Raw genomic sequence first — 279,002 nt, 5'->3', positions numbered from 1 at the left:
GTAAAAACTTAACACAGAACTGATTATCCCTGACATGGTAATTTTTACATACGTGAAATTAGTTCAAATCACTTTATCTTTGCATTTATAAATTGAAAATGTTCAAGGGGATGAGGTTAAAAAAGTGATAAAAGACCCATAGTATGCTCCTCAATTTTTCTGGGGAAAGAACATAATAATTCATCATTCTCTAATCCACATAAAAGCATCCAAGCAAGCTGTAAATCAATGTCAGAATGTTATCTAAGACAAAGACATTTAGGACCTGTCTATTAAATTACTCAGTTACTTTTATATTTCTTAATGATGAGTAATATGCTGCTTCATAGATTACCATGAACTTCCAAGAATGAGAGGACTGTCTAAAAATTCTCATTACTAAATTGAGATTATAGTATAAATGTTAAATTGAAACTTTACCATATTCCTGAACCCACACAATGAAACAGACTTCAAGTATTCTTCTGTGTATCTAGAATAAAAAGATCCTGCCAGATCCAGTCTACTACTCTACTGCAAGTGATTGATGAGAATCACAAAATGAAAGTAACACACAAAATAATTAACATTACAGACAATGCAAATTATAATTATTATATTCTTACAGGGAAAAAAAGCAGAATATTTTCTAATGAGGTATGTATTTTAATTTAAATATAACAAATTTTACACTTCTGATTAATAGGCACTTGCTCTGTCAGAACTATTCATTCTTTACTCAATCAGTTCCAGAGGGAAGTCTCCAAATGATGCAGTAAATGCAGACATGGCATCCATTACAATTAAACAGCCAGCGAATGTAAATCTCACAACTTGTTTTCATATCACAATGACAGCATGTGGTAATGAACTTTCTGTTAAGAACTGTTAAGACCTGGAAAGGGAAAGAAATATATACTCCCAAATACTAATTACTCAGATGCTTAATACTCAACCTCTTCAAAAACCTGGAGATCAGCCAAAAAGTGTCATAAATGGTTTCACTTTGTATGAGAACCTTATTTACCAGCATTCTTAATTTCTATTTGTGCAGATGCTGTGCTTAGTACTTAGCAATGAAATAGCTAAATATAACAGCAATGCTAATTAGATCATCCATAAGCATTTGAGATTTTTTTTATAGCCCAGAATTCTCTATTAAATTCAGCTAAGGAATGTCAATCACATCTGCTCCAGCCACCATGGAAGGGAAGGTGTTCCTGTTCACAGGGGATAAAGGTGGTTGTGTTCCCAAGGGATGATGCAGACCTTCAATGTGTCAGTGGCAACACATTTTTCCTGCCTGAAATGTGACTGTTCAGCACCACAGCTGAGAAACTTGTCAGTGTGCACCTACTGCTGCCCAAGCAAGCTTCCAGTGGCTCACCTACACCGTGAAGCAGGGGAGTTACTTGATGTGAAATGAGGATCCAAGGTCTCGACCGACCGCAGCACTGTGGGAACAGAGCGTTCCGGGCAGCAGGCAGGAGGGAGGCTGGATGCTGAGCTCCCCTGGATGGGATCCCTGTGCCAGGACACAGTAACACCACCAGACACTTCATCTTCTGCCTTTGCCTTTCTCCCCTTTCCCCTCCTCAACCTCAGCCTAGAACTTTTACATCTTTTTGGTGCAGAAGTACATTCCATTTTGACAAGCTCACTGTCGTTACCTACAACGAAGCAGATTTCTCACTGCTGCACTGAAATGACTTAAAACAATGAACCAAATAAGAAAAAACCTGTAGCTTAAATACCAAGAACAAAAAGCAGTAAGAAAACAACCTCCCTCCTTCTTCCTCTACTGGATGTTGTTCTATGCTACCAAAAAACCACTGAAACATCATAGACAACAACTCATTCTACTGAAATAAATCAATACCCAGTGATCTCATGGGGAAAAAAGAGTTTTACCACTAACATGTAAAACTAACACCCAAAAAGTCACCCATACATATAAGTAAAATCAAAATGCTTCCATGTAAAACCTGTAACTAAACTAAAACATCACCTATAGCTGATCTGAGATTTTTTTTTTTACAGTGATCACATATTTGAAAGTTACACTAGTGATAATTACCAGTGGAAGTCTAGAAGTTTGGCCAATAGAGCAAAATAAAAATGGAATAAATTTCAGAAATTTTACTAAATTATTCTGGCATGGCTCTCATCTTTCAAAGTCTGCAATGCTAAGATTGTTACAAAATCCAAAATAAAAATTGAGAGCATATTGTGAATGTATTTAAAGTAAATTAAAATTATGGCTTTTCATTTTCTAGGATTATTTTCAAGACTTCACTGTATCACTTGATGCTACATGTGCAAAAATAGATAAGTTAACATTTTGAATATATTTAAGTTTTACTTACATAAATGCATTTAAAAAAAAAGAATTACTTAAAACTCATACATTTGCCTTGAACTTTAATGAGCAGAACAGATATAATTTGCAGCATTAAAGTTATTCAGGCTCAATAAAAGCTAAAACTTGTCCTTGCTGAACGGTGAAATGAGATTTGCATGGCCTGTGTACGCCTTGTTTCCCACAATCAAACTGTCACAGCACAAAAACATTCTCCTGCATGGGGAGGTTTTGATACCCATTTCCCTGGTGAAAGTGTGAGAAGGATCTGAAAGAGTTATTGACAATTCATACAGTATCCCATATTCCATTAGGCAGCACAAGCAGAGAACATATCTTAACTCTGAAGGGAGATGAAGCAACAATGTTTTAAATTACTATTGACTCCACTAAATTTCCTGATAATGTCAGAAGACTGTAGTCTGGCAGGTTCATAAGAGACTCAAGATGATACAGGAATCCAATTATGCCAAGTCTATTTAGTTGTCCTGTTTGCTAAGCCAAAGGTTAACGAGAACTGCACTGAAAAAACCTCCTGTGGTATTACAAAGTATTTCTTATGCCGCATAACATGCAAATGAAAAAGTATTTTAATCAAGTCTTTCTTTAACTCCTTAATTGCAGTGGGGTACCCTACAAGACAGCAAATTAAAAACTCATGATGGAAAAAGTGATCTTAAAAATTTGTCACTCAACTCAAGAGATCATCATTAATTACTCAAGTAATTATTACCGAATATTTCTAATTTGGGAAGAAAAAAGTTCAGATCACAGGAGCATAGATAGTCATTGCTATCATTAAATCTTTATAAATAGTAAGCTATGGCCTCTAATTTTAGACAGAAATTAATTGTATTTTTGTTGGCAACACACTCAAATCTGTTTACACAGCTGACAAGTTCCAGCGCCACCAGACTCGAGCAGTGAGCTTTGAGAACTCATTTGCTTCAGAGCAGATGACTCAACATTCACCAATTTCATTAAAGATGAAAAGGGGAAAAATTCACCTGCAACAATGTCACTTGAAAAAAAAGAATTAAAGCAGATTCGTGAGCTTTACATATGTGAGGTATTTTACTCAGAAGAAAAGGAGGGGAAAAATACATGAAAACCTAACAGCTGTGGGAAAACAGATTAGAAGTGTTAAGTTTCCAATTCTTTTTGGGCTAATGTAAACTAATAAAATGCTAAAATGGATCCACATTTCAAAGCCTGTAATTACCACATGACACCATTCTGTTATTTCAGACCTTACATCTATCAGCTCAGATATGCCCTTGAATACATGGACTGAGATTTACCCACCTTTCTCAAACTTAAATACTGTTTCTGCAAACACCACCACAGATACATTTTACAAGTACACTGGAAATTCAGACAGCATTTGCCTTTTGGGTTTTTTTTTTTTTAATTGGCATAAATCCTTTTCCCAGAGCAAAAAAAGGAGCAGTCATATTCAAACAGCAATTCTCCCTTTACAAGAAGAGAGCAGAAAGGGACAGGAAAGTAATACATGGCAGATAATGACAATATAAAAGAAAGCCAAATCCATTTTCACTTTGTAGAATATTCAGGTTCAATAAAAAACTTAGTTTTTCTACATTTTTCTCGGGTCACAAAATCTACATACAACATAACTACATCATTATTTCACCCTTTTACTAATTTTTTTAGTGGCTTGGTTGGGTTTTTTTCTAAAGAAAGGCAGACCTCAGTAGCTGGCACAGGGAACATACTAGCAGAAAGAAACTGAAAGACACGCTGTAAAACACTTTGTAAGGATGACCATGCAAGGAAGCAAGTCTAACATTTAATGGGATACTGCAGGTAAGTCCCACAATTTCATGAATTTGTAGGCAATTCTGAGTCAGTGGATTCTGTCACCCCACTGATTTCAGCAGGAACAACTCCTGCTCTGAAGCCAGAAGCTTGAGCAGGAACTGAGTGAGCTAATGTACTGTGAAAAATACCTAGATGTGCACTCAGAGCACACATAAAAAATCAGGGCTTTTTGCCTGAAGTTCAATCACCCAACAGACTTCAACTTCCAAAGTGTGTGCAGCCTTGCTTCAGTCTAGAATGGCTGAAATGAAACATGAAACATGCACTGAATCTGGCACACAGGAATCCTTTCCCTGAGCTGCCGGCACCCAAACCTCGAGCATTTGTATCTTCCACGCCAAAACCCTGAATGTGTGTGACGTTAAGGTACTGCATAAGAGACAGTAAATGCTACTGAGTGATTCCAATCAAAAATCCATGTAAAATCAGCCTTTTCTAGGAAGGAATGAGATGAGAAGCCAAGGAACTCACCGAGTCATCTGTGGCAGAAGGCGGCCAACCTTCCCACAGCTGATGACGGACAGGGATGCTGGTCAGGTCATACACATTCCGCTTCACCTGGGGAAAAAATAAAAATAAATCAAACTTGCTCTAAAAAAGGCAGCCAAAGCCCATTGTTTTCATCACAGCACCAAGCTTTTTATTTTTCCAGGTTACTGTAAAACTGGATCTTTCAACGCTCTTAGATTCAGATGTGATCAGCAGATTTACACAGCCAAAAGCAACTGAAGAAACTGAGTTGAAGAACAAAAAAATTAAGAATTAAAAATTACCATTCAAAAAGGTTCATTATTATTTTGGTATTTTAAACGTGAAAAAAAAAATCATATCACAAAATTTCCAAGCAAAAAGTATTACAAAGTAATGGGAAAAGTTATAGGAATCAGAATGTAATAACAAAAATTCTGCTGCATGTTTTGCTAGTTAATTTTTGCCTGAAAATATTGGGTGAAAATCTTACCAAATAAGAAATACAATGAGATTTGCATAAGTTTCTTAAATGGAATCCAAAAATCAGAATTAGTATGTTAAACCTGAAAATATTACTTAATAAGGACTTTTTCAATTAACACAAGACATTTCAAATATTAACAAAATGCTAAGTAACAAATTTTTACATAAACTCTTTTCTCATGCTATTACATTAGTAGCTGCTACCGTTAATCATCTCACATGATGGTTAAGAGAAGGAAAGGAGGGAGGGAACAAAGAAGAGCTGAAAATTTTGAATAAAGAAAAAATACTACAAAATACAAGAGTTATAAAACTCTTTCCATGAAAACATTACCACAGATAGAAAAGCAAGCAAGTTTCATCAGAGATTTTGTGATAAACAATTACTTAAATCACAGAAAGATGTCTTTGGTACTTAGGATAGAGAGTGGTATCTTAAATTCTGAATACTGTCTTACACCTGAACATAAAGACTGCACAATGTAAGTATTGCCCAGCAGGACCAAAGCTGTGAACAATAAAATATTCCAGTGAGCCATGGTGGCTTTTCACAGGAATCCCAGAATGATCTGGGGTGGAAGGAACCTCAAAGAACCTCTCATTCCAACCCCCTGCCCTGGGCAGAGACACTTCCCACTACACCAGCTCGCTCAGAGCCCCATCCGGCCTGGTTTATTTTTGGCTTGCCTTTCAAAAAAACTGCTACATGGGAATACAAGGTCCTCCCACATTTTCAAAGGTCTAGACAGATCCCAACAACCTATATTGCATCCAGAAAAACATTCATAAGGAGATAAAAATAAGGTTTGATACTTTTAAATAATATTTTGCATGACCATTCTCTAGGCAAAATATGTGAGCAAGTCACAAGTTCTGCATCCTGGTCTCGGCTCTGAGAGGGCTGCACAGTCCAGCACTAACAAACACAGGAATCCATTAAACCAAAAAACATTAAGGCAGATGGATAATATTTGACTTAAAGCAAATGACAAGGCTACTCCAAAAACTGCCCTTAGATGCCTTCTTTTGATTTTCACTTGTTCACTTGTCAACAGGAAACAAACAGCAATTAATAGTGTTCTAACTTCTGTTATGAGAATTACTAAAACTTCCATGAACTGAAAAAAATTACATTTATTATATTATAGCTCTCAGCAGAAGATCTTTGAGCTAGCAGCTTGCCTGCAGTCTAGTGCACTTACCCTGAATTAACAGCTTTTTCTGAACAGAAAAATAGTTTGCAACAATCAGAACGAAAGCTGAAATTTGCCAAAATAGTAAATGCTAACATAATCCATTTAGATAAAGGTTTCATATTCCAGAAATGAATGAAAGATGATTCTACAGTACCATTCCTAGGAAGATAATACAGTAAGAGAGGCATTTTATATCATTTGATCCTACCTATTAATCAATACTTGACAAATCTTCAGCACTGAAGCACAGTTGAGGTTTGACTCCATGGTAAAGTAATATAAAGATATGGAAAGTAAATATGCTCCCTCTAAAATTTGTTATTTATTTTTAGTACAGGATGCATATGAAACATCTGGTAATAGATTTTGATCTAAAAATATTTTTGCATAATGAAATAGCATCAAAACTTTTTCCCTGGATCATCTTTAGAGACAAATGCTCCATGGATCCTTTCTTTTAAATTCTGCACAACAATAAACGGATGAAGAATATGTGTGCAGACATTAAGCAGTGAAACAATTGTTCTAATCACTGTAAAGATCCCAAGGAGGGTGAGGACAAGGCAGGGATTTCCACACATAGTCTCCCACACAAATGTTGATTTGGGCCACATTCTTCAAAAAACTCTTAATGGCACAGTCACAAGGTTGTCAACAAATACCCACAACTGAAAAAAAATTCAGGGCATATTGAGATCCAACACAAAGTACAGTGCTCTTACTGTATTTTCAGATCTTCCCTTCAATTATTGTTACTTTTTCTCATTATTTTTCGTACTAGCAGTTATTTCATGCTAATAAAGTGCCCCTTTGGAAAAACTGTGAAGCATTGTCTCACATTTCTGGACAGATTTAATACATAGGCTATGCAGATAATAATTCCAGTGCTATCAGTTTAAAGCTTTCTGAATATAAATATTCTGCACAGGTCAGTGTTTTAGAATCATTAAGATATCTTTCAATTTTTTCCTAAAACTGGTAAATTACATGTACACATGATAACCTTTATGTTAATATTAGTTTTGTTCAGGAGTTTTTGCAGGGAGACTGACCTGGGAACTATGCTTCAATTTAAAAAAAAAATACAACTATATTTTAACTAAAAAAAATGAAATAAGAACACTGAGTCTTTAAGACACAGAATGCTGAAGTATCTATTAGCAATTCAAGTGGACTTCACTTTAGTGCTTCCTCATAGTGTCCTTGAGTGTCCTTGATGGCTTTGTAAAGAAATGTTGCTTCATACTGACCCCACAACAACCCAAAATGTAACAATCCTGACCTGTGTGTGATCATGAGGACACAGTTCTTACTGGTTTCGTTTTCTTGCGTCAAAAACCACGACAAACTGTCCCTACACACCAGAAATAGTATTATTTTCACAATATAAAACTCTAAAGTGCACTATTTCTAAATAACAAGTGAAACTTATTTACAGAAACATGAGATCAATAGGACTACATAATATTGTTTTCAAAAAGCCTTCAGAAGTGAAAATAAATAACTCGGAAGTCACATTCCTCAAATTCCCTTTTAATTCCAAAGCACAACAGAAAGGCATTATGAAAAAAACAGTATTTCCCTTCTTTCATTAACTCATCTGTAACTGCACTGAATTCAATAACATTCCTCTGCTATTCTAAGCTTGAAAGGCATGCTCGGGGTAAAGTGTTATGTTGGTATAAAGCACAATGCCAGACTGATGTGCTGGACAAAAGTGATCAAAGTTGAAGTAATTTTAGCCAACGCACAAGTATTCTGCTGCATTATTCTACCAGAATGACATCTGTTGAGCAACTCGTCGCAGAATAAACCAGTTGTTCTAGGCAGGCCTGGCTGGGTAGGGGACCATGTAAGACTGATTAGAGTAATGTTTGATTAAACAAACTGCTTGAGTTAAGATCATAACTGGATTTGGAATTCATGCCAAAGTAGTCCTCTTTCAAACAACAAGCCACAATCAATTATTTAAGATAAAATAAGCTTGCTTTTAAATAATGATTTGATTTTTGGTTTCTTTGATAATTAGAACACTGTTACGAAAGCAGGCTGTAAAATGTTTTAGAGATTAGAATATTTACCAATTGAGTACAGAAAACCCCTTTTCTTCATTAACTGACCTAATTTATGAAAGCAGACTGTAAAATGTTTTAGAGATTAGAATATTTACCAGTTGAGTATGGAAAACCCCTTTTCTTCATTAATTGACCTGATTTCAGTTTAAAGTGAAAAATTCCATGAGGAGAAAAAAGTTATAAAGATTTATATAAAGCAGAGCTGTGAACTGCTCCTTCACTGGGCCAATAAAAATCTACAGCCACACTCTTCAGGCAACTGAAAATAGTTAGCCCAGAAAATGGACAAAGTCTGTGTTAAAGATTTTACTTATAAATTCACTTAGCATTGAGAGGAGGACCAAAATCTTTATTGTGTAAAGCAAACTCTAAATTGCAGTGCCATCCACTGAGCTACATTTATTGGCAAACTTTTTGGTCCTGCACTTTTGATCAGTTTGAAATACAAATTGGTGCCATTGTCTTTGTGCAGCCCAGAATGTCTTTTCATAAAGTTCAGATGCCATGGTGACTGGCACATTACTATGGCAGCCACCCTTCAGATTATCATCTCCAGAATATAAGAGATCATTTAAGAACAAATTAAAGGCACATCTATTTGGTTTCACTACTCAGCTGTGAACAGTATCAATACAACCATTTAAACAAAAAAAAAAAAAAAAAAAAAAAAAAAAAAAAAAAAAAAAAAAAAAAAAAGCCCATATATTTCAGATGCAGTCTTACTAGGAAAATTTTGTATCATTTCCCGCATAATGCCCTGCCTTGCAGTTATACATTGATGCTGGAAAACCATGTGAAGTTTTAGCATCAGCTCATTTTCACTAGTTTTAGAAAGGAGTTAAAATATTAAACAACTTCAAATATTTTAAGAAAACCCATATATCAAAGTAGGCAATACACTCAGAAAACTTCCCAGACAGAGGCAGAGTGATACCTTCCTATCTTTCACTGGTTTCTTTAAACAGATGAACAGATGTTGCTTTGAAAGTAAGGTTAAACACAGAAGATACATTTTGTTTGCAGATATGAAGCTAATCCAACATTCAAAGTCCTGCCACATTCATATTAGTAAGGATAAAGTGAAGCAAAATGTACCACAGGGCAAAAAGTCTGTACCAGGTACGGTGATGACAACCACCTTTGCACTCAGCAGGAATAAGCAGCTATTTCCTCATCTCTGAATTAGAAAAATCTGAAACATACTCTCAAAAAACAAAGACCTAACACTTACTAAATAATTAAAAAAAAACTAAATTTATGCTGAATCATTGAAGAACTGTCATGCCTGAATCTGTATCTTTGAATCACAACAAATCACAACAAAGTTTAACAGTAGTTTCCCTCAGGCTGTTTTCAGCTTATGCAGGTACAAAGTTAAGTGAAATAATGTACATAATGAACTTTTGTTAGTCTTATTATTAAATATAATTTATGCAAAGCTGTAAATTGGCTGAGATGCTAAAGACTGTTCCAGGCACATAGGCAACATGAAAGACAGTGCAAAAATGAGTGCATGAAAGGCAGACAAAAGGAGCAATAAAGTCAGAGGACTGTGAGGAATGTGGAATGTGAGTTGGGGGACGCAGGGAAATGAGATCAGATGCAGACAGTCCAAGGTTGCGTGGGGCACTGATGGTACAGCAGAAATCTTGACTTTGACATTGTAACAGAGAAGAAGTCAAGACAAGTAACCAAAATTTTTAGGGGACAGCAATGATATGGATGGAGCAGTGCCAGGAAGAAGTGCAAAGTAAGCAGAAGCATTTTGGTGAAGAAAGATGGAAAGAAAGGAGGCAAACCCAGCTGAAGTGATAGGCTTAAAGATTATAAATTAAAGCCTTTAACATCTCTGCCAGGCAAAATTCCAAAAGATAGAAAAGAGCACTGGGAATCTGGCAGGAATAGATGGGAAGCAGGGGCAGAATCAACCAAGTTTCTAAGCATGGAGAAGCATCAAAGGTGATGTTATGATGAATTTGAAAAGATAATGATGTTATCAACAGCTATGAGCAAGAAGATTGGTTAGATAAAAGGGTGATTTCAGTTAATTGTGGGCTAACAAGAATTATTGAAAATATAGAAATGCAAAACTAGAGAGAAGGAATTTCTGAATCAGCACCTCTGCCACAACCTATTGCAATAGATCTGGTTCAGAGTAACAGCAAAACACAAGACACAAACTGAAGAAGTTAGGAGGGAAAATGACAAACCAAAACAAGTAATCCATATTTAAAATGTTCTCATAGCAGAGAAAAAGGATTTTGCATTCCATCAGGAAGAGGATATCACGAGCCAAAGGAGAAACTGAATTTCTTAACTCTAAAAGTAATTTTTAGCCAGCGACCCACAGGTAGGATATATTCACATATACTAAAGCAGTGCACTGTGAGAGCCACCACTAATACCCAAACCAGAACTCTCAGGTTATTTTATCCAAGACTCATTTAAGCAAAAGGCTCTAAGTCTGCTCCACTCACAATTTTGCTTGTGCTCTTACCTTTCCAGTACATAATACAACAAACTATACTGCAACATAAAAAAAGAAAGCTATTTAAATCATCACATTTTAATTTTAGTGTAAGTTTTACTTTAGAAATAATAGTGCAATTCTAAAGACATCAAATTATAACCTGCCTCTCCTTCTAGCAGCTGACTGAAGTTTAAATTACAGAATGCTTCCAATTAATGAATTAAGATGTCAGGATTGGATGATTTTAAAATAACAGCATCTGCTTTTAGATCACTGAAACTCTCTAAGGAAGACTCACTATACTATTTACACTTACACATATTCAATTCACTCTGTTGTAATCTAAAGGAAAAAAAATACACTTCCAATGTAAATATTTAAAATCTATACTGAATGCAAAAGAAAACCTCACCTGCCCAAGCCAAAAATCAGACATGATTCAGCACTTTTATAAAATGCACAGGAACTCCATTGTGTGTTTTACTAAAATACATTTTCTAATTATTTTTTTTTATTCCATATCTCTTCCTTTAAATTACTATTTTTGCTTTTAATATTCTGAAAATATTCAAGTCTGCATTTATTAAGTTTTCCCACTTAGTAGGCTAAAGCTTAGAAACCTTGTTTCTTGTTTAATGCAGAATAGAAGTGCATTCTATTCTAACATAATTTCTTTTAATTCAATGTCCAAATTACATTACTTGCTTATTCTATTATGATATGTAAAACAGAAACAAATAAAAGCACCAAAACATACACAGCTCATGAAAGTAAGACTCTCTTCCCTCTCAGGAGTTTCATTTTCATATTAAAAGCAATATGCAATTTAAGTCCTTCCCAAAGGGCCCTAGGAGTACCTGAATGTCCATTGTACATCAGCCACATACAAAGCAGAATTCATCAGTGAGTAACAACACACACACAACACCAGTAGAAAATTTTATGCCAAGTTTTTGTGTACCATTTTCCTAAAATTAAACATATTTCATGTACAGAAATGCCACTAATGCATCCAACTTTAAAGTGTATGGAACAGTGTTTGAACCCAAATAAACCCAGCTTAAACTATGTCACAAATGGTTGCATTGTACTGTGGCACCCAGTAAATACTGGGCCAGTGTCTTCATTAAAAAAACTTGGTGCAATTAATGTGCACTTTTCTTGGTGAAAGTTTGCTGATAAGAGTTCAAACCAAGAAGATTATACAATATTAAACATGGAGCAAATGTATTTTCTGATGTTTCCAATTCTTTCATTTTGGTATTTAAAAGAGAGCTTGAAGTGCATGAATTTGCACGTGGTTGAAAAGGTGGAGTAAGAACTTAATGAATCTAGGGATTAAATGAATATTTTAATATAAGTGCTACGTTCAGTTTGAGATATGAGACAAGGAGAAATTGGTAACTACTTTGACAGATTAAGGTAAATAAATGCAAAGCTAATGTATTACTTGGCTATTATATATTTTAAAATGGTAGAGGGAGGAAAACTTTCAGGAGAAAGAATCTGTAAGCAGACAATAACCTTAACAGAGAGATGATTCACCAAAGCAGTTTAGTAAAAACATCTCATTTAGGAAAAGAAGGCACTAAATATGAGGCTACAGCCTCACTCCTCCAGATTCACATCCATCATAATGTGTCATCAAACTAAATCCAAAAAACTCCAACTAATTCTATTTCATTTATATTAATTCTTGATGACTACAGTTACTCCAAATAACTTCTGTGAAATACTACTGGCAAACTTTAAATGTCCTAAATTCAGAAAATAAACTGGTTTTTCCCTAGCTAGCTGGCTGTGCTCTGTCCTCTTGTCCTACAGCTGTGACACATCTTCCATGACACTCACTTCACAGCCTCATTGAGCAACTGTATTTCTGAGCTGTAACACTTACTCAAATAATTTTTTTGTATTTTTGTCAACCAGGAGATATCAGAAGTTTATCCAGTTTGGGAATGACCAGGTTATTCAAAAATTCATTACGTGTAATAACACTTAAGCTTCATTACACTTGATAAGGTTTTGCAAAGAAGTGTTTGGCACTTTCCTTTCAGCAACAGAAATATTGTGAATAAATTATTTTCATAGATTTCACAATTATTCATACTTCATTGTCTCCTATTTCATTAACTTAAGCTCATATTTTAATCCTTGTTTAAACCAACCCTTCTTGGATATAATTTGACCTTTTTTAATGGATCTGTGCCAAGTGTGTATCTCACCACTACAACCTACAATAAAATGGCTCATTAGGTAATACTAGTATAATTTTGGATAAAACCTGCAAAGTTTGAAACAGAAAATAAAAGCAAGGCTACAGCTAAACTTCACTGAATCTTCTGATGTGTGAATTTCTGATTGCCTCATGCAATACATATATCTATGTGTGTGTATATCTATATATATACATACTTACAACATAATCTGAAAAGATGGGTGCCCCAAGCATGAGACATTTCCTCAAATACTTAGCAAGATATTTTTTGCAACTTCAGCTTTCTGTCCAGACAATTTGGAGAATTAATCTGAGCTCTCTTCAAGCTACCAAATACTACTTGTTGCCACTGCTTTGGATCAGCCTTTTCATGGGTTGATGTTAACGTGGCAAATGTTAAGTACATTCACAATATTATATTATACACTATATTAAAATTCCATATACAGCTGTCTGGTTGTCTTTAAAATGTGGGTTTAGTTCTCAGTGTCTCAGTTTTCTGACAGCATTCATGTATGTTTTAATTTCATAAAATAAAGAAACCCCTTTGCTGAGCTCCATCTTTAAATCCCTAAAATCAGCTATCCTTCTAGGGCAGCATTATTGCTAAATGCAAGGTACAATCTTCTGAACTTGGTGCTGAAGTTCCAGGGTGCTGCTATATGGCCTGCACCGTGCAAAGGTTCAGCTCACATAATTATTATTATTCATTGCTTGTAGTGCCTAGGAGACCTAATTGTGATAATCCCCTCTGAACTTTAAACTGCATGACCCTTTGATTTTTTTTAATAGAAGGTTAAAAGAAGAAACAAATTCCTATAGAAGGAGAAGGGAAAACACATTCTAAAGAAATTGGGGCAAGAGACATGAGTATTTAAAAAAAATCATTTTGGCAGCACACAAGCATGAGTTTGAAATGGGGTATGAAAGAATTAAGAGTGTGATCTAGCTGTGACATTAGAGATTGAAAGGAAGATGTGATTAGGGTTAAAAGAGATCAAACAACAAAGACTTACTGCCAAAACAATTTTACAAATTTATTTGAAAACACCTTAAACACTTCTAGTAACAAAATAAAAATGCTCATAATACCTGAAGTTTGTTTGTTCGCTTGTTTGATTGTCTGATATGCACTGACACAGAAAAGATAAATTTTGAAGTCCTAGCTTGTTTTCCATTCAGTAGGAATGGTCATTTGAGAAAATACCACTTATTAGCTTCCTAAATGACCCAACTTTTAACTGACCTCTATGCACATGATGAAAGACAACAGGCAACTGCTCCTCAGGCATCCATTAGCACATCACCATCAACAGGCAGCTACTCTTTTGCTAAAACATTCAGTTGCAATATGAAGGGTAAATACAGTTTCTAATATTTTTACCCCCAAGGTCTCAATTCCAGTTGATTTTATGTCCTGGAATGTCCAGAGATTGCCAAATACCTTGACACTTACCGATCATAAAGAGCATTAACTTTGATCCAAGCTATTCAAAATTGGTATGAAAACACAATTTCAACTATTAAATACACATTCTGTCCATCCTAACATCTCTCAGACCTACCAGAAGATACTGACACTACTGGGTAATGGTAAAATATGAACTAAAGCTGGGAAGTAAGACAAAATCTCCATGCCTGCTGGGGCCTGGTCCCACCCTGTCCACATCACTTGTGCATATATTCAGTTATAGCACAGTGACTCTCGTGGATATAGTCAGGCTCCCACTCAAAAAGACATTAAAGATTATTTCTAGGGTCTGAATCATCACTGGAAATAAAAGAGAGAGTCAATGTGACTCTTGCAGTGGAAAGATCTGTTACCTTTTCACAGCTGTCATGTTCAGAACAGAAGAAAAATTTAGACAGATATATTTCTAGTCAAACATCCTCATCTTCATTTAAAAATTAACTGGTCTGCAACAGCCCAAGCATAATAAATCCATGAATTGGTCTTTGGTCACTTCCCTACTTGGGAATATTCAGAGGTTTCAAAAGTAACCACTCAAACCAATGAATGGTAGAACAAATGGTCATTTCAGGAACTAGTAAAGAGAAGAATGGAAGTTACTGTTTAATCATAGTAAAGAGCACCATTTAGATACATGTAGGGGGAAAGGAGAGGAAAACCAAAATCCAGCTAAAAAACTCCCACTTAAAAGCTTCTTTTCACTTGAGTTCAATGAGAGAAGGAACCCTACCATCTCCCCCAAATCTCAGATTATGACTCCAAGAAATACTCTCCTGAACACATTTCACTGATTAACAGTATCTTCCACTCCTACCCAACTACACTTCGAAATAGAAACTGATTCAGTTTCAGTCTTAAAAAATGCATAAACCACATTTGCTTCAGAGCAATCCTTATTTTAAGTGATAAGCCCACCCATTTTGGTGTAAGAAAGAGAACATCACAAAATCAGTATTTTCTCATCTGTTTTTACTTGTTCTCTAGACAATCTGTAAAATAAACTTTTGGGAGAGGCCATATTTTCTTGCTCCTAGAGACAACATGAAATCTATTCCAAATTTTTGTAAATGGTCAATAATTATAAAGCATTTACAAATTATATGAAAAATAGTTCAATCTATCAGCTTTGAGAAGCTAAGTACCACAGTCATGCAAAGAGCTGGGAAGTACTTTCACATACAGAAATTCTCCAATACCTCTATCTGCAGTGTTTTACTTCTCTCTTCCCTCCACTTTTACACTTAAAGGTCACAGCAAACCTGCTGCTTAGTAAGGAGAGATGGGCAGAGTCATTCTGCAGCCCTTTTACTCCTAGGGCCAGCACACAAGGTGCATCTAGAAAGGAAGATGAGCCACAGATATAAAAGGTCTTGTGCATTTCATTAATTTCCCAAAGCAAAAATTCAGTGCAACTTGCATTTTCTCTGAAGACTCTCTGGTATAACCACCATAAAAAGAAGATGGGTCATCCCAAAACCCATCATTAACTCAAGTGCTGACTTGCTTGGTTCACTTCAGTTGTTGGTATCAGGTATTTGACTGACCTTTATGTGAAAGCTCTGTAGGAAGTCAGCTCTAAGGTAAACTGTGACATCTTTTCTCAGTCAGTCAAACTATGAATTTAATAAATTCTTTGATGTGGTTGTATTTGAATAAATACTCTATTCATGTTATTCTGAATTCAAGTTAATCTATAAAACAATGTTCATTGAGCTGTCAATCAAATTTCTACTAACAAAAACATTTCTGGGTATTTCCTCCATTTCATTGTTGCGACTACCAAATCAAAGCTTCTTTAAGGCTTTTTATATCAACAATATTCAGAAGTAATTTGAGATTGATTTCTGCTTTAACAGTGGAAAATAATTGCAGACAAACCTTCAGAGCGGGTTTTAAGAATATTAACATACACACACATCAATTACAAATACAGTTACTAATATTGCTACATTTAAGGTATATGCATGTAAGGTGCAAGATTACACTATTAACAAGCAGCTCTCCTATACACATAGACATTTTTAGAAAGAGAATTCAGTCTATTTAGCAATTCACTAACAAAGCTATTCCTTAGCTCATCCCTGCCATAACCTGCTCTATTCAGAAACATATGGGAAAAGACATTAAATAACCAGTGAAAACCATGGACTTCTGGTATTAGTGCTACACATTGCATACCCCTATTCATTATTCCACCTCCCTTGTTTAATCTATCATTAAGACTCAGTGACCCTACACTAAATTTAAAGCAGATCCTTCCTTCCTCCCATGCCTAAATTCACATACTTTTCTAGTTGGGGATGCCCTCAAGTATTAGCCACTCTACAGGGTTTCTCTAATCTCAGCTCTGAACTATGTTGTGCTATAGAAGCAAGAAATTGCTGGTTTACATCTTTAACTATGGGATCTTCCACCCAAAAAATCCCCTCCTTTACTTAATAAGATAGAGGAAAATCTTTCATGTAGAACATATTTAACATGTTTAAAAATTATATATTTTCCTCTCTATGATGTAGAATAAAAGTTATAAAGTATATTAATTTAAAGCAGTGCTTCCCTGAACTTGCATTCCAAACATAATTCCATTGGAAACAATTTTAAAGCTTTCAAAGGTTTATTGTTACATTGTAGAAAAGCTAGATCTTTATTTGTATTCAAAGTCAATATGAAACAGGTTTCTAATAAACAAATTTTTAAAAAATAAAGCAAGAAGATGACCAAATATCACGTATTAGACTTGCTTTTGATTTTTAACATAGGAACTAAAAACATACAAAAATATTAAGACCTCTACCTCTCTCTTTTAACTGATAGGTTTCAGTGTAACAGTAATGGCAGTACAGGTGAAAACATATCATGAGTCTTCCGAATGAGGGACAAAAATCTTTATTGTTGCCATCTATAGTATTTGCCAACTGTAGTCCTGCCTTCCTCTTCCACATTAAGGTGAACATTGATCTGCACCATGATTTTAAAAAGTTAAAGACACTAAGACTGAGTGAAGATGAAATTCCATTGAGTCAACAAAATGAGTCAGAGTACAATCCAAATATAGATTTTTATGTCTACCAAAAGAAGCCATACAAATTTGTTTTGGTTTCATGAGTAATACTACTTGTAGTATATTTAAAAATGTTTAACCACATTTCCTCAAAAAATAGAATAAAGTTGAAAAAAGCAGCTGCAACCTGGCCAAATAGCCCAATCTGCATTCTCTCTGGCTCTTCTTTCTTTCCTTTAAGTCTTTTCCCCAAACAAGTCAGTACTTGAACAATTATACATGAGTCATAAGTACTTGTAGAATACAAAAAGTTGATGGGAAAAGCAAATTAGTAAGGTTCAAATTGTCAGGTTATCAGATAACAGAAAAATATTAGGAACAGTTAAACACACTAAGCCAAGAGCAACACTAGAAAACCTGAAGTCTAAGTTCTACACAGGTGCAGACATGGGAAGATGAAGGGAAAGTGTTACTGGAGAGTTAAAATAAACAGTAACTGTGAACTCTATAGAACAATTTGAAGACAAAAATTATCTGGAAGCCTCTCAAGTGAGGAACTTTTCTTTACAAACAGCAAGACTTTTATGAAGAAAAGAAGTACTTCTAAGGCCCCAGTCCTGCAACCTCTGGTTCAGGCACTTTTTCCTGAACTGGACTGGCTTCCAGACCTGGACTGCCTAAATTAAAAACATAAGTAGTTTACAATATTGAACTCACAGTTTCCTTTAGAATTCCAAAATACTAGAAAAAAACTACATTATCTTGTTCCTCTAAGAGGAGTGCACAGCTGAGTCTCTCTAAATACAATGAGTTTATTTGCTGTTATCTCCAACAGCAGCCACCTTCATGAATAGTCTGCTCTGAGTGACCCAGAAACACACAAAACTGTTCCATGATGGAGGAGTCAGTATTTCTTGAATATACAACTAAATGCAATTTCATTAGTGTTTGACCAAAACACTACAGGAGTTTCCTCTTCTGCAGATTCCAGTCACAAAGCTCACCATTCATTTGCTGCAGAACAACAGAAAACTTAATGATCACTTCAGAAAATGGGCTAATATAAAGCTATTGTGACCATTTTCACTATTCTATTGTGCAAACTTGTCATCTCACTGAAATGGAAATACTTGAATAAAGGTTAACTTAATTAATTAAACCCATGTATTATTTTCTCCACACTTTTCTGTCTTAGCTTGACATGCAACTCTGTATCTGTTAAATAAACACTGAACACTATTCCCTTTAATGAAAAAAAATCCTTAAATTACAGATTAGTGAATCTCAGCAACTCATTTTCCCTCCAATACTGCACAAAATTAACATAGTCTTCATCAGAATTCCTTTATCTAAAATAAAACTAGAAACTATGTATTACAAAACAAGATTCACAGACAACAAATATTGAGATCTGAAAAGATCTATTCAGCTCAAATTAACACATTCCTATAAATCAAAGCAAAATTCATCCTCACGTTCATTCCTGTTACAGAATTGTCACCTCAATAGCCAATAAAAAGAAAGAACTAATGAGGTATTTCAGTATCTTCCAAAGAAATATTTTCAGCTCTGTTTTTCTTTTAAGTGCTTGAAAGGAAAAGAGTAATGAATTGCTCCCACACAGTCTTTTTATTATTCTGTTATAGCAACAAGAGAGTTACACTGAGTCTTTATCTTTCTCATAGTCCCAGATATGTTTTTGTCTCACTGCAACAATGACAAAGGAAGCAGACCAGGAAGGACAGCTATTTATCAGCACCAGGGAGGTGCTGCTTGAAGCAGCAAATGTCCTTGTTTCTACTAATGGCTAACAGGGTGAGATGACAGATTTATTGGGTAATTAAGTGATATCTGAGAGCTCTGCACTAATATCCAGACAACAATGCAATATACCTTGGAAATAAGTTTCCACAACAGACAAGGATCTAGACTTCTACCAAAAACCAGGTCATTCAGCTGTATCCTGTGGAGTTTCCAAGACTACTTCTCTCTGTTAGGATGAACATCCCCTGCTGGAGACAAGCAAGCATCCTCTAGCCCTGAAATCATCCACATTCATCAATGGGACCATGAATTTGAGATGGGGAAAACAAATCTGTTAAAGTCCAGCAATAACAAGCTGGAAACTTGAAGAAATAACTGAGATTTCACTGGTCACTTGCCTGCACAGAGAGTATGCCCTCGACCTAAAGTGTTTCAAACAGGACAAAACAGTGAAATCATGATCACTTCTCTCATAATCTACATGAGAATACTTAAAAGAAAATTAATTAGAGGCACATCCAACAGATTAATCTATATAACAGGCAGGCTAAAGAGACTTAAGGACTAGAATAGATTCATTAGCACTTTTTTTTTTTTTTGCTGTATGTGGAAATAGATTAGCCTTAAGTAACCACAACTTGGACAAGATATCCTCCCAGGCCGCTCCTTAGAAATTTTCTAAATCAATGGGACAGAAGACCCTTGAGCATTCACACAGATGCATAAGAAAGGAATTGGCCTTTCCTGACAAGCCAAATGCTTTCTAAGAGAGAAGTCAGGAGTCTGATCACTTATTAAAGTGTGATCACCACCAAGACACTGTGGTATGTGAAGCTTAAGCACACATACTATCAATTATCAATAACAGCTGGAAAACATTTCATAAAGAGTTTGTGAGCCTGCCAGTGAGCTGTCACTTACCCACCAACCATCAGAAAAGGGTCAGAAAGCTATGTATTTATACAGTCATGTGGAAGGCATGACTGATGACAATACTTTTGGTGAATTTATGTTGCAGACTTGTGTTTTTAAGTAACACGTGCAAGAACAGCAGTCCTGACTCAGTAAGAACCATAAAAGTTGAGTTACAATGTACATAGAGAGGAATCTGGCACAGAATGACCTCCCCCAGCAGCAAAACCAGCTCAGAAACATTAAAATTCTCCACTTGAATGCAAAAATGAAGGCTTTTTGGACACTTTTTAAGACACTTTTTTTGGACACTTTTTGAACACTTTTTGGACACTTTTAAAGATAAGTATCATCATCTATTTTGAATATTTCAAATAGTTCCTGTAAAATAAGAGGCCATTACTAAATCCCAGTGGATCAGAAGTCCCAGAAAAGGTTTTCCTGCAGATGTCTTATGAAAACAAATTCCTGAAAAGCAGCAGGAAAACACATGGCAGGGATGGCAGAAAGCCAACAAAAAGCTAAGAGCTGCTGGTCATGGTGTCACGATGACAGGCATTTTAAATTGTAATTCCAGAGCAGGAGAAATGGCTGGAATCTGTCACCAAAGCTATGAAGAAAATAGAGAGATGAGACTGGAAAGGAAATAAGTCACCCCTTTCCAAAATTCTCAGAACTGTTTGAAAGGACTGAGAGATCAGCTATTAAATGGAAGTTCAACTATGGTGGCTTTGGCAGTGATGATAACCCAAGGACTCTAGCATGATTTGCAAGGAAGCTGTGGAAGCAGGAAGTCATTCAAAGACATCTGCAGTTAGCTCTGCCACACATCTCTGACCTTGCTGTAGACTCTGCAAGCATGGAATCAATCTATCCTACTCACTGAAATTCAAAAGTTCAGTTATGTAAGTGATGAAAAAAAAAAATCCTTTTTCTAGATTTTAGTAAACAGGCAATGTCAGAAAAACAGGAAGCTTCTGGTTTCATCACCACCTCTTTGAGACTGCTATTCCAGATCTGATCCTTGGAAATAGGTCATTAAAAGGATCTGGGATGGAGATTTTGATGATATACTAATGTCACATTATCTTAAAAATGCTCACAATTGCATGAGAGACATTAGCCTTGGAAAAGATATAAAATTAACCTGAAAGAAAGCTGCAATGCCATCCAAATGAACAAGATGAATAGAAGAAATTACAGCCTTCAACCTTATGCTTTTGTTTTTCAGTATCTGTCTCTGATTCAGAAGATCTTAAGGCATTTTTACCAAGCAGGGATAGAAATGCACATTTCAGAATAAAAACTGTGTAGAAATACTTGCAAATTAAATGCCTCTTTTTACTTTCATCAGAGCTTTCCTTTCAAAAAAGAATCAATAAAGCTTCAGAAGAGTAAATCATGTGCAGTTTGTTCTTCCTGCATCAGCATCAGTGCCAATTAAATTCTGAACCCTAAATCTTTATTGTTTCCTATTAGCTGCTAACTAGAAGGAACACTGTGATTTTCTGAGTTCCCAGGCTGAGACTTGCCATGGCAGCAGTCAGAAAAAAAATGATCTTGTTTTGACTTGTCTGCTGGATAAACTTGACATTGAAGCTACATGGTGGAAAATAAATACATAATACCAAGATGTTAATTTTACAGCAACACTTAACTCTTGTGACCACAATTAACACTCAAGGAGGGGGAAAAAAAGCCATTGACAGGTCTGCCTGGCTCCTGCTTCTGCACTGCTTCCCAGGCTCCCTCTGAGCAGTGGCTCAGCTCCTGCACAAGCCAGGCTGGCACTGACCCCAGGGGCTGCCTTCAAAGCAGCACAAGGGGAGGAAGAGGGGAGCAGGATGACAGGGAGGTAAACGCAGCTGTAAAATGACATTGACTGCCAGCTAGGATCCAAAGCAGAAGTCGAAGAGCAAAGGGTTGCTGAGAACAGCTCATCCTCTCCTCCTCCCTCTCCCACCCTCAAGCTCTGGGAACACCACTACAAGGAGGGCAGTACATGAGTACATGAATAAAGCTACGTTTGTTTTGCATCAACGCTGCTCCAAGTCCCTCACTCCACTCCCCGAGAGCACAGAACCACTGTTGCAACACTGAACTCCTCCAAAGTATCATGAACCTCATGATATAATATTCTTACATCTTTTCCAGAACAGTGACATTTATGACTACACTGGAAAAAGAACTAAAAAGAAAACCCCCAACAAGTCATAATTTTAACAGTGAAAGAACATGGATAGCATGCATAGAGAAATTAATAGTATGAGCATGTTTCTATTTATGATATGAATACTAAACTTTCTCGTAATTTCTAATGTAGCACAGTATTACTTTCTAGCAATTCCTAATACTACACATAAATTGCCAAGCAGTCAAAGAAGAAAGTGCAAAATAGACTTTTTTTCATCCTATTCCAACTGCCTTACAGTAAGCTGGCAATGATTCACAAATGGGAGAACAAAAGTATGCAAGGAATTGAGAAAGAGCTTTTAGAAAGCCTGAGAAGCATTTTTTTTTATTTGTCTGTGGAACCATCCGAAGTCAAAGGATGGATCCAGAGTCCTTTTGGTTGAAGAAGGAAGTCATCATGGAAAGAAACCCCTGAGGGGACACTAAAACCTTGAAGAACAAGTCAGCTTTTTTTACTTAGTCATTAATGTAATAAAGATAACAATTTGCTACATTAAATCAATAAAGACTGTGAAATCAGAATGGCAGCCTCAAGAAAAGCCAACGAACTACTGACCAAACCCACCCAGATTCAATGACATAAATGACTATCAAACCTTAATAATTAAGTAATAAATTCCTTTAAATCAATATATTTGGAAGACTAATTCAAAATCATTAAAGAACCAGATAACACTCAGAATTAAAATACAGAGCACATAATATGCAAACATCAAGCACAAAAGTTTATTAATTGTTATATACTTCTCATGTATTTGCACTACACTCATATTTCAAATGCAAATATTAATTTGGAGAGAAATACCTACTGTATATGCACACACTGAAACAGTTTGCTCAGCTATACTGCATCAATGCTTATTTGACAAGTTATAGCATCACAAGCTGCTCATTTACATACTCAGCTACTCTCTCTGGTTTTTCCTTGAGAATAAATTAATAAAACAGATCTATACTAACAGCTTCTCCTCTGAACCACAAGGATACTCTTAGTTATGCAAATTCAGTGTATAAAATTTATACCAAATTTATAACAAAATGACATCAACAATGTAAAAAGAATTCCTGTCTAGATCCTAAGAATGTGTAATATTTTAAACTATGACAATTAACACCAGCAATAAAAATTTCGTTCATAGAAAGAATTTCCATTACATATTCACATAATAGTGAAAATTCAGTCTTTGAAATATTAATGTGCACTATACTGACACACAAGAACAGCTTTCAAGTATAATTCAACACACAAGCATTCTGCAAGAAATGTATAAAAAAACAATACTTTAAAAGTTTCTGACTTACAGTATGTTATTCTCTATTGCATTGTAAGGATAAAATACTATTTAGGAAAGTTAGGCCAGATATCGATATTGCATTTAAACAAGTAGAAATGAAGAAATTCTTAAAAGCTGTTTTCATTAAAACCTGCAAAATTCAATAAAACAGAAGATGAAAGGTAGAAATGAGAAAGTAGTACAAAAGAAAACATGTATGTGAACTACCAAAAAAATTAAAGAAACAGAAGAAAAAAAAAACTTAAAAAGAAATTAAAAAAAAGAAGAGAAAAAGACACTGTTTACTAAACAAGCAAAAGGACCTAGAGGTCAAATTTCAGTTGGGCGACTGTCAGATTTTGTAAGTCATATCTGAATGATCCCAGATCTCATCTAAAAACTGACACAAGACAAAAGACACAAAACGAGAACTGAAATTGATTTTCAGTTCTCATCTGATACCAATGTCATGAGACAACAGATGCTTATTTCAGACTATGCTAAAATTATCCTCTACTTCAAACAGTTTGCACTTAGGCTGCAGAATAAACATTTAATCTCCAAGTTTCATTGTTCCTCACTTCAAACTGATCATAAGAAAGAAAATTAACAAAACACAATGCTAATAGAGTTCTCTAAGGGGAAAACTCTTCCTTTTTGAGTATTTAAAATCTTGTCTTACTGCTCATGGTGATTCTTTGCATGGCTACTCTGCAGTGAGTTGAAAACACCCAGTATATGCATTTTCCACTCAATCTTTCATTTATTCATTCCTATTCAAAAAGAATTCTACCACCTCTGTCTACAAAATTATTTTTTGAATGAAACTGTTTCTGTACAATGGAGGCTTCCCAATGCTGCAGGATTTGAAAACACTGATTTGCACCAAGGGACTGAAGTAGATCCAGCCCTTGTAAAATGGAATTGCAGTGGTGTTTCACGTCAAACACACACTCCTAAACTTAAGCCTCCCACCTGTCCAACTTACTGCACACTTCAGCTTGGAGGATGAAACAGTCTGAGCAGGCAAACCAATTAGTATTAAGAGCAAAGTAAAAGAGAACATGCACAAATCTGAGATTTTTAATTAATAAGAAACATTCGATCCACAGGACCAGCTAGAAATGGACACTGTTAAAATGCCAAAATAGATAAATATCAGAGATCTTTCCCATAAACAGGTTTTCTCTGCAGACCTCTTATTGCACTGTCCTCTGTGCAAATGCAGCCACAGCTGTGAACTGCAACTTGGTCTGTGGGAAGATTTAAGGAGGAGTTTCATCTCAGTCTATTGCTCTTAGCTCATCAAAAAAGAAACTTTCAGCTCACCCCAAGCCTCACACAACGATCTAGAGAATTTACATATTTTCCACTGGCCTCACAAGAGCCATTCTTGCAAAATTAACATGGACCTGCCTGACTTGGCCTCCAGTTACCTTCACTGTATTGCTTTGTACCACCAAAAAAAGTGTCCTCTTCCACTCTTCTGTTGGTTCTTTTTGTTTGCCTTAGTCCTGGCCTAGGCTGCCCTGTGGTCAGAGCTCTCAGCTGCAGTCTGGTCTTTTCTCTGCCAGCCCAAGGTCAATGCAAAGAATAAAAAAGAGCCAAGACCTTTTAAGCAGAGTGGGTGAAAGAGACTGTTAGTTATAGGTGAAATTGTCAACACACAAAACCCTCTGCAGATTAATCCAAGCACTTCTTACACTCCCCACATTTGAATTATTCAGGAATAAGTCCTTCTTGCCTTAAAAGAGGAACTTTGTGAGTAAGTGCAAACAGAAGCTTATGCAAGACACAGAGGGGAGATGTTGAACTGAAATTCAGCTTACAGTTACAGAGAAATTAATGACAGGACACAAACACAGCTCACAGTATTTCTTACATGAGAGTCACTGTGTTACAGTTGCCGAGTTCAGTAAAAGGTAGCTTGTCATCCAAAATGACTGAAATAATATAAACCAATATAAAACCTTTCTGTTTCTCCTAAAAGAAATTGCAGCAATATCTGGGGTAGCCTGATGTTGTGAAAATAACTGAAATTGAGTCAGTCCTTGGGTTGTTGGTGTTGGAGTAAGGTATGCACAGCTCTGCCATGTGATATCAGACAGACAGACTTCCTGCTATTTTATTACCACACATTTATAAGATCTCTCTTTCTTATATAGAAATTGTAGAAAAATAGCAAAACCTCCTTGTTCTTTCTAATCCTATTTCCCTTGCTTTTCTTTAATTGGTTATTTGTTTCCAATAGTGTGAAGATCCTCAGCTAGTTTGTATTTCCAAATTACATTGTAATTTCCATGAGACCGACTGGGCATTAGACATACCAGATAACAGCTACTAGACAGAATCACCTTCCTGGGGACAAAGGAGTGGTGAGAGTTAAGGTCTTGGTACACCAAACCTCTGTTGTTTACACCTCCCTCCCTTTTTCTGCACTTTCCATTAATCAGAGTTTGACCAAAAAAAATCTGCCTTCTAACCAAACCTAAGCCTTTTTCTTTTTAACCTGATGCAGCAAGAAGTGATTCAATGTTCCTGGTTATTCATAAAGTTCTAGTTCCCTAAATATGATAAGAACAAACAACATAATAAAGCAACAATAAAAAGTTTTGGGTCATAGCTCAACCCCCTTTCCAAGCAGCACCCACTCCCAAGCTCTTTTCCTCATCTTTTCCACATAACCAGGCCCTGCTCTGGATGGTGTTTTCTGACACTGCTGGTCGTCCTACTTTACTACCTGTTTCTGTGGTTTTTAAATAATTCTACCAGTCAAACAATATTTTATATAACAGTAGCAACAGGAATCTCAGTGTGATTTTATTTGGGGCAGTCATACACGTGTGGTTTTGGGGTGAGAAACCAGCTGGTTTGGGTCACTCATGGTCTGAGAAGAAGAACATCAAGCCAGAAACCACTGAAGCCAATAGTTCCATCCACATAAAAATAACAACACTGGACATACATGCTGGGTCTTGTGGGTTTTTTTGTTTGGTTGATTGCTTTCCTAGGGTGGATATCAAAACACTGCCTACTTAAAGCCATTCTACTGAGCTCAAAAGAAGCAGAAAAATTATCAATTGATTTCTTTTTTTTTTTTTTCAAGCTCTGTTGATCTTGAGGAACAGAAGAGGGCACTGAACAAAGAGCTCCTCTCCTTGTTCCTGTGTACAGGAGCAAGTTCTACATAATTGGGACTTAATCTCTGGTCAGAAGATTGATGATCTGATCAAAAATGGGCAAATTTCATACAGGAAGACACTTTATGGTGTGCTCATGTCCTGTGAACATTGTCAGGTGCTCCTCTTCTGGAAGATCTGGTTTTCCTTTCCATTCTCTTTAAGCCTAGTTTGTCCTTATGGCTTTGTCTAGCTGTGTTTTAATTCGTTTGCTTCCACCATACCTGGAGGAAGTTGAACTTGAGAAACATCTGTAGCCTATTTTTATTTATTTCTACATCCCCCACAACAGTGGATGCAGTCTCAAATAATCTCTTGTGCCATGCCTCCTGTGATGCTCCTCTAGTTGGAAACTGGGCAGTTTGATTTGTCTATACACTAAATATGGATATTTACACTGCAAGTTTGTATCATTTCCTCTGTCCACCATCATCCCCATGTAACTTCCAGCATCTCTGCTGTCAAAACAAGGTAAGAGTAAGTTCACTTTGGTCTGCTAATCTAGGCAGGGAAAAATAAAAGTAGATTTGAAGCTTGGTACAAACCCAAAAATTGTGATCAAACTATATAGTTAGTAAATTGTTTATCTAAATCTTTCATGTGTGATGAAAGATTATTATCATAATTCATTAGCAAATTACAGACTTTGTAATGCATGCAGTCACAAATTTGGCTTTGTATCAATCAGTTGAGACCAGCTGGGTAGAAATTAACACAACTCTGGGATACATAAAATGAAGTGCTCTTTCATTTTCAATTCACTGGAAACTTTGAAGGAAAGAAATGGAAGCCCTTTCAAAAATGTCAATTTTCCCTGCTTTTTGTAAATCATTCCATTTCACTGTAGAGATACAGAGATACAAATAAACATACATGGGATGTATGTAACTGAATACCACAGAAACTGCTCCATCAAAATAAATTAAAAGTATATGAAAAGTAATGCAGTAAAAAATATCATTTCATTATTTCTGAGACAGTCATACACATTAGTGATCACCAGAATTATTAAGCAAACACAAAAGCTAATAGCCAAGCTACTCACAAGATACAATATTGTCAAAATTCCTGCTCTGAGCTTTCCTAGTCTGCCAAATGACCTTGTACAAAAATGCTTGTTTTGATTATGTCTCCTTTGCCTAAGCTACAAGGCTGTGTATAGTGACAGCTGCATTTGGGAGCAACTTAAAACAAATTTCATCTTAGTGGCACCTAATCCAGAGACTGGTACAAGCTGCATGGAAAAGTCAGTGTCAAAATTAAACAATGAAGGCTTTTCTAGGAACAGATGCTTTTTCCCTGCAGCTGTAAAAACCTTAAAACAATCCTATGCCCCACTGTCTGGTCACGCAACTACCACAAAGCAAGGCATAAATTTTGCCACCTATTGCAAATATTTGCTGAGAGCTGCTATAACCCTTTTTAAAAACAGTAACAGGGATTTCTTGTGGGTGATTATGAGGCCATTTTATCCTTTAAATGAGTGCAGGGCTCTCCAATTTATGCCCAGGATTCCTGGTACAAAACCAAAAGGATAACTTTTCAAATTCATGTTTTACACAGATACAACTGAAAAACCCTAAGAAACAGGTTTATTACAGAGATGGTGCCCGTGTCACTAAGATGCTATGGATGAGACAAACATTATTAATTCAGAGTTGGAACAGCAACTGAGTGTTTTCTTTGCACAGTAATTACAAAGCAATGTAGTGCAGCACCATCATTACACTGCTGCTTCAGGATACTTTTGACCATTTTGGTGTTGTAACTCCACAACCACTACTTTAAATATCCTTATCACCAAAACTATCCAAAAAATTACCTCTTTTTATTCAGTGAATGCAGTGATAAACTTCAAGCTGAAATATTAGCTCTTAGGAAACAACTTCTGTAACTTAATGAATATAAGTAAATCCTCAGTTCCCAATTAAGTGAGCAATTTACAATGTCAAGCATGTAGTTACGCTCCATATGAACTGATGGGGATTTTAGATTAGCTTCTGTTGTGTATTTAAAAGTGATAGCACCAACATGATTTACATAAGTAAAATATTTTCAAATATTTTCTCACCAAGCAAGCACTCTAAAATTGTGAAGTGTTTCCTTTCTTACCCAAGTTAAAAAAAAAAAAAAAAACAACTTTTCCTGAACAACAGTTCATTAGCACCTCACTATTTATAAGTATAATTGGGTTGTTTGATGAGAAAACATGAGAGAACACTGTGCCTACTATAATTTGCACAAATACAAATTTCATTGTTTGAAAACAAATCATCAATTCAACGAATGTGTTTTTTTAATATAAGTGTATATCATGCAATAATAGAAGTGATCATATTATAGTTAACACAGGATAGAAAGGTTAAACCATGTTCTAAATCACTTTAATTTACAAGCTGTAAATTTTTTTTTTAATTGAAAAAAAAATGCTAACTTGAATTTTTCATTTGTTATTCAACTAAATATAATTCACACAGATAACAGCACTGTGCTATTTAGCTACAGAGTGCTGCTTTCCCACTCTAAATAGCACAAGAGCTGGGGACAGAGCTGTTTAATATGTTCATAAAGCTGCTTAGGTTTTCTTGTCATTTCATGCTAACACCTTTTTAATAGCTAGCATTATGACAGAAGCCTTGCGTAAAAATTCACCAACCCAAAAGTAAAACACAGCAAATATTCAAAATCAGAATAGCAAGCGAAGGTTTTAATTGCAGTTTTTTAAAAATTCAAGGTTTTAAATTAGGTCTTGATCCCCAAAATCCTTAGCATCCTTAAATTACATGAGCAAAGCCATTCAATTCAACATGATTACTTCTAAAATAAGGACAACTCACATGACTGAGCATTTACAGAGCCAAACCCATAACCAAAATTATAACAATGACTCCTCATTATTTTCAAATTCAAATAAATTGATCCTTATCCTTTGAGAGTTTCTCTCCGACCCAACTTACACTTAGGGATGGAGGGGAATAGAGACAGAGAAGGAGAGAAAGGAAGAAGAGATATAAACACACACACACTAAACTGAGTGCTGACAAACTGAACGTTAACAGATGTGTGACTTCTAATTAGTTATAATAATCTGTGCTATTGGAACCTGCCTCGCCTTCCCTTGCAAATCAAACAGCCTCCTTTGGAGTTTTAAACTCTCTGGGTGCTTCTAAATTTATGCAAGGGAAAAAACCTTGCTTTCAGCAAATTTTAGATAAACTACAGTGATAACTTTATGAAAGGAAAATATTAAATTATAATTATCCTAAACAGACACAGTCTTGTGAAACTAACCCTACATTCATATGAAAATACAAAGCATTGACTATAATGAATTTGATTCATCCTTGGACACAAAGCTTTACCACAGTAAACTCAGTCAACTGTTGCTCTTGCTTTTATATTCATAGTACTTAAATAGCGCACTTTAAAACAAAAAAAACTCCAATTGGCTTTTCATACATCCACCCTCCCCAAAAATAACGCACTTGAAAAACCCAAATGATATGAAAAGGCTTCAAGGCCTCTTTTCTCCTTTTCACAGCACTTTTTTTTTATTTCTGTTTGCAGTAATCTGCCTTTCACTTTCTCATTGCTACAGAACAAACGAGGAGGCTCAGCACTTTGAAAAGGGGGCTCAATGTGTAATGGGTCCACTAGAATTAATTTAGTTGCACCAAATCCATTGAGCAGTGAGGTTTTTTTCTCTTCTCAAATCATTTTGAGTCGGATGCAGCCCCCAGCCTTTGTAATTCTAGTAAAGCACTTAAAGTGCACAGTAGGTGTTCATCAGGACCATCTGGTCAAAAGCAAAACAAGCTGCTGATTTTGCCTTTGAATAGAATGAAGCAAGTGTGAATTAGTCTCTTCAATTAGCACTATTACAACCTGTCAAGTGCATATTGTAAAACAGGATTATTACAGTATTGGTCACCAGTGCAATTATTTACTCTCTGCCTTTTCTTGCATATAAAAATGTCCATGTTTACTAGTTTTTAATAACTGAAGATCGTTTCTTTAATGATATGCACGTCCAAACCCACCAAAATCAAATTACAGGTTATGAAACATATTCTGTCAGGAATATATTAGGTTTCATAATTAAGTGAGAAGTAGTGCCCTTTCTTTATCTCTTATTGCTGTTTCTGTTGCAGAAAAAGAAAAGTAGTTATACATATTTTTCAATGGGATATCTTGGAAACAGATCTCTTCAGTCAGGTATTAAGATACTTAAAGTGCCTAATAAAGTTATCACTGTTGAACAGGTACTAAAAGGTATTTCCTCTTTATTTCCCAAGGAACTTCATCTAATTCCCAACACATGACCACTTACAAAATTTCTTTCAGGTTCTAAAATACATTTTACCTTTGGAATGTGCTGGTTTTCTGTAATAAAAAAGCAAAAAACAAATTGAGAAGTTGATTTAGCTTTTTTAAAATAGATTTTTCTCTCCCTGCTGAAAAAGTCAAAGCCTGGCTTGCTAGCACATCCTCATTTACCACTGCAGAACACTGAGGCTATCATAGTGATGTTTAAATTATGTATAATGCTGTTACAACTTGCTATAAATTGAGTATAATTTCAAGATGACAGATTTCTTTAAAAAGCAAACTTAATGTTCACATTTCACAAAAAAATACAGCTCTCCAGTACAATGAATATAGCAATGTATTTTAATAGCTTCTCTGATACTAAGAGTATTTGAAGAATAGAACATTTGTGTACTTCCTATTAAATCCAAAAAGTGCTAGTTACTGATTTTTACTACAACAGTAGTTTTCAACAATTTTAAAGCAAGTACAAAATGTCAAAACACAAAACAACTGTTTCGGAAATTATTAATATATTTACCATATTTGGGTATGTCTATTTCTGGTAAATGTGTTTTATTGTAATTATTTAGCTACAGCATTAAAAAGAGTAACATTATTTATACATGCACTTCATGTCTCCGTGTCAGTGTCTGACATTCACTTTGAATGATCTCACTCAGCAATAACTGTCTTGAAAATATTTTGTTCAGACACCAAAAAACGGATCTGAAAAACGTACAAGACCTTCAGCCAAATTATTTTTCTGCCTGCTGCAGGTAATTTCTCAGCTTACCTATATTTATATATTACATTTATTTAGGCCTTTTAAATGAGGCTTCTGCCTGCATGTTCATAATGGTGATTTTGCATCTTGTTTAACATTCATCCACTCACGAAAAAAGTTTAAAGAAATCCATCACAAAGGATTTGATTAGGGTCTGTCAACACAGAATTTACAGTTTATCTCAGCCCAGGCAGTTGTGTGCACAAATAGTTCCTCCTCCTGCCTGGAGGGCTATTGGATACATTGCTTTCCATATTCCACCTTAGCCAGTGAGTCTGTGGGGAACAGAGAACAAATCTATTACCTAGCACAGGTGACAGGGATGCTGAGCAGGCAGCCCCTGCTTAAATTATTGGCTAAAGGAACGGAATAAAAAGCAGAGGCAGCTATGCAGAGGCAGCCAGTATTTAAAAAACCCATCTTCTCTGCATTGTTTGCACAGATTTTATGTTTTAATAAGAATTCTAGTGCCCAGTACTTGTTTTACATAGTATTCTCAACTGGAATTTCCAGCAGTTACAAAATAAGATCACAGTCTGTGAGGGGACTGAGGGTTCTGCGTATTTATCCCCCCTTTAGCAGCCACAGCTTGTGTACACTGGATATTTTTGCAATCCTGCACGCAGGAATCACAAAAAGGTTTCAAAATCTGTATCAAAAGAGTAAAATAGACTTGTTTTCAATGGAGCGATCCAGTTTGTTAAAAATGTTTGATTTTTTTTTTCGGTGTCACTGATTAAAACAAAAAGTGCAGAGCACATTATTGTGACTCAAGCCCATTAAGTTTTTCACAAATTAGTTTGTCTGCTCCAGGATCAGAACACAAACTTGCTTTTAACACACTTTTAAATATTCCCCTTTCTGAAGACAGCTTTCCTTCATTTCTGTCAAATAATAAAACTACAACTTGCAAAAATGAAAAATAGTAGAAATGTTAATTTCTAAATGAGGACAAGTTGGTAAGTATAGATAGAAAAGAAATTATCTTTAATGTGGCAATGCCTTGTAATACTTTAGCAGAGAGCTTCTCAAACCTGAAGTTAAAAAATCTCTCCATTTTCAAACCTCTATAAATTATTGTAGCAGAATAAAGAACAAGTCTTCAGACATAAAACTCCTTTTAGTCTCGTATTAGGAGTTCAATTTGTCAAATTGCCTTTATTTAACCATCTAACACACTGGAAATGTATTCATTAACAGTCTCCTAACTGGCACAAAACCTACCAATTTCCAATTTAAAATGCAGATCATGGAAAAAAGCAACCATGATATTTCCCAGAACAGTATCTGCCCAGAATTAATTTAATACTGCAATTTTACAAGAACAAACGGATGTCAGAAACCTGTGACACATATTACCTTGCAATTTAGACCATCGTGTTATCATTAAATTTCCAAGTTAACTACTCCCCTGCCCAATTAAAAAAAAAAAAAATTGAATCGAATATACAGAATTTTTAACACGTTCCATTTGTTTTTTTATTTCATTTCCAAAGATTCTGTGTAAGTTCAGGATCACAAAACAATATAACTGAATGTAACTTATATTTTTTAATATGAGAAAACAGATCTTAATACGTAAAGAGTCAGCTATTTTGATAAAGAATGTTAAAAAATAAAACAAAGTACCCTCCAAAATCCAACTATTAAAGTAAAATGTAATCAATTTTGGAAGCAGACATGAGCACTACGGGATCAGGCTTCTCTCAGATAATTTTTTGTCACATGGTTTCCCCATTAAACACTGCAATTTCTTTGAAAAAACAGTTCATCAAAATATCATTTACTATTAAACATGCATCCTAAACAATAAAAAACCAGAGAACTGCAGCAATAGTTGTTTAGGAAAGCACAGTTGTGAGCTCACTGGATTTTGCATTTAATGCACCGCAAAATATTTCTGCCTTCTGAAAGGATGGTGGGGTTGAGTTTTTGGCGTGAGTTTGGGGGGTTTTTGAGACCCTTGGAAAAAATATCTATTCCTTAAAATTCACAGTACTAATAACAGCAACACACTGCACCAGTAGCCCTTGAGAGACAGTTGCACCCAACTGTGGCAAGAAGTAGAACATTTCTAGAATCTTAAATATTTCTTTTAATAATTGATGTAGTCATTTTGAATCTTTCTGCATAGGATATGGCATGTGAGTAGATTGCATTAACACTGCTTAAACATTTCAACTTGTCAGTATGGCCAAGTCGATTTCTGAAATATTTGCTGTATTTTCCCATCGAAACAGTAATAAAGGTAGAATAAATATATGCCACTGCTTTATAATCACTGAACATTAATGAATATTTTATGTCTTTTTAAATCTCCCTGTTTAATTTAAAAGGGTGAAATTAAGTCTCCTCCCTGCAATATGCCAATTATCTGTAAATCAAACAATAACTTGGCCATTATAGTCCTTTTTGTTAATATACCAGAAGCTAATTTGAAAACACTGAGCAGCATTTTTAGGTAATAATTGAATAGTCCTTCCTGCCCTCTTGTGGTTGGCAACTGCATCACTGAGCTTCTCCACCGTTACAAAAATACACCAGGAGGAAAGTAAACTATTAATTTGTTAAAGTGTGAACAAGAGAATGAAGAGAGAAAAAAAATCTAACAGTCCCTGGAGAGGACAGAGACAAAGGAGACGAGGAACGATACCACCGATTCCTCCAAACCACAAGGACTGCCTAAATTTGTTACAATGATTACTCTAAAAGAAAAAAAAAAAAAAAAAGAAGCCATTAGGGAGTTAACATTCAAAACAGTGCTTGTTTTCTATAATTAGACAAATGTTCAGCAACCCTTTTACCTCAGCGAAATCCCCAGGGATTTCCAGGAGCCTTTGCACAGACAGACACGTTCACCTGTTCAGCATCAGCTGCACAACAAGGGCCAGAGAGCTCCTTTCATTTTAGCCCCTTCACAACTTTATACACTCTGTTGGGTGTGACACTCAGAGACAAGAAAGGCAAGGAAAGATTTTGTGCTCATTCTGGTTACCTGGTGATAGGGTTTTTATTTGGGTTGTTTAAGGGGAAAATCATAATTAACTCTTACATTATGTTGATTTCATATGGCAACCTGATGACCGTAACCTGCCATTACCAACAAACAAGAAACTTTCAGTTCATGGAAAGGCAGTCTAGATCCCCCTGTCACAGCTTTCTGGTTCCTTAAAGCCAGGTAAGACCCATCAGCAAAGAAGTAAATGATACAGCATTGATAAAAATCAAACAGACAAGTATGTGTTTTCTTTTAGAATCTCACAATTTTAAAATAAAAAACACATGATGATTTATTTCCATAAACATTCAAATTCTTTATAATTCTAGAGAGTCAAAGCTCAGCCCCTCAAAAGTCAAACTGATTCAAGTATGTGTATCTGTATTACCACGAAAAGCAAAACAGAACTTACTATAGTAGATCTGAACATAAGAAATAGAAAACAAGCTTTCACATGGGGGAAAGATCAGAACTTAGATCTTAAGAATAATAGGATTCACAATGAAAACAGTTAGTGATGATTTTTCATTGTTGTATGAGATACTACTCCCATACCTAATGTTACAGAACTTAAATTAATTCTGTCTACCATGTCAGCATGTGGCATGAAAAACTTCAATAAAATCTGTTCAACCCTAAAAGACTGAGAGAAGTGTCAGACTAATAATAGCAAACATACATTTAATTTGAAAAGCAAACATTTAATCTTAATATTTTGTCATGTGAATTCTGAAGATTCACATTTCTAGGTTGTTTGTCAAGTTTCCAGAAGGCAGTGGGTCATAGGGAAAATAACATCCACAACATGTGGCATTAGATACACCATGGAGCACTAGACAACAACCTTTGGGCTTGGAAAGGAGTTTTAAAAATATGTAAGGGACTGCTTATTCTGAATTCAGAGAGTCCAGAGTCACATCAGGGATATTTGTTCCTTTAGGACTTAATTCTGCCGAAGTTCTCTCCAATATCACCCCTTGCTGGCCATTCCACAGAACGGCAGCAACGTCTACTACACACAAAACCATTTGGCTACCAGGCCAGTAAGAATTACAGCACTCCACCAGCAAGCAGCACAGTGGTTGAGGTGCCTTCAAAATGGAGATGGAGCTGGTTAAAAGAAGGGAAGACAGAGGGAGCTTCAAGGGGTTTCAAGTAAAATGAAATTTGAATAACTCAATGAACTGTTTGTGTATACACAACTGTTTGTTGTAGTATTTTGCTACTACAATACAAAAAGAAACATCCTTTCTGTATAATTTAGTAGAACATCTTTTCCTAACTGAATTCTTTAATCAAAATACAGCAAATCTTGATTGTCCAGTTGATTAAAATAAAAAAGACTAAAAAAATACAGGAATATCCATCAAGACTATGCAAACCCCTTTTAAGAGAGCTGGCATTAGCTATAATGAGCTACATTTATTCTTGAGCTGTGAAACAGCACTCACCTCCTGAATGGTACTGCTTCCTGAGAAGTTGAGGTTGTACTCCCGCTGGACTTCTCGATGGGTGACAATCAGCATGAAGTTTTGATTTAATGACTCCTGCAGGGCCCTGAAATGGTTGAAAGAAAAACAGGAAAATCAGGGATAAGCATGTTATAGCTTGTTTTACAGTTAGATGCAGAAACCCCAGGATACCCTCAACTCTACATGGACAAGTCCAGGCACAACATTATCATCTCTCTTTTCACTCTTAAATGCAAGGAAGCATGCTGAGAATGACCAAAGGCCATTCCTGAACTCCCTCCTTAATAAGGTGACTGCAGCCTTTAAAGCTCATCTAATGTTAAGTATTTTCAAAATGGAGAGAGTCCCATTATCTTCACAAACATCGGGTGTATTTAGCACTCCTAATGCCATTAATAATAGGCTTGTCAGCATATTGATGGCCAGACCAAATATCAAGCTATGATGCACATTAAGAACTGATGGTAAATAGAACAAGGCAAAGCATGCTCTTGCTTCTTAAGGGTTACCTGAAGCAGAAACCAAATGGAAATTCTTCTGCTTAGATTCATTTAAAGCACATAAACCCAGCTAATTAGAACTGGAAAAGTAACCACAGCAAAATTTCTCATGTGAGTATTGAACATCTAGAAAATTTAGTTCTGCTCACATTGTTTTAAATGTACATTCACAGAGGTTTTAATAAAAATAAAAACAAATAAAAATTAAATTAAAAAATCTTAAAATACAGTTTAAACAGACCAACCATATCTTCATGTTGCTATAAACTTGGGGTTTTTTCCTGATTTTCCTGGTAGTAAAACATCTGGATATTAAAAAGGCATCCTGATTGCTTAATTAGGTACAAAATTATGCAGCTATCTACTTTTCAAAGCAGAAGGCAGGACTTCTGTTACAGACATGGCAATTATGGCTATGTGCAATCTTACACATGCTACAAAACTGCAGCAGCACTGTACCACAGCTTGGGTTTCTAAACAATATTTATGCAGACTTGGCTTGTTCAGTGGCATATGACATTTAATTGGGCCTATTACATTTTTTTCTCTTATCACATACACTTAAAAGAATGACAGATTGTGTTTCTTTGCTTCACATCTTCACTATCCTGTGACACTTCAACATGCCATTCCTCTTAGCACTAAAGGACAAATTCTGAATGCAGATCAGCACAGCTGTATCTTACGATACAAGAAGACAAGAAAGACTCCTACATCGTTTCAGACCTCATCTGTTAGTTTTAACTCGTTCTGGAATTACTGATCTGCTGTTTTGCTGCTCAGATGGGAAGGCACTCATACAATACTCAATGCATGCTTTAGCAAGAGATACACAATTTGCTTGAACATCTCAGGGATATTTACCTTACAAAAATATCTTCACTGGGAAACCTAATTTGGCTCCAGTCACATCTCAATAATCACATACTACAAAACAAAATCATGAAGTTCTATTTCTTGTCTTTTATGGTTTTCCAGTATGGAAAATAAATATAACTCATTGCCAATGCTAAGTGTGATCATGAGCATGAGAGACACTAAAATGTAACTGGAGTCATCGATGCTGAACATGTAGTTTTCTGCACTTTCACAAGATTTTCTACAAAAGGCCTAACAGTTTTTTAAATACTTAACAGTCCTTCAAAAGAGGGGAAAAAAATAAAAAAGAGGAGTCCTGAAAAGTTGCATGGCTATTTTCAACGGTAATTCTAATTTGATTGTTAGTAAGTTTTGCATCCCCATAGCCATATTTTCTATTGGCAAATGTTCAGTAGCAACTAAAATATCCTGCTGTGCTTTTTCAGATTCTGATTTTTTATTTGTTTTCAGCAAATACTGGAGGCAAATGACATATTTAATTGCTCTGAAAACATTAATTACCACACATATGAATGGCTCTGGATTCCATACAGACTCACACAAGACTCTGTTATAGCTAATTTTGACTCTATCTGAAAATCTGTAGATGCTAAGTGATAACATGACTCATGTTTTCATTCTGTAATTGATGTAAACATAGAATAAACAGGCCAGTCTGATCAAACCCTCAGTCTCTCCAGTTATGCATGATCCACACACTTCAGTACAACTCAAAATACAGCTTGCTAATAAAAAGCATCCACTCATAGGAAAAGTTTTCCACTTGTGAGAGCAGGAAGTATTTTGGAAAGGAAAAAATACTCTTCAAACAAATTTAAATTAAGCGCCTAAAAATTACAAGCTTTAATTTTCGAACTAACAATTTTGACACCTCTACTTTTGGGATTTCTAAGCAACACAAGCTGAATGTTGTTAACAAGCAAATTCTCAGTACATATTCATTGACAAACAGAGTGAAAAAAGAGGCTGAAAATTAATCTGTCTAAAAAAAAAAAAAAAAAGAAAATAATTGAGGAAAAACTGGGTTTGAAAGTGTTAGCAAATGCAGTGCAGAAGAATAACAAACTGAGGAGCATTACTTCTGCTTACACAGAAATGAACTGGTCAACTGCTCCAGTCCTTGGAGCTCCTACGTCAAAATCTTGCGTGACCGACAGCTGTAAAGCTTGGACAGTGTCCACGAGAAAGTCACAGGGAGGAGGAATTGATGGCACATCTGATGGGTCACTGATGCCAGCACTGGTGCCACCCTTCTGTGTGGGATGGGGTGATGTGAACACAGAGCCAGAGATGTCTGTCCCTCCCATAAACATTTTCTCCAGCAAAGGGGGATGCAGATTACCCCAAATTACTTTGGCCAAAATACAACTTGCCCAAAAATGGTATTTCAGCCATTAAGGGAATGATAAATTTTACAAGGTGAAAGTATTTACAGGAAACTTCTCACTGACAGTAAGATAAAGCTCATTTCTATTTCTCTTTAGGTCCACATAATTATATTGAGAAGATTGAATACAAGGCACATCTCTAAAATTTTGGCTTCCATGTTTGCAGCTGTTTAATTTTCCTACAAATGTTATAGTTCACTACAATTTTCCAAATAAAATAGCTATATTAAAAGGGGGAAAAAAATCAGGGTCAAACTGTAGGTCCCATTAAAGACAAGCCAGATTTTTTTCATTTCTTTTTCTTTGCTGCCACCAGTGCTAAGAGAATACAATTAATCTGAGAATTAATTAGTGGGAAAAGAAAACTAAATTCTGGAAAGAGGACTAAAGTAGGCCACTCTCACTAGAACATTTTTTTCCCTACTGCAAACCCCAGCTCTGAAAAGCATTTGCTGATAGGTGATATACACCACTACAACCTTTCTACCTCAGCTCAATGATTCTGCACTTGCTGTGCAGCACAAGAGGCAAGGGAATCTGTATTTCTGGGCACCAATCCTCCAACTGAGGTACCCTGCCTACACCCAAAAAAACAAATTCAAGAACAGACAAAAGAAAACAGATCAGAGCATAGTCATTGCTCTGACCAGTTCTATCAAGATACTTGGACATAAAAAACAGATTGATTCTATCTGCTGTTAAGTGATGGCATTAAGGCTCTGATTTTTTATATGATACTTTGCTTTTTGACAGCATTTTTCTCTGAAATTTTAGTAATATTTTAGAATTTGACACCATAAATAAATCCTTAATCCATGATATGTAAATGCTCCTTTTCATTCCAGTTTTTATGAAATACACTCAGTATTTCCCACTAGGCAATATCTTTCTCAGTCACAGAGATTTCCCCCAAACCGTCTGATTTTATATAAACAGGTATGACACAAGGTAATTAACATTTCCATTTTAAACTTACAGATTTATATAAGCTCATGTCAACAGAAGTCCAAATTTACTGTAATTACGGATTATTTACATTAAAACAAAATAAGAAATCAGTATGTAAATGTAATGTTTGTTGTAGCTAATGCAGCAGGAGGTGGTAGATTAGGTTCAAACAGCAATCAGTTAGCAAATCTGGCTAACATGTAAATGAGCAGAAGCCCTTTTGTTTACATTCTATTGCATTTTAAACTTCAGGATTTTTAAACTGTCTCATGAACAGATGGGAAAATAAAACATTAATCTTACCATTCTTATGGAAGCTTTTAAAGTAACTAAAGCAAGGCACTGCTCCTGTCCAGTTAAACAGACAGGACTACTAATTGGAGCTGCAGGTTACATCGTTCTTAATTAACACTCTGCTACAGTTGATAACGTACAACAAGACACCACATCACCACCAGTGCTCTGCAATCATCTAAAGAAGAGGCATTCAGCAATATATGGACCTATTGCTTGAAAAAAGGGATCTGTGGGTTTTTTCTTTTCCACACAGATGATTAGACTTGTTTAACAAGTTACAATCACTTAGCAAAATTGCATTATTTCTAATAATCTCCATGGTATGCACCTGGGTTTTTAATGCTTTTTAACTTTCCAGTGATTCATCAAGTATAATAAAGTACCTTTGATTTTCAGCTATTTAGCAAAAAAAGTATAAAATACATTATATCCATTATAATGACAACAGCAACAAAAAATGATAAAAAGCATCTCCCAGAACACACAGGAAAGAAAGGAGAGACAATCTGGATCACCCAGCTCCATGGCCCGACTCCCATGCTCACACTTTTAATGTTTCCCTCTTGCATTCTCCTAAACCCATTTCCTCAACTGAGTATTGTCAGCCTTCAAGAAGCATCCAAGGCAACAAAGGGAAGGAATTGCATGCTGAGGAAGGGATTAATCTAATCTGACAAAGCTGGTGCAAGGGATCTACCCCCATGGACCTTGAATGATGGACATTCTTTGGCATCTTTCCTTTCAAGATTGCTTTCCAAGGGAAATCATGTTTTTCTCCACCCACCTGGTAAATTTTGAACATAGTCACTGGTTTTAAGGAGGTCTCATACTGTTAGAAAGGTCTCATACTGCTAGAAAGGTCTCAAATACCAGGTGTAAATCAACAGCTAGGAGGAAGAAGGGGTCCCAAATTACCACCCACCTCAGCAAAAGGCTACACTAAAAGTGCAGGATTTTATACTCATCCTGGTGACCCCTGGCCAGTGATCACAAAACTATCCACAGGACATGATTTCTCCTTTCCTTTGATACTACCTGACTGTGAGCTGAAGAACAGATGCAGGGCAGGCTGATATTCTGTGCAAGGAGAAAAATATTACACAGGTGCTACAAAATATACAACAACTGGAGCCGGCATCAGAGGTAGGTGAGATGCTGGGAAGCATAGAAGGAGAAGGCTGATTTACTGCAGCTGCTGGGATGAGGCAGGAATTCACTAGAAATCAGATTTCAGTATGTCCACAGCTCACAGAACACATGGTTATTGTTCTGGTTACCGTGCATGGGTAAGTATGGCTTTGCCAGCTGAAATTGTGGAAGCGCGGTGGAACCATACAGGTGGTATTTGACATTTAAATTTAATTTTTCCACCTCAATTTACTAGCATGCAGTAGTAATTCACTGGGTTTCTATTACCTATAAAAGCTTTAGGTAGGCCACTGATGAACAAAGATACCCCAGGAGATTTTTGTTTGTTTAGAAGGCAGGATCACTTTGCCATTACATTTAGATGCTGGTTTTCAGTCAGTTCTGGGTTAAGCCCATTCAGTCTGTCACAATAAACTTCAATGCCTTCATATCAGTATGTTGGAATAGGATGTTTCAGACACTGTTCTGCCTCACTATAAAGAACAGACAAAAACTGGAGCTTACAGAGCTGAGGCCAGACTGTTCCTTTTAAGAAGGGCATATAGATAAAATATCACGTACTGGAATCTCAGGCTTTTCAAATATCACTTTCTGGAGATATTCAAATCACAACTATTTATCTCTAGTTCAAAACAGAAGGCATTTGAAGAAAACAACAGATGAACTCCCAGAGCAAGAGGCAAAGTTCCTCAACATCCATTAATAATAGATGTGAGCATGACGCTTTTAAAAATTGTGGGTAACAAACTAATCTGAATAATAACTGACCTAACAGTAGGCAGTAAACAGTGTAACTGGGTTTGGTACATTGCTTCAATTAGATGTGTTTTGATCTGCATTGATGCTTTAATTGGAGGCAAGCCTCCCCTTTCATCTAGAATTTATGACTTCAGGAAGATGATCTAGCCTTCAAATTATCCGTGTTTAAATAGCCACTAATTAGTCACCATTTGCTGTCCCAAAGCTACCAACTTTTATCTTAAAAATATCCAGAACTAATCTCCACTATGAAACAAATATAAACTATAAAAGGTAACAACTACTTTGATTTTACTGTCAAGTGAAGTTCTTTAAAACCATTAATCCAATAAAAAAGGCAAGGAACTGTTTTTAAACAGTTTGTTGTTATATACTTTACTGCAGTTGCAATAAACAACTCTCTTCAGACTCCAGTTTTCTCTCCAGAATTATAACATTCAAAATACAATATGCAGCAATACCTGGCTAGAAAATTTTGAAATTGCAAATGAAACAATTAGCAGCTGTAATGTCTTTTCAATGTTCTTCAAATAGCTGCTAAGGTACAATGGCTGATTGTCCTCACACACACATCCAGCTCCTGTTTGCACATACAGTTCTTGTACACCACCCTCTGTTCCAGTGCCACTCTTCCCTCTCTTAACGCTCCTTTTTTTACAATTATTATTTTTATAATTCATATCAGCATTCTTAATTCTTCCACAGACTACATGTTATTGTGCACAAGGACCTTTTAGTAATATACAAAGCACTTTCAGTCCTTAGGAAGGCAGCTACAAATTTCTACTGACTCTCAAAGAATTCCTCCCACCAGTAATAGAACTGCACTTGCAGAATATTCTCCTAGAACCTACATGGGCAGAAAGCTAACTCCCTCTTCAGACAAGCTGAAATCCAAGCTGATTTCAGACAAGCTGAAATCCATGCATTCTGCCCAATTCCCAAAGCATCCCTGCGCTGGCCGGCCCGGAGCAGCTCCTTTGGCAGGCTCAATTCCCGCGCACCCTCTAGCGGCTCCCGAGGAAAATTCCCAATTTCCTGGCAAACAGCACATACGGGGCTGCCTTGGTTTGGAAAGGGAAGGACACGGAAGAAAACAAACCAAACGAATCGCTAATTACTTTAAAAAACATTATTTTCCACATTAACACCGTTTGATTTTCAAACCTTCGCAATATGCCCTGACAGCAGAAAGAGAGCCGGGGGTGCTGCTGGACAGCGGCTGAACATGAGCCAGGCAGGCCCGGGTGGCCAGGAAGGCCAGTGGCACCTGGATTTTACCAGGAACAGTGCAGGACCAGGGCAGTGACTGTCCCCTGTGCTGCCCAGGCCACACCTCGGCTGCTGTGGCCAGCTCTGGGCCCCTCAGCTCTGCAAGGACACGGAGGGGCAGGGGAAGCACCTGGAGGGAAAGTGCTCAGCCTGGAGAAACCCTTCAGCTCAGGGGGGACCTCCTCACGCTCCAAACTCCCCAAAAAGAGGAGGGGACCTGTCTCCACTGCCGTGTCCCAAGTGGAAGGATGAGAGGAAATGGCATTAAATTGCAGCACAGCACGTTCAGATTAGGTATTAGAAAAGTATCTTTCCCTCAAAGAGTGGTTAAGCACTGGATTAAGTTGCCCAGGGATGTGGTGGAGTCAGGAAGTGTTCAAGAGATGTCTGGATGTGGCACCTGGGATATGTTTCAGAGGTGATTACGGTGGGCTGAACTCGATAATCTTGAAGGTCTCTTCCAGCTTTGATGATTCTGTGATTTTGTAACATATGAACACTCACTGCTTACTTCTTGAGTGTTCAAATCAGTAATAAAATATATCCTTCTCAATTCAAGGAAATAAATTACAATTAATTATTAATGAATAATCAATTTATATTAATTATTCAGTCCATCTACATACATTTTTAAAGTACAAGATAAAATAATGTAATGAACATTTCATAAAGAAAATTCTGAACAGACAGGAATGATTTATACACATTTTTAAGATACATTAAATGGACCAACATAAAGCAGCAACTTATGCAAGGCCAGCTCTTGTTTCCACAGGGACTAGATTTCTGTTAAAGTCATCATATCTGAGAGGTGTAAAATTCAATATATACATAAGAGGTTCATATACCCCACCAAAGTTTTAAAAACCTCATCAAGATTCTTTTCAATGAGATGCTGAGTTAGTTGAACCCAACAGTCACTAGTACAGTGAAAATACTTTGTATTTACTGACTGCAGATTCCTACAAACACACACATGGCTTCATAAAAAACACCAAAAAAAACTCCAAACCATACAAATACAATTTATGGCCAAAAGACTTACCCAGAATGACTTGAAGAAGGAGGAGGCAGGTCAGGTGTTAGAACATAAAGACTATTATTTTTTGGCAAGTGTAGACTTTTTAAAACAGTCTGAGGGGAGAAAAATAATTATAAATATAAAACATTCACCAATTCAGACTTTTTTTTTTTTAATTATAGGTATGTATTTAAAATACCAGCAAATATTTTGTTTTGAGATATACTTCTTGTTACTTCAAAATATCATTTTTGTAGGTGGGCCACATTATATACAAACCAAACAAAACTGATTTGTCCTGATTTTATTTTGCAATGTTTTAGATTAAGAGCTCTTTGTGTGCCACCCAAGGCATCTGACACTTTTTGAAGCTAACAATTCTTGCATTGTAATTCCCACCCACAGATGCTCAGTTTGAAACTGAGTTCAGTTAACTGAAAACACAGTTTAAAACTTACACTATCATCTACATCTCCAGTCTTCCACCCTTTTAACAGCATTTTAGATGCAGGAATCTGAAGTTCATTTTCTAGAATATGTTTGATATCTCCTAGAGAGAAAAACAAAGGAAATATATAAAATATACACATTTACTGCTTTATTTCAAACAGCAGTGAGTTGTACTTAAAAAACAAGAGCAAGGAAAAATTTACTATGAGAAGGATTTTCAGTCTAAATCTTACACCCTTCAAACAGTAAAGGACAAATGAAGCTTAAAAAATAATCACAAAGCATGAATGATTGGAGAATCACACAAGGATTTGATGATTTGGACATACCTATTGGTAGTTCTATATTCCATATTTATTAGACACACACCTGTGTGCTGTCTGGAGCACCAGACTTTGCCAGCAACAAAGAGGGTGCATATTTCTGATACCGAATTTCATTAGCATTAGTCCAGACCTAAGGAACTAGAATGTTCATACAACTGACTGCTCTGACAGCTTTTCCAATGTTTCGTACATTTCGATGCTCTTCTGCCCCTGTAGTTCTCACAGTCATAAAGTAACTCAGGCTGGAAGGTACCTCTGGAGTTCATGTGACCCAAGCCTAACTCAAAGGTCTAATTAAACCAGTTTAGTCAATGACTCGTCCAGCTGGCTCTTGAACATGCCAGGATGGAAGTTTGACAACTTTTCTGGCCAACCAGTTTCAGTACTTCACCACCCTCACAATAATAATTAAAAAATCCTTTTATTTAATGTGAATTGTTGATGTGTCTATTGCCTTCCATTCTCATGCACTTCCAAGACAAGTCTGGCTCCATCTTCTCCATGTCCTCCAGCAGGCAGCTGCAGACAGAGGTCGGGTCTGTACCTTCCCCTTTCCTCCCCAGGCTGGACAAATCCCCTTCTCTGTGCCTCTCCTCTTGTTAGCCCAGAGCTCCAGAGCCCTGACCACACTTACTGAAGGATGTCATCATCTTCTTCTAGTGAGCACCTCAAAACCCCACACAGTGCTCCAGATGCAGTCTGGCAAGTGCTGAATAGAGGGAAATAATGATTTCCTGGGATCCACCGGTTACAGTCTCGCCAACAAAGCCTGGCATGTGGCAGGTCTTCTTCACTGCAAGAGTTCATTGCTGAAGCACCCAAGATCCCTTTGATTAAATTGTTTTCTAGCCCATCAGCCTTCAACCAGGTATTAGGTGTGGATAACATTGAGTTATCCCATGCCAGATACAGGACTTCAACTTTATCTTCTTGGAACTTCAGGAGGCTCTGTCAGCCAATTTCTTCAGACTGTCCAGGACTCACTAAACAGCAGCTCTGCCCTCCAGAATATCAGCCACCCTCTCTGAGCAGATTAAGATTTATTTTGATCCATTTTTTATCCAGTTTTTATCTTAACACTATGACTATAAAAATACAACAGCAGGCCTTACTAAATACACATCAAAGGCCTTACTAAAGCCACAGTGACATTCTCTCCCCTTGTCAACTCAGCCAGTCGTCAAATTGTAAAAGGCAAATAATGCTGACTGATTAGGTACAATTTGCCTTTAGTAAATTCATGATGGCTGTTCCAAATCCCCTTCTTTTCTCTCCTGTGCTCAAAAAGTGCTTCCAGAAAGATTTACCCCATAATCTTCCCACAGACCAAGCTCAGCAATCACCACTGAACACAGGTTCACATTTGCCTTAGCCTTTCTTCTCACACTGATGTACTCACAGAAACCCTTCTAAGCCCTCAGTGGTTTCACCTTCAGCTGAGTTTTGGTCTTCCTAACTGAAAACCTGCACACCTCTGTGCTCCTGCTGGGCAGCCCATCACTACTTTCCAGCTCTGGCTAATTTGTTTTTGAATTTAGTTCAGCAGAAATGCTTTTTTCTTCTGTGCTGGCACCATGCTTGCTCCTCTTGCACATTGGAAGGAACTGTTCCTGTGCTTTGAAGAGGTTGTTCTTGAAGATTAACCAGCTCTCTTGGGCCCCTGTGCCCTCCTGGGCAGCCTCTCATGGGCAAGCAGATCCCCTAAAAAGCCAAAACTATTCTTTCCTCAAGTCCACAGCTGAAGTTCTAAAATTTGCCTTGCTCACTTCTCCCAGGACTTAAAACACAAGGCTGATCTCTATCTTTATATCTCAAGACACAGAAGTTCTACACAAACTGCCTTCTCCCCTACAGCTTTCAGGTGCAAATCAACTATTAAGAAGTCACTAAGAAAAGAAAAACCAAAGCAGTACAGCTGAAAAGTTCTGATCTGAGGAGGTTTTGATGTCTAAATTCCATGGATGTAACTTAGCACAAAGGGAACAGAGAACAGCCATCGCTAATTCAAACCGAGCACCGCTAGGTGGCGCCACCCAACACCAAATCCATTGCCGAAAGGACGATTTCTAATTTTGATCCTCACAAGGAGCATCAAAAGTTTCAATTTCCAAATTTCATCCCAGACAAAAGGCTGCAGCACGGAGAATTACTTTCATCAACTATTCCTTCACGTAGCTCCTTATTTGGATCTGTATAAGCTCTTCACTAAAATAAGAAAATGAAAATACTTTTCTTCCTTAGCAGAAGTAAATTAATTCCCAGTTTGGGGAATGTAAAAAATAATATGCTCTGAAACACTAGCATACTTCTAACATACTGCTTCAAAATGCATCATTTTTAGAGTAAAGACAATAAAACTGATAGAATTAAGCTTAATTTGAATGAAAGAGTCAAATAAAAATTGAACTACGAAGAATGCAATGGTGTTCCTCACACCAGGAAGAATTCCTCTAATCTTGTCACTAATCCTGTGCAGAAAGAGATGCCATACAGATTCAAAGAGGAAATGCCAAGATCATCCACTTATTAATAGCTTGCATCTACACTAATCCTATCCCAAATTACATTTTCATGCCTCAATCATTAATCTCCATTTTGTTTCTGAAGCAAGTTCATAAGAAAACTAGATTTCAAAATAAATATTTGATAGATCACTAACCTTTACCATGGATTAGTGAAATTTTGCTTTTTTAAAGCTGCAAAGAGATTTGAAAATGGTTAGTAGCTGTGGAGGCTGCATTTTCAGGGGGGATCTTTCTTTTTTTTTTTCCTTTTTGAGGGGTTTTGTTCTACTTTGCTTTAGGACTTGGATTTTTGGTGTTGAATCTTTTTAGTTTGTCTTTTTAACCGTTTTACGGCAGCAGCTTTCATTTCATTTTTACAAATCCTTACCAACTGTAGAGCTGTCTTCAAGTACTACATCCACATTTCTGTCTCTGTACTCAACCCTGAAGTCAAGCATTCGAGGCTGTCTTTCCACTATTTGTCTAGATGGCACTACGTGGTGAAATGCTGAGGAGGAGGAAGGAGCTGAGGAAGCTGCAGCAGAGTGACTGCTGGGGCCATACGCTGGTCCATGCAAAGTCTCTACACCGTACTCACTGAAAGACAGGCAAATGACATGGTTGAAACAGAACAGCTTGGTATGTCTAGCCAGAAGTTAGGAAAGCAAAATGACAGAATTATTCACTTACTACAGTGCAGCACACACCTCTTGAATTATTGCTGTCATAGCTGAAAAAAATGCTTATTAGAAATGAAAAAATAACTTCTGTATTAGCAATTTTAACCTTTCAGCGCTCAGAAGTGCTATAGGAAGTCAACATCAGTGATAAACAAGCATTTAAAATCCACTGTGTAATTGATACCAGAATTATCTTGAGGAGAAGGATTGTTTCCTGTTCCAGGAGCGTTGTGGCCATATAAAAATTGGCACCGTGGCAACAACCAGGTTTCTACATCATTGGGCTAGTATCCAGTGGAAATGAGAAAAAGAAATACAGCTCAAAATTCTGCAGGCAGATAGGTAAATTAGGGAAAAACAAGTCAGATATGAAAATAGATGCACGTTTAAGGTAAATAAATTAAGATAATGAAGCATGTGTTTAAAAAGAAAACACCTAGAAGTACCACAGTAATGCAATGCTGAATTCTAGCTTTCCTTCAAGTTCAAAATCCTGCAAGGCTCCTGGAGATTCATAAAAGGATGTCTCCATACCTGACTTAAGTCCACCCACAGTATTACAGGTCAGAATAAACTGGAAAACCCTCACTACCCAGAAACTTCATCTTCCCCTGTGAGCTGCTCCACAAGAAGCATGTAACTAGGATTGGAAACAAGTGTAACAGAACTTCAGGAATATTACTCCAGGCAAAAAAAAAAAAAAACCCTATGATGTACAGAAATCAAATTTGGAAGGCAAGAAATTTCATCAGGTAAGCCTGGGGTGTTGCCTTTGAGATGTTCTTACCAGGAACATGCTGGGCAGTTACAGAATCTCATGGTGGATTTGAGAAATGCTGCAACATAATTTGTCTCATTTCCATTCTTTATCAGAACTTATTTGAAAAATTCCTTCTGTTCTCGAAGATACCATGAGATTCTCAGTGGAAATGCTTCATAGAGCAAGTGAAATCTGTCATCTAGAGGAGGTCTGAACTTTAAAAAGCGAATGCAAATGTGGATGGTATGCACGTTACAGAAGTGCAACAGTACTCAGCTACTGCAAATCCCTTCATTGTGCCTTTCACATTTGTACCAGAAAAACATGTTACGCTTGTAAAACAAGGGGCTCCTTCACTTCTCACATCAGCATGCTCAGAAGGATGAATGCCCAGCTACAAAGACCCACACTCCCAGACCTATGGCTCAAAAGGCAAAGGCCCGTGTCAGAACTCTAAAGAGTACAGGAAACAGTCTAATTTTCAGTATTTTAAAAAGTATAAATACCAAGTGATAAATTATTTTCTTCAACCTGGTGGACAAGTATGAATTAAGTAGAATTAAGTAACAATTCTGTTAGTAGACCCAAGAAGCAATTAATATCCCAGTTCTCAGGACTGGATTACAAAACAAGCAACTGAATTATACAACAAAGTGTACTTTTTTCTCTTCAATAAATTAACTTGCTTCAAGTCCAGTTGTATTAATTTTATTTGATCCCACCATAAAAGGCAGCCTACATATCTTACTAGCGACCTCTAATAGAACATAAAAAGCCCCACATCAGTAAAGTAAGCCTTATCTGGAAACCAGGTTTCTAAATCTTCTGAGGCTCCCTTTAAACCACTTCCACTGGAAGAATACAAAACAAGACAAAAACAAAGTAACAAAAATACCCATTTGAAACACATTTGACTATCTAATGATTTCTGAAAATTAATGAATTACTGTGAAAGAAACATGTAAGTGGGCACTGGACCACCTTGTGATTGAAGACAGGCATTAGCTACTCTAATTATTCCCCAGATTCTTCTACCCAACCAAACATTCTGGGATTTTGGATAGAAATGCTTTGAGACCACAGCTTGTATGCAGAAAGAGTGTTCCACACAACCAAGACTTGACCTCACATGGACTAAACAAGCCTTAGAGTAAATATATATTGAGTAACTTTACTGGGCAAATAATTTTATCCTCAGTCAAAACCTGACTCTGTTGAATTAGTAAGCATTGACAGAGATGTCAAACACCACTTTACCTATATTACATATCTTATTTCATCATTAAAATTTTTAAATAGTACATTAATTATTTTTCTGAAGAAATTTTTAAACACTGTTTTACTGTCTCTCTCAGGTAGTTTAATTCCCATTCTGCTGTTTTCAATTGCCTCATCAGCACTTAGAAGATCAAATTTCAGTGACTTCAAGATATCCAAGCATCAGTATGCAAGCCAAAATTTAATTCAGAAGCTGAAAGAAAATCAGTAAAACTACTTTTAGAAGGGAACAACTTTATCACAGTTTCTGTTGCCTGTAGTTCAATTTAAAAAACAAAAACGAAAAAAAACCCAAGTACAAATGTTTTGGGCCAGAAATAGGGAAGCATGGAATATCAATACCTTTATAAATGCATAAGGAAAAAGAAATAGTTAGCCAGAAGCATACCAACACCCAATCTTTGTAAATAGACAACACTGCAAAGAATGACCCAACCACCAGTGAATTCAAAATAAAAGTTGACTATTCTGAATAAATGTTTGAGCTAGTCCCCTATCAGTATGGGAAAAACTGAATGTTAAATCAGCTTTGCCAGGAATAGAATTTGTGGCTCCATAAACAGCTTTAAAAGGAGAATTATGTCATCTTCTTAGGATTCAGGAAGGAAAAAAAAGTAACTGTTACCCAGCATCATTCTCTGCATGTACTACTCCAGTCCTCTCTGCTTACCTTTGTAGAATGCCATTTTCTTGTGGTATAACACCATTTATAGCTGCCTGAAAAGAGAAAACAAATTTTGAGTCAAGCATGCAGAACAAAAATACATCAGAACTTTTATAATATGTTTTGAAGAGTGATCAGCTTGGTTCAAAACATGCCCTAAAATGCTCTCTATTTAGTGAATATTCTTGGTGAACAATATTATCATTATGGTATCTACAGAAAATAAAAAGCATATCCAAGTGAAAAACAAACACGAGCTGAAGCTTAGACTCCTGTTTGAGTGTGATGGATTTCCCAGGTGGAATGCCTGGGAATAAACTGCATGGCCCATGCTCAGTCAGTCTAACCCTTTGGTATCACACAGAGGGGACACATCGCTCCCAAACACACCCAGAAAACTGCACAGCCCAGGCGGCCTCACAGCACACCCACAGAAAATGTGATGTTCCCAGGAGCCCCAGCCATGGCCCAGCCCATACCCCTGCCCAGCTGCACACACCCTGCGTGCTGCCAGCCCAAAAATTGAAACTACCCTCAGGTAGAAAAGGAAGTATTTCTTAAGTAGGTTTTATGCAGTTAAATACCATTCCACACTGTCCAAATCATTCAAAGGTTTAACAGCAAGCATCCCACTACTCTCCATGTTCTCCTGTGCCAGCAGCAACTCATCCATTTTCTACCCTCACCACTTCTCATACCCATCCTCATACGTCAGATATACCTGACCTGTTGACCAGAACACCTGGTGAATGAGTGTCTGGTCCCCAGTGAAGAAGGGAGCACTGATGTTTAGCAGTTCAGAGATTCCCTGGTACTCCAGGAGGACAAAGTCATACCCTGTGACTGAACTACTGACAGTCATCATCTATCAACACCATTTGTACAAACTGGCATTAAAAAAAATGCAGCTTAAGTAAGTGCTTAATAAATACAAAAATAGATGCAATCAAGATTTAAATGCTATGGTTTCTTTTTCTCTGAATATATAAACATGACTTTTTTACCATTTCCATTAATAGTTAAGGCTATAAGGTTCTGAAGTCAGAACATTTTATTGCTGAACTCAGCTAAATTACTGTGATACTGCAATAAGATTTATCCTGCATTTAGAAACAAATATTGCATTAATAATTATTAAAAAAGCAGAGAAGGAAAAGGTCAGAGGTACCCATAAGCTACAGCAACAACCCATGAGGCTGTATCAAATTACAGCGAAAACAAAGTTCCCTACCAGATCAGGGTTTAAATCAGTTTATCCACTGTGCATGGTAATAATCAGTGGTTTCTTTTTAACAACGTGTCTCATTTATCATCATTGTGGTTTTTGCAGTCATACACAGCTCTTGATGGTGTTCATCTAATAAACCTCCAGGAAAGAGTAGGAGGTTTTGGTTTATTTGGCTTTTTCTGGATTGGCTTCTCCCTCCCATACTCTTCAGCAACATGCATTGAATTCAGGTCAATCAACAGATAAAGTTGGCTGAGAGACAAAATTATCCTTTATTTTGCATCTGTAAGATACAGAGAGCAAACACAGGTTTTGTACCACAGGTACTACAGAACCTACACTAATAATGATCTGCTGGTGCAACAAAATTCTCTTTACTTGGGGAAAAGAAGCTGCTTCAGCTGTGAAGAAATACAGCAATGTGGCATTTTCACACTTCTGTCAAAGCTCTGTCTCAAAGGATTAAATCAGCTCAAACTTCTTCTGAGCCTAGTTAGAGGGGTTAAATACGATAGAGGCTTCAAGCTATTTTCTTTTAAACTGAATAACTCACTTGTTCATATATCCCCAGTTTTGTAAACTTGATGACATTTAAGGGGCACAGGAGTAAGAAAAAACAGCAGAAGCATTATGTGCTTTTTTGATTGAAAGACCTCTATTAACCACACTGTAAAACTGAAGAGTCCAGACACTGTTTGTTAAGCAAGATGGAAGACTAAAATAATGTAGACAGCAAATGGTAGCAGTGCACATGTACATACTGCATAAATATTAAATATCCATGTTCTAACAAGACAGCTATAAGTAGACCCTGCAAAGAAAAAAAGAAAAAGGAACAACCATCTGCTTTAGAATTTCATTGGGAGAAGGTTGTGACTATAAAAAAAAAGAAATTAAAACAAGAACACGTTACTAAGGCAAGATCTGCTCCAGGCTGTTCCTCCCCAGTGTCAGCCCCCTTTGAGAGAGGCTCACATCTCTATGGTTATGCAAACATTCCAAGATATTACATTTTTTTGTCTCTCCAAACAGGGATCTTTGATCACCAAAACCACCCCGTGTGGCTAATGTATAGTCATTAAAAATGTGTGCTACTCTCAAAACAATTTTAATAACCAGTGCATTAAATCTATTTATGGGTTATTGATATAAAGAAACCATATCTGGACCAGAAGGCTCTTTCAGCTCCCAATAACCTGCTGCTGAGAGTGATGCCAGGAAGCAGCACTCTATGCTTCTGCTGCTCTCACACTGCATATCCACGAGTGCCCCTGCTGGATCCAGGGTACCAGAGCTTTCTAACTGTTTAAAGAGTACAGTTCACCTTAAATGGAAAATTACAGGGGCTTCAGAAGATTTTTCCCAAAGCCAAGAATCCTAGGTGTGTCTCAGCCTATCCATACACAAATTCTGCCGTAACACTGTCCCATCCTGAAACAGAATAATTTCTGTTCTGATGGCAACTTTCAAACAACTACCAGGCCCACAATTTATTTCATTAAATTATAAACTGAATGTAGCTCTTCTTGATTTATACATTTTGTTTAGGGATAGCAATCATATAGCCAGGAAGTGGAACAGCTTATTTAAACATTCATTAAGTACTGCATAACCTGACCTAATTGGACCTGCAATGGGCCGGAGAGACACCCAGAAACAACTTCCAGTCTCAAGCACCTGTGACTCCACCATCCAACAGCACAGGTTATCTTGATAAACATACTGTGAGTCCTGGGGGTTTTTTAAATGAAAAGGGATGTCAAGAATGTAATATAACACTGGATTGACAAGTACCCATTACAAAGGTTCAAAGTAACAATATTTTGGTGTGTTTTTTTCAGCAGCACGCTTCCAAGTTACAGTATTGAAATATATTCAATCCAACTTTTTTGTTTCCCGAAAACATAGGGAACAATAAAGCAATAGGGTTAATGAAAGGTTACCAAATTCATTAGAAGTTTGGACAACATAAAAATCTATGGCATTCTGAAATTATTTAGGTACCTAAAGAACACTGTATAGCAGACTGAAATTTAGAATTTTTCCTCAAGGGAATATTAACTTAATTAGATTAGTCCATTCTGACTAATTGTGACTATTTTTTATGAGTACAAAACAGTGTCAGAAAGAAAACCAAGAACCACCATTCCTTAATTATCTATTGAAACAATGTCAATGACTTCCTTCAAAATACACAATTCTAGTGCTAACCATTTAAAAGCAATGAAGCACATCTTAGAGTGACTCTCATCCCAGGGTCCTATGAATAATGTGGGGTTTTAAATAGCACAAATATTCAAGTCACAAGTTGTAAATACTCAGGGGTTTCCATGAAGTTTGAGGATGGACTGGATTTACCAATCATATCATTTAAAAGCAGAAGTACAGTGATTGAATATTAAACGAGGCAAGGGGTTCCTTCTTCTTCACGGATCACAGTTGGGAGGTAGTTTTTAAATTTCCAGAATTTGCAGAATTTAAAAGGGATATTTGGATGAATTAAGAGCTAAAGGCAGTCCCAGGCTAAAGAGCAGTTAAAGGCTTTTGCAATGGGTGAGGAGGGAGCTCTTCCTCAGTGGCCACCTCGTGTTCCTCCCCTCTCCTTCCCAACCTCCACAGCACACAATGGTTTTGGCTGACACATACAGACCCCTGAAAATCTCTCCTTTGGAACCTCCATCCCAGTGAAGAGCAAGAGGTTTTACAAAGCACAAAGCAAGATCAACTCTCCAAAACAGGGCACTAGAAAACACATCCTAAAGCAAAAGGAGAAAGCAAGCTGGAGAAGCACAGTGCTGGAAGAACAATCCTTTCAGAGGAGGAGGCTGGAGAGATGTAAATAACCTGCACACCTGAGAGATGCCCGAATTTCACTGGGATAAATAACCAAACCAGCTTAACACACCCAGCACAAGCTGCTCCCAGAGAATTCCAAAAGCCTTATTTAGGTTTCACTGCATTCAACAAGTGAGACCACTTGAGTCTACTTAGCAAAGCCCTCGCAGAGCTTTACATTTGTTTAGCTAAAAACGGAGGAGGTTTACATTAAACAAACGCAGTACACAAATGAGACCTCGAGACAGGGTAATAGGAACTGCCACGGTAAATGATCCAAAACCCAAAGATGTCCAACCAAATGGCATCAAGTGCTTCAGAAAGTCACAGGGAATTAATTATAATGGAGTAACTTGCTCATGAGGCATTTTCTTCCAACCCCCCGATTTTCTGACACATCCAGATTTACAGCATTAGTAATTTTTTCATGTATTCAACTTAAGGCAATAGCCTCAGAAAGCACATATTTAATTATTTCTATGAAATTCAGTAAAAGCTTTTTTTCATGACAGGATTTATTTATTATGACTTCCAAAAAATCTATCCTCTCCCCCAGATGCTACAAACTCAGATTTTATTTTTGGTTTAACACGTCTGGCAAGTTAAAAAACCAAAGTTATGCATTTTGTCTCTTTACTATTCATTTTGCTTCTCCTTCCTTTTATACACTTAATATCTTCTCAATATAAAAACAATTTCTCTCACATCACAAATGCAGAAAGTTTACCCCATGCTGTTTTCTACATTAACAGAGGCAAAGACAGGAAGAGGTGTTAGCTACTTGTAGGTCAGATTTTAAAATTATAACCAGAAAAACAAGCATTTTGTTGTTTCATACTCAGAACAAAGAAAAACTGGTTCTCATCTTTGACTCTTTCAGCATTTAGTATTAGATTTATTTTTCTGATTGTTTAAGTGAATATAATACCAACATTTACATACAAAACCTCATTACAGAGGATGAGATGACACACAAGACAAACATACTGTGGTTTTGAGTTCTGAAGAATAAAAAAACTCTAGTTGTTATATTTTGGCAATATTAGCCTGTATTCATCTGTGCTTGAGAATCACTCAAGATTTGCTGAATTTAAAGAAGTGTAACAAAATATGCAAAAAATCCCTCATTAAGAATTCATAATAAATTTTTAACTTTTTTTGGCTTTTATATTTTAGTACATATTTCCACAGCAAAAAAAGGGTCATTAGTAACACTCTGTTTACAATTGTCAGTCCATTACAAATCATTCTACTTCTAATTTGGGCTAAATGTGATATTCTCCCTGATATACAATACTCTAATTTTCTGCTTTCACATGATAAACTTATCCTAAAGATTTAAAATCCATTTATTATTTGATGTTCAAACAAAATAAATGGACAATAGAACTCCAAATGCTTTCTACAATGGAGAGAAGGTTTTTTTTTTTAAAAGAAAGGAAACAAAACCCAAAACTGAACAAATATTATCCAGAAAGAGGAAAACCAAATAACTAAATTATAAAGGAAAGCATTAGTGAGACAAAGCATCCATGAAAGGACTGAAAAAGCAAAAGTGAATTTCAAATTGCTTCTGAACCATGAATCCAAGTGACAAAGGAACATTTTCACATGCAACAGTAAAGCAAAACAGGAGAAGTGCAAAGATTTATTAGTTCCTTTTGAGCACAGAAGTATTTCTTAAAATGAAACTAACTCACAGGGCTCTGCTGTATGCATATATTCCAGTAATAATAGTAAATGCTTTGAAATAATGCTTTACTAATAACTTTCTTTTTTGCAAATACTGATTTGGGAATAATTTTCATCAGAACTGGTAATAATGGGTACTGGCAGGTGCAGACACATCAAAACAATTGCTCTGACCCTTATACTGTGATTTTGGGAAACTGGATAAAAAGCAAGACCATGCACAGACTTCTCTCACAATCAGTTTACAACAATAAAAACGTAGAAAATTCCAGAATAAACAACAGAAGTTTTAGTAACTGGTACTGACAAAATCATCCTGTAAGTATTAGACAAATCCTGCAGTCAATGTGGATTAATACAACCAAGGTTTACTGAAACCAGCTCTATTAATTACCACCATTTCTTTCTGTCCCAAGACATCCAGACTGGACCCTGAGATTCCCAAGCAGAGGAATGTGGCTTCTGAACAGCTTTATGCAACTACCAAACCTCACCTGTTACAAGCAAGTCCGAGATGTGTATTCTAAACAAGAAATTCCATGAAACCTTCTGCAGACATACCAATCACTTTAGCCACAAAGAGACTTTTTACAAACAAGGTTACCTTACTACACACACAGCTACTTTGAAACCATTACTTTCAGAGGTTACAAAAATTGACTGCTATGTGTTTAAGTAATGAAAAATATTATTCCATTTAGGTTTTTTAATTAATTCAGTAATACTTAAATAACAAAATTACTCATTGTGCTTCAGTAGTAAGAGAAGCAATCTCTACCTGTGTTATTTTTGGCAGGCTTTTCAAGGCAAAGGAATGAGTCAGCTTTTTCCTGTAGTTTATGTTATACATGCTGGCATCTCCCCAGCTTTGCAAGTCTCAAAAAGTATTTCCAAGTGCTAGACGTGAAGTTACACCCACAAAGTTTATACAGAATGACAACATTTGTCCCCATCGTGGTTAAAATTTAACCAAAAACCGTAATTGAACTACAATGAAATGTCTTCTATGCATTCTGCTTTATTTCAGCTTGCTTTCTTTACAACAAATCTACTTCATGAAAAGCTGCAAAACAATAGAATTGCTAATAAAGCAAAAAATTAACATTTCATCAAAAAATGCCACATGAATACATTCATACAGATGATTCACTTCATCAACAAGAGAGCATGCGTTGAAATTACAATTAGCACTCTAGATGTGGTTTCCCATTTCTCCCTACATCTTTGGTGGCTTCAGCAAAATTTTTCCTGTCACTCCTACAGCATGCCTAAATGCACTAGGAAGCCTTTCAACAGTTAGATATACTTCTAAAATTCTGAGGAAAAAAAAACCACTACATTTTGCAGAGTTCCTTAATTCTATGTTGCCACTGCCTAATTCCCCAAACAAAGTGCAATGGAAATAAAATATTCATAACTGAACGTGTTTTCCTGGCACAGTGAAAGTAAAGAACACGTACAGATTTCTAAGAAGCTTAAGGATCAGCACGTACCTGAGCTGACTCTAGTTCAGCAGGAATAAAGGAAAACAATCTACTCTCAACAACTCTCAAAACTCATTCACATAGAAAGGGCAAGTAGCCCATGAGGTGTCTCAGTTTTGACATGCATACAAGTACCTTGGTCTTAGTCATTAATGCCACAACTTTGATATTAATGCTGCTTCACCTTCTATATGAAAGGAATGCTTATGCTTAATTCCAAAACATATCTTATTACTCCTTAAAACATTCATAGATAGAAAGCTGGAGAGTCAGAAAAATCAAAGGCTATGCCTTGATATGAATACTAGAAAATGTTCTGAACACCCATATTTTTACCCCTCTCCTAGTTATTGTATGTAAATTTGAAAGGCAACACTAAAATGCAAAGTTTAGGGATAAGCTACCTCATGACAATATATTTTTTTGTTCAGTCTTATTAAAAAAAAAAAAAAAAAAGGGGTTTTTTAGTCATTCATTGCAACTTAATAGGTCTTAGAAAGTACTGCCAGGGAAGAAATTTCAGGACACAAGAACTCGGGACACAAAAAGTCATAGAAGCACTGCCAAAAGCCTAAGGCCCCTTCACTGAAAAGCCATAATAACATGAAATACCAACAGTGTTCCAATGACCCCAGCTGTAGTCAGCCAACTGCCTAATCACTAATCCATAATCAAAAAAATAGCTATGCAAGATTTAGCTTAAAAGTTTGGAAAACAGAAAATCCCAATATGTGCAAGTTGTCTCAGCATTTCTCCAACAGCCTGTGCTGTATTTCTGGGGGGGCAGCAACCCAGGACAGGCTAAGGAGAGTTTATTGAAATAAAACTAGAAACTCTTCAGATATTTAACAGTATTGTAAGTAAACCCATTTTTGTAAGTAAAATCCATATTGTAAGTAAATCCACTCTGCTTTAAAACTCTGATGGCTCTTGATGGCTCCTAGATTTTGTGGTAAAATTTTTCACAAGTAACATTCACTTCCAAAAAGCACTGGCACAGATGCTGTTCTTAAATAATTTACTTAGTTTTTCTCCTACTCACACAGTCCCAACTTGACTCAATGACAGACTAAACACTTATCAAACACATGTCTATAAGATGTGTACAATTTTTTGTTCAACTAAATAGGTCACAGTCACAGGGTAATAAACTACAGATACCTCAGACCAGCCAATTCACTATTAGTATATTCTAGAAATTTGTTCTGAAATGTGAATGTCTCAGGACAAATGAATGCTAAGCAATCTTCACAGAAACTACCAATACAGAGGTAGCACCTCTAAAAAAAGTATTTGTAAAAACTATGGTAGGTGGGCGATGCATCCAAAGAGCTCCAGCAGTACTGTGGGGAAGGACTGGGATCTCAGGTGCTGCTTTTTGTTTATTCTCAGAACACAAAATTCTCTGTTAAAAAAAAGAGTCTTTCACCATGAACAGAAATCTAAATATATTAGCCCCATTGCTTGTTTGATCACTATACAGGAAAAACTTGAGGTTATTTCTTAAGTAACTAAAATGACTTAAGTAACTAAAAACCTAAATTATTTAAGTAACTAAATTCCATCTGTTATTTGAAAAGGAGAGACAGAATTTACATTTCAATTTACAATATTGCCAGCAAAGCTTTATCTAAAAATCTCCTCCATTTTCTTTCTGGTCAGAAAGAGAACTAAAATTTCATATACTTCCTCACAGCAACAAAATACAGCCATAAAACACATAATCACAACCCCTTTGTTACCATCACATGAATAAAGCAGGTTTTTGGGGGTTGTTTTGTTTTTTAAATGAATGAATGTGCATACAGCTATGTGGAAAGCCATACCACAATTACAACTGCCTACAGACCTACACATTTCATATAATCTTCCATGAAAAAAATACATTTAAAGGAAATGTGTTTTACCAAAGATTAAGGCATTTGAAAGAAAGCAAAAACAATTAATTTAATACTGTTTTTAAGAATCAACAAGTCTTCTGTGCTACCACCCAGCTGTATAAAACACACAGTATGCATCTGAGCTTACTCAAAGATACACAAAGGTCACTTTGAAAGCTGCAAAACGCTGGAAATACGGAGAATGAGAAATACAACAATTTTTGCAAGCAGGGATCCCTAATTTAACAGAAAATACATTAAAGACTTCCAAAGGGGATTTCTATAGTCCTTTGTAAAAGACAAGTTCACATACAATTGTGTCCTACTAGGAGAGATTAATGCTGCAGTTGAACACACAAAAAACCCTGCAACTCCTGAATTTCCTGGAGAACAGGCACCATGCCCATGGGATGCCTGCACCAGTGGGATGCCCATCCACCAACACTCCTTGGGATTATCTAACCCAGGGCTTCCTTCTTCCTTCCCTCTGCTGGCAGCAGGGTTGTGAATGCTGGACAGGCTCCTCACTGCAGTAACAGTGAGAATAAACCTGCTGAGCTGCCAAGAACATGTTCCACAGGACACCCAGACCCACAAGAGAACACCTGTCTAAAATAAAACTTTAAATGCTCCTTTAAAAAAAAAAAAAAAATATATATATATATATACACAAACCTGTGCTTCCAGTAGGCAGATGTGACTGTTCATCTGACCTCAGGGAGAATGGTATTAACACACAGGCAAGCCCGTGTTCCCAACAGTGAAAATCCCTCAGATCTAGTCCTAATGAGAGGAATATACCCTGAACTTCTCCCTGGTCCCACAGAGAGTGCTGTCAAATCTGTGGCATATTCAGTATGCAATTCTAAAGTAAAGAAAACAGCAGGTCAGCAACACAAAATCAAAGGGCCAGTGTGATGAACACCATCACCATAAAGTGCAGTCCTGGTTCCCAGCCCCTGAAACACAGCCCTGCAATGCACAGCAAAGCTGCTGAACACAGGACATAAACATACACTGAACACTGCCCAACATTTAAGGAAAAGAAAGGGCTGTGTGCCAAACTCAAATTAATCACCTAGTTTCTGGAGGCAGACTAATTCAAATCAATCAAAATAACACACAGAGAGGGACCACATCACAACTGTAGCAGGGCAAACCAGAGAGACAAAGACAATCTAAGTGCATCAGTTTTCCCAGCTCCTACTGATATTTGCTACATGTTATAATAAAAGGATTGTTACTGGTTAGAGCACTGGAAGATACAAATAACAGATTGCTGATAACTGTCAAGAACATATCTTTTGCCATTCCCACCTAAATGGGCACCTCGAAGAGAAATAAAAAATTGCCAAGTCCTACCTGATTTTTCTCAGTTCAATTCTTTTGTCTGTTCAGTTACTTTTTTCCAAAAGACATAACACAGATGTAAATACACATATACAAAATTGGTACTTAGAGTAAAATAAAAACAACCTGTCTGACAAATATTATTTTCCAAGAAGTTTACAAGCAAGATGCAAAAAACCTCCATCTATCTAAGTTATCCATTTAAAATTAAAAGTTCTAGTTAAGAGTTGAAGCTTCATAAAAACAGATGTTCAAAATATACAGTTTCTCCTTCCAAGATAGAGAATCACCTCTTGTCAGGTGATTCTTAGAACCTGAGTATGACAGGAACTGCAAGTCATCCCATCTCCAGGTGCACTAAACTGCTGGTTTTACTGAAGGTATACTGTGCTTTGATCCTCTACCAGAATATAGAATAATCAAGCCAAGTACAGCAGGAAGGCACAAAGGTAATTTTGAAAATAAAAAACGGGAGGGGGTTATATACATACAATAATTATACATATATTTACAAGTAAACTGAATATTGGAAAATAAATTGTCCTCTCCCCCCACTATTTTGATGAAATTTATTTTTTTCTTAAAGCAATACGAAAAGTACCTACATTACAATGCCTCTTGGAAAAGACATGAAATAAAAACAATTTTAAACCAGGGAACAGGAATAAAAACAGAAATGGCCATCCTGGAAAAAGTAGAATATTAAGTGTGGTGAATTCTGTTCTTCATTCAAAAATCCTGTTCTGATTACCAATACAGAATATAAAGTCATGCTGCATATGAAGGACTTGAATTTTTCATTAAATCTGTGAAAGGCAGAGCAGACCACTTCACTTACTTTCATGCACAGATTCAAGCACGGGATCTCAAGAGAGCAAAGAGCTCTCACCTGTGTAATAATCTCACATATGTAAAGGTCCACAGAGCATAAGGCCAAGTCACTAATGGGTGATTTTCCTTTAAATATGTACCATCATCAGAAACATTTCAACACACACAGAGTTGGAATTTTTCACACCTTTATTTTATTGTTTATACACAAAGTTTAAGATGTATTTATTTCACATGCCAAAAGAGAAGTTCAGAGTCTAAATGGGCAAGCTATGAAATCACCAGGCTTTACAACGGACAGAAATTCCTAACTTCTGCTTCCTCAGATGGTAAAAATTACTGTAAATTAACAGAGCTAAAATAAATGACACTCAGGAAATAACATACCAGCAACCCTGGGAGGCTTAAGAGAGCTGCATCCATTTATAGCAGAATGCCTGAAGAGATCATTATATTATCTATGTTGATCTTCTGTATCTCACAGAACATCTGAAACATTTCGTCGCCCAGCCTATAATAAGCCCTGTAATTAGGCTACAGTGTTCTAACACAGAAAAACCCTAAGCTGCTCTATATGCAGCAGACCACCACAAAGGCCGAGTCATATGCACCAGAGAGGAACTAATTATTGGCAAAATGAGGCTTCATGATCCCACCAAGCAGTTTTTACACTGTTGCTGCATATGAATTCCTCTACAGCACTCTTGTGATCAATTTTATTTTGAGCGCTTGAACAAAGCCAAGCAACCAAACATTTATGAAAGCCAGTTTCCCATACTGCTTCAAGCAGCTACTGCAAAACATATACAACTGCTTTGAACACTATCATATACAGCTCTGAGACATTTAAATCCAGTTTATTTAGTACCCAACTCAAGATAAATTAGAGGCAGTCTATACTGTCTTAGAGTACCCCATACAGAGGATTAGAGATGAAGACTTTTAAAGGGGGGTAAGTAATGCTTTAGAGTTCAAAAATAGGAAGTTGACGTTTCAGTTCTAAACTGAAAAGAAAAAGGAATTCTGTTTAATTCTTAACAAAAAACAGAAGTGACTATTAGAAAAACTAAATCCAGAAAGGAGAGCCTTACACTTAACCCAGGTTTAGCTTTGTCTAATGGTAAAACCAAATGTCCAAAAGATACAGAACATAGTAACAAGAAAGACACTGCTGACATTTTAACCCTTAATACTAAATTCTATCAAGACCAGGGGGGAAAAATGCAGTGACAAAGTAAGCAGCAGGAATATTTCTTCAGTGTAAACAAAGTAATCCTCAGAAAAGCTTACACAAACACACAGTACTTGTAGCACAATGTAAGAAACTTGTTCTGTGAACTTAATAACCTCTGCTGCCTCTGTGCATTCTGATGTACTTTTCTGTCAGCCCATGTCAGTACCTACTTCTCTGTTTCTGCTTGGGATCCTTCTGCTTTGCAGCTCACCAGGGCTCCTTCTTTTGGTTGTTTTGGCTGAAGTCCCAGAGAAATAACAACGCCCTTGAGCTGAGAATCAGAGAGTTCAAGAAGCAACAGGTGCCCAAGGGAATCTTCAACCTGGGTCTTTAGCACAGCCTCTGATAATGCACAACTTTTTTTCCCAAACAGGAACATGGAATTGAGATACAGACAGGCTTAGTGAAAAGCAAGAGTAAACAATCTCTTTGAGACAAGAACTTCCTTATGTTTTTGGTTTTTCCCCCTTTTGCTGCAGGAGTGCCCCTGAACTTTGGTTGATGACATCTGAATGGGATTTGCTTAGCTTTCTACTTAGTGGCCTGGGTGCCTCACAGAAGATTTCCTCATCAAATACTGACTTCTGATTTTACTTCCAACATCATAGAAGTAAAGCCTCAGAATCAGATGCAGAAAATGAAATTAAATTAGAGAAAACAGAAATTGTATTCTTCCCATTTACCAAACACTGGGAGCCAAAGGATGGCAGAGGAGCCCTTACCAAAATCATCATTACTTCACTAGTGTCTTCATGAACTGCGAACCAAGTTCTTCAAGTTTGGTTTTCCTTAGAAATCAAAAAAAGTTTTGCTCTGAGTTGAACAACATATTTAGTGCCAAACTAAAGGATTTCTTTACTTTTTCATCTCAGCGAATAAAACCCCAAGACCTTTTGGTTGAATTAAAACAAACCCTACTCAATTTCTAGGCACTGAATCTTTACTTGACTACTGAATCTAGAGTATAAAAAATGCAACAAAAACAAACAAACAAACAAACAAAATCACCACACATGGATCATGCACTTTTAATTCCAAAATAAAAAATACTACATTTCTCGTAAGTCATGAGCCTTTCCTCAAGTTCTTCTGAAATGCTCAAAACCCTTGCCTAACAGATATTTGATTCTCTCACACCCCAGGAACTCCTTTTCTTCACTGTTCCTTCATTCTTTTGTTTCTACCTCCTTGTTAGATTAGCAGGATTTGGCTTTCACTCCCACTCCCTTTTTTACAAGGCTACTTTGAATAAAAGTGAGCCAGTGTCCTGTTAATGACAGACCCTTAGGGCATGTCCTTCACTTACAGTCTCCTCAATATTATTTTTTTCTTCTACAACTTACCATTTCCTTTTCATAGATATTCTTCTCATTCATCTTCTGCCTAGTTTCAAAAACTATGTACCTTCCTCAAGTACCTCTTGCATTCCTAATTTTCTACCCTTTCTTACTTTCCCTATGCCTTTTTTAAGCTTGCACATTTGGGTCATTACTTCTTTCCTCTCCACATTCTACTTCTAGATCATCTAGTAATCATTAATAAAATTAAATATTTAAAGGTTTTCTCATAGCTTTAGAAATTTCACTCTGCTTTCTGCTCATGCTGGAGTCTCAGAAGTGACTTATTCTGACCATTTTTTATGGCAGCTCTCTCATTCAACCCAACCTGTTGGCCATTTATTGTAATGCACACAATTTACAAATCCCCCAAAACCATATCCAACTGATTGAATGGATTGTATTGGGAATTTCACAACCTGAACAGAATGCACAAGGCTACTCCTTGCCTTCCAGTAAACACTTGAATTTTTAAAAGAGCTCATGCCATGTCAGTACAAACTACTATGACAAAAGATGTTTTAACTCCATCACTCTACACACATCTGGGGTTTTCTGTCTGAAGCACTGATGACAGACACTCCCTTCTGTTCACTGGTGTCTCATACCTTGACATGTTGCAAAATAATGACTGTGTTCATTTTAACACATAGTTTCAAGTGTTGGGAGGTTGTACTGGTTTTTTACAATAGGTTACTGTTGAAACTATATCCATAGCCAAGTTTGGAAATCTAATTTTTTTCATAATAGCTTTCTGATATTTTGGACTGGTCCAAAGGTCACTCATTTAGAAAAGAGAAAAAAAAAGAGGAAATCAAAAGTTTTACAGTTTAAAGGAAGACTACTCACTTTTTAATTTAGTTTGCTGTAGTTTACACTTCTAAACCTTAAGAAATTGGATTAATAGTTTCTTTATTTACTAATCCTATGAAGAGTCTTAAAACATCTAAGACGACTTTGCTTGGTTTTATTGGTTTCCTCCTATTTGTCTGCACATTGAACCTTGTGGCAAAATAGATGAGAGTTTTTCCAGGATAAGTATTTGCTGGGCTTTTTGTTTGTACTTAATGGTGTCTGGATAGCACCAAATCTAAAAGTTATGGCTTTAATCATCTGACTCAATTCTGCACAACCACCAACAAAAGAGCAACAATCCTAATTTTAAATTAAAACCACATGAAAATTTGAAAAAGTTGTTTCATCTTCCATTTCTTCCACAGGAACCTAAATCCTCAAAACCCATGTGTGTACACACAGGTCTCCTTCTAAAAACGCTGCCCTTCATAACACTTCTTACAAAATGAAGACAAGAGGAAACTAAAGACAATATGAAACATGGCTTCAGAGGACAAGAAAGAAATTAAGAAAGCCTGAAGATAATCACAGCAGAGCAGGGTTTAACTCAGGATCACATTTACTTGGAGATGAGGCTTTAACAGACCAGAAGCAGTCTGCACATAACAGCCTGTTTGTCCCAGCCACGAGACACCCCCAAATTTGAAATAAAGCTACCAGCTGTCTTAGCAAGATGCCATGTCACTGTTACATGGGGTTGATCTGTGAAGTCATTTTCTTAGAATACTTACCACTAAATCCCAGTTATTTTGTTCAAGCAACGTTATAGCTTCATCAATATTTTCAATACCAGTACATGCCTAAAAATAAAAAGAAGCAGTAAACAGAATTAAAAGCATTGATCAAAATCAGGGCAGTAATACTTATAATTCAATTCATTTCAGTAGGATGACAGGAAAGGTATAGGTTTTCACTCTGTTATGAAAGGGCAATCCAGAAATCAGACTTCAAGATTTAAACATCAAACATTTAGATATAATTCCCTGTTCCACCAGAGGACTCTTGTGCAACCTTGAGCAAGCCACCTAGGGAAGCAAGACCAAGTAGTTATCTGTGAAATGAGGACAATAGTGCTGTCCCATAAAGGTGTTTTGAGAATTCTATGAATTCAAATCTATGAAGCACTCATACTACCTAAAGGGGAGCACAAAAAACCTTCAAGTTCTAGCCCTGTACTCTGGTTTTACCTAGTTCAAGAAATCTAACACAATGGCATTTTTAAAGTTAACCCTCATAAAACCATATTTTGAACCGAGCTTACTTCCAAACACACGAGCACATCTACTCAGCAAAAACTGAGATGCAGCAACCTGCTGCCTTTTTTTTATATCCAGACCTTTTCAACTATTCAACTTCAGCAGGCAAAGCATTGCTATTCATTCTGCCACATATTTGCTACCATTCACATTGAAGCATATCAGATCTATTTTACCAAAAGAGAAAAAAGGAAACAGCTGAGTTTCTTTCTGGAATTTATCTTTCATCCTAACCATCCTAACTGTATTCAAACACACAAGAGGAGTTTGGACTTCCACAAGATCTGAAACATGATTGTGTTCCTTCTGCTCTACCACACAGTTATATAAAACTGTGGTATATAAAACTGCATCCAAAAAAATAAAAAAAAAACCAAACCTTTTAACAGTAATAATACAGAGCTAGATAGCAGCAACAAACAGATCAGTTTTCCTGATTCTCTCTATGCTGTAAAAGAAGAAGGAGGCTAAGCAGACATTTTTTACCTTCCAAGACATAAAGAGCCATCAGGTCATATATTTCCCATGTTCTTTTTTCCCAATTTACAACCATGAAAACATAAAAAGAAGAAACCATGAAAAAATTCAAGGTCAATTCTCTCTTCCTAAATTCAACCCTAAAAAATTCCACGCTTACAAAACACTACATGCAGTATGTCAATACAAAATGGACCAGCCTGAAGGACCACAAAGTGAAATTATGGAGAATTTTGCCTGCAGAGGGGAGGCAGCAGTTTCTACTGCTACACAGTGCTCTCATGACCACATCGATCCTCTCTGCAACAAGACCAAACTTCTTCCACTTCAGAGCATGCTGTGTTAATGCTGAATTTCACCTAGTTCACATTGCGAGTGCTAAAAAAATACCACTTTGCTCCTCAGAAGCATCATTTTGCCTTCTTTTCCATTATTTCTTGCAGTTATTTCTGAAGTTAAAAATGGAACAAAACTTCAACACAATCCCCAGCAAATGCTTATACATTTATGCCAGGTAGGTTTGAGGAGTACAGGGCTTGAGCTTGTCATTTCTGAAATCACAGGATGGTTCATACTACCATCAACCTGCCACTGGAACTGATGCCAACAGATCTGCTGCAAAAAATCCTGCTTTGAGAAAAAGCTCTGCAGAAATCTGAGATTCTGTTTACATTTGAGTGAAATACACTTAATCTGGTCATTACAGAAATAGTTACTATTTCTCATTTGTCAGCCTGCAAAATCTCCATGACCTTTTTAAGAACTACCTCGTGGTTCCAACCTACAATAAGAACTTGACCAACAATGTGGTGTTTTCACCCCTGGGCTGTGCAGATGAACCTGAGGAGATGGTACCTACAATACAGGATTTAACACTGGTTGTAGTTGTCCCCTCCTTTTATCATTCCTGCAGCTCTGCTGACTTGCCACTGTTTTCTCTTACTCCATACTAATTGCAAATCAATTCAGCTCACTTCAGCATGCTCTCATTTTGAGATAAACTAAACAAAATTAGCTTATCCTTCTGCCAGAGCACACAGTGAAAGGAGTTAACTCATCACAGTGAGGGCAGAGTAATTAAACAGCTAATTCACCTGTCTGTATGCATCCTTCCTGAATCATCTTTCTGGTGATTTACAATGTAAAACAGAAGCCTGCTCTTGGTCACTTAGCAATGCAGAGTCACTGGGTAACAAGAACAGACAGGTGTAAACACCAGCTGAAAACAAAAATCAGAATTCTTAATAGCAAAGACAAGCAGTTTTGGTTAAAAATCTTTGCACCATTTTTACAGTCCTTTTTCATATTTGATTTTGAAGAGTTCTTAAACGAAGATTTCACTTTCCAGACAGACCATTTTTGCTAGTTGTCAACAAAACAGAAAACAAACATTTCAGAATTGCATGAGGAAAGAATGAGTGCTACTTATCAATGTAACCATAAACCAGACATTCCCAGATCTTCAACACACTGTTAATGTCAGAGTTGCAGCAAATTAAGGTTATTTAGAATCTCATTATATTGCATTTCAACATTCAAACACTACATACTATGACATACAAATCCTTGTATCAAGTCAGAAGCCATCAGTGACACCAAAAACTCCCAGCAACCAAAAATTAAAGCTGCTTCCTTGTACCTGCATCATGACATGCAAGCTTATCTAAAGAAAACCATCTGCTCTGCATGTCTTTGATTTTCCCTAAGAAATTAAGCACACAAGACAGGCAGTCCCTCAATGGCAAGCGTGACATGACGTCAAAGGCTCTGTGGTGACAGATCAGTCCCAGAACAACCTGGCCTGCTCCTGCCTTTGCTTTGTTTAGGGAAACACACACAGGAAACCAGCAGGTTCTGTGAGCAACAGAATTAACAAAGTCTGGTTCCTCATGGGTTTGCCTCTCATCCCTAATTGCAAGGGCTGATTTCAGCTTTTCCTATGGCTGGAATAGTTATAAGAGCTTCTTTGAATGGACTGCTTCCCATATTACCTGGCTGTATTTTCATTATATTTGGAATAGTTTCATTAGTACAAGTACAAGGGACACCTGGCACCTTAGGGATCTGTGCCTCACTTCTCTAGAAAAGCACACAGAATTCAAAGGGTTTAATTATTTACAATACATAAAGATTTTTTCTTCATGTTTATTCCTTTTATCCTACCCAAGCAAGAAACAAACAAATAAAAATTTAATAGGAAAAACAAAGTTAAATTCGTTCAGATACAGAAGTGAAAAAACCCTTAAAAATACAGCACAGCAGATGAGCCCTAAAGATGCAAAAAATGCATCTTTGAGCAAGTAAAGAGAGGGGCTGAGGAAACTTTTTTATTATTCACAGATTTTTATTCAGCTTTACTTTCATGAGAGATCTGCTTAACAGAAGGCATTAAATATTTTAAAAGAAAATTCCTACCTGAATACTACTAAATCTTGTTTCAGTGAACAACCAGCACATCCTCTAAGTCATCAAAAGAGGAAAGAAACAAACCACCACAGAAAAGGTAAAAACTTGAAGGCTCACTGATTTGTAAACCTTTACACATCAGAAAGAAACCAAAGAATTTTTTTGGAGGACAAAGGATAAGAAAAGGTAGAACAAGTTCCTCCTCCTCCTTGCATTTCCTGTAAATCCAGGATATCATTTTCAGCCTTCACAGCAGCTCCAGAGACTCTGCAATCACTTCTGTGCTTTTCCAGACCACACAAGAGGAAAATGAATGTGAAGATGAGAAAACTACTGTTGTGTGCTGAATACATAATCAGATTCTGAAGATAAAGTTACTGAATGTGAAAACAACTTTCTTAGCATCCAGCTTTTCCAGGGCAGGTAAGTGTTTCCATCAGGCAAATTGTCACATAATAAAATTTCAGAGTGTTCTTCTCCATTTTTTTTTTCCAGGTAGCTTCATATCCCCACAGCGATGGAGACCTTACCCTTGGAATGTTTCACAGGTAACCATTCGGGTGCTACCCTTGCACAGTAACATTAACCTTAATAAAAGAAGCAAAGTAGTTCCTGAGGAAACAGTTCAATAGGAAAGAAGTTGTGAGGGCAGACTCCAAGGCATTTGAGACAAACCTAGGAGCTGCTTCCAGAAAGCTGTAATGCAGGATGACAGACTGGCTCTTCTAAATCCCTTGCAGGGTGGTCTGACCCCAGCAGCTGTAACAGCTGGATGTGGGTTTTGAGACCCTCTGTGACAGCCCACCCCAACAGCCCAGGCTCCAGCCCACCTCAGCTGCCTTCCCCATCTGGCAGCAGCTGCTCCCCAGCACCTGCTGCAGGGATGCAGGCAGTTGTTCCATGGCAGAGCTGGAAGTTGTTCCATGGCAGAGCCAACTGCTGCTGCCAGCACAGAGCCAGGCTGTTCCTGCAGGGCTGCTCCTGCAGCAGGGCTGGGAGAGCGGCAGCAGCTGCTGAGACTCACAGCCAGGCAGCCGCTGCTGCCCCGAGAGGCAGCGCCTGCAGCTGCTGCACACGAGCTGGCAGCACATGGCATTTGGCAGCAAGGCAGGATGGTTCTCACCTGTGGCACCGTCCCTCTCCTGGCCGAGGCAAAATGCTGCAGGCAAAGTATCCAAAAGGCCACTTTTGGCCTAACAGCAGTAGCTGGATATGGAGGACTAAGTCTCAACATGCCTTTTGAACAATTCCATACTTCCCTTGGATACTAACAGTAGCTGTGTTTTCTCCAAAAAGGGACCATCTCTCAGCTAACCCAAACTAGGTCGAGAACATTTTGTACAACAGGTTCAGGCCCACTAAAACCAGGCAGACAGACAGCTGTGAATTACACTGGGTACCACTCCCTCCTCTAACAGATGAAAAATAATCTGTAGCTCAGTCCGTCATTTCAATGTTTAGCCAATGCTACAATGCCCAAAGAAACAACTGCATGAAGGCACCAAAAGATTCAACAGGATTGCCTAGGAAGAAAAGCTTTCACCCTCTGGGATCTCCTACAAAAGTTCAGGAAGTCAGCATTAACACACATGCAAGTGCACAGAAAACACCCTAGGAAGTGCTTACTTTTGAAAGCACCAAATAAATTGTTATCACTAGATAGAGCATGGCAACTAGAGTTAACTCTATTCCATAAAGATATGTGAGGTTTTCAAGAGACATAAGAAATGCTGGCAAAGAACATATATTGTCAAAAATCAATTCACTGGGGTAACTTACTCTTCAAATTTGGAGAGACTAAGAGCATGAAAAACCCCTTGAGTCCAGGCCACAAACCTGCTCAGAAGGACAGCTGAATTACCCAGATCAGCAGCTTAAAAACAACAAACCATTCAGAGCTGCTCTGAGTAGCATTTGAGATACAGCAAATGACATTACCCATCTCCTTGCATATTTCCTGTAAAAGAACCAAGATTTACCTTACTGCTTTATTCACCTCTTCAATTACAACCAGACAGTTCACAGACACACTTTACTCCCTGCCAGGTTTTGCATATCTCCAAAGACAGGGAGTCTATAGCCTCTCTGGGCAGTTTGTTCCAGTGCTTTACCACCGTCACCGAGAATTGGCTTTCCTTATATTTAATTATAATTTCCCAAGCTGTAACCTATATCCACTGCCTCTCACCCTCAGACTCCAACTCCAAGAGAAATTTGATTCTGTATTGTCTGTTATCACCCACTGTACAACTGAGACAGCAACTAGATCCTCCTGTAGCCTCCTCTCCCAGGCTACACAAAGCCAGCTCCCTTAACATCACCTTTCACACAAAAATGCTCCAGTCTCCTCCCTTCCTAGGTAACCCTTCCCTGGACTTGCTCTGCTTTGTCAATAGAGTGACTGATAGTGAACCCAGTACTCCTGGCAGAAGTGGTGTCACCTATAAAATGAGAAAGAATGGCCTCCCCCAGGCTCCTGGAACACTGGTGCAGCCCACTAAGTGGCTACTATTACTTCTAGAAAAATCCTTAAGTTCCCTTTTCAAGCATTCCTAACAAAAATCAGGTTTCTGGATGCAAGATTTTTAAACAATCCAATCCTGAGTTTCCTCTTTCTAGAGTCAAACATAGTACATCACTTCTTTTTCCCATCCATTGTGAGGAGAATGGCTCAATAATCAAGGATAATTATCAATTCTATAAAGAACCAAGGCTAGCTCCAGTTTGTATCAGCTAGAAATCCACTCAAACCCAGAAAGATTTAGGATACTAATTCACCCATAACATATTAATAAGTCAGAAAATTTTCTTTGAATTCACACATACACTGTTGCAATGGTGATTACTTCAAAGCTACTGAAACGAAGTGTAACACTTCTTCCCCCAAAAGAGGTAAAGTTAAGCCAATATGCCCAGCCAAGCAAGTAAAGGCTTTAGTAGCATAATATCAAATTTAAGATGCCTGTGTAACTCCCGTCTGGGCTATCAAGAAATGCAGCACACTCAGACACTCACAACTGGGATTTTTTGGTACCTCAGTTCTTCTCATCCCAGAGTCCCACCAGTATCAGGATCACCTCCACAGACTTCATCAGCTCCACCCCTCTGTGGCATCCCTGTTCGTTCTAACCTTGCAACAACCCTACCAGTGTATCAAGACTGTTCTTAATATGAGTCATCCCTGGTTATTAAATTAACTTTTACTTCTGTTTCAGACAAACACTTAAAAAACAACATCCAGGCATATCGACCAAGACACAGACCGAAAGGTCACCTACTGCAAGCATCTAACTGAAGAGATAAGAATGCTTCTCTGTTTTTTTTCATAACTCAGAAGACCATCTGGTAAAAATTAAGCAGATTCACCAGCCGTTCATTTAGCAAAAACAAGCTAATTTACTCACCAGCATCAGAAATCAAGAAAGGGTTTTAGGCAAATATGCCAGAATTAAGTTTGCCCAACGCATTTCAACTCCCACACCCAACTATTTACAAGTTTCATCATTCTACTATTTGAGCATCCCCTCAAGCAAAGCGAGGTGGGGAGGGGGGAGAAGAAAAAATAATATTTATGAAGGTCACAGAAGACATTTCAACCTGTAGCTACCTAGCAGACAGGAGTGAACTTTGCCCATGCTCTGAGATGACTGCAAGCCTTCCAAACAAAGCAAGCTGGGGACAAAGTCTAAACTTGGTAGCATGAAGCTCTAACCACTTCTCAGCAGAACTAACTAACTCAGCACCACACTAACCACTTTCAAATGGATTCCAGCAGACTGTGAACTCTCTCAAGACTCTGGAGCAAATTCTGATTCCAGAATACCACGAAGGCAGATCCCTAGGAAGCCCATGAGCTGAGCCAAGACATGAACTCAAGCCTCCCAAGCCCCATGCTAACACTCCAGTGTTTAAGCCACACACGTTACATACAAAGAGCAGTGGTCAAACTGAATTAAAAAACAAACCAAAAGTCAGTACCCATTAATTAGTACCCTACGCTACCAAACCCATTTGTCTTTCCTGAAGACTGAAGACAGCCTTTACCCAACAACTACAAACATGTTTTAGTTAGGATTATCCCAGAGTTTCTGTGTTTGTTTAATACTTTTATTAAGTATGTCAGTGAGGGCAAAACCCCAAGGTTTCCTGAATCATTTTGCCCTTAGAGTATGGCATAAGAAAAATTGATGGGAAAAAGAAAATAATTGTATGGGTCAAACAAACGCTTGCTGCATATTTGCACTCATCTCCTTTCTCCTCATTGTCTCAAAAGCAGCAGAACTTTAAAAACAACTCAATAATAAATAAAAGCCACTTTCTAGATAAGCACACAAAGGAAGAATACTGATCCATACAAAAGAATATTTTAGTCAGCATTCCACAAACACTCCTTTTAATTTTTTGTGAAGAACGGGACAGCAAGGAACAGACATTTTCTTCAAAATCTGGAAAAGGCACTGGCATGGTTTAACTCCAACCAGCAACCAAGCCCCATGGAACTGCTCACTGACTGCCCCAGCAGTGGGACCAGGTAGAGAATCAGAAGGGTAAAAGCTGGAAAACTCACAGTTTGAGATAAAGACAGTTCAACAGGGAAAGCAAAAGCCACCCATACAAGCAAAGCAACACAAGGAAATAATTCCCTGCTTCCCATGGGCAGGCAGGTGTTCAGCCACCTCCAGGACAATGGGGCCCCACCACATGTAGTGGTTACTTGGGAAGACCAACACCATCACTCTGAAGATCCTCTTCCTCTTTCTTCCCCCCACTTCATACACCAAGCATGATGTCATATGGTCTGGAAAATCCCTTTGCTCAGTTTGGATCCCCTGTCCCAGCTGTGTCCCCTCCCAACTTCCTGTGCACCCCCAGCCCCCTTCCCAGTGTAGCAGCACAAGAAGCAGAAAAGGCCTTGGCTCTGGGCAAATTCTGCTCAGCAATAACAAAAACATCTCCTTATTATCAACTCAGTGTTCAGCACAAATCCAAAGCAGAGCCCATAACAGCCACTGGGGAAGAAAATTAACTCTACCCCAGCCAAAACCAACAGGCATCCAGAGCAGGGAAACAGAAGCACATTCAAACTCCAAGCACAGGTCATACCAATAGCACAGGCCAACAAGGGCTGAAAAGAGAAAAAAAAAAAAAAAAAAAAACCAACCAGTTTTCTAAAGACATTAATATTATATAAGCTTTTAAAAGCATCAGGACAAGAAAGCCTGACAGTAAGTCAGTGGGACCAAAGGAAGAAAATAGTAGAGAGGTATTCAAAGAAGGCAAGGGCATATCAGAAAAGCTACACGAATTCTGTGCACTGATACCCACTACCAAGGAACTTTGGGACCATCCTGTAACACAGCTAAAATGTACAGAAATCACTCTCATCCTAAAATGTCAGCAGAGACACACAGAACAAACCCCTAGATTTGTGAGAGCCCCCAGAACTTTAAAGGAACTTAAATACAAGTTTTTCACAGCAGACTCCTCTTAAAATCAGTTTGATTAAAGGCAAAATCAACACCACATTCCCACAGTGCTAACATGAGTCTTTTGTGGTGCAAACCAGAAGGGGTTAAGATTTTTACATTTCAAATTTGACTTCTGTACTAATAAGAAACAGCAGAAGTTCCAATAAAGTACATAGAATAGGCTTAGTATGTACATGTATATGACACACTGAGGAACAGTGAACACAGCTTCTATAGAGCAAACACACATCACAAAACTACTCAAATGTCTCTCAAGAACTCAGTCAGTTGAAGAACACAAGACTAACTCAAGCTGCCACAGCTTATTTCCAAAGTTTTACAACAAACCCCATCATCAAGCTTTCAAAATGCTGACTTCCACAAACTAGGATGAGGCAAATCCATTCCCACTCTGTTTCTTTCAGCTCTTTCCTAAGGACCAGCCACTGCTGTACATGAGACATTAGGCCAGCTGGGTCTTCAATCTGAACGGATATGGCACCTTTGGTATTTGCTCACACAAACAACCTGACCTTTAGAAAAAAAAAAATTATAGAAGTGACTCAGTTTCAATATTCTTGCCTTTACAAATTGTTTTCCGCAATAGGTAAAATATGAAACTTTATATAAAGTAACCCAAGGGCTAACGTATTCTGTTCTAGTTTCAAAATGTCTCTTAAGAACTTCAGTTTTAATGAATTATCTTTTGAAAGCATTAACTACTGCTGTGGAACAAAGACCTGCTCAACCAGTCAGACATAGAGGACCAGTAGATGACTATTTCAATAGACCAAACAACATGTCATGCATACATGAGGGCTTTGATTTCCTCTCTGAGCAGTTTCTTTTTACAATTGCACATTAACTAGTCAACTCTAAAAAATGGGCTTAATTAGTAGGTATCAATCCAGCCAGTAAGCATGTCATTTCCTTTCATCCAAATAATGAGGGACGAGTAAAATGTTAGGTACTTCCCCAGGCCTTTTATTCTAGTTCCTACAGCAGTTAAAGGAAAGGACTCATCTAATGGCTGCCCCACATATGCACAAATTGATTCACTGACTAGAAAAATATGAAATCCTATCAAAGATATGCCATGTAGTTCCTTTAGAAAGCTACCTTCTGCTTCTAATATGGAAGTGTGTGAAAACTAGGCTTGCAATGGTAACTGAATCCTAGGAACTGCCCAAATACAGAGGATAACTCTACCCTTTCAGGCTTTCCAGCTCCAACACAATATTCTCAAGATGGGAAATTCTCAAGGCTCCTTAAGACATGAAGCAAATGGCTCAAATGCTCATCCTCTTCCACACAGAAATATGAACTCAGTAAGTGTAAAGTCTACTGTAAATGATCCTTGCTTAGCAAGATATATTAGCCATGTGGTATTTTCAATAAGACAAATAATTTTCACAGTATGTTTCAATTAAAGCCCATTCCTAGCCTTTGGGAGTAAATATCATTAATAATTTCAATATTATAATTAGTACTGGTTGTCATGGCATTTGAAAAAGGATCCTACAGCTACCACCTCTCAATCTGTTTCAGTGACCTACTAACCCAAATACCTATATGAATGGACTGATGGAAATGGTGACAAGATGACTATGATGTGAAGAGTCTTTTCAAGGTAACTGAATGAAAAAAAAACCAGAATAAATAAAGCTCTTTCTAAAGACAAATTGGTGCTCCACTGGTAAATTATTCAGGTTCCTACAGCAGGAGTGTAATGCACACAAATCATAGTCAAAGTAGTCTCTTTCTTTTCTATAAATGTCACTTAGTATTTCTAATTAACTATCTGCCCTTACATTGGAGAAATTAACTGACTCTTCCATGAAGAGCTATCAATGAGAATATCCAGGTTATGTTTCTAAAAGGACACCACTCTTACTCCAGCTTCTTATTTCTGGCTCTGGAACCCACTTCACCTTCAGTTTAAAGGCCAGTAAATCAAATTAGCCTTGTTCTGATGAACCTGAACTTTGGGATGACAACTGAGCCTAAACATATCTAAAGAAATTAAACTCCAAAAACCCACAAGGATTAAATTAATAGAAGTGATGGCAGAAGTGAATGGTAGCAGACAGTGAAAATGGCAATAACCAAGCTAGAACACACTAAGCATGCAGTATGTTTTTATCATGTCTCTTGGCCCTAGGGCCATTTACAGCAAACAAAACCAACTGTGTTCCAAACCAAGAGGTCCAACTACCAGTTCCAAAGGTGTTACTGACTGGGTAATGCACAAAATTATAATGTGATAAAATCCAACAAGGATTAAAAGGAATTCTAATCAAAATGCAAATTAAGAGGCCTTCCAAGTATGAATTTCAACATCCTACAGTGTCCTAAAGGCCTCTTTCTTACACTGAAAACCAGTCCTGTTATCTATTTTAAAATTTAACTGAAGATACAATAACCTATATCCATTAAAACAGGTCAGGTAAAGCAGCACTGAGCATCTGGGCACCTGACTATTAGAAACACAGCAGAGCCCCACTTTTAACTAAAGACACCCAGCAGGAGGTATGATTAAACAAACCTGTCTATCCCAAACCCTGATTTCCAGCCTCTGAAGTACTGGATTTCCTTCCAGCTTCTGTGGAGACATCTGCAAAGCTTAGTTCAGCACCCACTGCACTCTACATTCTACAGAGGCCACATTAAAGAGAGGTTTTGGTTTGAGTAAGACTGAGGTTTAAGCTCAGAGAGATCTGAACAAATGTACATCCAGGTATACAGGGAGACCTTCTGATGAAAATGTAGGCCTCCAAGAACTTTAAATCTTTGGAAAGTGTCCTCCAGCTTATGTTCAAACTTTGACTGGAACTCTCTTCAGCAACAACCTTTTGTTGAGGACCTTGTTCCAAATTCCCAAACACTCCACTGAAAGCCTGCAAAGAAAGCAAGAGCAGCCCTTTCTGCCCCAGCACCTTAATGACAAAACATGTCTTTTTCTTTCAGAAATCAGTATTAAGGACATCCACTTTGAGATTTGTTCAGAACCCACAGTGAGTGGTTTATCCTTACAGAAGTGTTTGAAACACTTTCCAACCCCCACCCTGAGTCACAGTCCAGGGCCAGAATCAAGGGTACTGACTTGAAGCTATTCCTGTATCTGCCTACCTTTTCCACCCATCAAATCTTTATACTGGCAATTACTTAAAATGACAGAAAACCTGACACACCATGCCAACAAGCACAGAAGAAAGCAAAGCTCACTTAGCACCCTTAAAAAAAAATACAAATGTAAATTCTACACACACTGTTGGACAGTGAAAACTGTTCACAACTGAGATAATCTTCTACAGGGCTGAAGCAGACAGGAACAAAAAAAAAACCCAACCCAAACAAAAAACTTTCTCTTGTTAGTTATTTAACCACACTGTGTTAACCTCCAGGTGAAAAGATTCTCCAGTTTCTTTAAATTTTGCCATTCCAGAAGGAAATAAGTAGATTGAATTACAATTAAATCTTCAAAAATAAACAAACCAAAAGGTAATAAACTGATTTATCACTGTCATGGCCAATTTTATAATTTAAAACACAATCATTTAGCATGCTTTCTCACTTTGCTGCAACTGATGGCAATGAGGCTCTTCCTTCCCAATTCCCCCTTGCTCCTCCCACAAACCTGTTTTTATGAAAGAGATTGACACAGAGTTGAAGTTTGGGGGGAAAAAAAGACATTTTTATACACAGGTGTGTGAATCACACAAAAGTAGTCTATTATCCAGTTTTTTAAAAATTTGGGAAAGGAAAAAAAAGCACATACCTTGGTTGCACAATGAACACAGATGAGAGAGGGAAGATGAAAACTACTAGAAATCCATTGTCTCAATGAAAGCAAGGATTTTTGAATCCTGTCATTTCACTATGAAATCCTCCCACCCTGACCAAATCCTGAGCTACTTATTTGGTCAACAAAAAATGTGAATTCTTTTAAAAATTTCCTCCTGAAGCTCCAGAGTGCCAGATATTCTTGTAATACATGGACACACAGGAGCTGGCAACCCCACAATACTGCAACCCTTAGGCCCACTCCACATTTAGGATTGTTGTGAGGACAAGCACACAGCACGAATTAAGTGGTCCTATAGGGGGACATAACTTATAAGGCCAGAAAAATATTCTTGCTAGTTTTAGTTCCAATCCTAAGTGAAGCTGTATAAACAAAAGCAAAAGTGCTAGTGTGCAAAAACATCAGTATCTGACACTTCTGCCAATACTCAAAGTTAAACTTTGGGAATGAATACCAATCTATGTCAATTAAATGAAGCTCTGTGCAACTAAATTTTACAATTTAATAAGGAAAAAAAAAAATCTGTTTTTTTTTATAGTAAAAAGTATGCCCCAAACTGCAAGAGATCATCAGTATATCTGTACAATGTGAGCACCTGGGTATCTCACTGAAGATGGAAGCACACTTTGCAGTCAAACAAAACAAAGAACAGAACAGTTGTTAAAAAATTCGTTGATGTTATATGCCCTTATTTCCCCCAGTATGTGAAGTATGTTGCAGCATCACTTACCAATTGACATGGAGCTACCTTTTTGAAGAATTTATGCTACTAAAACAAGCTGTTGTGTTTTTTCCTATGGAGTTTTTCCTTTATGCCAATGACACTTTGTGGAGAAGTACTGAATTGCATTTAGTAAAAAAGCTAAAACTTGTTTGTGCACTGAACTCTACATCAGCTACTTCCAGTGAAAACAATCAGGCTACTCATGTACAAAGCAAAGCTTCTGCATAATCTTTCCTAAGTGTGGGCCTAAGAAGGAAAAGTTAGGCAGGTTGCTTATACAGCCCACATGCATGAATACGTATTTTGTGCTCCCTGGGTAGCACACAGTAGGCTCATTAAAAGGGAGAGGAAAAGAAAATAATTATAAACCACACAGAACAGGCTTGAATTGTTTTAGAGACATTAGGCAAAAATATTTTGGTAGATCACTCACTGTGCCTTACTCTATACTTAAAATATTTCATAAAATTCCATGGGTTTATGTGTATGTATATATATACATATATATATATATATATATATATATATATACACAAAAAATACTTTTTAAAAATAAGTAATTCTCTTTAGTACCTCCAAATGCAGAAGTAACCTGGTATTACAATCAGAGCTAAAAAGAAAAAAACGAATGCAATACAAGTTCCTGCTCTAGCTGGAACCCAAGGCAAAATCCCCAATAACTCTGCAAGATACAAAATAAATCCATGAAAGCTTCACAAAAGCATCAAGCATCAGTACAATTATGATTTCTTTTTTTTTTTTTTTTTTTTTTAATGGGGAGAGAAAACCCTTTCAAGTTTCAGAAGTTTAAAGACCACTACTCTATCCCCCTAAAACACAACTTGGGAAAAGTGAGGGTGAAATGGTGATGGAAGTTTCCCTCCCAGTTTAATTCACCAAGATTAGCTGAACTAAACTACAAAGCATTGTTTTTGAAATTTTCACTGTGTGCAACATTCTTCAACAGGACACCTCACATAAACATAGAAGATGGCAGCAGAACTCTGAGAAACGTATTTATTAATTAAAAGGTACAGAAAATATAGAAGGAAAAATCATGCAGAATTACTTTGCACATAATGTTTTATTCTCCATTTTAAATTCTTAGTGAATGAGTTGCAAATTCCACCAAGTATTTAAAAGACCCAAAAACCTCTACTGTTTTGTAACAGTCTACAGATACAAGGCCTAATAATGACTGACATTGTCCTTTACTAATCTGAATTTTTAACAGCATGACAATTAACAGTTCAGTACTTCAAAATCAGCTAGACACTTGATATTATCTTAAAAAGAAATACAATGAAACAGGAAAACAAAGCTGTCTGCTGAAACACAAGAGGAAAATGTTTGGGTTCTTTTTAAGTAAGGATTGGTATATGATAAAATATTTCCTGTGTCCTAGGTTCAGACACATTATGTCATCCACCCTTGATCTAAAACTGGCTTCTGTGACTCCACCACCCACCTGCAAGTTTGCAATGATACTTACTTGTCTTCATGGTACCAAACACTGCAGTTGTTCTTATATTTTTATTAATGGTTTCAAAATCCAAGCACAACAATACTGCAAAATAGCAAAACACACCTTGGAAAAGTGTAAATCTGTATTGAAAATTCTATTAAATAATCTTACGTTCACCAGCCACTAATTTCATCATCTGGGATTCCTGATTGCAAGTTCAGGTAGTAATGTGGGATCCCATAAGAATCTGTTCCCTCTGGTATGAATGTAGAATTGGGGTCCCAGTTTCCCACAGTCTGCTGTTCCTGGAAAAACTCCTTTGTGATATCCCGGCCCTAAAATTGGGGTGTCATCCCTTATATACACAAACGTACCTCCAAGTACAACAAAGTAGCACCAATATAGTAACATTTGGTAAGCATTTTAATGAATACAGGTGTAAGATATGGGGTACAGGAGGGGATGACAGTTCCCTGTCACCAGCTGGGAACTCCATGAGTAACATCAGTGAGATACCAGGTACCTCTTGCAACAGAGGAATTACTTAATTACACAATACACAGGAATTAGTGTGCACACTACAGTCACCCTACCCGTAGCTCCAAAGAAACACACACAGAGAATGAATTGGAGGGATGACTTTTTTTTTCTTTTCAACTAAACAAAATAGCTTCACTGCTAACAGTCTTTTAAGAAGCTGAGCATACAGATGGCAGTTTTACAAATCAATCCAAGAATATCCAGGTGCCTGTCCATGTAAGAACAACCACTGCAAATGGACAGAGCTTTAAAAAATGGATTAATTTAAAAGCAAATATTAAAAAGCATATTCAAATATTATCTGATTCCCTTCCCAGATGTGTTTGGCTCCCCCCATTATTTCAAATGCAGGTATCATCCACTTTTTTACTTGGTCTTAGAAAAACAATATAAAACAAGCACTATTAAGAAGCAATGTACGCTCCTAAACACATCACTTTCACTTACAGAAAGACTTTATTCTGGGGATAAGATTTAGAAGTCTGAAGTTAAATTACAACCCTTTTGTAGAGAGAAGGAAAGGTAACAAACAACTTTGAAGAGGATATTCCTCCCTTCTACACAAACACGCTGTTGTTTGGAATGGGGCGGGAAGAGCTTTACCGTCATCACAACAGTCATAGGCTGAGGCAACCCTGGAGTTTAGTGTTGATGCTGGAATGGAAACACCTCTGTTCAGCACTAATCTGTAGAACCAGCAAGTGATTCACTACAAACACTGTGACAAATCATGAGGACTGGTGAGTTTTGTATCCTCCCTGGCATTTGCCTCTTCCAAGTGAGCTGCCTCACAGCTGTCCCAGGGCCTGGGTGGTTGCAGAGGGTAGGAACAAGCAAAGTGGATGAAAAAGCTTTATTTTATTAATTAAAAACTGGAACTCTCTAAGTTAAAGAAGGCATTTTGTTCACGCACTTTGAGAGAATAGGGCACAAGCTCCCCATTTCTGACAAACAGGAAAGAAGGAAAGCGAGAGCGGAGGCTTCAGAGGGTGGGCTTCACACCCACCACCCGGGACCTCCCCACAAAGAACAAGCAGCACAGCAACGAGGAGAAAGAGAAAAGCAGCGAGAGGCCACGGCTGTGTGGCGGCGGCTTGAAATTTACCTGGAAATCAGCCAATATCATTTCTCGGTCCATGTTGGACGCCATTGCAGCCAGCTGCGTCCCGGCTCTGCTCGGACCCGCGCACCTGGAGCCGCTGCCGCGGGGAGGACGGGGCAGGGTGGGAGCTCAGGAGCTCATGGAGGCGCCGCGCTGCGCTCGGGCTCCCGCGGCGCCCCCGGGCTGCCCCTCCCGGGGCCGAGGAGGGGAGGAGGCAGGAGAGCGGCGGGCCGGGCGCGGGGCCGGGAGCGGGCAGCGCTGCCTCAGCCGCTGGCCCGGGAAGAAGGAGGAGGAGGAGGAGAAGAAGGAGGAGGAGGAGGAGGAGGAGGAGGCAGCGCCGCTCCCCGCCTGCCTCCACAGCGCCTGTGTCGCACATTTTGCCTGTCATTGAGGTCGCAAAGAGGCGCTTTGCGGCCGCCACGTGACTGCCCGCCTGTCAAGCGCTCCCGGAGCCGGGGGCGGGACCGCGCCGAGCCGGGACCGCGGAGCCGCGCCCGGCCGGCACCGCAGCGGAGCGGAGCGGAGCGGGGAGCCCCGGCCCGCGCCCCGCCCGGCCCGAGCTGCCGCAGCGGGGCCGCGGGGCGGACGCATCCTCACGTCCCGTGCCGGGGGTTGGCGGCTCCCTGGGCCCGGCCGCGGCGCGGGGTGTCCCGGCTGGGCTCCGCCGCCGGCTGCGGCCTAACGGGTTTGCGGGGACCTGGCTGCAGCCGTCCCCGGGCCGTGCGGGGAAACGCGGGCCGGTGCAGCTGCCGGGCGGAGCGCGGCCCTGCCTCTCTGTGCGGGAGCGGGGCATCCATCCATCCATCCATCCATCCATCCATCCATCCATCCATCCATCCATCCATCCATCCATCCATCCATCCATCCATCCATCCATCCATCCACCCCTCCTTCCATCTCTCCTTCCTTCCTGCCGGCCTTGCCCCTCTCCCTCCCTCCCTCCGGGGCCGCGCTGGTTCCGGTGGATGCAGCGGCTCGCTCCCGGCGCGGTTCGCGTCCCCTCCGCTCCCCCGTGACACGGTGCCCGCCCGGTGCCCCGCACCCCCGGGAGGGCACGCACCGCCTGGCGCTCGGGGGAGCGGCGACGTTTCCACCGGGTTCCGACTTGGCTCAAAAGAAGGAAATGCATTTTTCGCAGGTTTTTCTGAGCCAACACACCCTGATCTGCACAGCGGCCCTCGCTCAGGCTTAGCACTCCAGCACTGTAAGATGCAATTCTATTCTATACCGCAAATAAATCTGCTTTAAGTAATGCAAATCTAACTGTAACTGATGCTTTCTAAATCTGCCTCCTACAACCTGATGTTCATGTACCCCCTTAGCACCGACATGAAACACATTTGGACGCCAACTTGCTAATTAGTCCAACATGTTTTGCTCTGCTTCTTTAAGTGTCCTGTGAGTGTCGTAGCTGAGGTCACAGATGCACCAAGCAGCTTTCCTGTCAGCTAATAACGCTACGTTATGAGACCTTTGAATCACGATATTTTGCCGGGTTTAGGAAGCAGCGTTCTTTATTGTTTCTCTCGTCCATCCGCGAGGGTTACAGGGGGGTGTCGCGGACTCTGCGAGCTCCGTGCCGCCGCCGGCCCCGGGGCGAGCTGCGGGGGGAGCCCGGCGCCGCCGCGGACGAACGCTGCGTGCGGAGAGGGGCGCAGGGAAAGCTCAGCTGTTCCTTCAGGAGGGTCCGTGATCCCAAGAGAAACCCTGGCAATGGTTTAGAGCCTGTTGCGGACGCGGGCGCCTGGGCTGGGTGTCTGGCGGCGGCGGCGCTCCGGGCGGGCTGAGGCCGCACGGAAACGCCACTTACGATGCGAAGCCACAGTGTCAGAGGAGCTGGGTTTTACATTTTACCGTGTTCCTGCTCTAGTTTGTGTTGGCAGCGCTTGCCAAAAAGTTTTTATTGCCCGCTGACGTGAGCTTAACAATGCGAGCTCCCCACCACCGACCGGAGGGATGATAAATTTATTGCCCTCACACCTGCACCTTTTTTTTTTTTTCCCCCCAGTTTGATGTTACAGACAGTTCTGTACTAAGTACGAGGTATGGTGCAATGCCAGGGACAGCCTATGCTAAATTACAAACAAATCCACCCACACATTGCTAGAGAGTAACTATAATAAAGGCTGAAAAGCGAGTCTTAGCAATTGGATTAAAGCCAATTAATTCCTGGCACACATTGAAGCTATAGGTATGTTGTCAAGATTAGTTACACGGCGTTCATGTCTATTACAGTCATATTTTAAATAATGATATCTATATTAGATCAAAACAGGAAGAATTTGATCCAGAACATGAAGAAAAGGTGAAAAGCTGCACGTGCCCCACATCTCAGGAAGTTCACATTCGAGTCACAGCTAAAGTTTCTGTTTGCCTTCTCACAGCCTCTCTGAGCCATTCGAGGTGGGTTTTATCCTCCAACGAGTGACAGACAAATTAGGGAGCCGATTATTTTACTCCTCATAATGCCCAGTGATAATACCTGCCTCCAGAAGTGGTTTGTTGGTTTTTTGGTTTTTTTTTTTTTTTCTGCTGAATCTGGAGCCGACTGGGACAAATCTCTCTGTTTTAGGTGGAGTATCTTTATCATTCATGAGAGGAGATGATCAGGATTAACGAACTGCTTTCTGCAAAGACTTTTGACAGACCTGCAGAGTAGAGGAAGTTTGATGGCATTTTTGGGCCAGACAGCCAGGCAGGAGGCCTGCAGCACTCCAGCTACACCTTACTTAATTTTTTTGCTATGTGGCATGATTAACAGAAGATGGAAGTTTTATTCTGAGTCATAAACCAACAAAAAATAGTGTGAGACAGTTGTAGTATTTGCGGGTCTAATTTTGCACTAAGTTAGCAACAGGTAACACCACCAAAGCCTGTGGATTTTAGGCAGTAATTAGTCACAAAATAAGTAATTTATTAGCCAGCTGTCTGAATATTCCAAGTTTTACATATAAATTCCCTCTTATGCAGAAAAGCAACTGTATTTGAATAAAAATATGCTACTTGCATACATATGCATACATAACTTTGAGGGAAGTTATAATTTATATTTTTGCTTTTAAAAAATGGGGGGGGAAATGAAGGGGAAAAAAAGCACTATTTCTTCTGGACGAGAATTACCAGAATGAGGCCCTTAAAAATAGACGTGGTTTTTTTTCTCTCCTTTAGTGGGAATGGGAGTGGAGGGTCAGTTGATAAATTGAGCAAAGTTGTTTTCCCTGCTTGGTGTGTAGGCAGCTCACACTTGTCACCTTTGTAATATTCGCAAACAAGCGTGGATGGGGGAATCAGTACAGGAAAATACAATTGCAAAGCAAAAAGCAACCGAAGCTGAGAGGAAAGCCAGACAGAGAAGTCTGGCTTCGTTCAGCTGCAGATCCACGGCTGTAGAACCGGCTCTGATGGCGGTGGTCCCGACTCAGGCCCCGGCCACCTCCGGTCCCTGCCCGGCTGCCAGCGGCAGGTTCCCCCCGCAGGGCAGTGCTGGAGGAGCTGTAACCACCCCAGGTTCCCTCCCTAACGCACCTCCCCGAGCTGCCTCACGCCTGTTTACATTCAAAATCACTTTCCCGTGGCGTCCACGCAGAAAACAGCCGTGCAGATTGCCCCTGCGAGCGATGGGTTACGTGTGCTTATCAGGGAGCCATGACATTGCTGCTTACCTCTCGGAGGGTTCGCTTGGCAGAATGCAGTCCTCCGAGGGTCCCTGAAACCTAAAGCAATCCAGCCATTAAAGCACTTTAAGACGCTAAATACTGTTAGGCAGAGTGGCGGTGACATCCCCGTCCTGTACCGTCCTCACTCCTTCGCCCGGGGAAGGAAAAGCGAAGTCCTCGCGTCTTCTTGGTGCCCGGGCGCGGTTCCCCTTCAAAATGGCACTTTCGAATCAATCGAGGACACCAGAAACGCGGGAAGCAAGGAGTGCTGCCGTGGAGGGTCGCCTTCCACCGTTAAGACAACTTGACATTGACCCTTCATCCTTGACCTTGTCCTCAGGATGAGAGACGAGCCCGCGCCGCTGCCGGCGCGGCCCCGAGCGCGGAGCCGCTGCCCGCGGGGCGCCGAGCGAGGGCGAAGGGGCCGGGACCGGGACCGGAGCCGGCTCCGCTCCCCCCGCGGGCAGGTGGAGACCGCCGGGGAGAAGCTCCGGGCAGCGCCGTGGCAGAGGCCGCCCTCCCGCCTGCCAAGCTCCCCCGATCCCGCTCCTCCCGCCGGGGTGCGGCGGCTCCCGCTGCTGCAACCTCCTTTTCCTTTCATTTCCCCCCCCCCGGGCCTCAGCAGCGCTGCTCCTAAAAGCAGCCGGGCTGTGCTGGCTGTGGCGGAGCCGTGCCCGGGCTGCGCGGCGAGGGGACGGCACCGGGCGCCGCGGAGCTGCTGCGGCGGCGGCGGCCGGAGCGCGGCGGGGCCGGGCGAGGGGCGGGCGGGAGCCGCTGCAGGCCTTCCTGCCCGAACTCCGCCGCGCCTCCTTAAATCTCTGCCGTTAAAATGTGGGCGGGTGTTTCAACTCAAAAAGCGCTCAAATTTTTTTTCTTTTCAAAAAAAGCTGATGAGGTTAAAAAAAAAAAAAAAAAAAAAAAAAAAGAAGGGGAAAAAAAAAAAAGGAGAGAGAAACCGGCTTCGTGTCCTTAGGAAACAGAAGTAGCGATTGTTTGTGCTTAAAAAAGGGGGAGCGCAAAGCCGCGGGCGGAGGCGGCGGCCGCGGACCGGCAAGTGCAGCTTTATTTCGCGAAGTTGGAAGAGGAGGCGAGCGGGGCTGTCAGTGCGGCGGCGAGCGCGGCCGGGCCGGGGCAGCGGCGGCACCAGCGCAGCCCCTGCCCCCGCCGGGAGCTCGCCCCGCGCCCCGCGGCCGCGGCGGGAGGAGCGGCTGTCCCGGGGAGCGCCCGGCGGAGCGCGGACAGCGGCGACGGGACCCCGGCGGAGGGACCCCGGCGGAGGGACGACGGCGGAGACGGCTCCGCGCCGCGGATCCTCCACGCCCTGAGCGCGGGCGGCGGTTCGCGGCAGCCCCCCCGCGCCGCCCGCCGCCCTCCTGGATGCTCCGGAGTCGCCGCCGCCGGGGGCGGCCGCCGGCCGGGATCGCGCCCGCCCGCTGCGCGGAGGCTGCGCGGGGCCGCGGGAGTGAAGCTGCTGCTGCTGCTGCTGCGGCGGGGAGCGAGAGCGCCGAGGGAGCGAGCTGGGCGCCGGGACAGCCGCCGCCGCCGCGCCCGGCCCTCCGCGGGCGCGGCTCGTCCTTCCCTTCCCTGCTGGGCCCGGACTAAGCCGACGGAGAGGGATGAAGGGGGGATCCCGAGCGGGAGTTGGATGCACACTGCTACAGGAGACCTTTCCTCCGAGCTGCTGCTGCTGCTAAGTTTCAGAAACCGGCTGTGAACAGGGTGGGTTGTCTTCTTCTTCCAAGATCTCAGGTCTGAGTGAGTCTCCGGTGTACGTGTATATATGTTACCTATAACATATACAATATATTGCATAGCTGTTAATCTATTCCCCCCCTCCCCCCGCGAAAGTGGCCAAAGTCTTTAATAAGAGTTACTCTATATGTGGAAGCAAAGAAATCTTGCTTCAAGTGGAGCTGCAGTTTTGCTGAATAATCACGTGTGAGTTAGGGGCGGGCTCTTGGCAAGGAGGTTTTTTACGAGTATTTACTACAAGGTCTTACTCCAGAAGATTAACCATCCCAATCCTTCTGTCAGTCTCCGATGCCATGCCTGGTTAAAAAAAAAAAAAAAAATCTCATCTTTTTTCCGATCGTCAGTCACCCTAAAGAATGGCCGAGCCTTCTGGGAACGAGCTGGCGTCCGCGGCTGCCAAGGGGGACCTAGTGCAACTTACTAATTTGTTGCAAAAGAATGTAAACGTCAATGCACAAAATGGATTTGGGAGGACTGCGCTGCAGGTTGGTATCCAGAGAGGGAGAAAATATTTCATCACTGGTACCTACGTGACCCGGGTTTCCAAAAAAGACAACGTTTTAAGCAGGCTGGTGGATGAAATTCGAGTGGTTTTTCAAAGTCGTTGGATGCCATATTTTATAACTTTAGTGGCTCCAACTCCCTAAAATGACGTACTTGAAATAAAACTGGTCAAAACCATTCTTTCAATCGGGGATCACCCTCAATGTCAAACGGGCTACGAGTTTGCTAATATTTTGTAACTTCGTGGGGAGGAGGCAAGGAGTGAGAGAGCTGAGATGAAAAGAAATCAGCTTAGGTGAGCAGGATTTCATAGCAGGTCTGTAAACACAAATGTTCTGTTCTCTGAAGCTTAGGATTTTTATCTTTTTTTTCCTTTTTTTTCCTTTCTTTTTTTTTTTTTTTTTTTTTTTTTTTTTTTTTTTTTTTCTTTCCTGCAATGTGCTTTTAAAGCGTGGCTCGTCTGGGTTCTGGGGTCTGCTGTGGATGGTGCTTTTCCTTTCTACTCTGTTTGTGGGAATGACCTTTCTCATTGGGAATCATGCTGCTCAGAAGCGAGGACCTCCGATGTACATTAAGAGCTAGCCCTGCGAGCCAGGGTTCCAGCTGGATCACTTGCTTTTTCATTCATATTTAAGACTTTAAAATTTGCTTTTTTCAGATCGGCTAGCAGGGTACTGCTTCCAATTATTTCCTTTCTGATCGTATAGGGTGCTGTGTCCTAATTTTTAACTGTGTAGCAGTGCAGGCAGGAGTTGGAACTCGTCCAAATGCTAACTATTGTAGCTGATGAAAGATTTTGCTTTTAATATTATCAGATAATGATGGCAAAAAGGCTAGAATACCTAACAAATAGTGAAAGGTGTGATTTATAAATCCAGAGGGAAAATAAGTGTGGTTATTTGTACTTAAGTTATAAGTCATGCAATGTGGAAGTGGAGCTATAGGTCTTTTTTATTTCACACATTAGAAAAATCGTTTTTTTAACCCCTCTTCCCCCTTCCCCCAAAACCATGATAATAATTTCAGAAAGTGGATTTTTAAACAGCATAGAACCTGTGAATGTACTCGAGATATTTACAGCTTTTTGGCTTAACATCAAAATGTTAAAGCTGGAAAATAAGCACCTCTTGCTGATAATGCAGGAATGACCCTTTTTTGATAATTTCACTGGAGCTGGAGATCTGTGAGCTCCTCGCTGTCCTGTTAACACCTAAATAGGGCATCGCATGGCAGTGCAGGCACTTGCAGCAACTTTTAAGAGAGTGAAAGGGTTTAAATTAAAAACTTAGACAAGTTAAATTATTTAAGAAAGCAGGAAACATTTAGCTAGTTCATTTATCCTCGGGACAAGGGCTGAAAACCGATTTATCCTACAGGAATGCTGGATATTTTTTCTAAAAGCAGCTAACTGTCCATATCCTGAATTAAGGTATATTTTACACAATTACATAGCCTCTAGCTATATTAAACATGCATCTGTGCCCTAACGATACTTCTTAGGGATTATAACAACTGAGCTAATGAACCACCACAAAAACCAAAACAGGAGAATCTGTCGACTTATTTTCAATATGTATCATCCTGAAATGTGCTGTGGGTGCCTGGCCACGCTCGAAAGATTTCTCTGTCAGTGCACTCTGCAAGAGTGAGAAAATCTCTCTGTCATCTCTCTCTCAGTTACAACGGAGAGAATGCTCCTATATTAATGTCAATGAATTTATATTTTTCCTCTGCATTTATGTTTAATTAAACAACTACTTGGCTTGTCTTGCTCTGTCCTTTTTATTTCTGGTGAAGTGTACCTATGCAGGCCTCAAATACATCTCCTGCCCTTATGCTCTTCGTCAGACTTATTCAATTAATGTTTTCTACTTCTTCACCTCCCTCCCCACAAAACATAACTTTGCAAAATATAGGAGGCATTTGCTGTTCACTTGTAGCCCACGGCCAAAAAGCACCACTTTTTTAGGATTTTCTCCCCCTCGCATCTTTAACTGAAGCCTTCAGTCCCCTGGCCTGAACACTGAAAACTCCCACTTAACCCAAATATATGTTTTGAATTCACAAATAATACAGCCTGGGCTCTCAAAAAGAGATCAGAATGTCCAGTTTTTACTAAACAAAGAGAGATCACAATGATCCTGTTTTCTTTTACATTGCTTCCATCTCTGTTAGAAGTGAAAGAAGTGGCTGGAAGTCGGGAGCTGGAAGCCTTGGGGCACAGAGAGATCTCTTTCCCTCAATCCCAGCCTGTCTTATCTGCACTTTTGCTCCTGTCTGTGGTTATAATGTGCTGGGCTGCTTTACACTTCCAACACTGTACATAAATATATGTATTATATCTTGCTTTTCTTAAAAAACTTGATATATATTTTTCGTCAGGAGAGATTTTCAGCAAACCTCTGTAGAAATTGTACCTTAAGCTAAATCTAATGCACTGTAATGCTCGTGTATGTTGATTTTTTTTTAATTAATCACGATTTTCAAATCAATGTGTAAATCTCTCTCAAAAGAAATAGAAAAGAGTTGGGGTTTTTTTGAAATTTATACTTAAAATGAGACTAGTTACAAGGACAGGAAAATACTGCCTATAGGCTAGAGATTACACAATATACATTACAGTGTTCATTTTTGGAAAGTGTGCAAACAAAAAATGAGGAATTACAAGGAAAGCTGTGCAAGCAGTTAAGTTACAAATAAGAGAGATTTGTGTTCTAATTATGATAGTTTTATAGCGCAATTGAGAAAATTGAAAGAAGCTTTTTCTTTTTTTTTTTCCCTGAGAGAAACAGTCAGAAAATCCAATTATTGTTGTTGTTGTATTTTTTAAGGGATGTTTTAACGACAGAACATAGCCACAGTTTACTTATAGAAAGGTTATGAAAGTATAATATAATATACTGATTTTAGAAGACAACTTCTGTAACTTTGAAACATTCCTTTTGACTTTTTCTTTTTGGGTGACCTAATGAAACATAAATATTGGGGAGAAGAATTTATTTTAACATTTATGTTTCTCAACAGATAGAGCTATGGTACAGTCCAAATATTTGTTTTATGATAATGCACAGACAATGTAAACACCTGAAAGCTTGTAAAAACACATTCTACATTTGCTGTTGCTTAGGTAAAATATCTGTTCCTCAGAGACCCTATATTTGCTGTTTAACAACAGAGGTGTACATTTGCTGTTTAACAATGCAGAGGTGTCTCAATACTTAGACAAATAAAACTGAACTATACTTAATTTTTATATGTTAAGAAACTGAGATGACCTTCGCTAGGGGAAAAAAAAAAAAAAAAAAAAAAAAAAAAAAAAAAAAAAAAAGTTGTTCTATCCCATTCTGTGCTATTTCAGGCATTAATCTCACCGAGGCAGAAAGCTACGGCCACCGAAGTGATAACATCTTTCACAATTTCACCGAGTTCAGTAACAAATACATGAAAAACGAGATGTTCTGGTGTGTCATTAGTTCTATAGCGAGTCTCCTCTGTCTGCTTTAAATGAGAATTGGACTCTGACAAAAGCCAGGGATGAGAAGCGAGGACGGGAGGCAGTGCTGGAGCACAGCCCCACCCGCGGTATCCAATTCTCCTCTCTCTTTCGTAGGTGATGAAACTCGGGAACCCCGAAATCGCCCGGCGGCTGCTCAGTAACGGGGCCAACCCCAACCTGAAAGACAGGACCGGCTTCGCTGTCATCCACGATGTAGCCAGGGAGGGGTTTCTGGACACTTTGCAGACTCTGCTGGAGTTCAAAGCCGATGTTAACATCGAGGACAACGACGGCAACCTGCCCTTGCACTTGGCGGCCCAGGAGGGGCACGTGCGGGTGGTGGAGCTGCTGCTGGCGCACTCCGAGTGCAAGGTGGGCCACCAGAACAAGCGGGGGGCCACCGCCTACGACCTGGCCAAGCTCTACAGGAGGGCAGCCGTGGTGGAACTCCTGGAGGCCAGCAGCTCCTTCCCCCCCAGCATGGACTGAACCCTGCTAGGACACGGGGTCTCCTTTGGACGTGAGGGCGTGCAGACTTCTTGGGGTGTTTCCCTCCTTTTTAACAACATTTGTTGCCACATTACTTTTTTTTTTTTTTTTTTTTTTTTTTTTTTTACCCTGAACAGCTGGTAGTGTAAGTCTCAAGGAATTCCAGAGGTGGGTTTGTAGACAACAGAAACGTTTTAAATCCACGCTCTGAGCAGTTTCCTATACTTTTCACTTTACACAGTACTCCCAGGCTCATCCGTGTGTATGTTGGTTGCTCATATTTAGTTTTCCAGTATCAACTTTTACAATTTATTTTAGGTCATTCGTATCAAGTCATTAATACAAGAGCTACTATTCACATGCTAAATATTGCTGGACTCTTAAGAAAAGGAAATAGTTTACTGTGATTTCTCCCACCTCTCAATGCATCCCTCCCTTCTCTTCACTCCCCTCACCCCTCTCGGTCAGGCTCAAGAGTCTGAGGTCCTGTTTTAGATAAAAACATCCTCTCAATAAGGGGTCACCTGCAGCCCCTGCACAGGCAGAGCTGGAAGTCAAAGGCTGCGTGGCCTGAGGACAGTGGATGGCGCTTAGATGCTTTAGGCAGTAACTGCATTTTGTCACTAACAACAGCTTCTAGAACTAGGTCACTTACTTTCTAAATGTAGATGACACTTTTCCTCTTTGTGTATTTAAACTTTCACCAATCTGGTTTTGAATTTAGTTACCAGAAACAGTATAAGTGGTGTTTCTTCGATTGCCAGAGGTTTTAAACAGCTCAGTTTAGTAGTTCGTGTTTACTGTGCACTGCAGAAGAGGTGTTTTTTTTTTTTTTTTTTTTTTAGTTTCAAAACAAGCAGCAGAGAACCATTGTCAAAGAGGACACAAAAGCTGCAATATAAGACTTCTGGTCGCTTTATCTGCTGATTGCAGTTTAGATGTTCTCTAAGTAATATTTGCTTTCCACCAACTATTCTGTTTTGTCTGGAAATAAACTATTTTAATGACAGCATCTCACAAAACAAGAATATTGGAATACTGTGACATTTAGGAAGCAGTACTTTTGATATTTGTGAAGTTAAGTTATTGCTTGCACCTAAAACACAATTTAACCATTGGAAATTTTCTATTGCAACAGAGAGTTGAGAGTATTCACCAGACTGAAACTCATTTGCCTCTCCAGCCCCAACAGGAGCTAACGATGCTCAGCACCGTATCGGGAAGAGTCTATTAGGAAACTTTTAACATTTGTACAGGATCTACTTATTGGGCAGATGGGCAGTTTAAAGCGCTTCACTTTGAATAGTCTAAATTTCAGTCGTGTAAAATAGAAGGTTTTAAATCAATGCAAAATGAATACTACTTTAAATAGCATTTAAAAAAGGAGAGGGAATACATTAGTTTAGTTTTTAACTTTTTTTTTAATTAGTCCCACAAAATCAGTTACTACATTTTCAAGTAAAAAAAAATTGCTGAAACTGTCTGTCACATTTACTATAAGCTCTGTCACACTGCTGTGTTCTGATTAAAAACCTCTGTGAAATATGAAAAATTGTGCTATGATCATTAATCGGAGCAGCACAGCACATAGGAAGCATTTTTGGGGAAATAATCCTAAAATTCCCGGTAGAAAGAGCACTAAACCACTTGAAATATTAAACCGAGCAACATAATCCACAGGTCCCCAAGGTGAAGTGACCCAAATCGCTCTGTGTTGCTCTTAATCTTCCTTTCCTCGTGTCCTGGAGGATGCTCCAAGCCTTTTCCTTCTCCATTCCTCTCAGAAAGACGAATTCTGTGCTACACCAGAAGGTAATATCCAGCTTTCCCACGTTTGTTATTTTTTTTTTCCACCCGTGCTACTAAAAAAACTCATTCCAAACCCGTTTGGAGCTTCACCAGCATTTAATTTACTCTAAGGCGAAGTTTAAGCAGTGGCTTAATAGAACAACTTCTCTTCCGAGAAAAATGCCCCGCCTAGTCAGAAATAGCGGCGTTTATTGCGTGCCAGGAGTTCAGGGTTAAAGCCAGGACGAATCACCCCCCGGCCATGCCCAAAGCCTCGGCGGCTGAGTCACGGCTGATAGTCTGGTGTAAAGGTGCGTTTTATCTGATTTCACTGCTGCGTTTTCTCCGTGAGCCCCTCAACTTACTAGAAACAAGATGATCAATTGAAAATCCTAGTTAGATACTTGGAAAGCAAAAATTGCTATTATCCCTGGAAGTTAACAGTTACTGCAAAGAGCCTCTGGGAAACCAAAGAAATCAGTCAGCTGGTGGGTTACAGGTACCTTACAGGGCTTGTCAGTGACAAAAGGTGCCTGGTTGCTGGGGAATGGCTTTCCTCCAGCAGTCTTCATATTTTACAGGGCGAGGAGAAAATAGTATAAAGCAAGTCTCATTAATACAGAATCTTGACACCTAAACCAGATTGCATTATCGCATGTGGTTTCAGAAATTGCTTTGGCGCTTTTCCCCCAGTATTTTGGCAACATCAAAAAGTTCAGTTTCAAAAACTCGCATAATCCTGAAAATGTCGACAAACATATTTACCCAGAGATGCAAAACTGCAGCGTGTGAGATGGAATTAAAGATTTTTGAGAGCTTTTATTTAGATATAAACCAACTGCCAAGTAAGTCTCCAGGCAGGAGCAGAGATCGCCCTGCAGCAGCCCAGGAATCGGCAGCAAAGAGTGCAGTATCGAGATGAGAGGTATAAATAGAAACAAATACAGCAAGCACAGAAAAATGTGAAGAAATAGAGCATAAAATGTAGCTATACCAGGATTCACAGCGACCAGGCTGTATGAAGACACAACTGTGGGGCAACAGCCCTCTCCCCTATTTCAGTCACACGGATGAGCAAAGCTGTTACACTTGACCTTTGTTTCTAAATTATCCTCGGAACAACGGCGGGGGCTGCTGAGCTCCTTTTGGAAAGGGGCAGATCCTAAAGGGATCCTACAGGGAACGAAGAGAGTTTCATCTGTGGCAGCAGCGCCGTGAGAAGGTGAAATACCCGATCTGTGTGTGCTGGGGAGAGAGGGGCAGAGGTGCAGAGCTAACCCTGGCACTGCCCTGCCCTTAGCCGGGGGAGAGTGAATGAGAGGTATTTGAAGGTGAATTTTCCTCAGCCTCCAGTGCAATAAGGCACAGCACATTAAAGTACAGGAAAATACTTTCTTTCCAGCTTTCAGTGTGGGGAGAGGAATGGAATCAATGGTTTATTCCATGGTGGGGTAAGATATTAGCTCCCTAGGAAATGCCATTGCATTATTCACATGAAAAGAGAGTTAACACTGGAGAAAAACTACCACTTTTCATCTTCTAAAAGAAAGAAAAGGGTTTCTTCCACAAATGTACCTGGGAATTCACTGGGCAGCCAGAAGCAGCCGGACATTACTATCTCCTGACTAAAGTGCTGAAATTCCCTCGAAAAAGCGAGAGGAGGAAAGCTTTCACATTTATCCGTGGGGACTGCTATCCTGTGCATGGAGGAAGGGGGGGTGGGGAATTAAAAAAAAAAAAAAAAAAAAAAAAAAAAAGGAGAAAGAAGGACAGAGAGAGAAAGAAAGATTTCTCACCGGCTCTCAGCACAGCCTGCCCCACCACACAGGCACTCAAAATGTCGGTGCTCCCGGAGGGCTCTGCCGGGGTCCCCGGGGAGGAGGGAGGGTCGCGCCGGCCGAGGTGCGGGCAGGTCGGGCGGCCCCCGGGGAGCGCCGGGGCGCGGGGCCGCGGGGCGGGGGGGCCGCGCCCGGCTCCGAAACCGTTACTTTGGCTCCTGCGGCTCCGCTCCCCTTGCTCTTCCTGTCCAAATAATTTTAAATTTACGCGCCTTAAATAACAGTCTGATTTTATTTATTTAGTTTCCTCCGCGGGCTCCGCCGCCGCTTCGCTGCGCCCCGGTCCCTGCCGACAGGCCCGGGGCGGCCGCCGGCCGAGCAGCGCTGCGCGGCCCCGGGGCTCGGACACCCCGGCTGCCCCCGCCGCCTCTCTCCCGCCGCCGCAACTTGCACTGCGCCCTTTTTTTTTTTTTTTTTTTTTTTCCCTATCTTCTCCTTCCTTTTTTTTTTTTTTTCTTTTCCCCTTTTTCTCTTTTCCCCTCCCTTTCCTCCCTCTCCCTGCAGCCGGGACTGGAGTCTCCTCAGCGAAACTCCGGTGCTTTCGCAGCCGCAGTGAGTACAGAGAAGGGACCCACGTCTTGCCGGGGGGATGTTTCTAACGCATCTTTGTGGCCGCTGCCGGGCGGCGGCGGCGGCGGGGCTCCCGCTGCTGCGCCGGGCTCTCCTCCCCAGCCCCGCGTCCAGAGATGCAGAAGCATCTTCTCCCACCGCAGCTCATGTAGAAGACAAAACTAGGTTTGTCTCCAGGTTTCCTTAAAAAAATGCGTAGCAAGGTGTATCTCCCAGCCGGAGCTTTTCATGACCTTGTGTTGCATTTTAAAATCAGGCAGGCGAGAGAGGGGGAAGGAAAAATCCACGTTTCTTGGCTTCTGTGTCACAGAGGTGAAAAAATTATCTTCGGATGTAAAGTACATGGCACATTTCTGAGAGCCAGATGTGCCAAGCCTGGCTCTGAAGCCCTGATCTGCAGAGCCCCACTTGGAAAAAAAAAAAAAAAAATCACTTCTGCCATGGCTCTGAGTGGTAAAATGGCTTCTGCGTTTTGAAGAAGCACTAAGTACAAATCACCAGGGACATTTTACAGTGCCAAAGGTTCCTGCTTGTCATTTTGTACTTTTTCCCTGTTTGAATTACCTTCCAGCACAGTATCAGTTATAATTGTGCGAAGTTCAGCTTAAGGATCTACAAGAGACCTCTCCTATGCTGGATACTTCAGAATAACCTTGACCTTTGATTAGTGCTTATCCTACAAGATAAGTCATGCAGGGAAAGCATGGAATTGGGCAAGGCACCTGCAAAACCACAAATGAAATGGCTCTATTTTTAAACTAGTGTTAAAATGGCTTCTGAATCTGACCAAACAAGGGGCACTCAGAGGCTAAAAGACAAAATCTAGAGCTCGGTGGCAAATTTCAGTTTGACACACAGAGGACCCCGAGCCAATTTCCTCATCCCCAGATACATTTTGTGCCGTTGTTGCAACCAGACTCAAACTGCCAGAAAGGGTAAATTCCCTCTGAAAGAAAGTGAATCAGCCAAAAGTATAATCAGCTTTTCAGGGAAGTACAAGACCACTGAACCATGGTTCCAGTTGCATTTCTTTGTTCCTCTGTAACTGTTTTTTGATATTTGTAGCAGTAATTATAAGGGCCACTAGCATTTATGAATCTGTTAAATTAAAGAAGCCTAATTCGGGGTAGGAAGCTTGAAACATTTTCTTCACAGTGCAGCCACTAAAAGGTTAAAGTCGATTCACAGCTCCTCTGAAAGTTTTCCTTCAGCAGATAGTGCCTATCAAGATGGTCTTTCTTTCTCCTGTTACACCCTGAGAGCAGGAAACGGGGCAGCATTTCTACTGCAACACAGCCCTCTTCACTCCTTAATATTAAGATTATTACCAGCACAATGATATTTTAATGAACACTTTTATATACACGGAGCTAATGAACATTTAAAGGAAAAGATACACTGCACAAACCACAATAAAATGCGATGCCTTGTAGGAACACTGAGTATTCAAAAGCTTTTCAGGGTTTGACCGTAATGAAACACAAGAGCAGTCCTGGGTACAGATCACATTTATATGCAGAGTATATTGCAGGCCTGAATGAGAGCTTCTGCTGAAGTTAATTGTAATTTTCTGGTGAGGGAGGATCCATGTTCAGGCCTGAAGTTATTAACATCTATTCTGATGGAAATAGGGACATTGGGATACACTTTGTCAAATCAAAAAAGAGTACTTTCTACTTCAGATATGTCACCCTAGAGGTGATGTACCACCATTTGAAAATCTGCACTTCCAAATCAGGCATGCCAGGATGGGACTGAATTGATCAGTCAGGAACTTTTGCTTGCTTCTAGTAATGCTGGAGAACAGGCAGAGGAGATGTTCAGTCCACACTAGCTGGAATATATACAGGCCTGGAAACCAAGCTGTTAATTGTAAATGCTTCCTACAGAATGGACTTTTAAAATTTTTCTGAAAGGCGAAGTACACTCTGCTAGAAAAAGCAGTTTTTTCTCTGTACATAACATAGTCCTTGAGGGTGTGACTGTAGGTACACAAACAAAGCTGTATTTAATCTCCCTAAGAGAATTTTATAGAGAACATCTGTTAAAGATAGAAGTGTATTTGTTTCAGGAGCACTGTAACATTTAGTAATATCACCTCCTTGCACCAACATATATGCTTGAAAATAGTGTGCTGTCTGTGGATTTTTCAGATGTAATTTGTTTTAGCTCCTGTAAAATAAGGGCTGCAAAGAGCTGTGCTACACTTTGATACAGTCACAGTATTCACAATCCAGCACTGTATGCATGTATTACAGACAACAATTTCCTTCCTGTACGAGCATTTTAATTTATGGAAACATACTGTTTTGTGTAAAGAAGGTGGTAGATAATTAACAGTATTCATTTAATCTAATTATAGGCCTCTGAGGCAAAAAGCTGACACTTTTCATTGTGGTATATTCAGGGAAGTTAATTGAAACAACATTGCAGCCACAAGGCATAACATGCCCATCGTATATTTGATACTAATTCTTTTCTCAAAAATGGGACGAATCTGATGCTCCCTAGAGATAAGAAGTGCTGTTACTCACTCAAGTAAGGAAAGTCTGGGGAACCTCATTATGCAATGCTGCAGTGCACTGCAATATCTCTGCAATTCCAGAGCTAACCACAGACAACTTAATTTGCCAAATTGCAAGACGATTTTGTAATGTACACAAGTATCTACTACAAATTAAGAAAAAATTGAACACATTTTTAGCCAGGACGTAGGTCAGAATTTGAACAGAGATCTGCCTCAAGAAACAAGAGGTCAATGTACCAACTTTTAGCTCTGTTTAATCTTTAGGAGGAACCAAGCAGTAACAGCAACCTTCTCCCTAGGAGTTGTTATTAGAAGTGTAGTTTGTGGATTTAAGCTATCAGTATGACAAACAGATAAACAGACAGCAAATCAACACCTGCAGATCCCAAGTATATATTAAAAAAATATGTCAGACCATGTGCAGAGTAATTTTTTCTATCAACACACCAACAACTCAATCTTCTGACAGCAGTGCTGCTTTCATTCCCAAAAGGAAAGTAAAGCTCAATTCTGCAAAGCTTGCCTTCAGCTTACAGAAAATGTGACAGACCAAACACACTGTTCGTGGGGAAGCATTTTCCATTTATATTAAAAAAAAAATGGAATTTAACATAAATGGCAAATGCTTGCAAGTTAAAAAACCATGGTAGGGGCAAATTTCAATGTTTCCCCCTGTTTTGCCACTGGAGGAGTAGAACTGGTGTCTCTGCAGCTCCAGCAGTACCACAGGGCAGGACATCTCCCACTCCCCTCCCTGGCTGCTGCTCAGTGACCTCCAGCTCTGCTTTGCCCGTGGGCAGCACCCAGCCCTTACCCACTCTGCTCCTGTATCTCCAGGCCGTGTTCCTGGCTGGTGGGAGGTAAAATTGCCAAGGCAGTGCTGCTGACCCCTGTGACGAATTACACACAATGTAATGGGGATTACATTGTGTGTAAGGGTGCAAGCCCTCTTAGAGGACAAATACCCACAGTGAAAGGCAATCAGGCCGAATCAGGGCCTTGCTTTGCTCTGCCAGTGAGAGACACTGGCTGGCAGCCCTGCCTATCATTTCAAAATTACTTGTAGCATTTTCAAATAGATTTTGCAGACATACTTTTTACTATGATTTAAAAAAAAGCCGTATATTGTACTTTAGGCACTTGAATGTTTGTTAACAAAATCAGAGAGAGGAAGCCTGAAAAATAAACAGATAATGTGACACACGGTCACCTTAACTCCAGGGCTCTGGCTCACGAGATCCAGAATATGCGATAAAGATCTCTAACAAGAAAAGAAAATGTGGCTATAGATGTTAGTCATACCTGATTCCTGTTCCTATACCATTACAGATAAATCACAATTTGCATTTATGTCTGACTCAGAAGATCAGCCTAGTCTCAGAGTTCAATCTGTACTCACACCCCTTCTTTCCCTTGATGCTCTTCCTTCTGCCTGGCTCCTGCCTTCTATTTCTCCTCTGTGCTGTTTTAAGGTAACTCCCAGCTCTTTCTCTTCCATGCTGTTTATCCATCTCTTTCCATTTCCTGGCTCCTGCCTTCTTACACACTTCACACTCTATTTTCATCTCCTAGTTTCCCTTGCTTCAGCTGCACATCCAACCTCTTATTTTTTCTTAATTATTTCCTCTGGCATCTTATCTTTATCTCCATGACACTTATTCATCTCCTTACCCAATATATCATACCTTTTCCCATGGCATAGCAGAATCTCGTTATGTAAATATGTGTAATTTTTTTTTTCCTAGTCATGCAGAACTGCTTCCACAACTGATTTCTGTCCGTGAGGTCCTAGGAGAATTATTACTGGTCAGCAGTAGTTGTCTCCTTGGACTCTGCTGTCTTCATCTCCTTCCTCTCACTTTCTGCTCCCCGGCTGCAGGCCTCCTCCCAAACTCTTTCATCTTTGTGACCCATCCTCCTTTTCTCATCAGGAGAAAGGGAGGTGTTGCACACAGGAGAGGCAGGAGGGAGGAGCACTCGTGGTCCCCACTGCTTTGGGCACAGACTGTACCTGGCTGCCCCACAAAGCCCCCAAACGCGGAGCACGCTCTGTCAGCTTGGGCTGCCCTTTGGAAAACTCAGCAAAATGACAAAAGTAAATTATTCTTAACCAATCACATGCAAACTGAGATTTTCTCTTTTTTTGAGTCTTTTAACTTTTTTTACATTTGGATGCACATCTGTGAAACCACAGCAGCAGTGCTGCCAAACTCCAAGTTGCTGCTTAAAAGGTGCAAGGATGAAAGTAGACCAGTGACGGTGTTCCATTTTTCAAATTCCTTCTGTAATGGGGATACCGACACTTCTGAATGAAGCAACCAGATTATTATTTTTTAATATGGGCAAAATATTTTTTTAACCTTGTTCTTGAAAATTACTACAGTGGTTTAGCTGGCAACTGCCAAAAATTAATCCTGAGGCAGATGCTTGGCTTGGAAAATACCAGCCCAAACAGTGACAAGCAACTGAAAACAAGATGTTATTATAAGGCACTGGACAAGGTTAAGCAGAGCAGTGGAAGACTTTTAAGTGACCTGCAATGAGTTTCTTAATAAAAACTTTACTGGAGTAAGCAGAATTAAGTCAGATTTCATCTTTTTGGGTGAAGATATTTCCTCTGAAAATAAAAATGAAAATAAAGGAAAATACCAGAGTGTTCTGATGTGAAGAGGGAGAGGGGAGTGTGCTCAATTGAGACTGGGAGCAATATAGTTGAGGACTGGACCATTCACTTTGGCAACAAAACCAATTTGAAAGATCTACAGAAGTGCAGAAATAAATGATCCAAAAGTATTCTGTGAAGGTGAAATTTTACAGAGACAGCAGAGTGAAGGGGGAAAGGAATTGCTTCTGGTGGGATAATGTCAAAGCAACAGAAAGGGATGTCCAAATATTTTGTTAGCTTTGGGGTTCCTAAATATCCTCATCAGTGCAGTTTACCATCACTAGCCCCAGGAAAAGCATCATCTAACAGTCCTCAAAGTGCTCCACATCTCCCACAGCTGACTGTTTGCCTTCTGTGAAAACGGAGGCAGCTCAGGAGCTGCTCCCTACGCTGAAAGCACTGATTCAGGGCACCAGTGGTGGCTGTGGGAGCGGTGGCAGGGAGGGCAGCTGAGGTGTGCCCTGTTCCAGTCCTGTGCTGACACGTTCCACGTCCTCCCTACCACAGACTTCCAGAGCAGGTTCACAGCAAGAGTCACAGCAATTACCACCCAGTGCTGTTTGGCACCAAAAATTGTCATCCCATTCCTCTGCTAGGGATGAAAGTATGAGAGTCACAGAAGGCCTTTCTAATGTACAATGAGCTGCCTGTTAATTTGCAAGTACAAACATTTTTTTCTATAAAATTAATACCTTTAAATATTTTTAACAGATTTAGTGGGTTCTCTGTCACTTGATTGTACCATTGCCTAAAAGATATGCTCTTGCTTGAAAATAAATTAACTCAGGAGGTCCTGTGGCCTTTGTTTTGCAGGAAGTCAGAGGAGGTGAAAATGTTGGTCCCTGTGGCCATCTCATCTCTATCAGTCTGTTTGTCCTGGATTTTAACAGCAAAACTACACTAATGTAAACTTTCTCTGCAGTTAAAATATTCTGAAATATCTTGCACAGCCTGTGTTTGAAAATTTTTCATTGCATTTAAGCAAAATGCTTTATCTTAATGGTCATGATTATACAAATGATGGTCAAAATGGATAACACCAGAGATCAGTATGAAATTAAAACTACTCAAATTAAAAAAAAATACATCTGTTTTCATAATTGAAAATTTTTGCTAGGTGCTGTTGTTTGGCATACAAATTCTTTGGCCTTTCTGAAATATGTATGTGCTTGTTATGTTTAGATTTCTCTTGGGTTTAATACTAGGCCTGGTCTGGCAGTGTTCAGTTCTGGGACCATTGCAACACTTATGCAATGTACCTTACTCTCAAAGGTATCTTATACTTAGCACATTCTTCCTTCTGATACAGTTTCTCGTTAAAAAAAAAAAAAAAAAAAAACAACCAAACACAAAAAAACCCCAAAAAACAGGAAAAATTGAGGTTTAAGGATAGCAGAAAACTTGGCCTGACAACATGATCTAATGAACCACAAAGCAGCTTTCAAAGAGAAAAAGTAGCAGGAAGTTCTTTCATACCAGGTATTAAAAATAGATTGCACCAAGTCCCGGAATGCACACGGCAGTTATGTAATGATTTTTCAGTGACATGCATTAGGAAATATTCTCAGTACATGTTTTTCCTTCCTAGCACCCAGTTTACTTCTCTGAAGTTTGGAAATTCTTCACATGGATGCTTCTAAGAAGTCTAAAATGACAATGTTCATTTGAATAACCTATCAATTAGCCAGCCACATAATGACAACATCTAATGGTACAATTGAAGTATTTGAATTTAATATACCATTTTCATAATGGTAAAATATGAAACACATGATGAAATCCAATTTTTTCCCCCCACAAGTTAGGCTTAATTTATTCCTGGCAATGTAATGATTTTGCACTGGAGACACTAAAAGAGAGAAATCATTTTGGGTACATATCATAAATATTGAGAACACCAGTTCCCTTGGAGCACAGAGAAGTCTCCCAAACATTTCAAAAAGGTTTATATGTTATTGGGTACTTTCTATAAATGGAAAGACTGAGGCGAGGCAGAACAGCTTTATCTAGTTTCTACCCTGCTGAGGAAACGAAATGGTAAATTATTTTGAAGAATGCCTTCCTCAGACTTTTCCTTGGAGACTTCCCACAGGTCTAGGCTCTGGATATTTGCAGTATAATTTGAGAAGGTAACAAAGGAGTTGGAAAACAGCTGAAATCTAACTTTTGGGTTTTCATAGTTGTATTGTTTTCTTGAATTAGTCAATGTTCAGAACAATCTGCAACATCCTCGGCCTATAGCAAGAGTAACATAAGGAAAGCAGCATTACTTTCTTGTTTGCCCACAACCTTTTCTGCCTTTTCTGCCTTTTCTGTTAAAAACCACAAGCCCTCCCACGGCCTCTAGCCTTTCATGGCTACCATGAACTTAATCACTAACAGTTTTAGTTTCAATTTATACTTCAAAACCCAGGAAAACTCCCTGATGGGAAAGCTCACACATCTCTCCCACCTGTGTCACACACAGTGCCAGTATTTCCTAGATTGCCATGTATCAGGATGCACCCAGAAGCACAATTACAGACATTTTTCATCACCCACTTATGTCATTGATGGATAGTGATAGAAGTATTATGGCAAGTGAAATTTTGTCCAATTTTGCCTCCTACTCATAAGTTTTTCCCAGTTAATGTAATGGAGATTAAATACCAGGAGATCCTAAATGGTCATTTATGACCATGGTAAAACAGTAAGAGTCTTTTTTCAGGATGAGTAGAACTGTAAGTGTTGGGTCTGGCTTTCCTGAGATATCTTTAAAATATTTTCAGAGCTAAAAATGCTTTTTGTGGAGCAAGTGAAGCTCCACGCTGTTCTTTTTGAGAACAGAGAAAAACGTGATCAAAGTACAATCAGATAAAACATCTGATTTATTTTCTCTCTTTACTGTTCTGGGGAATGACAGAATTAAAATATCCATGTTTGACATGTGAACACACTGTACCACATCCAAAATACTTCATTTTGGAAAGACATAAAAAAACCCCCCGAGAACAAGTCAGCATCTTGTAGGGAACCTGTTTGTTTGATAAAATATTAAGAAACATCTTAATTAGCAGTCTGAAATAAAATGAAAAGGGGCACATTGAATTGATGTCAAAAATTGATTTTAGAAGAAGAGGTAGGAAGTGAGCACCAGAGCTGAGATGACAAACATGATTTTATAAGATCAAAGTGTCTTTAAGGCCATAAAATGAAAGAAAAACTGGTGGTTATTAACACATTCATTTGCTTCTAAATGCTGTTATACAAATATATTTCTGGGAATCCAGTGCCTAAAAAGTAATCTGTGAATAAGTCAATACTTATTTTTCTGCACTGATACATAGGCAAAGCTCGAGCTGTTTATGAGGGGAGGAACAGGATTTCATGCATAGTATTCAGCAGTGCTCCCACTTACAGGAAGACTCATCATGCAGCCTGATTAGCTTACAGGAACTGAAGCAAACAACATTCTATGTTTTCTTACACATTTTATGACTATTTTCATATAAGCAAAAATCAGACTTTGTCCTTATTAAGGAAATTATAGAGCAAATAGAGAATTACAGCCTCTTATTTAATCTAACTCTTCTGCAAGCTTTGCTTCACTCAGTCACTTGTGAATATTTCTGAGTTTTACTTGATATATTAACTTATTTCTCTATGAGATTTGTTGCCACTTAATGTGATATTCAAGGTTAACACTGCAAATGTATTTGTAAATGAAAGTTTCTGGTTTGGCTGAATTTAAAACCTCAAGTGTTTTCTGTCCCCAAACAAACATGGGAGGCCTCATTTGCATATTCAGAATAAAAATATTTTTTTTCCCACCAAATTTGTTACTTTGCTTGCAATTTTCCTTTTTTTCACAAACCTTTATTCCCTCAATTATTGTTGCTGATGTGTCTAAATTAACAAGTCCAATTATTATATTCATAAATGAGGCAAATTTGAGCTCACCTCTGAAACCCAAAGCAAAGCTCTGCCACACCACATTTTCATCTGCTTTCCAGAAAGGCAGGGATTATTCTGTAGCACTGAAGCTCTGCTTTCATGGTGGGAAGGAATTCTGGATTTTACACTGTTTGCTGGCTGTGCACAACAGAAGAATAGACAATACCATCTGAGCTTGGGACAATTAACAGGATGTCTTTAGAATATTTTTATTACGTTAATCTTTTCTTTTGCTTGAGCCAGCATTCCCCTCGAGAGGAAGAGAAATGATGCTGAGACAACTTACTATTGCAAATTAATTGTATGGTCCATTTCCCAAGCATTTAATTTGGCCACAGCAACCTGTTTAACTCAAATGAGTTGTCAAAAAGTGATACAAAAGAGAGGCCAAGTTCTTTAGAGGTGGCCAGTAATTTTAAAGGATGAAGGGAAATGGCTGGCATTATTGCTTTAGTTCAAGTAAAGCCTCTTCTAAACAGGGCAGGGGAAAATCAAGTGATTTGGCCTCACCAAAATTCATGCTACTTGAGACCTTTTGGAAATGTTGAACTCTGGACTGGAACAGAAAATAGCAAAACCATAGGAAACATAAAGAAAAGAAGTGTAGCATTTCTTACTTGTTATAACAGATAAGTTGGGATCTAAGTTTGGGATAGGAATTGGGATAGATGCACCTGCTCCAATCTGAGCCACTTACATGCAAGGCAGGTCTCTCTACCTGCATGAGAGAAGAGGCTGATACATGAGATCTCTTCTGCTTCAAAGTCAGCAAGGTCTGATCTGATCTTTTACAGCATGGCTTGTCTTTTCATTCTTAGCTCTGGTATTCTAGAAGTATTTCCATGTGTGTAGCCCCTGCCTGAGTCCACTCTTGGTATGTGGACCTCTGTGATCAAGCCATCCTGGATTCCTTAACCCATTGCTTCCAGTTTTCCCAGCCTCCTGCATGGGTGCTTCTACACAGCTGTATGGATTTCAGCTTTTCAAAGTACAGTTTGATTCATTCTCTCAACACAGGAATTTATCTTCAGCATAAATATTTTTGGAACCACAAAGGTATAATTTTATAGTTAAATAATCACATTTTCCTGGGAAAGCTTCGAGGCAGTGGGTAATGCAGATTAGGATTTGGCACTTTGTCAGATGCTCAAAGAATCTCTCTTTCACTGGCAATATTTATTGTTCAGGAAGCAGCACTTAGTCTTTGCCATAGAAGAAGGTGATCTATCACATCAAAGATGAATTCCGCCAGCCTGGTCACTCTCTATAATGATGTATCCCTCTTCCATGAAGCAGATATAACAAAATACTTCTGATAAGGAATTACTCTTTGACACTAGGACATAGATACTTCAGTTATAGGGAGTAGAAGACTAATAGACATGAATAAAAATTTGGAATGGATGGAATACTTATAATGCTGCATTTTGAAGATAACCAGTTCCCTTTTTGTTTGCGTGTCCTAGAGATGACTTCTTTGCAGATAATTACTTTTCATAAATTTAGATTCCAGAGCAGTATGATTCACAGAAGTGCAGGATTCCTTTTACTGAGCTGACCTTGAAGAACAGATCTGTTTCATTCTGTGCTTAGTCTCTTCTTTCCTGCCTCCTCTTATCACTTTGGAGCAGCCAGAACCATCAGTGATGTTCCCTCTGCAGGCTCCGTGCTCCAGCCAGCTCCACTGCCCTGCAGATGGTGGCCAGGAGCAAAGCTCTTTGCATGGTCTGGGCACAAACTTCTTCTAAATGTTACTCAAAACCCCTATCTGATTCTTGGTACCAGATATCCATTCATTTATTAAGAACAAACACAGCAGACAACTAATGCTGCACTTTTTCTGTTATTCAAACCTGCTGCTAACAACGAGGAAGATGATGTCATTCCCTGGATGTGACAAAGGACTAATATTATATGCAGTAAAAACAATGAGTCAACAGTTTCTACTCCCTTGAGGTCAAACCATTCAGCAGTTTTGAAAGTAGACTGTTCTTTTTTGTGCACAGAGCTTGTTGTCTATTAACACAGAATGTGTAAAATCAAGATATAATTTGAAAAAAAAAATTCATCCTTTCAAGGGGAATTTTTCAAACTGGAAGGCAAATTAAAATATCTTACAACATAAACCAACAGATATTTTTTCCCCACATATAATAATCATAATATTGCAAAAGTATTTTCTTTTTTTTTTAGGTCAAAGATACATTATCTATGTTAAGTAATTATTTGTATGATCCTGAGAGGCACTTTGCAGTTCCCAGTAACAGGAGTATGAACTGTGAGTGCATAACTAAATAAAATGAAATTTTCTGGAGACATTTTGTAATGGTCTGAAGATAAGAAAGACCTTTAACATGAAAATGTGTTTTGACAGACAACTGAAAGTAAGGGGTCTAACAATGAAAATTTCCCAGATTTTCTGGGAGTAGATGAGGAATTGACAAAATCCTGGCCACCTCTAACTACAGCTGCACCTACCTCAGGCTAGTGCAAGAAATGTTGTGTTCATACAGATCCATCCTTCAGCAACTCTCAAACCTTTGAGGAGGATTATTATCCTGCTCATACCGACTGTGAAACTGCAGCACAGACAAGTGACAGCTCAAGGTCATTTAAAAGTCAGGAGAGTTTGGAAGAGAACTCAGATTTCTCAATCCCTGCCCAGCACTCTCCCCACTGGGTTCCAATGCCTGATAAAGCTCCTCTTCCAAACTGGACAGAATTTAACAATTTTGAGGAGTTTCAATTCATAATGTTGTTGCTTTTAATAATTTTATTTGGTGGGAAAATAGACTTGCCTAATTATATGAGGTTCAAGTGCAAGGGAATCCTAGGCCAGCTGCAATCTCCATTCCTGTTATCCTTGCAGACCAAATCTAGAGACAGGAGAGAAAACTGGATTATATCTAGATGGGCTTTTATGTTGGAAGAAATACCATTTTGCCTCATTGACATTGTCTGACCATGTTTTAGATTAAAATGCGCCTTAGAGTGGAATAAATAATATTCATCATTCTGACAATTAATTGAAATGAAATCTTAGACTCTGAATCCCAAGGAATTTCCTCTGGCATGCTGTCAAAGTGCTGGATAAAGTCTTTTAAGCTTATGCTGACCACTTTAGTATGTCACCTAAAGTAACTGCAAATGGCTTCAGGCATAGTTTGCCCAGTAGATCCCAGGCCCAAGTGATTACTTACCCAAAATGTGGAGGAGTACATCTGGCAGCCCAGCTGGTCAGTGTCCTGACAGATTTATTGGAGAAGAAAATGCAGGAGGCATGGCTAAGTCTGATCTTTAAACTCTCTGTCTTCTGATGCTTAAGGAACTCTTACCTTCTCAAGTATTTAATAGAATATTTAAACCAAATATCCAAGACCTAAAGACATCTCAGTTGTTTTGGGTGTTCTGTTACACTCTCAAGTGAGACCAGAAAGCTTGCTAGAGCACTCCAACTGAACATTTCCACTAACAATTGCTCTTATAAACTAAACAAAAATCAGTCAGATTTCAGAAAAGGCAAAATAAAGGGACTAAAGCAACTTACAGAATTTCCTCTGGATGTCTCAAGTTAATTGCAAATCCCGTGGCCTGGTATTTTAATTTCCATAGTCACAATTAAAGGCACAGTGATTTTGATGTCATGTAAGAGGGATGAAATAAATTTTCCATATAAATTAGAGTCTCCTTTTCAAGTTGTGTGATGTTTTTGCAGGCAACATGTCTTACTGCCTAATGAAAGCCAAAACCTGAACATACTGCAGGAAGAGTCACACATGCTGCAGCCATGTAGGTGTGCTGTTTGACTTCAATGACACACGAAAATATAAATATATTTGATTAAAGTTATTATTGTCTATTTAATAGACTTATAAACTAAAAAAAAAAAGAGAGACTCATATCCTAGTGTGTTCCATGAAAAGGATCTTCACGTGATCTTTGTTTTTACAGCTCTCATCCCAGCAATCAACTGTGAAAACTTGCATAAGTACTCTCAGTATGACTGAAGCTGCTCCTTTGTTAAACAGGGTATTACAAGTTAAAACTAGGGACAGAGATTCCTATTCAGGAAAATAGTGAACATCTTAATTAAAATTAAACATATATTAGCATTACTTTGTAAATCAAGTCTTACTTAAGCAGGTGACACTTCCAAAAAAGACTGTAATGAGGCCACCCCAATGCAAAGGCATATTAATATCAGGAGGCATCAGCAGGACTATAATTTCAAAATTCTGTAGGTATGACATCTGGAAAAATTATACTTCTGCTCAATGTTAGTTTGGCTGTCTGCACAAGAATTTCAGACCAGTAGCATTAAAAATTTATAAAGGAAAATGTATTCTTAATGTTAAATAATATAGACAGAAAACAATAAAACATTTTTTCATGAAACTGTGAAACAAATCATTAGGCTTTGGATTACTTTATATGTGTGCTTGTCACATCTTATTAGATGTTTTTATTAGATTGGTTTTATTATTAGATCTTTAGTAGGTCAGTCCTTTATTCTGTTGCAGGGTCTGTTTAGAACCTCACCCATAACTATCAATTCAACAAATCAATGTATACAGTATAGCATTGTATTATTGATCTGCAACACTATTACAAATAAGAATATAGATTTAGCTGTGGTCCACGGGTCAATATTTTTGATGTTTTAATTTGTTTCACAGTTCTACTGTTACTTTTCTCATCTATTAAGGCAGGCAAGAATGTTTCATAATATTAAAAAAAAAAAACCCAACATTTAGTTGGAAGGCCTTTCTAGAGAACAAAATCTGTCTTATTTTCTCTTCCCCGGTAATTTTCTATTATTGGAGGAACAAGAAGGAAAATTAATACCAATTTTAATCTATTTTCTCTGGCAAAAGAAAGTAAGAAATAGGCACAGCATGCATAATATGTTACCTGTGTTCTGTCAATTTGTGTTGTCTGAGGAGAATAGGCTGGCACACAAAATCTGGAATGGTAATTGCCTCCCTCTTCTGAACAGATCCGTATCTCCCTCCAGGAGGGAACCTGGGTGAGCCCTGGCTGGATCAGTAATTTCCCTGGGTGCACAGAAAGGTCTGAAGCCTACACTTTTTAAGAGAAATGGGGAGAGAGGCTCTGAGAGGGGCCTCCACAGACACTGCCTGCAGCTGCAGAGCTGAGGGTCAACCCACATCCCACATCCTGGGAGCAGCAGCAGAACAGATTTCTCATTCCACACCAAGGTTGGAGGCAATGTCTTCCTGAACAAGGCTGGTTTGGGGATGTAGGATGGAGAGCAGACCTGTTCCTGAATCCTAAAGCTAGGCAAGTATGGATAGAGCAGCTTCAGCTAAGTGGGTATGGTGGGTGGGCTTTCTTATTGCACTGAAGAAATAGGGCAAGATTTTGCCTGGGATTTTCTTGCAGAATACATAATCTGCCTTATCAGGTAGATGGAATTATTACCCATTCACAGCAACCTTTGCAGCTAGAATGCTCTTACTCATTCTCCTTAACAGAAACCTAGCACTCTGGTTTTGGTGGCACACTGAAAACATATTTTGATCTTTGTTGTGTTTCAGATGGCAATGCATTGTCTCCTTCCTGATCTTGGATTACAGTCCATACAGAAAAAAAAAATAAAGTGATTAAAAGTTTAAGTGGATTTATTTGTAAATGCTGCTTGTGGCCTTCCCATAATGAATCAGCTTTTCCCCTAAAATAATGCTAAGTACTAGTTAGTAAATAATCCATTTTCCCTTGCAAATGCTGCATTATGTACAGGAATAAAATATTGCTTTTTAAACAGGAGTGGATGTTATCACTTCAGATGTGCTTATATGTGCTTCCTGTGCTGAGATGCAGCCCAGCAATAACAATACCACAATTACCAGAATGTATAGTCTATAATGTGGCCCTGTGTAAATCAAGCCCCCGCTGAGCAGTCGCACACATCCTGCAGGATACCACTGCCATCCTCAATTGCTTCCGGTGAGCGCCCTGCATCTGCAGGAGGATTTCTGAGCCAGGCTCACACTGGCTTCTAACCCACAACACTGCAAGTCTCCTCCTCCCACGAAGATTCAGGCATAGAGCTGAAGCAGGTTTTGTTCATGACTGCCTAAATGGGAAACCAGAAAATCAGGCTTAGGGGAAAAACAGTTTTGATCTTTTAAAAATACTTATGGGCTTTCCAATAAAAGCAGAAAATTGTTGCAAATACTGCAAGGGAGAGTGTTCAGGATTTCAACTCAGTTGTTAAATTGCTAAAATAATGCATACCTGGAGTTTCCACACTGTGGAGACTTATATGTATGATCTTAGATACTTTATCATTCATTCCCTTCAGAAGAGAGCATCATTTTTTCTCTGTGCAAAATATATGAAAAGTAAACATTTTTGAAAGAATTTTGCAAAGTTAAAGAAAAAGCAAAGTCCAAACTAAACTAGAAATATGTTAGTTTAATTTCAAGACACATTGTAGCCATACAGTCAGAACAATCTTACAGGAAAACTCTGACTGTCATGATTCAGTTCAAGCTAACTCAAAAGACTGACTCAGAAATTAAATCTACTTGACCTGTTCATGACTTTGTATTTTTAGTTAGTTCTCAGGTTAGATACTGACTTTTTCAAACAGATGTTGAAACCAATACAAAGTTTCAAAATACTGTAAAGCACTTTAAAATATAATTTATAGATATGCCCCTTAAAAACAAAATAGGTGGCCATTGTGTTATTTGACAACTTTTAGAATTGGACTCAATAAGCTTCTAACTCTCATTCTACTTCATAACTGGGGGACAAATCATCTTTCCTGGGTATACATAATTTCCACTGAGTCTCTTACTAGCCAGAAGAATTTTAGTATGTTTTAAAATAATAATGTAGCAATTTAGAGGAAACATTATGCAAACCCTGTTATTTTTCTCTTTCTGATACAGGCCTACCAAAGAGAGATTCTGGCTGGAGGCAAGTCAATGCACTGCTTGCCTGAATGGTATTTTAATGGATCCCTTTTTCTTGCTGCTTTTGGTACAAAATGAATAAATGATTCAAACTCAAATTGTCCACTGCAGAAGCTGGCAGGAGTATTTCTTGTGCTAGCACAAATACCTGGATTTCAGAGGCCACTGAAGGGAGCAGGGCAGGGGTGCAAGAAGCACCATGTGGCCAAAGGTAGCTGAAGAAGTGGCACACACCTTCTCAGGGGCATGGCCAAGTCCTGCTGCACTTCAGCTCTTCTGGGACATACAGAAGTCATCCAGATCCCTAGAAACAACTCTTTCCTGGAAGTTTTATTGTCTTTTCTGTACTGTACAGGTGACATCTTACATTCCCTGTTACTGCCTTGTACCTTCTCTAGTCTGATCTTTTCTAGAAAGATGCTCAGAAACTTGAGCATCTGTGCAGGTCCCTCTGTAAGCACTTCATACCCTTTGGAATTAATAGTCAGCTGTAGATTAGCATAGGGCAGGGAGCCTGGCCATCCCTGGCTCTAGAAAAAACTAGGAAATTGGGGTCTGATGTGCCCTAGCTAGCCCAGGGTAAGTGGAAGCTGTCTTGGCTGAAGTTGTGGATGAACTATTCTGCTTGTCAGGATTCAGGCCGATTCCTGGTGAAGTGACTCAGACAAAAACATAAAACATGTGCCAGTGTTGGCACAGGTAACCCTGCTAGGAAATACACAGCTTTTTACCAGCCTGTCTGCTAAACCCTGAGCTGCCTCTTCATTTTTGTACAGGATTTGGGACAGTCACAGGCATGTGGATGCTGCTCTCGCTCAGCAGACAGACCCACCTTAGCTCACACAAGTGGTTTAAAAAAAGAGCTTGCAAACATGCAATATTTGGCTTATGAAACAATTATTAATTCTGTAATGATGCAGATACTTTAGTCAGTTACAAAATTACTTTTGCCTTATTTGTTGCAAATTTCTTAGCTGTGGCACCACCTTGTGGACATTGCTATGTGGAGTGAGAACTCGACTGGTGGCACCAAAAGCAAGTAACCCAGGCGTTTTGGAAAAACAGCTGTGGTCACACATGGTTTGCTAAAGAAGAGTAAAATAATTACAGTTTAAAAACTATTCCTAAAAATCCACCTGCAAAATAAAATGTATAATAAATACCATCATTAGTTTGCTCAGCTGTCTTTGCAGCTTTTACAAACTCTTCTGCCTGCCAGCCAAGAGGAGAGGCAGCTTTCAAAACTACTTTTGTTCCTTCTCAATTGACTAAGTAGCAGCATCCACAGTCCAGTTCTGTTCTTGCTGTACACGCAGACACGACTTTTACACCTGTCCCAAGCAACAAGACTTGCAAAGTCAAAATCATAATGCTGAACACTTGGAGAAAACCTTGGGTCCCACTCCATAAATGTAAACTCAACAGTGAGATTGGTGTCCAAGCTAAGCCAAAAGAAAAACAATCTCTGACAAAGATAAACTGGGGGATCTTTTAAATGCTTGCTGAAACACAAGCCAAACAAAAATAAATTTAAATTCCACTCTCTTGGCCATTAGATTCTCAGAACCTTTTGCAGCTGAGGTAACAGGGGGTTCCTGTTATGAGTTCCCTTATCAGCTACAGGCAAAGCAGGAAAGCACAGGGGAGCCAGGATTTCTAACACTGGATCTCCAAGCTGAGTGCAGCACACATTGTATCTGTCTGAGTCACCTTGGGGAGCATGAAATAAAACATTGAATTGCATTTTCTATTTCTCTCTCTTCAGTAGCATACAACCTGGTACTTGCATTAGTATAAAGTGCAGGAGGAGATGAAGACTTGGAGCAATCTCAGACTTGCTAAAATGAAACACTGAGCACTGCAGCCAGGGAAGCCAACTCATGTCCAGTGGAGCTCATCCCTCACTCTAGAACAGACACTGCTCTTGTTGCAGCTGGTGTCCCTCCTCTGCAAACAGCAGCATTGTACCTATTTTAGGAAAGAACTGAGAGTAAAATGTAATTTTTTTTCTTTATTATAAAATCAAAATATCTTTTAAAATATGACAGTGACAGCACTACTTCTACAATTCAGATATTTAAAAAATGTTTCTTAGAAATGCATTTTTATTTTCTCTGTTCTCCATCTCAGAAAGATGAAAGAGTTTATGCTGGTCATTTTTTTTCCTTTGGCATATTCATACAGTAAGTATTAAAGTTATTTTAATTTTTGTGCTTGGAAATTCCTTAGCATAAGTGCAGTGTTTTGAAAAAAAAAAATATAGGGCTTTCAAACTCTTAGTGATTATTCTCAGAGATCAACTATTGCTTCCAATTTAACTTAAATATTTATTTTGGAAATATATAAGGCATTGGCTACCCTTTACTCACACTGAGTGTAGAGATTCTCTTTCTCCTCAGGCACCATTAATGTGAATTTGTTCTTCATTGCAATTAAGTTGCATAATGCATCCTCATTACTGCATGTATCTGCATGGAAGTTTTCATCCACAAAACTGCAGGAGCTGTTACTGTAAACATGGGATGAGTGACACAGAAAAGACTGAAACAAGTTTATTCTTATACAGAACTCAGTTTTAAAAAATATCTTATTTCTTTTTTTTTTTTTTGAGCACATGAAAATGTCATATTTGTGTCAATCACATTCAGCTTATTTGCTTTCAGAAAAAAAAGCTAATAAACTGTGAGACAAAAATAACCTTAAATCTCCAAAGTGGTACTTTTTCCACAGACTTGGAACTCCCTAGAATATTTTAATTATCTCTTTCCTAAAAGCTAACAAAGTAGAATGGCACCAGATTAAAATAATTTTCTTTGCCTTTCTGCTAGAACTGATTTCTTGCTGAATTAGCATATCAACCCCAAAACCAATTTCCACAGCATCAGTGACCTTATGTCACTTTATGTATTACAGCAGCAAGAGAGAAATGTTTTCAGAGAGCTGTAACAGTTTAAAATTATTCAGTATAAATCCACTTATTGAACTGGTTACATGCAGGAGACAAAGCCCTGAAATTATGTTGCTAACCTGTATGGCCTAAAGTCAGATTTGTGCATTTTTAAAGGCTGCACCAACTGACACAGAGCTGTGGTGGATATTACCAGAAAATGGGATGGAACAGGCAGAAATCTGTTCAGGCTGGAAAATCCTGGGAGAGAGAGAATGAACGAGAAAGCAGCAGCACCCCCAGGATGAGATCATGGGGGACACAGCCCTCTGTGGGAACACAGGGAGAAGTGGAGAAAGGGACCAAACCCTACATGAACATTTCAGGCGGTCCTTTAATAAGAGGAGAATTTTTTCGGGTGAAATTCAGTAAGTCAGCAAAAAAGGATGGATAAACCCAGACTCTTCAAGCCCAAATGCAGAGCCAGTTTGGTCTACATAAAAACTAAGTGCACAGCTCTCTAGCAATCAAAAGACAAGGTAATATTATTATGTTATTTAATACTTTTTACAGGGAATGAAGGTTGCATAAGCCTCTACGCTTATTAGACATTAGATTTAATTTCCTGTATTACTGAGAAATGGGTGACTTGGAGCTCAGCCAAGCTTGGATAGATATAATAGGTTACACATTTATAAAAGGGAACCAATACAAGTAGGAACTGCTGCTAGAGGTGTCAATTTAAAGTAATACTCTCCCCCCCCAAAATCCCATCCACACAGGGCAGAGGAGACTGAATCAGAGATGTGCTGTAAAAGCATTAAGTCAGGGGAAAATGGTGCAGAGACAGCAACCAATGACTAAGTACATTTGACCTTCATGTGTTATTTTCTTCTGAAGTCTTAATTTTATGGTTTCAAAATGGGCTCATCCCCAGCAAAATCTAATGTCCTCTAATAATTACCACAGGTGTTATTTATACATTTATGCTTTGGTCTGTCAGACCCAATGTGATTCCATATATTGATAATAAAGAAAAAGGTTATTTACCTATTGTTTCACTTGCTGAAGTGCAAAACCAAAATGAAATAAAATGCTTTATAATCTATATATTTCCTAATTACTTCTGCAATGTTGGTCAATTTCTTGTTTTCCAGTGTGGTTTCCTCTTTCCTTAAGAGGCAATATAAAAGACAAAGAATTTTCAAAAGAAGGACCTGGGGATTCTCAATACTGCAAGTTAGCTCCTTGGAATTTTCATAAAGAAAAAACACAGGTGAATCTCCCTACCACTATTCAGCTGATTAAAAAAAAAAGTATCTTTGCCTTTCAACATAAATCTTGTTTCAACATAAATATTTCTAAACTATGAAAGCCCTTTGTGAATTTCATCTTCTTTCTTATTTTGAAGATACTGTAAGAATAGTTACAAACCAAGTGCCATAGAATATGCAATGTAATTATGTTTTGATTTTACATGGCTCAAATTATGATATTTTCAACTCCTTGAGACATATTATGTGCTTATTACTGAAGTAATAAGTCAAAATAGATTGTAATTTGTTAATATCGGTAACAAAGTAGCAAGGAAAGAAAGTGTGGAACAAACCAGCAAATAAATTCTGCACCGTAAGGCACCAAGTATTAATTTCTAGAGTAAAACATATGTGAAGATTTTACAGAGCAAGGTTAAACTAAAAAAAAAAGTGTGTTCAGATAGAGAGAGGTTGTTACCATCTGCAGTCCAGCTGAAGTGAGAGAACATTATGAGTATTCAGTGTCATTAAGACCCCAGTAATTTCTATTTTGCATTTTCAAGTGAAATATCACTCTGATGAGACATTCAGAATACTTAGCAACTCCTATTATGCTTTTTCTGGGCCTCAGCCATCTGGATGAATTTCTGGGGTCACAGCCTTTGCTCTCCTTAGGATTCCTCCACAGTCAAGTTGCAGCTAAAACACTGACAAGACACAAGCAAACTGCCTCAAATATTCCCAGTGTGGAAGCATCTCCAGAGATCACTCAGCCCAAGCCCAGTTCAAAGCTGGATCACCCAGGGCAGGGTGCTCGGGACCTTGCCCAGTTGAGTTTGGAGTTTCTTCAATGATGTGAACTTCAAAACCTCCCTGGGCAGCCACAGGCCAGATGCTCCTCTTGTCCACCCTCACAGCCCTTTCCTGCCCTCCCTCCAGCATGTCCATGTCCTTCCTGCTGTGGAGAGCCCAGAACTTAGCAAAGCACTCCCACTGAAGTTTTATTAGTGTTGGGCAAAGGGGAATGATCACCTCCTTTGACTTCCTATCAATGCTCTTCCTAATTCAGCCCAGGATGCTGCTGGGCCTCTCTGCCAATATACATGTTTACAGATATAACAGAATTTTAAGGACATGATGAGTTATGTATTTCCAGGGTCTGCTCTATATCAAGGAAATACAAACTATATTATTTTGCTAATACATGTTTTATGTCAGTATCAGGGATTGTATTTATGTTCTCATTACATGCTTTCCCAAATAACTGGCCCATTAAAACCATTGTTTGGGATGATTACACAGTGCTTTGTAAAAACATCTGTGCACAGATTTCTAAAGGTAACCCTGAAAATCTCTAAATGCAGACCAGGGTAGGTTCACAGGAATGAAGGCATCTTGGAAACTGCAATTCTAAAAGATAGCAATTCTCAATCTCATTGTGTTGTTAGTGTTAAGATCTAAAGATAGCAGATTAATTACTATTATATTTAACTCACAGATAACCTTTTGTAGCAGTAACATCCAGCTTATAAACTTCCACTGTTTCCAAAAGCACTTCACACTGTTTCAGAAGCCAAAAATCCAGTTCTCCCTAATGTATTCCTGAGAACCTTCCACTTCCTCTGCAGCTGCCACAGTGTAACTGTGGACAATACACTTATGTATTGACAATACACAAATTTTCTGTGGAAAAAGGTCCATAGACTTTCTAGTGGGTCCTCAGGCAGCCTAAAGCAATGAGATGGTCTATCAGATTTGTTTGTCTTGGCAAGGAAGACAGCAACCTTGTTCTTGAAAAATCTACATTTAGTTCCCCATCTATAAACAATTTTCATCAGTTCTTCCATCTGCAGTATAAGTCTTTGTTTGGCAAACAATTTGCAATGTTTCTTGTTATACATGTCAAATTGTTTCTGTTCTGCATGAGCTATAATGACTTAAAGGACCAAAGTTCCGTGTGGTGGAAGGCGTTTGTTCCCTCTGAATCCAGGGGTACCTTTACTGCCCTGGTTGGTCCGTGATTTCTTTGAATTTCTTACAGTCTGTGACTGCAGAAAGCAGGAATAAAACTCCTTCTCATTAGTGACATAGCAGTACATGAGCCAACACACAGTCTAGCTAATGTCCTTTTACCTTCTGGAATAGTTTAAAGCAGGATGCAAAATATTCTTCCAAAAATATACAAAGTCCTTTCCATCCACTTTCCTGTAAAACTATGCCAAAAGCCCTGGGAAAGCCTTTTGACTCTAGTCTACATGCTCAAAAGAAATCTGGGAGACTGGCAAAAACCCACAATATAATTAGGACAATGCTGGGACTCAGATTAACATTATGGAAAGCAAACACCTTTCATACCACTCCCTGCTCTCACATATCCATGCTTAAGGGAGATTAAAATTCAGATGCTCATGAGCAGAGTAGCTCTTCCCAAAACAACACTAGATTGGCCCAGGTGGCCACAACCTGCACGATTTTTCATGGACGGACTTTCAAACTGCCTCATGGCTGCCTCGGTCTCAGAGATGTTGAACATCTTTCTCAGCTTTTTCCAATGCAGACCAGATGTTCTATTGTGATAATTCTCTCATGGGCCTTTCCCATTTTGACTCTCCATCAGCTAGGGATCCAAAAAGACATTACTTGAAAAACAGGAACCATAAAAGAGCCAGGAACTTATAAATTAAAACATAAACATTAATTTGTTTTCCAAAATACAGATGTCTTTTGTCAGTTCAAGCCTTGATCTCTCCACCAGTTAAAGGCAGCAGTTGTTCTGTGGAGGCATGCACTGGAAATTAGCCAACGGGCATTAACTTTTGGTTCTGATTGAACTGAGGAAAATTTGAAACAGAAACACAGAATTAAAAGTTGTGATAGCAATTATTGCCTGATAGCATGTTAAAATGCTCACAACAATAGCAGAAGTGTCCTGCCATAAGGAACTGTACATTACGGAACCTTTTTGGACGAGGCTCAGGAGAGATTTGGGGTGTCCTTGGTGACAGCAGGGGCCTGTCCTTCTCCTCTCCTGGCTGATGCAGCACAGGCACCAGGATCCACCCCTGGGGAAGTGGATCCTGTGGTGGTGACTGGTGCAATGGGGTCACAGCAATGTGGCACCACCGCAGCTCTGGACAAAGGGACTGCGCTGGAAGAGGAAGGGACCCAAGACAGAGACAGCTTTAAAAGAACAATTTTACATGTTACAAACACAAGTGCTCAAGGTTCAACTGCATAGATTTAGTTTTGTATTGACATAACACATCAAGCCTTGTTTTCAAATGGCCACTGAAAATCTGTCTTTTTTAATGCTAAATCACTTGATGTATCAGTATTATTACATCTCTTAACATTTTTATCTCAATAAAATTTTGAGAATATTTAAAATAGCAGAAAGGCTACAGGCAACCAAAGAAAACATCTATAAAAATGTGCATAATAAAGAGATAAGGACTAAAAATTACTTTCTTTTTTTAACATGACCTACATGTGAACTAATTTTTCATCTTTAAAAAGTAGCAATTCACAAGTCACACCTCTTCATTCCCTTTGAAATCAATTTTATACACCTACACAATTCTTCTGACAGTGGATTACTGCAGGTTTACACTTCAACTTTGCATTTCCAGTTCTGCTGTATTTTCTTGAAAAATCTATTAGTGTGAAAGATAAATACTACTCTGCAACTTTTAGCAAGGAACCCTCTGCAACTGAACATTTTATTGTGCCTAAGCAGGGAAGGTACAACAAATTGCTCTTCTTGATGTAATCAGTTCCCTTCCTTATCATATGGGCATAAACAAACACCTGTAATTTATAATACAATCCAATACAAGAAGTATCATTGAATTATATCCTTTTCTTCTATTCCTTCAGAGACTTTGCTTTTACTAATAATTACTTTTTCTAGAGCCTTCTGCTCAGAATAAGGCAATAGTCTGTCCTTTACACCAAGACCTGTCCCTCCTCTGTACTATAATGAACTCACCTGGTAGAGCAGGGATCGAGCAGCCTTTATTCCCTCCCCTGACACTGCTGGAATAAATCCTTGCTTTCCAACACCCTTTTATGACAAGCTTTACATCTTCATTTTCTTTTCCTAGGTTACAGCTCCTCTAGATTTCACACCATACTAATATCTGTCTGTACTTCTCTTGCTGAACTGTTCATGCTTTATTATTTAAATGCAGGGAATTCTAAGTAGCTGTTCCCACTTCATCTGCTCTTCCCTTGAGGGGTCAACCAGCATCTGCTCTTCCCTGTCTCCTGAGGAAGAAACAACTTCCACAGAAAGGAGCTGTAAAGATCCTTTTATGGCTTCACTTCACACTAAGAAAGATTTTGATTGCACATGCTGGTTCCAGCAGAATTTGCTTTCAGGTAAAAATTGTAGTCCTGTATATTGCTAAAGTTTTAATATTCTCTTCCTTAAGGAAAAGACTGAGGTAACAATTTGGAATATACATTTTTCTCAAAGGTTTTGCACTGGCTCAGACAATTCATCGAAGATGCCCTTCATTAAAAATGTAGAATTCTATTCCAAAAGAATATGAGAAGCAAAAGGAGTCAGATATTTCTGTGAATTTCTCAGTAATATACTGATAATGTGCATTTATAGTTGTACCTGTTAGCTTATTAAGGAAGTAGCTTTTTTTCAGATCTATATATGTTACAAATGAGTTGTTTATGAAATTCCCAGACTACAGAATGATGCAATTCTAATTATTTCAATTCAATATGAAAGAAACAGTTATTTTAAAGTTAGACTGTAAAGTACACTCACTCCTAAGGGTAATTTTAAATAGCAAAATGTATTGCAACTGGTATGTCTTAAAAGTGAACATTCATCCAGACTATTATGGGTAAGAACTAAGAAATTATTTCCTGGCTTTGCAATGACCAAATTCTGAACTTCTGCCCCTGTTAATCCCCTTGCTCAGTCAAACATCCACGTGTAGGAAAAGCAACCCCTGTCCTCCTCCCAACAAAGGGGCTGCAATGGCACCCTGTTCACATGCCAGAATCTTCTTTACTCTTGGCATGCTTTCCAAATCAGCCACTCCAACAAAACTTTCCCTGGATACATCCCCTTCACAGGAAAAGTGGCCACAGTTTCAGTGGGAGCTGTTTCAGTTGGAGGCACTTCTGCCAACCTTTCCCTAGATGTCGCCACATTTACTGGCTCCTTCGTTACAGCCTTAATTACTACATGGAAAACTATCAGGAAGGTTCCTACTTTCTTCATATGGAAGAAACAGAAAACTGTCATAGAGCAACTCAACTCCTTCAGAGCAGCAAAAAGAAATTCTAATTATATGTATATATATTATTCTATTTAATAGAATATATCTAATATATCCTACCCAATGTCATATTGAAACCTGAAAATAGCTTTTTTTTTTCCCACTCTTTTTACTTCCTACTAAGTGTGTTGACTCATTGAGTCTGGAGTTGTTGACCTCATCCACTACTTTGTGCTGAAACAAACACTCTCCTTAAGGATATTTCCAAATTTTCCAGATTCAGTTTTCATGCATACTTTGCTATTCTTTCTCTCTTAACAATTTTTTTTAAAGGATGTCCTTCTGCCCTTATTTTTTATTTTAGCCACTAAAGACTCATTTGTACAATCCAAGTGCTACAGGATACTATTTTGGGAATTCAAGGCAGGATTCAGGCTTATGTTTTAGCTGACTTGGACTTAAAACAAGGTTCTGAGGGCACCATCCTTGGTTCCACCCCAGTGTTAATACCTCTCTGCAACTCACAATTTCTTCCTGTGGAAATAGTCTTTGAAAAGCACATGCTGATTTCTACACATGAATGAAGTTTCCATATTGTCCAGAAATATGAAGACTCTCCAGTCTGTTGCAAAAACTACCAAAATATCTCCAGATTTTCTAAATATTTCAAATTTCAGTTGTGCTGAAGTAGTCATTGATTGGTTGTCCACAAGATGGGGCTTCTACAACAGAGATCTTTATATCCAAATTTAAGATTCTGATGTAAAACCTATGAATGGCACCACAGTTGACGGGAACGTACTTTGAAATTTTGGCACAGGAATGGTCCTCACTGCATTCCTCATTTCTCATGTAAAAACAACAACCCCTCAGGAAACTAAAACAGCAGCAAGTGATTTTATCTTGTCCTTAACCCTTGCACTGTGCTGGTGTACAGCTTGTAAGCCAGAGGCAAAATGCACCATTGCAATCACCCTGTGTCTTGCAGAGATTCTGTGCAGTCCCCTATGTCTAAAGGAGTATTTGTGGAACAGCACACAGAACAAAACACCAAATGCTGTGCTTGTGGTTTTGGAGACATTTTCTAAGTCAATTTGCAGCCTTCAGAATTTCTGAAGCAGTGTGCAAGTCCACTGCTAAGATGATAATGCCTCCAAATAAAAGTTAAAGTAGCTCCACAGAGTGTGTAATTTTTGTAAACTTAACTGAAAGAGGGAACAGCTTGCTGTTACAAAAACTCATTGTAGGCATGCACTTCACAATAAATGAAAAGAAAAATAATTTATTCTTAGACACAAAAAAATTCTAAACATTACAAAAATAAAAGAAGAATAGACTTACAGTACCTTTAGCTGTCTTATTTCACTGTGGTGTTTGTTTAAACACTGTTCTGCTAAAAAAATAAAAAAGACCTTTCTCCTCTTTTGTCATATAAGTAAACAAGCAAGATTTTCATGTCTTATAGGAATCTCCACACAACCAAAATCAGAACAGACTAAGGAATTGTACAATTACCTTCTTGTATTCCTATTCATCCTGTCAGAGGTTTAATTTATGATAACTTCTGTTTTCTGCATGATATAGTTGTTTTCTAGAATTTTTTTTCAGGAAACACAGTAGGGTTTGAACATGCAAAAGCAAATACTGGTACAAATTTCCAGCCTGTCCCTCCTAGAGGAGGCTGTACAAACACAGACTAATCAAAAAGTAAAACTAAATGTTAAGAAGAAACATTTCTGGCCAGAGGATAAAGTGAATTTCCCAAGGGCAGTCATTCACAACCACCTCATACTTTTAGTACAAAATCTGCAATGGTTCCTTCTCACATTCCTTCTGTTCAGTCTCCAGTAACTTTGTCTGCTGCTCTTTCTGCAGCTCAGCCAGCTAAGCTGTCACAGACCAGAGCTTCAACAGGAAGTGCAAAATAGTACCCTTCAGAATAATCATCTGGAGAAGCATAAAATAAGAAAATCTGAGTAGGCAGGAATTACATGGAGAAGGATAAGGGAGTGACAAGAGCTACAAACTGCAGGCAATGATGTGTTAGGAAAAAGGAAGGGCACTAAATTTGATCAATGGCATTTTTGTACACACTAAATAGTATTCCTTTATTAAACCCTGAGGCTTTAACTGGATCACTCTGTGCAGCTTGAGGTGCCATGCTTACTGGAAAAGTGGACCAAAGAAGGAGGCTGCAGGGAATCATCTCAGAGAATTGCAAATCATGATCCACAAGGAAAAACTGAAACAAAGCACTGTAACGGTTTTCAGATATCTAAAATTGTTTTAACAATACAAACAGAACACCTAATAAAGAGTTGGACTTACAGCAGTCTCAGGAAATTTTTTGAAGAACCAAGGGATTACAACACAGTACCTGTAGCCATCATTCAGTATCCAGAAAGAGTTTCAACAGTTTTCTATCAAGGAATGACAAAGACATGGGTGATCTTGGACTTGGGCAGAGTTGTCTCTGTCAACCAGAGTTGACAGGTCACACTCCCTAGGTTCTCACGAATCTGTTCAAGGGTCATTTTATCACTCTGTTATTGCAGAAGACCTACAGTTACCTACAGGAGGAAAATAAGAGATTTTAGGCTACAGCAAGATTGGTGAAAATTAGAAAAACAGGAAGAGTATGGAGAAGGTGAACAAGAGGTGTTTAAAATTTTGCAACAGAATGCATATTTAACTAGAATAATTAATTCCTCAACTCTGTTTCAAAGAATTACAAGCACTTTGGATACTGCCTCACTGTTGCAGAGAACAGGAGTAACAAGAAGTCTAACAAACTGGCTTCTAGTGAACCGTGGAAAGAGTTCACTCCTTGCAAATTCAGGAAATACTCAAACACAGCAAAAAGTGAAGCTCCAACTAAAATTTCAAACATTTATTTCTGTGTATTGACTAACCACCACTTGTTGAAAGCCAGCCCAATACTTGTGTCCCACAGCCTGTCAGGAGGACATGTCAGCATGTCACACTCTGCTCAAGCACACCAGCTTTCCTGCAGGAACTGTGGTTTCATAGTATTCTGCTACTGGGAATTTCCCCACCCATCCTACTTACCCAACTTTTTGCCTACTGACATATTTTCTTCCTGGCATTTTCTGAGCATATAAAGAGTGCGAATCAAAATAACACAGCAGTAAAGCATCTCCTATAAATCACCTGAGAGAAACAAAACATCATAAACCAGCCAGGAAAGTTCTGGGATTATCTCCATATAATCTACTGCAACTAAAACCATTCCTGAGACATGTGACCTAATCTGCCTTTCAAAGCCTTCAACAAATGGGATTCCCAGATAATAATTTTCACTGCCAAACTACATTTTCAGTTTGAAATAATTTCCTAATATCTACTTTAAATCTCCAAGTCCATCACCTCTTGCCCTAGACCCACTGAGCATGAAGAAAAACTGATTTCTTCTCTCTGCAGAGAAACATTTTATATTTTTGAAAGATCATTACCATTTTTCCCAACACCTTCCTTTTCTTCAGACTAAACAACCCCAATTCTTTCAATCTTTCCCCTTAGATCATGTTTTATAGGTCTCTGATCATTCTTGAAGTTGAGACTGTGGCAACATGTGGTACAAAGGGGAAAAAAAAATATTCCTACACAGAATTCCCCAGGAAGCTGGGTGACAGAGGCTTTGTTTGAAGAGGTTACTTTTGTATGATGACTGTCTGCTTTGTTGCTTGGGTGTTTTAGTGCCAAAATACATGTTCTTTCTGTTCTCTGTGGCTCTGAGAACAGGGCAGGTGCCCCAGTGCACACAATAGGCAGGCATTACACTCCTCACTGAAAAAACATTTTGGACCTGGGGAAAACCGTTATTATGGAAGGCAAGTTATTCTTGCCAGTCAGGGAATACTTCTCCTTACCAAGATGATATCTTTGGGATAAATTGATATAAGTGGCATATTTGTGATACCAGTATAATTTAGGCATTAGTTTAAGTAATTTTTAGAAACATGAGTAAAATCCTGCATCACAAAGTACATTTCAGGGAAATATATTAGTTCCATAATTGCTTTCTAGTGCTGCATTCACTCTGTCTCAGAAAGCAATATGCAGTTGTAACATACACTGAGAAATGTCTACGGTTCAGCTAAAATCAACAAAACTAAAAATAATCATGTGCATTTTAGAAGATGCCATGTTCTTTATAACCACATAAATTAATTCCGCCATCCTCATAATCAGATTCACATACATAATGGAAGAATGTAATTTACTTCCATTCTCCAGAGGTATACAAAGTCTTTTTTTTTTTTTTTCCTCCCAGAAAAAGGTTTTAAAATTGCATTGTGTTCTATTCACCAACATTAATCGAGCAAACAGAGTTATCTCTGAACCTCTGGGTACCATGGCATGGAAAGATTGCACTCAGAAATCAACTGGGCTTCTGTGTATGAATTGGGAAAACAATCCTATCCAGAAGAAAGATAAGACCTAATGAGAGATGGTAAGTGCTGGGAAAATAAGCTTGATGGAAGAAAAGGAAGTGAAAAAACTTTTCCATGCTGAGGACGGAAAAGGTCTTTCAAAAACTTTTGTTAAGCATGGCATATTAAACATATCCAAAATGTTGTCCAACAATAACATGAACATGGATCATGTAAAATGGTGTTATCAAAGGGTCTTTCATCTAAAAATTAGGCAATTTATGACATCAATTTTATAGAGGAACTCCTAACAAGAAGGACTTTTTATGTCCTCAGAGGATTTTAGATTTTTAACTCAAAAGGAAATGGATTTTTCAGTAAAACAGTTCATCATCTCTGGCTACCTCGTATGAGCCTTAAGAATACATCAATATGTCACCTGCCTCCTCTCACATCAAAAGCCTGTAAAATAAAACATAAACGTTGTCTGCATAGTTTAAAACTCTTTTTCTTGAATTTCCACTCTGTTTTGAAAGAGAGATATCACTCAGAAGATGCTAGCTGCCACAAGGTGGTGAGGACAGACCCATGTGTGACATCGTTGTATTGAGGTGTACCAGAACATTAATTCTGTACACTGGCAAACTTCAGAGCATCCCCATTTCCATTCTGGTAACAGATTACAGCCAACTGTTTAAATGTCTAGATGTGAGGAAAAGTTTCATTGCCTTGCCTTGCCAGTTCTGTATTGATATTAGTCTGACACAAATTTTTGTATTTGCAATATCTTTTCTGTCTGTAGTATTTGTGCAGCCCTAAACCACAACATGAATTTTTCTTCCTCTACAGGAGCATTTTAAGCCTCTAGAAAATCCATTCTGACTATTACTTGTTCCCCAAACTAAGCAGAGGAAGTAAAAACCAGAGAGAACTGAAGTAGTCAGTTAAACTGCACTATGGTTCTGCTAAAGCAAAGAAACCATACTCATAAATCACATCTTCTGAGGACCCATCCCTCTGCTTCCTTGTCCCCAACCTGCAAAAAGTGTGGTAGCAAAAGGAGCAAGCTCACAGCTACACCTCAGCATAAGCAGGGATATTAAAAGACACTTGTGAACACTAAAATTTTTCCATTTTCCATCTCCTGGACCTTTGTACAACTTTTGAGCCGGTGGTGCAAAACCACTATTAATGACCTATCTGACAAAACAGGAAAAGCAGTGCCTTCAACCACCCCTACTTCAAATCCAGGCATGACTGGTAGTAGCTCTTCCCCCTTCAGAGCTCTCACAGGTGCAGTGTGTCTTGTTGCAAGGCCAAACATGAACCTCTGCTTCCTCTTTGGCCTCTGTGAGTCTACCATGAAAAGCAGGTCTCTTCTGGCACTTGACAAGTCTGCATTTTTTAAAACACGCCCAGATTTGGAGCATCCTGTACCTACTAAGGGGAAAGTTTTAACTGGGCTTAGCAGCTATGCCTTCTGGAGATCAGCCTCAAGGTAAATAAATGCAACATCTCTACCATGAGATGCAGAAGAAATCCCACCTATGTCCTGACTGCATATCAGGATGAGACCAGTTTGCACTCTGGTTTCCAAAGAAAGGCTATTTTGGCACGTCAGCCAGCAGGGAGGCACCACAGGTTTCCATAGGACCTCCTCACTGTGGAGGATCAAAACTGTGATCACAGCCCCACACCACAGCACAGTGTGACCTGTGGTTTTCACTGAACTACATTGACGACACAGGCTCGAGCCTCACAGAGAAAACAAAACACGAGATAACAGCTGAGTAACTCAGTCCTTCTAGCTGCCCGTAATCTCGCTCCCAATGGTGCAACTGCACAAGAAAATACCCGTGACAGTGCTGGAGTTTCATCACCAGGTTCTCACAGCAGACAGCTCTGACATTGCCTTAACCTTGAAAATCATGACAGGGTGAGGCAGTGGTTCACTGGATCCCCTCCAACAACTGCTTTGCCTAATTCTATTAAACCAAGCCAACAGACTCATAGGATAAACACCCAAATGAGCAAGCCATGTACCACAGTCATTATTTACAATGCACCATTGCAAAGCCTCTCTATCTTGAGCAACACTCACAATCCTGCCCCATTTTCAGTTTCTGTTTCCTTGAAAAGCCTGAAACCGTGTTAGAACACCATAAATGGCAGCAATCACAGGCTTTACCCAGGGTTGTTTAACTTACCCATTGACAAGCAGCAAAACAAACCATCCTAAACAGTAATAAAATGAAACCTACAAGAATGAACTCATAAGGATAATCAGCAAAAACTCTGATCTCAGACAGAGGTCCACCAGCAAAGGTTGTGGAGGCAAATATATCACTGTGAACAGCAGGTCTGGAGATACTCTGACCCAAGAAGGTGCAAAGCAAGCCTGAGCTGTATCAGCAGACAAACTGGTGATAAGCAGCAGCCACGCTGTACTGTTTTACAGACTGGACTTCGCAGCTGCTCTTATCTGCACCATATTTGCTTCACCTTAAAAAATACTTCCCTTTAAAAATTGGATTTTAAAGTATTTCCCATTATGTGACTCTGAAGGCCAAGGATGCATTTTGAGGAACCAAAGAACACTGATAGGACCATCGTATATTGCACTCTGTGTGGGTCAGTGCTGGCACAATAACACAGTGACACAAGGGCATTCAGTAACCTCAAATTTGCATTTATCAGTACTTACCTGGACTTATATCCAAATATATTTTTATGAAGGAGAAAAAGAGGAGCTAAATATATGGCTTATTAGAGTACCTGCTCATCGCATAAAAAACCTTTAGAAACGCAAAAGCCAAGTGCCTGCTGCTGATTTTGCTCCACTCTGGGGTTCACTGCCCTGTGCCTACACTGACCGTGCCCCTGGGGTCACGCCAGAGACCAGCACGGGGAACCCTCTTCCCTGCCTGGGGACCCGCCCGCGGGGGAACCCTTGGGAAGGTCCCTGGGCCTCGCACAAAGCCCCTCAGCCGGGGTGGGCCGGGGTCGCCTCTGCGGTCCGGTCCCGCCCCGCCGGGCCCGAGCGGCCGCCGGCTCCGCCATGCCCGGAACACAAACAAACACCGCGCTCGGGGGCGGAGCGAAGCGGCTCCCACCATCTTGGGGCCGGGGGAACCCAGCAGGCGGCTGGGTTCCCCAGCCCGTCCTGTCCCGCCTCGTCCCGCCGGGGGCGGGCAGGGCTGTCCCCGCGGCGGGGCCGGGGGGTGCGGAGCCCAGCGAGGCCCCGTGGCTGCTCCCCGGGCCCGGCGGGGAGGGGTGAGAGGAGGAGCCAGGGCGGCCCGTGCGACAAAGCCCAGTGCGCAGGGAGCTGGTGACCGGGAAGCAGAACCGCGCTGGGCAGAACTGCGGGGCGGGCGGACCCACCGGAGCCCGCTGCCCCACGGGGGGTGGGAGGCCCGTCCTGCCGCCCCCCCGGCTCAGGGGTCGGGGCGGCTGCGGAGCGGAGCGGGAGGCGGCCGGGTTGCAGCTGCTAAGCTGCTTAGGGCCGGGGCTGGCATGAGCCTCCCCGGCGGGGCGGCTGCGGGCTGCGCGCTGCGGCGGGGAGGCTGAGGGCGCGGATCCGGAGCGGGAGGAGGCGGAGGGGGGGGCCGCGCTCCCCCCGGGAAGATGGGGAACTGCCTCAAGTCCCCCACCTCGGATGACATCTCGCTGCTCCACGAGTCCCAGTCGGACAGAGCTAGCTACGGAGACGGGGCTGAGCCGGATCAGGAGCCGCCGCCGCCATATCAGGTAGGGGAGGGGGCGGGAGCGGGGCTGAGGGCAGCGGGGCCTCGCCGCGGCTGGCGGGGGTCGCGGGGCCGCTTGCCCGGGGTCCGCACCGCCCCGGGGGCCGCCGCCTCCCCGCCGCCGCCGCTCCGGCGCTGGGCGGCCCGAACCTCTCCCTTTCCGCCCGCACGTAGCGCGGGGGAAACCGCTTTGTCTCGGCCGGTGCCGGCGCTCCGGGCGGGCGGGAGGCGCGGTGCCGCCGGCGGGGCGGGGGGCGGAGGGCAGGGGCCGCCCGGCCGGTGCCGCGTCCTTTGTTGCCGCCGGCGGTGACATCACCGTCTGGCGCGGGGACGCTCCGGGACGGGGACCGCGGGCCCTGCCCGGGCTTTGCCCGGGCCCGCTCTCACCGCTCCCGTATTTTTAGCAGCATCTGATCCCCACTAAGTAACTCCACCAGCGCAGGGGATCCTGTTTCCCTCCGTCCTGTGGGGCACCGGCGGAGAAGTGTTCCCCATTGTTCGGTGGGTTTTTTGGTTTTTGGTTTTTTTTTTTTTTTGTCTCTGAGAGAATCTCTTAATTTACATCTTGATGACGGATCAAGGGGGAAAGAAGGAAAAGGTCGAGCATTTGCTTTGATGGGTTTGCTGTCAGCGGAGGGTAACGCCGATGTGGAGGGAGGATGGCGTTGGTGTGAAAGTCTGCGTTTGGCCGCCTCTGGAAGGGATGGACACGAAAAGGGAACCTGAACTTGGGGTTGCACTTGTCTGCTCCCGGAGATCTCCACCCCCACGTACAGAAATGTGTACTGACCTAAACAAGCAGTCTACGGCACTGAGAAATGAAAAGGAAAACCATCCAGCGATAGAACTGCACGTTCTCTTCAAGTTTGGAAAATATTTTCCTGTCTGGGATGATAGTATACGTACCAGAGGCATCTACAGAAACACACATTCTCGGGGGGTAACTTGAGAGCTGTATGTTCTCTAGGATGGGAGTCATTCCCTAATTGCAGAGCCTGATGTATAATTAACAAAATTGCAGGAAGTATTTAACCAGACAGGCGTGTAATCTACAAATGCTTTAGCGAGTTCAAGAATTCCACCCTGATAGGAGCCCCGTAAGTGTTGAAGAGAAGCCCTACACGTAGCAGCCCTTGCTGGTGCCCTGAAGTTGCGCTGATGTTTCTTGGCAGTGTGTGCCTGATTGTTGTTTTGAGTGCGAAAGCTGAATGTCACAATAAATTCCGTGAGGAATTTTTCTGTTCTGATTTCTGATCTATGTCTGCTGAAGTCCAAGGTTTTAAAGGTTGTGTTGTTCTAAATTAAGTCTGAATGGTCCGTGAAGTTTAGAAGTGCATTGTATTTTTGTCAAATCAGCATATAAAGTTTGACTGTTTGTGCAATTTATTGCATTTATAGCTATGATTCTGGGAAGACTTGTGAGGGTTTTTGTTTTCTTCTTCCCTTTGAAAGCAACCTTTTAGCTCTTGTAAGAGTCACCAATCATGTATATGCCTTATACAGGCCTTCTAGTGTGGATGTTGGCATAGAGAAGGACTCTGTCGTCAGAGGTTTTTACAATTTTTTTCTTGACGAGGAACTTGTCTGTAAGTGTGGATGGTTGACTGAGAACACAACAGACAGTAAAATAAATGAACCCACAGGTGTGTATTATCGAGTAAGTGTATTCATAGCAAGCCTTCCCTCAGCTGAAGAAGCTGTGCAGCATCAGGTGATGTGCCCACAGGCACTTGGCTGTGTCGAACATCACTGTCTGTCCTGAAAACTCCTCCACTGATCCTGGCGGTTCCTAAAGCTTCACCTTAGGGTAGCCTTTAGTGTCTCATAGTCAAAATCAAAGCTACTCTTTCCACAGGTTTTGAGCCACAATGGATTGTGACTTTAAAAAAAAAATAGGCCTTAGCTACAATATTATGCAACATTTGTGCACTTTAGAGGTTGAGGGGATTTATAATTTTAAATTAGTTAATGTTTACAAGATACACAAACTCTTAAGTATGAACAATTGCTAATGCTCCAGTATTACTTTTGTGCTAGAAATAAGTCACCCATTTTGACTTCCAAGTGGCAGCTCAGAGTCACTGTTACAAATGGGAAAGTTGTGCCCTTGTTCCTGGTAATTACTTCTTTCAATATCTTAACCAGAGTTAGTGTATAATGAGTAGACATTAGGAATGAAAGCAAGGAAGGAGATAAAACAAGTTTGAAAACTTACTTGTGGCAACTAGCCTTGAGAAACTGGAAGGTGAACAGTTTTGAAGCCAGCTGCTGAAATGTCAGCTGCATATTTTAGAAGAAAGTAAAATCTGGTGTGTCTGTTGCTCTTGGGTTTGCAGCAAGTGTGTCAACTTCCTGAATAGCTCTTGCAAGGTATGCAAACTAAGGGAAGGAGGTTTGCTGGGGGAAGATACGCAGTTGTAGAAGATGACTTCTGAATTATTTTGACATTTAAAGTACTTTTTTGTGTTCTGAAAGGATTGTGCCAGGGATGTTCATGTGGGACTCCTGTTATGGCTTAATATTTATTTACCTATTGAGTTCCAACTACAAAATGTACCCCCAGTAAAAATTGCAGTATAGCATGTGAAATTCCTTTGATCAGTGAGTGCTATTAGACTGGCTGTGTAAAATTCCTACTTCCAAAAGTGAGGTTGAGAATTGGATTGACAGTATGGACACATAGAATAATGGGCAATAACTTCCATAGAGAGGCTCTGCAAATACCTGTGTCTTGGTTCCTGTGGCAGTACCTGTTACCAGCTGCTTCAGAAAGGCCTCAGAGAGGAAGCATCTTTTTAAACAGGTATCTGAATTAATAAGAAAGTGGCCCATTAAATATTTTCCAGTGCATTGAGCTTAACCACTAACACGAGAAAAAATGAAAACACACAAAAAAAAAGTGTGTTTTCATAGCGGGGAGGAAGGAAGTGATTTCAAGAGTGGACCAACATTTTCATAGACAGATGCTAATTTTGAATGCCTCCATTTTAGAACCCAGAAATTACAACTGCTTCCCTAAGTGTTAAGAACATGCAGCTCCATTTTTAACCAGGGAATCTGTGATTAGGAAGACGTTAGCTTTGGTTTTGTTTTTTTTTTTTTTCTCAAGTCCTCAAAATTGAGTATGCTTTCAACTTTGTTTTCCTTTTTGGTGTATGACTTCTTCACCATCTGTTGGCAATATGCCTTCTGCTGTTTTTCCATACAAGTTCACTGGGTTTTTTTCAGTTTCTCTTATTTCTAGTAATTCTCCTCAAAGATTTTTTTTTTTTTGCAGAACAGATGTGTCCCTTTTCTTAATCCTTGTCTCATATTTCTGTTCTTAAATAGTTCCTTAATAGCTGTAGGAAATAATTTGCCATTTTATTCAATTTTGGAAATTTTATCCAGTAAAGTACAAAATGCTTTGCATCTTTTCTCCCTACGTTTCTAAAAAGTATTACTGTGGACAAAATACACTGCAGTCTTCTAAAAAGATGTATGACCCTTGCTAAATTACTTAGCTAAAAATATGAAAAATAAACACAACATCTTGGTGTTGATAGTAACCTCATACAAGCTCATTTGATATTTTGATGTGGGAGATAAACTGATAAAATATTTTACCTGAAGAGCTCCAGAGCACCCTCTGGTACTTTGTACCACCATGTGTTGTCTTACAGGCCCAGATAAAATGTTTCAGTAGATCTAGTGGATTTCTTTCTTTTTTTTTTTTTATTTGAAGGGATTAATTTAAAACCTTTTGGCCTGGATACTCATTTGATTTGGCTGTAGGCACAAAATGAGATGAGAAATCACAAACATGAGCTTAACCCAGTGCTGTGCTCCCATAATCCTCCAAAAGCTGTTGGGGACAGCAGGTTTTGAAAGTGTAATTTAGGATGTCTCATGGCTTCTCTTAAAGCTGAGGTTGCTGCCCTCCTTGGGCCTCCTCTGAGCTGAGTGTCACCTGTACACAGTGTACATGTCCTCATCCCTCTGGCTTGTGCTTCATTCCAGCTGTTCCCAGTTCAGGGAGGTGGCACATCAGCCTGTCCTGGCAATGCCATAGGCCAGTGAGGAGCACAGCACAGGGGGTGCAGCCCTGGAGATGCTGAAGAAGTGCCCATTTTGAACAGTCAGAGAATCTTTTTGAAAGAGCCCACTGCATTTCTGTGTGAACCTTGCCCTGTGGATGGGAGTGTTGCATATTTTTTTGCTCAAGAGAGAAACCAAGCCTTTGTTACTCTCTCCTCATAACTTAAGTAATATGTTACATTGGTGTTCTCATGCTGTCTTTTCAAAGGCGTGGAAATCAATATAATTAAAAATTGCTAGCCAAATGAATTCTGATCTAGGAGTTGCACCCATTTATAGAAACAGCTGAACAAAAATTCCCTTGGGCCCCAATGGAAATGATCTGTGACTGTGTGTATTGTACAAGAAAGGAGACTGTGGTAGTGTAACAGGTTATAATCTACCATGGAGTGGTTGTGCAAAGCTGGAACTCTTGATCTATGTTGGAACAGCATAAAAGGGGCAAAGATGCAGTGGGAAAACGTTACATACAGAAAGCTATCCGTGAAAAAAAGCAAAGCAGCTAGTAGGGCTACTTTCATATAAGAGAAAGCAGTATATTTAAAAGTTGCCTATGCATGTCTTGCCCTTTTTTCTGCTTGTCCTCCACATCTTGGTGATGATGTGTATGAATTACAGTTGCACTTGTAGATGTGAACTGAAATATAACTCCAGTCCACAATTCCTTAGTCTGCTGGAAACTTCAAAGGGCTTCAAACTCTTAGTTTTTGTTGCTGTGTTGCTGGTTGGTGCCTTCTGGCAGCAGTGCCCAAGGTGAAAATCAGCTGCAGTGAGGGGCTGGAGGAGCTGAAGTTGAGAGTTTGCTGCATGGAAAAGAAGTGGTAGAGTAGCCAGTGATGTTTGGTACTTCTCTTCAAGGATGAGATTGCTTGAGTGACCTTATGTAATTAATTCTCAGAAATGAAGTGTTTAGTAGTTTTCTGGAATAACATTTTATCTGTGAAAGACCAAACATTAAGTGATAAAGTCACTCCTGATAAATAGTTATGATGTAATTTAGACCTGCATTCAGAAAAACTGTAAGTGTTCCATGTTTTATACTGTAGTTCTGGTAAATTATTTGTATGTGCAATGCAATAAACCTTTTTTTAAATATCAGTATAGGGCTATACAGTTCATTTTCCATACAGTAATGAAATATATGTATTATGACTGTCATCATAGTAGCATTGAGGATTATTTGGTTAGTGAACAATATGCCATGACGCTTCTTATTCTTCCACAGCTGAAGAATTTAGCAAGTTGTCTCGAGAATTGTATTGCTGCTAATCAGTTTTAGGTGAAAAGTTTCTTGAGGGTGCTAAGTCTAAACTTCCTTTCCAGACAACAGTTAGAAAAAACCTGCACCTCTATTTCCTGTCTCAATGCATATTGGTTCCAGCATAGCCTGCCACACTGGCTGATGGGGGCTGTCTTTCATTTTGCTGGTGAAAAAATCTGGTGGGGGCAGAGGGAGAAGAGAGGAAGGAAGACAGACCTGAAAGTAAAGGTTACCAGATAGTATCACAGAGTCAGGTAACTTCAATCTTGAGAACACCCATTCATGAACAGTTTAAATAAATAATTAATATTGGTTGAATATTGTAATTCTTTATCTGCTTAAAACAGATTTTAAACTACAGTTGGTTAAAAATGTGTTAGGCATGGCTGGAGGAAGTGGGAAGAGTATGCTAATGTTTGAGTTCTCTGTGTTACCACCTTTCTTATAAAATTAGAGCTGGTTTCTAGATTCACTGTTGTTGAGTTGGCAGTTGGTAAGGATCTGTTCCTAACCACTCTGTCCAGAAGATTTTCCAAGGGGCATTATGCAAAGAAGATAATATGTTCATAATCACATTTAACAGAGTATTGCTTTGTGCTTCACGTGGATTTCTGCAAGAAGTGTCTTAAGTTGGCTCAAGATGCTCTACAGAGTCTGTCCCTGTTGTCCTGTGCCCCTGTTCATCACTTCAACAAAGGAAGGAAGCTCAGCTTAATGAGCACTTCTGCAGACCCTGTTAATGGCTGTAGTCAAACTGGTTGCAGAATGTAAGGCAAAGAAACTAAAAATAACACCTCTTGCTTGTGGCAGACTCGCATCTTCCAGTCTTTGTGCTTGTCCTTGTTTCTGCCTCCCCATATGCACAGAGAAACATATTTGTATTTTGGAGAAGTAAGTCTGTGGAGTAGACTAAAGCAAGTCAGCCATGACTTTTCTATGAGCTAATGAAGCAGTTCCTCAGAGACCAAAGAATTACAAAATGAGCAGGTTTTTAGAGATGTCATGGTTGAATAAGAATGAAACCTTTTTTAGGGAAAAAGCTGAAGAGTCACTATTCTCTTGACTCTGAAAGGCAAAGCAAGCTTCGATCTTGACTTTAGACCACAAGAAAAATTGGCCCTGACATTATGAAGGTCTCAGAGGCAAAGATGTGTCTTGCTCCCTGAAGGTAGGATGTGTTTTTGTAGAAGATGCTGTCATGTTCTGGCTGCCTCTTCAGGGACAGCTATAGCAGTGACCTGTCCCAGCAGAGCTAGAGTTGTGTAACTTCTTGCTGAGTAAAACTGCACTTCAACCAAAAAAACTCCCAGCCCCAAGACTAAACAAAACAAAATCCACCAAAAAACCCCACTCTAACAACCTTAGGGTAAGTTATCATCATCCTTATTTAATGTGTTCTGTTCTGTTTGTAACTTTAGCAAACCACTCAACTGCTCTGTGCTTTAGTTTCTTCACTGTAAAAAGAGGATTGAAGGAGTAATAAAGTTTATCTTTAGTGCAGGCATGCTTAGTAATTTAATTCAAGTTTGTAAAGTGTTCAATGGTAATTTGATTTTAGTAAAATAATGTCCCTCTATTACAAAAGGAACCTCTGCAGAAATTTATGACAAACCTGATGCTGGAGAGAGGGAGCTTTATCAGAAGATCTGTTTAAAGCAGTAGATAAGTCTCCTAAAATCTGTTTTGGAATCTGATAGTTCAGCATTTATTTGGCAGCCTGCATTCCAGATGCTTGATTAGTAGGATGAAGAGTCTGTGGAGATGGTAATAAGAAATCTTGCCTAATCAGGGTGATGAATCTTTGCTATGCTGGAAGCTCATGCATTCTTTTGGACAAGCCAACCCAAACATGCAATACCACCCTCCCTAAAATCTAGGACCACCATGCATTGAGGAAGCTCTTCCTGTATGTTTCCCGTATGTACCTTGGGTTCAGTGCTGTGATCAGCTGTTGCTGGCTGTACATCTGGAGTCAGTTTCTGACCCACGGAAAATAAACCACTTTTATGTTTTGAAGAGATAATGATCTGTGGAATGGACTAAAGCAAATCAACAGTGACTTTCATATGAACTAATGAAACAATCTCCAAGAGACCAAACAGTTACAGAGAGCGATTATTTTATTTACCAGCCCCTCCACAGGAATCTGCCAACCACTCTGTTTCTCATCAGTGAAGAAGAAAGTCAGAATGCTGGTGGCATAAAAGCTGCTGGGCCAGGATCCACACACGGTGACATGGACAAAGAGCAGATACGTGCAGCAACTGGAGGAGGAGATAAAAGAACCATCCTTTAACCGCGGTTGCGCCAGCCAAATCACAACCAGCTGGGGTGTTGCACTGGGCATTTCTGCTGATCCACCACAACGCTCACGCATGCTCTGTGCATATTTGCACCCACACGTACCCTCTGTCAAAGGCCAGGCTGATTTCTGAGCCTTCTTGTCCTCCCTCTGTTTTGAGCCATTGGTTTAGTTGAGGGCTGATGCAGACCTGAGGTGCTCGGGGGAGGACTGAAACTGTTGGAAGGATGAGAGAAACTGTGACTCAGGAAATGGAGTTCCTCCCTTAGCCCCAGCATGCAGTGATGAATGTGCAGACTATTATCCTTGCAATACTGAAACCTGTTTCCCTTGGTTGTATTTTTGGACACTGTATTTTTGGCCTCTGTGTCCTCCCATCTGCTTTTTGCTCAGAGGGAGCAATTTGTATTTTTGGAGGCAAGGTTCAGGAGCAGTCCTTGCATGTAGTACCCTGTACTCCAAGGCCAAAAGCTCATGCAGGGACAACTTCATCCTCACTCAAAGACAAGTTTCAGGTGGCTGACAGGGCTGAGTTTCCCAGAGCTTGGGACTGTAGCTAGCCCACATCCCAGTGGAGTTTGGACTGCTAAGAGAGGTTTTAGAAGCATCAAGGAAACTCCTGGTTTATGACTAATAAAATTTAATAAAGCTGCTTGACTATCCAGTTGTAAGCAAAAAATGAGTCAGTCTATGCTGGTTTGGACAAAAGCAAGGAATTGACCATCCTGCAACCATGATTAAAACCATTACATCTACCACATGCCGCCAGTTTCTAATCTGCGTCATGGCAAAACTGCATTAGAAGAGAAAATCAGACTAGAATATATCCCACAAATATAACATAACTACTGTCCAAGTAAATAGCTCTGTGGAGACTGTAAAGTGTCCCTGTAGTCCTCACCACTTTCACTCTGTGTGGCTTCCAGATGATTTGTGTACAAGCTCTAGCCAGAAGGAAATGGAGCAATATTTCTCTGTATTTATTCCCATAAGATGTATCTTGGTAGTGGGGATACAAATCTCTTATGACTCAGTGTGCGAACGCTGCAGAATTGGATGAGATTGGGTGCTCTTGCCCTTTCTGTTTCAGAGCTGTGGGAGGCTTATCTAAGAGATCAAAGTGCATCAGATTCCATTATTTCAGTATCTATGGGACAGTATAATGCATGAATACTCTGGGCCAATGCCTGTGTCTGACTTCTATTCATCACTGTAATTGAAGCCAGATACAGAGCTTGTTCTGTGCACTGAACGTTAATCACAGTGTTTTATTAACACAGTTGTTGAAATCTTTAATTCAGACATTGTGTAATTTTGCAATATAGATTAAGACTAGTATTTATTTTGCCCGGATGCATTAATTTTATTTAAAGTTCAGAAAGAAAAGAGATTGCTCCCAGGTTTTGAACAAATGAGTGTAAGCATGCATTACTTGACTGCAGACGTACCAAACTGCTAAACTGGTTTGGTTTGCGCTGTTGCTTAACAAAAAGCAGTGAACTGCTGTATTCAGTGGAAAATACATAAAAGGCTCAGCAAACTAATGCTCTAAATTCAGATTTAGTTAAGACACTGAAATTAATATTTTAACATCTGTAGACTTTATTTTATGCTCTGTAGTAGTACTTGCTTAATTGTCATTGCCAGTTTCTGATGTTTTGGGATTTCCCTTGTTTGTTTTCTTTTTATATATTATGATTTGGATTGCAGTTGCGTCCATTTATCTTCAGTTTAGCTTATGAAATATGACTAAGACATTGCTTTAGTTTCTGCTTCACAGAGTTCTTTAATGATGCATCTATATATTTGGAGACCTGGAGGCTGTTGTGGATTGTCCCGTGGAGAATGGTGTCCTTGAAAGTATATTACTCTTCTTGGAAGGGAAGAGAGTCAGTTTTAAAATTCAAGCACAAATACTTAACCTTAAATTAACTGTTAATTCTTTTCTTGGTTAGTGCTTATTCACCTCTCAGTTCCTGGCTCTCTGAGTCTCTGTAGGCTGTTTTGATTTTTCTCACAAGAACTAATGAAATCCTCTCTGTAGTCTCCAAACTGAAATACAGGCCCACACCTCTACTTGACAATTTTTAGGGATTTGCTGATTGGAAGTGGGTGAGGAGGACTGCACAGGTAGTGTTGCACTGAGGTCTGTCCTGAGCTGAGAAAACTCTTCCTGCCCTGGTCTCGCACCTCTTCAGCTGATGGCACCTTCATGTTGCTGCAGTGGCTGAGTTAGATGGTGGCCCTTGGCCCAAACCTGAGTGAGATCCTTGGTTATTTTCCCACCTGCCCTTGACTGGAAGTGGGAACGTGGTATTTAATCCATTGGAGTGGATTCATATGAAAGCTCGCCTGGAGCTCTGCTGGGTTGTGTGTAACCATTCCAGCCCCCTGTAAGAATCACAAATGAGGTGCAGGGAGGGATTTTACATTATGTCTGAATATAGACAAACTCCCTGAAATTTCTGAGACCTGAAGTTGTATTTGCTTCACTGTATGGCTAAACTACTGAAAGTAAGTTTACTAAAGAATGCCCATTCTTTCTGAAAATATAGCGGGTTTCTCAGTTTAAAGTGGATGAAGTCAGGTATTCAAAGAGACAGTGTTTCATAGTGAGTTTTGTTTTTAAAAGTCCTTTAGGAAACAAAAAAATACTATCCACGTAAGATTTAGTGCTCCAAGTAATCTTTTATTTCCTTTAGAAACTGTATTCTTGTTCAATGAGTAACCTGTTTTTTTCTGCCTCCCAGAAGAAGCAAGATGACCTAGATCTAGAGCTTCCTGGGGAAAAGTTCACTTCACCCTATATATAGCATCTCCTGAAGTGTCTTTATGTAGCTGTCATTTACTCTGAGCTGATGAACTGAAAGAGAAAAGACCTGAAGTTTTAGGCTGAGGTAGGAAAGGAGGGTGTTTTTTCCCTGCTTTTTTGGGGGTCTATCTTATGCACATATCATTGACTGGATTACAGCCAGGTGAAGGCCAAGACTGCCCAACTTCCAGTTGTAACACTGAATTTTATGTCTCTGTGTCTCCTCAATGTGCTGCAGCTGAAAAATGACCAACTCCCTCTGTAAAAAGGAGTGAATTGGATCCTGCCTTTGTGCCAGCAGGAGTTTCTGCACAGGACTCAGAACGTGATATCCTGGGGTCAGTGTGTTCTTTGCTCCAGTCAGATCACGCAGATGGAGATTCCTGCAAGCAGCACTGCTGGCACAGTGGTGTTTTTATTGGAAAGCAAAAACTGGGAAAATGGTAGTAACAACTATACAACAGAGCTACCAAGCAGGCTGTTGGTGTTGAGGGATCAGGCAAGTGTTTCCACCTCAGGGTGGTGAGTCAAACGGTGAAGTGTACTGCAGGCTGAGGGAAATCTGCCCGTCCTTTTGTCAGCATAAGGCTTTTTTTTTTTTTTTTTTATCCAGGAGAGTTTATCTGAGTGCATCAGCAACTTGAGCAGTTTGGACTTCTGCAGCCTTTCTGGGGAGAGAAGGGAACTTTCCAAGTCCCTACAGAAAGTGCCTGCCTAAGGACACTGCACACTCCTCTCCTGCGGCTTTCCCATAGCGGGGCCAGTGCTGGTGGAACCCATCAGTGCTCCTATGGTGGGCTGTGTACACCTCTGGCATGTGGAGAAAGCAGCATCTGTGGCTGTGTTCATTTAACTTGATGGCAGGATCCTGCTCCAGCACTTACAAATAATGACTTCAACAGGCCGAGCTCAGGAATGAACACAGCCAAAGCCTGAGGAGGGGCTTGGAGGCTGTCTCGATGTTCAGCACACCACTGACTGAAACCAGGCAAAAATGTGGTGTGCCTTGTAGTGTTGTGTGTGTAGATGTTTCTGGGACAAGAAGGTCTGATCTAATCATCCACTGCTGCCAAAAAGGGATTGTTTAGCTTTTCCCTCCTCTTTTCCACATGGAGCCATGTTCTCTTCAGTCACTCATGGTGGCTCAGGTGCTTGGTGGGTCAGCTCATACCGTTCAAGTGTCTGAAGTGGGTTGTCTTAGTCTTCCTCTGGTCAGATTAGTGAAATTAACTGACTTCCTGGTGGTGATTTGATTTATCAGCACTCTTTGCCACCTGTAGATTGCATTTTACTTAGTGACAGCTGTGGAAAGATCTAGAAGTGTCAGGTAGATGTGTGCTATTGCTGCCAAGCACTACAGAAATTTTGGCTTTTCCATGTTGAAATTAAGGCTGTACTTGGACTCAGCTGTGTACCAGAGCATGCACAGGATGAGTATCTGATACTGGTTTGGGCAGCGAGTGCATGTGGGAATGGTCTGCACATGAAATGCAGTCTGAAGTTGCCATTTTTAACTTCAGCAGGGTGGTGATTTCAGTTGAAGGGATTTTACTGCTTCAGGACAAATGTCTGATGTGGACAAAGGCTTTTTCCTGCAGCACAATCTACAGGCAGAAGCAGGAATGAAGGCAGGGCTGAATAAAAGACATACATTTTTTTTCTGCTGAAAAGAAATAATTCTTTATTTCTTAAATGTGATCTTTGTGGTTAAAAAAAAAAAACCCAAAACCAGAAAAAAAAACCACAAGAAAGAATTTTAAGTTTGTCTACCACAACCACCTTTAAAGATTGAGTGCTTTTCTTTGCTATTTTTGTTAAAGAAGTTTCATTAGTGTTATCTAACAGTTCATGGGTAGACTTGGTAAGTGCAGGAGTGTCTGAAGGCTTGGGCAGCCTGTTCATATTGTGCAGCAGACTGTGCTGTCCCTTGGGACACAACTGACCACAGTAACATCATTGATCTGCGTCCTGGGTTCTGCTCTGCCTCTTTCCTCACACAAGCCTTCCAGTTACGACTCCGTGGATGGTGTCCAAAGTCTGAATGTTGCTTGGCAAGCTTTGTCACTGCTGTTAGGAGTTTGATTACCTTTGTGCATATGTATGTGAGGACTGCCAGTGTCCGTGGCTTTTAATAAAACAACCTCCTTGTAGTCTAAAATGTTTAGAATTAAGAAATTATATAATTGTGCAAGAGCAGGAGCTAGGCTGGCTGCCTCAGTTTGACTGTCCTGTTTTATATGTTGTTTCTCCTTATTCTAGTTTGGCATCACTCAGAAGAGGCCACTGGCTTCCTGTTGAAGCCAGTCTTACTTAAAGCAAATAAAGGGACAAAACCCTGTTTCAGAAAATAAATTTGAGAAACAAATCGTGCTGATTCTTCATGCATCCACTCATGCAGCATTACCAGTTCTCCTTGCTGGAGTAATGCTGTGCTCTTATGTATCTCAGTCCCCCTTGCTCAGAATCTTTCTGTTCAGCTTTCTGAATTCAGAACCAGGAACACTGAACACGAGCAGTAAATACCATCTTTACAGCTTTTTTTGCATCTCATTAACTGTGTTGGGTCAGGCTTAGCTTTTGGCTTGGAGACTACCAAAAAAACACTCAAAGCCACAGGAGATGGGGCTGCTGAGGCAGAGAGCACACCCTTCCTTGTCAACATTGCCAAGGCTGTGGGGCACTGCAAAGCTGTAGAAATTGTTTTCTGAATGAGACCACTAAGGTTCCTTGGATTATTTCACAGAATATGCTGGCCAGGTTTCAATTTGAATACAGTTACGCATTTCAGCTGGACAGAATATAACTATTTAAACCAGAGCAGTAGCTAGCGCCCTTTCTGCCTTAAAAAAGACTTAAGTAATACAGCAAACTAAAGTAAGACAAATATTTAAAATCCTAATTGCAGAGTGGTTACAGCAGTAAAGTGCCTGTAGATTGACATAGACTGCAATAATGCCATGTACACTTGTTCACTGATGGCCTTACATTTTGCTTGCCATGGGCCAAATCCTCACTAGTGATGCAGCTGCCTGGTGCTATTCAAGCAACACAGGTGGAACTTCCAGCTAGCATATATTCAGCAGAAAAAAAATGTATGTCTTTTATTCAGCCCTGCCTTCATTCCTGCTTCTGCCTGTAGATTGTGCTGCAGGAAAAAGGGTTTGGCCAAGAACATTTGTGCTCCACTGTAGGTACTTTCCACCAGTGGGCTATCAAAAGCCTCCCTGAGATCAAACCAGAATTCCTAACGGAAAATGATTTTGCCCAAAAATTTATTTTCTCACATTTAAAGCTTTTGTTTTGTTAGTGTCTTAAACTTCCAAGTGGGTATGACAGTGTTTGCTGACTTGGCTTCAGCAAAATGAGGCTTGGATTTAATGAGCATTATCTTTTGTATTTTATTTAAATTAGCTTTGAATTAAACATGACAAGCATTAGTGCTAGTTTTTACACTGTGTCAGAGATTATATTAATTTGGATAACAACTGTTTTCAGTACAGTCTTGAAAACTGGATATTAGCAAGTGTGTAAATTGGGCACTTTCTGGTGTCTGGACAAAGGAATATGTAGATAATTTTGCATATACTCAGTGAAGTTACTTTCTGCAGACCATGGATGATTTTGAAAGACAGTGGTCAAGCTTTGCCCTGTTACCCCTACAGGGAACCTCTTTTGGTCAACCAAGAGCTAAGGCTCAAGAAGCTTATTTCACAATTCTAGATTATTAATGCAAAATTGCACCTGTTATTCTTCTACCAGATAGGTCTTTAGATGTTTACACTCCTGATTTATTTAGACATCCTATATCCCTTTCAGCCTTTGTTTTTCTGGGCTAACACTTCTATTTTTATTTTGTTTATTAGCGGATATGATATTCAAACAACTTGGTTTTCCTGAAAAACAAAATGTCTCATCTATAGTCAATGAAACCAAACAAAAACAACACTGAAAGAAAGAAAATATTAAACTGGGGCATGTGCTAAGTGATGGAGGGAGCATTGACTGATGGCTCAGCATCTTGCACTGAATTTGTCATGGGGACTCATGATAGAAGTTAGAGACAATACTGAACTCCAGATCTGCAGAAAGTGCAGCTCCAAGGGGTGAGCACCTTTTCATGTGCTGCTGGATGTTATCCTCTCTCACTGGGGTAAACCATTGCATAACACGATGAAGACCTTGCCAGGAGTGCAGCACTACATGGAATGATACAAAAAAATTAGAACCAGGACTGTAAGTTATTTCAAGGCTAATTTCAGTATAAAGCTTGAGCAGAGCAAAGAAATTTTCTTTAACCTGATTTCTAGTCTAAAATCATTCTGTAGCGTACTTGCTTATGGTGTTCAGCAGACTTCATTTGATGAACACTGGACTCTTTTTTGGCAAAGTTCACGGAGAAGGCCATGCCAATCATTTTCTGCCCCCAAGGAAGAACACAGAGCTGCCCATCTCCCAGAAGGATCAGTTTATTTCTGTTTCTACTGTATGATTAAAAACAAGTGACAGAACAAAAAATTGTTTGCTGCAGTAATTTCTACTCGTGTCTTTACTGCACTGGAGATTCACCCATAAGAAAGGCGGTATCCCATTTAAAGACAGGAATTCAGGTTCATCTTGTTACTTTGCCTGTTAGGTTCAGCACATCTTCTGGTGTTCCCAGGAAGGCACATTCCCTGACTTCACTTAATTGCAGCTGACCATAAGGAAACAGAGTTTAGTCCTGTAGACTTGCAGGAGTGGCACTAAAGGCCATCTGCTTCCCAAGTTACTCTGCTGCACCCACTGCCTCTTGGAGAAGTCTCCATTCAGGGATCAAAGGGTGAGCTAGAAAGTCTAGAAAGATAACTAAAATATTCCATAGTCATTGAGTCATGATATTGCTGCTTATGAAGTTTGAGCAACAAGCTGCTTTTTCTCTTGGAGCTTATCTAGGTATTACAGTTACTTCTGTAGTTACACCCTAATAACTCCCAAGGTAACAAGACTAGATGTCCAGACTAATGTCATAAATTAAACATAAAGAACTCACAGGTTTTCTTGATAGCTGTTTTGTTTCTTTTTTACCTCCAAAAAAAGCTCAGTGTTACTCCATTCTGGTGTTTTGTCGTGACTGCAGTTTGTCTGTGTGAGTATAAACTGACAAAACTTATTTTAGTGAGCGTGTAGGTTGCAGCAGGACATGGTTATTCAACCCTAAACATTAATGCAGGGGAATACAGTGACTACGAGTGTTTCTTCATATTTTCATAAAGCCTGAGAGTGTTGGTAGCATAATGTTAATGACATCAGGCTCTTGTTGCTGACTCAGGGGGACAACAAAAGTAGCATGAACCTCACCCAGAGTGGTGGAGTTACATTTCAGTACAGCACCTGAGCTGTATCTTTGTATGTGTGTGTAAATGTTCTTGGTAAATTACAGCTTTTAAATTTGCCCAGACAAATTTTGTATTTCCATGAGACTTTCTCACCTCCAGCTGTAGAATTGCCTCCTGTGTATCACTGTATTTAGTGTTCAGGGTTTCTGATGTTCCTCACACAACGTGAACGATGGGTTGTTGTGTATGGATGAGCTGAGGCTGGAAATCTCCAGGCTTTGCAGCTGCCCTCATGCGGGTGTGTCAGGGTGAAATGGGGCTTTGTCTTCCAACCAGTCAGTCCATATTTGGAAAAATGACCTCTCTGTTCTCATGTCCCTCCTCTCAAACAGTTTTCTGTTCTTCTGAGATTTTGTGGCAGCCTGAGCCATAATTCAGGCAAGTGCTTAAGTAGGTGCTCAAGTGCCATGTCCCTGGTAGTATTTGAAATTCTTACTAAGTGTGCTGCTGGGGCTGTAGTGGGGACATTGGTAGATTTTACCGATCCATGCAGACAGCAGGATGAATCCACTGTGGAAACTCCAAGTTTTCCTTCAGAAAGGCAGCTGCATATAAACAAAGCTCTGTCCTCCATGACAGTGGGTGTAAGCAGGGGAACGGTTGACAAAATAGAGGTTTTTCTTCATCCCATTGCAGCTGAACAAGATGAAGTGGGAGCTGCAGAGGCTGGGGTGGGCTCTGTGCTCCCCATCTCCCCCCTCACTTTTGCAAAACCTTGGACCTGCTTCAGTTCCTCCTTTAAAGCACCTACTCTGAAAGCACCTGTGCTGAAACAGACACAGGTATTTTTGCTGTGAAACCAGCCCAGGCAAGATCCAAAGATGAGGGTAAAAAGCTCCATTACACCATAGATTGAGAAGGCTGGTTTGATGGTAGTTCCACAGGCCTTTTTATTTTCTTATTGGCATCTGAATAAGAAGAGCCAGGTGTTTGCATGTACAGTTAGTGGTGAAGGTTGTACCTTATTTGTCTGTGAAGCTGAACGTTTGCAATTTGTCCTGCTTGCACCAACAACTGTTTCATACATAGCAGTGAAATGAATCCGTGTTGTCTGGTGACGAATTAAAGGGATGACCGGGTGCCCATTGAACTGTCTCTGTGCATTTAAAACTTCAAAATAGTAGGAAAAATGTGTTCTGGAAATATTTCACTTGTATAACCAACTCCTGAGAGAGCTGTTTATGATTTCTCTACCTGTTCTTGGCACAGGCTTTTTTTCTGTTAGAAGGGGTTTGACAGTTGCATGAGATCACACTTGGATTTGTGCCCTGTGAGCTGAAAACGCAGAGTCATTGCTTGCGAGGACAAGACTTAGTTGGAAAAAATAGAAACACTGCCCTTGTGTTCACTGCTAATACTGCATCAAGAAGTGCAGCTCCGTCAGGCTTTAGTGTGCCTTGATATTCATTCAGGCTTATAAATAGAGAGCTGCTTTAAAACAAAACCCAACAAACCAAGAGATTTAGAAATATTCATTTAATGCCTGGGACGTTCCTTTAAGATTAATAAATGACTGGACGAGATGAGCCAATAGGCTGACTCCGTGCCTCTGGCTATTTACAGCTGCTGCTTATTAACTCAGAGATGAAATAATTAATGTTATTATCAAATGATGCTAAACAAATGGATCACATTTTTTGTGTGTGCTCATTCTCTCTGAAGTGGGAGATAGCAGGGAGTGGGTGCCTGGGGGAAATGTCAATGTCCATGGAGTGCCCTGAGCTGTGCACAGCCCAGCAGTTCAGGGTGCTGCTGGCACCAATTCAAACCCCAGTTCCAGCCTCAAGATGTGGCTGAAATCGCAGAAAACCCCAGTCAGTTTCCCAGAATCTGGTGGAAGAGAGGAGCTGTTGGCTGGGTGGATGGTAGAGACAACTTCTCCAAGCCCCCTCACTGCCAGTGGTGCACAGAGACTTGGGCTATGTTTGAGGTGCCCCAGTGCATGGCAGGTGTATTGTGAGGCTTTCCAGCAGGCTGATGCAGAAACATGCTTTAAAAAAAAAAAAAAAAAAAGCTGTGGTTATGCTGTTGCAAAATGCAGCCTTGATGTATCATTTAACTGGCCTCAGGAAGCCTCGTGGCTGCCTGTGCACAGTCCCCTGCTGCACAGAGGCTTCTCACACACCTTGATCTCAGGGGTATCCACTGTCCATTAGAAATTCAGATGCCAAAAGAAAATAAAAAGGCCTGTGGAGTTGAGTGTACCATCAAACTGCCAAGGTGTGGCAGCTTTCTGCTTGAGCAAGCATTCGTAATTGAGGATGGCTTTGCTAAAAAGGCAATTAAAATATTTCAAATTGAGTACAAAGTTATGATGCAGTGAGCTATAGCACAGATTCCTGGGTTTTGGAACAACCCCTGCTGTCACGGGCTGCCTCACTGACACAGTCTCACAGCAGGTGCCCCACACCAGCAGTCTCTCCGCTGCAGGTTTTCCTGCTCTGTGGTTACACAGACCCAGCTCATCACCAGCCCTATCTGCTTTTTGAAGCTCTTCTGCAATACAGTGTGGACTGTTGCCCCTTTTCTCCCCCAAGTCTTTCATCCTTAGTAGAGCAATCTGTTTTCTCTCCTTTCCTTTTGCTGTGGCAGAGCTTTTTACTGCATGAGATTCCCACTCTCCTGTTTGCTGTGAGGCCTGATGGAAAATTCTTCTGTCAGGTGTGGCAGAGGTTTGCAGCGTGTGAGAGTCCTACGCTGCAGAGTCCCTGTTTGCTGCCTGTCCTGATGGAAAAATGTTCATCAGATTCCTGCTTGGCTTCCCTTGCTGGGGGAGCCATTGCTGGCCCACCTTCCCAGGCTCTGGCACAGCTTGGCCTCATCAGCTGGGCCCCGGTAAGGGGAAGGTCCCTGTCAAGGTTTGCAGCAGCCCTCTCTTATGTTGCCTCTTCTGTGAGGTAACAGACTTTAAAAAGGACAGCTGTGTCCTCTTTCAGACCTCTCTTTGGTGCTTGCTTACAACCGGGTGGCTACAAAAAGGCAGTTTGTGTCATGGGCTAGGATAGTGCATGAATGAGGGGCAGATGATCTGAGGGAGCTGCTGCTGTTTGTTTTTGTTACCTGCGTTACCTCTTAGCTGAAGCTGAATTGACACCTCACGGAGACCTTACATAAGGGTGATGTTCTCAGTCTGGCTGGGACTGTTGTGTCTGTTTTAGGAACCTGATGTAGGAGGACCTACACTCCTCAATAGGATGCTTTTGGATGTCTGTGGAAAGGAGCTTTAGGCAAGGCTGTGAAACTGCATTCTGGGGAGTCCTCTTTGCCCAAGGAGGGTGCTTGTCATGTGTTGAACACTAACGCTCAGCCTGGAGATGAGATAATTTGTCACTTGATTTCTCCGATCCTTTGATATCCTACTCACTCTTTTTCTAAAATCCTTTCCTAGTTCTGCATAATATTTCTCTGCTTATAACATAATGTTTCTCTGCTTTTAACGTGTTATGATGTTCTCATTAGTTCAAACTAGCACCCTTAAATACACACATATACGTGTCTATTTACACACTGAAGTACAGCCTGTATTTATGCCTCCCCTGATGGATTCACTGCTCGTGCATTCAGCTTATGTGCATTTTTATGTTTACTCTGTGGCTTGGCCCCTTGTCCCCAGTCTGTCCTCTTGGCTAATTAGAGCCAATTTCCATAATTTTGCTATCTGGTTCCTGAAGTCCACGGAAGGGCTGTTTTGTTCTTAGAATTGCCATCAAGCTGACCTAATTCTTGCCAGAAGATATATTTTAACACTCTTGCTATTTTTTAAGTGTTTGGAGTCAGGTTTTCACAATTGGCTTGAGTCCCAACAGGGGCACTCCTCCCATTTTCCTCTTGCATGCCTGTTCCCAACTTTCCCAGCAGCTGCAGAGATCACACTGTCAGTGGCAATGGCTTGTTTGCTTTCCGTGAGGGGAAGAGTCAGTCGGAGCAGTGTCCTTGGAGCCATTGCAGGGACGTGGCAGGATCCACAGTCCTGAGGCAGTTCTGTTTTAGACCAGCTGCAGTCAGCTGTGCCCTAATCCCCAAATTCCCTGAAACGGCGCCATAAGCAGGGGCTGCGTGTGCTTACTCAGCTGCACTGAGTCTGTTGGTTCAGTAGCAGTTCAGGGCACAGTGTGCACTGCTGTTCACTCTCGGTGCCTTGCACTGCCCACCTGAAGTCCCTCATATCCCTGTGCTCCTCCCTGGGAATGCCTGTCCAGTGATCCATACCCAGCCCTTCATACAGAGGACTTGCACACACTTGTCAGAGTGATGCAATGCTTGGGGAGCTTTGGGAGGGAGCTTTGGGCCAGGCCCACGTCTCAGGTGGCAGAAGCACGTGTGAGCTTTTTGTACCCGGGGGTGAGTCAGAGCCTCGGGGTGTTTGGGGTGTGCACGGGGATGGTGTCCGGGACAGATCCTGCATGTCCCACATCAGGGAGCAGGGCAGGGTGTGAGCAAAGCCTGTTTGCTGCTCTACACGGGGCCTGGCTCAGCGAGAGTCACGGTTGCCTGCATCCTCTTCCCAGGATGATCAATACCACCATTTTTTAGCTGTTACCCCTTCGATTTATACTGTAAACAAGTTGTGCTGACTGATATTTAGCCTTTGCAGAAAGCAAACATGTCTAAAGGAAGTGGGAACTATTCCCCGATGTCTGTGTGGACTGTTCCTGTTCTGTCAGCTTTTCCATCATAGCTTCCCCCGTCTCTTGTGCTTGAATGCACCTCCAAAAAACATGTTAACTCCATTCCTTTGTTTAGGGTGTTCTTTTTCATTCTTGCTTCCTGCTGCCCAGCAGTTCCACAGCAGTAAGTGGGTGGCACACGGTAGGTTCACTTTACCTTTCAGCAGAGGAGACAGTCAACCTGAGGTATTTGTTTTCAGCCTTTTCCACCTCAGAACTGGTTTTTTCCCCTGAAAACTTCAAGTTTTTATTTCTTGCTAAATCTACTTCTCAGTTTTCCAGCAGCTATCTCACTTGAACCATAAGTGCTGTGTTTAATGCAGCCATAGCACTGTAATAACTGTCTGCTCTTGTCAGGCCTAAGGAGGGGTTTCTGCAAAGAACCACTTGGCATCAGTGGGAGAGAACATGTACCAGTAACACAGATGTGGGGTTGCTTATGGGGTAGGATGATCCACATTCACATGCTATTTTTCCACCACCAGCTGCAGAATTCATTGCTGGTCCGTTCTGCTAGATTTTCTCCCTACCCAGCTGCTTTGCTTTGTAGTCCCTGGGGTTTACCAGTCTCAGGAGGCTGCATTTTGTGCCTGAGTGTCCTTAATTTAATGTTTAGGTGCAACTGTTCTTTCCTGGCTTTTCTCACTGCAGCAGCCTGACAGAAAAGCATGAATTTTTATAAATTGTTTATGAATCTTTTCCTTCTCAATATAAAAAGAAGCCTATTAAAATAAACATGCTGGGAGCTGTAACAAGAGGGCTTTGTTATCTCTCAGAAGTTGTGGCCTGATGCTGTAAGTTGAGCTGTCAGTGAGGCTGTCTGGAGGGAAAGAATCAATTCTCTGGTGAGCAATTTACTGGTCTGGGACACGTTGGTGTATAAGTTACTGACTTTCCTGAAAAAATTCACACTCTGATGTTTGATGGGATCTCTGGAGAATGGAACAAGGACACCTAAAACTGACACAAAGCTGGTGAACGAGAAATCAGCAAGTGGAATCATCAGTACCCAATGTTGACGCCCTTGAGTCAGAGAAACCTGCTGTGCAGCCTGGAAATGTAAAAACTGGCTGTGTCAGGAGATTGTGCTTCCAGGGAGTAATTACTGCTTTTTAATTACTGCTTTCCCCCTACAACTCCTTCTTGCTAGTCTTTTGTATTTAGGTTTGCCTTGATGGTTAATCAAATTTCAGGAGACTCTACAGGGCTGCAGGTGATTTCCATCTGCCAGGTGAGGCTGGGTTTGCTCTGGCCAAGCTGCATGGGCACTGCCAACTGTTTGTCTTGACAGTAGGTTGATAGCCTTTTTGGGTTTGTGTGACAGCACAGGGATGAAACTTGAAAGTCCTTTTCTCACAGCCCTTGTCACTGTCTAGGAAAGCAGCAGGCAGGATACATCTACTTTGTACCTCCTCTCTCTGTCCCAGCCCTATTTTTGGTAGCAAAGCTTAGCTCAGGGGACAGGTGGTATTTTAAGAGTCAGCAGTCAGGAGTCACTTTCTTTCACGGTTGCTACTCTTCCAACTCTTCAGATACATTTATTTCCCAGTAATTTCAGTGGAATAATTGTGAAGAATGCACAAGAGAGTTTTACAGTTTTGGATATAGTGTGAATGAGGCTGTGCCATCTCTGCAGAACCACTGTGGCTTTCACCAAAAAACACCTCTCTCTGAAGTGTGATCCATGACTCAAAACAGGTGTTGCTTCTAAACTGGAGTCAGCAGCTGGAGAAACACAACACAGATCCTGCAGGTTCCTCTCCTGTGTGCAAAGTGGTTCCTCAGTCTGTTTGCATATTTGCAGTGCCCAATTCCTACAATGCCAGAATTCTTAATAATCTTTCCGTAGGAGCACCGTGGTGGGAAGTGTGTGTGCACATGTGTCTGATCTGTCTGTCCCAGATGCCCCCTCCAAAAGGGAGAGGGGAGACGAGGGGCTTTTTCCTTCAGAAGAACAGCATTAAGTTGCAGCTATTCATACTGAGTGACTACTTGTAAGCAGAAATATAAAAAAAAAATGGGTAACAATTTCATTACATGATGTTTTATAGCAACTGCTGTTCACCTTTATAAATTAACTGCTCTCTTCTGTATGGCAGAAAAAGGCTTTTATACTTGGCAGGCTGCTCGTAATATTCTAAGGATTATTAAAAAGTAAGCTGTAGTTGTCGTATAATGCACGTTGTAATGATGCATGGTTTTACATTAATATGTCTTGGGGGAGGATATTATTTCAGAATGTGTATTCATATATGGATGGAGTTTGAGTTTTTCACCCTGATCAGAATGACATTCACAGAAAAGGTCCCTGGACCATCATTCCAGCAAGTTCTTTGTGAGTAATAAAGTGGTGAGAAAATTCCATCAAATTCAGCAGGAATTTTTGAAACAGACCTCAAAGAGCACAATTTGTTTTTTTCTCACCTCCTGACTTTACATTTATGAACTGAGGTTGTTCATATGTAGGTGAGTTATTTGGGCTCCTTGCTCTCCTTAGAGGTGAGAAAGTTGGGGAGCAGCCAGGCTGAGCTGTGTGTGAGTGGGGTGATGAGTGCTGCAGGGGGGCTGCAGTGTAGGGGGGGCTGGTGTGTGTGAACCAGGGCAGCTGCCTTCAGACATCCTGTTCCAGGCAGGACATTTGCAAGTCGAAGGGATTTCAGAACAGAGCTGTGGGAACAGCTGGGGAAATGCAAATGGAACTGTTATATTTGCATTAATTAATTAGGCAGCGACCGCAAGGAGCATAAGCACTACAGCTACTGGTTTAAAAAGTGTGAAAAAGATGTAGGATAACATAGTTAAGGAGGTGTTTGTCTCCTCTGTCGGACTGAATTAACAGATACACCGCTGATCTGGTGATAAAATGCAAATTAATATCCCAGGGTGAGACACACAGAGAGCACTGGATTAGGTGAGGAAGAAAATTTAGAGAAGGAAACAGGGCAAAGCAATCAGTAGAGGAAAGCAGAGGCTGTGGAAAGGATCTCAGGGAGAGCAGTGAGGCTTTAATCTTGAACTATTTGATGTTAGGAATTATTCATCTCACCTTTGACCATCCTGAAAGGATAATTTGGGCATGTTGGTGCAATTATAAAAACAACAAACAAAAGCCCTGATAACATACTGCTGATATGTAGTGTAGAAGGATCTTAAAATAATCTTTATCCAAGGATTAAGAGTTTCTGATCTACTAGTGACCTGTTTTAATTGTATTACAAATTCATGGTACTTGCAAACACAAGACAAAAAGGCTGTAAAACAAGAGAAAAGCAGATTTACAACAGCATAAGTTACTAAAGTAAGTTGCATTGATGAGGAAACTTCAAACTAAAAACCATGCTTGGTGAAACCTCCTTTTTCTAGTCAAGAATCCAAAGTGTGCTTGGAAATCTTTGTGTAGAAAGTTTCTGGGCCTTTTAGGCCATGTGTGAAAATGGTTTTTTTCATTAGGAGTGAGAAATGCAGACCTCCAGATGCCCTTTGATTTTTTTTCCCCCCCCAAAGGGGGAGGAGCTGGGGTGAGATGGAGACACAAACACTGCTGTAGTCCTTGAGTCTGAATTAATGCTGCTATTTTTAAGGGCTGAATAAACATTGTGTGTGAATTATTTCTGTGCACAGAAAGCCAGGGAAACTTGTGCTGATACCACTGACTTTGTGAACAAAGAGAAGTTGTGTATCTCCAGGATTATGGACATCTGAGGTGTTTCATCATTACTAAATTCTTATGGGGAAAAAATACTTGACTAAAGCAAATTAAGTGCCAGAAAGTGATTTTTATTTCATTGCCTAACAGTAATATGTGGATTTGATTATTTGTTTTGGCCTTTCCTAGGGGTTTTTGCACAAAGTAATAGAGTTAGCATGAAATTTCATCTTAGTTTGAAATGCCTTACATCTTTATCAAATGATAAATAACACAGACTTTGGCTAGAAGTTCAGTATTTTGTAATTTTGTCTGCAAAAACATTTTCCATGGTCGATAAGACAAATGTGAGACACCAGAGCAATAAATTTGTGCTCGTCTTTGGAGTAAAATAATAATTACGTGGGTAATACGATCTTTTTTATATACACCCATGTCAGGGGGCCTCTGGCTACAAATGTGAGCTGAGTGAAGTCTCGAGTCATTCCCCTTGAACACCCCCCTGGAGGAGCAGGACCTTGGTCAGTGGAAGCAGCTTTTATAAACTGTGAGGGATTTGCAAAGAGATGATAAACCCACATGGGACCAGCAGCTTGGAATTATTGCTGGATGTTTTAACTCCCAAAGTCGCTGCAGAGATTGGGTAGTGGAGAAATGCAGGGCTGCAGCTGCCACGTGGCTGCGAGCTGGGCCAGCGCCCAAGGGGCTGCCAGGGGGGCAGGAGCCCAGCTCCACTCAGGGCTGGTGGGCAGGGTCTGCTGAGGGACCTGGGGACGCCACTTTGCAGTCAGAGAAACCCGGGCTCTCAGATTCTCATTAATAAGTAGTTCCAAATAGTTTTAGAATCGTACAGGTATGAACACACCTTTTCTTTTTAGCTGTTGGAGGGGACAGGGCTGGTTTGAAAGGGTCAGTGTCAATGTACCCTATAATGTGACACTGCCGCGTGTGTGGCTGTGCCCTTCATTTCCCTGGTACATTCATGTGCAGGGCTCAGTTTGGGCAGGCTTTTAGCAGCAGTCGGGAGGGGAGATCAAAGTGTCACCGGGCAGGGTGTTCAGTGCCTGGCTATCGAGTGGTCTCTGTGGTTTATTTACAGTAATTTGTTCTGCATTTTTCACAACAGCCACACCAACCCCAGCTCTCTGCATTCAGGAGCGTGAGGACATCGTGGTGAAAGACACCACCATTTTCACCCAGTTACTCCTTTGACAAGAGGTTCTTGTCTAGAATGTGAAATTGTAGAAGCCCCCAGCTGGCGACTATAAATTCCTGCCTTAATGGGCTGTGTCAGACATGTCGGGGTGGCTGTGCCGGGAGGGAACCTGAGACTGGATGCCAAAGGGAGGAGTTTCCATCCAGCCTGGCAGCCGGGAAAGCATTTGTGTGCTTGGCACGCGAAGGGGGCTGGGGGCGCCTCCAGCCCCTCTGCAGAGAAGGTGACACCCAGGGGAGAGGGGACTGCAGTAATGCACAAGTGGCTTCCCCAGCTGCAGGGTCCATCCCTCAGTGGTCAGTCACAAGTGCCTGTAGAAGACTAGAACAAGAGAATGAGGTTTTGTTCTTGTCTGGCCTATCACAGGTTTAAAAGCTGTGTTGATTTCCTGTCCAAAACTTAACCAAAGCAGTTGTTGACTGGGCAGTGTGTGACTGTTCAGAGTTCAGAGAGTTCAGACTGTTCACTCACTTCAGAGTTGTCCAGTCGTGACTGTTCTAACTCACAGCAGATTCTCACTTACCTGTAGTTTCCTTTTGTTGTATCATTTTTGCTGAGACCATCAGTTTGCTGTTCTGCTACAGACATTCACCGTCAGTTTTCATTGCTACTTTAAGACATTTTGAGGATTTCTTGGATCTTTTGTCCCCCTGTTTTTGCCTTTCACTGAATTTCTGTGTTATCACTTGCAGCCATGGCTTCAGCCAGGGGAGCTGTGTTAAGTACAGTTCCCTCCTCTCTTCCTGCCCACACTGGCACCAGCCTATGCTGTGCCTGTGGTTCATTGTACTGCTCTTCTCTTTTTCCTAGATGTGAAGGAGGGTACATCCCTCTCCAATGCTGCTTGTTCTCTACATCTGTGTAACAAGTGAAGGAGGTAGCAGTAATGTCCTGCTATTGCTTCAATAACCTGTTGAAAGAAGTACAGTAAAGCCTCAGGGAAAAAAAAGTTACTGATAGTTTGTGGTGTTAAGTTCTTGAAATGTGAAACCAGGACCAGGCTCTGCTTTGAGCTGAAGTGTTCAGTGCAGAGGGTCTGCAGCATTTTTCAGGGGGAAATGCTTTATTTTGCTGGCACCAAAGGTTGCAGTCACTTTCTGAATACTGTTACATCTGACAGGCCAGCCCTAGGTTCACTGTCCAAATGATGATTAGAGAATACTTTAGGTAATTTAAAATACTAAAAGGCAGCTTATCCAAAAAAATGCCGTGATTCTGTGAAAAATGGTTCAGAGTAGTCAGGAAATTAATCACTTGGAGAACCCCTGGCGTTCTGTCTTTTGAACCTTCTCATAATTCCTCTGAGTTCTGCCAGGAAATGAGAGGGGGAAATCCTAGGCTAGCTAAATTAAGAGATGACTGTGAATTTTACCCCACAGCTGAATTGCCAGTGGCAGGCACTGTGTTCAATGAAGAATTGCCAGGCAGACTTGTATCTGTAATTAGCATTTCTCACAAGCAAGGGCTTCTGCTGCTGGGTGGCACCAGTGTTCACTCCTGGGACAGTTTTCTCCTCGCCTTCCAGGAGTCCTGGCTGGCTGTCCATGTGCTGTGATTCCTGGCAGTGAAAGAAAAGCTTTATTGGGTTTGACAAATGCAATGTTACATGTGGGAGGTGACCTATGCTGCCTCAGCTGCACACACCTGCCCTGGGCTCAGCTTCCACCAGTGTCCTCTAAAACAGCAAATTTGGCATTTGCCAAACAGATGATTCAGTGCATTGTGTGTCTGATGCAGCAGGTTTATTTTCAGACACATCTATAAGTTGAATTTTTTTTCTGCTGTTTAAGAAGAACCATTAAAATGGGTCTCTTGCAAGAAATTGCCTCCCTGTTAATAGCAGATTTATGGCTACTAGCCAATACTGTCCTAATAGAGTATCTTGTTCAAAATTGGTATTTACGTACCAAAAAATGCTTTAAAAGCAAGTAAATTAAATACCATGTTAATATAAATGGTAGTGAAAATATCTGATCTAAAGTTCATTAATATTCAAAAGAAGCTTCTCAGAATGTGGTTGAGGAAGGACTGCATAATAGCTATATGTTGCATGTATTTCTTTTGAAAATATATACCTCAAACGTGTCCATAGTTGAATCCAGCTTGGAAGGACTTGTAAAGTCATACTAGTGTATGAGAAGAAACACAAAACTTGGGGTACTTATTTAAGCTGTTGTTTGTGCTGTCCAAGTAACATTCTTTTAACACATGAAAATTAAATCTACAGTTCTAGATTTAAGCTTGTGTGGCCCACAGCAATTCACATCAATTTTAGATATTGCAGAATAAGTAAAACCTTCCTCTCTAAAAATTTTGAGAGTAAGCAGTGTCTTCATCTTTCCAAAGAATTCTTCCTGAAGGTAAAAAGAAGATAAAATTCATAGAATCTACTTTCAGTTGCAGATACTGGGGCTCTCCCTAAGCCCTTACAGTGCTCAGTTCTGTACCTTGGCACTTCACCAGGTGCCTGTGAGGTTTATTTGCCTGCTGGCTTGTGGAGTTTCTTGTCCATGTGTCTCTTGTATGGACAATTCCTGGAGATCAAAAGCTTTTGCAGAGAACAACCACAAACAGCTCCTTGCTCTAATACTGCCCTCAATTCTCCATCCTGTTCTCATTATAATTATAGCCCCAAAATTGCAAAGTAGGAGTGGGAGTTCATACAAATATTTGTAGGACTGTGAATTGTCCTGTGCCGTGGAAGGCTGGGAAAGCTCTGAGGTGGTTTTTCATGGACACGTTTTGCTTGCAGGAGCAGGTGCCCGTTCCTGTGTATCACCCCACGCCGAGCCAGACTCGCCTGGCCACGCAGCTGACGGAGGAGGAGCAGATCCGGATAGCGCAGCGCATCGGCCTCATCCAGCACCTTCCCAAAGGAGTCTACGACCCCGGCAGAGACGGCTCCGAGAAGAAGATCCGAGAGTAAGTCCTGGGGCCGAGTGCAAGGGATGTGGCTGTTGCCTTGGTTTGGGATGCTACCCTGGGAAACCTGACCTTGTCATCCTGGGTTTGCCTTATTTCAGGGACTGTGATTTAATGTAGCTTTAAAAAAAAAAAAATAAAGTCCTGCAGAAGGCTGATGTAGTGAGTAGCATCCCTGCCAAGGGCAAGGGGTTGGAACTCCGTGGGCTCCATGGTCCCTTTAACCTAAACCACTCCATCCATTTGAGGCTCTTTCCTTTATCTTACACAAGGCTTCTCCTCACAGTATCTACAAATACTAAAAACATCCAGGAATAGATATTACGCTGTTTTTAATTTCCAGATTGGCAACAGCAAGCTTAGTATTTTATTTTTCCCCTTCCAGATGTGTCATTTGTATGATGGACTTTGTTTATGGGGACCCTATCCGATTTCTGCCGTGCATGCACATTTACCACCTGGACTGTATAGATGACTGGTTGATGAGATCCTTCACCTGTCCATCCTGCATGGAGCCAGTGGATGCAGCACTGCTTTCATCATATGAGACTAACTGAGCCAGGGTTTCTCTACTGAACCTTCGAGGAGACCATCCACTTCAATGGGTTTGATCCTTTTGTCATTCAGCCCAAAGAGCCAGGAATTAGGAATTAAGATCATGCACAAAGTATACATTTCCTAATAAATAAATAAAAAAATATTCCTGAATGGCTGCAAATATTGGAAAACATAGTATTTTAGAGACTATAGAAAAGTAGGTTGTTATTTTTAATGTAAAGCCTTGACCCACCATTGTCTTTTAATGTTTGTTCTTACACCCATATATAGGAATTGTGTAAAGTGTTACAGCAACTGTAAATGTTTAAACTGCGTGTATCCAATTTTATTAGCAGCAAGATAAGAGTATTTTTTTCCTAAATAAAGTAACCAGTTTTGTTCTGATTCTTTTCACAAGTCCTGGCATTTGGGTCAAGGCTTTATTGAAATCTACATTTTATAACACTGGCACAAAGAAATAGTTTTAAGCTTGTTTGCACAGTTCTTTTTCTTTTTCTTTTTTTTTTTTTTTCCATTGGAGATGGAATTCATTGCCTTAGGTCTTTTTAATAGTGTATTGTTATTGTTGGGCTGGCTCTATGCTTGAAAACCAGTTTATTTATAACCTGTTAAAAGTGCTATATTTTGTTTGCAGTTAGGAATATGCAGACTTCAAAGTGATCTCCTAGCTTATAAGCAAACTGAGATGCATTATCCCTTTTCTACAAGTGATACAGATTATGAAGATATGACACAAGTCCTGCAGTGAAACTGTGGTTTCATGGGGTTTTTTTATAACTTCCTTTGGTTTCAATGAAATAACAGTCCTTAAACTTTAATATGTGACTTTTAACTTGATCAGATTAAAAGTGGGCCAGATGAACAATAAATAGTTAAGCTGCCATAACTGAAAAAAAAAAATATTTGGAACTAATGTAGTGTTAGTAGCATTGATCACTTATTCTATTTTTTTCTCCCTTAAATGGTTGTCTTGGATAATAGCAAATGGATACTGCATCTCTCGTTCTTGTAGTTCTTAGGTTATCAGAAGTTAAGAATAAACATACTGTATCTCAGTCTCCTGTATTAAATGTATCTGTTGAGTCCTGCTGGCTGGCACATCAGTCCACCAAACAGGAATGAATGCAGAGAGGAGAAAAATAGACTGTGTTCTGCACATAAATGCAAAGTTTATATAAACACAGAGTGTCAGGGTAGCAGTGGAGGGGCAAACAGTCCTGCTATAGCCAGAATGACACAATTCCCTGATTTCTGTTGCAAACAGTATGTGCTTGTTAAGAGAGGCTCCAGCAAAGATTGTAGCTGTAAAGGCCTTTTCCCTCTTAGCATGCTTTTCTCCCTTTTTCTTCTCCCCCACTCCCTTGATGTACCTACTGTGACTTCTGTGCATTCAGTGCCACCCTGACACAGTGAGAAGCCCTGGTCTCATGAAATGAAACACAATCTCAAGTTAACCACAGCAAATTGGGGGATATTCTTTGATTGTGTTTCAGATGTAGTTTGAGTTCTTGATACAACAAGTTGTGTTTAAAGACCCAGGTCCTTTGAGGACTTAGTGCATTTACAGAAGAGGAGAATTGTCATTCAGTGGGTTATGGATAACTGGTCAGCACAATGGAGAGTCAACATTTGTTTATTATTCCTGCAGCTGACAGCACCCTACTCCCTTAGAAGAGCTCCAAGGAGCAGTCAAAAGGAACTGAAAACACACTGCAGTTCTAGATTCACTCAAATGGCCACACATTTATCTGGACACAACGTTTTGCTGAATTCATACATACCTAATTACATGGATCAAAATCTGGGAAGAGAGACCTGAAGTTGTGCAATATCATTGTTCCTTTTCATCATTCCATGTGTGTTCCTTTGTGTCCTTTTTGTCTGTTTGTTTCAGGGGTTGGGTTCTTTTTTTTTTTTTTTTTTTGGTAAAACAATGTCCACATTAAGTATTCATTTCTTTATCTTGTTAAAACTGGCAAATGAACAATTTGAAAAAACCAGTGTTGTCATGGTGGTATTAATCTTTATTTATTACAAGACTTAAGAAAGATTAAAAAGAAGTAGGAAGTGATGGGTTACTGAGCTGAATGCTTTCCTAGGCAGCTGACACCTGAGCAGCTGAACTTTTAACTGATTAACAATAACTGATACTGACTGGGCTAAGGGAAGAAATTACTTCTATTAAAATACTGGTTAAATAGCAAAAAGGTGTGAAGGGCTGAAATTGAAGCTGATGACACAAGACCATTACAAAAAAGTTCAAATTTCAGCTTAAAGACAAATGTGTAAATATAACAAATAAATCAAATTATTTTTCAAGTTTTTAGGTACAATACTGTTCTGGGTGATTTCTAATTCAAATGCAAAGAAGAATTGAGCTAAATTTAATGCAAAAAAATGTATAACCTGAATTTTAGCTAACTGTGGAACCAGATCTGTGTCTTATTTCTACCATGTCTAAGATGAAGGTACATTTACCTCCTGTCCTAGAGGTGTCTAACAATTACTTGCACTTTAAACACATTAAGGCTGTTCCCAGCTGCAGTCTCCTGCAACTGAGGGAAGGGAGTTGGCTCTGACTTCACCTGAACCTGTTCACCCAAAGTCCTTCTTATGCCAGGGTGGGCAGGCCCATAGAAAAATGTCTGCAAAGCAGTTTGAAGGAAAAAACAAACAAAACCCCCTCTTCAGCCACTGTGTGCAAGTAGCTGGGTTTGGAGGTGCTCAACAGCCCTCAAGAGCTGTTGCTTTGAAGCGTTTTCATAGGGCCTGCGCTGTGTGATGAAAATGCTGAGTGCAGTGATGGCATTTGTAACTTGGAGCTGGAAGTGGCACAGCAGCCCAGGCACAGACCCAGCTGGGCTGAGGGATCAGCAGGCTCCATCCCAGCAGCACAAGGGACAGGGGGTGTGAAACCCACACGCCCCAGGTCAGTGGCACCACATCACTGCTGTCCCCTGCACTGGGAGGGAGCAGCACCTGCACCCAGGAGGCACAGCAAGGACGTGCTTGGGTTCCACTTGAAGATCAGAGTAGGAAATGGATTTTGTCTCCTGCATGAGAGAGAAACTCCCACAAACCTGAAGCCAGAGATGTAATGATAAGTAAGGAATACTCAGTTTTGTACAGACCTTTGTGCTTAAAAATTCTTGCATGCTACAGGAATTACCACTTTAATCATTTTACATCTAAAGATGGTAATCCTTATTACTTGTTGCCAGTTCATTATGTAAATCTGGGGGAGAATCAGACATAAACAAACAAACTCAGCCCAGAGCATTTCTTTCTAAGGAACATGAGCCACATAAGGGTTTAAAAGCTCTTATGGTCTTGCAGCTTCCCAGGGCTGAAAGCAGTTCTGTGTTTGGAAGGCTGACAGTTTCCAGTGGCAGAAGGGTACACTTCTGGGCTGAGGGATTATGAAATACCTGAATTTACTTCAGTTGCCACAGTTTCAGGACTTCAACATTTCCTGTCCTTGTGCAATCGTGGTAAAGATGAAAATTCTTTTGAGTCAGACTGTCAGTGAAATAAATAACAAGATGGCTGAAACTAAACATACAGGGTCTCTCAGAAGTTAAATCCTGGATTAAAAGGACTCAGGAAATAATGTGGATGCTGGCTGATTACAAACACAGTTTGTTACAGATACCACATTTTTATTAAAAAATGCATTCTAGTTGACAACCTATAAAACACATGAATAAAATCTGTTCAGAAGAACCCTTCTTGACTTAATACCCAGAATAAAAATTAGCTTCAAGGATTAACTTTTATATAGCATTTAACTTTGAAGAATATAATTTATGCTAACCATCCTTTGCAGATTATCTTGCATTTAAACCTGTTCTGGGATAAGAGTTCAGGGCTTTGGAATTCTTAGTATGAAATGCAAAGTTAATGCTTTGTGATAAAGAGAACAGTCTAAGTGCACTCTGCTAAAGCATCTTTTTGATTTAAGCAGAAGAAATAACTCTATTTTCACGCTAGTAGCTGATTCATTACAACATCCACTCTGCTCTGACACTTTGCTAAGTAAAAGCTGCAGAGAGGAGTTTATAATGAAGAAATCCTTTGTGCAGAGTCCTTTCTGTGTTCCCACAGCCCCGAGGTATTTGCTTACTCAGCAAGAGGGGCCTAGCCACACGGAGCGTGCACAGAGAGCCCCCGGCCCTCCTCTGTCCTCCCAGCTGGAAAACAAGCAGCAGAAACTTAATAAACCTGCTCTTTGCAGCACCAACCCTTACAAAACATTTGTCTTTCTTTCCGAGAAGGCATTTCAAGAGCTCTGCACACAGCAGTAAATGTTGGATTCAGCACACACTGCACGGGCCCTGGCTGCCCACACCGAGCACTTTCCCAGCCTCACTCTGCTCCGTGGCTGCCCTTTTGCCAGGGCTCTCACTGCACCACGACAGACAGACTTCGCCTTTTCAGCCTCTTTTGCCCACACTTCTGCCACGTTAGCAGGAGCTGCCTGTGTAATCCAGGAGTCACGCTGGGGAAGCAGACTGAGGGAGGCAGACAAGGCAAGAATTCAAGGGGGGAAAGGATGAATCACTCCTAAATTGTTCTCTGAGCAGGACAGAGGCATCCCAGGCACTGTCCCACTGAGGCAGAGCTCTGCTAGTCCAGAGTGAAAACTGACGCCCTTCAAATCTAGAGCATAAAACTGCATTTTTGTGAGGTTACCCCACTGAAGGGCTCTTGCTATATTGCCTGTGTGCCTTGGGATTTCATCTTCTAGAAGGCTGCAAACTGCACAGTCCTGCAGTGTGATCCTACTGCAAGCCATTAGTAAAGGCCTTTAACATCTGCATTTTCCTCAGCCATCAACAAAGCTGTCTTTTCTTTTTAAAGTATCTTGCCTTTTTTAAGTCCTGAATTTAATAAATAGTTCAAGCAGTTCTGATAACTTTTCAAAAAGCTTTGGCTCCAGAACTTGTTACCACTGTGGGTGAGTATACATACATACATAGTTGGTTCATGTATATTTATATATGCTTTTCTTTGTGTGTGTGTGTGTGTGTGTGTGTGTGTGTGTGTGTGTGTGTGACAGATCAGACAACAACAAAGACTCTGCATGGAATTCCTGCTGTTTCTTAGGAATAACAACATATATTTGCATCAGTGAAGAGCCCAGCCAGCATCACAGAATGGAAACCTGACTCAGGTATCCACAAGCCATAAGAATGAAAGGCAAATCACATTTTTCACAATTGCATCAGTCATTGGAATAATCTCCCCAGGCAATGTTAGATCTCCCAACAATGGGTATTTCTAAGGTTCAGCTGGACAGGATGCAGGGCCACCTTGCCTAGCATCTGCTTTTGGCAAGACAGGTTGGACCAGATGATCCTTGAGGTCCCTTGCAACCTGATATTGTATCTATGACTGAAATATCAAAACTGTAACTGGCCCTGATGTTTGCATCTAAAAACCTCTGCAGCTGCACAACCTTAGTGGTGGTGAGAGCAGTGCTGGGTACTGTACCCAGAAGAAGATGACACTGAACATGAGCCATGTAATTCTAGGATCCTCTGGAGTTAACAGCCTTGCTTCACTCCCCAGAATGAGTTACTGAACTCTACTGAAGATACAGTTCCTGTTCCCCATCTGCAGAGCAGAGGCAGCTGCAGGCATCTCACACCAGCACCTTCCCCAGAACATCAGGGCAAGCACCACGTTGACAAAGCACCAGCTCCTCCTGGGACTGCCCCTGTGACACAGCTGACAGCAAGCACAGCCCCGGGTCTCCAGCACTGCAGACAAACATCCCACACAGCTCCAGCACCAAGGATGCTGTTCTTACCTTCACACCCTGTGCGCTGCAGGATGAAAGGAATAGGAAGAGGAGAACCACCCAGAGCATTGCAGCTTCTGCCTATCTTCTCTTTCCACCACATCACCACATTACTTTTAGGCCACAGGCCTGAAACTGCTGTTCCTATACTTTGCTAGCACAAGATAAACTTTTCTTTGCCTTTTTTAAAATTGAATCAGCCCATAAAAAGAACATGCAGGGGGTTATGACTGCTCTGTTTTGTATTCTTCCTGTAAAACAGCCAAGGAGAGAGAAAGCAAGTAGATTTCCCTGCAATGCATAATTCTAAATAAACGTTTTGCCTATGCTTAGCCAGCAATGAAAGTAAGTAGGTCCTGAGATTTTAAAAAAAACACAGAAGATAATGGAGTACAGCCCAGTCCAACAGAGTCATGATTGAATTTGAGCAAACACTATGCAGAACTTTACCACAGTGCAATGCAGGTATTTATTAGCTCTGTTGCTATTCATAAATCTTGGAGACAAGGATTGACTGAGCATGTCCTTAAAGGAAAGTACTTGTATTTTTTTTTAAAACACCTGAAGCAAACCTAGATAGCATCTTTTAAAAATATTCTATGATGACAAATCATTCAATTAAAACACTTGCTGGTACATGCTGTGCACATCACCTGCCACCAAAATGTATTTGCGGAACACAATGAGAAAAGAAGCAAGTTCTTTTCTAGTCTGTTCAGGTTGCCCAATCTCATTCATCAGTGATGTTGCCAACCATTACCCATTTTCCTGTAGAGCAGTAAACAACATGACTCACCTCTTTATCTTCTCCTCTTCCTCCCAGAGGGGGAACAGTGTTGAATGCGTTGTTTTGGTCATTTCATATACATTTGCTTTGTTTTTATGCTTGAGAAGGCAAAGAAATGCATCTTGCAGGTGGAACTGGAGGCTGAGTATTGCATTTAAACTCCTGGGAGTGCTTTTTGCATTCTGGGACTGACCTGTAGGAAAGCTTTGTCTCACATGGAAAAGCATTACTTGGTGCCTTTGTTGGGCCAGAGGAACACAAGCTGTCAGCCTGTGAGCTTTTAGTCTTGGACCCAGGCCACAGATAACTAAAAATATTAAAGCACTCAATACAGAATTTAATGCCAAAACCAGTGTGAAATGGGAGGAAATGTTTGATATGGTCCTGATCTATGCTTCTGTATTTCATAAAATGCTGTTTCCTAAGCCAAACTTTGAGGTGTAAATAGCCCAAGGCCAGGCACAGTCAGAAGGGAACAGGACCTAAACCACCCATCCCTGATGGCACGTGTGAGCTGTGGATGGCAAATGAACTGCCTGTCAGTAAGCAAAGCCGGCTCCTTTGACACAGGTGGAGTTGAGCAATCTTAAGTGTGTGTTTCCAGATCACAGTATCATGGTTGTGACATCATTAAATTCTCTTCTAACCATCCAGAAAAGCTGCGCCCAGCCCAGCATCCTTCACCCAACAGTTTGTATCTCATCTCCTGTTACTCACAGGAGCTGGGGGCTGATGCATTTGCACCTGACCAGACCTCAGCAGGAGCTGCTGGCTCTTCAGCCCTCAGTTCACTGAGACCTTGCACACAGGGATTCCACATCACAGAGCTCAAGATAAAAGGGATGCCCCCTTCACTGCCTTGCCCTTCCTGCCAGCACCACTTTCAGGTGACAGCATTGTCCCATGGGGCTCCACAGCTGCTGCTGCAGACATCCAGGAAACTGAGTAGGAATTTTTACCCCTCCCTGGTTACTGGCAGGAAAACACTTCCTAGTTAAAAAAAAAATACATAGAAGAAGAAATAAAGTTTGTGGGGTTTATGATAAAGGTCCTACCAAGTGCAGAAAACTTTTCTCCTGTCTGAGGTAGTAATTTTTGTCTTTGAGTAAGGTCTCTGGCTTTGCTGAGGATGGGGAAGAGCTGATTGCAGCAGCTAAAGCTGGTGCAAAGAGTGAGTTTCTCAAGCATTGCTCAGACAGCTCGGTGTTTGAATGCAGAAGGAGCTGCTCCTTCTGCAGTTGAGGTGTGGATATATCCATCTGCAGTCATACTTCCATTTCCTGAATCTTGGGCCATGCTTTGGTCTCTGATGTGCAATTCAATGACAATATCTGCTATTTTCTGCTGAGTACCCTGAGGGGAGAACTCACACCTTTGTGCTTCCCCTGATTCACTGCATTTGGGACTCCAGACTGATGAAGCACTTTACTGTGCTGCAGAGCTGCTCCAGGCACCACGCAGCAGCTGCTGGAGGAGCAATGGAAAAACCAGCCCAGCATCAACCTTCCAGCCCAGACTGAGCCCAAGGAGTTTGGATCCCTATCATGGAGGAGCAGCAAAATGAAGGAACTGATGAGCAGAGTGATGTTGGGCAATTGCAAATGTAACACATCAAAAAACTTACACAGTGACAATGCACCGGACCTTCCACTCGTCTTCTCCTCAAGTGAATCCATATTATTACAGTCCATAAATCCTCACTGCATAAGGAAGGTGATTATTTGCTATGGCTTGGGAGCCAAGGAGTCAGAGTGAAATATCACAGTGACCTACAAAGCACTCAGCTGAAGCTGGAGATCAGGTCCACAGTGTGACTGGTGCTGGTGTTTGAGATAAAGATTAGGAAGGTTATGAAAACCTTAGGAAAATCTTGGGATTTTCATTGCTGCAAAGCAATGAAGCTGGCTGAGTATCACACAGTACATCCTTTTGTGATCTATCTAAGATCAGGCAAAACTGAGTTGTGGGTGAAATTTCAAAGAAGAGAAGTGAATCTACACTCAGAAGGATTGTTCACTTTCTGCAAAGTACAATTTATGCTAATTTTCACGTGGCATTGCTTGCTTAAAAGATGCTAAGGCTGCCAAAATATTTGAAAAGGACACAACTGGAAGAAGAGGCGTTATATGCATGAAGTAGAACAAGAAATTTTTTTTATTCTATACAAAGAATGACTGAATTTTTACACTGAAGTTTTGATGTGCAGCATGTAAATAGCATAACTGTTTATACTGAATTTTATCTGAATCAAGAAATTTATCAGAACTGAATTTATCTGAGAAAGTCACTTTAAAAAATGCATTCTTCATCTATGATTTTTAACTTGCAAAGACTTTTATAAAGGGCATCTATTTTTAAGATAACGCAAGTTCTCCATGTTGAGGAACTGGTGGTTCTGTCTCCTTGCATATTAATCTACAGTTATAAAACAATTTTATTTCCTTTGAGGAGGCAAAAGCAGAGCTATAAACTCTCAATTTTCTCTTTTGCTGGGAACAATCACTTTAGAAAGGTATGCACTGTGAGGTACATAGATATGAATCTTCCTGACAAACGTCTCCATTGGAGAAAAAGGGCTGTCAGAAGACCTCCCATCTCCACCCATCAGAATGGGTAATGGGGAAGAAGCTCTTTCAAAAGGGAGGTAGAAGTGTGTCCCAAAACCCCAGAGGCATACAGACATGGAGCTAGCCTGGAGAACAGCAAACACAAGGCAAAGCTGTGGTACCACTGACTTCACCACTTTTCCAGCAAAGCAGGAATTCCATGGCAGCAGTGGAAAGCAGACCCAGCTCATTGCTCTATTCTCAAAGCCCCTTACACAGAAAATCTCCCAAAAGATCAATAAAGAGCAGAAGGGCTGTCCTTTGTGCTGAGGGAGCCTGTTCCAGCCCCAGCTTCCTCCCACAGGGAACATCAGCCTTGTGCAACAGGGACATCTCAGCTTGGGAATCCCAAGAGCAGTCACTGCAGGAAGGGCTGCACTGTCACAGTAACTCCTGTACTGCTCCAGCCACTGCAGTGTTGCCATTTCCTAAATGACCTTCAAGGACTTGTGCTTTCAATTTGACATAAGCTTCAGATCATGTTCATCTGACAAAAGACATTTCCTAAGAACCTCCCACTGTCAAAGAAGAAGTGATGCAGTTTTATGGCATCACCACCTTTATCAATCCTCAGTAAATTAATTCAGCTGCTACAAACAGCAGACTTGACAGGAAAACCAAACTGAAGAAAAAGTCAAGGTACTTGCATAAGGGAGACCATTCTTTTCACCAGCAGGGTTCTTGCAGAAGCAAAAATATGACTGGTAGGAGCTGGTAAAGAGAAGCTTTCTGTGCACAACTAGATATGCCCAGGATCCAGAGCTCCTCCCTGCTGTGAGATTTTCCCCCACCATTCCAACTAAGCGGGTACTGGGAAAAAGCAATGCTTCCTTCTCAGCTGCTAGCAGTATGGATCCAGACAAACATTTAGAACTAACTGAGATTACATCTGGAAATCTTAAAGTTTTGCTGTTTGTTTTCTTTTCAAATGTTCCCCTTTCACTAAGCAAGCTACAACATAATGTTGTGAATGCAAGAAAAAGGCACACAATTGAAAAATGAATTACACAGATGTAGGTGTGTGCAAGTGTCAAAAAGCCACTGTTGGAAAAACAATATTTTTCAAGGTTATGGTTGGTTTGAGAGATTTTTTGCCATGTTATTACACTAGAGTAATGTTTTATGCATCACCTTTGAAATTTTAAGTTATTTGGTTTTTCACTGACTTGAAAGAGAAGGAAAAATAATTCTAAAGTGTCAGTAATTTTCTGCACCAAAGTTTGCAACAAACAGAACATCAAAGAAGAAAAAGTTACGACACTGCCGAGGCTCCACAGTGCATTCCATTTTCTGGGGCGGATTTGGCTTGGTGCAGGGCAGCTTGAATTCTGAAATGTGTCCTTGTTTCCATGGAGTAATTCTTGTAGTTTTGTCTGAAACAAAAGAAGATCCACTCCAATGAATATATATTTTAAAACATTTCTAAGTTACCTTTGTATTACTGTTTTAAGCAAAACAACAGCAGACAGAAAAAAATTCTTTCTTCACAAGCTCCTTTGTTGCCTACTCTAAAATACAAGGCATGTGTTCCTGGCCAAACAATGCAGCTCTTTGTTTTTTATTTGTAGTTCCACTGTCTGGCAATCACCAGAAAAATATAGCTTAGTAAGAAATTGAATCTGGTCCACTCAATCAAAATATTGAGTCCATATTAATTGTCTGTAACATCTACTTAGTTTACATTCAGAAATTAGAAAATTTTTCCCCCTCTCAAAGAGTAACTGACAGATTTGAATATAAATATTTTCAGCATTTTAAAAAATTATTTTAATAAGGCAGACTCATTTCAAGAAAGTAAAGAGGAAGGGAGAAGAAAAAGAGAAAAAACAGAGAGAGAGAGAGAAGGGAAACTGTCCTGATCCAGAGGAGGGAAACACCCCATCTCCATCCTATGGTTGCCAACAATGTGAATTCTATGTGTAGAAAACGAAGGCAGAAAATTTGCTGCTCCAGATCTTGGAAAGAGAAAGTGGGCACACACCAGGTTCCATATCAGTTTTGGAGGAGCAATTCACCATCCCAGGGAAAGACTGGCAGGATTTCCACCACACACATCTAGTACCTAGCTCCACACTGTCATCTGCCTATAGTTTCCAGTAGTTCTGTCATGCTCTAAAGAGTTACTGGAAGATTCAGAGAACGTGTATTTTCATGGAAAAGCTTATATTAAAAAAAAGAAAATTTGCCCCAGGGCCACATAGAAATTGCAGATCCTACTTAGTAGGAATTAACATGTCAACTCCTACAGGATGGATACAGAATCCAGATACAAAACAGGATTAGACCATGCTAATTTTCTCATAGAAGTTATTTGTCATTTTTACAAAAACATAACATTAAGTATTAAACTCTGTGTATCTTAACAGCATTTCAGTTCTAAATTCATAATTCAAACCAAGCATGGCAGCATGGTATCTGTCTGTGGCAGTGCCAGTCTCTTGGTGAGAACAAGGAATTCCATGCCCATCCTACACCAGCTTATAAATTTATGTATGCAACACCCAAGAGGCTGACTGAGAAAAGGAGGTGGCCGGGTTCTGCTGTGTGCTGATCTGAAACCCCTTGGAGTTTTTCCTTTAAATGAAATCGATTTTGTCATGCCAAGCCTGTATTTCTCATGAGTACACTGATATTCTTGTTTGTAGTTTACAGTCATACAAATACAAATATTTCCATGCATGACCAAGCCAAAGCTGTTTATCGTCTTGTCCCACTCTTTCTCACAGAGCTCAGGATCCAAGCCAGCAGCAGGACGTGGATTTAGGTCAGGCAAATCAAACGTCACACACCAGCCAAGCGCTCGCCTGCGCTCCTGCCAACTGCAAACTGAATTCTGCAGCCCCACCAACGCTCTGCCCTCCCTCCCTGTCTCATGGCTGCTGAGACATTCAGTGTTGGCAGCTGAAAGCTCATAAACCCAGAGCATTTTAATGCCACAGGTGAAAATGTAAGAGCTGCACCTTTATTTATGGCTGACTGAAACAAGGGGGTTTGTAATGAGGGTGGGGTTGGTGTTTTAATTTTTTTTTTTGGTTGTTTGTTTGGGTTTTTGTTTGGTTGTTTTTTTGTCAGTCATTACAGTTTTCAAGAGTTCTTTGAGCACAGCAAGTCTGAGTAGCAGCTTTCATACACTGGGCACAACACATTTTTAGAGCTGCTGTCTGTTAAGCCAAACACCTTCTCCTGAGGGGACCTGAGACACTCAGAGCTGCCAGGCCAAGCAGCAATGACAGAAGTTCCAGCTGCAATCAGCAGCTCCAAATCATTCATTTCTAGATCTCTTGTTAAGAGAGATTTGAACAAAGGAAATGGGGACAGGAGAGGTGTGTTTTGAGGAACATGAAACCAATTGAAAAACTTTCCACCGCACTTTGCTAATGCAATTTTTGTTGCTCTTAGTATCTTCCATGAGTCTACAGAGAACGAGGCTCAGAAGCACAGGAGATTAAAGATTACAATATTTTAATTTTTGTGCTGACAGGCTTTTGGCATAATCTTTGGTAGGCTTGATTTGCTACTCTGGCTTGCAGAGTTGCCTGACTTGGACAAAAAGCAACATAAAAACTCTATCTGACCTCTCTGACCCAAGGGCAGGCATCAGTTTTGTAGCTGCTCACACCTGTGGCAGTGACTCTGCACATCTGGAGTCATTCAGGACCCAGGCAGAGGTGAACTACCCTGCTGCTGCTGGATGCTTGAAGAGGGGGAGAGTTGTTTGGGTTGGATTTCCTCCCTCCCCATCACTGCTAAAATTTTGGCTCAGCAGAGAAATAAAGGTTCAAACAGAGGCAAAACCCATATTTTTAAAATTTTATAATAAAGAACACACATGATCAAGTCCAACTTCCCATAAACCTGCTTTGCTAGAAAAATCAATCACACAAAACAGTAAAAGCAGGTGTTTTAGTTGCCTTGATGCAGATGATACAATACAAAGATACCAAGACACAGGCAGTGCTGGCCATCAATTTAAGTAATGCTATTTTAGCCATAACACAGAGCTTTGATTAAATTTAATACATCCTTTATATGAATAAGCAAATAGACTACAAAGATTATTACATTTGTTACACATGGATTATTTCTTATGGAAGCCTTTGACAGTCCTATTGAGATACTTAATTTTTTTTGCTCTTTTTTCAAGTCCAAGACTTAACAAATGCAACACCTACCACTGGAAAGGTCCAAACCAAAATTAAGGCATGCATGCTCCCATTGGAAAAATGAAATGAGTTTCCATTATATTAATGAAATTATTCTGCTCCCTGCTAATCAGTAAAACACCAAACTGATCCACCAGACACGAACACAGCCTTTTCACTTACTTTGCTTTTTCCAGAAGTTTTATTGCTTCTTCTCTTCTATCCTGGTCCAGGTACAGTATTGCCAGCTCCAGCAAGGCATTTGGAATTAGATAATGGTCATATTTTATCTTCTTCTCACTGCATTGGAAAAGAAATAGCCTAGAGACCTTGAAATGATATATTGTTTCCCTCATTTAACAGCTCCAAACACAAGTAAATAGGAGATTAGCTAAGATCAGAAGGAGCAATCAATCTCTATTACAACACTTGTCATGTTCTCTATCCAAAGCTCCCTTCTGGGTTATTATATGTGTGTTTTGCATAAGCATCCTACACGGTATGTATAATCTCAGGATCAGAAAATAATGCCTTTATTATCAAGGAAATGTTAGAAAAGATGACAATATCATGAGCTCTATCCATGTGAGCTGACAAAAAGAGGTGCCATTCACCACATGATGTGCAGAAGGTCCCAGTGTAATCATGCTCCCACCTGTCTCTGCAGAGTGCATTTGTATTTTTGGGTACAGCTTCTTCATGACTGGGAAGAGGAAGGGGGCAATAAAGGCCAAGTGTTATCGGAAAAATTGTGTGCACCTATAGTCCTCCAAAAAGGAGAAAATACTTCAAAAATTATTTAAAAATAAAATAAAAACTGAAGATTTTATATTCTTCAACACATGGCTAATAACAGTGGAAATTAAAATTGAAATACCTTGAAGCAAACAAACACTAAAGATACTGCAATCCTCTCCCTTCTAGTCATATCATGGTTGCATCTCCTCTTACTTGAAACTCAAGAGCTCTCCTACATGCCAGGTATGAAAACTTACTTTAAATAGATGTAATTAAAGTGGTCTTCTGCTTCTGAGATCTTGCCCAAATGCTTGAAGCATAATCCCTTTAACAGCTTGATCACGCACCGGTCATCTGCCAGTAGTTCTGTAGCTGCAGGAGGAAGTAAATGGCACATTTTAGAAAACTCTACAACAGAGAAGACTTTCCTGCCTGTAGGGAAACTTTTTGAAGGTAAGTGTGAGTACAGTCTATCTACTGAAACACAGGAAAAAACTAGTTGGTGAATTTAACTTTCTGCAGAGACAAACACACATCAACCTTTTCATAAATTGATTGAACTTTGTCCAGAAATTGTTGGGCTGTTCTTTCCCTCCCTACTCCCACTGAAGAGCTATTCCACAGGCTTACTGCTCTGACACCTAAGAACTAATTTAAGGTGTCCATTTTGTAAATACTGAAGTCCAACTTACAATCTCTCAACCCTTTGCCTTTATTGCCCTGTGCAGCTCTTTTGCTTCCTGACTTGACACGGCCTATTCATGGGCAAGAATTTTGTCAATTCTCCACCTTCATTTGGCTAAATAAAAATAGGTGAAACTTTGCTACCTGTACATCACATCTTACCATACTTTCTTTGGAGTTTATACTTCTGAGAGCCCAGAGTCATACCAGCTTAACCTAGTTCAAAATCCTTACTATCAACACTCTTTCTCCATCAAAAAATTTCTGCATAATACATAACAAAGAAAACTGCTGAGTTTTTCATAGCCAATACATATAGGCAGCTTACACTTAAATGTTTACAGGCAAAATATTCAGCTTGGTTGCTCATTTCCAATTCATTAAATATGCCTGAAAAGAGCAAGTCAGTATTTTGAACAAGCAACACTTTAAATTGTTGGCATGTTTAAAATGTATCCCATTTTTCAATTATATGGCCTCATGGTGTTTTACAAACATGAATCTGATACAAATCCCTGCAAAATGCAGCCTTAGCCACAATTTGCCAACTAAGAAAAAAAGGGAACATGGAAATACTTCACTTATTTAAAATGATGAAACAAAATCAGTGATAAAGAAGGTGAATAGGTCAAAGGCCTTTTTCTAAGATGTCACTGAAAATATTTTCCCATTCTCTTTTTCAATTAATTAAAAATAGATAGCTTTAGCCAGTCTTTCAGCAACCCTTTCAAATCTTGTGTAACTCACTGCACAGAAGTCCAAGGCCCTAGAAAAGACTGCAATGCAGTGTTTTAGCCTATATTCCTTTGTCAACAGGGGCTTGATCCTTTCGCAGGAAGGTTGTATATAATAGTAGTAGGATCAAATATTGGTCAAGGAAAAGCTGACAAATGCTGTGCAGACTGCTTGCACTCCCACAGGAACTGGGAAAGACTGACAAGAAATAAACACCAATTCAATTTTCTCATGGATAGCTAATTAAGAGACTGACAGAAAATGTGGTAGCAGGGGCTGTTTCAGGTCAATCCCATATTGTGCTCATTGACAGAAAGGCCATCCCTGGTGTCCTGGATTTCTGCAGCACACTGGTGACACCAGAACATTCAACCCAAAGGTCATATAAAAACTGACAGCACTTTTAAAACAAAAAACCAGCTCCTTTCCTATTTATCCTTCAAAATTGAAGATAACAAAATCTGAGGGTAACAAAGCTTCAGGATCCAAGTAATGAAGTCAGTGAATATGCTGATGTTGATCTAACAAAATAAACAGACCTTTATCACATGTCATAAACCATTCCTAACGCACACTTGTGGATGGAAAAATCTCTTACTATTACTGTAAATAGTTGCTACGTCAAAAATAAAAAATATTCCTATTTACACAAATAAATGGTTTCATTATCTGTGTTCCTCCTGTGACCCAATTAACTTTACTAATGAGTGTGTCTCTATTCACAGATAATATCTCTAGCTATTGCAGTGTACAGTAACTGCTTAAACCCTATCACTGGTTACCTGAACTTCTTGCCAATGCTTCTTCTGCTTCATTTAAAGTCTCTAACATGCCTTCTGTTAAGTTGGGACATTTTCCAATTACAGCATAGCCATTCCAGATATACATCATTTCCTGGGGTCAGGGAGAAATGACAGCACCATTAATTACAGCACTGGATAAATGTAGTTGTCAAATACTTCAGTTTATCTCTGCATGATGGAAAAGTAACAGGTTCCTTAAATAAAGTCAGTTTGTCAAAATGTATTTTCATTGCAACTGAAAACTTGTTACACTGTTTTTCAGAACAAATTAGCCCTGGAAGACACCTCAAGAGCCACTTACAGCTAACAATGCAAAGGAAATTGCTTGAACAGAATGCAAACACATTGTCATTTACAGAAGAAGGCAAGTACCAACAAAACAGACTTAAAACAAAACAGACTTCATGGCACATGGCTAATTGCCCCTTCATTAAGGTTTCCTCTTTTTTTCAGTTCTATCCTAGCAAAGGCAGTAATACCCATAAATAACTGCAATGCACTGCTTCCACAGAAAAATTACGAAATCTCAGGACAGCAGAACAAACCAAAAAGAAAACCAAACCCTCTAACCTTTAAGCCAAGTTTCAAACAAACAGACAGAATTTTAAATCTGAACTGTAAACTTCTTACATTCCTCAGGTTTGTTTGATGTTCCCAAAGAAAGCAACTTCCTTATTATTCAACTGTCTTTAGAGTAAGTTTTATTAAAAACTATTGGCTGAATTCCTATTTGCTATTGGGATTCTTAGAGTATATCACCAAATGTGCCCATTGCTACTTACTACCAATCACAAAGTGAAAGATGAAAATATTATAAAGACTTACAACTGGCCTTCATCACATTATTTAATCATAAAATCACAGAACATCCTGGCATGGAAGGAACCCACCAGGATTGTTGAGTCCAGCCCAACAACCAAGCAATCCAAGAACCCCACCCTGTGCCTGAGAGTGTTGTCCAAAAACTTCTTGAGCCCTACCAGGCTGGTGCTGTGACCATTCCCTGGGGAGCCTGTTTAGTGCCCAACCACCCTCTGGGGTGGTTGAACCTTTACCTAATATCCAACCTAAACCTTCCCTGACACAGCTTCAAGTCATTCTTTCAGGCCCTGTCACTGATCACCAGAGAGAAGAGATCAGTGTGTGATAAATTCTATTTATTTATTTGACCTTATCTGTGCGTGCTAATTTAAAGCATTTGGATACAATTTCTATATAGAAGAACTGAATTGTGGAACTGTGGCACAAAAAGCTGTCAGGCTAGAATAGCTGAAACAGCATGTTAACCCCCAGTCACTGTTGCTTTCACCATCTGGTCTCTGTTGATTGGAAAACCTGTGCTGAGCTTACTGGACCTAGTGCAGAATCATTAACATGCTTTTCAAACAGAAGTATTCAAGCCAAATTTATTCAAGCTATATCTCTGAGCTAAGACTTGCTTGAGGACTCACTCTTTCCAGCAAGTCTCCTGATAATGAAAAGAAAAGTCCTGGAGATGAGATTCTGTCCCCAGTTCCACATCCATAAAGTGCTTTTATCTGTTCAGCTGCGGCATCTGCTGCCTCAGAAATGCAACTGCACAGCAGCCAAGGATGGGTGCCCAGCCAGAGAGCTCCTGGTACAGAAACCTGCTCTGCCAAAATCCCAGCAGGACAGCCCAGCCAAATCCCAGGTGTGTACACTCCTCCCTCTCTGAATCCTGAAAGGCACATCAAAGTAACCTAATTATTTCTCTCACTTCAGTCTTACTAGTGGAACGTGGCCCCTGGTGAATACCCATGCTCTGCTGTAACAACTATTTCAGTGTCACGTACCCCTGGTATGCTGGGGAGTGGTCTCCAAGAGGCTCTCCCTGTTCTGGCATTTTCTTAAAAGAGTACTTACTAATTATCCATCTCTTTCTTAAAAACACAACAGCTGAAAGCGCTGCAAGTGTTAACACCACTGCACTTGGCAAATCCCTGGACTCAAAACCCTTTTGTGTTCTTTTTTACATGTTCTTTGCAGACAGATTTTTATAAGTGCAATGGGTGTCTCATGCAACTGGCCACAGAGAACAGGCCAGAATTACAGGGAACAAAAAAATTAAACAAAAACCCCAGGAGCTGCAGTGGTTTTCTGGGGTGACCAAAGGAGTCAGTTGTTTCATCCCAGCACCCATGAACTGCTCTGGAGAGCACCAAACTGCAAACACTCAAGGGTACATTAAACAGCTCCTTACATGCAGGCCCCAAACCTTCCATTGTTTCCTTGACACCACCCCTCCTTGTACCTTATAGTGCTCTGTTAGCAAGTGACACGACAGAAGAGACCCAGGGCAAAGTTCCTCCAAAGGGAACCAAAAGAAAGCTGTTGGGAGCACGCTACTCTATAGCTGGAATAATGAGTTACACATGCAACACATTTACGTGTCACAAACAGCTGGCTGAGTTCCCCGTGGCTGGTGCATGCCCCAGTTTTACAGCATTCCTTGCATTCATCTGGCTTTGCTTTGGGAACATTCCAGTCTCCTGCAGAGGTTTTACCTTAGAAACACGGAAAGATACTATTCCAATTATCTCGGGTTTATTTCTCTAAATTACAAAAACGTTGGAAAGGGGGTGTGTGTGGATATTTCTAACTTACCAAAGGTGGCACAGGCAAAGGAATGGGGTTTGAAGAGAGATACCGTCGTGCTTTCCGAATTGCAAACTTTTCTGTGGGCAGAGATTTCCCTGCAATTTTCAGTTTCAGGCTGGGAACAATCCTGAAAGTTTAAAGGAAAACGTAAGGAATTTTTCCCCTGTGAACATCTGAGATGAAGACGTTCAAACTTAAAAACAACAAAAAAAATCAAACCAAGGAGAACTTTAAAAAGCTGTTACACACTGTGCTATTGCTACCTCGGGGAAGCTGAGCAATACATACTCACAAAAGCTGTCTTTATGCAGAGCACGTTTATCTCTAGGCTTCCTCTTTAATCAAGCAGGAGGAGAGGGACTCTTCCCCACTGAAAGATTAAATTAGATGATGCACCTGACTTATAAAGGGCTCATCTCTCTTCACAGACTAAGAAAGAGGCAAACTAGCTTTTGTCTCCCCACTCTCCCAAAGACTAAAACTATTCACTTCATAATGTAGTCCAAATTCAGTGAAATCTGTTTATAATGATTACAAAAGACAGAGAAAACTTGAAAAGAGCAATGTAATCACGTTTAAAATAATTAGATTTTATATAAAAATCGTAAACCCTAAAGTAAACAAATTTTCTTTACCCCAGCAAGCCTTTTTTGAGCTTAAACATTTCATTAACACAGTGAGGTTATCTCACTGTGTTTATAATGCATAGTTTTACTTGCACATTTAATTATGTCTTACTTCTCTGAGACTCAGAACTCAATAATCAAGTTGTGCTGATGCTCCCACTAAGGAAGAACACAAATTGCAGCATAATCCATTGAAGGCTTTCACATCCTACATTCCATTTTGATTAAAGGAAGCAACTGAAAAGGAGTGTATTTCATGGAACAGCAGCAGCCACTGTATGGCCAGGAGAAATCTGCTGTCTGAACTTAGGGTCCACTTTAGTCTAAGGGATGTTTAACTCTGCAATTTCTTACCAATCCAATGCTATTTGCATGATAATTTTGCCTCTGTTCCCCCAACACTGTGACATGAAAAGATAATAAATTGTTGTAACTGTGAGTTTGCAAATTTTACCTAAATAATTCAACTTCACTGTCTCCAAAAGGACTGCAGTCATCTGGTCCAAACATGCTGAGATAAGCAGCTTTCATGTAAATGTAAGTAGCCTGCAAATGCAATGAAGAATATCTATACAGAAAAATGAACTTACAGCATCACCTTTATTCATATAAAGCACAAAACAGCAACATAAAGGGAAGAAGTTGCTGCTTTTGCTTACAGTCTTACAAAAAGTTAACTCAAGTATTCTAGAAAGTGAGTATAGAATATTGTTTTTAAATCATATATGTGTTTTTTTAGTATGAATTAGCCAAATTCCAAGAACAAATCTCATGCTTGAGTAGAGTAAGTTTTTAATACCATTAGGAACACATGCTAGAAAACCTAAGATAAGGTCATGCTCAGAGAAAAAAACAAATAATATACAGTCTCTGTCCCTTCACAAATTGGCAACATATCCCAAATAGTAGGTTCTAGAAAACAGTCACTGCCTGGAGTTCAGGAGAGCAGACTTTGGCCTCTTCAGGGATCTGTGTGGTAGAGTACCATGAGATAAGCCCTGGAGGGAAGAGGGGCCCATGAAATCTGGTTAATATTCAAGCATCACCTCCCCCAAGCCCAGGAGCAATGCATCCCAAAAAAGAGGAAGTCATGCAAAAACTCCTGGAGGCCCATGTGAGTGAAAAAGAATCTCCTGGACAAACTCAAGACAAAAAGGAAACCTACAGAGGGTGAAGGGAAGGACAGGTAGCCTGAGAGGAATTGTTTGAAGCCAGGGATCAGGTTAGGAAAATTTAAGCCCTGATGTCTGGCCAGGGAAGGAAAGAGCAACAAAGAAAGACTCTATAGGTATATTGGTGATACAAGGACGACTAGAGAAAATGTGAGCCCTCTCTGGAAGAAAGCAGGAGACAAGGTTACCCAGGATCTGGAGAAGGCTGAGGAACTCTGACTTTTTTCCCTCAGTCCTCACTATCAAGTGCCCCAGCCTCCTTGCCCAAGTCACAGAAAGCAAAAGCAGAGAATGTGAGATGAACTGCCCAGGGCAGGAGAAGTTTGAGTTCAAGACCATCTAATGAACCTGAAGGGGCACAAGCTCATGGATCTCAAGGGAAATGGTGAATGACATTGCTAAGCCCTGCTCAGCATGCCTGTGAAGTCAAGCCAGCACAGGAAAATTCCCAGTAACTGGAATAGGGGAAACATAACCCCCATTTTTAAAAAGGCAAAAAAAGAGAAGAGAAAGGGAGGAAAGCTACCAGGGCTCTGGATTGAAGAGCTCCTCCCTTCCAGATGCACAGGGATAGGCACCACATCTAGCTGTATTTTTCACCCTGGAGGCACCATCATTGCTAACCTCACTCACCAGCAGAAGCCCTTTTATCCATAGCATAATGAAAGAAATGGCAACTTGCACCATTAATTGCAACATCTGATGACAGTCACTGCACAGCATCTTTAATAAGTTGCTCTTCATCTACCAGTTGGGCCCAAAAGATTTCTGCGTGCCCATCTGTTCAGATTTGGATGTTTGCAATTCACATCATTCTGTAGCAGTCACAGCAGGCCAGGTTTGCCTTACAGTCTGCACCTTCAAAGCTACAAAAAATCAGCTCAATTTGTTTGAAAGTTAATAGATATTACGAGGCCTCCTGCCCTCCTGTTCTGCTGAAGTTACCTTTGACCAAGTGTTCTCCTTGCTCAGCAGGTCTGCGTAGAAAAAAGCCATCTTCCACTGGCGCTTGTAGGTGAAGCACCACATCAGCTCCCAGTAGCACATGTGATGAAACTGCTTCCAGTACTGCTGAGCTTCACAGCATTCCTCATACCTATGGACTGCCTGCACACAGAGATTTCCAAACACTGCCTTAGTCAGGTGTAAATGCACAGAGGAGCTGTAACACACACTGGGGCTCCAGGATCTGCCTGCATGGCTCCTGCAGCTTCCAAATTATTGCCAGCCCAGTGTTTCCCCAAATCACATCTGTTTGCTTCACCCAAGAGATTCTTGGCTACACAGTCATCCTGGTGTTAGCAAGTTTACTCTGCCAGAGAACTTCCCATTCCTTTAAGTTATTTTTCTAAGCATACTCAAAATGAATGTTTGTGTCTTGGGAAATTAGGAAACTGAAGGCAGAGGAATGTCAGCTGACATTTATTGCTGCACTTCCATGGATTTCAAGGGAGCTACTGCCATGCACACCAGCTGATACTCTGTCTCAGAGTATTTTGGACATGCATTCTTCATCTTAATAATTTTTTTCAAGTCTTTTATGACTATGTTCACACTGAAGGCAAAAGATTACCACTGGGTCTCATTAAAGATACAATCTGCTGCAGGATGGGAAAGACAATGACAAAACTGTGTCATTAATCCTGGTGGACTACATTATCACCAGAAATTGAGAGGGGTAGCAAAATGAGGTGGAGAGACAAAGCAAAATGATGTACAAAATTCCTGTTTGTAATTCAATAAACTACGAATTACATATAGGCCAAAGCCAGAGGAAGCATCAGCCAAAAAGGAAATAACATTCCTGGAGGAATTTTTCCAAAAGTTTTGAAATTTACTTTCTTAAGAGCAAAATGATTACTTACCGCATCAATATTACCCTTTAGTGTTTCTATCCTGCCTGCAAAAAACAGGAATATGGCTCCCTGTAATAAATAATAATAAAAACACAAGTATTCTATAACAGTTTTCAATCTGGCCATACAGTCTAGATCTTTCAATTTTGGCACAAAAACATTAAATGATCACACCAAATAAATTATGGTTCATTTTACCTTTGGATAGCGTGCCAAGTAAGGCTTAAGTAGTTTTTCTGCCTCCTCAACATTTCCTTTTCCTGTCCCTAGAATGTGTAAAAATGCAAGTGATAAAAATAGTTAGAAAACAAAGCAAAAAAAAAAAAAAAAAAGAGAACAGGAATGCAAGGTACTGATTTTCTATGCTCAACTGGCCAACATATTAGTTCCTCTCTCCACTAAGTAAGGCATAAATACAGGTTGGTGCTGCACTAAGGCAGCAACAGGAAGCTCTGAAAACATTGTGCTTCCTGACTTGAAAACTCAGGCACAAACACATTTTGTAGAACGATTTAGCAGGAGATAATACAGAAATACACATTAGCAGGAAGCTGTCACCTCCCAAAGAAAATCCAATGTCAACAAAGCAATTATCACTTACAGTCATTATTTTAACCTCCCCAACAATGCACCCGGTTAAAACAGATTTTAGTTCTCACAACTCTCTTGGCCATCCCCAGTATCTCCCTTCTCACCTGTTAAAAAAAACTCCATTTTGAAAATGGAAACATGCTCTTCAGTTATGATCATAACTGTAAAATGGCCCACAAATAACCTACATTTAATCTGCTTACAAACAAACAATTCACCAACAAATAGGTGAATCATCTTTTTCCCCTTTGTGTCCCACAAGAACTAATCAAATCCAAGAGTTATTATAAACAATCTTACCTAACACAAAGGTCATGAAAGTATGATAGCAAAGCAACAGCATGGTACACAGCACAGACCTAAAGCTGTATGATGATGCTCCCTCTTGAAGCTGCAGCAGACCATGTTCCTGTGCAAACACAGGGAGGGGGACAAGGTGTTGGGAAAGAGCCAGGGCTGTGCTTTGCTGGCATAACTTCTGCAGGGTCAGCTACAGATTGCTCACTCACCAAATTCCCTAAAAAGCACTGAAAAATTCCTCAAAAGGCACTAATTCCTGACACAGCAACTAAAGATAAAAATACACCTATTCATTTATCTAGTAGTTTTTCATGGTGTTACTGCTTAGCCTGGGAAACACCTGGTGACAGAGCAGCAACTTGGGATGTATTACATGATTAACATAAGAAAACGAGAGACAACTTATCACTGTGATCCAAGCGCTGCTAAACAGCATTCCAGAAACAAAAGTTTTGAAAACAAAAAAAACCAAACAAAACCCACACCATTGTATAGTATATTCTTGTTTGCTGTGGTTCACTGCACAGAAGAGTTAAAGGTATCAAGAAAATAAAATCTGCAACAAGCAGAGCAAAATATGTCAGGGTAAAAAGACATTTTAAAGTTTGCCAAGAACAAAAGGAGCTTTGCAATGATGTTGGCCCACTACTACCAGTGGAAAAATATGATGAAAAGAAGAGTATTTCTGTTCCCGTTGGGAAGAACTAAAGCAATCAAGTATAACACTGTGTTCATAGTCAATGACAGCATGATGGATAGCCAACTTTAGGGATTCAAGTTCCTGAGGCAAGAGCATTCATCAGCCCATTCTAGGACTAGTTCCAGGATATCAACAGCAAGAATATAAATATGCAAATATATCAAACAAGAGACCTGCCTATTTTTAAATATGCACAGTAAGACATCCACTGTGTGCTGGGACAAAATCTGTTTAAAAGTTACTCCACCACTGCCCTGGAAGGTCAATGGAGCTTGATGTGTGTGACTACAAGGACACCTTTTCAAACCAGCTACACTATAAATAGGAACCCTGAGGAATGTCTATCAGAGGCATCAGGAAGGGCATCAGGGAGAGCCCTCGGAGCACGATCCCAGCACAGATTTACATCTTTTGTGTGTCCTTGTTGACTGAGGGGTGCTACAGCACCACGCCTTTATTGCTGATTGTGTAAACACTGAAGCCTATAATCATATTCTCATTTTCCTCAGACATCTATTTTTGCACTTAACTAGTGCAGTTAATTGTTTTCACATAAATATAGGGGAGGTTGTGCTTTTGCTTCTCTGTGTTTTTATTTTGAAAAATCCATGTATTATATTAATTACTGCTACACAGAAAAAATTATTCATATTTGCAGATCAATTATTATAATATCTAGTAGTTCTAAAATAATGAAAATACTGACTTGCATGTCACTACAGAAGAAATTAAAAGATAGTAAAATCTTTACAAAAAATCAGTGACTTAATGGAAATCAAGTACTTAGCAAAATCAAACCAGCTTCATTTTTTGCTGAGAGGAAAAGTTTGATGGATACAAATAAGTAACAAAATATTATATATTCAGCTTCTTCAAACTGCCCAGATGACACCCACAAATATTTGTATTTTTAAAAAGTAGCACTTCAAGGTAGAAGTAAAACAAAACATTCTGTGGAATGAATTTTGGCAAAAAAAATTTCCAAAGTACATTTCCAAAGTACAATTTTTTGCAATGAAAAATCTTCAGGCTTGACATTTCACTGAGCCTTTACTCACACTAGGCCTTACATTATCTTCCATATTATATATATATATATATATAAAAATATATATAATGAATGTGAATAGCACTAAGAATTATTCAAACAGACTTTGTTTGTCATATAAAATAATGTAACCTTTGTCAAGTTGATCTCAATTATGTTTTAGTCTCAAAAGCATATTTGAGTGCAGCCAAACACAAAAGTTATAATCTGTATGGACAAGGAATGAATCCACACCCATCTTACACAGGACTACATCCTGGATAGCAGTAACTGGATTAAGAATATTGCCCATTCATCAGAAAAGGGCTGCAAATCTGACGCCCTTAATTCTAAATTCTTGAACTGAGTAGTTATACAGGCATGAGAAGCTCACTGAGCAAGTTAGTTCACTCTGTGGAATGTCCATAAGCCTATCTAGTCCAGCAGAGGTATAAAAGGCTGTTTACTTTTCACTCTGCCACCTGAATATCCCAAACTTTCTGTATTAATGTAATAACAATCAGTAGAAGACACAGCCTAAATAAAAGAAATCTAGACGTAGTTGTTATCAGTATTTTAATACCTTCTTGTAGAATACACTGCAGCAAAGCTGCTTCTCCTCAAAAAAACCTCTTGCAAACTGCTTCTCTTACAATGGGATGCCCAGAAAATAGGAATATGAAGGGTGTCACTGGGAATCATGTTCTACATCCCACACTCCCTAGCTGGCCTCCTGAGGCTCCCTCTGAGCCGGGCTGAGGCAGAGGGGCTCCCCTAAGGAAGAGTTTGGCACAGCAGCCTGGATCAGGCACATGAATCACCTTTTCTAGCACCACCCTTTCTCCACAGGGAGCCTACATGGATTAGCCAACAATCCCCATCAGCCAAGGGAGTGCCAGGAGCTGGGCAATGTATGGCTCTCCAGGATCAGACTGAGGATCTGGGAACCAAATCACAAGCAGCTACTTGAGCCTGAGGAATAACTCTGCAAACACACTGCACTCACTTAGGGACTGGCCCAGTGAGTACATTACATTTAATTGTCAGAACACACCTTCTAACCATAAATGACCCAAAACTATCTCCCACACCTATGTCACAACTGATAGAAGCAATCCCAGAACACCAGGAATGAGCCTCCAAAGTCCATTACAGGGCATTTGGTGACAGTATAAAACAGATGTCAAGGCAGTAAGTGTTCATAATTTTTCCAGAGAGACATTTTTGTAATTTCCCTAATTAACATTAACACATTTCAGTTTTATTTTCACACAAAACATAAACTACTCTGAAGGATATAAGATAGAACACAGAGCAGACACGATCCAGTGTGGTAACTCTCAGCATTCTGTGCAAGTTCCTCATGACATCCCACAATCTAAATCCCAAGACTGTCACTACATTATATTATATCAGTATCTTATTGATTCAGTTCTTGTCCCAAGACATCCAATGGTTGATTCAGGATTCCCCACGTGAGCACTGGGGATTCCCACAGCAACTGCAGGATGAACAAGGACAATGCTCAAAATTATTATCAGACAACATTGAGACTGGTTCATATTCATTTCAGCTGTTACTGTTCCATGACTAAAACCCATCGACTTTCCTGAAGCAAAAGTTCTTGGATGTTAGTTTTAAAACATTCTTTTAATTAGGGATCTTGGCAATGAAAGCAAAGCAGGGTCATTTTTCATATCCATGGCCTGACACATTGCTGCTGGTTTAGCAAGGAGGATGGATATTACTAACAGCTTTGCAAAGAACTGACTAATTAAACTGATAGGGCATTTGAATGTATCTCATTAAATAATATTCAATTTAAGCTTCATTTAAAATTTGAAGAGACCAAAATGCAATTCAAAATAGATGCTTAGTGAGAAACTGGAATTCAATTTATTAGAAATTGACACATCAAGAGTATTCTTCAGCTTTGGGTAAAATGTCCTCCCACATTAAAAAAAAAAAAAAAAAAAAAAAAAAAAAAAAAAAAAAAAAAGTATCATTTGGAAGAAATTGGTTCTATCTGACAGGTTTCCTGCCTTCTCATGAAATCACGCTGTCATCTGACCCCTGACAAATTGCACTTAACATATGGTAGGCTCACGTCAAACTGTTCTACAGTTTAGCAGCACAGCATTTGTAATCACCTATAAAATAAGCACAAGAGTAAATATTAGCCTGAGACCTGGCAGAGGAGGCGGTGGGGAGGGTTCAGGCTTGCAGGGAGACAGTGCAAGGAGTCTCCTGCTCTCGCGTCACAGGTTAGTCAGGGCTGAACACCCAAGTGCAGATGGGACACACACTCCACCTACTGCCCAGGGCGGCTGCTGTGCTCCCCAGCACAGCCTCTGCCCACGAGGCTCTTCTCTCAAAAATGGGCAAAACTGCACTCAACTTCACTGCCCAAATGTGGGGCCTGTGCTACTAAACACAAATAAGCCCACGATTTGGGTAATGATGCAGGGGAAAGGAGCTTGAACAGCGCACAGCTGGCACATCTTGGACTGGAAGGGAACAAACATGGCCTCAGGCTACTTTTTATATTTTCTTGATCTTATCCCACCTACTATTTTGAGACTCCAGACTGCTGTTAAGTTGATCATGATGTCCACAGAGCCTGCAAACAGCTTAGGAAGTGCTGGAGCTTTGGGCATGTCCTCATTTGCTGTTCCCCATGACATGACTCAGAGATAAACGAGAGTCCCCAGGGGCAAACATGCTGGCTTTGAGGCAGGTTGGTATCGTGGAGGATCACACAATGCAAATTTATATCCAGTTTTAATAAACATGTGACCCACACCAAAATCAAGCTGTCCTGCAGTGCACTACAGCTCTCCCAGGTAATCTGTAAACAGCTCAAGGCACTAATCATGACTCTGCTGCACAATCTGATACTCAGAGGAAGCATTTAAAGGAAAAGGCTGCAGCACCAAACACAGGTATATGAAAATCTCCTGGACAAGTGCAGCACAGATGAACAAACTTTCCTTTCCTCCTCTGTCACTGCTTCTTTCACCCTCTAGACTCCTGTATATTGTCTGGTTGGAAACTTTGGAAAACCATCACTGGAAAGGACTGCACATGCAATTACAATTTTGCTTTTGGCTTCAGGCACCTGATTCACAAATGTTAAATGCAGACTTTTTTAGGGTGTTAAAATAAATTTTTCGACAAATAAATTCATTGTTGATCAATGAACTTCGATCAGCATGTTTAAAATGCTCCTTTGTATGGAGGGCAAACAACAGGGTTTTGCTCAAATTTATGGTAATCTAGGTCATGCTTCAGTGAGTTATTAAGAAACTGTATTAGGAGCTGACTCATCAACACAAATATCAGCCCACTCACAGCCATGCAAGAAATCCCAGGGCCAAATAAAAACTCAGTTGGAGGGACAATTTCCATCTGCAGGAGTAAGATGAGCATTCACCAAAGTATTCTCAGAACTCTGCTGGTATGTGAATTGCCTTTACATTGCCTTTACATTGCTTTAAATGCTCTGTTGTTGAAACTGACAGGTAGAACTATTTGATTTTTGCCTTTACTTCTGTGAAATAGCTTCTGGTCTGCACCTGGAAATTTCTAAATTGTAATTCACACTCTGTTCCTTGCTTTTAAATAAGACATTTTATTTTCAGATATAAGATCCTTCCTGTAAACCAATAAAATTGTGATGACAGTCATTCACCTGCCATGTAAGGCTTCAGCTCTGATAAAAAAAGACACTTTTCTCCTTAAAACTTGTTTTGTAAATAGAACGTATTATAAAAGAGTGAGTTTTCTGGTGCTCCATTACTGAACTTCCTTCCTTAAACATCTTGCTCAAACAACATAGGTCAGACTGGTTACTCTACAGGCAAAAAAGCACTTACTCCCTTAGGCAGGAGACTTTAGGTGCCACACTCAAATTTCCAGTTGCTATTAAAGCACAAATAAAATAGATTTTTGTTTTCCCCTGTCATGCAAGAACCTGTCAGGAACATTCAGACCCCATAATGACAGTAACCACCAAGGAAGCTATATAAATATATTAAAGGAATACACTTCTGGCCACAGATTTCTGAGCACAAGCCTACATCAAAAGACCAGTAACTAAAAACCTAAATATGTTGACACCCCTGTATTAGCCATTGCCTTTACCATGTTTTACAACTGTTTCAACACTGAAGAATAGTATGGCAACCTTTGAAGTGCGATAGTTCAGGAAAAAAATAAAGCAAAACTGAGCTGCATGAAAGCATCAGTGCCACAGTGCACATGTGTGATACCAGAGGGTTACAGCTAATGTGAGGGAGAAGAGAGAAACTCCTGCCTCTGTTCTTTAATTTAAGAGTGAGGGGAACGTACCAATAATATTTAGTTCACATTTACCTTATTCCCAGAAAATCCAACAAACTCCAGTAATCTCAGAATCCGTGCAGGAAACATGGACAATGTCTATAGGGAAAAATATAAGATTTATGCAGTAACAGACTTTCTGCCTATCAGCTACCAATGGCCTCCTACAATTTTTCCAAACACAAGAAATAATTAATAAAATTACTAAAATCATCTCTATATGACATTTTTTCAGGGTAAATGCATACACATGCTGTATTTTACATACAATTTAAAAAGAAATAGGTTTAATATAGGCACTTTGTGTCTCCAGGATGCCCTACACAGAAGTATGTTTACACAGCACATGCTTAGTAACTCCAGTACTCCTTGGATGTTTCAGAAATGCTGGGTTCATATCACAGTCCATATTTGTTCTTTGTGCAGTAAATATGTTATTTGGCATGTGCCAGACTCATGCAAAGCAATGCAAGCAAAAGAAAGCTCCAGGCACTTTCTGCAGCCCATCCCCTGAACAACCACATGCACCCTCACCAACTCTGGGTCAGTCCCTCCCCAGGAACCATCCTGCACCATTTGCTGACCTGCTTTTTGTAGAACACAAGCAACAACAGCCAACAGTGGCTGGAGCAGCACCTCAAACTTCATTGATGTACCCCACCCCTTCCAACTGCCCTGCTAACAGCCTAGATCCTGGCAGTTTTCCAAGTGTCAGGTAAAGAGTAAGTGGAATTCAACAGGCAGAGGCAACTGGTGCTTCTGGGCAAGGCTTCTCTGTGCCCTCCATGCCATGTTATGGGCAACAATCTCTTTGTTTCTGAAGTGTTATTATCTGATGTTCTCAGACCAGACACTGGGATCCTGCACTGTCAGAGCACACACTTAATTTTAGCCACGTGATTCATATGATGCCAGTAGAACTTCTTAGGAATTCAAGTTAGGGTCATTTTCAGGAGGTAGCAGGACACCAGCTCAGGATGAGAGTGTTGGTACATACCAGGTTAAACGCTCCCACTCCAAGTTTTACACCTCCCTCAAAATGAAGATGGTTCTCTCCTTTGACATAATGTGGGGACTGTATAAGACTGTCCAACTCCCTGGAAATGCACAAGATTCTGTTACAGTGTCAGTAAATAACATGATTAATTATAATTCAGTAAGAAAGTAACCCCTTGACCTTGAACTATAGTTTAAAAAAGGCCAATTTGTCATCTCACTCAAGTGAACAACATTACATTTTGTTGGATTTATCAACAAATAATTTCTATCACATTACTATAAATTAAAAACTGTGGAATCCTGGAGAGGAATTCCTGTCAAACAGGCACAGTCAATATTCAACCACATTTCAGACTGCAAATGTTCCAAGGATGGCTGTTGGGAGCATCACCAAACTTTGCCACTGCAAATCAAGATAACGGAACAGTGCACGAGACTTAAATTTAAATGAGCAAATTTAACTTGAGTGTCACTAATCCCTGGACTGACTGCATGTTCAAAAGAGTATTTTGTTTTACATAGGAAAAGGCAACTGTAATAAATATTCCAAAATGGGCAGATGCATCAGAAATTACTTTCACTCATTTTTCTAACTTTTATAGGTCTCAGCTTTGTAGTGTCCCTTTATTTCCCATGCAATCCAGTTCAGCTTGAAATCAATTTGCCTCCAAGCTTTCTATAGCCATGTAGTTTTTACATTACTGTTTTAGTTTATTTTGTTAATTATTAGGAGAAGAAAAACACTGGAAAAAATGGAAGCATGTATTTGTGTTCAGGCTGTCACTTTTTTCTGATTGTGTGTCGCCAACAGACTCAGCACTGTTCCCTGTAAGCGTAGTCTTCTGGACCTGCATTTAGAGCCACCTTCAACCCACACAAACATGGGCACTGTCATCTCTCTCCCTTCCAGTGGACCTCTGGAGAACCTGGACTTGATGCTGTTTTGTATCTGCTGGACACAAGACATTTTGTGCCCACTCTGAATCAAAATTTATAATTCTAAAATAAATAAAATATGATCCATATTTAGCCTTCACTTTTTACCGTACTTCAGCTACTGGCATTAAATGCTCCAAAAAGCTGCAGCTGGTACTATAAATAAATGCCATTTCATTATGCCTAAAGCCTACAAGACCTGCAAATTCTGCTATGCTGACACAATGAACAGTACATCATTTAGAACAGTTAATTTTTGGACATAATTTCAAGGATATAGTACTTGAAGTAGAATCCAAATCAACCATAATGTTAAAGTCCTTTGTTATGCAAAGGAAGAATCTGTTTGGGCTGAGGAAATCTGTAGATATGAGGTCCATAATAAAGACTCAATAAATACAACAGTAATGAAATTGTGAATTGGATCATTTCATCAGCAGCACTTTTTACTGATAGAGTGCACTTAATGACATCATCCCTCTGACTCACCTGTAGGTTTGGTAACTGTTGCGGACTTTGATGCCTCCTTTTATGAAGCTGACCATATTCTCATCCTGTTGGAATGGAAAAGCATTAGCAATATGAATTTCTAAGGGCTTTTGTCTTCTGAAGATGAATACACACCTGAAACATAACCAGCATGACACAGACAATATAAGCCTCTAAGACATAATACATGGATTTAGGATTTCCCTTCTATATTAAAATACTTTTTTACTCTGTTTAGACACAGGCATTTTGTTTTAATGCCTTCTGTGAACAGTTTAGCCCTTGTCACCTTTGAATTTGTATTAATGAACACAGGGACTCAGCTAATAGATTCACCTAAATTACATGCATTTGTGGCTCTTTCAAAAAATAGCTTTCTCTCATTTGTACTTGAGTGTAGTTAGGATGTATCTGGTGCTGAGCCAGGAAATGTTCAAGTAAATTGCCTGCTCCCGAGAGTCTGCAGAATACAGTTTCATATCCTAAGAGTGAAGCAAGGTCAGTAAAATTATGCAGGATATGCTCTTTCTGGTTTGAATATTCACATATTCACATCCGTACTAGGAAGATAACATGTTACATGATAAGCTATAATAAACTGATAAATGACAGCAAAGTATCTGGGGGACCATTATTTAGAGGGTCTTTTGTTTCATAACTTTTTGGAGGCACTTTCTGGCCTCACTTATATAGTCTGTCATTCTGGTTTGTTTTGATGTCTGCTGTTACTTTAAGACAGAGAGCCTGCATGTGTTTTAACAGAGGATACCATCACAGAAAACATCATAAGTGGGCATTGTGGAGAAAATAGCATGGTTTAGATGAATTAATTAGATATACTAAGTACAGCATGTTGGGGGGGGGGGTGCAGCACGCCCAGCCATGTGTAAAGGTTTAGTTATATTTCTCTTTGACTGGAAAGTGGAACAAGGAAGGAAGATGGTTTTGAAATGTTTACACTCAGAATGATACCGAAAACAGGGATAGCCAATGTGAGAATTTTTCAGCCCTTGAAAAATGCTGAGATTACATTTTATGTGTTTTCAACTAGATTTGGTCATTTTTACTAAGCATCAAAACTAACCCGTTTCAGTAGCTGTTAGAACCAAGTGTCTCTGTTTAATTTTTCAAACTAGTTCATGTGTTCATGAAAAATTAAATGTAGAAGAGAACAGGAAGCAAAGAGACCTTTGCAAAAGAGGACAAGAAATTGTTTTTGTACACTTAAATCTCATGTTTCTATAAACATTTTCATAAACAGATAAAAAAAACAGTCCTTAAAATCGAGAGACACTGCTTTAAAATGCTCCTTTCCTATAGACATAACAGAGAAGTTGTCAAAAGTCTTCCTTCCATAGTTTCAGATCTCACCCAAACTGTCCCAGTGCTAGAGGCTACTCATCCCAAAGGAAAATGGCAACAGGTAGCTACACCTTGGTAATTTCAAAGCCCATCATCAGTACTCTAGAAACTACTAGAAGCTCCCCTGATTATGAGTGTTGCTTTGAAACAATAGTTTCTAGCAGAGGGACTTAGCAGATGGCTGAAAAAGTTACACGGTTCATAAACTGTAAGCAAAATAAATCAGAGCCCACCTGGCAACTCCCAAACACTATAAAACCACCACCTGCATTCCATTTCCTATCAGCACCCTTGAGCCAAGAAGCAGCAGCCTTTTTCTGACTGTGGCTTTTATTTACTATCCCCTTGGTAGATGAAGACGCCCACTTTCATACAGCAAGTACAGCCAAATCAAGAAGAAAAATCAATTATTTCAACTGTGACTAACAATTAAAATTGCATGCTGGAGCCCTAGCAAGTACTGCTAATGTTGCTCCATCAAACAAATTAAGCTTCATTAGGACAGACAGATAAAATCCAAAAAAAAAGAGGGAGAGCTCCCCTTAACAGCACTGTTAAGGAGAAAGCCAAATAGCTATGCAGACCATAATTGCTGTTCAAGAACAAACCTGTGAGAAAGCAGTCTTGGGAAAGCAAACACCAGCCAGACACAAACAAAAGCCTTGCTTGTATTCCAGCACAGCTTCAGTGACCATCTTTTTTTTTTTTTTTTAATCTGATATCCCAACACATCATTTGAAACTTGGTGCTTGCTGCAGTTACATTTCACACATCCAAAAGGGAGTGGGGAAAGGTGTCATAGGGCACTCAGCACTATGTGTCTTGACATAAGTATTTTTTAATAATCATGAGGGAAAACTAAACATTCTAATATCTCATCAGATAGTCCAGATAAAATCCTGACTTGATCCAGCTGAAAGATCAATTAGATCAAATTATAGTCTTCTACCAGTCCATTTAGGAAAATAAACCTGCATGGTATTTTTCCCCCAAGAGCCATGCAGGAATCCATACCTGGAGGAATGTGAGTGCTGCTCTCTGAAGTAAACATTCAGCATAACAAATTTCTGCATGGATCTCCTCTAACATCACACAGAGAGAAGAAAACAAATCAACCAGTCAAAAAGTAATTAAAAAACACTTAGGCCATTAATGTAGGAATAAGATCACAGAGCTCAAACTTGGAAAAATATTTTCCAAATTTGCTGTAGTGTTTCAGTTCTAGACTACTGATGTAACTCCAAACAGAAATGACATGCAGTTACAGAAACTTTGCAGAAATTTTTCTGGTGTTTTCCATAAATTCCTGGATCTAGAACCTTTACAGACATTTCAATACTTCTTTCTAGACATTTCTTTACCCATCAATTTTTGGGAGTGCTGAGTCAGAAAGCAACAAGACCAGTGATTTTGGATTGGTTACACAGCAATGGCCAAACCACTGACATTTGGTACAGCAAATCCAGATCAGTGATTTTGTCAGTGAATTCACAATTTGCAAGCACATATTGAGTGAACAATTCTACAGGATTCAAACTGCATAAATAAAAAAGGAAAGCATTACTCATGTGAAAGATGTTACCTTCAGTGAAGTGTTCAAGGCTTTGCCTATGCACAAGGTTGTTGATAGAATCAGCTACAGTAGATTTCTTCCTAAATCTGCAAAAAGTCAGTTTGGTCATTCTGAAGGAGCATCAACAACAAAGAACCGTATCTTTCAGTCAGCCTCTACAGCCAGCCTTCACACAGTCTCTAACGTGCCTCCAGTGCTCACCAGCCCCCTGTTATCTCACCACACACACAAACTTCAGCTGAGTGCACAGAGAACTCAGACAATGTGGTCTTCCTGGGATCTGTCTCTTACCTTTTGTGCACAGAAATATATCTTGATGAAGGAGAGGGATAAGGGAGTGTTTTGATTTGTTTTTTGTGTGTATGGGTGAATGTGGGTGCAAAAGTGGGAGCACAGTTGACTCAGACAGACAACTGCAGTACAACTATCACCCAGGGAACATTCTGCAGTGTTTGAACATGGTAAACAACTTCCAGACACTGCAGAACCAGGACTACAGGTAGGACAAATTCTGATTGACAAGCAAAATCAGATATTGTGGTAAACTGAAGTTTTCAAGACTAGACTGCTGAACACCCCCATTTATGTGCTGTGATCCTTCTCTGAGCAGGAGGCTGGACTAGATGACCTCCTGATGCCCTTCCAACCTCAGTTTTCCTGTGATTTCTGTAAGATTACATTTCCTTTTGTATCCAGTAGTCTTTCAAAACTTTCCCAAGATGGAACTATTTACTGTTGGAATTGCTCCAGTCTTACCTTTGACAGGTGGCTTGAGCTTCCTTCATGGTGTTCCCTGCATTCAGTATGTCCTGAGGATCAAACGTCATCATAGCTTGCATCTCCAGTATGGTGGCATACGTCAGGGCATGATACATGCTGTCTTTAGTTCTACAAGAAAACAAGAACTTTAGTTCTGCAAAGCACAGCTGGTTTGACTGTATTATTGCTTTTAAAAAGCAGATACAAATCCAGTTCTAGAAATATACCAGCCTCATGGGAACAAGGTCTAAATGAGCTAGAAATCAAACACAAAGCACACAAAATAATCAAGAAACAGTAATAGATTGAGATTTGTACAAGAAATCATGTTTACAGTTCTCCATACTCTGCTCAAATGAATTAATTCTGAGCTGAGGATAGATATTTAAATATAAAGCACAGGAATTAACCACATGGCTCACCATTCAGAAACAATAGACTCATGGTGGGGTTTATTTTGGTGGGGGTTTTTTATTCTCTAATGAATGCCAGAACATATGACACAGATCCAGCTGATATTCTTCTAGTTTTGGACAGTTACTCAGTACAGGCTCAAGGAGATAAGGAACACAATACTATAACCATGGCCAAAATAGAATGTCCTTGAAACAGATCTTCTCACCAGAAGCATTAGAGTCTGTATCAAAAAGTACAGCTTTTTTCTCCTCTCCCCTTCTGCCAACCCTCCACCTCAATCTGTTCAACTTAAGTATTATTCTGTAGGGTTTCAGAGAGTGCCACGTTGGCAGAAAGCAAAAAACTTTGGCATTAGTGCAAGGAAAACAATTAATTCCTATGTGCAGCCATTGCTGGCATCTTTTCTCTGACAGCAAAGAGGGTTTATATATTGCACACATTTAGAGCATTCACCTGTGTCTGGTGTAATTCTCTGCAAAATATCTTCAGGCACAGAGGTCTAATAAGGATGACTTGAGAAATATGTTGAAGGGCAAGCTCAGATAAATTCCTGACACAGAAACTCTCTGTAGACCTTGCTAATCCACCCCTGACAAATAGCACAACTTACGACAAATACTGTTAAGGAGCAACAATTGCTATTTCAATTGCTTACACTCTAGAACAGATCAGATAGCTCTGTATGGCAGGGCTATATTATATATTATATTCAAAAATACTTGCAGTCAAACAAGGATATCCTTTCAAAATCTCCACCCTCAGCACACCTGTTCTCAGTGTGTTTACTTCAGGTGCTTCTTCATTTTCTTTCGAGGAGAAAGTGGTGGGCCAACAATGTGCTCTTGACAAAGATAGGGCTGCATTAAGAGGAGAGTTGCTGCCAGCAGGATGAGACAGGGGCTCCTTCCCCTCTACACAACACTGGTGAGGCCCCTCCTGAATGCTGTGCCCAGTTCTGTGCTCCTCAGAGCATGGACACACTCAAGAGCAGGGTGGTGAGGATGATTAAGGGACTGAAACATCTCTCCTATGAGGAAAGGCCAAGAGAGCTGGGGCTGTTCTGGCTGGAGAAGAGAAAGCTCAGGGTGTTCCTATAATATACAGAAATACCTGTGGGGAAGAAGCAAAGAGGACAGAGCCAGCTCTTTTCACTGGTGCCCAGGATCAGAGGAAATGGGCACAACATGAAGCACAGGAGGCTCTGGCTGAACATCAGGAAACACTTTTTTTTTTATCATCAGGGTGACCATGCAGTGGCACACATCATCCAGAAAAGTTGTAGAGTCTGTATCCTTGGAGACATTCAAAATGGCCGTGCTTGAGTTCATGACTTTCTGAGGTGCCTTCCAACCTCATTGCCTCTTATTCTGTAGGGTTTTTTAAGGAAAAAAAGTCAAACTTTAAAGACACCTCAATCAATGCAATTTCTCATCCCAGAAATACACTTGCCTCCCTAGGTTTTGGTATCTGGACTGAACTGAAAGAAAATTTAATGGGTAATTTCAGATCATCCTACATTAATCAATAATCTATTAATTCACTGTGGTGACCTGGAGTTTCCCAACCCTCACACTGACGATGAAGGGCTTCTTTTTCCAACACACAGGGCACAGAGCAGGATGGCTGCACTGAAGGAATTTGCCATGCACATCTTTAAACTTCACTGCAGTCTGTGCTCTGTGGCTGTCCTTAATTCCTACTTGCCCTCACCATCTAAACCAATCTAGCAGAAAAGCTGTTTTGGGAAATATCCTGGTGCCATAAGTGCTATAAGCCCCAGACTATGCTACCATCCATCTCATTTGCAAGCTAAGAAGAACAGACAGATAATGGAGAAATACTTTAAAATCCAGTGGAGTTAGGACAGCTCTTTCTTGGCCTCGTAGATCATGATTCTTTCAGTAATGATAATGTAAAGTAGAAAAAAATGAACACACCAAACTGCCAGCCTGATGAAGTGTTTCTGTTCATTAGATTATTCATCAGCCGCAGTGGGCACATAAAAACACGCTTCATCTTGTATTTACTAAGCAAAAACCCTTCCAGGGCTTAAATTCAAAGCACAGGGAAGTGACTGAAATAATACCCTTTCAAAATTACAGAAATTTGCTTTCTAAAGCAAAGCAGATAAATATTAAAATCAGTGCACTAAAAGGAAAATTAGTACTTTTCACATATATGTGGTGAAGAGAGATTTCCCTCTCCAGCAATTTGTTTATGAAACCAAACTACCCCTTCTCTAATCAATAGTTTCATCTATTTTACTTCTAATATTTAAAGGAGATAATAATTAATGTCTATCATTAGCCAACTGGTATTTAGCAACATTCAAATTTGTTCTTTTTATTTCAGGGGTGGGAATGCTGGCAGAAATGCAACTTATCTATGTTATTTCTATTAACCATTCAATTAAAGTTGCCAGCTACATCCTGGCATATTCCCAGGAGTTTTAAGGCCTGGATTTCATATGGATGGATACAGACTGAAACTTATCTTTTCACTTTTCTTCTTTTGATTCCTCAGCAGCAATTTCCTCAGGACATTGTTGGAGTTAACAAGCCTCTATGACATGAATGCAACTAATATTGTGATTAATGACTTATCCCAGTAGTTGGTATCCCATGACTGAATAAGAAGATTATAAGTAATATCTTTAGGCACTTATGGAGTTCTGCCACATGCCTCTTCTCCAACCATGGTGCAATCATTATCATCTTGCAGTACTGCCCTTTCTTGGAGCTGCTGGAGAACACTTTTATTCCTGCTCTAGAACAAGTGCTTAAGTAAGAATAGTCACAGTTTTCCAGCTGAAGTATGAAAATCAAAAATGCTTGGCTTGGTTTGTCCTCAGAATTAACCCAGGGCTAGTAATCTTTTGTGAAAAATAGCACTCAAAATCTTTTCTGTAGATCCTTTACAGTAATCCAGCAGATAGGACATGCATTCCTAAGCTACAGAAACCTCAGATTCAAATCCATATGTTGATTTAGTATCAAGATGCTTCCAACACTTAAAAGAAATCCCAAATCCAACCACAGAGTGAGACACTGCACAGACCAGTCAACAGTCTGTTCATCCAGGAGGACTCAAGTGAGAGATCAATGCCCAAATCAAACTTGCATCAGGAGAATGTGGTCACAAGGGGCCCAAAGGCTTTCCTCATCTTTGATCCTAGGTTCCACCCAATATCTGAACAACCCACTAGATCCATGGCACAGGCTTTCACAGAAATGCTTCAATTTGATGAACCAACATTTTCTGATAAAAACCCTTTTCCTGCAAGACTCCCCAGTAGCATTAAGTTAATAACCAGCAACAACCTCTCCAGTCAGCCACCACAGCTCCCTTGCTAACACAGGCCACCAGGATGGCCCAAGACAAAAAGCTGTGCTTCAACAAGAGAATCCCTGAGCCTTTTTAACCAAAGCCACTTTCCAAAATTCAGAATCTGCAACATTCTTCCAGCAAAGAGGTGAGACCAACAATTGTGTTAGGATTTGCTTGCAATTAATTTACTTACAAAGACTATAGAAGTTGTGTTCTTCCAGACCTCAGGTATAAAAAGATAAACAACCTTGCTCTTGTTCACGACATTCCTTACAATAAATAGCTTACCCAAGCTTTGAGCAACGTATTTATCCAAGCACTGTCTAGAGCTTCACTCTACCTGGGTGTGCTTCCCCCTGTTCTTTCACCCCTCTCCATTTGACAATCACACCTGACAATCAAACCTGGGAGATCAGCTCCCAGGGAAAGCTTTCAAAGCACAGTCATTCTAGAATTAATATTCCACCAAACAACACCAACTGCTTTTTGGAGTCTATTTTCAGAATAAAGTCAACTGCCTGGAACAAATACTTGTCTTATTATTCCTTTAATATTGCAAGCAGCAACACATGTGGTGCACCTCATCCAATGGTCCAGATAATTCTGTCAGGAATTTATCTTATTTACCATTCTCCCAACGGATCTGATATTGCCAAACTATCAGGTGATTATGCCATGTTTTCCTTCAGGATAATTATTAAAACATTAAGCATTTGTCTTGGGAAAGGAAGGGGACATCTCACCAGAATCAACCCTTAATTTATTATTGTCTGTTTGCAATTACATGCGGGCTAAAATCCAGTCAGCATTTAATGGATTTACTGCATGTCTCAGGGCTGAGAAGGAAGATGAGATTTTTTTTTCCCCCCTGCTCCAGTGATTGGACAGTTTCAGTATTCAGTTATGAATGTTAACAGTTAACACATTACATATTGAAAATCACTGCTGTGCTTGGTGACTGAACTTTGGGAATTTCTTAAGAGTTCTTAGATGCAGTGTGAGTACTCCATATAAAAAGATAAATTTAATTAAACTTACTGCAGAAAGCACAACATAATCAGAACCCACTATTGTACAATGATTGTTAATAATAATGAAAACTGACTCTAAAAGCTAAAAGGTAGTTCAGGAAACAAGAAAAGTTATGTAACATGAGGCAAAAACACCAGATGTATTTTTTCTGTGAAATGAGATCTCTTCTTTATAATGGATTTGTTTTTCTTTGTGATGGATTTGCTTTTCTAACAGGAAAGAAAAAGAGCTTTACCTCAACACAAGTCTAGACATCCTCCTCAGATATTTATTTTTAAGCTGTTAGGAAAGCTCTTCTGATTTTAAGCCTCACACATTGTGCCAAATCTGCTGTCAGTTTCACATGGTACAAATTAGTTGAAAATACACTTATTGTGGAAGTCAAATGTGAATAATTTAGTGAATCTGCATTAATGTAATACAGAGCAGAGTATCTCCTACACCAGAAGTGTTAAAGCCACAAAAACTGAAAATATTAAATTTTCCACAAGCATGTAAAAACTGAGAAGCATTTTTCTACACACTGATAGTATGTTTATGGACTGTGAAAACTAATTTCAAAACTCAGCACACCAAAAGGGAACAGTGAGGAGCTGGTGGCTCTGAAAGAAAATACTCAGGACTATCACATGTGCCCACTCTACAACTCTTCTCATTCCTAAAGAGATGGAGTGTGTCCATAATGGATTTCATCTGTGGAGAAATTCAGCATGCTGTTTCTTCATTACACTCACAAAGATCATAAGTCTCTATTTCCCTCACTGCCAAAGGCAACAGGAATAAGGGCCTCCTCATAACAGGCTAACATGAAAAATTAGTTTCAAAATGGTTTTGCAGTGTGGAATAGAGTCAGGTACAAAAAGAGAATCAGCTCATGAAATATGTTCTGCAGAGCCCAACAAAACCTGAATGAAAACCATATGCAACAGAAGAAGAATGGATTTACAGAAAAAAAACAACCCATAGCCTCACTAGCTTTTGCAGTGTTTTGGAAACCTGCTGCAATAAAAAATCCCCTTATTTTATGCTAAGCACTGAGTGAGCCTTCCCAGATGGGCACAGGGGCTTTACTGTCAGGATGTAATGAAAATACAGTTATTCTTCTTACCATTTTTATTATATCTTCTGATGATATATAAACGCTAAACAACTTTGCTGTGAATAAATCCAACATTATTTATACAGCTGATGCTATAATTTATCATTAGTCCCTTTCCCAGAGTGTACTTACATGGCTAAACTACAGATTCTGGCATCAAATATGAGGCTGATACTTCAGCAAAGGAAATATGTAGCATTCACTGTAGTTACCCCTGATGCATACCAAATACACACTATGAATTTTACTTCTTTCATATTCCAGTGTCCTAAAAGAAGGCATGATGCAATTTGCTGGTGGCTCAAAAATAAATTGAGCAAATTGGGTGGATGGGGGAGAAATTTAACCACAGACTTCAACAAGCCAAGAACACAGGTAACTTCAGGACAGGGTATGACAGATCACAGACATTGTAAAGACAACAATTTTTAGGAACTATTTAATGACCTCATTGCTTGCAGCTGGGCCACTCATTACAAGTTGGGCTGCAACATAATTAGGAAACAGAGTGCATGACCACAACACTGAATTGCAAAATGAGCTGTGAGAAAGTTTCTGCAAGTGGTTACAACAACGAAGAGTTCATACCTAATGTTTCTCAAACCTTCAAGTGATGGTCAGTTGCTCATTTAGAGACATAACTATAATTATTCAGATTCTCACAGTGTACAGAAAAATATGGAAAAGAAGACAAAAATAAAATGTGACAGAAGATGGTTTTTACTCTTCCAGGGGAAAGAATCTCACATTGTGCATTACAGCTGAGGACATTCAATGCTATAATTTTAGAAGACAGATAAGTTCTTTACACTTGTGTGAGTAAACAACAAGATTGTATTTACTCACACAAGTGTAAAGCACTTATCAGTCTTCCCCAAAACTTAACACATTTACTTACCACTTCCTTCTGAACCACATACAGACTTATCAACTATTAAGAGAGAACCAACTGTCTGGCCAAAATCTCCTGAGAGATGGTGAAGCAAAGAAAAATAAACAGAGAAAAAGTAGGGAGCCTTATCAACTTACTTTGCTTGTAGAGAAGCCAAAGCATCCGAGAACTTGTTGTTAAGAAATAAATCCAGAGCTGCCATACATTCACGTAGGGCCACGTTGAGGTCTGACGTAGATGACCTGCCAGAAGAGAAGATAAGCTCAGCACATCTGTTCTCCTTCTACCAGTGCATTACTGCTGCATTTGAACCCCCCTTCCCCAATTCCAGATTTATTTCCTTGCATAACCTGCTATTTTATCTTTAGTGATTGCAAGAAGTGACTCCTTTTATGTTTGTGGATTTGTGGTTTGGGGGTTTTTTTAAACTATGCTTTCATTAAGTAACATGTGAAAAGGAATTGAAGTCTTTCATTTTCTGAAAAAAAAAAAAAAAAAAAAAAAGACAACTTGCACATTCTTTATGGTAAGAACCTGGACATGCTGAATTTGCCATGTGGGTGCACAGCAATTTGATGAGCTCAGGTACCAGGATCACAGAAGCACTGGGTGACAATGCACATCTCATTGTAAGGCTGCCAGACTCCAGCTGGTGACATCATGATTATGTTGTCACTTTAAGGATGAGACATTGTCAGTCTGCATCAGAATATTACACCAACTGCTGCTGGAACATCTGCCTTCATTCAGCTCATGTTCAGAGTGGTGCCTGAGCAACAAACCACTACAGACTCACAGGTGGTTAAAATTTCCCATTGTGCATGTTTGTGGGAACATCACTGTCTCTAAGAAGTGCCACTGCACTCAAAATAAACTACTGTGGTATCTCAAAGTCAGAAGACTCTCAGTGACTTAGTCTGGCTGTACTTTTCTCCTGTACAACATTCAGATGTCAGCCTGACCTGTCACAAGGCTTCTCAGCTGGTCTTTAGGTTACTTACAACAGGATAATACAGACCAGCTGAGTTAGTTTGGCCCAAGTTCACCACCACCAGAACTGCTGGACAAAAAAAAAAAAAAAAAAAAAATTCCAAATAAAGCCTTGCACTAATGAAGTTAAGGTCACCCAGAGCCAGTGTTAGGACAGTGGAAACATCTGCATCCAATGATCAAAGAGCTACACTGCACTAATATATTGTGTACAAGCATGTACAAAACATCCTCCAACAAAATACAAACAAACCCTTACCATGTTCCTGATTCTGAACAGCCCTAACCAATGTGATCTATCTTGTGACTTAGAAATTGTGTTAGTTCCTTAAAAAGTAGCACAACACAGAATGCTGAAAGAAAACCAGAAAGCAAAGTCCTGATAATATCTTAAGGAAAAGGCAGGGGAGCACAGCACAAGCAGATAGCATCAGTAATAACCACCCACTGGTGGTTTGATTTTGGTTTCAGGAATAATGACTGCAGAGAAATAAAGAGTATAATTATATATACAAAAAGCAGGACTTTAAATTTGAGAGAAACATTATGTGACGCTGTTCCTAGTGGCTTTGTCATCACAACTTCAGCTACACTGCAAATCCTTTTGCACCCAAGGCACTCTGTGAGTGCTTTGCAAGCATTGATTAACCAAGTTTTGGCATCCGCCTCATACAAAATGCAATATCATGTCTGCCTGTTCTGAGCTATTCTGAGCCCTGCTTAATAATTAAAACTTGGTCAATTATCGCTTATTGTATTAAAACTCCTACCTTCCTGTTTTTAAATCTGTGTCCCTGAACCAAGTAACATACTTAACAAGAATACAGCACACCTTCACCTGGTTTAAAATATTTAGATTGCTAGCATTTTACCTGGGTTTTTTTGTTTTTTCGTTTCTTGTCATGCAGGAGAATTACCCCATTCAATACAAATAAACCTTTTCAAAATGCTCCTTTGAAACAGAAAGATGACGAAGAATAAAACCACTGCTGAAGCTCAAAGCAGAACTAAGATACTATAATCACTTGGCATCTTTCCTGGAGTAACAATGCACACTGCTACCCAGAGCAGCAGAAACACAAGCGGCGCATTTCCCTCACACTCCAAGGAAACCTGCCACAGGATGTGGCTCCCAAGTCAAGGGCTTAACACCTGGGCAAAATACACACCTCACATAAATGCTACAAACCATCACTTGTCACTGTTAACAATAGGGCAGAAATACTTTAAACTCGAGGGTGCTCAGCATTTTAGCAAACTGATTAGTCATGCTTCAGTGGGCTGCAGATTCCCTCCTGCTTCCAACAGCAGGATCAGAACTGCCTCTAAGCCAAATGCAAAATGCTCTGTGCTGCTACTCACCTCTCTGCTGAGCGTCCTGCGTGTTCTGACATAGTCATTGTAAGCCCACTCAGCTTTTAGGCTCCAGCATCAGCAGCGCTCGGTGCTCCTGAGCCAGCTGCGAGTGACAGCCCCGGTGGGAGCGCAGGGCAGCGCCTGCCTGCGGCACCACACTCTGCGATTGGACACTGCCACGGGAACAGGAGCATCGCTAATTCACCGGCCACATCCTACAAACCAGCGAGTCGGAAGCCAGCCCGTGGCACGCCAGGTTCATGTGCCACTGGATCCAAATGCAGCTGGATACCTCTAATGTAGGAGGAGCTGGCGGCTGCCAGCCTATCTCTGATCTACAGACCTGTCTGGAATGAGCAGCAGCATCAGCCACCTTTTCTCCTGTCCAGACCGGGCAGAAGCCAAATACCCTTGTAATTACAGACCTGAAACAACAAGAATTACTGCATGTGGCAGTGGCCCACATCAGAAAGCTGCGAACCAGAAGGGAGAGCCAAACGAGAGCAGCTGACAGGCGGCTCTCAGGCAGTAATTGCTGCAAATGTGAGAACCACGCAGGCGAGAGACACAAGCAAGTGCTTCTTCCCAGCAAGGATTCTCCACAAAACAGGCTCCAATCCAGCAGCCAAACTGCTGCTTCTTGTTAGTTCTTGTACCTTTGGGAGGAACTGAGACTTTACACGCTCTTTGTAACAATCTCTCTTAAATGCCATGGAAAATGAGGTGAGTTGGCACTAACAATTTAATCAGTGGAGTGAGTGCATCTGGCTGATTTTGCCCAAAATGAAACAGTGAATTCCCCTGAACTGCTTCGCTGGCACATCAGCTGTACCAGCCCTGTACACAACTACAAGCAGCATTACCAGTCCTTCCACTCATTATGAGAGCTGGACTGTGGAAGTTGATCAGCCATGATCTACTTACATAAATTAGTTTCTCCAAGAGCATCTAATGGCAGAAATTATCTGTTTGCTAGATTACCCAAAGCAGTACCAATAATGAAGACATACACTGCAGAAGGAAGACCCAAGAATGATAAACCAGCAAAGGACAATTCCAGGAAGATACTCTGAATCTATTAACATACCTGATTAAATCTCTTGCTGGTTTTATGGCATCCTGTACAGAAAAGCCTGTGCTGCATTTGGAACAAAAATTACTGTAACAGATCCACAGGCTGCCTCAATAATGACCCCATTACATGTTCCTAACAGCATTGGGTACCTAGACCACAGCAGGAGATAAAAGACATTACTGTTTTTTTTCCCCTAGTTGGGAATAACTACTGGTTACAACTGAAAATTAACTGTCTGGCTCCATGGCAGAATCACGGGCTACTCTGAAATGGTTTTTCATCATTCTCACTAGCTGAGAATTTCTAATTAATGCTGTATTCTCCAGATAGTCCTCAAATATGGTGAAGGCTCTGGCTGTCTTGGCCAAGTTCTTCAAGACTTGATTTGGCAGGTTTTTATTTGAATACCACTGCTCTAGAAACAACTATATGCTCAGACAACCTTCAGTATGCAACCTCTCCTCCCCCACATATATGTATGTTTTCTTTTAACTAAAGAAAATAAATGTAAAAACTCAGATCTGAAATATTTCCACATTTAGGCCATTTCCCCGCTGTTTTTTTCAAGGTTCTTTCCTTTCTTGCTTTTGGGCAGCAGGTTTTGCAAGGACAGTCATATGGTTCTTCTTGTGGTTTTGTTATTCTTGGAATTGTTGTTTTCTGCCCCAGGGACCACGAGTGGGGTTGCTTCACAAATCACAACCACAGCATATCCTGGTAGTTGCAGCAAGAACTGCTCTCCTTACTCCACTGCATCCCCATTGTCTCTAGCTGGAAACACAGCTCCTTGGAATATTCCAGGTAATGCCCCTTTTACTTAAGCACCAGATCCCTTCTATGTCAACAGCAATATCAAACAAAATGAATAAGCAGAAATAAGCAAAACCAAAATCTGGAATATTAATGAACAGTAAAGCATATTAAAAAAATATTGTGTTTACCATTATCAAAAGGAAAGAGGCACATGATTTTTGAGCATGGGTGTTACCATGTTTATGCATAATTTTATTTCACTGTGTATATGACATTGACTGGTTTCTAACTACGAGTTTGCAGTGCATAAGCTTTGTGATTTGTCACTGGGTTTTACGCATTTCTTCAATAACAAAAGCATCTTGAACCTTATATTGTGCAAAATGCTAAAATCCTCAGCCTCAGTAATTATCAGAACTTTAAAAAGAAAGGTAAGTCTGAGGTTTGTGCCTTTGTAGTAATGCTTTTAATAGTAATTCAAGAGCTCCTTCAGTACTGTGAAACATTAAAAGCAAGTTAAATCCGATGGATGCATTTCTCTGCCAAATCTACCTTATCTGCATAAGTCAGTTGCAGTTGCGTGGGTAACTTCACTTAGAGGAGGAGAATAAAATACAAAGAACCAAACACCATTTAAGCTTCACCAGTGCTAACATTTCAACCATTCACAGATGTGAGGAGCCTCCCAAAGCACATTTCAAAGGCCTCCATTTCAGTGTTAAGGAAACTTCCCTGTCTGACCATCCAGGAGCCACTGGCAGTCACACTCCCATCACCTGAGCTGGGACCAAACCCCTTCACAGCTGCACATCACACAGTGAGACAGGCTTGACCTCCAATTTCCCATAACAGTCTCAGATGTCCCAATCCTTAAAATTATTTCATCTTGGTGCAGTAACAAAATAACAGCTTGAGCTGGTGCCTCCGAGGACGGACTTGGAACAATGGAACCCCTGGGGCTTTTAAACCCTCATCGTCTAAATAGGAAAAAGTCTGGGGGTCTTCAGCCCCTGCTGTGTCCCCAAGTGTTCCTCCCTGTGCCCTTTTCGTGCAAAGGGTCAGCAGTTCACACCCCATGGTATCCTCATTGACACCAGGATGTCCTTCCCACTGCCTGTTTTCAGAAATACATAAAAATATGGAGATTCTTGCCATGACACCATTTTCTGTTCCACTGGATAATCACAGGGACATTAGGAGATACCAGGGTACACCTGGGGTTACTTCCTTAAGCCTTTTCCAGTTCTCCACATCATTCCTAAGTCCATTACTACTTTTTTAAATCATTGACTTCCTTGTGCAACACTGCACTAGAAGTTGTGAGCCTGAAAAAAATCTCTACATTCAAAGAAAACAAAAAGCACATCACTTGGGAAGAATTCTTTTCTTCTGCAAGCATTTCCAAACCCACATGAGATCAGAAATAATCTTGGATGAAAAGAACAAATAAGCAGTTCTCACAATAATTTGTTACTATTCCATTTTCAGACAATACAGAAATATCTTCATAATTCAAAAGCAAATAAGCTAATGCAAGAAAATTAATTCTTCCATATCCCTTCCAGTTCTATGTGCCAAGCTGTTAATACCTCAGCACTTATCTTTCTGTGTTCTTGAACACTTTTCTGGCCCATGTCTAAGTCTCCTCAGTGCTGCAGAAATGCCATTACTTCAACAACAAAGCAACTGGAAAGGTTTCAATATTCATGTTCTCCAAATATTCTGCATAGAGACACAACAGTGATTCAATTCTGGAATTCATAGTACTTCAAGTTGTACATGGAGTATGACACCATTTATTTTTGAGGTTAATTCAGCTCTCAAATCACTGAGTTATTGATGCCTCAGCAATGTCAAAGGTCTTTTAGAAAGCCCTTCTGTTCCAGCAAAGGCTCACAAATCAAAAGGTTGTGGCAAAGCAGTCCAGTGAGCAGCACAAAGACCAGGGAACTGGCAGACTCATGTTCTGCCCTTGGTCCCACCATGTTTAACTTGGACCAAGCAGGATCTAGTTTGCATTAGGCTCACAGTTCTCATCCTGTATTTGAATGGGCAAACAATGCAATAAATTCATTAAGATAGGTTTCTTCAGACAAACAAAATGTAGTGGTGTCATTTCTACTGTTCCCTTTCCTTGTTGTGCTGCCATGACTGCTCAGAGGGCGAAATGCACCACTGTGGGTGAGCACTCCCAGTCAGCAGAACTGCCTGCATCAGACAGAATGAAAATATATAAAAAGACACACAATGTAGTCTGGCATATTACAAAAATAAGCCCAAACATCCTGCAACAGCACTGATCTATTGGAATGTACAAAGAAAAAGTTACCTCACACAGGATCAACACTGAAATAAAACAAATATATTCAGCATTACAGAAATTAACAGGATTGCTGCAATTAGGAGTAAATATTCATCATAAATCACACCACAGTAATGTTTAGCAAGCTTTAATAGCTCTTCTTTTTAAATTCAGATGATCTACAATCTTTGTCACTTTGAAGGTCACATGTGATTGATATAATTCCTTTTGGGCTTTTTAAGGGTTTTTAGACAACCTTATAATACCCACTTGCTCTTTTTTCCAAGTGCTCTGACTTTTCAGTTTTACTGCCTCTGTTCCACCTTCTGACACCTGACCTCTGGTCTACACTTCTGACATAGTTACTCTCAATTTTTAAAGGTCTAATTCTCGTCTCACCAAAACAAATGAGAAAAAATAAATCAGCAAGAGCTGCACTAGACCACTGTCATGCAATGGTATTGAGCACATTTAGGTACCCAGCAAACAAACAAGTAAAGCATGAAGCATATTGCAAACTCACTCTGCCATGTTCATGGTAAGAAGCCAGACAAAATCTGTGAGATCTGATTTTCCTAAGGACTGCAAGGTCATGGTAGAGATCTGTATTATTCTGAGTAGTCTGTAATATTCTGAAATCAGACTGGGTGAAAATTTAGGGAGGGAAGTCAGGCAATTCCCCCTGTTGGCTGGATTTTGCACTTCCCAGCAGTGAAAAAGGCTGGGTAGGTAACAAGAGAGTTACCTGGGCATGTCTGTTTGTACTTGTTTATGCTGACTTCACTTCTTTCAGACTTCAGTGTGGTGACCAATGTATAAGGGATGAAATACACATTCTGGCCCAAAAAGCATTTTCCTGCAGTACTTCATGTGAGTTGAAATGCTTCTTTGTTTGGTTTTATTTCATTTGGTTGGGTTTGGTTTTTCTGTTTCATTAAATCTAAGCAAAGTCTTTTCAAAATAAATTACTCTGTAACATATTTTGTTGCAACTTAAAAAAAAAATCATGCTTTTCTTTAATCATTGAACTGCTGAACAGTATCTTATGCTCCAATAGAAATAATATATAGGAATGACACAAAATACTTGAGCAAATAGGGGATTGCTGCTTTGCCTTTAATCATTGCTTTACATGACATTACAGATTATGTTTCCCTGAGAGCTTCCCCCAGCCTGAGTTAATTCTTCAGAAGTCATCTGCAAAGCATACTTCACAGCACATTGATCACTAACAATGCCATTTTCTCTCTAATTAAATAAAAATTCAAGCATAGCACTTCAATACACCTTTACAGTTCTCTTGAACCTGCCCACTGAATCAATACTCAAGAACAGAAAAAGAAGTACCAGTAGAAAGTTGTCTTGGCACTCAGCATTGCCAAAGCCTTTTTGAAGAGTTATTCTTTGGCACAGTGGCTTCAAGAAGAAAATAGTTATTCTTATCTCCATTTCAGAGTGCAAAAAACAACTAAGCACACTACCTGAGGAGAAAAAACAAAGGAAAACCAAAACAAGCAAGGTTGATGTTGAACTTGGATTCAGTTAATCTGGGATCTTTCTGTCAATTTTTCCCTTTCTGACAGGAAACAAGGATTGGTAAAAAGTAAAAGCTTTAATGCAGATGCAGTAAGAAGATTTCATCAGTTCAGGATTGCAAATTTAGTTAGAAAGAAATGTAAAATGACATCCAAGTTCAGTATTGCATTCTGTTTGACATACAGCTGAGGCTTCAGCCACTGAATCAAGTATACCTGAATGACCATCCTGAGATTGAGACTTTCTTCTGACAATTGTTTTTTCACAACAGGATGACTGAAAGTTTTCTTATCAAGTTGAAGACAACAGCTGAAAATCTCTAAAATGGGAGGTCATTTTTCATCACCCCTGCTCAAATATCTGTTTACTTTTCAGTTCCAATCATTCCACTAGATCACTTTTCATCCACCTATGATCTGATAATCTCAATCTATTCCCAAAATATACATGATACCTAAAGAAACCACAAATTCAGATCTGTGGAAACACTGTTTGGGAGCTTCACTGGGGTTTTAAAGGAGTGATTTAAGTAAAATGTGAACTACAATAAGGAAATAGTAATCTTTTCCCACAAACTAGCCAAAATCCTGATATATGCTTTTCAACACTTTGTAGCACAGTACTGGAAACATCTGAATCCCTTTAGATCCCAGTGCAGTGTCACCCTGGAATGGGAGAGCTGGTTCCAGCAGATGGAGCTCCAGAAAGGCGATGAGGCGCCAGCACCAAGAGCTCCAGCAGCTTCAGTAACACGGACTTTCAGGAGAACTTGCTCAACCTGGCAAAATTCACCCAGCTCCCTCCTGCTTCTAAATATTTTTGCCCACATTGTTCCCCATGCTCAGCACTTCCTGAAGCACAATGCAACTGCAGTCCCTCAGCCTGCTGCTATTGTCAGTGCAAACACAGCACCTGGAGGTCATTTAATGGTATCATTTAACATCATTATTACAAACACACAACCCACCTTTCCAGCCTGGAGTTAAAAAATATTTTTTAAATTGCTGGGCCTTCTGTTAAAGAATTATCAAGACAGAGCATGGCAACAATATTATATAAAGCTCTTAAAAATCACAGAATCATAGAACTGACAGGGCTGGAAAGGACCTTGAACATTATCTCATTCCAAACCTGTGCTGTGGGCAGACACTTCCCACTACACAAAGTTGCTCAAAGCCCCATCCAACCCAGCCTTGAGTACTTCCAGGTAGGGGTTATATATATAAATACTAATAGGTCATTTTTGATCATTAGCAAGTCTATTACTCTGGATTTTTAAACCCCACAGGACTTTGTGCTTTAAATGCCACTAGACCACCTCCTCTGATCTTTGTAATAACTCTAACATTAATATCAATGCCACCAAAAAAGAGCAGTATTGTACAGCTTATATAGTCTAAAGTTCAGGAAATGGTTTTTCCCATTATGGTTTCTTCAGCAGAAATAAAATCTCAGGTAAATGTTTGCTGTTTTCAACTTTAAGATAAAGGGAAAGTGTGCAGCCAGAGAGAGAGCACACCACTGCTCCAAACACTTGATGAAGAACTATGAACAGAGCCATTATCACTCTTCTAAGCAGCAAACCTCTCCAACAACTGCACTCTTAAAAGCTTCTACTCCTGCACAGATTATAAAGCAGATTATTATAAATGTCTTATGTCAAATACAGAATCCACAAGCTAACCTTTAATGCAGCCATGTCTACAGTTTAACACGCCGTCATCATGGGGGAAGAATGTTATTTGCAGACTGATTCAGCTTTTGAAGAAACAACTCTCTCACACGCACACAATGGAAGTTTATGTATTTTAGGGGCAGTGGGAGTGCACACCTGGAATGGAGAAAGTTATCCACCTGCAGCTCCCTCTTGAGGGTGAGCAAGAAGGTATTGAGTTACAGGGTAATGAACGTCAGCGTTTCGCTGTCAAGGTGTGTTGCAAAAGGACCTCAAGCAAAAGGACCTGGTCTTCCACAGACATCACACGCTCTTCAGCAATCCTTTGAAGCCCAAAGGCAGTGTGCCTATAACTACTGAAGGGCTTCTGCGCAGGTGTGTAATTAGCTCAAGCTAATGCTCCTGTCTAAGAAAAAAGAAAACCCCCTCAAAGTGCAAGAACCAGTTTGTGCCCGCGCAGTGGCTGCGCTGGGGCGGCTCAGCCGGCACAGGTGGGCACAGCCCCCGCCCACAGCTGGGTCAGGCCGGTGGCCAGAGCGGACCGCGGGGTGGCCCGGTGCGGTCAGTCGGTCCCGGCCTGGGCAGCCTCTGCCCACGGGCCGCAGGCGGCTCCGGTCCCAGCCCCCGGTGCCCGTCGGGGTCAGCCCGGGGGCCCGAACTGCCCTCAGCGGCTGCAGCGCTCGGAACCCCACCGCCCTGACACCGTCCCGCGGCCCGACCCTCCGCTCCGGCTGCCGCAGCGACCGCCGCTCCCGGCCCCTCCTCCCGCCCGGGACGGAGCATCCCCAGAGCCCGGCGGAGGCGGCGCTGCCCCCGGCGACCCCCGGCCCGGCCCCCCGGCCCGCCCCAGCCGCGTACCGGGCGCCGGTGCTGCCGGCCGGCTGGGCGTCCATGGAGGCGTCGCGACGGGCAGCGGCTGAGGGGAGGGCGGGGGCGCGACGGGCACGACTGGCGCTGCTGCTGCTGCTGCTCCCCGGCGGCCGCCGCAGCCAGCTCGCATGGTGTGTGTGGAGCGGCGGCAGCCGGAGCCTCGGCGCATGTTCGGGCAGGGCAGGGCCGGGCCGGGCCGGGCCGGGCGGAGGGGCCGCCCCCGCAGGTGAGCGGCTGCGGCAGCGCCCGCCCTCCGCCGGCGGTGGAGATGGGAATGGGGATGGGAATGGGATGGGACCGGCTGGAGTGCGATGATGCCCCGAGGTTACGGTCCCACCGCAGCGCTCGGGCGGGACCCGGCCGTGTCGCTCCGCACCGGGAACGGCCCAGAGGAGCGCGGGCATCGCTTCTGTGTGCTGGAATTAAAGAGTCATTAATTCCTCTCGAGAAAAAAACATGAGGAAAACATAATTCATATTTCGCCAAGTTTTCAGTTAGCTGCACTCTGCACCTGCTGCCAAGGCAGGGTTTGCCAGGGTGCAGCCGTCTACCCCCAGCACAGGGAGTTGTAGCACAGGAGTAACACCCCACAGGGCCCACACATCAGAGGGACCAAATTATTACCAAATCACATAAATAAATAATTAGATCTAAATAATTAAATTATTTAATTTGCTCATTAACATAAAATTCATAAACAAAATATTTACAATTTTAACTTGCCTCTTCCATTAAAGAAAACCAAACCCACTGAAATTGCAAATAGAATATGCAATACTAAAAAAAAAATTGCATTACTTTGGCCATTATCATATTATAATTATATCAATCACGCAGCTTCAGGGTTACAGGGATAACAGTTCAGAGGAGATTAACAAAAGAAAGGAGCCTGTGGAAGGAAATGAACAAGGCAAAGGAAGGCAAAGGTATACACGGCCGAGGGAGTGGCAGGACAAACAGAAGGACTGGGTTGACATAAAGAAACAATGGGCACATTAACGGGAACAGTGGGTGTATAAGGTTAAAAAAAGAAAGAATTTATTAGCTGCACACTGACAATGTGGCTCGTGACGTGAGGAACAAGGGGTGGGTGGCAGGACGGGCTCACGCTCCAGTGCTCCAAGAGAAGAGGCAGACATCCAATGACTGAAGGATGATTCCCTCTTCTGACACCAGCCAAGAAGTCAGGATTGTCTCCACTAAATCAAACATTTTAGCTCAGTGAGGGACAGCAAAGAGAGTTGTGACAAGCACCTTCCCGTGCTTTCTTTGCCAAAAGAGCTATTTTGGTACAAATGCAAGCCCACGTTTTCCAGCATAAAATACCTGTTTACATACATTCCATTTTCTGAACTTCTGAAGGCTCACGCATTCCAGCTCACAGCGTTCACAATGAAGCCAGACTTCCTGTGTAGTTCTGCACTTCAGCCCATTGTCAGTAGCCTGTCACAGCTAACTTAAAGAACATTTTATTACTAAACACCCCAAAATTTACTCTAAATTGCTTTTTACAACTTTTAGAATTATATGTTGTAGGAACAAAGTTGAAAAAGCTAAAAAAAGAACAAATTTGCTCCCCTGAGCATAGTATTGTATAATGAGAACAGTTGTGCTTTTAATATCTGACAGTAAAATAAAATAAATATTTTAAGTTAAATGGATAGCGTATTACAGAAAATTAGAGAATTTAAATATATGAGTTTAACATTCAACAAGCACTTTACCTGTAGTTTTCAGGATTCAGGGTCAGTGATTTGAACCTCCATTGAATTATTTATTCAGTAAAAGCGATTACCAATTGTGGGTCCAAAATGAGATTCATACTCAAAAATCCTCAGAACTGTTTGGAACTCAAGGATCCTAATTTTAAAAATAAGGACGTATTAGCAGAGCTTCAGTAAGTGTTAAAAAAATTTTACAAGGATCTTACCTAAAAACCCACTGAGTCTTTTAAAATGACTTTTTTCTGTGTAAGTGACCACACCTGTTCATGTAGCATCTCAGGAGAGACTGCATTCTATGGAAAACAATCCTAAAGACCTTCTGGCTTTGAATACAAACATTTCAATGCTACATTGTCTCAACAGAATAAACAATAATTCTGGCCACACAGGAAAATCAGTTTGTGTGGATCTGACTGCGTCTGGCACATGAAAACCTACGAGAGCTGACAATTTGCAGACAGTGTTACAGGATCTCTCACCAGGACAGACCTCTGAAGTCAAAGGCAAGAATTTCTCCCTGTATTACCAGCAAATCAAACCCTCAATTATCTTGTATAAAACAGCACTTCTGTTAAATTCTTGATTTATTTCCAGTTATTTGTATAGTCCTGTATAGGACTACAACTGGCTGCTTATACCAACAGAGAAAACACCTCGTAACATCGCTCCTATTTATAGGATACAAAAGGAAAACGGGATAAAATTTCTTCTACTCTGCACAAGATTGTCTTTCCAGATTAGAGCAGTTACGTAATAACTTTGAGACCTGTTAGCACTTACAGAACAGGAAATGGCTTCGCATTAAGTGATTTGTCCATACTCACTTATTAAATCAGCAAGAGATAACCAGAAATAACATCCTGACCTCCTGAACATACATACAAACAATGCAGCATTTTCACCCTCTATCAGCAGATCAACTGCTCTAAAAACTAATGGTCCTTTTTTGGGGGTTAAAATCTAAGGTCCAGGCAGCTCCAGGTGTCTCAATTTTAGCACCACAGGAATTCTGAAGTATCCTGAGCAAGGAATGGGAATGCAGCTGGTGTTATTGATGTATGTTTTGCTATTCCTTGTTTCTTTAAAGAGCTTGTGGATAAAAATGACTTCTGTTTCAGGATATTACTGACTGATGGCTTGTCAGCTGATGAATTACAAGTTCCTTCCCACCTTTTCTGGGATAACATTATGCTGTCTTCCCTCCCTTCCTCTTCTGCGCCTTTCCTAATTTAAGCCTAATAGGTCCCTGCAAACACAACTCTGCAGAGAATTCAAGAGTTCAGTAACACTAACATGGGCAGCTAAACTCCACTCTACCTACCCCAAAAGATCAAAAAAAAAAATCTTTCATTAGGGAAAATCACTGTCTTCTTATAAAAACAATGCATCTGAAAGCCAATCTTCATTGGAAAATGGAATAAAAATCAAGCGTATTCACTGACATGATGCAGAATTCCACAACAAGAAAACACAGGACTTTCGTTGCCAATATTTTGAACAAGTATGTTATTTCCCACTCTTAATCTCTCTTATCTAAATCCAATATCATCTAAATTACCATTCTGTTAGTATTGCAAACACAAAAACGTGAGGCTGCACACCCCTGCACACAATGACTTTGAAGATTCAGGCTAAAGCACAACTAAAACACTCCAGTACTGAAGTAATAAATTTGCTAAATATTCAAATTCTGAAACAGCCAATTTAAACTTAGGTAGGTAAACGAAACTGTTGAGAAGTTACTGGGGAAATAACACAAGACAACACAATTCTGCCACTGGATCCTATTCCTGTGAAGGTGACCCATGGCAGGTGTGTCAGGTGGCAAAGGCCACAGACACCAGACTACAGTCAGGACACCTCACACTGCATTCGTTCACACAATGCTTTACATCTCGCAGCACCCTCTTGAAAAAACAGGCCAACAGTTCACATTTATGTACTTAAACTTTATTTCTTCATAATTACAGGCTATTGTTAGAATTTTTAAACAAAAGGGAAGTCTATAAATAGAGGCTAATCCCACCTGAACGAGTTGTTTAAAAAAAAAAAAAAAAAACAAACAAACAGTTAAAACTTCATAAAGTAATGCCATTTAGCTCACAGCAGTGGTTTGTGGGTAGTCTGAGTAAAAGTCCTATAGTCAGAGTCAGTAACATGAAATGTAACATCAAATGACTCAAAACTTTAAATTCCATAAAGGAAAGCAGGAATATATATATAATATATACATATAATATTGTGTTGGTCCACTGAGTATACATTTTTAACAAAAGATAAGAAACTATGTAATCCAGTTAAGCATATGATTTGCAAGATTAGTGTACACTCATTACAAAGATGTATAAGATAAGTTATAACTATTTAATACTTGCAAAATTTTAAGTTACTTTTTTTTGAGCAGGTGTTTAAATGCTCATCTCCCAGTGCAAAACAAAAACCATCCCAGTCAGGTTACTCATTTTTTCCTTGAAAAATTGAAAACCCTCAAACTCATGCAACAGCAGCATTGACAGGTAATGGGAAGAGCTTAAATATACTGAAGCGTGGCTGAGTTCTCCCCCTTTGCCCCAGTGCTTTGTGTTGAAACACTTCAATTTCCTCAAAAGAAATACCACAGGTTAAAAGTGCAAGAAAAAAAAACCCTTCTAGATGTTCATGCTGCTGCCATCCATTTTTCTTAGATAGGGCACAAGATTATTGTTTTTGGAATTATTTTAATGAAACTGATTTTCCAAATAGAATTCATTCAAAATGAACAATAAGTTATTTTCATTAAGTTATTTCCATTAACATTCTATCAATCCTACTCTGACTCAGTGACCATTCAGAAATCATTCAGTTTAAGGTGCAACTATCAGTTGGCATTCAATAAATTACATATACAGAAAACAACTGTGGTTAAAAAAAATAGAAATCAGACTACCTGTTTTTTCTTTCTATTTTCAATCCTATTTCAAATGGAACTCATTAACTTGCCAGTTCAGCTGCATATTTCACAGGCAAAAGTGGCTCAAATAGCAGTGGGGTCTCACAACTTGCCAGTCACCTTAGCCAACAGCAAATGCACATGGATTTTCAGCTTAATTGCTTTATAAAACAAAATAACAAGTCTGTCTTAAAACCTATGATCATGCAGGAAAAGCAATAAAGGTTTCACAAGGACATACTCTTTCTGATGGAGACTTCATGAAGATTATGTTAAACCCAACATAAAATCTTCAACGAGGAGAAAAAGAATCTATATGCATACATATAAAATAAAGCACTCTCCAACTCTGGCATTACTAAAACCCCTTCAGAAGGATAAAAGGTTTCCAGTGACTAACTGCTTGATGGGAGACAGTCAGCCATGACAGAGTAATTGCTGTGTTACTTTATGCTCAATTACCAACTGCTGATAGATTACAGTCAAACCCCAATCTCTCTAACTGCATTTTAAACTGATTTGCTTTCAGCTGGGAAAAGTACTTTGCTGGTCTCCTGAAAACTTGAGAGAAATTGAATGCTAAACTTAACAATTATTCAAACAATAACCAAAAGGATTAAATTTAGCAGAAACATTCACATCACTTTCAGAAATTTAAAACCTTTCATAGTTTCTTGTATATATGCATTTTCTGATTAACATTTAAATAGGCTAGGTACTCAGGAAAATGGACAAAACAGTTTACGTCAGATAAAATCTTATTCTAAACTTCATGCTTCTGATATTTCAGATTTACTGAGTGCAATAGCCAGTTCCAAGTCTTCTTGCTCTTGCTGTTTTAGTCTTGCCAATCTTTCTTTTTCTTCTCTCTCACTTTCTCTCTTAGCCCATTCAATCATGTCTTCCTCAGTAGAATACTGCAAGTTTAAAAGACAAAATAAAACAGATTAATAATACAGTGAGAACGATTACTGTCCAAACACTCAGTTTTAGGGACAATTATTTTTTCAATAATTGTACACATTCTAGTCAATATCAAATATTACTTGGTTTGTAGTTGTAATAGACAAATTGGCTTAGTCTAAGGTTTAACTACTAAGAAGTTCACTGAAGCCATCAAACTGATGTATTTTAATGAAATATGCCATGTTTCAAATTTCAGTCTTAAGTTTCAAAAATGTTACTGAGCAGAAAGTGCTGTAATTTAAATACAGTTTTATTTTGGATAAATACCAGTCCATAGAAGAAAAACTTTGAATAAATCAGGAGAACATTTTGCAAAGCACACTCCTATTCATGCTGTAGGCCACCCTGATTTATCCTGCTTTCATTAGGGATGACTTTTCCAGGTGAAAATGACTGCAGAAATTTAGCTGTAGACTGTTTCTGAATGTGTAGATGACAAATATTGCTGCCAAGAAGCAGCAAAATTATAAGGGTAACTGTAGACTTAGAAGGCTGGTAGTAATAAAGAGAAAGCATGACATGAGAGGGGAAAAAAAGAACAGATTATTTCCATGTATATTGATGAGAACTGATTGTGAACTAAATACCTCTGGTACAATGATTATAAATCAGAGAGAGCTGGTAGGAAGTAAGGCTATTATCTTAAATAAAATACAAAAGATTATGCTAAAGTTTCTTCCTAGCAAACATGCAGAAAAATTAAGAGGTAGGTGAAGCCCCTGTCCTCACAGATGTCCCTGCATTAACTGAAAGGGTTAGAAGTTAGAAACTCTGCTTTGAGCTGCTTCTTTGGGAAACAAAAGCAGAAGTTTTCTCCATATGCACTCAGTATTTTCAGTAATTGGAAAATAATGTTTTTTCCAGTATTGGAAAATAATACTATTTCTTTCACAAAGTTTATAAACATTTTTGCCACTCCTCCCTAACTACTGCAGATGGATAACCACATTTCAGAAGTTACCATGCTCCAAAGACACACCAACCAGTGCAAGTCTGCTTTGAGAGCCTGACAATCCTTAGTTTACTTCAAACAAGCATGTAGCTTATTAGGCCTGAACAGAAAGGGCAGTGAGGTCAAGATCCTGTAAATGCAAATTGCATTTAACAGGCTTGAAAGTGAGATGATGCCTTTCAAAACTTCTACTTGCAAAAGCTCAAAAGAAAAAAGTAATATATAGGCATGCACAAACCTTTAGATTTGCTTCTACTGCTTGGACACCACGACTTCTATGAAATGAATTCTGGTTATAAAGAGACACTTACTATTTTACTTCACTGTGCATAAATCTGGAATTTACTAACCATTCAAAACTCATCAAATTATATTTCATTAACATACACTGTTATGAGGCTGTTTATCAGTATTTCAGTACATTAAAATTATGACCAAACAGTTCAGTGACAGTTAAATTAAAATCACATTTTGGTTTATTTTTAATTGGGTAGTTAACAGTGTGCTTATTATAGATTTGTAATTTTAATCTGCTGCACACAATTGATAAAAGGGATAATCCCTGGAACATATACATTTTTTGAAACCCTCTCCTCTAAAAGCTAGGAGGTCTCCATGAAAAGAGGCATAAAACCAATGCAATTTAAACATTAACTACAACATTTCGCAGCATTTTGTTTTAGGAGAGCCTCAGCTGTAAACTAAATGTAAACACTGTTTTAACTAGAAGCAATATCCCTTTTGTACATGGGATATGTTTTAATAATTTAAATTAGACTGAAGACTTCAGTGTGAACATTTCAAAGCTGCCGTTATACTGAAACAAATGTAAAAAGTGTTTACTCACAGTACTGAAGTTTGCAAAATTGTTGGGGTCAGCCTCTTTACTGATGCTGGTGGGAGCAAATGGATCACAGAATAGATCTGCTTCTTGTTCTTTGGGAATGTCTGGGGTGGGGAAAGGCTGAAATGGATCGCTGGACTTAAAGGAATCAGAAGAGTCTATTTGATTGATAGGTCTTTTCCCTTAGATTAAAATGAATTTAAAATGAATTTAAGATAGCAGGTAATAACATGCCAAAACTAGTTAAAAAAAAAAAAAAAACATTCAAAAGCTACTTAGAATGCAACCTCTTCCCACAAACTAGCGGAGCTGTAGTTTCAGAGGATGGGTTGCCAGTTTAAAAAATGAGGGTACAGCCCACACTTTCTGAAAGGGTAACGAGGTAAAAAGGAACACATCTATGTTAATGAGTCAGGAACACAGCTGTATATTAATTAACTGTTTTGGAAAGAGAACTTCTAACAGTTTTGATCACCTATTCTGTCGGCACAGTATTGTTTTCTGGTTATCAACTGTCTTTAATTATTCCAGCAAGGCTCTTTTATTATTTCTTTGGATCAAGTGTACACAATTTTATTCAGAGAGCAGAAATACATTACATTTATAATGTCCTCTCCCTGTGCTAAGACCAGGAATTTCTGCAGTTTAAAACAAGGACTATGATAACAAGCAATCAGAGGCTGAGCTGTTTTGTTAATTCTTGCCTAGGAAGATGCAAATAAGCAGAATCAGGGACAAACACCCACTTTTTTTGTTGGTTCTTTTTCAGCTTAACCCCAGTCCACTTTCAACATGGTTGAGGACATTAACCCAAATACTTCCAAGAAGAACTGAGCTGAATTCCACTCCCTTATGTATGCTCCTGTTTACACAAGAGGTTTCAGTGCAGTTTCTTGAATTCTACTACCAGGTTCTGCAAGTGGTTCCACACTTGCAGTGGGTGTATTTTAAAACTTGCTTCTGTTTCCATTTCAGATTAAAACTACAGAATTGAACAAAGGTGCTTATTATTTCACATATCACTATTGAAAATTAGCCTAAAATTACTTTGTAAGAGGAAAAGAGATTCTCATCTGGCAATGATTTAGAGATTTGGAGAACATCCCCTGGGAAACATGTGATTTACTCAGACACTTCCCAGATAGCCCTGCCATCTCTCTCACTGATGATGTTCTATCCATGTATCACTGATGATATCGTGCTGCCCCATCCCTGGAAATGTTCAAGGCCAGGCTGGATGAGACTTGGAGCAACCTGCTCTAGTGAAAGGTGCTCCTGCCTGTGGCAGGGGCTTGGAACTGAATGATCTTAAAGGTTTCTTCTAACCCAAACCATTCTGTGATTTTACAGTTCTGTCACTCACAAATAATGCCTGCCTGTTTCTCAAAAAATGTGGGAGAAGCATCTCTAAATGACAAACAGGGAATTTTATTTTTGCATGGGAAGGGTTAATAATTGTAAGAATATAAAATACACAATCACCAAATCTTCCCCAAAATCAAGAAATGAGAGTGTATATCAGTGTTTATCTAGAGAACCAACAGAATTCAGAGTCAACACTTCTACATACTCTTTCCAGTAGAGAGAAGAACTAAAAGATAGATTTTTGGGTATTTCTTTGAAAAAGCATTCAATTGTTTCAAATCAAACCAAGGAAGTAATTAGAAATAATTACACTTAAGTACCTCAGATTTTATTTCCATTAGGAAAATAATTAATTGGGAATGGCTATCAAGATAATCACATTTTTAGTGTGCATATCAAAACCACCTATTTTTTCCTAATTATCTGTTGCTAAGGTTGCTGCTGCTCCACCCCTAGAAGCTTGCCTTCCAAAAGTGCACCAAGTCACAGCCACTCCCATACAATCAAGTCAGAAATCCTTTTTATGTTTAAATAAGGACTGACATCAAACATTCCAATTATCATCACTTGCCATGTCAGCTGTTCTAATGTTATTTACAATGGAAATTATTGTTTGCAGGGCATTAGCATGAACCAGATCTCACATCAACATTAGAAACTAAACAGCTGAGTTTAAACTTCAGTATGAGCACTCCTGTATCTACTGTTCTCCCCTTCTTTTCAGGAAAAGATGAATACACGTTTAAGTTTCATGCCAGTTTCTCAAAACACCTTAAGACTCATCCACATAGTGTAACAGTGAAACAAATGATGCAGTAGAGTTTTTAAAGACAATGAAACAGAGGACAGAAATTTTTAAAGGAATACTAGAAATGTATTTTTCTATGTTTGCAAAAACAAATTGAGAGTGAGGAGCCTGTTGTAATATGGTCCTGTTGCAAGCACAAGAAGGTGTTGTTATGCATGATAATCATGGCCTTTTCTGGAAAGCAGAGTGGTTTGTGCCATGGAACATCCCAGAAACTCCTCTATCACTGAGGAGAAAACAGCCCAGGGAACTTGGGTTTGTTACTATTACTGCTACAGACCTCTGGCAAGGCCACCTAGAAAAAGTTAACCTGAAAACCTAAGCCAGTTCTTTAACCCTATTTAGTTCATTTTGCATTAAACCCATCTGTGTTTGCAATGTATAAAGCACACTAAATTCTCACTTTAAGCATAATTTAATTTAAGATTCACAGTGTAGTACATTAGCAACCATTTAATTTGCAGCTATGCTCTGTTCTTGCACACACTTGTAACAAGTCTTCTTTCCTGTTTTCTAAATCCTTTGTGTCTTCAAACTCTGATCACAAACACCATGCAAAACTTAACTCTGAGGGAACGACCAACAGATCAGGAATGGACTTGTTTCACATCTTGCTCATTCATTTTAAATTCAGACCCTTTACCCTCCCCTCATGATTCCTGTCCCTCTGCCAACAGGAAGCAGCTGACTGTGACCACAGCTCTGTCAGCTCTTACCAGGTGGGGGTGGACAGGGCCTGGTGGGAGTTCCTGTCTTAGGGGGCAGTGCAGGAGGAACATCCTCATTTTTAGCTGGTGCTTCCTCAAACAAGTTTTTAGTTATGGTGACACTGCTGGCAGAACCTGATGTGGAAGAGCTAAAGGGATCCTCATTGTTGGCCTTCAAAAAACAAAACAGCAACACACATGTTTTCAGTGCAGTGCTACCAGACATTCTCTTCAATAATACAGTATTGAATCAGAACTCAAAGTTTGGACTAAGACTAAAGAAAAGACTTTTGTTTGTTTTTACACATATCCACATACTCCAGAAGATTGAACAGAAAGAAAAATCAGGAATGGTTACTGTGTACAACACTATAAAATTGAAAGCAGTTAAACATGTAAAAGAAATACTTTTGCTGCTAAAATCAGCAAATTTAAATAAATCAATTATAGTATCACTGGAAATAGAGAGAAAGTACTTATCAAGCCAAAATGATTACACTGCATTCTTCACAGAATTTCAGGACAATTTGCTATCAAGACCTCTTTTTCAAGCAAATCAGACATTATAAATGTTTAGTAGTGGCAAAACTGTAATGAAACTGAGTAAGCTTTGCCTTGTCACTGCAGTTTCATGCATTTTCTGTGAGTAGCAGCAGCTTCATATTACCTTTGACAGTGTGCTGAAGTCAGCAAAGCCACCTTCAAAGGATTCACTTCCAAACAGGGAGGCAAAGGGGTCTGTAGCTAAATACACACAAATCAAGCCAAGAATAAGATTAAATTTAAATATAAAAGACTGAAAAGAAAAATTCCTACTACCATTATTACTACATACCAACTACTACACTTTTTGCAACATAAACTAATTCAAGTGAAGTATTTTATGAGGTGAGCACTCCAAGTTTTAAGTAAGTGTCAACTTCCAATTAAGAACAATAAATCTCCTGAACAGGAAGTAATTCAAAAGAAATACTGGTATGTTTTCCTACATTAAAAACATATTAAATTCCACTGAAAGTATCAAATAACCATACTACTGGAAATGTTCTACTGAGATACATGTATGTATACACACAGAGGTGTCTTTTTGTGTGCATACACCCATACATATACAGACATATATATATATAAATGTATATGTATATATATATATATGAACATGAACCAGAGCTCTTTCCTGACTGAAGACCCACTTGTGGAATCAAGTACCTGAACCTTGTATCATCCTAGTCTAATTCAACAGTACCTTTTCATTCTTATGTGCCTAAAATATGTGAAAGCTGCTACTGTACGGTAGAGCAGGAAGTGCCATACTCACTTCTACATCTCTAAAAACCACCATTTTGTCCCTACAACTAAAATGAACAGGTTTACAATACAAAATCACACATAGATTCCTGTTTTGGGTTATCACTTGTCAGTGCAGTTTAGGAAAACAGGAGTTAAGAGCCTTCCCTGAATTGTCTTTAGCCCTCAGACGAGAGAGGGTCACAGAAGGACTAAACTTGAGCAGTAAAAAAAATCTCAGTGGATGAGTTACTGTATTCCACATCTGCTCTCATGGTGCAGAGCTATCCTGATGCTACTCAGACAGTAACATGAAATCTCTGGAAAAACCCCTAATGGGAAGCAGTACAAACCATCCAAATAATCGAAACACTTAGAGCAGGATACTGTCCCAGTTTTAGTAAAGCAGAGGAACAGTTTTTGTGGAATCAGTCTTCAGTGAAACACACTACAAAGACAGTCAATTTTGGGTTACAAATTTCCCCCCTGAAAACAGGCACCTTATGTCACACTTTTTGGGAAAATTCAGAAAACATGGGAAATCCCTATAACGCTCTGTTGCAAATTCAGTTATAAGACTAGAAACAAAAGCAAGTAAAAGCAAAAATAAAACCCAAGAAGCTTGATATGTACAATCTACTTTTACCTAGATCATTTGATGTAGTGACAGTGGTTCCACCAGGAGCAAAAGGGTCATTCTTCTTTGATATCTCTGTCTAAAATAAAAAATTCCTTTGGAGGGAAATTTGTTTTCAGCTTAAAAGATTCTTCAATCTAAGAATACAGTCATTATTTTAGTTTAGAAGCTGTAAGATAACAGATTCTGGAAATAGCTTTTATCAGCATCAGTAAACAAGCCTATTAATAGAAACTTTTCCTCTCTGTTTTGATTAATACTTAGACAGGATGGAAAAAAGGTACAATATGTGCAATGTACTTGGTAACAGCTAATGCAACATATTACTACTCTACTGCTCATTTTGGTCTCAAGAATATCTACTGCTCATTTTGGTCTCAGATTTCTACAACCAGAGCCATCTTCAAGGAGATCTAAGATTTCAGCACTCCAGAGAGGTGTGGTAAAGCATTTAGAGTGAATGCATAACTTCAATTCTGAAGTACAGATTTCAAGAATCCGCTGCTAATCCCACACCACAGCTCTGACCTCCCTGTTTTTTAATTTGTTTGGACTTAATAAGACCAAGAATTGATTACATTAGAACATCATGACTTTGAAAAGGATAGTGTGCTGAGTACTACAGAACACTAATCTAGAAGGAGAAATCTAATTTTTCATGCTGGAGGTGTTGGCTGTGGTGTGTAATATGACCTTGAGATCTGCACAATGTGCACACCATGGGGAAGGGCAGGACCACCACTGCCAGGTGCAGTGATTTCTCACTCTTGGCTGCTGTGGGTCCCCCTCAGGCACACTCTACAGCCACTTAACTTGCTTCTTAATCCACATGTATCTGAATTTTATATATGTCTATGCATGTTTTATGTACACACAAAGCTGGAAGTGAGGCATGAACAGAAACAGCACTGAAAAGGAAAGGAGATGGCAAAAGAATGGAGACAAAGTTAATGGCATGAAGAATTTCAGCTGCTTAAATCATTTGTCTATCAGCTTTAAATATTACACATTCAACAAGTTCTAGTCTACACCAGAGAGAGTTTTATGCCTTATTAAAGGCTCAAGACTATTCAGTCACTGCTCATTTATAATGTGAGCTAAAAGTTAGACTGAAGTACCCTTGAAAGAGGTACATTCAGTAAGCATCTCCACATTACAAGAGACCTTTGGTGATTCTTATTAAAAAAAACAAACCACACCAAAACCTAAACATACACCTATAGAAAAATCTGACTTTTCTGAGGGGAAACCCCATATACCACATCAGATTTCAGATAAAAAATGTAGCACATAGTTCTTGATCCTATAGTATGTGGAGGCAAAAATCAAGTGTCTGAACATAACTTGGTGAGGTTGATCCTGGCTTTCTTTCCATTTATTACGTTCCACCAACTAATAAAGTTGTTGGAGAGCTCTAAAGCTTAACAGAGCTTAAATCATTGTTAAATAATGACAGAGCTTAAGTAGTTACTGTCAGATGCTCTTAACTTGGAGCAATGAAGATCCACAATGAAATACTTTAAAAATGTTTTTATTTTTACTTCTATTTCATCTGTGACTATTTATAGAAAATAGGACACAAAAAGACAAGACAACTGGGGGATCAGAGGTAACCTTTATATGATTTCTGAATATCAATTTTTTAAAGCATGTCTAAATATACAAAACAGGTTATTTTGTCCAAATCACATAGAGAAAGCAGCAAAAGGTGTGACACCATACTTACTGTGGTATTATTACTGTTGTCTGCAGAACTAAAAGGATCAGTGCCAGCAGTCACAAAAGGGTCAGTGGAGGATTGTTTGAAGAAAGAGTCAGCTGCAAAAGGGTCTGAGCCTTTGAAGGGATCACCACCAAAGGGATCTAAAAAGTAAACATCTCCCTAATATTTCTGCTTGCTTTACTTAGCTGATATCCTAAAAACTAAACAATGTACCACTTTTTCATACTGCTACAAAGTGACACATTTAAGACCAAGGACCTTTGAAGTATGAAATTTGACTGTGAATAATTTGTATTCTGTGATTCAAAACATCAGACAAGACAACGTTTCCTGCACATCATGAAAACAGCAGTTCCAGAATCATCTCAACATATAGGGTCTTTAACCAAATCCCTAAAAATGAAGCATTATATAGAACCTAATGCTCCTAAGAACTCTCCTGCCCTCTCCTGCACTTCCCAAGCCCAATTGATGTTTCTTATTTGGCACTTGGTGCTCAACCCTATTTTACGATTGCTTTCCCACTGGTTGTTTGGTTTTTTTACCACCAGTAACTCCACTCAGGACCAAGGAAACAATTCAAGGACATTCTCTATACAGTCGATCTAAAGAGAGATTTCCCACCTCCTCAATACTTGATTCTGAAGGAAGTTGGTATGTTATGAACCTTTAAAAGAGCACACTCCTACTACTTTGCAAATAAAGCAGGCAGTAAGTGTTTGGGTCCTTCTGTTCATCACCTTCACATACTTAAATCCCAACTAAGGAACTTCCAACAAGAGCAAAATTCACTGGCAATGGACTTCTCTGAAAAGCTTTTACACAAGAGGCCAGGTGTTAATGTCACATATATTCTATCACGACTTTTTGTGGCATTTCCACCGACTTTTTTTCTCTGAAAAGTGGTGACAATTTTCCCCACTAGCAAGAACGATTTAGAAAAACAAACACATTATGAGTTACAAAGTTACTTACCAATTTTTCCAAAAGGGTCATCTTTGAAGGGATCATCTGTTCAAAAGAAAAGCAAATATTCATTAAACAGCTTATTACCATCACGAAACACACACAGAATCAGCCATCTCCAGGCTGCATTTCCGCTGGCTGTTGTCCACAAACACCCACATTATGCAGTATTACCACTGCAGTAATCCAGGCCAGCTACTGAGATGAGTCCCAGGTTTGTTTAATTGTCACAGACAGTGTGGATGGTGGCTCCTAAGTGTTCATTTCAGTATTGGATGCATGATCCTAACTCATTTCTACTTTCTCACGTACATCTGAGAGACAGATATGCTCTCTCTTAGCTGTGGGTATCTACCCCTGAATATACTGAGTGCTCAAAGCCCAAAAATTTGTTTCAGACAGACCTTTTCTCTTCTGAAAGAAAGGCCTTGTCATGTGCTGTAAGGCCTCTTTAATATAAACAAAAATCAAGCAGTATCTACACAGAAACATTCAAACTGTTTTAAATTAGTTTAATTTATTCATTAGAAATATTCAATCTGCACTGACATTCTTTCAGAAACCAAGTGATCTGAAACAAATTTAGCTTATTTTCCTTTCAAAGCAATACAAGCTAAATTGATCAGACCATGTTGATCTGAAAGCGTGTAAAATCATATTAATGTGGCTGAAAACATCTGCTTCAGCAGTTAATTCAAATTAACTCCCCTTCCTCAATTGGCTCCACATAGGCAGATCATTCCTTCCATAAAAAATAAGAACAGAGCAACATCATTCGTCAATGGCAAGTTCTTAAAATAAAGCCCAGCACTTCCACAAGATGAACAGATGGTGCAGCTCCACATTACCTTGTTCTGAGAGCCAAACTCCCCACAAGTAGGCCACAGCCATTCATTCTGAACCACCCACACCCTCCCCAGAGCACAGCCCAGAGAACCCTCCTCTGACCTGTTTGTGGATAGGGGCTGTCAATCAGATCAGTGACACCACACATATCACAAACCTGCCCACACCTTTACAGCCAAAATGCCACCAGGGCACAGGCAGGGAGGGGATGGGGAAGAGAAGTCCTCAGGAAGAGCAATGAGGGAAAGGAGCAATTTTCAGAGCTCATTAGGAAGTCCAGATCAAGGAAGGAGAAAGACCCCGGAACTCTCGTTTCTATCACTTCTATTTCTGTAACGCTATTGGCTCCACGCTCCTGTCACCCACACATCTTCAGATTTATCCTATAAAGAGCAGTCTCAAGGTGAAGACAAGTCTGATGCATCCACACAGACCTGTTTCTGCAAATATGCACTTAGAGAGAAATGTTTACTTACTGCCAACAAAAGGGTCAGACTGGAAGAACTCTAAGCTGGCTTCAGAAACTAGATCAGGCAACGGATGAGATTCAGCATCAAATGGATCTTCCTGGGCAATGCAGATGGAGAGAAACATATTAAATTTTTAAGACTTGCAAGGATGGAGAACACTTATGTCATCTCCTGTTACCATTCAGTGATTTCCTAAAGCTTAAAGCAAAGAGACAGCTGGAATTCTATATAATTCATCAATGGAGATCCAAAATATTGTTCAACAACCTGCCTGCTACACAAGATGAAATGTTTTCAAGATATCACACTAAATAAAACCAGTAGGAAGTGACAATTATTCCTCTATTGTTGTATGACCATCATGCAAGCCTGAAACAGTTTAACCAGGATTTTTTTTAACCTACTTTTTCCTCCCCCAAACCTGAAGAAACTCACTTTTTTGGTAACAGTTGCTGCTGGGGTCTCCTTCTCTTCTCCTACAGAGACTGCTGTTTCAGGACTATTCCTTATCTGTACAAGGGTAAAAGCAATTCACCATAAATAAGTAAATACAAGACTGCACAATAAAATTTTAAGTTTTAAATGGAATCACAGAATATACAAAAGCATACTTCAAGAGGTTCATGCTTATTATAGCACATACTTTAGTGTTCTATAAACCCTGTAAAAGTTTTAAAAAAATAAATCAATCATGAATCTACTGAGACATAAGGAGGAACATTTAAAGCAAGACAGTTTTAGATTTTCTGTTCTTTTCCTTATTCTGCTCTCATTGCACCAAGTGAAGACAGCTGCTCTCCTTTAATGTTAATTCTGCTATTCAATTTATGATATTTTGCTTTGAAAATAAATACAGAAAAAAATGTTACTGCTATTTTCCAGGCAAACTAAAATTACCTCCTTTTCTGCTTATGAACGTTCAGATATGTGGAAACACAGTCCCTCAGAAAAACACTCTGAAATTTCAGTTGTGCAAGTGTTTAAAAACATAATCAATCTTGGTACATTCTTAACTTATTCCAACTTCACAGCTGCAATGCATCGTGATCAAGTAGGCAAAACACTACTCACTGGAGACACACAGTTTGTTTGTTCCTCTTCTGCTATACTTTCCCTCTCAGCATTCTCATTGAGATTTGCAGTTTCACTGCTGCTGTTGCTAAGACTATAATGATCCACAGTTCCATTAACAAGTGTACTATGGGGCTGAGAGTGCCAACTGAATTGGTTATTTTCCAGTTCTTTCAGCTCAAGAAGCTTTGTCTGCACCTGTAAACAGAATTATATGTATTAGCATCAGTATGGCAGCACATGGAAGCCAGTAAATGGCCATCCCCCCCTAAATATAAGGTGGGTGATGTATGTCTGAAAATCTTATTTTCAAAAGCAAATATAATAAAAACCTGTTCTGTCAAGTAAAAGGTGAAATTTGAGAGATAAGCAGAAATTTTATTTAGTAGAAGTGCAGAGTGGTTGAAGAACACACCTTCTGCCAAGGAAGAAGACTGTGTCACTGCCAACACCAAGACTTGTTGCTATTCAAACTCATCAGAAAAATTGCAAAGGTTTCAGGGGTTTTTTGCTTGTTTAGTTTTGCTGGGGAATTTTGGTTAGGCTTTTTTTTTTCTTATTTTTGTTTTCAGCAGGGTTTTGTGTGTGTGTGTGGTTTGGTTTTTTTTCCTAGATTATGTATTTGCAATTTCCTTAAACTCAAAATTAAAAAGGCTGCTTTATCAGAATTCTCATCTTCCAAGAAGGAACATTACAATTTCATTATCATCTCCCACATGACTTCTGAAGTCTACAAAAGCCAAGTATATCTTCCTAAGCAGACACTTATATTCATATGTATTATTTCAGCAAGATGCATAATGTAGTGCCTTACAGCAAACATTTACAACCAACCTGCCAGTTATGAAGGAATTACTGGATCTGGCAGGTTATGCAAAAGAATAAACTTAGTCAGATATTTGGGTGCCTAAATCCCACTGAACTCTGCTGGATCAGTCACCTAATAGAGTTATTGGGGTGTCAGCAAAGACACCACCAGGTGTCTTTCAAGTTAACTGACCTCAGACCAGCCATTAGATAATCTTGCCTAAAGCACCTACTGTTCCTTATTTAGGAATCAAGAGCAATAAAATCAGAAGTACTATTATAAAACCTAGTGCAAAAAAATGACTGTAGTACAGTCAAGCATAACCACTTATATTATCAGTCTCAAATCTGTTCATGGCAACCACCTCTTGCCATATAAAAACACTGTAGTGGTATAACCTTCTCTCCAGCTGTGATGAAATTATGAAAAAATCCATTTGTTTACTTCTCAGTTTCTAAACTAAAAGCCATATTTTAAAATTATGACTGTTATAAGACTTGTTAGCAAGTTACAGATGTGAATGGTGTCAAATGACCAACTCTGAAGTCAGCCATTTCTAGGGTTCAAAGGTAGGCTTTGTCTTTTGTTTTCAACTTGGTACCAGTGTGAGTGGCTAATACATAACACAGCTAGCAACAGGGAAGGAGAACCATGAGAAAAGGGTGTGCAAGCTCAGGCATCACTGAAGTTATAACAAATCACTGATTACAGAGAGAAACTGAAAGTGTTTGTGCAACAGCAGCCACTTGAAAGCACAGGGCTCTCTGCCTCTCAGTGTCTCATCTCAACCCAATTTCTTCTTCCATCCACCTCACTTTCCCCCCTCAACAATGCACTAAGTAAATGCTGTCAGTAATTTTATATCAACATCACTTCAATTAAAGAATAGTGAAAGCAAGTCCCAGGCCATGGAGGATGAAAACTTCAGTAACTACTGGACACAGAGAATTTAAGTCTGCATTATCCATTTTTCATTCATTACATTATGACAAATTATTTATGGACTAAATGAAACCCTTTAATTAATAAATTTGGAGAAAGAGCATGAAGTATCTTGAGTGACTTAAATCAGCCTCTAAAAATCCTAACAACTACTAGCACAGAACACATGTGTAAGTAACTAAAGACATGAGCAAACAGTGAAGAAAAAAGGAAACAACGCCTTCCCTTTAAGGCAAACCACACTAAAGGTTTCCAGCTCAAAATATTTTTTGGGGGGTGGGTCTTTCACACTGCCTTACTGAATTGATTTCCTGTTGTGAATCCTGCAGATGTTGCTGAAGAGGTCCCAGCTGTGCTTTCCCAGACTCTATGCAATGCTCAAGCTCTGCAGTTTCTTGCTGCAGGCGACTCAGCTCTTCTTGGGCTTTGGTCAGTTCATCTTCATAAGCTGAAATCTTTGATTCCTGGCTTGTTATTTCAGCCTTCAGCATGGCAATCTAAAGCATGAATAGTATTTGAAGTAAAAAAAAAAAAAGCAAACCAACAAAACCCACACCCAAAAACCCAAACAACACTTCCAAACACATCCAAATACTAATATTTATGACCAGAAAAAGTAAAAGATCTCATAGCTATTGCAGAGATTATAGATCATACCCAAATGATTAGTTAATTCTCTATTGGTCTCAGTAAGAAGAGAGTATTTTTAGCTGTTCTTCTGACCAACACAGATATTTCTAGTATTGAGAAGATAATTTCATATCTTAAAGAAATACAATAGCTACAGAAGATTATACTGTTTTAACTACTAAGAAATCAGTCTCAGTAATTAGTGGTTCTAACTACAATTATATTGTAACATAATTTTGCTAGCTGCTTTGAGCCTTATTTGTGTGCAAGTATATCTCAATATATTTGGTGACACACTGACACTAAATTAGGAACACTGAAGTAAGTGATGTATTTCCTATGCTCTGTCGGTCACATCTGTCGGTCACAGAACCTTGACACTCAGGCTATTTATTCATTAAAGCTTTTTTCCTGCCCCAACAACTGTAACTCTGCAAGGCTGAGTTCTTCAAGGCAAGGCATTTGTGCTTCCCAAGGGCACCAGCCACCAGACCTTACCAAATGGGCCTCCTCTGCACACTTCTGCCTGATGTCATTAAGTTGTTCTTCCAACTTGGCCTTCTGCTCATCAAGATCATTAAGGGTTTCCTGTGCTTCCTGTTTCTGAGCTTGCAGCTTCTGCAGATTACTGCTCTCCCGCTTTACTTCATCCTGGAGATCCTGAAATAAAACACATCAGCTTGACATTCGTTCCCTCTCTCCCCTTAACCACTGAATTCCACAGTACAAACTGCAGTGCTAACCCAGATTTCAAAGTATCAACAAATTATCTTCCAGAAGCTCAAATGGATACCAGACAAGCAAGCACTCTCAGATTCTAATTCAATGACATAAAAATAATCAGCTTGTTTGCCTTTGCTTTTCTTCAGTAAAACAAATCTCACTGAAGTATTGCGATCATACACCAACACACAGATGAACTGTTTTCCTCAGAGAGGTCAGGTTTTCATTCTGAATTTCAAAGTTGTCTTTATTCAGGCTGCTACAGTGTCTCTATCTTGTGCTTTAGCACTGTGTTTTACTGAGTTTCTTATTAAGAACATGGACCTGTTGGAGTGAGCCCAGAGGAGTCCATGAAGATGGTGAGAGGGCAGGAGCACCTCTGCTATTAAGACAGGCTGAGAGAGCTGGGGTTGTCCACCCTGGAGAAGTGAAGGCTCCAGGGAGATCTTAAAGCCCCTTCCAGGAACGAAAAGGGGCTTGCAAGAAAGTTGGAAATGGACTTTTTATCAGGACATGGAGTTCCAGGACACAGGGGAATGGCTTCCCACTGACAGAAGGCAGGTTTAGATGGGACATTAGTGAGCAACCCTTCCCTGTGAGAGTGCTGAGACCCTGGCACAGGTTGCCCAGGGAAGCTGTGCCTGTCCGATGTCTGGAAGTGTCCAAGGCCAGCTTGGATGGGGCTTGGAGCAAGCTGGGATAGTGGAAGGTGACCCTGCCCATGACAGGGGGCTGGAATGAGATGGGCTTTGATGCCCCTTCCAACCCAAAACATTCTGGGATTTTCTCATAATAGAAATCCTTTATTCTGCTCCTTCCCCCTTCAAAAACACATGGCCAAAAATAGGAACTGTTTTTTGGAGCATGGTGAAAGACCATTAACCCAAACGTACTGCCTCCTAGGACATTCCTGCCCCCAGTTTTGCAAGGATCAGCCAAAAAGTTATTTCCTATGTACCAGTACAGGTAAAAACTGCACATTTCATACCGCATTCAATGTGGAATCTGCTGATTTATCAAAGAGCATCAAGTATGTATCTTGTGTTTTAAGTATATTAAGTAGCATCATGAAATAATTACTTCATTTCTGAGCAACAGAAGTCATTATACTTCAACAAGCTGCAGAGAAAAGACTGAAAAACATGTCAAGGAAAGAATTTAGGAAGAAGAAAGAATTGTCAAAGTCAAGAGGAAGAGATAATACAGGGAGATCAAAAAGAATTAATACAAAAGGAAAAGAATTAGATGTAAATAGAAGATTGCAGCCTTTCTGAGAAAATACAGCAATTTCAGAAAGAATCATCAACAACTAAAAAATGAACAGAGAGCAAAAAAAAATTATAGAGGATAAGAAGCAAGTAGATGTGAAATTCTGATTAGATCATACATTTGTGAGCTGCTCTAAGGTACAATCCTGCTCTCCTTTTCTAGGAGTGTTTTGTTTGGGTTCTTTTTGGTGAGGGAGACAGTTTATCCATGTGCTGTGTGCTAACACCTCCACATAATGAGGACAAAAAGCCAGATAGGAATAGAAAGGCATATGATGCAGCAGTCAGATGCTGGGGAATTAGATAACCTCAAGACAACTGGAAGGCTACCCAAAGATCCATGCTTTTACATTAAAAATCAACCACAAAACCATGCAAAAAAATCTCCCAAATCAAACCACAAAAAGTCCCCCACAAAAACCCCCCAAATAAAATCTGAATTTCAGTGAAAAGTATGTCAGTACACAGCAGTCAGACTAGGAAAAATACTGGTTATTTCTAAGCCATGAGAGAAAAACCAGCGCACAAACAAAAAGCTCTCAGAGCAGCTACTGACTGGAATAATTGGGACACTCTTGATCCATTCATTTTCACATGGCTTTGAAAAGCAAGGATCAGCTGACACTTAACACAAGCAGTGGAGGAAAAAAGTAACAGCTTAAAGAGACTTCAGCCTCCTTTTTCCTAGAGGAAGCAAGAATTCACATCCACATAAGCTAAATATAGATCACCTCCACTTTTGTCTGTCCTAGGCACAGCAGTAGAGAAGCACTGAAGAGACCTAACTAAACCTGATGGCTGCCAGAAAAGAAGGAAAAAAACCCAACCAAATCCAAAACCTGTGGTAGTTTTTGTTCACATATGCACCTAACCTCTCCAGAATTAAAGGTTGTAGTAAATACAACACACAAAACTGGCTATCATACTCAAAGATGCCTCTTCATGAAGTAAACCAGGCTCCAATTAAGCTTCAATTTCAAAGAACACCCTTCAGCATAGAAGCAGCATCTTACTGTTCAAGCACTGAATGAGACTCTAAAAGAAAACCACTAAGATACTTGAGGTGTTACAAACTGCCATTCTGATGGTAACAACAATCCTTGTATTAAATTTATGATCATTGTAACTCTTTATGCCAATACAGTGTTGGGTAAAGAAAGTTTAGGAATCTGTATTTCCATGGACCATGGATTTAATAGCTTGCCAGCCTGTCCTTCCCAAGGCAATTCATGTGCTAGAAAATATCAAACCTGCAAGAGGACAGAAAAGTAAATCTTCACTGACTTTCTAATGGCATGGGTGCACTGCAATAGAGAAAAAGAAAATCCAGTTCTGAGGGATACTCGGTGCACATAACTTTGAGGAAACACCTCTTAGTCTCTGCTACTAAAGAGCTGATATTTTAACAAGCACATTGAACCCCACCAATATGCTACATCTTCCTTACAATTCTTTTCTGCCTTTGCATTTTAGTACCTATTTACACAGTTTAGAAAATATTTTATAGAAGAAAAAAACTGTCATTCTTTCCCTCCTCCTATACAAATCAGTTTGATTGATCACTGACCATGGCTATATTTGAGATTACAAACAGGTCTGTTGTAGGAATTCTGGTATCAGAAACCCTGAAGTGCCATGCCACAAAACTAGCTTGAAACAAGGAGGCACGTTAGAGCAAACTGGTTTTTTGGTAGAAATGTCCTCATTAGAATAAAACCAGAAGAAAAATGCATGAGGGAAAGATATCCAAGATATCCTTAATCTATCCCATTATTCTCTGAAGTTCTAGAAAGTTTGTTGAAACATGCAGGTCCTCCACCAGTCAGGATAAGAAAAAATAAAGGGCCACCAGATTAAATAAATGCTGCAGCCATTTCCTGTTGGATCCTGGAGGTTTCTCATTTTTCAGACAAGCCAATAATAGATTGTTCCTTTTCTGCAGACTGGCAGAACTCTGTAACTATATTTAACAAATAGCTTGTGTGACCACTAACAGGTTAAAGACCTGAGACAGCTGCTCCCAGCACCACTGCTCAGGATGCAGGGACTCGGGGGATTCTGTGATGCTACTGCCTATCAAACACACATGGATGACACCAGAACATTCAAGGTAAGGTTTTTATCAAGCTTAAAAACCTTTTGTGCAAAGGCACAGAGAACTCAACCCTCACATAAGCCAACCTAGATTCCAGAAGACATCAACAAAATAATCTTGTGTGCAAAGCCAGGAATACCCCTGAGAATTCTGTGAACAGTGGGAAAGGGAAATCTGCAGGGTGGGGAGAGGAATGACCGTGGAGCACAGGCATGGGCAACTTCCACACGCATTCCTGCAGCTGCTGGAGCTGCTGCCAGCACGACCAACAGGCCAGCATCTGATTATCTCCTCAAAGGTCACACTATTAATTATCATCCAGACTCCAAGGATATTAAATAACCCTGCACAAAATTCACAATTCCTGTAGCACATTAGCTCCTTTTCAGCCCAAACGAAATTGAAATGCCAAAATCTTGCATTATTTGCTCTTAAGTGAAGATTATGGAAAATGATAGATTCTTAAAATAAATTTAGAAATAAACATAAGTGGTCAGATATCACACAACATTTTTTTTTTTAAACAGCAACTGAAAATTTAACTGATTTAACAATTTAATATTGCTTTGCAATATTTAATTTAGAGCTTGGCTAGTCTGTCAGCATTCTAAATGCTGATGCTGACTGCATAATTTTTAACATCTGCAAAACACGTGTAAATTTAGATTTTCAGATATTCAAGAAATTCAGTATCATCCTTTCAAATAAAAAATCAACAGATTCTTTTTAAAATTCACTTATATTAGGCAAAATTAATTTGAAGCAACATTTCTCCCTAGCTGGTAATTACTGTGCCTGTTAAGAAGCAGCCCGATACACAAGCCCTTTTAATTCAGCCACTTATTAATTAATTTACAGTGCTACAGTGTCCTCTTTAGCTTTAATTACACAGTAGATAATTTTGCTTTAAAAAAAGAAAGAAAAATCTAGTATTTTGTAATATTTTTCATTTAAAACTCCATGCATGCTATATATCCTACAGGAGCTTGCACATTTATATAAATATACACACTTACACAAATCCAAAATTATATAGAAAATACACTTCAAAGTACATTCTTTTTCTTAGCTACCATTTTTTTTTTCTTTTTACTGGATAAGTGACATGATCTAAAGACTCAGTAATCCCACTGTCATTAAAACAGCACATGGTGCAATTCAGCAATATCAGGTGTCTGAACAATAATTTGGCGATTTATTTACCTGGACCTCACTTGTCCTCTGCTTGATGGCATCTTCTTTCTCCTTCAGGTCTTGCTCTACATTATTCTTTTCCCTGGAAGACCAGCAAACAATGCAAGAATACTTAAGAACATCAGCTACAGCAGGTACAGTTATCCAGCCCCCTAAGCCTGTATCTCTCTTTAAATACATAGTGAAACATTAAACAAAAAAGATGTGAGGGATTTCTGCTTTCCAAATTATTTACAAGACAGAAGCCCACAGAAGTGTTCTGCATAAACCCCCCTGTCTTTCCACCAACTGCACTCCAGTGATAAGAATGGCTCAAAAATGGAAGGGGGCGGGAGGCAGAAATCAATGAAATACTGTCTCCAGTGATCTCACTGTTGCTATGGAGCACTTGTCTAATGAAAACTGCTAGGAAAAGTGGGAGGGATTGCATCAGATTCCATCTATTAACCCCTGCAAACACAGCCATGCCTATGCTCACAGCAGCCAGGGAACACTCCCACAGGCCAGCAGAGCCCATTAATGCCCTTTGCCTGTCAGATTTTGGATCTGTCTCTTGGGAAGCTCAGGCAGGAGCAGGAAGGTTGGCGTGGCTTGCTGGAATCATGATCTGCTCAGACACTCCACACAGAGTGATCTGCTGTGTCATATCAAGTCTGCCTCTACAGACATTTATTCAAGTTTAAGTGACTGCTGATGACAGGGGAATTATCATCAATAAATTCTCATCAGTCACACATAACAATAGCTTTAAGAAGGGGAACAAACCCATACAACTCAGAAGTGTTACTGTTACAAAAAAAAACATGAGTGTTTCTCCCTAGACAGCATATGGAATCTTTTCTCCTTCTGTAGATGCAGAAAAACATCAAGCATTACAGTTTTTACACAATCTTCTGTAGATACTTACTTTCATAAGGTCTCTGCTAATAAACCAACACACACACTGAAGTTCGAATTTGAACAATAAACATAACATTTCTAAATGAAAAACCATAGTGAAAAGCTATTAGATTGTATTACTGGTATAAACTGAAATTATGAAACTTCATATTTTAATAGCAGCAGATTGTTAATCAATCTAAAACTATTTGTTTACTCTTATTTGATACAGAAGAAAGCATTTCTGTGTTGAAGTAAAGCAAGTCTACTCTAAGCTCTTCACTCAAACTGAGAAAGTTTTAGTTTACTGCTAAACCACACAATGGAAAATAAAAAGAACCCAGATGTCAGATCTTAAATGAATATTTGCTCTGACAAATAATTACTATAGATTTTACTCTGCTATTATTTTTCTCATTATCTGATTAAAGAACAACTTCCTGATTATGCCCAAAGGGTAAGTTTAAATGGAAGGAAAAGGAAAGATGTGGAAAGAGGAACTTTGAAGATCAAGGCTATTTATTCTGTTAAGTGTGATCCTTCAAAATAAAGGATCACACTTCCATAAAACTAATAAAATAAATTTCATAAAATTTGTCACTCTCCATTCATCAGAAACTGGAAATTCTAGAAAAATCTTTACCTTTTCAATCAAAGTTACAGCATACTCCTCTAGCTCCGTAAGCATCTGCAGCATAGTTGTACTTAGATATTTAAAGCATTCCAACACAGGCTTGAAACAAGCTCTGTTGCTTTGGCTTCCATAACTTCCCATGAACAAAGGTCTCAGTAAAGCACTTCTACAGATCTATGTACAAATCAAGCTGAAAAATACCTTCAAGCCCTCAAACACCCATCAAGCACAGCCACCATTCATATATATTCTTCCTGATTGATGATAAAAAAGAGTAGGAAAACAAATACTCGTTATTTTTCCTCCTGAAGTAGGAAAAATGAGCAAGAAATAGAACTGCAAGTAGGTATGTTTGGTTAATATACAGCATTTATACATTACTGTCACTCATGTGCCTGAGACTGTCAGAGATGCAGATCACTTCCTTTGCATTTCAACACAAGCCAGGTACCTAAATCCTTGCAATCTGGACTAAGCAACAGGATATAACACCCACCCACTGGCACTTCCATGAGCCAAATCAAAGCACAAACAATGACTTGGAAAGAATCAAGTGAAAGAAGTATTGTCAGGCAGAACAAGAAAAGCTTAGGCAGCAGTCTCAGGCAAAGGAAAACAATCTGAGTGCATATAGTCTGCACATAACACATCCCATCCTCCCCCCAGAAATGCCTCTTTGTTTCAAAGAAAAGACAACACAGAACTACTTAATTCACTAATTCTTCTGAATACTTCCATTTCTTTTACAAACTATCTGCTATGCCCCTTTAGGAATGTTCAGCAACTGAAAGAACCAAAAACAAGTAACAAAATTGATTTGTTGGATATGACTGATTTCCTGGATCATAAAAACCCTTACTACATCCAAAAAACAACCCAAAAAGAATTGTGGTCTTGCCAACAAAGGACACTTGTAACCAATTCAAGTCAATTTTTGAAAGCAATACAATTTCCCTATGCATTTTAATAGCAGTCAGGGAGAACCTTGTATCAAATAAACTAAAAGCAATGACTAATAGATGGTTTCTCCCATATAGATGCTTCGTGATTTACCAAAACCCTAAATTTAATACTAATTTGTGAATGGAGTAATTTATAAATGGGAGCCAGCACATTGCAAATATCTGTCACAGCTGAGAACTGCAAAATCCCAGTGTCAGCAGAGGTGTTCAAGCCAAACATTCAATCCTGGCTGGGCTGAATCACCTTAGATGCAAAAGCAAAGAAATCATAGTTCTTTCCCATAATAAGATGATGACTACTCACAGAGCTGGTAGCTTTATCTACACTCATAGTTGCCCAATATTTCTTATTTTCACATATATCTGTAGTTATGGGAATTCCTAATGTAGTAGTACTTCAGTTTGGCAATACTAGAAAAAACACCAAGGGTTTGCCTTGTTTCTACTAACATTTGTTACTCACAACTTCTGCTGCAACAGTTCAGTTACTTACAAACCAAAGGTTGAGAAGAAATGATCTATCCTACATTAAAGTTCTTTGCTAAGGTGACGTAGATCTCTGAAATTTGAAACAAAGGTTTGATGCAAGTGTATGGCAGGGAGAGATTGTCCTGTTTTTCTGGGGGATGTTTTACTCTTTCATTGCTATCAAGAGACCAACTCACCAGCTTTATGGTCCTTTTAACCTGATTTATACTTCAAGACAATTTAAATGTTGCTATCCAACATATGTGAAGGATGACATCTCTGGTGAGATATCCCAAGTTAAGCTCAACTACTCCTCTGCTTAGAGAGAAATGTAGTGTCAGTAAAGCTTGAAGAAATTCCATGAATTCGTGGGCCAACACTAACTTTGAAAGCAAAAAAGTAAAGCTGGGTTTGCTGGGGAAGAAAAAGGTTTTATGGCTCAATAAAGAATGGTCCAGCCTCCCACCATGTTGATCAAGAAAAGGTTCAAATCTCTTTCTAAACATATAGTGCAACTGAAACAGAATTTAGAGACAGCAGTGCAAACAGGCTCAAAATTATGCAGGTTCCACAATGTCCCAGGGCAGATCATTCCCCCCACCAGAGGGGTATTATCCTCCCTAATAAGTGTTCTGCATTTTATTCTTCATCTGATCCTCAACCTCCACCTTCCTGACACTGTATTTATCAAATTAAGATTAACAAAGCTATTGGCCACCAGACCTCTTTGCCACACAAACTGCTGAGCCACAAAGACATCACCTCTGTATTCTTTGCTCAGTCTCTCCAAAAGCTGTTCTCCACACATTGTCATTCTTTTGGCTATTTCCTCTCCTGTCTTTTTTTTTTTGTTTTGTTTTGTTTTTTGAAGCGCACTTCAAAAATAGATTCAAATTCTATTACTGGGTCTCAAAAATGTAGCTCTTGGACACTTCTCAATGGAGTCAGAGACAAGAAGTCTTATATATTGAGTCCAACAGCTGAACAATCTATCTTGTTTAATAATGAACAAAAATACCTTCAGTTTAAATTACATTTTTATATGACAACTATCAAGTCTGAAAGTGTACTTCACCAGTTGTAATAGAAATGTGGATTCAGCAAAGATTAAGTTTCCCACATTTAGCACACTGTTAATCCCATTCTGTTCTGAAGCTCTAAATCATACCAAAGTAAATTTCCCCTTTCTAAAAACAAATGCACATTAAGAGTTGACTCTACCTTATCTTCAACAATCTAGTATCATTCAATATTTAAATATTTAAAATAATTGTCAATGTATATTTTCCCCTCAAGAAATGGAAGTAGTGACTTTTTCAGGCCCATGCTTCCTTCATACCTCACAGTAAGAAAAGAAACCCAGACTCAAACAGCCTGGCTTGCATGTTAGGCTGCAAGCCCACCTACTGAAAACCAACTTCAGCTAAAAATTCATGCCAGCCAACAATTTATTTCCTTCTAAGATAGCAAGAGTAAATATACACAGTTGCAAATCCTATTTCAGGTTAATAAATGTGAGTGTCCAAAATTGGAATTAATATAACCTCAAGAACAGTGGAGGCAGAACAGGGAGAAGCAAGGAGGCAGTGGGAGTAATAAGAGAGAATAAGCAAGTGAAATGAAAAGATATTTATGCATTTAGGAAACAGACTGTGCTCTGACACACTGCCAAGTTAAATCATTCCCACAAGTGACATGAATTAGAGAGGCAGATTTCACCATGACAAAGCACCTGCACTTAAAAAATAGGAAAATTTACTGTTCTTAATAGAATTTTCAGTGGATTTATGATAGTAACAAGAAAAACACCGAAGAAAAATACTTGCTGTCTCAAGAGCATTACCAAGACTATAGAAAATATATGAATTTGATTTTCTTAGTCACTTGAAGTCATCTTAATTACTTTAGAAATAATTAATGGAATCCAAGTGTCTGCAGACATCAAAATGATTTTTCTCAGTCCAGCAGTTTATTTTATTTCACAAGAGCAACATCTCCATCTTTACCCCCATCAAAACCCTAGCAGAAGTCCATGCACAGTCATCTTCCCGCTCCCTATCCTGCAATACTTACTGATCTTTCCCATCTCACTTCCGTACTGCCACCAAAACCAAGTCCTTGGAATGCCCTCTACAAATAAAAGGTAACTAACGCCATTTAGATATGGTTCCAGCATCCTAAAGACTTGCTCCATTCACATCTGCCAATAAAGATGAACAATGGAGAATATTTCCAGGTCAGGCTGCTGAGATTCACAGCTTTCTGAAACACAACCTGAGGGCACAAGGGACAGACTCCTCACAGTCCTGCTGTCACTAAGTGCACTCGTGTGAGTGAACAGAGAGCAGCAGTGTCACACAGTACTACAGACATGCTGACCCTTTACTCAGCAGAGTACTACCACCTGCTTTTCTCTTCTGCACTGAATTGGTTTTTAAAAAACAGTAAATAGCACAACTGAATCCAAGGCAACTTTGGCTGTTCCTCCCTTACATACCTCTGCAGGTCCACAATTTCATTGTTTAATGTATCAAGTTCTTTAATTGCAGAAAAATCTGCTACAGAATTCGGTCCTTGAGTACTCTGAAAGATAAAAAATAAACACTGTTAGTCTAGAGCTTATGCCATTCAACGACTACATTCATTTTACTTTTTGTGGCAACATGAGTCCTCTTGTAACAACTGCTGGTAGCATTGTATTTCAAACTTTCAATCTTAGAAACCTCAAAAGAGTACAGATGCTGTATGAGCAGAACACATCACACAGCCAAAGCATGGAGACAGCCAATTCAAAGAGAGTTTGTCTCCTGCACACCCTTGAAGACACCTTCCACAAAAGCACAGGACTACCTAATCATACAAAAAAACATAGAATCTTGCTCTAAAGTAAGTCTTATCTTACAGCTAATATTTAGATGGTTTTCTAGCATCCATTTGAGAGAGGTTTACTTACTACTTTTATATTTCTTCACCTTGGTGATCCTCATGTTGCAGAGTACAGACACTGATTTGCAAGGATTTAAGGGATACTGGGCTGGCTTGACACAAAGCTCCAGAGTACTCACTGAAACTTTGATAATACAAACTCACAGGGTAACTTACACCCATGAGTTCCCATTTACTTAAAGTCTTTATAAGACAATGACTGTAATACAAATTATTTGTTTCAAAAAAAGTACCCATAAATGGATAGAGAACAAATGCTGAAGACAGAAATTACAAATGCTGTAATTATTCTTCTGTGCCTTGTCACAACATGAACATTCTTGGAAAGCAACAGCCATTGTAGGTACCTCCTAAAAATACATCAGCTCCTTCAAGTCTTGAATCAAGTCATCCAGACAAACACCACACTCCAAGGACAAATGTATACATAGAATTTTAAAAGGCAAGTGATACCCCCAAAATAACACAAAAGTTTTTAAATGCTTAAGTTTCTCTACAGATAAAGCAAGATAATATTAACTATGTGCTTACTTAAATGGATACTCTGGGGAAGAAAAAAACCAAGAGCTATGAACACCTAAATTGTGAGCACACTGTGGCTGAGAGTATTATTCAGCGACAGACTATCCATGCATATTTTACTAGCACAAATGGTATGAGCTGGGAATTAAAAAAAAAAAACCCAAACAAAAAAACAATCCAGGCTTCCTTCTTTCACCAGTTAAAGAAATTCTGCACACTAATGCCAGCATCAAACTTGAGGAAAATGTAGGTCAATCTTATTTTTGATTGCTCAGGAGAACTGGTTGGGGGCAGGAACATAAAAGCCAACATTTTTTAGCTTCAATATTAACAAGGACAAGTTAGAACCATAGGCTGCCATTACTACACTGCAACATGCATGCAAAACAGCACCTCCAGTTTTTAGCTCAAAGTCATAGTAAAAGGAAATTCCCATCAAAATTCTTTCAGAGGACCTTACATAAAAGTTTAATTTTTATGGCTTGTCATGCAAGTGGTGACTACAAACAATTCTGGGTCAGGAAACACAGCAACACGATGGAATACCATTTTACTTACTGATATTTCTGCTATCACCTTTGTATGGGTCAACTCAGAAGATGAAGCCTAAGTTGGTGTTTTGGGTTTTTCTTTTTACCATGTATGCCACACCACATCAAGAAAACCAGCAAAAGGCCTATCTCTTCCAACTGACTCAATCCTTTGAGTTCAAATCTTGAGCAATAATCTTGGACAAAAAGTTCTTTCATATCAACAAGACAACACCTCTTTTGAAAAAAGCTCAAAATGAGCTAAAGGTTTAGCTCAATTTAGTAAAAAAAACCTCTTGTTCAGGATTTACAGAGCTAGTTGAAAGCTAACTTACCTTCTTACACAATGTTCTTACTCATCACGTAAGTTAGTAATGAAAAAAAATCACACTGAGGTCTTTGAGAGTTTTACAAAATCAATTTACATCCACAGAACAGCAGTAACCAACATCTAATGCTTTCTAATAATTCAATTTTCGTTGATATCTTCAGTAAACCCGTGGGTATTAATCCTAATGACAACTGCAAAATGCCACATTGGGCTACTACTCTGTCACCACTTCCCCTGCAATTTCACCAGGAAGACACAGCATTTTCTGTTTTCAGTTTAAGCAGCCCACAGGAGCTGCCCCAGAGGTCTGGGCTCAAGGGAGAACCTTGAGGTTACTCTGGATGAACAACACTGGAAATCAGCAGAACTTGAGCTGCAACACACGGTGACACCTGAGAGAAGTGCTGAGCTCATTCATGACTATGTGAGAGTCTTAGGAGGATGTTCATTATTAAACCAACAGACAGTAAATATTAGAAAAGCAAAGTTTCTCTAACCTTGAGAAAGCAGAGTTAACAAACTGACAGAATAATAAGGATGAAAAGCAGAGTGGTGCAGAATGGAAAAAACAGTCCAAACTAGAAAAGAGACATAGAAAGGAAAGCAAACATACAAAAAAGATTAGTAGATTTGCAAATAAAGCAATTACTTTTTAAAAGCAGAATGTAAAAACAAATTAGATACCAGTTACAGAAACTCAAAAAAGTAGTGCCAAATTTTGAGTTTCATTTTTCTGGGTGTGAATTTTTCATTCTGTTTAAGAAAGTTGTAGAATTAGGTCAATGTATTGCACAACCAAGAAAAGGTAATTCACATCAGACTTCATGATGTGTAAAATATGTAAGAATTTGTGATGACCTCTACCACTCTGATAGCTACAAATTGAACTGCTGAGGTACAGCTAACTGCTGGATTAAGATAGATGGCAACCAATAGACTATGGAGATGTCTAAACAATCTGTGAGGTATAAAATGGAGGACTATTTACTTTTAAAACTTTAAATAACTCTAAACCTTTAGCTCACATTGTTTCCAAGCTTATTAAAAAGATTGATGTAAAAAAGGTAACTGAACACATTAGGAGAAAAGCACTGAACTTGTGCATGTCACTTCAGATGGAAACTCAGATTTCTTTAAAATGGCAGTAGAAGGCTTATTCTTACAAAAGAGAGGATAATGCTCTCCCAGCATAAGATCTCTCTGCTTGGTTGGCAGGTGCAATAAATGACAGCTTCATTTTGAAATATGGATGGAAGGTTTTTGTCAATTCTTTGCACCTAAGATTTGCTGTCTCCTGATATTATGATAAATTTAAGGTATGCCAGCACTCGAGGTTGCTTCTTGCGTAGCCTTTGAAATTAACATTATTTGTTTGAGATGTACATCAAAAATGCCAAACCCATCCTTACCTTCTGTAAATTGACACCCCTGTCTGAAGGTGGAATCATCTCTGGAGTCAGAGCCTGAGGAGGATCAATGCCCTTTGTTAACTTCTGATTAATTAAATGGAAAGCCAAAGCAAACTGTTCCTTTGAAAGCTTCCCACAGTCCTTGGTGTCACAGAGAGCCCTGTACAGAGATGTACATGAAATAAAAAAAAAAATCCTCATTTCTCCAAGTACAGCCCTATTTAGTGTAGTTGCTGTCATTTACAAATGAGAAAATTGCTAGGGTGTATCTCCTCTTCTAAAACAAAACTAAAGGCATAGGAAACATCACTCACACACAGCTACTTTCACTTTGCATGTTGAGGCCCACAGCTGTGCTCTGGTGCAAAGCACAACCAGGGCTGTAGGTCACTAGCAACACTTTCAGAACCAACACAAGTTTATTTACATTTTCCTGATTTTCCTAAATTAGCAGTTGTGTTAACCATAACTTGGAGGAAAAAAAAAGTTGTTCCTATCAGTGTGCCTGGCAACAGCTCATAGCACAGAAAGAATTAAAAAGCATTGAGTGCAATGAAGGCATTTCTGTAATGAATAATGCCAAATGAATGCATAGCTGTAAGGAAAGACATGTTGTAGAAAGAGATGGGACATAAATCTTGCATGCTAACAATTTTATAGAAACAATTCCCTTTCCCTGTACATGAGTAGGATCAGTGATCAGACACCTGTAATGATGTGGTTCTTAAATACACTGGGATAGCTGAAGTGCAGCATTTGTAACAGTCTGTATTCAGGCATAAACCTGATTTCCACACATTTCTGTCCCAGAGCAGAAGCAAGTAAGTTACCACTGGTTATACAAAGGCCATGTTATTATATACAGAAATGCCACTTTCAGAAATGCCAGCATAGCAGGGAGTGAGAACTATACCATCATCTACACAGCTGTCACAGGAAAAAAAAACCTACCAGATATGTGCAAGGAGAGCAGAAGGCAGTCCTGTTTTCAGGAATAGTTCTCTGGCTTCCACACCTGACACAAATCCATCCATGTCCTTGTCAGTTTTCACAAAGATCTCATCGTACTTAATTTTGTCTGCAGGCGATACAACCCACTGAAGGGGGTTGAGGATGGAAGGGAAAAAACCAAAACCACAACACTAAGATACAGGTAAGTTCTGTTTCCAGTTCAGACTTACATAACTCAAGGATTACAGCACAGATTTTAAAAAAGTGATACAGGTGCCAAATTCATGAACCAGTTTTATCCTCCTAAACAGACATGCAGAGATCCTCAAGCAACTGGACAAGCAGAAGCATTTCCCTCCGTAAAGCACCCAGGCTGCTGGTGCTGCTCTGCCCCTTTGCCTGTACATCAAAGACATTTCTTGGAGGCTGGATCTCCTCCCTCATCACTATGCTCAGTCAGAGTCCTGCTGACTGTATCTGGCTCTATCAATTTTATTCCCCTTTACACAGCTGGGAAGCTTTAGCTGGAGGGACCGGAGAGCTGCTCAAGCCCAGGTTGTTAATAGTTGGGCATATTTTAAACTGAAGAATTTACATCTGAACAAGGTAAAGATGGGAATTAGAGCCACTTCTGTTACTTGAGCAATCTTTCGCAACATCCAGCTAATACAAAGATGTCTGGGATTTTTTGAGTGAGAACAGCTTCAAGTGCATGTATGGATACTAGTTAATTTCAGTGCACACAGACAATTAACAGATGACTCCCAAATGGTGCTGTATACAAACTCACCCAGAATGGCACTGCTTTGCAATACATACAGCAAGACTTACCCTCAAGGCAAGGAAATTTCCAGGTTAAAACCTTGGCACCTCCAAAATTAAGATGCCAGTTTCTTACTGATTATTCAAATAAGGGCACCCAAATGTCCAAGCTGCATTAAGTACCACAGTTCTTACCTTAAATACCCTTATCAATTTTTTCTCTTATTTTGAATATAACAAGTTATATATAAGCTACTTGGAAAGACATTTCCCAACTTCTGAACTCTAAAATGATGAGGAGTAAATAAGATGCCTGGGGAGGGTAAGAGGCATCAAGTTGCCCAATAACCACATTCAGAACAAAAATCAAATCTCCTGTGTCTAGGTGGATGTGCTGCACCTTTTGTGTTTTTTTCCCATTGCTTGCATTTATCTATTCAATTTTAATTTATGTCTTCTCCAAATTGTACACATGCACACACATACATGCCACAATCTGTTTTAAGAAGGTGTCTATATTCCAATCAGTCTTCATCCAGAAAACTTGTGCTCTGCAGATGTGTACCTGGACCACCATTTTTTTTTTTGAGCTTGAAATAATTTGTTCTAAAAATGTCTTCAAAATCTGTAGTAAGCAATATTTTTATCCAATCATTGTTTATATATGAAGGCATCTAGGAAAAGTAAAACAGGGTAAATTTTACACCTCTCCATCTGTCTTCCCATCAGCCTCCATAAACCAACCAACAGGGCAAGAAGCAAACTAAAAACCTGTATCAAGTCTCTTCATACAGGCAGTCTCTGAAGCACAGAGCCAAGAGCAGAAACCTTCTAATCCCCAGTAACTTCAGAACTGTACCTGTGTTAATGGTGTTTTGGCAGCTAAAATGCCCACAGGTGGCAAGGACTGATGAGACTCTTTGGTTGAAGATGGTATTAATGGCATTGCTCCTGGAACACTGAGAGGTTTTCTCTTGGATGGTGGCACCAAAGCTGCAGGCAAGGACATTGGCACTGGTTCTTTCTCCAAAGCACAGTATACCAAAAACATGGCCTGAACAACAACAACAAAAAACAAAAAAGGTGTGTGGATGTAAATATATTAGAAATATATATACATATGTAGAGAGACGTCTAAAGAATTAATTAAAAAATAACTTTGTAGCATTTTTTTTCATTCTGTTGCCGCTCCACAAGCCCCTCGATTAATACAGCTCATTGCCTTCTAAATTGTGTTTTTCATTACCACTTTCTTTTGAGGATCAGTGCTTAGCAAGTGAAGTTCAGTATCTTTTAGAACATTAAAGTAATTTTCCAAGCTTGTGCCAGTACTTGTGGAATTTTATTTGAGAGAAGACTTCAAACACTTTAATTTATTACCATTTGCCCAGAAATTGCTCCACTTAGCATTTAATTCTTTTGTTGTGGCCATCTCTAATTTAACACTTACATTATTTCATCAGTCCTGGGTTTAAGAGTGTTAAAATTCTAACTTACTACAAACTTTCTACTACTTTACTACAAACTTTCCTCAAGGATACCTTGAGGCATTCAAGTTCTACAAATACTGAAGGTTAAGGTAAAACTCAGTGCAAACTCTGTCTCATGGGACAGCAGATCTCAGGTGTCAGTTCTTAATGGCTCATCTAACCTACAAAGAAAGTTACTGCTGTGTACTGAGACACATTCAACAAACTGACAGAAACATTAAAAAGCACTAAAACTTGATTAGGGACTCTGAATAAAGATAATAAATGAATCACACAGTCAGAAATTAATACACAGCGCATCTATTTTAAACCCTGCCATCAGGCTTTCAAAATCCCAAGAGGCAGAAGATACTTACAACTGCAAACTCATCTCGATCCAACATTCCATCACGGTCAATATCACTCAACTCCCACACCTACCAATAAAAAGCAGAATATAGGCATCTTTGACTAAACTGCAGCAGTTTCCTACTTAAAACCTCATTAAAAACAAACATGAGAACAGCTTCCCTCCACCATAGCTCAAGTTCTATTAACAGCATTAGTTTGCAGTGAGCAATGTAAATTCACATAAACACACAAAAACAGAGAGATTCTTAAGCTGGAGACAGAGGCACCCTGCCTGACCCAAGTGTTAAAGAGACACATAACTGATAAACTGCAGCTGGAGGTGATCTATCCAAATAGCAAAAGAAATTTTGCTTTTCAGTTCAAAAGTCACACTCCATCAGATCTTATTTACAAGTTAGGCTCATTACCACAAATCTTCAATTTGAAGAACAGGTATTGCTGAACGCAGCACAGGTATTACTTGTGAACTGACAATTAAGAAGAAAGATATTCTTACTCGTCCTAAGATATCCACTGGCAGTTTTGAGTTGAGGAGCACAGGTTTCACCTTTTCCCCTGACAATAGTCCATTCACTGGATTTAGGCTGTCAAAAATAGAATCATACTTGACCTTATCTTCCAGCTGCAGGGGCAGAAGAAAAGTATTACTTACACAAACAGTCACATTCATAGCCTAAGAAGCAGAAGTTCTTTCAAAAGTGTTAACTTTTTAAAAAAAAATACACAATGCAGTTCCTGATGCTTATACGAAAACATCAAAAAGATACTATTTTTAGTCAGAGACTCATCAAAACCCTGTGAGATTTCTTCTTCAATTATTTTCATGGCTTCATGTAACAACCCTTTTTTTTTTTTCTTTATTTTAGATTTCTAAACATGAAGAGATTTCCCAAGAGTCAAGTGTTCTTATTAAACTAGGTCTATTAGCCCAATTACTAATTTGACAGGAATGGTAACTATCATACTTTAGAAATGTAGCATTAGATTTTTCTAAGACAGGTTTCCCTGCAAACCAGAAAACAGTTCTAGGTAACAGCTAATATTTAGTTTACCTTTACAGCCCATGGTAGATCAGTTGATGCTGTTCCACTGAGTAGCAAAGGACTACTAGTATCAGTCTAAGGAAAAACAAGGCAAAAAAACCAGCAGACACATTAAAAGAGATGTGATTCTCACCTTGCAAAACCACCCCCTTATTTGAGAAGCTGCTTCTCAAAGCCAGAACTGCATTTTAGTCATTCATACCAAAATTTAGGGCACAAAATTTAAAATGTTTATCCCATTAAGGACAACACTAATAGAACGAATACCACATATCTCCAAATTATACACAATTTTATATTCAAATCCCCACTAGAACATGTGGCAGCTTATTCCAAGTTGCTTGACTTTTTCCCTGTTGTAGGGCCCCATTGCCCTACGACATCACCCTCTGAAGTGTTTGGTATTTATACCAAACCTCCCTAAATTTTCACTTAAAAGCAGTTCTTAATAATATGTTCAATTAAAAATGAAATCTTACAAATCTTGGTGGAGGAACAGGCAAGTTTAGACTACTCAGGGAAACATCCAATCCATTCTGTGCACAGGCTACAAGTCGAAGAGCCACAAAAAATTCCTACAGGGAATAAAAAAGAAATTTTGAAGGGTTTATAATATGAAAGTATATATTATATATTAAAATATATATTATATATGAAAATATAATTTTAAAAGATAGTAAAATTTCAGAAGAATTAAGAGCTTCTCTAGTATTACTATATATATGAAAAGTGGCTTCAAAAGGGTTCAGAAAGTGTCAGAAAGCAGCAGCCAGCAAATGCTGGATTCCTCCAGTAAGAAAAAGTTTGCAATTAATTTTCCAAGAATTTAGTAACTTCCTGGCCAGTGTAGTCAGTCCTCAGCACTCAGTTCTTCTATAACAGGACAGTGAAAATGTGAAGTGTAATTGCAGCTGTTTATCTTGGAGGAACTGAGCTGATCCCACAAATGGTTAATGGAGTAGAAAAAACACAGAAAAATGAACCAAAAGAAGTCCAAAAAACCCCAAAATTGTTTGGTAGACATTACAACCTCCTCCTCTTCCTACCATGGGAAGAAGCAGTTCCCTCTTCATGGACTGTTATTTATATTTCAAATCAAACAGCAACACACATTAGAACTTGGGGTAGCACCACTGAGATGTAAATTTTGTCCCCACACTGCTCATTGCCACAGCTTGGGAAGGACAACTCCAAACAGAATGTAGCAATGTCAAGTCCACCAAACTTAATACTAATTTTGAAGATTTTACAAGAATTTTAATTTTTTCATTGTTTCCTACAAGATTCTGAGGAAAAAGTCACCTTCTTTGTAAATGCAGTACACTAAACCTTAAATTACTCCTCAGCAAATTTTTGCACAGCTACACATCAGCCCATTTTACAACCTGGAGAAAAGCTGATGAGGCAGCTGAAGGCTGTTTAATTTATTGTAGCTTCCACTCAAATGGGAATTACACAGCCAGTCAAAATTAGAAAACAATCTGTTAGAAAAACTGCTTTCCTGAACCAAAAATTTCAACTTTCATCTTGTTTCAAGGCTGGGTAATGGTTGGAGGCATACACTACATAAATAATCATACCTGTTTGTTCAGGATACCTTTGCCATCAGTATCAGCTAGGTCCCAAATCTGAAACATAAACACAATAAAGGGTTCACAGCACTTCAGAGGAAGCTGGTAAGTCCTCCCTCCATTTATAATGGACTCTTGGAGGAAAGTTCATGTCTTAACTTTCATGAAAGCGCATAATTGTGATGACAAATTTAAATATTGCAATAATTTCCATGACTGGATAGAAACTATTGGAACTATTGGATAGAAAACTGAAAACAAGTTAGGGAAGGTCATGTATCCTGTAGTACTACTAAGTATTTCAATTTAAACAGAATACTAACTGAAGCAAGAAGACAGGATAATTAAATAAATTTTAAAATTGCCATTAAATACCTTTCCAAGTACCAAATCTGTCAATCCAGACTTTTTCAAGAAAACAGCTGCATCAGAAGCTAATACTCGTCCAGCATTAGCAGAATCAACCTGGGGGAGAAAAAAATCCTCACATCACAAACTGGCTTTTGAATTGATGCCATCTCTTTACACAGGTTCTCAAAAAGCTACTGAAGAAGAATGCTCAAGTTAACAGTCACTTTGAGGACAATCTTCTGAACCTATCTAATTAGCCTCTCCTAATCACAGGCTTTTCTTCTTGATGCCATAAAAACATGTGATTTTTAAGAACAGGGAATTCCAGGGCTTGATTACATTTCATTGTCCAGCTCTGTATTCATTACTGTTAGGGTCTGAAAAAGAAGGCTCTGCTTTGAAGATACCTTCACCACCACAGCAGAGGGAAATACTCCCTAAAGTGAAACTTATTTACACAGTGAAGAAGTTGGTGATTCTGGCAGAATACCAAGCAGCATGCATTTCTCCCTGGATCAATAGAGAGATCATTAAAATAGAGAGTTATTCAAGTTTTTAACTAAATCTTTTCAAGTGGGAAATGAAAGAAGGAAAACTTACATCACCTACATGGTGATGTAAAGGCAAGGGAAATAGAGGAAAAGCTGAGAGTCCTTGAGAGCCTAAAGAAAAGGATTCTTAAAAAGGGCACAGTATGGAAAATAGGACTAAGGGTATCTTCAGTCAATTCAGACTGTCAGCCCTACTACACCCCACAGGTAGGGTGATGATGATGACAACCACACCATTTCCAGTCTCACAGCTTTGTGTTTAAACAAAGGCCGTATTCAATATTGTGTTTGGAACACAAGACCAACTGCCCAAGCTCACAGCTGCAGCACACACAAGGTGCTCAAAGCTAACAGCTTCCCAAGATGGGATTAGAGCTGGCTCCTGAAAGACTGTGGGGAATTTATCATTTGGAAAGAATGCTGCAGCAGTTGTCTGTAGATACTTCTGAAAGGGAACAAAACACTCTGAAATCCCCAAATTGTAATTTAATACGAAAGTGAAAACATCTATTGTTTTTAACATAACCAGGATGATTTTAATTAGGAGAGGGTTTTTCCTGTAACTGAGGATGCCCTGATCAGAGCAATAAGGTTGCAAACAGTACAGTCCAGCAGTCAGGCTAATTGAGATGTGGGAGAGCTGTTCATCTATAGGCACAAAGCTGCCAAGACAGTGCATCAAACCCCCTTTTAAATAGTGGAGTCGACCTTGCATGTAACACAACAATCTTGGCATCCACTCAGAAAACCTCCAGCCTAGCATTCCTCCTTCAAGAAAGTCACAGAACACCACAGTATCAGCTGTGTTTAGTTTTTAGTTCCCCAAGTCCAAGCCAGAGGAAGGTGACTTTAAGGGATTTAAGCAGGATTCTTACTTAACCCAACACTGATACTAGTTTCTTTTTGTACAATTAATTATCAAACCCTTAGTAACTATTTTTTTTAAAGGGCTGATTTCAATTTCTTTACAAATTACTGAGTCTTGAATGCTGGGGTGGGGTTACTTATGTTTGATTATTGCACTGGATGATTGCTGGTGTTTGTCAATTATACACCAGCTTGGCAGAGCTTTTCCCCTGATGTGTAAGAAGCAGTTTCCACAGCTACATCAGCCAACAACCCCCTTGTTACAGCCTGTCTCTTGTAGCACCAGGAATTACCAAAAGTTACAAACATATACCTGCTGTGATTAGGGCAGAAGGTCACAGTGAGAAGGGCTTCAGTTCAGGACTCATCAAGAATTCAGCACTGCTTCCCTGCTGCACTGCATCATGTGATTAAGTAATTTCCTAGTGCTTTATGACAGTTATTTAAGTTTATCCTTTAACCTCACCCTGCTTTGAGTCAGTCTATGAAAGGTTAAACAGAAAAATATTTATTTGAAAGAAAAGAGTGCCTATTGAAAGGTTGAGGTTCCAATCTCATTCTAAGTACAAAGGGCAGGATTTACACCCATTTCACAACACACCTTTTGCCAGATGAATTCCTTTAAGTTTGTGATAGAACTGAAAGTGTACTCGGCATCAGCCCTGTTCCAGGTGATGAATTTATTCATATAAAAGCACACTCCACCAGCACCATAAGACAAAGTGGGAAATGTCTCTCTGAATTTCTGTTCTGAAAGCTGACATCTCCTTATCTGAGGAATGGAAGAGAAAAGTTCCCTAGTGGAACTGAAAGTCTTCAGACACGTTTGAAAGCTCCTCTTTAGGAAAAATCCTTGCAGCAAAGAATTCATCTGAGCAAGTCAGAAAAATAATCCTCTGGAAAACAAATCCACTGGCACCACTTCACTAACAGTAACATCATGTTTAAGGAATCCCAGTTCCTGTACACAACTGAAACCACTGGACAACAAATAGTGCTCTCGTTTCTCTAGGCTATGTATTCCAACAAATGGAAGACACTGACTTAGCAAGCAGTACCACATTTGTGCTTCAATTCAGTTCCTTTATCCGAGTTTTTTGAGCAACTGCAGTCAGGAGGAAGAGAGAGGCAGATGGCAAAGGTGGCACCTGACAGTGAGAGTCAGAGCTGAGCTAGGATGTGCAGAACAATCAGTTCCCAGCCTTTTCTTGTGCCCTTATAATGATATCTCATTATAAGGGACTCTCCTAAGGTTTTTAATCCAATGCCCAGAGATAAACACACAGTGGATTTGTCCATCTGAAGGAAAACTTTCTGAGGGTGATACTATCTCCTTCAGCTACCAGGAGCCATTTGAACTTAGATCAAGGTAAACTCTCTCTTCTTGTTTAGCAATTTCAAACCTGCTGCTCTCCTGCAGTGGAGAAAAATCCCTTATTGAAGTACAATGGCAAGCTCAGACTTCAGGCATCATAGGCTGATACACTCGAACTGCTGTTTTTTGTACTTGATAGTGGGACTAATCTTCTAAGCACAATCCAAAAATAGGGCATGGATAAAAATCATGGCCTTGTCCCTTCCCCAGCGCATAAGTTTACATTCTGATGTTGACTCACAGAAGAAGCTCCTAAATAAGGAGGCCATATACACCATAACCTGTCTTAGGACAAGCAGACAGGACCATTAACAGTTGCACAAAGGAAAAAAAAAAACTTCCTATAAGGTTGGATTTTACAGGGTTCATCAATTACTGATCAAGTGTATTACAAAACAAAATTATTTTAAATTGTTTTATACAGCCAAGTAGTTTGACTTCCTTGAAAGCTTTTACATTACATTTGTACAATAAAGTACACTATGTACACGACAAAAAATACTGTTACTCCAGAACAGGTGAAACAGCTATTTTTTAAAAAAAGTTGTATTCATAGGAATCAAGACACCTTGGTATTGCTGGGTCAAAATATAGAAGGCAATTGATAAATAAAATTTATATTCTTATATTTTATTTATATGTATTTTTTATTTTGCATCATAAAGTCAAAAGATTTGCATCTGTTGAGTGAAGCTGCAAGAACTACAGGCATTCTTTTTGCATTCAGTGGCCTTCTATCCAAATTTCGCTCCTTACAACATCCTGTGATTAACTCTGAGGATATTCTGAGTGAGAATCAAGCCTTACATGATGCTAACTGAGCTACAAATGCAAGAAATTCATCTTCACTTGTAAAAAGTAACCAAGAACATATCAATACATCATTTTAAAGAATTTACTCCATCCCAAGACCTCACAGCCTATAAAAACTGTCAAGTGATGTATGTCATACACACCTGGCAGCTCCCTAAAAAATAAGGGTCATCTTACATCCAATATTAAATTTATACTGATATAGCTCAGACTTAAGTATTAGCTACTATAAAAATACATTTTAAAGCACTATAATTTTTCTTGAACTTTTATTGTTTACACACTATTGGCCAGGCTGAGACCCTAGAAAAAGAATATCAATTCTTTAAGATCCAAATGAGGTCTGTTCTTTCAGAATATACATACCTGTCGATAGAATTTCTCATACACAGGATTTGCACTCGATAGCTGGAAAAGAGACACAGAGAGAAAATGAGCCCTGGAGAGCCAGACTTCAATTTCCCTCTAAATAATAAAGATATAAAACACACTCCATTGGTCTTCAAAGAAGCATTAAGGATTTATTCTGTACAATGATGAGGAGCTAGCACAGCTCTTCATGCTGTAACTTTCAGAAGACTGACTTCTTGTTTTGCAGTCATTGACACCACCCCAGATCAGATTTCCCTCAGCCAGGTCACCAGGTGAGACTGTGTGAAACAGGAACTCTTAGGCAACATTGCCTAGGGGCAAAAGCAGAAACCTGAAACGACTCAGGCTAGGAAGTGCTCTCTAATATTAGAGTACAAAGGAACTTAATTTTATTTCACTGTCCACTGCATCATTTTTTAGAATTTAGTGTCATATGCAACCAGTCTGTAAAATTTTCAGTTACCCAAATTAATCTCTGGATTCAAAACTAAACCCACAGCAACAGCACCACATTAAAATAGAATAATATTCTAACTTTGGGTTTTGTAACTTGAACCCTTGTTGGGGATAACTTCTGCCTTCATTCCACTGCCCTCTACCAGACATTCAGGGCTCACCTAAAGTTAAGAGGACAAGGATAAAACAGCTTCTTTGGAAAAGGTTCTTTCTTTAGTTTTAAATTATTCTTAGAAACTAAAAAATCTAAGACCTGAAACAATGCAAAACCTTTATCTCTTGGCCTACACTAAATACCCTTTCCCAACAGACTGCCAAGAAATGAAGTGTTAAGGTTACCTCTCTTCCCCAATGTAAAAACAGGCACAAAATCAGATCCTGCTTTCATGAAGTACATGTTGCCTAAACCAAAGGCATTTATGCAGAGGATAACCCTAGAATTCAGAGTGGGAAAACCCTGTGAGAACAACTGAGCATAATACAAGCTAATTACACAATACTTACTAAAAAAGCCCAGAGCACATAACTTCAAATATCATCCAAAACCAGAGTTCTCCCCGTTAAGAGGAATATGATGTCAAACCCCAGGATTTGCAGACCTTTGTACAAACAGAATCCTAAAACTAAGTAACTTCTCTGGATTTAAAATTTAGATGTTCAAATGGAAATATGGAAACCAACAGCATTGTGGATCACAATTTTGTAAAAACCTTTACTACAGATTGTATAAATGGTTGACAGCTAAATAACATCACATCCATTTCCCAACAGCTGCTCTTTTGGCTGACTGCTCCATGTTCACAGGTGCTGATTATCAGAAAATTATACTATGATAGTAGTAAATGGATATTATGATAGTAGAAGATGTTTGGTAGAAATTAATTTAGTGTGATCTTGTGCAATTACAGAAAGTGTGCAGGATCACCCGAATGTCCTAAAAGACAAATTATAGAGTACAGCTAGAAATAATAGGAGAGCTTCCATTCAGAGCTTGTTCAGCAAGTATACTGCCCCAGAGACTCAGCCTCTGATTTTCTAGCTGGTTTTTTGTTTTCTGTTTGGTGTTTTTTTGGTGGGTTTTCTTCTTGTTGTTGTTTTGGGTTTTTTGGTGTTTGGGGGGAGGGGGCAACTACAGGGACACACAGCTGTTAAGGTTTTATTTGATTACTAGGAGGTGGGTTTTATTTGATTACTAGGAGGTGGGAAATACCTCTCCCACAGCCAGACATGAAAAATTACATATGCTGGGAAACCATCATTGGTATTCACTGCAATACCTACATTTTTATAGCTTAACCTTGCTGTGACTTTGCTCTGGTACCCAGACTTTTATTATTTCAGCCATCAGCTAAGCATGGAGTTACACATCCCTTAAAATAGCCTGACAAAATATATTCAATTTTGGCAGCCCTCAGACTGCCACAACACCAATACAACAAACAACTTTCAAGCATTTTCTAGCACTCCACAGCACGCTGTATTTTGTTACCTAAACCTCACATGTTTTATTTACCCTCTCAGATACACTTTGCACAGCAACCTACAGGGGTAGTTCTCCCAAATCCTCAAGTATTTGACTTACTAAGTGTTGCTTTATGACAATGTAAAAGTCTAGGCACAGGACAACATTAAAGCAGTGAGCAGAGAAGCAGAACAGAGCTGGCCAGCGCATCCGCTGGAACCATCGATTCCTGTGCACCATCCCTCTTGCCCAATGTCACCCTTTGTTCAGCCAAATGTCTCCTTATTACAGCCAAACTGATCACTGTCACTCCTGGACAGGAAACATCTTGAAGTCCTGCAATGGAAACACTAAGTGCAAATAATCTTTTCATTCAGTACTTAAGAGTATGAGCCAATAAGTCTTTACTTCATTAGTGCTTCCAATACTCATTTTAACATCAGTATGACTGCAGTAACTGGAATTTCCTGTGAATAGAGTAACAGTAGTAAAAAAGTTTCTCAGACTATTTTACGAGTAATAGACTTGTTTTTCCTTCAAAGTTTACCCCACAATAAACCAACAAATGCAAAGATAATCTAGGATATTCTTCTGGGATAAGAAAAAAAAATACAGTTCAACACCTTTCCAAGTGCTGCCTTAGAATTTACCTGACAAAATTAATTTTATGGGATTTGGAACAACCATTTGCAGAGTAAATTCAGCTTGTTTTAAATACAAAATATGGGAGGGAGAAAAGGTCAGATTCCACAGCGTATAAAAATAGACATTATTATGGCTCCATTTCAAAGCTGATCACTTCATAAGGGTAATGTGTGTTGTAGTAATTACAACCTTTGATACAAACCTATGAACTTCAGAATGATAACCTAGGAAATAAAAAACACCTTCAGGGACACCCATCTTATTCATCTCCTGTTGTCAATCAATCCCCATGTTTTCATGCCTCTGGCACATTTGCATTTAGGTGTAATAAGATACTATTACCAGTCTGTCCACCACATCCAGCCAAAACCTTCCTTCCAAAAATGCTTAAAAACAAACAAAAAAACAAAGCTGTCCATTGAGAAAGCCAAAAGTAATTTTCCCTTCCAACCCCAATGAGATATCAGGAGAGAAACAAGCTATTCTATCCTGATTAAAATCTAAAATACCATATTCTATCACAACACAAAGCTCTAGGACTCATTTTAAGAGTTTCCAAAAGACACAATCTGGCCTTAAATGTTCTTCCTGTAGTTAGCCAGCCAAAAAGCAGGTAAGCTCAAGGCAAGCTGGTTTCCTTACAATGCCATTTCAAAACAATAATCAACTTCTGTCTTTTTCCTCTATTGCTTTATTGTCTTAGCTGAAGTGTTTCAGGGTAAAGCTTTCTACCACTTTCAATTATATAACCAGGAATATCTCCTACAGCAATAAGAAATGTAAAGAAAACATTTACTATAAATTTCTATACAATTATTACCAAGTATGTAAAAATTGAACACTTTCTTTCCCCTTGAATAGCTGAAGCAGGCACAAGAACTGCTGTCTTCTCTCTGCAGAGATGTCTGTCACTGCATAATTAGAAATGGTTCCATTTAATTTTCAAATTGCTACAGAAAATCTCCACCATCTTCTAATCAGTACTGAACAAAGCCCGTGCAAAATGAAAGAGTAGCTGCACTGCCTTTTTAGAGGCAGCTTCTCCCTAACATGGTGGATGCAATACCAACCAAAAAAACTAGGTTCTATCTGCTTTAGGAGCAGTCAGTCCCCTCCATATGCAGGTTAAAATATACACATGGATGCTCTGGTTTCTTCATCTGCAGGACAGAAAGAGGAACAACAGGTTCCTCATTCCACTAAAAATTACGGACTCTGATCTTTATTTAACAATTTTGCTGATTTCTTAAAAAAAAAAAAAATAAAAACAAAAACAAACACCAGAAGTTTGCCAGAGACTTCAAGATCTCTGGCTCTAGATTATACATAATATGTGCATTATTGTGAGGGTATCATTCATACTGCAAGTATTTGGATCCTGTGTGTTCCAGTAACAAGACCTTAATCCTGGCAATGTGTGCATGAGACAGGAATCCATCCAGCTCAGCCTCAGTGTAATACTCCATGTTTCCCTTCAACAAACACAGCACAGCATTCTCAACTCTGCAACACAATACTCAAGTCTAAAATGAGACTTGCAGCTAATTAGGATACAAATTGATATTACATGATTTTGTCTCATTTACCAAAGCAGCTCGTAACTACTTCAAGACAATTACCACATTTCTCACAAAAAGCATTTAATCAGGAAGACAAACACAAAGTTATCTTCCTTTTCCTCCTGTGGACTTTACAGTGCTTCCCTGAGCCGTGAGCTTCCCCTTCAATCACAGCCAGCTTTTCAGAATAAACCACAAGTTAAATTTTCAAGAGCAACTAGAAGGTACTGAATGTCCATATTAACCCACCTTTCAAGAAACACCTCTGCCCCATTCTCAACATCCATTTTCCACATCTTCAGTTCTCTGTTCTTCCTCTCCTAAATTCCCCATATGAAATTGGTCTGATAAACAACCATCCTTGGAAGGTCAAAACATACAACCCCTTATACTGGTTATAGCTTAATTTGACTTTTCCAACAGATCTGTGAGATCAGTCAGTTCCTTCTCAGCGCTGTTCTTTGCTTGTTTCCAAACTAAAGGCAATCACAACAAAACACTCCCGTGATAGAAGTTCCCTTAGAAGTTCCACATTAAATTCACAGTCATGCTCAGACCGTAACACTCACTGAGCAAACGCAAGTGGCAACAAGATGTTGCAGAATGGGTTCAAAATGGGGAGATAAAACATACTTCAGATACTTACTATTAAAGGGAGAGAGGAGGGGGAGATAATCACCTTAGTTTGCAACCTTTGTTCAAGCATACTTGGTGTAATAAATTTCACTACAGCTACACAGTCCTGCCGTATTTTTACTAATCAGTGAAAATAATACAGTTAGCACAGAAAAGTTTCAAATTACTGAAATTACAGCTCTGATATGCAAATAAAGGACGTGCAGCCCTCCCAGACATTGCAGCTGCAAAGTCATCTGAAAATACCCTCATCTCAGTTGGAAATACCCAACGTCCCAGCCATGCTAAAGTAGTGTCAAACCAAACACAGGAAGGGGAAGAGAAAATCAGACCCAATAGTGAGTTTGAGTGCAGGTTCATGTGCCTCCTGCTCTCTGCAAGTGACCTAGAGCAGATCTTAGTGATCTGCACAACTTTACTGCTGCTGTCAGTAACTGATCTCGGTGCAGCCACCACTGCACTCCCCACCCCCATGCCCTCATTTTCACTTCCTCATGCTCTTCAATAGATTCTGAACACTTCAACACTTGTGAGGACTTTTTATAACCCCAAAATTCCACATGTTAGAACCTATGTTGAAAAGAATTATCTTCAGGCTTGCTTGACTTCCTAAGATGATTCTTATGCAACACAAGAAGAAAAAACAAACAAGCCAAAAAAAGAAATCCCCACACAAATGGTCAACACACAGAAATATCTCCCTCAGTTTAACCACTGTTGTAAGCCGCAGCCACAATGGTTTTAAGGATACTGGCAATTTTTCTGCTTCTGTCAACATTATCACATTTGTATTTAGTCCCCCATCCATGTGACCAAAAAAGTAAAGAAAATCTACAATGAAAGGATTACACAGCCTGTAAGCAATAATGTCTTGCTGTAGAACACACCAGAGCTGACACCGCACTCCTCTCCCCAAATCAAGAGACAGAGAAGCTCTGCGAAAAAACTTCTTTCCCTCAGTAAGGAGATGTCTAAAGCTTTTTCATTTACTTGAAGACTATTAAGAGACTCAGACAATGCTAACTTAGCCATTTTAATATAAAGCAAGCTTTCACAGAAGTACTATACTTCATAACTCTATACCTTTAGACTCTTTAAGACACATTTGTTTTCTCCACATATTTGCTCACCTTTTCACTGAACTACTCCTTCTTTCCTTGAAATGGTTGATATTCTCAAAAGCCAACTAGGTAAGTAACTGCAAACTTGTGCAGCCTTGCTGCCAGCTTTTTAAGTTTACTTCCATGTGCTTAAGCAATTCATTAAGCTCATTTACCCGCTTTGCTTTCTGTAAATGTCACAACTGGCTATCAGATTGAAGCATCCCAAGCCAGGAGGGTGAACCAAAAGGCCCACCTCAGCCTTATGTCCAGTTGGAATGGAAATTTCCCATCTCACTGCTAAATGAAATTAAAAAGTATCAAAAAGTGTCGCTCATTAGCTATCACACCTCTAGGGAGTAAGACGTGATCCTACCGGTATAGAATACCCTGTGTGAAGCGATTCCACTACTGTCAGAAAAAAATGCGAGCAGCAAGGATTGAGGTGAAGTGAGGTGACACGAGACAGTGCAGTCTCTCAAGTTCTAGGGCCAGCACCTGCACAGCTCTTCACTATAAGGCACCTGTATGGGCACTATGTGACAACAGTGTCCCCACACCACGGGGCCCACCAAAACCAAGGTAAAACGATACTGCAAGCAGTATCTGCGGAGACAGGTTTCTGCTAAAACAAGGAATTCGTCTGTCCCTCCCAGGGTCACCTGCCCATGGTCTCGCTGCCCCGGAGAACCGCACGATGCCGGGTGTGCCCGCGGGGCTGGCACCGGGCACGGACGCCTTAACCCGGCGCTATCGCCTTTCAGCCCCTCCGCGAACACTCCCCGAGTCCGCCCGCCCTCGGCGTTCCCGGGACGGGGTTCGCTGGGCTCCAGCCCGGAGCCCCGAGTCCTACAGAGACAAAAGACGGTCCGCCGCCCGCCCAGGGCCGCTCCCCGGCCGGGTCTCCCCAGCCCCGGGCAGAGGCACCTGCGGCCGGGCGGGACCCGTTCCCTGCCCGTGGCACCCCCGGCTCGCGGCGCCGGGCTGCCCACCCGCCTCCCCTCGCTGCCGTTCTCCCTCCCTTCCTCCCTCCCGCAGACACGGACACACCCCCGCCCCGCCGCCACCTGACAGCGGCGGGGGAGCGCTGCGGGGCGGGCGGCGTCCGCACAAAGCGCGGGCCCCGGGCAGCCCCGCGGCGCCCGGCCGTGCCTGCGGCGGGAGCGGGCGGCGGCGGCGGCGCCGCGGCCGGGCCGGGCGCGCAGCCCCTTACCTGTGCCAGGGAGAGGCGCGCGGCCATGCTGTTCCATGCCCCCGGCCGGGCCGCAGGAAGGACGCGCCGGGCCCCGCCGCTCGCCGCACAACTTCGGCAACTTCCCCAGCCGGCCCCGGGCAAATCCCGGCACCGGATCCGCGCCCGCCCGCCGGACGGAGCCGGAGCCTCCCCCGCCGCCACACGGCAGCGCAGCCGCGCGCAAAACCGGGCGCGGATTACCGGAGCCGGAGCCCGGTCGAGGCAGCTGCAGCGAAAACCCGGAGCCGGAGTCCTTGGCCTGACGCGGTGACCAACATCCCCCACTGCCGGCTCCTGGCCTCTCCCTCACCTTCCCTGTTTGCCCTGCTTCTGCTGGAGATGCTTCCAGCATGGTGAATGGTTGCAGTTCTCCAGTCCAGTCATGACACAGGTGGGGGAAGTCCCAAAACAGGAGGTGAAGCAGGTCTGGGCTCAGTTGCAACAGAATTGGGCACAAGGCCCAGGAGGAAGCAGCGCGTGAGCCCAGCAGGATGTCCTGACCCGACGCATCCTCACAGCGGTGAGGAGCAACCCCGGGCTCGGCCTCCTGCTTCCCTCCACTCACAGGAAATCAGATGCCTGTCCAGGCAACTCACGGTTGTACACATCCTTCTGTCTCCCTGCTTGTACTCAGGGCAACAGTGGCTCTTGTGGGGCGGGTAACCAGAAGAAAGGGATGAGCAACCCTTATGGCAGGAGAAACTATGAGACATCACAGGCAACAAGACACAAAGGAGCAAGCTGGAGTGGGGAGTAAACTGCACCACATTCTCCAAACCCATGGGAAACAATTGTGTACAGACAGGCTGAAAACAATACTTGTGTCACCACTCATTCTCCTGCTCCTCCTGTACCTGCTCACCTGCTCCCACTGCCTTATTTCCACTCCTACTCTGAGCTCTGCACTATCTCAGCATACATAAGGCACTGAGGGCCGAGAGAAAATGTTTCTATTTTTATACTTTACCCCAAGGTGGTTTAGGCACACATTTAAACTTGAAATATGCATTTGGACCAGTAAGAGGAAATTAGCTGAAGTCATACTTGATTACTGGAAAGCTTTCCCTACATGCTTTGTTTTCTTTATCTGTTCGTAATTCTCTACCCCTCTGCATTGTTTTTGTCCTCCTCAGCTCAGTTGTGTGCTCATGCCCCACCTCTGCATCCTGTCATTCCTCAGCTGGCAGTCATCCTGAGCTGCTAGTGCTCATAATCTGTCGTGAAACGTGGGATCCCTCCTTCCCACCTGTTCCTTAATAAAGGTTTTAGAGAAGCTCTGCTTTACCAACCTGTTTCTCAGCCATTTTTTCAGCAAGAAAAAGAAAATATGGAGGGGAAGAATAAAAAAAGCAAACAGAATAAATATAAAAATATTCACACCATTCACATACTCACTGTCACTTCTCTACTCCACCTCACACTTATCTCATAAGCAAAATCCCTAGGAAACAGCACAGACTTTACATTTCTAGGTTTTTCTGTTTCTAGATTTATCTTTGTATTTTTAGATTTATCTTTATATTTCTAGATTTTTTTTTCTTCTTTTATTAAAACTGGAATTCTATCCCAGAATAATTAGTACCTGGAAATTAAAGCAGAAGATTGTAAAGCTACAGCTGTATCTCCTGGAGAGAGCAGTATTTTTGGGAGGGGGCCCCTTAGTGGGCATTTGGAGAGCCTGGGTTTCTGAGCAGCCATGAGCTCATGTGGGTGCCCTTTGCTCTGTCAGTTGTTTCCTTCATCTCTCAGTCTTGCAGCTTGGCAGGGACTGGTGGCCTCTCAGGAGACAGGTTACACCCAGGCTGATGTGTTCTCACTGCAAAGAGAAGGAAAATGCAAAACAGGGACCTGGGATGTGGCTCTGGAGTTGGAGGCTTGATGCCGAGAGCTGCTGTGAGTGGGATTTTGTGGGCAGGCTATCTGGCTCAGCAGTGTTCTTGCTGCTGTTCCCTTTCTCTCCTGGGTGTTGCATCAAGTATTTCCTACCAGGTCCAGGAAGAGACCCAGAGATGCAGCAAGGCTCTGGAATAAGGGTGCTGAGTCAAGGGACTTGTGCTGGTCAGCCAGCAGAGCTGTGTCACCCCAGAGCACAATTAAAAGCCCCAAGTCCCCTCAGAGCAGAACACTTGTCCAGCAGGGAGATCTGCTCCAGCCGAGACCACTCCTGAAGGTCTGACCTTCCTGAACCTTTGCGCTGGAAAATAAACACAACAACCCCCCCATTTTACTCCCTCAAACTGTGAAGTGCACAGCAGTCCACATCCAGACAGCCTTTCCATAGTGTTCTCCAAAGCTGCTGTGGCAGACTCCAAGTTGCACCTGCAGCTCAGGAACAAGCAAGCAGTGCCAGGTACGTGGTTATGTACCTTACCTGGCTCTGCACACTCAGTCATCAGGCATAACCACTGTGTCCACAGTCAGAGGGCAAGAATCCCTCAAGGTAACCACTGTGGCCTCTACAAATTAAAATAATAATGAGTTTCATATAATCAATGCTGAATTAGTGTGGTCACGTAGATCTGTGCTGTTGTTGATCATTCTGTGCATCTCACAGACAAATTGTCCTGGATTCCTCCAACCACCTGAGTTTAAACAACCAGCTCAGAGCCTCAGACATCTCTATAACAATCACAACAGCACTTGTCAATCTGCTGATGGTGAATGATTGTACTGCAGATTTTCACAAATCTAGAATGACAACTCCCAGAAGAAAAACAGCTCTCTGCTTCTCAGCTGGAATTGAGATGTCATCACCTGACATTGGATCACAAAACTGGACTTCATACTTACTTTCAGCCAAGAGAAAAATCACAGCTACTAAAATTTACTCAAAGCTATTGGCAGGTTTGCAAAACAATGCCCTCCAATGACCTTCTTGGCTTAGCCATGAACAGCTCACCAGGGCTTGGCTAGCGTGGAAGAGCTCCTGAAATCTGGAACTGAGGGATTTTCTAAATGTACTTCTCCTCTTATTTCCTCCTCAGTGGAAACCCCATTCTTCTGTCTCTCCCTTTGCTGACCCCATGAATCTTGACCTTTTGCAATATCTTCTGTGAATTGTGTAAGGAGTGGTGGGATTCTGTGCTGGGTTTTCAGGAAAGCTTGTTAAGAACATAAGAAAGACAAAAGATCAATGAACAGCAAGAACTTTAACAGTTTCATTTTATATTTTTTTGCATCTAACATGAATTCTCCTGCAGGAAATGTTTATCTGTAATCTGCTCTGTAAGAACTGCTATATGATTTTTTGTTGCAAGATCCTCTACTACAGTACGCTTTATGCCCAAAGGACATGGAAAATAGTATTAGCATGCTTTTATTTGTAAGTGTAATAGGATTTTCTACAATTCTAAGTACTGGCATTTTGATAAATAGGTACCAGATCTTAGTGTTCTTTATTGTTTCTTTAAAAGTACAATGCACAAGGTTATGTCTACACTGGACAAACAAGGGACTGCTAACAAATCAAAACTAGCCAAATGGCTGGTGAAGACTGCAGTGAGCACAGCAGCAGCACAACCATTTTGGTGCAAAACCCCACTGTGAAACACTGTGTAAGAGTATAAAGTGACTTGCTCTGATACAGCTGAATTTGAAAATGTGCAAGATAGCACAGAAAGGCTCTCCACCAATCAGAGTCAAACACTAACGACCTCTGTATTATAGATCTCCAAATATGATTGTTAGTAAAGCTGGTAACATTTTAATCATATCCACTGGTCTCCCCAGAAATAACATCTTAAGTGTCCATCTCTTCTTTTCCTAGAGCTTTGTTTACCCTATGTATCAGCACACAGGAAGCCCAAAACAGCATGCAGCATTTAGTGTGACTTGTTCTGCTCGTTCTAGGAAAGGTGTTACTACAGCCCATGAGCACTCCAGAGGCTGGGAGAGGAATGACTCAGTCCTGCCTCCTGCATTCCTGAGCACGAAATGAGGTACCCAGCTCTCTGGAATTCCAGTGCAAAGCAGAGCAGTAGCTGCAGCATTGCATATACAGAACCAAGGATTTAAAAGTAAAGAAGGACTAAGCCACTTTGAGTTTTACAGAACAAAAGGAAACATACGCATCAACACACAAAATCCTGGCCAGAAAAAGGAATCACTGTTCTATGATCAAAGACTGTAATGCAAGGGAACCTGCCCACAGGCAAACAGACATTGCACAGGTTTCAGAGAGCCAAGCAACACCCGTGCTCCTGGTACAGAACAGCATTTCCCACACCCAGGCTACTGGAAGATCCCTCCTGAGAAATAAGGAAGATCATCACACAAACTTTGACAACCTTTGGACTGAGGGGACCTTTTATCAGAAATCTCAGAGTATTTTCCAGGACTAGTGACACAAGCTGGTTTAGGAAGTCACGACTGCAGGTGTGCCTTTATCTAGAAATCCACCCCGGGATATGCTTTGTGTGTGCTTTACATTTTATGCAGCTGCAAGTTTTCTAGACAAAGGGTTACAGATAGGCTGCTATGTTTTTAAGGCCACAAGAGAACACTACTGTCATCTGGCCTGACCCCAACAGACCTTCTGTAGAGATCTGTTAATTTCTGGGTTTCTTTTGCATAAAACATGTAATCTGTGAGTCCTGCAGTGTATCCTCTAGGAGGATGTCTAGTTACTGGAGTATGTACATTGATCATTATGCAAACTGCATAGGAATCATCTGCTAATTCATCTTGTGCTGTGCTCTTGGCTACTTGAGGTGGTTTGCACACTTTCACAGTTATAGCAGCTCTGAAAATATTTCAAAGTGGGTTGCAGGATGATCAAATTTATACAAAACTGTAGCAGTATTAAAGAAACACAAACTGGGATATTAAGGTAACTGCATATTTCTTCATCTCTAAAGTGTTTTCTATTCAGATTTTCAGAAGTATTTGAATATATCTGAATTTAACTCCTTCATCTGGCAGAAACAGAGTACAGTATGGAATCATTGTACCTCTTTGTTTTGCAAAATGATGTCATCCATATTGCCAGTATTCAGAAAAGCAAAGGCTAAAATTATTTTTGAACTGTAGTAATTAGAAAGAACAATCTTGAATTTTTATTTAGAGAATGGTAAAATTGAAAAGAAACTGAATAGGGCTCAAGTGAATTTCTTTAATCGTATCTGATGGAGGAGTTGGCAAATCTGAAATGCAGCAGTACAGATCCATGCTATTTTAAAACATATACAATTTATCTTTTCATTAAGACTGTAAGCACATTTCTCAAACTAATTTATATTAGCTGGTTTCATGGGGTTACGCTTCATGTTGTAAAACAATAAGAGAAAATGTAGATATATACAAGAGGTCAGCTTGACCTTTAGATTATTAGCTGGATGACTGACAGCACAATGACATTTTTCATTCAAGACCATATTTAAAACCCAGAAAAATCTTCAATAGGCATTAATTTGATATGTCCAGCTAATGTAGCAGTTGGAGATTTCGCTGTTCCTTGAACAGCTTAATACATGTTCTGAAATAGAACAAGCAATAGCACTGCTGAAACAGCATCAGTCTTCATTATAAATTAAACACATCAATATCATAGTGTGTAGTGCATATTAAACCAAAATGAGGATTGAAAACTACTATGTTTACAAAGTAGCAGGCAGAAAAGCTTTTACCAACAGTTTCTTCTGTTCCCTGTTTCCTTAGGCATGTTGTCTATACTATAAATCCAGGGAACATACTGCTCATCTTTCTGAAACAATTAAAAGATTATTATGTTTTAAGAAAACAGAAAATATTAAAAAATATAATCTACACACTGAATTCCCAACCTTCCCCTAACCTAGAATTAGTTTACTCTGCCCTTCACAAAGATGATTAACTAATTTCATAATTATAAGATACATGAAGTAATTAGATAAAAGAGCACTTGATATTTTTCTTCTTATTAAATGGTTCTTCTTATTTAATGGTTTGTCTCATGACTGTTAATGGTAAAAGACCGTTCTTATGGCATTACTGTAACTCTTGATACTAGCAAGTGTTTCTTCTTGCGATTTCCTTACTTGTCTTCCTGATTATTTTCATCTTCTTATCTATTCTTACATTCTCCACTTTCTTTCTTTTTCATCTGGTCTTAATTACAACCATAACAATGTCAAAATGGTTCAGAAAGTATTAAACAATATAACACCAATGCAATAACATTGGTCATAAGACAAAAACTTTCACAAATCACAGTAACCTATTACAGCAACCCAGTCTTCAAGCTGAGAAATTCAAGTACCAACATTTAAATCATATTTTTTAATTAATCCTTATTCAGGACAACACAATATTCATATTTATTTTTATACTAGTAGTTAAAACTTCTCCTAAATGTAAACCATGTTCCACCTGCTTTCAGCAATGAAGTCTCTCATGTATGGGAGCTGCAGTGACAGAACAGAGATCTCAGCTGTGTTAAGGTAGTGAGTGCCAAAGATTCAGTGAGATGAGTCAAAAGCGTCAACAACAGTGGAAAATCAATCATATTTGAAAAGGTGTTAATGATTCAGCCCTCAGAGTAGACAAGGACAAAGATGATTCGACCATTTTAGTTAACCTTGATCAAGTGACATTTAAAACATGGTGGTTTTGCTGCTATGGAAAAGCTCACAAATTATTGACAAATACAGTGAGAAGCAAGAGCAAAGCATTACTTTCCTACATCTGTATAAGTGCTTAGAGCTGTAAAGGAGCCTGCAGGTTGCACTCTGTGAAAGCTATCAAACACCAAATTGCAGTGCTCTTTCTGCACGCAGAAGGAATTTCCACAGATGCTCTTTCAGCTGCACTTCCCCTTCTCAAAAGCACAATCCTGCTGTATGTCCATAAAAGAGAGACCACCATGTGAGATGTTTTTATTTACAGCCCTGTAGCAGAGAGTGGAATCTGTTCTGTTACTTGGTCAACTATTGCACAACATCAGCAGGCAAAATGTTCCTTTGAGTGCAACTCATATAATCCCACTGGTGTCAACACATGAGACTAAGGAACTTCTCTTTGTATTTTGGACTCCTGAATAATTGACATGTAATTATATTTTCTCATTCTTCTACATCATGTTGGTACTATCAATTATAGAGTCTAACTTGACTCATGAGATAGTACCAAAAATATTTGCCTTTCTGAAAATGTTTTAAACACATAATAAATATCATTGCTAAGTATTAAAGACTGAATATTCTCTTATTGCTGTAAAGTACAAGAACAGTAAAGAGTTCACAATTCAAAATATGTTCTTATTTGATTGCACAGACAATGCAACTAAAATATGAAATATCCTTAAATACGACCAAGTTATTTGCTTAGTGACTGATTTGTTTACTGGTTTGTTTGGTTGGTTGACTTCGTTTGGGTTTTTTATTAAAATTGAGTTGCAGAAGTAATGCAGTGGTGATTCAGCCTCAATGGAATTGTTAAGGTGTGCATGTGACTGATTAGATGCAAAAGGGCATTAGTGGACTTTGAACTCCATCAGCTGACAAGGACTTGCTTTCCTCTATGCCACTTTATGTTCCTGTCCTGTTATCTGTAATAAAAGGTATCTCACCTGTTGAATAGGTGAAACTAATACAGCTATAAACAGATATAGCTATGCAACAACTACAAAGTGAAAGTCTGGTGACCATTCATAAAAATATGCTTCTTTAAATTACTTTTAGTAGCATTTAAAGCAGCTGTGGTAAATAATTCCAGTGTAATCATCACTGTGACTTTGAAAACTATGAATTCAGTAGCTTCACAACAGTTTTTCCATCAAACTTCCTCCTTTACAAATAAAATTCCATTTAAATATATTCTGGTTTTAAAAATACACTGCAAAATCTGAAAGACTCTGTCAACTCCCATTGTTTTTGGTAATACTAATTTAAATGAGATTCACAAAATATGAGAAGAAATTGAAGAAAATTATTTATAAATATATACATCAGATTACCAAAATGATTGATGATTATGCACAAGCATCAAACCACCAAGATTTTTCAGATCCCTATATCAATTTAATTTGATGAATCAGTTCAATGGCAAACAAATTTGACCTTCCCTAGAAGGACAATCTGCCATCCCCCCACCTCCCCAGGTGCTCACAAGACAAATGTATATCAGGTATAAAAGTGACACAAAGAACACTGAGGTCCAAAGGAGAAAAGTATCAAGGTCTTGAGTATAAAACAGAGGCAGAAGCCATATAAGGCAGGTAAGGTCAGATAGCTGGATGAGTTTTGCAGAAACAGAAGACGTATTCTTCTTGAAAAAAATCTCCATGATTCAAAAGACATTCAAATTACATCCAAAACTGAGACAGTTTTCTTGATTGTCAGTCTCTTTATGTTTAGTGAAGAATTTGTTCCTGTTGAAATCAAGTTTACTGTAATGTTTTTCCTTCCAGAAATATCTGTACAAAATGATTTAATGAATTTCTCTCTCCTTTCCTTGTGATAGCATTAATGATGTTAAATTACATATATACAGATGAGCATGAGAAAAAAACACTCCAAAATCATCAGTAGAGCTATTTAATTAACTGTAAAATTAATATATAGATGAGTTGCTTAATTTAGCTCAAGTCCAATTCTTCTAAGTAGGGAATAAATCCCAGGCTAAAAATTAGCTGCAGGCCTCTTACAGAGGACTGCAAAACAGATCCATGTTGTGCTAGATGGCACAACTGCCAGACCAAAAATATAAATCATGCAGGTACCTTGTAGAGATCAAGGTGAGGAAAACCTGTGTTGTTGTATTTATAAATACAGGTATAGAGTTACTAATCAAAAGAATGAAACAGAAGACCTTAGGTGGGAGTGTGTGGAGGTTTTATGTATGTTTTAACTGTATTTATCATGTACATTGGACAACAAATTGAAGGAGATCCTACAGCCAGGACTTTTGCTGCCAGTGATGATTGAAAGGGGAAAAGTATCCAAAGACTGCTTCAGGACATGGATGAGGAAACTTCTGATAAAAGTCTCTGACAGAAGCACAGAAACTTGGATTGTTTCCTTGGGTTTCTAAATCCCTTCATGGATATATTTCCAATCAGGCTAGTAGAAATTACTGTATTTTTAATTTAATTTCTACTTAAAGAAATGTGGTAGGGGCAGGACAGGTGGCTTGGCGTGTGGAACAACTGGCACAGATGAAAGCCAGCCAGATGGCATTAGGCTAAAAGAGTTCTCTTGCTCAAAATATAGCACCCACGTCCTTGGCAGATTCTAAAACCAGCAAAGAATCTGTCTCTGTCTCCCTTTACCATTATCACACAGCTGACTTTTATATATATCTGTAGTTCTGATCCCTGCCCTTACAGCTTTGCAATAACTTCACAAATTTCTCACATGAGGAAAGCACTTAACAGGATTCAACAAGGAAAAAAATTTAATTAGACTTCTTTTCCTTTCAGGTAACTCAATTTTTTAACATTGATGGAATAACGGTCATCTATTCCTGTAGTTCTTTGGAGATTACTAATTTAAAAAGTAATAGAATTTAATACGTGAATAAGCAATGTAATATGAAGATCTATTTTTTAGCAGATGAGCAGATTAAATATATCACAAAAAGTAAAATGCCTCAAATTTTAGATGTTGCACATTTAATTGCATATATGCAGTTATTTGATTAAATGAACTATGTGAGTTACTTGAACCAAGAAGAAATATTTCCAAGCTCAATCTAATCTCATAATTAAGACTCTTCATGTACATTGAATAAGATCTGCCCAAACAATACAATATATCTACATTTGGTCGATGTTCTGTTCACAATTTATTATAAACTATACTAAAGTCTGATTCTCATTACCAGAGGATTCAAAGTTTGCTAATAATGCAATCTGCGAGTTTGCTTAATGTGAAAACCTGTAAAAAAATATATAATTATCTAGAAAGAGAATCTGTGAAAAACTGCATTTATCCCTCAAATCCCCTGGTTAGTTCTAGATTTACCATTCCTTCCATCACTGCACTATGTGAGCCAAATTTTCTTCTCATACACAACTGCACAATTGCTATCCAAGTCCATGGGTTCAGAGAACTTCATGAAGAGCAGATGGTCTTATGTCAGTCTCTACTGCTTGCAAAGAAATCTCCTCCATCTCCAGCCAGCATAACATTCAACAGCCAGAGGAGTTCTGCACAGTGATTATGAGAGGGAAGTAAAGCGTTCCCCTGAAAACTGGACAAGGAAATGTCTAAAATTGCAAGCTGACTGAAAGAGTAAAAGGAATTGAGTCAGCATTCAGGAGAAAGGAAGGAAAAGGGAGGAGTGGAACAAGCAGTATATTCTCAGAAAAAAAAAAAAAAAAAGTATGTTCAAAGCAGATACCATGAAAAAGATAAGTGCTACTAGTGTGCCATAAATAATATAAGACTCAGATAATGCACCATTAAAGTTTATGGATCAAATCCTCTTTCCTGGCCATGATGTACTTAGGCATTACAAAGACTCTCAGAGTTGGTTACAGCTTTCTGATTCACTACCCAGCCCAGTTCATCTCTGGCACTGAGATGGGACTGGAGATGATTCATTAACAGAGGGAGCCAAATTGCATTTTCTCTACCCTACAATCCCTTTAAGACACTGTTTAAAGGGGCTGTAAAACTGGCTAATATATTAGCTCTTAGTTCATTCAGAACTTCTCAGTCTAGAAGAGAAATTTCCTGGACCTCGGGTGCTTTCCTCTTGTTTTGCCTTGCCTGAGCACTGACTGGGGGTCCAGGACAGTGAACAAGACCTAAAGCTTTCCCCTTCTAAGCCCCCTCAGGTTTCTCCAGCTGTGTGAATGCTTCAATTTGCCCCAAATAAACAGAGTTTATTTAGGTGTGTCATGCACATGTACATGCATATCCATGCTCACTGATCACTAAACTGCAAAGCCAATTCAAATTTCTTGTGTTCAGGGGAACCATAAGCCTGGGTGCAATGTGCCCTCCGAGCATGCATAATCTGAAACAGATGGCTCAACAGACGAACTGCCAAACATTCAAGGCCAATTCAAATGCCATCCAAAAGTAAAAGTTATGTGGGATAAAAGTTTTCCTTGTCCCACTTTAGATAAACAGGGCTATCTGCTTGGAAGATGATTCTTTCTCATTTTCTGTTTGTCTACTTATTATTTTCAAATATGGCATGCTCTAGAAAACAAATTCAGTTTTAACAGCTGCCAGCATTTTCCAATCTCTTGTTTAGGTTTTTTTTTTTAAATAAAGCTCCATACTCTGGAGTGAAGAGATCGCAGGGTTATTTGAGCATAAGTTAAAAAACAAAGTCGACAATGAAAGAGCAAAGTACAGGAAATTTCTGGCCTTCAAGGTTGCAAAGAAAAGGTTGAAAATATGAACTGTTCAGAAACCAAAATTCCTTTTTAACTCATGTTCTGGTTAGCAGCGCTTAAGCACAAATAAATAATTTAAATTGCATGGATTATGAAGTGTATTGATTTCACATTTAAACACTCTGATACATGGTACTAGAGAGCTCTCCCCAGCTTGTGATAGTTCCTAGCTTTTCCACAGGACTCCCTGCCCATAGCTTGCCTAAGTGGAGGCATTTTTCCTGCAGGCATTATTATGCCTTAGACAATGCCTTACTGTAAAGTAACCCTGATTTGAAGCTACCATATGTCTTGATTTTCCCATAAAAGCCTTTTTTTGACACCTGGAATTTTTCCTGAGGGTGCACACACACACACATCTATATACATATATAAATCTATTAATCTGTCCATCTCCCCAGATTCTGTATCTAGGTGTCTGAATTTCTTAACATCAGGGATCCTGACACAGGACTATTAAATACATTCAAAAAACCCAGACAATGGCAGATTGCATGCTGCAGAGTTCTGGTGTGCATGAAAAAAAAAAAAAGAACATTTCCAAAAAGTAATTACACAGTCTGAGCACTCACAGTACAGAATATGCCTATGTTGCTGCTGGGAACAGAAATGACAGCCATCACTTCAGTCAGCCAAGCACCACTGAGATCAGTCACACTGCAGAACATTACCTATGCTTCACACTGCACCAGCTGACACCGCACTGATTATCCCCTGAAATGTTTAAAGTACTACAGTGCTACAGTTAAGGATTTGTGGGTGTAGAAGATTCAAGCTAAAACACACAAAGAAATTGTAAGTTAACTCCACAGTCAAGACAAAGGGTGTAAGATTGGTCCACTACCCACAAGAAAAAGAAAATTGCTGTCTCTGTGTTTTAGAAATTCTATGCAGTGAGTAAATGTAATGCAGGGACTGTAGCAATTAAATGTAAGATACCACTGCTGATATTTAGCAGATTAAATTCTCATTCAAAAGCATGAAGCCAAATAGATGTAATATTTTACAGACAGATGGGTTAATGTTATTAGTATGTAAGTGACAGCTGGATCTGTGTAGGATTTTGTTTTGTCTAAAATTGACAGATATGTAAGCCGAAATCTGAAAGACAGATAAGACAACAGCTCATTTGCTACTGGTTTTGCTGTATTGAGAAGAGCTGTATCTGTCCTCTATTTGTCAGACTAGAAACATGAACCAGAGAGTGTAATGCTAATGATACACTCAGATCCTCCTCTTTTGCTTATGCATTATGAATACCAGAGCTTAACTGGGTAGTGACATGCTTTAATCTCTAAGTCAGTGCAATAAATTTTGCTCTTGATTATGTACATGTAACTACCTCAACACCAAAGAAACATAAAAGTGTGAACAGTGTTTGGGTTGTTTGGCCTGGAGTGAAAACATCTGACTAAACCCATGCTTTTCTCTTTTGGTAACTTATTTCCAAAGGCTCAAGGCTGCTAATCTCCAAACTATGTTGCACATTTGACCAGTAAATTAGAACAAACTATTTATTGTGCATACCTCAAGTAAACACACCACTGGAAGAAACTATGCTGTCCTAAACATTACCAACTTCAGCTTATGCTATGCAAATTAAAGTTCCACTGGACACTACAGACTGTTTTTATTGTTAGACTTCCTTGTAAGTACATTCCTTACAAGCTTATTTTCAAAAACAAAGTCTCTTGGGCAATGGAAAGTAAATTATGTAACTCTTAATTTTGTCAGTTGTCCAGAGAATTTGGTTAACTCCAGTAGCACTTAGGGATTTTAATATTAATGTTATTGTAGGATTTTCTTAGAAGTTACATTGCAGTTACTGCTGCAATAGTTTATTGGGGCACTGGGAAGTTCACAGACTGAACTTTTGAAACTTGGAAGCAAACAGATGCAACAAGGCTTGGATTTTCTTGGCTTACAAAGTGAGTAACAGAGCTGCCCTGTGTGTGCTGCTGCCTACAAGCTGAGTAGGATTTCCTTTGTTTCAGTCCATGACATCTGGGTGTATTTCAACAGTTCTGAGCAACTTCAGCTTCAGCAAAAATCAGCAAAACTGTTCATGTTGGAGAAGCAGCAAAGTAAGGTCTGACTACTAAAATGTAATAATTAGGCTACAGTATTATTAAAGATCCCACAGAAATACCACTCTTTTACTGAAAAAAAAAAAAAAGCCCTGACAACCCAAAACTCTCCTTGAAATAATAGTTAAAGAGTCCCTTGGTGAAAATAAGTCCCTAAATGAAAATAAGAAAAATAAATTAATATTAATAATAATATAATATTAATAATAAAAAATAGCAGTAATGGCTCAGAAGAAAGGTGTCCTGTCCAGCCCAATGTTCTGTCTCCAGCAGTGTCAATACCCAATAGCTACGGAAAATGGTAGGAGTGGAAAATGTAGTGAGACTGCTCTGGTTAACTTACCAAAATTTCAATGATTCAGAAGTCACCTGAGCTGGAGCTAATTCTTGTGAGTGGTTGTTTTACTTTGGACAACAGCTTAATGTATCCAATAATACATCCAAGGCTTTTGTCTTCACCCTACCAAGACTGGAACCTCACCAGCGTGTGCAAAGGCGTTCCCTGATCCTTGAACCTGGGTTTTATTCCTGCTCATACCAAGCTGCTGGAGGTGCTGCTCTGAACTGAAGCCTCTCTTCATCTGGAGATCTGATGTAGCTGAATTCTGCACGAGTCTGAGAGTTCACACATAAATTGAATATTCTCCTGACAGCTCCTGAGAGCTGACACAGTAGCAAAGCACCCATCTGCTTTCTAAATTCTGGTCCAAGTGCACATCATGATTTTTGGGGAGCAATCTGAGTGTATTCTGCTGACTACTTATTTTTCTTCTACTAAATTAGTTTTCCCTTTCTTTTTTTCATTTCTCATAGAAGAGAGAGAGAGAGGGAATTGAATAGGATGAAAAAAAATTCTGTATTTTTGCTTTTATCAGAACAAGGAGAAAGCAAATCCTTTAATTAGGCATGAAAAAGGACTTTTTCATTCTCAGATAAGAAGAAAAAATCTTCTCCAGTTTTTGGTAGGATAAACTTTGCTAGTTTTGTCTCTCATTCTTACACAAGAAACAGTAACCCTAAAGAAAAATCTTTTTGGCATCCCAAAATCAGGGCAGTATTAAATGAGGGCTTATACTGTTCATGGACTCCTCCTACACACAAATCCCTGGGAGTGATGCTAGACCTCAAGAAAAAATTATTTTACCTTAAATTCCAGAATAAAATGTAGAGGAGACAGAAACTCATTCTACATTGACACAATGGAAACTTAGTTTTAACAGATACCCCTTTAATACCTCTAGTTATGGAAATTAAATGAGCAATAAAGGCACACATTGTACTTGTGCATTATGATGGATTGCTCAGCTCTAGGTCTCCTTGATTTTACTTTTATCCTTCTTTTCATCACCTATTTAATACCCTAAAAATTACCACAGTCAGATAGTCAGATGTCTGTTATTTACCTGGGGGGGAAACAAAACAAAACAAAACAAAACAAACAAACAATCAAAAAACCCCCACATATATATTTTGCAACCTACTTGTCTGTATGAACACCAGTATTAAATACTACCTTTGATAGTGCTGTATCTATTAAGAACAAATAAATACAAGTGTATAAAGAAAAACAAACAG

General features: G+C 39.7%; 5 protein-coding genes and 2 long non-coding RNA genes across 16 annotated transcripts in view; 2 read left to right on the top strand and 5 right to left on the bottom strand.

Annotated features, from left to right (window-relative positions):
• Positions 1-83,551, bottom strand: part of FAF1 (Fas associated factor 1) — a 152,648-nt gene extending 69,097 nt beyond the window's left edge. The window contains exons 1-8 of the mRNA XM_053950465.1: positions 83,300-83,551; positions 66,785-66,853; positions 51,334-51,380; positions 48,334-48,542; positions 45,124-45,215; positions 44,690-44,778; positions 36,432-36,537; positions 4,652-4,738 (exon numbers count right to left, since the gene is read on the bottom strand). Of these exons, the coding sequence (XP_053806440.1) occupies positions 4,652-4,738; positions 36,432-36,537; positions 44,690-44,778; positions 45,124-45,215; positions 48,334-48,542; positions 51,334-51,380; positions 66,785-66,853; positions 83,300-83,344 (744 nt within the window). The 5' untranslated portion in view covers positions 83,345-83,551. The remainder of the gene's footprint in view (positions 1-4,651; positions 4,739-36,431; positions 36,538-44,689; positions 44,779-45,123; positions 45,216-48,333; positions 48,543-51,333; positions 51,381-66,784; positions 66,854-83,299) is intronic.
• A 1,241-nt stretch (positions 83,552-84,792) lies between these two features.
• On the bottom strand, positions 84,793-87,688 carry LOC128792580 (uncharacterized). The gene is made up of 2 exons (XR_008432455.1): positions 86,959-87,688; positions 84,793-85,003 (listed from the first exon to the last, which is right to left on the bottom strand). It is a non-coding gene; the product is annotated as an uncharacterized LOC128792580 (long non-coding RNA).
• A 683-nt stretch (positions 87,689-88,371) lies between these two features.
• CDKN2C (cyclin dependent kinase inhibitor 2C) lies at positions 88,372-94,049 on the top strand. The gene is made up of 3 exons (XM_053951072.1): positions 88,372-88,671; positions 89,049-89,189; positions 92,819-94,049. The coding sequence occupies exons 2-3, from the start codon at positions 89,061-89,063 to the stop codon at positions 93,191-93,193; spliced, it is 504 nt and encodes a 167-aa protein (XP_053807047.1). The 5' UTR covers positions 88,372-88,671; positions 89,049-89,060; the 3' UTR covers positions 93,194-94,049.
• A 17,846-nt stretch (positions 94,050-111,895) lies between these two features.
• On the bottom strand, positions 111,896-117,865 carry LOC128792298 (uncharacterized). Of its 2 annotated transcripts, none has more exons than XR_008432356.1 (5): positions 117,396-117,865; positions 115,828-115,967; positions 115,235-115,442; positions 112,773-112,859; positions 111,896-112,611 (listed from the first exon to the last, which is right to left on the bottom strand). It is a non-coding gene; the product is annotated as an uncharacterized LOC128792298 (long non-coding RNA). The 2 variants fall into 2 exon arrangements; XR_008432357.1 differs by having other exon boundaries at positions 115,235-115,426.
• Positions 117,866-130,351: 12,486 nt separating this feature from the next.
• Positions 130,352-160,872, top strand: RNF11 (ring finger protein 11). Its single transcript, XM_053950094.1, has 3 exons — positions 130,352-130,985; positions 159,090-159,259; positions 159,645-160,872. Exons 1-3 carry the CDS (start codon positions 130,863-130,865, stop codon positions 159,814-159,816), a joined length of 465 nt encoding a protein of 154 aa, XP_053806069.1. The 5' UTR covers positions 130,352-130,862; the 3' UTR covers positions 159,817-160,872.
• A 9,325-nt stretch (positions 160,873-170,197) lies between these two features.
• Positions 170,198-213,123, bottom strand: TTC39A (tetratricopeptide repeat domain 39A). Of its 5 annotated transcripts, XM_053950932.1 has the most exons (18): positions 212,778-213,123; positions 202,370-202,474; positions 195,463-195,594; positions 194,716-194,792; positions 194,148-194,215; positions 191,772-191,836; positions 190,345-190,444; positions 189,381-189,446; positions 183,280-183,388; positions 182,587-182,654; positions 182,398-182,457; positions 181,478-181,639; positions 179,815-179,906; positions 178,741-178,861; positions 176,095-176,206; positions 174,151-174,265; positions 173,339-173,455; positions 170,198-170,386 (listed from the first exon to the last, which is right to left on the bottom strand). In XM_053950932.1, the coding sequence occupies exons 1-18, from the start codon at positions 212,810-212,812 to the stop codon at positions 170,266-170,268; spliced, it is 1,725 nt and encodes a 574-aa protein (XP_053806907.1). In that variant the 5' UTR covers positions 212,813-213,123; the 3' UTR covers positions 170,198-170,265. The 5 variants fall into 5 exon arrangements, with proteins under 5 accessions (XP_053806907.1, XP_053806909.1, XP_053806910.1 ...); XM_053950934.1 differs by lacking the exons at positions 179,815-179,906; positions 181,478-181,639; positions 182,398-182,457; ... (8 more) ...; positions 202,370-202,474; positions 212,778-213,123 and adding an exon at positions 179,027-179,109; XM_053950935.1 differs by lacking the exons at positions 178,741-178,861; positions 179,815-179,906; positions 181,478-181,639; ... (9 more) ...; positions 202,370-202,474; positions 212,778-213,123 and adding an exon at positions 178,388-178,437.
• Positions 213,124-216,441: 3,318 nt separating this feature from the next.
• Positions 216,442-264,094, bottom strand: EPS15 (epidermal growth factor receptor pathway substrate 15). 5 transcript variants are annotated; one of them, XM_053950375.1, is made up of 26 exons: positions 263,994-264,094; positions 256,917-256,958; positions 252,969-253,058; positions 252,603-252,650; positions 251,502-251,597; positions 251,032-251,097; positions 250,476-250,601; positions 249,985-250,044; positions 248,998-249,192; positions 247,377-247,522; positions 246,426-246,585; positions 243,185-243,270; positions 237,754-237,826; positions 232,963-233,124; positions 232,134-232,331; positions 230,085-230,282; positions 229,449-229,523; positions 229,020-229,110; positions 227,707-227,742; positions 226,735-226,871; positions 225,018-225,087; positions 223,752-223,828; positions 223,094-223,256; positions 220,208-220,386; positions 219,599-219,635; positions 218,267-218,359 (listed from the first exon to the last, which is right to left on the bottom strand). In XM_053950375.1, the coding sequence occupies exons 1-26, from the start codon at positions 264,018-264,020 to the stop codon at positions 218,349-218,351; spliced, it is 2,649 nt and encodes an 882-aa protein (XP_053806350.1). In that variant the 5' UTR covers positions 264,021-264,094; the 3' UTR covers positions 218,267-218,348. The 5 variants fall into 5 exon arrangements, with proteins under 5 accessions (XP_053806348.1, XP_053806349.1, XP_053806350.1 ...); XM_053950373.1 differs by lacking the exon at positions 219,599-219,635 and having other exon boundaries at positions 216,442-218,359; XM_053950374.1 differs by lacking the exon at positions 219,599-219,635 and having other exon boundaries at positions 216,442-218,359; positions 220,208-220,308.
• Between the last annotated feature and the right edge of the window lie 14,908 nt (positions 264,095-279,002).

Source organism: Vidua chalybeata, chromosome 9 (assembly GCF_026979565.1).
Source record: "Vidua chalybeata isolate OUT-0048 chromosome 9, bVidCha1 merged haplotype, whole genome shotgun sequence".
NCBI lineage: Eukaryota > Metazoa > Chordata > Aves > Passeriformes > Viduidae > Vidua > Vidua chalybeata.
The sequence above is the reverse complement of the archived record's forward strand: the minus strand, read 5'-3'. Positions and strand labels throughout refer to the sequence as shown.

Coding starts and splice junctions, on each gene's coding strand:
- CDKN2C (XM_053951072.1), top strand. CDS start 89,061: ATGGCCGAGCCTTCTGGGAACGAGCTGGCGTCCGCGGCTGCCAAGGGG. Junction 89,190..92,818: donor TTGGGAGGACTGCGCTGCAG/GTTGGTATCCAG, acceptor TCTCTTTCGTAG/GTGATGAAACTCGGGAACCC.
- RNF11 (XM_053950094.1), top strand. CDS start 130,863: ATGGGGAACTGCCTCAAGTCCCCCACCTCGGATGACATCTCGCTGCTC. Junction 130,986..159,089: donor AGCCGCCGCCGCCATATCAG/GTAGGGGAGGGG, acceptor TTTTGCTTGCAG/GAGCAGGTGCCCGTTCCTGT. Junction 159,260..159,644: donor TCCGAGAAGAAGATCCGAGA/GTAAGTCCTGGG, acceptor TTCCCCTTCCAG/ATGTGTCATTTGTATGATGG.
- EPS15 (XM_053950373.1), bottom strand. CDS start 264,020: ATGGCCGCGCGCCTCTCCCTGGCACAG. Junction 229,111..229,448: donor CAGCAACTGTTACCAAAAAA/GTGAGTTTCTTC, acceptor TGCATTGCCCAG/GAAGATCCATTTGATGCTGA. Junction 226,872..227,706: donor TGACCCTTTTGGAAAAATTG/GTAAGTAACTTT, acceptor TTTACTTTTTAG/ATCCCTTTGGTGGTGATCCC.
- TTC39A (XM_053950932.1), bottom strand. CDS start 212,812: ATGGACGCCCAGCCGGCCGGCAGCACCGGCGCCCG. Junction 190,445..191,771: donor AACAGTTACCAAACCTACAG/GTGAGTCAGAGG, acceptor GTGCATTTCCAG/GGAGTTGGACAGTCTTATAC. Junction 182,655..183,279: donor TTTCATGACCTTTGTGTTAG/GTAAGATTGTTT, acceptor TACACATTCTAG/GGACAGGAAAAGGAAATGTT.